The sequence below is a fragment of the Eptesicus fuscus genome, chromosome 18 (genome assembly GCF_027574615.1).
Source record: "Eptesicus fuscus isolate TK198812 chromosome 18, DD_ASM_mEF_20220401, whole genome shotgun sequence".
Lineage (NCBI taxonomy): Eukaryota > Metazoa > Chordata > Mammalia > Chiroptera > Vespertilionidae > Eptesicus > Eptesicus fuscus.
In genome coordinates this window covers 34,985,877-35,274,234 of record NC_072490.1, presented here as the reverse complement: position 1 = coordinate 35,274,234, position 288,358 = coordinate 34,985,877, and the positions used below count along the sequence as shown (strand labels likewise).

At 39.3% G+C, this 288,358-nt stretch overlaps 3 protein-coding genes, 1 non-coding gene and 1 pseudogene across 5 annotated transcripts; 3 read left to right on the top strand and 2 right to left on the bottom strand.

Moving 5' to 3' along the window:
* The first annotated feature begins 18,777 nt into the window (after positions 1-18,777).
* On the top strand, positions 18,778-65,480 carry SYN2 (synapsin II). The gene is made up of 10 exons (XM_054729569.1): positions 18,778-18,815; positions 21,214-21,370; positions 26,201-26,290; positions 37,493-37,555; positions 37,938-38,080; positions 42,319-42,393; positions 42,873-42,975; positions 45,019-45,168; positions 61,526-61,641; positions 64,571-65,480. The coding sequence occupies exons 1-10, from the start codon at positions 18,781-18,783 to the stop codon at positions 64,704-64,706; spliced, it is 1,068 nt and encodes a 355-aa protein (XP_054585544.1). The 5' UTR covers positions 18,778-18,780; the 3' UTR covers positions 64,707-65,480.
* Positions 26,773-35,740, bottom strand: TIMP4 (TIMP metallopeptidase inhibitor 4). The gene is made up of 5 exons (XM_008152127.3): positions 35,487-35,740; positions 34,256-34,353; positions 33,712-33,826; positions 30,856-30,980; positions 26,773-28,827 (listed from the first exon to the last, which is right to left on the bottom strand). Exons 1-5 carry the CDS (start codon positions 35,623-35,625, stop codon positions 28,630-28,632), a joined length of 675 nt encoding a protein of 224 aa, XP_008150349.1. The 5' UTR covers positions 35,626-35,740; the 3' UTR covers positions 26,773-28,629.
* Positions 65,481-93,491: 28,011 nt separating the features above from the next.
* On the bottom strand, positions 93,492-96,325 carry LOC103299532 (60S ribosomal protein L18-like; annotated as a pseudogene).
* Positions 96,326-153,548: 57,223 nt separating this feature from the next.
* On the top strand, positions 153,549-288,144 carry PPARG (peroxisome proliferator activated receptor gamma). 2 transcript variants are annotated; one of them, XM_054729725.1, is made up of 8 exons: positions 153,549-153,654; positions 180,149-180,222; positions 243,664-243,891; positions 245,302-245,471; positions 250,001-250,139; positions 262,906-263,105; positions 271,780-272,230; positions 287,693-288,144. In XM_054729725.1, exons 3-8 carry the CDS (start codon positions 243,672-243,674, stop codon positions 287,938-287,940), a joined length of 1,428 nt encoding a protein of 475 aa, XP_054585700.1. In that variant the 5' UTR covers positions 153,549-153,654; positions 180,149-180,222; positions 243,664-243,671; the 3' UTR covers positions 287,941-288,144. The 2 variants fall into 2 exon arrangements, with proteins under 2 accessions (XP_054585700.1, XP_054585699.1); XM_054729724.1 differs by lacking the exon at positions 153,549-153,654 and adding an exon at positions 154,572-154,635.
* Positions 285,672-285,804, top strand: LOC114228639 (small nucleolar RNA SNORA71). Its single transcript, XR_003614769.1, has one exon. It is a non-coding gene; the product is annotated as a small nucleolar RNA SNORA71 (small nucleolar RNA).
* Positions 288,145-288,358: the final 214 nt, after the last annotated feature.

Genomic DNA, 288,358 nt, shown 5'->3' with positions numbered 1-288,358 from the left:
TATGAGACTAAAATTTATAAATAATTCAATAACTAGTATGTTGACTTGTACCTAAAATAGATCATTAAGACAGAGGATGGTCTTATGGCACATTGGAGTAAATGACCATATTTCTGTCTATTTATAAGTGCCTGATCAGCATTCAAACAATGAATCCATTTTGTTGAAATGCTCTCCATTTCAAAGAACTCATACAGGCACATATTTAATCCAGGGGTTTTTATATAAAAAGGGGAAAGTAAAGGACCTAAAATATGTGGATGGGTGCTGTGCTAGATACTTTACATACTCACCTATTTATTTAACAAATATTGGGCATTTAACATGTACCAGGCATTATAATGGGCATTGGATTGATACAACAGTTATCATGACAGCAAGGTCACTGCTGTCACGGAACTTACATTTTGGTTGGGGAAATGGATAATAAATAAACAAATAGTCAAGGAAACTTTAAAATGAATATAATGTCTATGAAGATAACAGATAAAATGACTGGGAGGGGAGGGGACTGCCTTAGTTCAGGTAGTCAGGAAAAACATCACTGAAGAAGTAATGTGTGAGCTGAGACTTGAATAGTACAGAGATCTGGGGGAAAGATGTATCAGTAGTAAGTGCAAAAGCCCAAAAGAGATGGTAAGTTTAGCATGTTTGAGGAATACATTAAAGGCATGGTCATTTAAATCTAACAAACTTTAGAAATAGATATTATCATTGAATAATGATACAGAGGAGTAAAGAGCCCAAGTTCAAGCAGTGAGTTGAGGACCTGAGATGTAAATCCAGTTAGGCTGGCTTTAAAATCCATGCTCTTTTCACTGTGCCATGCCTCTCAGCAATTGATTAAAATGCAGTTTCTGAGTTGGCTTGAATAACTTGTTTCTCAGTAACATGGTGGGGAAGGTACTCTTTCTTTTGATTCAGGGAGTGTATACCCCAGCTGAAGGTGTAAATGGCTATTTGTTCTTTGCATTTAGTGACCATACAGTATTGTGTATTCTTATGTGATACTGTTTTATGTATTGTGACTCCTTGTTCCCTCAAGGTAGGTGGGCTTCAGGTAGATGGGTGTCCTCTGTCAGGGATCAAGCAACAGATTTTTGTTAAGAATGTTGTTATGAACTTGGCCGGCATGGCTCAGTGGTTGACCGTCAACCTATGAACCTGGTCAGGGCACTTGCTCAAATTGGGGGCTCGATCCCCAGTGTGAGGCTGCCAGGAAGCTGTTTAATGATTCTCTCTCATTATTGATGTTTCTATCCTCTCCCTTCCTCTCTGAAACCAGTAAATATACATATTTTTAAAAAATAATGTTGTTATGGGCTGGATGTGTACCTCCCTCCCCCAATTCATATCTTGAAGCTCTAACTCCCAATGTGGTGGTATTTGGAAGTGAGTCCTTTTAGAGGTAATTAGGTTCAGATGAGGTCATGAGGGTGGGGCCCCCCGGATGGGATTGGAATCCTTATAAGAAGAGGAAGAGAGACCAGTGCTTTTCTCTCTCTTTACCATGTGAGAACACAGCAAGAAGGTGGCTGTCTGCAAGCTAGGAAGAGGGTCTTACCAGGAATCAAATAGGCTAGCACCTTGATCTGGACTGCCCAACCCCTAGAACTGTGAGAAATAAATTAAGCACCCAGTCTATTATATTTTGTCATAGCAGCTTGAGTAGGTAGATGTCTATCTTTGTCTGTTTCTGTATCTCTGTATATAGATAATAAATAGATAATATATATCTATGTAGTAAATAGATCTAAATTCATGTATAAGTAGACCTATGCATTTCAAACCCTGGCTGTTCAAGGGTCAACTGTATTTTCAATCAGTGGTTCAAACCTCATATGCAAAAGGGCCAACTAATAATTATACGTGGATTTTTAAAAATATATTTTTATTTATTTCAGAAAGGAAGGGAGAGGGAGAGATAGAAACATCAATGATGAGAGAGAATCATTCATCAGCTGCCTCCTGCATGCTCCACACTGGGGATCAAGTCCGTAACCTGGGCATGTGCCCTGACTGGGAATCGAACTGTGACCCGGTTCAACCACTGAGCCACTCCGGCTGGGCTATACATGGATTTTTGACTGTGCAGTGGTTGGCACTCCTAACCTGCAGGTTGTTCAAGGATCAATTCTATCATCTATCTATCTACTAGTATCTGTCTATCATCTGTCATCTATCTATCTCTAGATAGCTATAGAGAGAGATGGAAAGAATTGAGATTTATTGTAAGAAACTGGCATTTATGGAGACTGAGAAGTCCCTAGGTCTGTCAGCAAGCTGGAGACTCATGAGAGCTGATGGTGTAAGTTTCAGTCTAAGTTCAAAGGCAGGAGAAGAGTGATGCCCCAGCTCAAAGACAGTTAGGCAGAGAGAGTAAATTCTCCCTAACTACACCTTTTTGTTCTTTTCAGGTTTTCAATGGGTTAGGTAAAGCTCAGTCATACTGGGGAGGACAATCTGTTTTACTCAGTGTGATTCAAACGTTAATCTCATCTAGAAACACTTTCACAGACACACCCAGAATAATGTTTAGCCAATTATCTGACACCTGTGGTCCTGTTAACACATAAAATTAACTCTCCCGGCTATGCTTTGTATAAGGCAGGGGTGAGTGACTGGGGACTAGGAAGAAAGCATAAGACAGTGTGCACCCTCAGGGAGCTTCTGATACAGTAGGGAGGAAGAAGCACATATTCTTGGTGGGCAAAAATAGGTTTACTGTTGTTAATACTCAAAACACAGTATTTATTCTCCTTTTTTGTTGTTGTTGTTAATCCTCACCTGAGGATATTTTCCCATTGATTTTTAGAGAGAGTGGAAGGGAAGGGGAGACAGAGACAGAGAAAAATCAATGTGAGAGAGACACATTGATTGGTTGCCTCTCACACTCGCCCTGCCGGGCCTGCAACCCACATACTTGCATTTGATTTGAATCGAACCCAAGACCTTTCAGTCTGGGCTGATGCGCTACCCACTGAGCGAACTGGCTAGGGCCAGATTTTATTCTTGTGTTATTATTTATCAAGAACAACTGTAAACCTACTTTTGCCCACCCCTGTAAATGAGAAATCAGTGGATGATACTAAGCTGGGTCTATTTACAGCAACAACTAAGAGTTTCACAGTAAGCTTTCAAAGGAAGGAGAAACCCTGCAGGAGAAGAGCACAGGAAAGATTTTATAAGGGAGCAGAACTTGTTTTGGACCTTAATGAGGAGAGAGGTGATTTCTTTTATTTTTTTTTAAAATATTACTTTTCAAGTGACCTTTAATAAGCTTTAGGATATATGCTAAGATAATGCATACAATTTATATCAAAAAAGAAAATGGAAGACTCTCCATCCAGTTTTCTTCAGGCTAGAATAACCTTGACAATAATTTGGATAAGAGCAATGAGAAAATGATTTTTGTCCCATTCCACTTACAAATCTAGATACAATCATTTTTCATAACATATTAACTAATGGAATCCAATTTGGTATTAAAAAGAACATTATATGAGCCCGGCCAGTGTGGCTCAGTGGTTGAGCATCAACCTATGAACCAGGAAGTCAAGTTTTAATTCCCGGTCAGGTCACATGCCTGTGTTATGGGCTTCCTCCCATGCAAGAGGCAGCCGATCAATGATTCTCTCTCATCATTGATGTTTCTATTTCTCTCCTTTTCCCATTCTCTCTGAAATAAATAAAAACTATATTTAAAAATAAAAGAACATTATATGATAAAGTAAGATTTATTGCTGGATTCAAAGGCTGGAAGAAAAGTAGAAAATCAATGATTGCTTCACAGTTGAAGTCTCCCAAACATTTATTGTAGAGAAAATACAAGCTTCACAAAAGCTATTATTTCCCAACATGTTCTATGTAGCCAGCATCATTACTCTGACACCAAACCAAAGACACCACAGGAAAAGAAAACCACAAACCCAAATTCCCAATGAACATGGATGCAACAATTTTAACAGCATTTTAACAAATTGGATTCTATGATATCCAAAACAGATCATGCATCATGACCCAATTGGGTTCATCCTAGAAACTCAAGTTTCATGTAACATTTGAATATCCGTCAATGTAATTGACCACACCAGCAAATTTAATAAGAAAAGCAACAGGATCTCAATAGATGCATAAAAAGCCTTTGAGATCACTTTTTTTTTTTTTTGGTGCTGAGAATTCTTGGCAAATTTCAAGTATACAATATAGTATTGTTAACTATCATCACGATGCCGCACAAAACTTATTCATCTTGCCTAACTGAAACTTTGGATTCTTTGGCCAACACTCATCATTTCTCCCTCCCTCAACCCCTGGCAACCACTATTCTAGTCTCTGCTTCTGAGTTTGACTATTTTATTATTATTTTTTTTTAGTTTGACTATTTTAGATTTACAAATAAGTGAGATCATGCAATATTTCAATATTTATTTTTTTGTGTCTGGCTTATTTCACTTAGCATAATGTCCTTCAGATTTATCCACATTGTTGCAAATGGCAGGATTCATGTGTGTGTTATTTTTAAGCCTGAATAAAATTTCATATATATGTGTGTGTGAGTGTATATAAAATCACATTTTCTTATCCATTTGTCCATCAACAAACATTTACATTGTTTCCATATGTGGCTACTGTGAGAGAGGGATGATTTCTAAATGGATTAAGAAATCAGAGGCTTTAGTTTGACAAGAGGTAGTTGGGAAACAGTGTCTGAATGGGAGATTGATGTAATAGTACCATTCAGTGTCTGAATGGTAGTAGGCAAGGGTTCCTGCATATGCTTCTTCACAGCACAAGGGTATTGACTGAGGAGACAAGTGGGGATGAAATACAGCCCCATATTCTTTCAAGCCAAGTACCCTGGTTCAGGAGTGTGTCCATCTGGAGGAAGGGGTGCCTTTTTTTAATTTACACAAAGACTCTGCAGGAGTCTTGCATGAGGGAAATAGTGGAAGATCTGTTTGAAATAAATGGTGGGGCCAGATCATAAAGAATATTTCTTTGTATATAGATTGCTTGATGGAAATGTGTAGCTTTGATGGTAGTGGTGATTATGGATATGATGTGACCCTACACTGGAGTTAAACTTGGATATTTTTCAATGCCAGGAACCCTATTTATCTGGCATAAAATAAATCCATATCTTTTGAAAATTACATATGCTCAGTGTTTCTCCAGAGCACTTTAAAACTTTATAACTGACCCACTTTGGCCCAGTATCAAATCAGCCTGATTTAATTTTATAAGCAAGTCATGGAAAGAGAATCTGTCCCATGACGCCAAAGCATTCTGTTCTGTAGCTCCACTATAATTATAGACAAATGCATCTAATCTTCCCATTATGTGTTCTTCTGAGATACAGGATCCTTTTTCCCCATGTATTTGATAATCTTGTTATCCTGTGATAGTTCATCATTTAATTATTCCCCAAATAGAGACTTTCATAAAATCTGCTCAGAAAAAATGATTTGCTTTTCCCAACTGAAGTCACAGCTGGGCTATTTACTCAGAAATTAGTCATTTTCAGGGCCTTGAGATTGCTGTTTTTCTTAGGGGGGGGGGGTCTCATAAATTTTATAAACTCCAGAGGACTAAGTAGGTATCATCAGAGACCTACAAACCTGGGACTCAATTTGATTGTGCATGGTTGCCCTCTCTGATATTAACCTCCAAATGTCTAGCTGTATTCAATTCAATAACCCCATTAACATTTCCTAAACATCTACTATGTGCCAAATAGTACGACAGATATTGGGAATACAAAGATGAAAAGAGAGTACAGTTCCCATCTAATGAAGTATATACAATCTCTAAACCTGATCATCAGAAGCACTGAGATTTAATTTTACCAACTAGCTCTGCCACCTACTAAATGCTACCATTGAACATGTCACTTAATTTATCTGAGCCTCATTTTTCTATAAAACCAGTAACACACTGAGGTGATATTCCTGGAAGGCATGAAAAATTGTAAGATTAATTTGGTTATCTGGAATGAATGAAGTATGTAGTCAATCAGGGTTCTCTTTCCCTCCACACTCTTCTGTCACCTTTGGATCGTTAGCTTTAAAGACTGAAAAGAGACTCATTATTTCAGCCTTTTCATTTTGTTCTGTTTTTTTTTCTTTGGGCTATTTCTACTTTTATCATGTCATTTGTATGTAGATAAGTGGAACTGATACTCCTTATCACAAACACAGTACAAAAGTACTAAGACTTGTACAAGATGAGGTACTTAAGAGTGTAAGAAACCCTTAATATTGGATTTTCAATCAATTTTCAAGATTTTTTCACCTTTTACTTTCTTGATCTTTTTGTGCTTTATAACATCTCACAGGACTGATATCTTAAGAAAAACTATTTTCTGTCATTTTAGGTTCCTCTACTGGATTGTAGTTGAACACTCATGATCTCCTGAAAAGATTATTTCCCCTGAATGTTTTCTTACACTTAGTCACATTAAAACTCCTCTGCCACTTTTCTGCCCACGTTCACATCATCTTTCAGTTTATCCCTAATCAGCTTGGCATTTTAATCCCTGGAAGAGCTGAATGCCATCTGCAACTTGGCAATTTTCCCATGCATTCTTTTCCAGATCGTTTATATGAATGTTAACTGAGACACCATACAGCTCGCTTTCTATCTAAGAAGTGCCTTAGTTGCAGAGCATTTGGTTTAACAACTTAATCACTGAATTAATAATTGAAGGACAAGCCACAGGATTTACCAGAAAAGTGTTCACTTCTATTCTTCCATTCTTATTCCTAAACTAACTATCCATAACAGACATTTCCCCATGTACTGAAAGAAAGTTTTATGGTTCATGAATTAGATTAAGTCCAAATTTGAGATTAGAACCCTTTTACCAATGTAAGGTCCTATCTGACTATTTTAGTTCTCATTTATGTCACTATTCCAGAACATCTGTAGTAGGAATCCTATACCATTTTCTATCACTTCATTAAGTCCTATTTTTTAAAAAAATATATTTTCTATTGATTTCAGAGAGGAAGGGAGAGGGAGAGTGAAATAGAAACATCAATGATGAGAGAGTCACTGATCGGTTGCCTCCTGTACACCCCTCACTGGGGATCAAGCCCACAATCCGGGCATGTGCTCTGACCAGGAATCAAATCGTGACTTCCTAGTTCAGGCGTCCTCAAACTACGGCCCGCGGGCCACATGCGGGTGTTTTTGCCGTTTTGTTTTTTTTACTTCAAAATAAGATATGTGCAGTGTGCATAGGAATTTGTTCATAGTGTTATTTTAAACTATAGTCCGGCCCTCCAACAGTCTGAGGGACAGTGAACTGGCCCCCTGTTTAAAAAGTTTGAGGACCGCTGTCTAGTTCACAGGTCAACACTCAAACACTGAGCCACACTGGCTGGGCTAAATTCTACTTTTTAATATCATTGTCATTTCCCAGCTAGATTCTAAGTTCCTAGGTCTAATCAATCAAATGATCCATTGAATTGTTAGGTGAGTGCTGTCTAATAGCTATTGGTTTGCCATGTACCAATAAAAAAGCAAGTCCTAAAGTCTAGTTATTGCACCAGCTTCTAAATGCACCAGTCTCTTCTGGATTACAACCTAAATGGTCTCTCAGATCTTAGGCACATTTGATCATGCCACCTCTGTGCTTAAAATCTTTTTAAAAAATTCTTTATTGTTTAAAGTATTACATATGTATCCTTTTCCCCCCATTGACCTCTCCCTGGCCATTCCCACAGCCCAGCACATGCCCTCACCCCCCTACTGTCTGTGTCCATAGGTTATGCTTATATGCATGCATACAAGTCCTTGGTTAATCTCTTACCCCTTGTTATCCCCCCACCCCCGCCTTTGCTTGAAATCTTTGATAGTATTTTTGGAGACATTTGGGAAAACTTGAATACAGGCATACCTCAAAGACCACTGCAATAAAATGAATATTGCAATAAAGCAAGTCTCACAAATTTTGTTGTTGTTAATTCTTGACCAAGGGTATTTTTTCCATTGATTTTTAGAGAGAGTGTAAGTGAGGGGGAGAGACAGAGAAGCATAGATGTGAGAGTGACATATTTATTGGTTGCCTCCCCCACATGCTCCGACTGGGGCTGGGGATCTGAGCCTGCAGTGGAGATATGTGCCCTTGACCAGAATTGAACCCCAGACTCTTTGGTCCTTAGGCCAGTGTTCTAACCAGTGAGCAAAACTGGCTAGGGCATGAAGTCACACAAATTTTTCAGTTTTCCTATGCATATGAAAGTTTTGTTTATACTATAGTATATTAAGTGTGTGATAGCATATCTACAAAACAACATACATACCTTAATTTAAAAATACTTTATTGCTAAATAATGCCAACCATCATCTGAGCCTTCATTTTGCTGGTGGAGAATCTTGCCTTGATATTGATGAAAATGCTGTTATCTGCAAAGTGCAATAAAATGAGGTATGCCTGTATAGATTCAATGAAGATGTTAAAATTATTATGAATTATTAAATAATAAATTATTAAAAAGGCATTACCCTAGGATTGGCAAATTCATAGAAAGATAATAGATTAGAGGTTATTAGGGACCGAGGAGAGAGAGGAATGGGCAGTTATTGCTTAATGGCTCAGAGTTTGTTTGGGATGGTTAAAAAGTTTTGGGAATAGTGATGATGGTTGCACAACATCATGAACGTACTTAATGCCACTGAATTGTACACTTAAAAATGGTTAAAATGGCAAATTTTGTTATATATGTATTACCACAATAAAATTTTTTATCATTATCAGAGATAACATTCAAAAGTTTACAGGAGCAATGACATGTTTGTTATTTGGGATTTTCCTTCAAACACTTAAACAATAGTCTCAATAAAAATAGTTGAAGGTGATATATGAAAAAGATTGGCAAAATGTTGATAACTATTGAAAATAGAATTTTTTCATAATAAAAAGTTTAAAAAATTTTTTTTGGAAGCTAGCCATTAAGTCCCAGCTACTCAGCCTGACATTTGAAGCCCTTTGCCAGTCAATCTCTTCTCTTTCTCAGGAGACTGAACTCTCACTGCTTACCCCACAGTGCCCTCCCTGCAGTCAGCTGGTCCACTGCTTTGCTCTGTGCTCAAACAGCCTTTGTGCCTTTGCAGTCACCTTTCCATTCTGCTTCCTCCTTATGTGGCAGATTTCTACTCATTCTTCAAAATTCAGCCTTCCCAGACTTCTCCAGGCAGTGAGAACTCTCTCCTTTGGGGTTCCCACAGTTCCTTGTTTGTACTCCTGCTACAGCTTATATGCCCTATATTAAGATCTTTTATTTATGCTTCTGCTCTCCACTAACCTGTGAGCTTCTTGAAGGTAGAGGAAACGGGGGTGGGTGGAGGAGGGTATAGGGGGGATGGGTAGAGACACACTTGGGTGGTAAACACACAATACTGTATACTTTTGTTAACCAGTGTCATCCCAATAAATTAATAAAATGAGGTGGGGGGAATAAGGTAGAGGAAACTTACTTTTCACTGTATGTCTTTTGGGGCTATATAAAACCTTTGTTGTTTTAGTTGTTTTGTAAATATTTTTAAAGGAAAGGGTTGAAAGGTGAGAATGTGAATACTAGTTATAAATCCTAAGAGTTGAAAGGGACCTTAGCAATTACCCATATTGATATCCTTCTCCTTTTCTAGACAGTGTTTTTTCTACTTGGCAAATGCTAATGCATTTTTCTATTTCCAGCACCTACCACTTTGTGCTCAGTAAATTGTTGCTGAATTTACTGACAAACCACAGACCTTTTTCTACAGCTTGCAAAAAACCAACTATCTAGCTTGGGGTGTTTAGACACACACCTTTTAGAAGAAACAGTTAATTTTCAGGCATCCTTTGTCAGATCAGCAATTAAGCACCTGGAGGGATGTCCCTGGGCCAGTGGAGTCTGACTGTTCAATTGGCTGACTGCAGCGTGTCTGCAGTCCATATCTTGCCAGTGGGTGGCAGCAGATGCTCACAAATTCTCTAGGATCTGCAGCCCTGATTTTACCCTTTGCATGTAGGGTGGGAAATAGGTAGTCTTTACTATTTCTAGTTTATTTTCTGACTTCTTGATACCTAAAGATGCTTGGGAAAGAACAAGACCTGAATTAGAGACAGTGGGAGCCAGAGACTAAGCACCTTGTTAAAGATAAATGTCCAAACAGTGCTATGTATTTACTATGTGCTAGTTTCCAGAGCTCCTAGAGAGCCTTCTCCTCCCTAAGTGACTTTGAGAGACTGTAAATGCATTATTAGTGCTTTTATATTTTAGCTTGAGGTTTTGATCCTTGTGCAAACCTCAGCCATCTAGGGAGGATTTGTACACTAGGCTGTTTTTAGGTCCTTTAGTTCCAGTTGGATGGAGATTGACAACAAATTTTCATGTATGTAAGGATAGAGAAGAAAGAGCATCATGCCCTAAATATAAACATGCAAGAACACAGGAGAAGTTGGCTGGGCCTGCAGAGGGAGACTCAATCCATTGAATCCTTACAGTGGTCTCTTCTGGTTTTCTATATTTGTCCATCCCAAACCACATCACTCCTAACATCTCCAGTCAATAAGCAAGCCCTGATTGTGAACTTACTAAGTACACAGCTCAGTGAAGGAGTTGGAAAATTTTAGATACAATGATTATATTTGTACAGGCTTTACTTAGCTCAGAGAACATAATCTGTCAAAAGGAAATAATATTTAAAATTCAAAATGTTCTGGAAAATCCAGGGCTCACATGGTCCTTGCTTTGAAGCATTATTACATAATCTTAAAAGGTGGTATCAGATGATGATGCTATGAGCCAAATAAGAGCAGACAATAAATGGGATGAAAGTTCAGAAGAGGAAGAAGCCATATTGGCTGTGGTAAGTAAAGCAGCAATAATACCTGGTATATAAATGTCTGTTGCATTTTGCTTATAGTACTTCATATTTGCATAGCATTTCAGAGTTTCCAACATGTTAATGTTAGTTATTCTCATCTGGCTTCATTAAGTTTTCACTACAACCTGTGACTCAGGTATTATTAAATGAGGTTGTGAAGTATATAAAATACTTAGAATAGTGGTTAGCACACATTGAATATTTGCTATTATTAGCTCTGTTTTATGTATGAGGAAACGGAGGCTTAGAGGGGCATTTGCTTACCCCAAATCACATACCTGACAAGTGGTGGAACTAAGCCTGAACTCAGCTTCCCTGGCTCCTGTTTCTAGACCTTTCTCTATTATCCCATGCATATAGGAGGGGATATTTAAGCTGGGATTGCCTAGGTTGGGTCAACTTTGGCGGTGGCTTTAGCAGAGAAGTCTCTGAAATAATGCTCCTCAGCTTCATGAGCCTTCCTTGGCAGGTAGATGGGAATTAATGAGAGTATTCAGTGCCTTGAGTAAGAAGAGTTAAATCTAGAAGCCTCTACTCATTTTAGCAATAAGGGGAGATGGTCCATCAAGGAAGCTGCAAGCCATTAAACTCACATACATCCTCAGCTGCTAGGCTTGTTAAGAAAATGTCACAATAGGGGGAAATTGACAACACAGGCACCCGTAGGTATTTTTAGTCTGTGCTTCAAGGATGTACATCTTGGGTTCTGTTTAGGACTGAGCACAAGGGGGTGAATTTGGATTGATTTGACCTGACTGCTAGTCAGAAAGTCCATACTGAGCACTTTTAATGGGCCCAGCTTAAGGAAGGAACTATGTATGTGTGCATGTTATAGACTAATAACTTTTTCAAACTTTCAAACACTGGGTAGGTGCTATAATCTTTTTCTTGGTTTGGGGGCAGTGTGGAACTATCAGTAAAAACTATAATTGTGTCTATTCATTGCACCAGCAATTTTGCAATAAATTATTTGTCTTTCTAATGTACAACATGGTGAGTATAGTTAATAATACTGTATGTATACTTGAAATTTGCTGAGTAGATTTTAAGTGTTCTCACCACACACACACACACACACACACACACACACAAATGGTAACTATGTTAGGTGATGGATATGTTAACCTGATTGTGGTAATCCCATTTCACAAAGTATATATATCAAATCATTATGGTGTACACTTTAAATATATACAATTTTATTTGTCAATTATACTATAGTAAAGCTAGAAAAAAATTCTTTATCCTATGGACATATTTTAAAATGTAAGGCATTGTAACACTGTTACAGCACAAACAACCCAAAAAAACTGGAGATCTAAATGCTCATCAATAAATATTGTTTAGATTACTGTAGGAGCTTCAAGTGGAATTTCATACAACTGTTAAGAAAGAGGTTTATCAATATGTGATGAAAGCATATCACTAAGATGTATTTTTTGCCTGGCAGGTGTGGCTCAGTGTTGAGTGTTGACCTATGAACCAGGAAGTCATAGTTGGATTCCTGGTCAGGGCATATGCCCAGGTTGCAGGCTCAATCCCCAGTGTAGGACATGCAGGAGGCAGCCAATCAATGATTCTCTCATCATTGATGTTTCTATCTCTTCCTCACCTTTCCTTTCTGAAATCAATAAAACTATATTTTTTAAAAAAGATGTATTTTTAAGTGCAATAAAAATCAAAGTTCAAAAAAGAAGAGTTCACATAGTACTAGAGGACCAGTGCACGAAAATCGTGCACTCAAGGGTTGGGGGGTCCCTCAGCCTGGCCTGTGCCCTCTCGCAGTCCAGGAGCCCTTGGGGGATGTCTGACTGCCATGCCACTGCACTCGCCAGCCATGAGCCTGGCTCAGGGCTTCTGGATGAATGGCGCGTCCCTTGTGGGAGTGCACTGACCACCAGGGGGAAGCTCCTGCATTGAGTGTCTGCCCCCTGGTGGTCAGTGCACATCATAGCGACCGGTAGTTCCATTGTTTAGTCGATTTGCGTATTAGCCTTTTATTATATAAGACTAGAGGCCCAGTGCACGAAATTCGTGCACGGGGAGGGGTGTGTCCCTCAGCCCAGCCTGCACCCTCTCCAATCTGGGACCCCTCGAGGGATGTCCGACTGCCCGTTTAGGCCCGATCCCAACGGGCAGTCGGACATCCCTCTCACAATCCAGGACTGCTGGCTCCCAACTGCTCGCCTGCCTGTCTTCCTGATTGCCCCTAACCGCTTCTGCCTGCCAGCCTGATTACTCCCTAACCACTCCCCTGCCAGCCTGATTGATGCCTAACTGCTCCCCCGCCAGCCTGTTTGCCCCCAACTTCCCTTCTCTGCCGGCCTGGTCACCCCTAACTGCCCTCCCCTGCAGGCTTGATCACCCCCAACTTCCCTCCTCTGCTTGCCTAATCACCCACAACTGCCCTCCCTTGCAGGCCTGGTGCCTCCCAACTGCCCTCCCCTGCTGGCCATCTTATGGCAGCCATCTTGTGTCCACATGGGGGCAGCCATCTTTGACCACATGGGGGCAGCTATATTGTGTGTTGGAGTGATGGTCAATCTGCATATTACTCTTTTATTACATAGGATGATACCATATTGAAACATATATGTATGCAGCTGTATGCACACATTTCCTCCACAATGGAAGGATATGCTTGCACTGATATGGGGAGTACGTGTGATGATAGAGGAATGGGAAAGGGTCAACTTATTTTTTATTTTATCCTTTGATTTATTCTTTGATTGACTTAACTATATATATATAAATTTAAGCCATTTGCTTAAGATCATACAGCCAGGAGAGGGCACAGCTAGGATTCCCACCCAGATTATGATCTAGAGCCCTGTGATCCAGAACCCTTCTGGATTCTAGCAGATTGCCTCCTAACAGTGCTCTTTGTATCAGGAAGTACTTTTGTCTCTTGCTTGTAAGCTGCAAAAATTTTCACAAAAATACCTGGAATCAAAACATCCAAAGGCCATGAGCTGGGAGAATGTGCTCATTCTCCAGAAGAAGGTTTTGTGCCCCAACTGCTTGCCATCTTGGCTCCTTTTTTATAAGATTGTAGCTCGGCCAAGAGAGGTCAGTGACCTGGAGCCAGGAAATACAGACTAAGATTTCTAACAGGACAAATTACCTTAAGGAAAAGGCATTAAGGTAATTGGAGAGGTGGGGGTGGGGAGAAGGCATGAAAACAGTATCATTAGCCAACTTGGTCAATGGGCAGATGCAGGAAGTGGCAGATAAACCCAGCCAGAATCTATAAATATACTTCAATATTAGTATTCAAAACCTACAAAATAAATGAGTGAATTAAAAAGCTTTGGCACCTAGATATAAACTCCTAGTTCTAAACTTAACTCTGATGAATTTTTTGTGTGATTTGGGCATATTATTTAACTGCTCTGGGTTTCAGTTTATCCACTGGTCAAATGGACAGGACAGCACTATCTGTCCTGGCTACTTCACAGAGTTGTAAGAAATAAATAAGGCAAGGAATGTACCTTGAAAATGCAAGGCATCCTACTGTTAATGCAAGGATGAGAAGTTAATGTCTCTGAGACTTACCTCAGAGAAGAAGAGCTATTTTGAGATGGAAAATGGGAGGAAGCATCCAAAAAGCATTGCTGGTAACAAGGTAGCACACCTAACCAAAAAGGAGCCCCATGGGTTATATTTTCTAGTTCCTCCCTTTTATAGTCATGGACAAAGACCTACAGAGTCCAAAAACTGTAGAGTAATGATAGTGCCATGTATAGACTATTATTTACACCAGTAAGTAAGATGAAACAGTAGCCAAAGGGACAGGATATGCTATAGGTCCCTTGCCCAAGGGGCTTGCTGAACTATGAATGTTGAACAGGGTCCTGGAAGCAAACTGAGAAGCTTAGTAAGGAATTAGGACAGAGGTGGGGGGATGGACTTCAGTGATTCAACTCCAGGATGGCTGAATGCCTCTGAGGAGCAATTTGAGGGTGGCCAGGGACTTGGATAGGACAAATGACAACTTCCTAGAACGGACTGTTCCAGAACCAAGAGAGGAAAGGAAATAGCTTGGCCTCGTCCTGGGTAGTTCACAGGAACCAGGATAGGAAGTATTTGTAGTGGAACTACAACATCAAGTCCCTTTTGAGCGGAAGAAGGAAATGGGGGTGGAGGGGGAGAGTGCATGCAACGCAGTACACATGACAAGTCAGTTTTTGTGATGGTGGGAGTGAAGATAGAGAGAATGAATCAACAGGGAGATAGTGCTGTGCAATGACAAGTTACTGGACTCAGACTTGGGTGTGAATGCTTGCTCTGTCATTAACTTGCCCTATGACATTTTCCTCCTGAATCTTGATTTCCTCATCTAGAAAATAAAGACCTTTTCCCCTATCTCAAAAGTTGTTAAGAGGATTAAGTATGTTATTGAAAGCAAGTAATACACAGTTCCTAGAACGTGATGTCCAATATTTTAATATATTCCTTTATTTTAGAGAAGGACTTCTAGAAAATCTTCGGTGAAATATGCTACTTTGAAATTTTAAGCACTGGGAAAGCAAGCCAACCTAGCTAACAGGTACAGTGTGGAAAGGCCCTTTTTACAAATGGAGAACCAGCCAAAGTAGACAGATAAGAAACTCTATGTCAGGGAGGACAGGTTAAGGATAAAGTAGGAATGGATATAAATATAAGCATAACATAATCTGTTTACCAGAGACTGTGGAGCCATTAATGCATTAATGTGAGGTTTCCCCAGACCCATGACAAAATGGAAGGATAATAAATACTATATAACAGCTTGACTCATTTTCTTTCTTTTTAATTTTTAATTTATTAATTTTAGAGATAAAGGGAGGGAGAGAGAGGGGGAACACTGATTTGTTGTTTCACTTATTGATGCATTCATTGGTTAATTCTTGTATGTACCCTGACCAGGGATTGAACCCACAACCTTGGCGTACTAGGACAATGCTCTAACCAACTGAACTAGCTGGCCAGGGCTTGACTCATTTTCTTGATTGCTCAGAAATACAGAATAGGTATTGTGTTAAATTATAGTAGCTTTACTCAGCATCTTTCTCTTTTTTTTTCTTTTTCTGGTAGCCTCACATTCTTTTTGGAAGTATGGATATGAAGAAGCAAAATAAGTCTCTTTAAAAGTAAACTTTCAAAGGTGGAAACCAAATAGAAAATCAGAGTGAAATGTCAGATGGGGGAAGATAAGGAAACTATAGAAGATTGACTTAGTCTTTACCAGGAATAATATTAGGAAAATTCCTACTTTTAGATTTCTTTGGTAGCCAAAAGACCAGAGATATTATAAAACTAGAGGCCCTGTCACAGATTCATGCACCGGTGGGGTCCCTCAGTGTGGTCTGTGGGGATTGGGTGGAAACCAGCTCTCTGACATCCCCCAATGGGTCCAGGGTGCGGGTGAAGCAGATTCAGGGCCAACAGTGCCCCAGCAGCAACCTAACCCACGGCCGATTCCGCGAGGAATCAGGCTCCCTCCTCTACTGGTTGGAGTGTCTGCCCCCTGGTGGTCATTGGGCATCATAACTACCGGGTGAATGGTCGAATGGTCAGATGGTCGCTTAGGCATTTATATATATAGACTAGAGGCCCAGTGCATGAAATTCGTGCATGGGTAGGGTCCCTAGTAGCTGCCAGCTGACGGCCAAAGCCTCACTTTGCACCCATCTTGGCTTGGCGCCACCTGCTCACCTGCTCCACCCTCTCACCATGGTCCCGCTCTCATCGGGGCCCATTGGGGGCTGGCAGCGCCTCCACTGCTGCCCCCTGCCAGCACTGCATTGCTGATGCCTGCCATGTTCCACGCTGCCCCCTAGTGGTCAGCGCACATCTAACTCCTGGTTGGTCGAACTCCCGCCCGTGGAGACAATTTGCATATTAGCCTTTTATTATATAGGATTACAAAACCTGAGAGTGAAAAGTGCTTTGATTTATTTTATAGGTGGATAAGTTGAACATATAAAGGAGGGGAAGTGGTTTGCTTGAGGCTCTCAATCATGGTGATCCAATTGCAAAGTTAGGCTCTAACGCTAACCCATGTCTCTTGACTGTCATTCTGGGGTTCTGTCTGCTGTAGGCTCATCTTTGTCATAATGAATTTCTGACCTCAACTTGTACAAAACTAATTTGTGTTTTTATTTTTATTTTTCCAGGGCCAAATGCTTTCGGGGCAAAAAAGTCCTCGGAGATTATGATATCAAAGTGGAACAGGTAATCAGCCTGAAGCCCAGAGCTGCATCTGCATCATCATCAATCCCTGTTGGCATTCCAGAGTGAACCATCTAGTCCTGCTGAGTGGCAGACAGCATCCCTCTCTGGTTTACAGGCTAGCTCTTGAACCCCACCCTTTGCCCAGGGCTTTTTTTTTTTTATGAGACATAGTCCTGAAGGCTGTGTCTTTGAATTTCTATGACTTTTTATCATGGTTCTGGTGTCCATAGAGAGGCAAATAGTGTAGCTCTTAGGTCCTTCACTTTCTTATCCCTTATTGCATTGCATTCAGTTCTTAAAATAACTTGTTATATAGACAGGGTTGATCAAAATTTTTCCTTTTTTTAAATCCTCACCCAAGGATATGTTTTCATTGATTTTTAGAGAGAGGGTTCTCAGGGTGAGGAAAACCTTAGAGGAATGTCTTTCCAAAACACTGGCCACAGCTTCATGTTATTGGTGGCATGGTATTCCTGGGTAGGCACATGTTTGGCATTCAGGTGTGTGGCCTCCTGTGGTGACTACTCTGGACTTAAGGCTATACTTCAGAGAGAACTTAGAAAAGAACACCTTGTTTTAATGTAGTAAAGTCCTGAAAGGCTCATTTTTTATCTTCCTCTATTCTTTGCTTCATGATAAATAGAAATTAGCTCCATTTGGGTAGAGAGGTGGGGGATATGCAATTTCAGTAATGCACGTATTTTCTATGTAATAATAGAAGTTACTTATTATTCCTTACACAGTGTGCTGTGGTTTACAGAGTACTTTCTTATCCCTTATTGCATTGCATTCAGTTCTTAAAATAACTCGTTATATAGACAGGGTTGATCAAAATTTTTCCTTTTTTTAAATCCTCACCCAAGGATATGTTTTCATTGATTTTTAGAGAGAGGGGGAGGAAGAGAGAGAGAAGAGAAGAGAGGAGAGAGAGAGAAGGGATATATTGATCAGTTGCCTCCCATACACTGGACAAGTGGGGATTGAACCCACAACCTAGGTATGTGCCCTGACCAGGAATTGAACCTGCAACCCTTCAGTGTACAGGATGATGCTCCAACCAACTGAGCCACCCAGCTAGGACAAATTTTTTTCCCCATTTTACACTTGGGAGAAACTTTTCCTCCAGAGAGTATAAGTAATTTGCCTAATGTTGTACACAGCTAGTTGGGAGTAGAGCAGAACTAAAACCCAGTTGCCTAATCTAAAACCTAGTGCTTTTATGTTGAACCTGATAAAGGGCATGTTTGCCTTGGTTCACAGTCCTGCTCTCAGAGAGGCAGCACAAAGGATGCGGGGCTGGGAGTCTGAAGACCTGAGTTTTGCTTCTTCACTGCCAAAAATAAGTTTTTTGTTTTGTTTTTGTCTAGTAAAGTTACTTAACTGCTCTTTATCTCTTCCTCCTGCCTCATAGAGTTGCTATGAGTTAAATGAGATCAGTTTGTGAAAGTGCTTTGAAAATTGTAAATAAAATGTTTGGTGGTGAGGATGTTATTGCTACTGCTATGTGGGGGATTTGGCAAAGTTAGGACTGTAGACTTACTCCTATACTGTTATTTTTATTTATTTTTTGCCATAGTAAAAAACACATACCCTGAAATTGCCTTCCTAATCCCTATTGTTATTTTCCAGGCAGAATTTTCAGAGCTCAACCTGGTGGCCCATGCAGATGGGACCTGTGCTGTGGATATGCAGGTACTCCGGAATGGCACAAAGGTTGTCCGGTAAGGTCCTTTCTCTCCTCGGGGTTACTGTCACTGTCTCCAGAATTACCATCTCTGGCTTGCAGAGGCAGTTTCAAAAGCAAGTGTTGGAGTGGGATAATATTACTATGTATAGTGTGTAGAACTTAATGATGTGTGCTGTGCAGAGGTGGTACAGGAAGACAGAGGAAACCAGCTCCTGCCTCAGGGAGCTCTTAGTCTAATGGTAGAGAAAGCTTACTTAGAGGTAACTGGATTCCTGTTAGAGGGGTTCCAGGACTCCAGCCCCACTTCATCCAGTACAGCCATGTGCTTTTATCTCTGCTTATATTTTCCCTGGAAATCAGTATTCTATTGCTTAAAAATAAAGTTTGAAAACCTCCAATCTAGTTCAGCCTCTTATTTTACATTGATTTGCCATTGACTCAGTGAATTGTTAGCAGAGCCCTGTGTTCTATGTGCATTCTCTTAACTCCCAGTCCTGTGATATTTCTATATTCCTCATCCCTGGGAACTCACAACTCTAATAGGAGAACCTAGAGTCAGAAGGGACATTATGAGTGGAAGAAAAATTTCAATTACAGAGCACTTATATGCCAGGTAGTGCGATGGGCACATAATACAACATTTCTGTGAGGAAGGTGATAAGAATGCCAGATTGGGAAAATGATTTCCACAGTGTTATTCTTACCAAGGGCTCGATGTGGCTTCAGGTTTTCAGATGTGTGAGTCTTGCTCCAGGAAGAGTCTTCACTTCACTCTTCCCTATACCAATCTGCAATACCCTGACACTGAGGCCTCCAGTGTGTCCAATAGGAACTGGGTCAGTGACAGGACAGGCAAAACTCAGGTGTCTGGAACCTAACAACAGGAAATGTGAGTTTGTCCATCCTGAGTTCATTCATCCTGGAGACTAAGGAGGAGGACAGAAAAAGAGATGTCTGTCCATATGGGAGTGAGATTGGGGAGAGATAATGGGTTTCTCAAGCTGCAGGTAGAGTGAGTCATAGGGACGTATGCACACAAGCAGGTAGTTACAGGTGCCGGGAGGGATCTGGCAAGAATAAGGCAGGCCTTTCCAGGTACCAGTATAGGAACTCAAGAGCTGGCCACAAATCTAGAGCTCAATTCCTATAACTGGGTTATAAGATTTGATCTTAGGTATACAGCTGAAGCCAGTTTCCCAGAATTGGGGCATTAGGAGGTCAAAGCAGCTCCAGCACTTGATGCTAAGTCTCCTGAGTGACAGAGGAGGGCTCCTTCCACCTCCACTTTAAAAGATTGATTTTTGCGCTTGGGTGGGGCTGTAGCTGTAGGGGGAGGTTGGATAGGTGCCTGGGCAGAGAACCAAGTAGATTATTGCATATGGTGTGAAATTGCTGAGTCCTAGAGCCTTGAGGGTGGATGCTGCCACAGAATTGAATTTCTGAGAAGATGAGGTTCCTCAGGAGAAAGGGCATGAACATAGGGGCCCTGGTCCTATAGAGCAGCTGTGGTTAAGAGCTTTGCTGGCTAGAGGTGAAATGCAGGGAGCCTTCCCATGCATGAGAACATTCTGTACTCTCAGTGTTTCCTGTAGCTGTTGCTCAACCTCAGTTCTGCAAAAAAATATTTGTACCTCTCCCTAGTGTCCGCTTTGGAAGAATAACATTGGGAAGTCTGGCATCTAGTCTCAGCCAGCCTGGACCCTTGCTCTCCTGGGGACTGATGAGGGCATTGCCTATTTTAAGGAGTAGCTTTATGGACTCAAAACAGGACAGTATCTGCTGGGACCCCCTTGGAACACCAATTCTGGAGCCATAAGGAGCTTCAACTTTTATACTACTCCATAGTGATAGGGAAAATTCTTGTTCACTTAAGGTGTGAGGATCTAAAAGTGTTTCTTCCCTCCTGAGGGCATTTGTACCTTATAAAAAGGCAGTGCTTAACCCAGAGGAATAGGGAATTTTAGAAATATGTTTCTCAGCCCTAGCCAGTTTGGCTCAGTATTTAAAGGGTTGGCCAGCGGACTGAAGGGTCATGGGTTTGATTCCATTCAAGGGCACGTACCTTGGTTGCAGGTGTGGTCACTGGCTCCGGTCGGGCGCATGCAGGAGGCAACCATTCAATGTGTCTCTCTCACATCGATGTTTCTCTCTCTCTCTCTCTCTGTCTCTCCCGCTCCTTTCCACTCTCTAAAAATCAATGGGAAAAGAATATCCTTGGGTGAAGATTAACAACAACAAAAGGAATTTGTTTTTCTTTGAGATGTGCCATAATACCTCATTTTTAGTCCATAAAGAACAATAATAAAATAAGGGACTTGGACCAGGTGGCCCCTAAGACTCCTTCTCTGTCTTGGGCTTTGGAAATGGGAGACAAGGTGATGTATAACCTGAGGTGCTGGTTAATGGCAAACTTGCCTCTACATTTTTACCAGGTCCTTCCGGCCAGATTTTGTGCTCATCCGGCAGCATGCATTTGGCATGGCGGAGAATGAGGACTTCCGCCACCTGATCATTGGCATGCAGTATGCAGGCCTCCCCAGCATCAACTCACTTGAATCCATTTACAACTTCTGTGACAAGCCATGGGTGGTAAGTGAGGCTCCCTTCCCTCTAGGTAAAAAAGTAGGACCCAGGTCCTATATCTCCCAGTCCCCCAGGAGGGACCACTGGTAAACAAGATGCAGTAGGTGCCAGTTGAAAGGATGTGGGAGGAGCTTCAGCTGGAAATTGGGAAGGATAGACTCACAAGAAAACATTATTATCATGGGCTGGGGCACCTTAGCTGCATAGTGGACCTTTGGCCTTACCACAAAGTCACATCAAGATTCTGTGCAGAAGCCCTTACAAGTCTGTAAACTCTGCCCTCAGCCATAGAATACAATGATAAAAATAACCCTTTCTTGCCTTTGAATGGTCTAACCATTGGAAAGGTCTGAGGCCAGTGGGGATCAAGGGGATGGTCCATCTCAGAGGGGTGTTAGTGACAGTCTTACCAAGTGTTTTAACAACCTCAAAATCAGATTTATCTATAAACATATGAATTAGACACTTATATGAGATGTAAGTGCCCTTAGGGATAATCAAATCTCCGCCCTTCATGGTAGATATATGAAAATTAAAAAAGGAAAGTAAGGAGTGTAAAACCACTTACTATATGGTGCCAACTTCTGAGATTTTCCTATTTTAATTTTATTTAATCCTCACAATAACCTTACAAGGAAGATATTATCACTATTATCACTTTTTATAAAGAAATGAGACCCAGAAAAGATTAAGTGACTTACCAAAGTTATAGAACCAGGATTTCTCTAGATTGCACTGCCACTTACATAAATTAAGTTAGCATGTGAGGAAGAAGCTGGTGTTCTCTTCCTTGGCCAGTCTGGAAATCTAGGAGGCAGAGGAAACTTCTGAGCAGAGAGAAAGTGAGGCTAGGAGGGAGAGTGACCTATGATGGCTACTGGGACACTCTGGCCTCCCCTCTGATAGCTGGGGCAACCCAGCTCCTATAACTCTGCTACTCCAGGCTGGCCCTCTCAGAAGGAAATACCTGCCCCTAATCACATCCTTTTCATATTGTTTTTCAAAAATCAAATTTCAGTTTTCACACACTGGCTTGCCGAGAGTCAAGGCACTGGTGACTGATTTTGAAGTTCCTGGACCCCAAGCCTCTCCACCACTCAGGGAACTGGAGGGGGTGTTTTAACCAAATAGATCCATTGCCTCTGCTCTTGATCTTTTTTTTTTTTTCACACCTGAACTCAGTTTTCCTGTTCCCTTGGAAGCCAGCAAGATCTGACAGTATAAGAGAAAGAGCAATGAATGAGGAGTCAGAAGATCTGGGAGCTGTTGTTGTTGAGGAGGGAGGTTGGGTTCCCAACCTCCACTTGTTCAGCCTTTCCCTCTGTGTGGCCTGTGGCATCTGGAATCCTAGTGTTATAGGAACAGGCTAAAAGAGTTGTGTGATTTGAGTGTGTTGCTATTTGCAGAAGAGCACATATGAAGCCTTCACCAAACTTCTTTTCTGGGGTCCTCCCCTTTCTCCTTAGTCATGTGCCCTTCCTTACTGCACATATGCCCTAGTCCTTCCCCCATCCTTTCAATATCTATTAGAATTTGGCTCCCTCATAGTCACACAGGGTGAGTCTGCTATTACCAGCTTTTTTTCTGGGTGATTTCACTATTCAGCCTTCTGACTAAACATCTCTCTATGCTATGGTTTTTGTTTTGTTTTGTTTTTGTCAACTAGCAATAATTGTAGTACCTGCCACCGGTTTGCTAGCCTGGGTTGTTACAGTCTCCTACTATTTGGGGTATTTTATAAAAGCTGGTTCCCTGCTTTATGTTTCAAAACTGTGCCAGAGGCCAGGGAGGGCAGAATCAGAGAGCCTGTGCCTAGGGCTTTGCCCCTCCAGGGATCTGGTATCTGGTGAGGGTTCACATTCTCACCCATTCACAATCCCAGCACATTGCTTTTGGCATTGCATGAGAACAGCAGGGCTTCCTGGCTAGACACCAAGTTCTCCCTTCATTTTCACTAAGCAGCTGCCACACCAGTGGCATTTTATATATTGTCCTCTGCCTATTAATGGGAGTGGACAAATTTGTTGACTGTGAGGGGAGGGGTCCCTCTGAGATGTGGCTTTGGTTCATATTTTCTTAAATTTCTTTATTGTGGGTACCCTTGATGTGAGGCCTCAGTTGGTTGGAAAACGCCCTACCTTCCATCAGTCACTGTGTTTCTGAGCACATCTGCTATCTCATAAATTGGTCAGGGCAGGCACACTTGGATTTTGGAAATAGAAGTGGACTTACCAATGACAGTAGCATTCCAGAGAAAGCAAGAACATCTTCATACCATATTGCTACAGATTTATCTGAAATTCCTGTCACATTTTTAAGGTTTTTTAGAGACAGATACACTAGGGTTGAATTAAGTGTTTTATTTCCAGAAGGGATGAGTGTAAATTATTAAATTCAGACTGATCTTGAAGTCCCATTTCTTCTAAGAAGTCTTTCCTGATTCACTGGATAAGTAGTTACAATGAACATTATATTCCTATTTGTTGCCAATACCACCCCCAGGTCCCAAATCCATTCTTTTGTCTATAGATAGAGGAAATAACCCTTATCGAATATTACATTTGTTTAATTGGTGACTGTGTGCTTGTGACTTAATCTAAGGTTCCAAGAAGACAGGGGTTAGATGCCAAGCCCAGTACCTTGAGCAGACAGGGGCAACTGGAGATAAGGTTGAGAAGGGTAGGGTGAGCTACCAGGGACCCAACTAGTGCCTGGGAACTGGCTACCATTTTAATCTTGGCTGTCCCAGGACTCTGGGAGTGCGCCGTGGGCCTTTCTGGCACCAGTGTGGTGCCTGTGTAACTCTCCCACATGTTGGGAGATAGGGACCCACATGCCTTTGTGCTTTGCCAGGGCGTGGGCTGCAGCAGGACAGAGGTTGTTAAGCAGAGCTGGCTGGGGATGCTGAAGAGCCTTGGGAGCTCAGGCAGAGCAGGAGTCTAGCCAGATTGGGACTTAAAGATCAGATCAGGTGGTGGAGAGAATCAGAGAGGGCAGGAAAGGTATGAAGCGTTGGTCTTGATAGTCAAAGCAAGTTGAAGAACGATAGAATGGTGAGAACAGCAGGGTGCAATGAAGAATGCAGTGGGAAAGAACAGACCTGGCAGCCTCAATTCCAGGCATGATGTGGGAGCTGAGGCTTTCCTTCCCTTCTCTAGGCTCAGTCTCCTCACTTGTAAAATGAGATGTTTGGTCCAGAGCTCTCTAAAGTCTCTTTCAGTAAGAACATCTTAGGGGCTTATGCGTCTATCACTCATGCTTTCAGTCCTGGTGGATGTTTAGCGATCTGGAGTCACCAACCAATCACTAGGGAAGTGATTCAGAAATTTCAACATTTTCCAGCATTTCAAAAACGATAACAAAATTCTCTTTTCCCGCAAAAGGACCACAAGGAGATGATCACTTAAACTGCAGTTTGATGATGGAGTTTAGGAGGAAATATAATAAAAGATGTTATTTGTGGTAAAAAGTTTGAGGAACTGATCAAGTTCATTTCTCTCATTTTTGTATATCAAGAAAATGAGGCCAGGAGAGGAGAAATCATTTGCCAAAGGACACCTAGCAAGTTAGAGGCAGAACAAGAATCAGAAGACTCCAGTTTTCTAATAACCCAGTTCTGAGCTTTTATTACTCCAGCCCCTTTCCCCCCAGGCTCATGTGCCAACATCCCTTATAGAGAACAGGATCTAAGCTTTGGGAAAATGTTCTAGCTTTCCTTTCTCTGATAAATAGAAGGCAGGTTTGATCTGGCAACTTTTCCTTCTAGCAGTTCCAGAAATTGGGGCTTAGACTGTGAAGTAACCCAGTAGCACTAGAGGAAGGATGCTGAATTATCCGTACTGCTAGTGTACTGGCCATAGGTGTGTGGGGTATGTGTGAGAGGATTGAGTAGGGAAGAAACCTGTGTTTCCTGTAGGAAGTGCATGGTTTCTGCAGAGCCTGAAAGGCAGCTACTTGGAGGAATAGAAAGAGTTATGAATTGGGAATAAAGGAACCTGACTATGAATCTGTTTCAATCCTGTGTCCTTGGGGAAGTGATTTGACTGGGCCTCAGTTTCTTCACTTATAACATTGTGTGTGTGTGTGTGTGCGGGGGGGCGGGGAGCAGAGAGTGCTAGATATTTGCCAAAGACCTTTCAGCCCTGACACTGTAAGTATGCATACTTCACCTCTTCCTCATGGAGCTCTTCTGTTTTCTCATAGGTGAAGGGGCTAGCTGAGTTCAGTTCTTAGATGAGTAGTAAGTCCCACAAAGACTGAGTCTGTCTATCCTATATACCAGGACCATCAAAATCTTCCTGAAGAACAGCTTCATTCATTACCCCCCTGCTCAAACTCTGATTACTTCATACTGCCTATAGGGAAAAGATACTGTTTCTTTGCCTGACATTTAAACTTCCAAGACTTGGCCCATGTTACCTATCCAGCTTCATCAATTGCCATTTCTAGAGATGCAGGTGTTTAGAATTAGAGAACCAAATCTCAATCTCAGCTTCACCTCTTTGCAGCTCTGTGACTTTAGGCAAATTTCGTACCCTCTCTGAGTGTTATGTGTAAAATGAAGATTATAAAGTACCCAGTTCCTCACTTTAATATGAGGGTTCAATGAAATATCATTAAAATTGAGTCGGTACTGAATGAATATTAACTCATTCTCTCATTTACACAGTTAAAGAATATGTTCCTTGAGAATAGGAATTGTACACCTCTTTTATATCCTCAGAGCACAAATTCCTCAACAGAGCAAATGCTCAATAAATATTTTTTTGATAGATTTCTGTTTTGTTTGTTCTATTAGTTGTCTAGATAAACTGAAACATTGTTTTTCTTTTACAGTTTGCCCAGCTGGTGGCCATCTACAAGACATTGGGAGGAGAAAAGTTCCCACTAATTGAGCAGACATACTACCCCAACCACAAAGAGATGGTAGGTGATCAGGTGGGGACTTTAGTCTCTATTTCCACTCTGAACTTATTCACATTATAACTGTGGGGCTCTGAAGAGGGTTTAGTTGTGGCTGAACTGCAGACCTGCTTTGTGAGGCCAGAGTGGCTGTATTTTAGCTTATAGTCCCTTGTCTCCAAAATCTGGAGACAGAATAGGGAAGAGCAAAAACAAGGCATTTTATCAAGCTGAGAAAATAACAAACCTATGGATCAGTAATTAAAAGATCCCACTCTTTGGATTCTAGCCCTGGCCCTGCCACATGTCATTGGACTAGTTAAATTTCTTTTCCAACTGGAAAGTCAAATGGACATACTTATTCCTAACCAGGATCTCGAATTTGGTACAAAATTTAAGTAATAGCCTTCTGGGAAGTGTGAAGCATCCCTCAGATGTCAGGTGTTATTCCTGCTATTATTACCAAGGTCTTTCATTCCCTTGGCTTTGTCAAGATTGTGAGAAGACTGGGTTAACATAATGCCTTCTCTGAGGCCATCCTAGTATATCAGAAGGGGCAGAGAGATGGCATGGGTGGTTGGTTTTTCCTCCATGGAGACCTGGAGCTCGCTCCCTTTTCTTCCCCTCTGTCTCCACACCCTCTGCCGCAGGCCTGCATAGTCAGTTGGTGATCATGGTTAACTCACCAATGGAGACTCTCTGCCATAGCATTCCAATTGTACTCTGGGACAGAGATTATGTTTGCTACCCTCTCACTCCCTTCTCAAAAAGGAACTACATTTGTACCATTTCTGTGAATCAAGAGCCTTCTTCTGGCATATTGTACATGGCCTTGTTTCTCATCAAACAACATATAGAAAACGAATAACAACAACCTTGGGCCTTGAATAGAACTACCTCCTTCATCTTTGTCAGAGCTTCCCAGGGAGAGGCTCTGGAACTTTAAGCTCTTATCCTTAATAAATCCTTGAGACCAACATCAGGGCTTAAGGGATCTATCTATGCTTGGAGTTCTCAGGGAGTCCAAGACACAGTGGTAAGGGGACTGAGTTGAAGGAAGGATGGGGACCAAAGCTGAATTTTTCCTGCTGTAATATTTAGCAGGGCTAACCACAAAAAATATTTTGAAAAAATTGCAAAGTATATTGTCTATTTACCATCCTTTCCCCACAAGGGCCCTTGTGTTATTTCTCTCTTGTTCTCTATCCTAAAATTTGCCCTCCAAAGAAGACCTCCTAAGATCTCTCTGAGGTGTCAAAATTTAAAGGAGAATTTCAACTCTAGGCTTTTTTGGCTTAAAAAAAAAGTTTTGAAGTAGGAATTAAGACATTAGTAATCTAGAAGAGAAGGACTTTCTAAAAGAAACATAAAAGAAGACTTATGGACATCAGGTGAAGGTATTAATGATAGTTAACCTGCAGAGATAATACCTAAGTCTATTCTTATCCAAAGAGGTATGCTTGGGGGCTAGACCCTCTGCCAGGAATTGGATAGAGGAGATTACAGCGTGTAGTGGGAGGTTAGGCCATTGTAGGTCTCATATTGAGTGATTCTGTGCCCCTGCAAGTCACTTCCCCAAACAAATGAAAGTGTAAGAGAGGATCAGGATGAGCTGAGATTGGAGTAGAGGATACACAGCCATACTATGTTGCTCTTTTTGTTCTTCCAAATCAGCCTGTTTATGATACTGTCAACCTGTCTTCTGGTATTGTACATCAGATAGGTACACTATCTCATATGTATAGCATTCACCATTTTTTCACTATTGGATCAATTAAGGTAAGAGAAAACACATTTTCCTAGAGAGAAAAGGGAATAGTTCTGATCAGAACTATTTTGATTCTAAGCCAGAATCAACATTTTCAGTAACAGGTATTGGCTAGAACAGTGGTCTGCAAACTCATTAGTCAACAGAGCCAAATATCAACAGTACAACGATTGAAATTTCTTTTGAGAGCCAAATTTTTTAAACTTAAACTTCTTCTAACACCACTTCTTTAAAATAGACTCGCCCAGGCCGTGGTATTTTGTGGAAGAGCCACACTCAAGGGGCCAAAGAGCCGCATGTGGCTCATGAGCCGCAGTTTGCTGACCACGGGGCTAGAATAAAAGAGTTTGGGAGGCAAGAGAGAAGGGTTGAGGGCAGGACACTTTCCCTAGCCTTTGACATGTTCTGGGCTGGGGTTTCAGACACAAGCTGTAACATACCCTAGCCCTGCTCTAACACTAGCCAGACTGTCCACTTGGTACTTCCCATTCGCTGGCAGCAATGAGGCAAGTGGTGATAGCCAGAACTCTGTAGTGAGGGAGAACTGGCTTGGTCTTCAGAGCTCCTGAAGGAATGTGGTGGTCATTGCTCCCTACTAGGGCTGGATGATGTCAACAAACTCCTTCCTGAGGAGCAGGCGTCCCTGGTACCAGCTGCAGGTGCCATCAACATGCTTCATGCAGACATAATGCTGGGCCTGATACCCATAGAGTTTTCGTTCCAACAGCCAATCTGTCCAGAGGCACTCGTTGGGGGCTGAGATGGTACAGGGCACTGTATAGCAGGTGGTGATCTAGAGTCATAACAACACATCAAAGTGAGTAGGGTGTCATTTTTCTACAATTTTTTTTCAGACTCATATACATCCTTATAGCCTAGCTCAGTGGTCGGCAAACCGCGGCTCGCGAGCCACATGCGGCTCTTTGGCCCCTTGAGTGTTCTAATGCCACTTCTTCAAAATAGACTCGCCCAGGCCGAAAACCGACTTCTGCGCATGGGCCATGAAGTTTCAATCGCACTGTATGTGAGCGCCCGCACGTGGTATTTTGTGGAAAAGCCACACTCAAGGGGCCAAAGAGCCACATGTGGCTCGCGCGCCGCTGTTTGCCGACCACTGGCTTAGCTCAAATGCCTTTGCCTTATGAAGTCCTTCCTAGTCTCCAAAATTCCCCAAGTTTTCCTTCCCCTGTGTTTCCTACATACAGTTTTGCCTCTCTAATGGCATTTCTGGAGTCAGACAAACCTGAGGGTCCTTACTCTACCACTGACCTTGAGCAAATTACTTTACTTTCTAGAGCATTAATTTCTTTACTTGAAAATGGAAATCTTAATTATTTATACACTAGAGGCCCGGTGCACGAAATTCGTGCACGGAGGGGGGTTGTCCCTCAGCCCAGCCTGTACCCTCTCCAATCTGGGACCCCTCAAGGGATGTCCGACTAAACGGGCAGTCGGACATCCCTCTCACAATCCAGAACTGCTGGCTCCCAACTGCTTGCCTGCCTGCCTTCCTGATTGCCCCTAACCGCTTCTGCCTGCCAGCCTGATCACCCCCTAACCACTCTGCTACCAGCCTGTTTGCCCCCAACTTCCCTCCTCTGCCGACCTGGTCACCCCTAACTGCCTTCTTCTGCAGGGTTGATCACCTCCAACTGCCCTCCCTTGCAGGCTTGGTCCCTCTCAACTGCCCTCCCTTGCAGGCCAGGTGCCTCCCAACTGTCCTCTCCTGCTGGCCATCTTGTGGTGGCCATCTTGTGTCCACATGGGAGCAGGATCTTTGACCACATGGGGGCAGCTATATTGTGTGTTGCAGTGATGATCAATCTGCATAGTACTCTTTTATTAGATAGGATAGAGGCCTGGTACAGGGGTGGGGGCCAGCTGGTTTGCCCTGAAGGGTGTCCCAGATCAGGGTGGGGTTCCCTTGGGGCATGGAGCGGCCTGAGCAAGGGGCCTGTGGTGGTTTGCAGGCTGGCCATGCCCCCTGGCAACTCAAGGGGAGGCCCTGGTATCTGGAATTTATTTTCCTTCTACAATTGAAACTTTGTAGCCTGGAGCGGAGCCAAGCCTGGGGCTCCCTCCAAGGCCCGCAGCCATTTGTGTTGGGGTTATAATTGAAACTTTGTTGCCTTAAGCGGGTGGGCCCGGCCAGGGTGTGTGGAAAGCTTTGCTTCCCCTGTTGCCGGCGGCAACCCTGGCCTGCTCTCTCAAGCTCCATTCTGCCGCCATTTGTTTGAATTTGTTTACCTTCTATAATTGAAACTTTGTAGCTTGAGTGGAGGCTTAGGCCTGCAACGGCTGGCAGAAAGCTTGGCTTCCTCTATTACCTAGGAAACCTTGCTCTCTGTGGCTGTAGCCATCTTGGTTTGGGTTAATTTGCATACTCGCTCTGATTGGATGGTGGGTGTGGCTTGTGGGTGTGTCGGAGGTATGGTCAATTTGCATATTTGTCTATTATTAGATAGGATTTGTTATAAAGACTACATTAAAATATTTAAAATAAATTGACCATTAGAGGGCCTGGCAAAGAGTAGTTTCTGTTAAAATGGTAGCTATACTATTTCAGTTTGCCTTATATGATGCCACCTTCCTTGCCAAAATGTTAAGTACATTGAGATCAGGGACTATGGATCATCTTGCTTTCCCATCTCAAACTTTATACAGTACCTGATCCATGGCAGATCTCAAGTATACTATAGTAAGTGAATAAACACATGCATGAAGGAAGAAGTACCATCAGTAGGTGCCATTAATGGTGAGGCTGAAAGGCTCAAGAACCTTCCCCCCCCACAAAAGACCTTGGAAATGGACATTCTCTTACTTGGCAGCCACAGTTCATATGGTAGTGGTGATTCAGACTTTCTCTTTGCAAAAAGGATAGATTTTCCCAGGGCTCAATGTAGTTGCACAGATGGATGAAGACTTTTCCATCATTGAGGACCTGACCTACAAAGGAAGATAGAAGAGAACCTAGCATGAGGAATATGTTTGTGAAACTCCAGAAGCCTGGATCCTTGAAGAGCCCAGAATTGAAGCCTCTTTAGTCTGTGTGTGTTTTGGTTTTTTTTTTTTTTTTGGTGGTAGTGGTGACATAAGGCTCAATTAAGGGACCAGAAAAATATCTATAATCTTTATATCAGAGATTATGTTTGTACAAAGGAGAGTTGTGGGAAAAGGCCTTTTCCTTTAGTGTGATGCAGAGAAAACATGGGCCATAAAGTGAGATTCTTGGTGAAACCCCTTTCTTTTCTGTCATTTACTAGATGTGTGACTTCAAGAAAGTCATGTAACTTATCAACTGGAAGATAAGGATAATAAGGTTATTGTCAGGATTAAATGAGAGAATATTTGGTAAAGCTTCCAGCACAGTAGTAGGCCCATAGAAGATGCTCAATAAATAACAGGGCCCTTCCCCTTTCCAACCCTTCCCAATATCTACATAGGCCAGTCTTCTGCTCCATTGATACCTAAATTGGTAAGTCTTTCTCATTCTCCAAGGGAAAGTGCCCCTTCTTTACTTATCAAACTGTTTCCTATCTTCCAAAGACCCTTTTCAGTACCACCTCATCCTCAAAGCCATCCCTGACCATGCTAGCTCACATCTCTTAGAGCTTTAGTCACTCATTTACTTACTGAGCAACTACTAGACCTGGTACCATGAATGCAGAAATAAATATGGTAGGATCTTTGATCTCAAGGAGCTTAAAAACAAGTAGGTCAGACAGATAAGTAGGCAAAAATTACACTGTTATGTTTATATAAAAGATGCAGTATAAGAACAAAGGAAATCACAATTATCTCTGTCTGTGGAAGGGGCAGGGGGCAAGGAAGCTGTCTAAGTGGAGATGATGCTCCTGATGGGCCTTGAAAGGATGGTTAGGAGTTTACCTGCCAGTCAGGTTGGGGGAAAGACTTCTGGACATTGGGACTTCCTGTACAAAGGTGGAGGGGCACAGCCCAGCCGAATACCTTCTATAACTGCAAGTAGTTTAGTTCAGCTCTGGGGAAAATAAGGGGCTGGAAACTGTCAGTGGTAAGTGGCAGGAGACAAAACTGGAGAGGTCAGCAGTGTTATGGTCACAAAGGACTTTCATCTTTAGGCAGAAGAGTTTGTGACTTCTCTTGAAGAGCATGGGCATCACTGATGACTTTTCACTAGACCTGTGTTTTGTCATTTATTTTCATCCTTGCTTAGACTTGACCTCCTTGAGGGCAGAGAGCACGCCTCCTGCTTTGACTGATGCACCACAGTGCCTAGCAGTGGGCTAAGCACACAGAAGGTAGGTGCTTAGGAAGGAAGGAAGTGGCCTCATCTGCTAGTCCTGGGATGTGGAGGGCTCAGTGGCATGCTCTGCCTCTGCCTTTCCCATCCAGAGGCTCCCAGATCAGCACAATTCCACATTCTTAGAGCTGGGGAGCCCCTACCAGTGTGTCTTTCAATGCTTATGAGTTCTCAAGAGTCAAGTTTGGAGTATGAGCTCTTTGAGGACTATGACTTGTGACTGAGTCTCCACTCTCCTGTCCAAGGCCTGGCAGCAAGTAGGTGGTCATTCATTGCTGAGTGGATGGACAGATAGTGGAATTTCTCCTTATCTGCTGTGTTTTTCTTTTTCTTACCTTTCTAAGCATTTTTTATCCTTCAGGGCTAATTTAGATCTCACGTACACAATGAAGCTTCCCTAACTGTTTATAACCACATAAATACCTTCTTCCTGAACTATAAAATACTATAGTATTGCATTCACTCACTTATGGAGTCATAGTTTTATGTGGTTCTTTAACTGTTCTGTCCCAACCAATTCAGCATGGAGTTTACCAGCCAGACAAGTTGGGGGAAAGACTTCTGGACATTGGGACTATCCTGTGCAAAGGTGGAGGGGCACAGTCCAGCCGAATACCTTCTATAACTGCAAGTAGTTATACCTGGGCCCAAGTTCGTGGAGACAGAACCATGTTAGACTCAAGGCTTCTGTTAGGGTTTGTGCTTTACTATACCCCAGAATAGGGCCTGGGGTGTGAGTTAGCCACACAGGCTCACTATGAGTCAGGAGTATGATCCAATGTGGCTGTCTAAAGCTAATTCCATCGAGGCTACAGTAACTATAATGTGTGTGTTGTGGGTAGGGGGATCGCACACACAATTTTCCTTTACTGTGTGAAATTAAGACCTTTCCTTTAGTGTTGTGTCCAGTTCATTGTCCTGTGCTAGGAAAGGGACAGGGATAATATCCCATTGGAGAAGATGGCCAGCAGACCTGAAGTTAGAGTGCTTGCATCTATTGTCCTCAGGCCTCTGAGGGATCGTCATAGAGCAGAGGGCAGAGCTGAATCCACAAAGAGCAGTTTCAGAGGGGCAGACTTAGGCTCAAGATACCAAAAATCTTATGCTAATTAAAACTGTTTGAAAATGGAACCAGCTACCCTAGGCTGGGAGAGCAACTTGTTCCTAAATTAGTGAAGCAGTGGCCAAGGTCACTGTAATGAGGATTCTTGCATTGAAAGGGAGGTAACCAAGGCCCCTCCTGACTCAGAGGTTGCCTCTTAGTAACACAGCTCTGTTTTATGCCCAAGAATGTGTCACCTGCTCAGCTTGCTGCCCAAGGGCAGCCCTGGCTCCTCCTTGACTGCCTTCCTTAGGACAGAGACTATTGGGGCCACTTGCTGCTCTTTAACTTACCAGTCAAGAGATACTGCTTCTGGCTGTTTGCTTCTAGTTTCACACCACAGAGGGAGGAATCAAAAGGTGTATAGATATACTGAATATCCTTGACTTTCTCAAACCCTTTAAACATCTGAAAGACAATTACAAAAAAGTATTAGGTCAGTGAGTGAACTTTATAGTTTAACAGGGAAAATTTCTCCTTTCTCAATCTAAAGAAATTAAGCAAATGTATAGTTCAGGATTTGATGCACACAGATGGCCTAACTGGGTCATTTCTCTCTTTTAAAAATCTTGGTTTATTCCAGTGAGAGGGGAGGTACCTCCAGCAGCCCCATGCACAGGCAGCTATAGGACTAGAAGGACATTGAGGGTCTGTCCTGCATTGTCATTCAGATTCTGTGGGCCCTATTCCCAAAATGTCATCCACTTCCAAGTTAGCATCAACACCCAGGATCACTGAGCCAGGTTGCCTGACCTATAATCACCACCCTTCCCAAAACACAAACCCTAACCCTCCCAAAAGCCCAGAAGGTAAAAGCACTGTCCTGTCCCCATGTACCTTTATCTGTTTGATTTCATACCGGATCATTTTTTGAGTGTCAGCAGGATCTGCACTGGCAGGAATTACCTTCTCACTGGAGATCTTGGCCCGGATCACTGCACAGGAAGCAAAAGAGGGAACCTTCAGCAACCTGTGGGGGTAATTTGGGATCTGGATCACCTGGGGCCCCTGGAGAATTTTGTAGGAGAATTCTGGATTGTGAGGAGGAGGATATGAGAGAGCAGGAACCTGAAAACTCCTGTGCAGTCAGGCCTATTAGGTCCTACAATCTCTACACTTTACTTGCTAGTTTTGAGTCTAGCTCATAAACCAGAGACTAGGGGTGGGTATCAGGATAGAGGAGGGAGAAGGAGCCCATTGAGGGTAGGTCAGTGTGGTCATCTATTGATGTAGCCCAAGGCCTAAAACAGAGCCTGCACAGAGTTTTAGTTTCTTGAGCTCAAATGTTTATTGAATTAATAAATGATCTGACCCTGCACAGAGGTAGTTGGTCTTTTGCCATTTGGTTATTAATAAAAAACTGTTTATGAAGTTCATCCTCTGTGCCTGGCCTAACACTAGGTACCAGATCATAGATGTGATTAAGACAGTTTCCTCCATCTTGCAGAACTCTTGGTCTAGTGGAGAACACATTTGCAAACAACAGCACAGCATAGTAGGAGCACAAAAATGTTAAAAATGCCATAGTAGCACCAAGGAGTCAGGAAGCCTTCAGAGAAAAGGAGATACCTGTGTTAGACTTTGAAGAATGAATAGGAGTTTGCCAGGAATTTAAGGATGGGGGAAAGGGCATTCCAGGCAGAGGGAAGAGAAAGGGTAAAAGACGAATATTGGTGTGAGTGTATGATGGCTCAGTTATAGGCTTGGACACAGGGAGGTTTATAATGAAAGCCCAACCTCCTGGAGCTGGCTTCCCCCTCCCCCATCCAGTAGTTCAGAGTAATCACAGGATAGTTCCAGTGACTTGTTCAATGACAGTAGGCAGGGGCGAGGGGGCCGCTATGGAGGCCCCTTACACAGTCTTAATTTCCTTACAAGTCAGCCAAGCTCTGCCCTTGCAAGGTTGCTATGGTGCCGGCCTTGCCCTACCCATCAACCCCAACCGGAGGCAACTGGTGCGGGATTTGAGCTCCTCCCATTCCCTCCAGACTACAGGTCTACAGCAATGCCCCGAACTAATCACACACAACCACCCCCAGCTGTGTACCTCCCAGGCCTCCGGACTCACCAAGCGCGGAGTGGCAGACATGCTGCTGGGGGTGCCAGGGGGCGCAGCTGCACGCCTCGACCAGCCCCGGCGGCCGCAGCAATGCCAGCAGCCGCAGCAACAGCGCCCAGCTCGACATGGTCTGGAGGCTCCGGGGCATGACACTGCAGAGCCCCAACTAAGCCTGTGGGGTCTGTCGGATCAAACAGACTCTCCAGGGCACTTTCAGAACGCCTCGCGCCCCTCGCCCCTCGCCCTAGGCTTTATGAGGTGGACCTAGGGCCAATCCCGCCCTGTGGGCTCCGCCCGCCTTTGGCTGTAAGCCACCCGCGGCTACAGGACCCACGGCCCTCCTGACTGGCAGCCTCAATAAGATGAAGAGGGAAGCCAGGAGAAGCCCTTAGCTTCCATTTCCGTGCCTGAGCAATTAAGCCTCCCAGAAGTGGAGGGAAGGCACTGGGAGAGGGGATGGTGTCATGGCAAAAAGAAAGCGCAACAAAGACAAATGCAAGAGGCAGAAAGACCAAGGGACTGTGATTCAGGCAGAAAGAACAAGAGTGAGGAGAGGCACAAACAGAAAGCGTGAGACAGGCAGAGTCATCGAGAGGCAGACAGAATTACAACAGGCAAAAGAGACAGTGACAGAGAAGGACGAACCCCTTGCTGAGCTGCACACTGGGAATGAGACAAGCTACTCAGGGCTTCTTTCAGCTGCAGGAAGTGTTTTCAATGCCCTATTTAGGAGCTCCAAAGCAACAGTAAACAGTAATGGAATAAGACAGAGAAAGTTGGTGTGTGTGTGTGTGTGTGTGTGTGTGTGTGTGTGTGTGTGTGTGTGTCTTGGCTCTGTCGGCTGGGGGGTGGGGAGAGATGTCAGAGAAAGCAGCCAGTGCTTTAGAAACCCTTTCCCATACCCAGAGCTTCAGATTGCAGATGGCTGAGGACAGTGCTTTTGGTGAGGGCTCAAAGCACAGAGTATCTCATTACCCAGCATAAACCTGGGACCTCAAGCCTCTTCAGATAGTAGCCTACTGATTCCTACCTCATGTTGCTACTCACTGAAGAGACCATGTCTTATACAAGGTGGGGGCAAAGGTAGTTTTGGAGAATAGTTCTTTTAAGTTTTTATTAGTCCTCTGTTAAAATACAACTACCTCAGAGTAGAATTTACCCTCATAAGAATCTCTTTCAAATTTCAAACATGTTGACTTTTTATGTCAGCTCTCTTCCAAACCCCAGGCTGGGCAGACAGAACAGACTAAGCTGTTTGTTGGTTGAGCTTGGGGTGTTGGTGAGCAATGAAGGGACTGTGAAAGGTGGAGAAAAGACAGGTTCAGTACCGGAAAGCGAGATGTTTGAGGGGGAGGGGAGCATACTAAGAGGGACATGACCAAAGGGACATGAAGATTCCAAAGATATATTCCTTTTGTAATTATGGTTTACTAGGGTACAATTTACATACAGTAAAATTCACCCTTTCAAAGGTGCATTTTTTCCAACCTTGCTGGTTTGGCTCAGTGGATAGAGCATCGTCCTGCGGACTGAAGGGTCACGGGTTCAATTCCGGTCAAGGGCACATGCTGGGGTTGGGGGCTCCATCCCCAGTAGGGGACATGCAGGAAGCCGATCAATGATTCCTTGTCATAATTGATGTTTTTCTCTCTCCCTCCCTCTCCCTTTCTCTCTGAAATCAATAAAAAATATATTTTAAAAAAGATTCAATTTTTCAAATTCTCCAGTCCTGCCCTGTGTTTGTTTAATGCAGAGAAGATTGAAGCAATTAGTTTTAAAGATGTAGAGTACCAAGTAGGAGAACAGAGTTCTTATAGATCTGCCATTAACATGCTGTGACCTTAAGCAAGTCACTGTCACTCTATGGGCCTCGGTTTTTGTATTTGTAAAGCACATAGGTTGGACTAGTTTTTTAAAGGGCCCTTCCAAGGGTGTTCCTAAGAAACATATTTGTAACATTCCACAGAAAAACAGGCACATTCTGACCAATTCATTCTCTTCTCCTCTCTTTTCAGCTGACATTGCCCACATTCCCTGTGGTGGTGAAGATTGGCCATGCTCACTCGGGCATGGGAAAGGTAAGGTTGGGGCCTGCTGTGCTTTGGAATTGAGGCCAAGAAGGGTACTTTTCAGAGAGTCCGGTTATGGACAATTCTCCCTCTGTTATTGATTAATTCTTCCATGATTTGGCTCCTCTGAAGCTATGAGTGTTAACCCAAACAGGCCTTTTCAACAAGCCACGTGTAGGCCACCTGCTTGGTCCGTTGGGCCTTTTGCAATAAGTGAAGCTCCTGAGCCTAGGAAGGGAAGCTGGAGAGAAGGACTCCTAAGATGTGGCACTCAGGCTTGCAACTGGAATGGAAACATCTTGATGGGTTTGGAGGCCCCGGATTCTTGTGACTCTCAGTGTGTATATGTGTATGTCTCCTTTTTCCCCTCTCTGCCTTGCTCCAAAATTAGGTCAAAGTGGAAAACCACTACGACTTCCAGGACATTGCTAGCGTGGTAGCCCTCACCCAGACCTACGCCACAGCAGAGCCTTTCATTGACGCCAAGTATGACATCCGGGTCCAGAAGATAGGCAACAATTACAAGGCTTACATGTGAGTGGGGTGGGTTCCCAGCAGATACTCTTCACTTTCTCCTCAACTCAGAGGAGAATCTGAGCCTCCACTTAGCAGCCAGTATTCAGTTAAACTTCCTCTGGCCCACAAGGCAGAGAACAGAGAGAGGGTGCCATTAAGTGAGGAGTCTTAGCCTGGGTTCCTTTCAAGTCAGGGAGGAGTGGGGGTCCATGAACTAAGATGAGAAATAACATTAATATTTATTTTTATTAGCCTTTAAATGAAATTTAGCATTCTCCCTAGTTATGAACGAAGACAACAGGCTATAGTAGCAGCAGTAGCATGAGTGACTTTGTCACTACAGGTAATCGCAGAGATTCTTGTATTTTTATACAGTTGTGACAGATATCTCTAAATACAATTACTGTTATCACTACTAAAGAATCATGGTAGTTATTAGACCTGCCACTACATTTACCCCTGTAAATATATTTGTTATTTATAAAAAAAACATTTTGACTAATCACAGATTTATTTGTTTAATATTTTGGTAACTATTTTGATAATTACTTTAAATAATTGAATTCCTTTGTTATCCTGTATACTTTATTTTATACATTTACACATCTTATATTTTATAATTGAAAGGAATCCACATGCTTCACCAGGCTGCCAGAGCACAGAAAAAGTTAAGAAACTCCTGATGTAAATATATAGCCTATAAAACACTATAGAGCATTAAAAGCCTAGTTGTTATGAGAATAGATGACTTTTCTACATTTGCCAAATGGAAATTTAAAGGTTTCCACTATTAGAATTTAGAAAAAGAAAAGATTTCAAGTCTACTGGATCTTCCATAATATACTAGTACATAAGAATGCAAATGGATTATAATTCCAGTTTTGGCAATCTTAATCTTCCATTTTTAGAAAAAAATTTAGGTAGTTTTTTTGTTTGTTTTTTTGACAAAGACAGAACATTATAGTATATGAATTTCATTTTTGCTACTCATGACTTCAGCAGACTTCAGGGTTGAGTAGCTTCCCTTTCCTTTATCCATCATTTCCATTTCTCTTCCTTCATTCCCTATTTAGTGTTTCTACTTCCTACCCCTTGAATTAGTAAGGAGCCCTTTCCCTATACTTCTTTCTCATAGCTGTAGTTTAGCCCTTTTCACATGTGTGATTTGAATCACTCTCCTCTGATCTCTCTGAGCAGAAATGTTAGAATCATCTCTGCAGGACCACTGCCTTATGCAACAATAGGTGCGTAGTGGGCACCCAATAAGTATTCAGGGAACAACTCAGAGAGAATTGAGACATTGAATTTTTTTCCCCTTTATTGACTGGATTCCTACTTTTTTAAAAGTTTATAATTTTTACTTGTAGTCTTTCTGCTTCAGAAAGGAAGTTAGGGTTGCTTGAAAATTATGCACAATGTAAGAAGGGATAATTTAAAAGACCATTGTAAAAATACTATCTAAAGCAGAAAAATAGTATATTCAGCCACTAAGAAAGCAGATTTCCTATCCTTTAATGTTAAAATCTCCAAAATAAACACAAATTTTTTTGACAATGAAGCAAGAGTGTCTTTATCCTTAAAAAGGAGACACACCACATTTTTAAGGGTTAGGGTTTCCAAAAGCAATTTAAATGAAGCATAAGAGAATCTCAACTATTGATAAAGGGTAGGCAACCAGAGCAGCTTTAGAAATTATTTACTTCCTTTTTTATTTGCAAGGGACAGACAGTTATTTGGCTCTTCTTCCCAAAACTTTTGGCTATCCCTTTGCTCTCAGAAGAAGGAATTGGCTTGGCAATAGCCAAGATAAAGTTTGAAATTCTTTCCTTCTCCCTCAGTTCTCACCCTAGAGATCCAGGGGCAGACATATTTGGTGTAAAGAAGGTGCTGTTCCTGCCCCACTCTCTAGGCAATAATTTGGGTCCTTCTGTGGAGGTCAGATGTCCTACAAGTCTTGGTGCCCCCTTTGTTCCCACATACCCCAGGTAGCCTGTATGGATCTGTGCCATGCATGCTGTTATTAGAGAAAGGTGTGAAGTGTAAGGGACATTATTATTGCTTATTCAAAGTTTCTGACAACCCTCTTATGTACTATGGCCCTATTCTAGGGACATGGAAATGAATAACTCTCTGCCTCTGCCTTTGAGGAACCCAGCCTTGTCACTGGGACACACTTGTAAAATACCAGTGTTAGGAAGACACTGTTATTTTCATATGATCTGTCTTTGTATTGCTACTCAGATTTTCCAAGCCACTCCACTGTGAGTTGCTTGTTTTTTTTCTGAGCTTGGTAGTGGGGTGTAGAGGTAAATGTAGCACAATGGGGGAATAAAGAGTCCTGGATTTTTATCTTATATCTACGTTGACTAGACATACAATCTTGGACAAGTCATCCAACCTGAGTCTTAATCTCTTTGTAAAGTGGAAGCAAGAATCCCAGCCTATTCACAACAGGGGGCTTGCAATGAGGTTCTGGTGAGGGGCTTGGGAAGGAAGAATCTTGGAAAGCAGTCAGTACTAGGAGTGTGAGGAGTTGTTATTAGCACATCACTCAATTCACTGCATCTCAGGGCTCTGAAAAACTAGCTGTACTAGGTTTCTAAGTATTTGAAATCAGATATCTAGGGAAGATACTCCTGAGTGGAGACTAGCACATCCAATCTCCAACCAGTAGTGAGTGATAAGGACAGCATAAGAAGGCCTCTATCAGTAGTGTGATAAGGACTTTTCTGTCCCCTAGGTGATCCCCATCCTCTTGACTGTATCTGAGTAAAGATTAATAACTAAAAATACATATTTTTGGTATATTACAGTTTATTTAAAATTGTAAAACAACTTTATGTTTACACATGGGTAAGAGAGGCTCAGTCAGGTGAAATGATTCACTCAAGGTCACCCAGCCAGTCAAGAGCAAATCTAAAACCAGAAACCAGATTATTTGCCTCATATTTAGCCCAAGACTAGTTGACTCTAACACATGCTCATAGATGGAGGGTGCAGAGGGCATAGCAGAGAACAGGTCCATTTGATGATGAAACAACTTAAGCCTGAAAAGGTTAACTGACTTATCCAGAGTCATATTGCTAATAATGCAGGCTCTCAAAAACCAATTGTTGAATGAATGAATAAGTGGGCTAGTACAGAAGTCATTGGGAGATAGTCACAGAACTCTGAGGAGGTTTCAGAATCAATAGAATTCAATTTGTATATACTGTAGTCCCCCTGTATCTGTGGATCCCTGAAACCATGAATAGTATCAACCTCTATATTTGCTGTCTTTTCCTATACCTACATAACTATGATAACATTTAATTTATAAATTAGGCACAGTAAGAGATTAACAATAACTATAATAAAATAGAACAATTATAATAATATACTCCAATAAAAATTATGTGATTATGGTATCTCTCTTTTAAAATATCTTATTGTACTGTACTCACCTTTCTTGTGATGATGTGAGATGATAAAATGCCTATGTGATAAGATGAAGTGAGGTGAATGAGACATTATTAAGTAAAATGAGGGTTCCTTGAACAAAAGCACTGTAATACCACGACAGCTGATCTGATAACCAACGTGGCTACTAAGTGACTAATGGGTGGGGAGCACATGCAGCTTGGATACTTGGACAAAGGGATGATTTACAACCTGAGTGAGACAGAGCGATAGATTTTATCATGCTGCTCAGAACAGTGTGCAATTTAAAACTTATAAACTGTTTATTTCTGGAATTTTTTATTCAATATTTTCAGACTTTGGTTGACCACAGGTAATTAAAACCATGGAAAATTAAACCGTGGATCGGGGGGACTACAGTATGAAGTCGGCCCAGATACTTAGTGGATAGGCTGCTGGGTATGTAAGACAATATATACCCTTAAGTGGCTTACAGACTTGTGGACAGAAAACTTAGATCAAATAACTAAGGTTAAAAATAGATATAGGATTGAAAGTGAGGTACAGGCAGAGTGCTATAGGGGCTCTTAAGAGAGCAAGCACTCATTTGTCTGAAAGATCAGGAAGGCTCCATGGAGCCAGAGCAGTGAGCTGGACTCTTATAGAGAGGAGGAGAGCATTGCAGGTGGAGGTTTAGCAGAGGCAGCCAGGCTCTAGGCTTAGCAACAGGCCCCTGGGCTGTTTGTGGTAGAAGCAGATGAGGAAAGCAGTGGTGAGCTAAAAATCTGGAAAGTTTTATGCCCTCCTCTTGCTTGGGTGGCTTACTGCCTATCCTATCTGGCGGGACCTTGTTGTAGGAGGACATCAATCTCAGGAAACTGGAAGACGAACACTGGCTCTGCAATGCTGGAACAGATCGCCATGTCAGACAGGTGAGTGTAAAGCCGAGTCCAGTCCCTAGCCCAGCAAGAGGGGGCCTTCTTTAGATGAAGAGGTATAAGAATTGGGCCTTGTCCGAAGGGCACCTCTAATCAGACAGGGTAGATAGAACACAAAGGCCCAAGCAGCCAGTTAGCAAGATCAGGCAGGACTAGGCTATGTGCTAAATTATGGAGATAAAGATTGGACATACCACAGAAGTTCCAAGAAAGGAATAGTTACTATGGGCTGGAATAGCCAAGGAAAGGCCACCTAGAGTTGATGAGACCTGCTCTGAGCCTGAAAAGACAGGTATCTGGAGAGCAAAGCTGGAGGGCACTGAAGATAAGGCAGTGTGCTTAATGGGAGTAGAGGGAGGGAGGGCTGGAGAAGGGTGGTGCTCAAGGCTGAGGCAGCAATGAGAGTGTGACCAGAAAGCAGGCTGGATGTGAGCTAATGACCCAGCCTCAGGATACCTTCCCATCTCCTCCAGGTACAAGCTGTGGGTAGATACCTGCTCTGAAATGTTTGGTGGCCTGGACATCTGTGCTGTCAAAGCTGTGCATGGCAAAGATGGGAGAGACTACATTTTTGAGGTAAGTATGACTTAAGGAGTACCTTAGTAAGAGATAATCCCCAAGGCTGGAAGCCAAGCTAGTGGTTTGATGACTATGTGGATGGCCTGGACTACATTTAGGTTAGACTCTCCTGGGCCATGGGAAGGTTCCCACATGACACAACCAGTGGATTTGCATAGCAACACACCTTCACCAGTGGGGAGTTATTGCTTTCAACCAGCTTGGTTGACCCACACAATGGGTAAGAGATACCAGATCTGGGTTCCTGGGCTCCTAGCCAAGTATCATTCCTCTGGGAAGAATATAGTGTTTTTTTTTTACCATTCTTGGTCTCAGAAAGAATCATTCAATCTAATCTACTCACTTTACAGGTGAGAAAAACTGAGGTCTCATATCATGAACTTGTGCCCAAGGCCATGGAGTGAATTATTGTCTCAACATGGGCTAGAAATCAGGTCTTCTGGATGCAGGAGATTCTTCTTAGCATCTCTCTGAGCCTTGGAGACACTTGGCTCAGTCTGGTCCTCAAACACAACTTTGCTGACTTCCTTTTTCTGTATTAAAGGGAAAGTCAGTGACAGTATAAATCCTTCACACACATATCTGCCCAGTCTTCTAACAAGCAGGAAAGGCTCCTTGTCCAGAGTTGGTGGTATTTGCAGAGAGTTAGTGTCAGGATCCCAATGTGCGCTTCTCCATGGTCTGCTTAACATGTAACTTTCTAAATCAGTGGTTCTCAACCTTTTTAATGCCGCGACCCTTTAATACAGTTCCTCATGTTGTGGTGACCCCCAACCATAAAATTATTTTCGTTGCTACTTCATAACTGTAATTTTGCTACTGTTAATGAATCATAATGTAAATATCTGTGTTTTCCGATGGTCTTAGGCTCTACAGCAGCGCTTCTCACGACCCACAGGTTGAGAACCGCTAGCAGGGTCTTAGGCGAACCTGAAGACCTGATTTCAAGCCCATGTTGAGACAATAATTCACTCCATGGCCTTGGGCACAAGTTCATGATACGAGACCTCAGTTTTTCTCACCTGCAAAGTGAGTAGATTAGATTGAATGATTCTTTCTGAGACCAAGAATGGTAAAAAAAACACTATATTCTTCCCAGAGGAATGATACTTGGCTAGGAGCCCAGGAACCCAGATCTGGTATCTCTTACCCGATGGTCTTAGGCTCTATAGCAGCGGTTCTCAACCTGTGGGTCGCGACCCACAGGTTGAGAACTGCTAGCAGGGTCACCTAAGACCATCGGAAAACACAGATATTTACATTACGATTCATTAACAGTAGCGAAATTACAGTTATGAAGTAGCAACAAAAATAATTTTATGGTTGGGGGTCACCACAACATGAGGAACTGTATTAAAGGGTCGCGGCATTAAAAAGGTTGAGAACCACTGTTCTAGATAGTGAGACCTCCCCTCTCTGGGTGGGCCTCAGTTTTGTCATCCATCATTTATGAGAGTTGGAATACATTGTCTGTGATCCTGGGCAGGCAGGCTCTTCCTAGAGTGGGAAAACATTGACCTGGATCTTGATTATAGGAAGAATCATGATTGGAACAAAAGGGAAGTCATCCCAGGTCATGGGCAAAGTCAGGAGTCTAGTCATTTAATGGTCAGAGTACCTATGGAGATACAGTTTGTGTGGGTGAAAAGTCAGAGATGAAAACTGCCTGCTTTTAACTGGAGTGTTAAGGGAATGGTCTTCAGTTGTTCCTGGTCCCCTCACTTGCAGACTTCTGAGCCCTTGGTCTATACTCTATCTGGCTCTCTACCTCTCTCCACTCACTACCTTCAGTAACCAACTTTTCAGTCTCATTGAGCACTGGCCTGGGTGAAGGTTGGCGGGTGCCCATGGCAGAGGTTTGAAGGAAGATGGGACAAAGGTCCTCTTTCTGCAAAGGAACATGCTTTCAGCTGAAGAGAACAACACCAGCTTCATTCCCAACCTATTTCTACTGGCTTAAGTCCTACTTATTCTGAAATACTGTACCAGGCCTTTAATGTCTCCAGACCCTTTTCTAACCTGAGCCACATCTTCTACCAGGTCATGGACTGCAGTATGCCGCTAATTGGGGAACACCAGGTAGAGGACAAACAACTCATCACCGAACTAGTCATCAGCAAGATGAACCAGCTGCTGTCTAGGACCCCTGTCCTGTCTCCTCAGAGACCCTTAACTACCCAGCAGCCACAGGTAAGCATCAGGGAAGAGAGACAGGAGAGCCAAGAACCATTCCCAAGCCCACTGCTCTAGACTATGGTGGCTCTAGGATGGAACAGAGGTCAGATACCTACATGCCTGAATAGGATATATGGAATCTTCTCTCCCTTCCTTTCTTTCTCTTCCCTCCCCTCTGCAGGTCTAGGGGGAAGTACACATTGAAGTTGTTGTGGAACTTCAGGCTCTATGGTTCTAGAATGGTCCAAAGGAAGGCAAAGACCCCCTGAGCCCAAGGATCTTTAGTCCCATCTAAGAGATACCTCACTTTTCAAAGATATACCCAAACTCTTCTCTCCACTGAACTTTTGTATAACAAAGTGGTAAGAACCCTTAATCCTAGTCTAGCTCTTCCCTAGCTATGTGACATTGAAGGGAAGTTACTATCCTTTTTAGGGTTCAAGTTTTATCACTTGTAAATGAAAATCTCTCAGAAATTTTTCTTTAAAATTTTATTTCAAACAGGGAAGTAGAACATGGTAGTGACTTAGAGTGTAGACTTTGAAGCAAGAACTACCCAACTTTGTATCCTGGACCCTCCATTTATTAGGTTTGTGACCTTGGACATTTTTATCTCTTGCTCAGTAGAGCTCTGAACAATAGCACCTATCTCCTAGGGTTGTTATGAGAATCAAATGAAGTAGAACACTTAAATATGTCAGAGTATATCAAAGCACTCAATAAAGGTCACCTATTATTACCAGAGTTTAGCCTATCCTTGCCACTGAATTATGAAGTTACCTTGGATAGATTTCTTCCTATTTCTGTGCCTTAGCATCTTTGCCTGTAAAATGAGGGTTGAACAAAAACATTTCCATGATCTCTTCTAGCAATAAAATTTAGATTATATGAAAACAATCTCTGAAGCATAAACGTTCAGTAACAAAGAGAAAATTTATAAAAAATTGTTTCCACCCCTTATAAAGCATTAGCTCTTTTTTGGTATAAGCCCCCTTACTCTATAAACATTAATATTGCAGCTTAAATATTTTAAGGAGTAATCCATCAGTCAAGGCAGAAAACCTAATAAGGAATGAGCTTCCCTAAATATAGGGGCTACTGCAAACATCCCTTGTAGCAAAGCCAGTCTGGCTCAAGGATAAGCTTTTCTCTGCTCAGCCTCACATTTGAAGTGACAACAGAATATTGTGGAAAGCATACCATGCTGGGACTTAGGACACTCAGGAGCTAGTATCACTCTGTCGTACCATTATGTGACCTTGGGTAAGTCACTTCCCATCTCTAGACCTCTCTTTTCTTGCCTATAGAATGGAGCTGAATTACATGATCTCTAGATCCCTTTGAATTCTAAGATCACATGAAACATGGAGTCACCCTAACTGCAAAGTCTGAATGCACAGTCCTCCACAAGACTGCCTTCACTCCTGACACCAACAAAAAGCTCAGAGATTCCCCAAAACCACCCTCAAATTTGACAATTCTTTGGAAGGATTTACAGAACTTATTGAAAGCTATTATACTCACAGGTGTATTACGTGAAAGGATACAAGTAAAAAATAAGTCAAAGCAAGATGCATAGGATAGAGTCTGGGAGGGTTCTAAACACAAAACTTCAGTTGTCTTCAGGATGCCTTAGCCTCCTGGCATCCATATGTGACAATAACACAGGACGGATTTCCAATCAGGGAAGCTCACCTGAGCTTTGGTATTCAGCATTTTTTTGGGGTCTCATTTTATAGACATTGATTGATCAATCACCTGGTAGAACTCAATCTCCAATTCCCCTCTTCCTAAAGGTCATGTTAATACGATGTGGCCCAAGGAGCCCACCATGAGTGACCTCAGAATCATACACTATAAGGTGTGGTCTAAGGGGGCCCCCACCATGAATAACAAATATACTCCTATCACTCAGGAAATTCTAAGAGTTTATAGGTTACTTCTCAGGAATGGGGGACAAAGGCCAAATCTCTCTTTGGGTAAGGACAAAGTCTTTATTGTATACTTAAATTAAATTAAATTAAATTAAATTAAATTAGCAAATAAATTCTCAAATGCTTCCAGCCCTTTGTGAGCTAAGGCCATGCCTCATTCATCTGTGTTACTACTGACTTGCACAGGACTAGCCCAAAGTTTATACTTAAATTAGTTAATAGAGTTAGGGCTATAGTGATGAATGAGATATAGTTTGTGTCCAAGAGTTATTTATATCCTAAATTGAAATCATGACTAAATTTACAGAGGTCATCATCATTTGTTGGATATTGTCTTGTATTCTCTATTAGCTTCCTTCTGAACCTTTTGCCTTCACCCAGGCCACCCAAAAGACAGAAGACAACCAACAGTATGCCATACTTGTCAAAAGCTGAAACTTGGGCTTGAAGTCATGACTGTACTGGTCATATTTCCACCTCCCATTTCTCCCTGATAATAGCACCTTTCCATTGGTCATATTTTAGTCATCATGGCTTCAGTTCCATGAGACTATCAGACCAGATTACCTTTGTATTCCTACTGTCACATCTATCAACTTACCTGAACCTTTACCCACACGAATCTGCTTCTAAGGCCCACTCTCTATTGGTGATCTGGATTCCACTTTTTTGCTTTCAAGTATTCCCTCTCTTCTTCATCTTCAATTTCTCCTTTTCTATAAGATTAATATTTCAACACACAAATATCTCCCACTTAAAAAATAAAAAACAAAGACTTTCCTCAACTCCTGCCCTCTTCCAGCTACTGTCCCATTTTTCTGTTCCTCTTCACAATAAATCATCTTGAGTTGTCTTAGTCACCATCTTCCCTTTATCATATCAGATTTTCTTTTCAACCCATTCCTATCAGTATTCCACTTCTACCATCCCACTTAAATTACTCTTGTTAAAGTTACCTCCTCCCTTCCTCCCTCCCTCCCTCCTTTCTTCCCTCCCTCCATCCCTCCCTCCCTCCCTCTCTCCCTCCCTCCTTTCCTTCCTTCCTTTTCCTTCTTTATCCTTACCTGCACCTCCTGAGTTTTTTATTTCTTTGATTCTAGAAGAGTACCTAAAGGAGGCTGGAGCGATTGGGGTGGGGGAGGTAAGTAGAGGGCACACCTTGCCTTATTGTCAGCCAGCCCCATAGCCTAGAATGGGTAAATCATAGAAAACAAAGTCATAAAAGTAGGCCCAGGCCAGCTCCTGTAACCAGTTTAAAGGAATAGGGGCAGGAGTATGAGAGGCACTGGCTGTGTCTCTGAAAGCAGGGAGGTGAGTGGCAAAGCTGGTGACAACTTAGCCTCAGCCTGGCTGGACTGCCTGCTCTGGGGCTGCCTGTTGACATTAGTGTTTTAGAGAGACAGTTCTCAAGGTGGCAGTGACACCTGGTGGCCAGTGATGGCCAAAGCCTCCGGGTCTGTATGCCCTGCTCTCACATCTACCCTCATATTCACTGGCCCCGTGGGGCCTGTCATCTGGGATCTGAGCTTAGCCTTACATCCTGAGGCCTTGGAGAGGCGTGGGCTGCTTCTGAGACTGGAATCAGAGAAAGAACATCAAGTAGAGAGTTCAGAGCTTTTAGGTCATGCCAATAGAAGTGGCATCCTAGTGCTCGCCTTCATGTAGCTAATCTTTTTTTAATTCCACTGCTCCCACTCTTTTTTTTATTTTTCTATAAAATCTTCTAAGGCCAAAGGGCTGAATAGCTAATGCAGGGAATTTATATACCAATGGGCTTTCTATTTTGCTTTGGATTAGACCTATGAGGAGTGATTCTAAGACTCAGTCTTTGGAAGCATTAATACATGTATGGTGTCTGGGAGGAAGACAAACCTCTTCCCTTACCCTGAACTGCTCATACCACACTTGCAATGTTTTTTCCAGTCTGAAGGTCATAGTATACCAAGGATAAACTCTAACTCTAACTGGGTCATTTTCTAAAGGAGAGAAAACCAGGAGGTTGAAGCATTTGGCAAACGTATTTTTTAAGAGTTAAAGTTGCTGTAGTTGAATAGTAATAATCTCAAGGAGCCCATGATTTAATATTTTCTGCTTTCTGATAGCTGTCATGATATAGACCTGGTGCCAAAAGGCAAACCTACCCACTGGAAGATAGGGGTAAACTCTGTAACAGTGGGAGAGAAATTGGCTGCTCTGGGAAGTAGTGTGTGACTGCCACATCATTGCTGATATTCAGACAGGGGCAGGATGAGCCACTTGTCAGGGACATTGTAAAAGGGTGGGCTAGGGGCTAGGGCTATCGGAGCAGGTAACTTTTAAAATCTCCTTCCAGATCTGAAATGCTGTGATTCAGGCCATGTGCTAGCCACAGACCTGGGAAAGGCAGTGATGAGAGTTCAGAAATGAAGGACTGAGACCTAGTAACCTATGGTCTCTGGTGGGACATTCTGCCAATCCTTTTAAACTGGCTCTCTGGTCTAAAGAGATAGCAAAAACATTTCCAGCCAGGTCTTTCCAGCCACAAAGGCTTGAAAAGATGAGGTCTCTTGTCAAGGAGACCAAGTCAAGGAGACCAAGACTTAGAAAGTTGTTTCATTGTAGTCTGAATAGCCATGCAGTTAGGGAGGGAGCACAATTCAGATCCCAACCATGAGATTAAGAGAGCTTCACTTAGCTTAGAAGAAGTAAATTTAGGACAAATGAAAGGCCTTCCTGCTTCCCACAGCAGAACTGGCTTTAGAGAATTTATTCCCCAGTGAGTATAAACTGAAAATCTGAGGAGATTCGAGGCAGATTCAGATAAAGTCACTAGTGACTAGATCCCTTAACAGACTATTAAGAGAAACTGACTATTTTGGGGCTGTCTTAACTTTTTAGGGACATTTTTAATCACTTGAAGCTGACATTCTGACCTTGAGTGACCTGGCCCTCAGTGCTCCCATAGGTCTTGTGGACTGCCTGCCTGGGACATTTCTTATGTCCTTAGGAAATCACTGATTATGGGAGAGCCCCAATCCAGGAGATGAGCTCTGCCCTCAGAACAGCCATTCCCCTCACAAAAGAAGAAAGAGGAGCTCATCCTTGGGCACCTTTTATATAACCATTCAGAGGAAGGAAGGTGGGCATTGGCAACTGCAGAGGTCATCCCAGAAAGATCCCTGAAAACATGCTGTTCCCCTTGCTCTGACTGAACCTACAACCTTCTGACCACATTCCTTCCTGCTGCCTCATTCCCCCTAGGGTCCTAGACCGGGAGAGCGGGGCCTAGGGGAGCTGATCAGAATAGTTCTGTGGTGTGACCAGCAAGGAGCTTGGCCTGGCCTCTTTCCTGGGGCCAGACCCTGAGACCCTTTCCTAATTTCCTGTCTCAGATATGCTGAGCAAGGCCTTCCTCCTTGGTGGGGGCAGCTGGACCCAGGCCAACAACTCTCAAGAGTTGAGTCACGTAATGTCTTTCCTTCCTCATCTTTCCACCCTGCTGGGACCTCAGATAGTAGCTCCTGTCTCCCAGCTTGTCTGCTGAAAGCCACAGGATAACAAATTAAAGGTGTCTTTGACAAAAAAACACACAAATCTTCATCCTGGGCTTAGTTTCTCTATCAGACCAGTAATTTACTTTCCAATAACTTCAATAGCGAATATTTACTGTTTCTGAAATGACTTTTCTGTATTTTCAGAGACCTTGCTGGCTGGAATAGATGAGTAAGGAATGTGGTCAGTGATATGCAGAGAACATGGTATAGCTTAGCCCAGAATCTCCTACATACTCAACTACTATGCACCAGGTGACAGGAAGCCACCCAACAATATCTTCTCCATTGATGCATGAAATCCTACCACTAGAGATTCTTTCCTTTGGATTGATATTATTATTTAAATAATAGTGATGATGCCAACTTACATAATTACTTTGCTAGCACTTTACAGTTTATAAAGCACAGCCATTATTTTGAGTCACACAACCCTAGGTAAGAAAGTTTGGGCTATTTCTATCTCTGTTTCACATCAGCAAAGAGAATACAAATGATTTTTCCAAGGTCATACAGCTTATAACAAGAGAGCTAGATATTCTGGTCCCTAGCCCTATAATACCATGCACTGTTCCCTTTTGATGCTCCTACTAGAGTACAGGGGATGGTAAGACTGGATAGAGCTGGGCCTTTTGACTCTTGACCCTGTATAACGGAAAACCTTGCTCTCCTCCCAACCTGAAGGAGTCTCTGAGCATCACCAACTCTTATCTTCTCCTTGACTTCTCTCATCACTAAAGCCCAGTGGATTCAGCATAGCAGGATACTAGCTCAATCCGCTTTGATGGAGTGCGGCTGCACATTCTCCTTGCCAAACCCCTCAAAGCCTGTGCCTGCAGGTCATGTCGCTCAGGCCCAGTAGCCATGGGGTCTTTCTGGGCCTAAGCCTCTGTAGCTATGAAGGGCTTGTCCCATTTCTCAGACACCTAAAGAACTGAAAAATTCATGAAAGAATTAATGGAAGCCTAGAGCCAGTAGAGTCTGTAGAAGTCATCTGCTTGCAAAGATATAGCACCTCTGACCAGAGGTTGTCCAGACCCTGCTTAAATATCTCTAGTCCCAGGAGACTCACTACTACCCAAGCTAGTCCTTGATCTTGTTCAGAGCTTGTACATTTGACTAACTTAGTCCTCAGTGCTTTCATAGTTATCTCATTTAATCTTTACAACCAGCCCATTTGGGAAACTGAGACTCAGAGATTAAGTAACATCAAATTCACATCAGGAAAGATGTAATTTCCACAATTCTCACCATCCTATCTGCTCCATGTACCCATTTTATTCCACCCGACTCCCCCTTAAAAGAGATACCCAGAACTGGTTGCAGTGTCTTCTTGTGAAGTTGATCAGCCTAAAGAGCAGTGGACTTGTGATATCCCCTTTTTGAGACACTGTTGAACCACCAGCTGCATCATATTTTTGGAAGCACTATTACAAACTGACACCCTCTGAACTTGTTGTTAGTCTCTAAGCCCAGGGTTATTGGGTTTTTTCTTTATGCTGCTAAAAGGCCATTTATTCCCCCTTCTCTTGTGGGTGCGTCTGGGCACAAGCGTTGGACTTCACATTCTTACCTGTTTAAGTAAACCCAACTTCCTGAGGGAAACTGCAGCTCAGTCTGGCCATGAGTTCCTGCTGTGGGCTGGCTACAGGCCAGACTTTGGCAGTGACGCCAGAGTGGCCAGACTTCTCTGGAATCTGGCATCCCATGAGGCTCTTGGTGACTGGAGACAGATCTCATGGTAGCCAATCCCCACAGGGAATAGGCCCTCAGCTCTAGCAGATGGAAGGCTTGTGGGTGGAGGCAGAGAGTCTCAGCCTGGCATGGGACAGTCCTAGGGGACTCTCCTCCCGCCTCCTATTGCCCCTGGGAAGTCCTCAGTCCATAACCTCGGTGGAGCTGAGGACAGAACTCCCAAGGCGCCAGACAAGGGTGGCCAAAGCACATTCCCAGGCTCCAGCCCAAAAGACTACCTCTGGGAGCTCTTCCCCTTAAGCTTTGGGAAGGGAACTTTTGGGTTCAGTTCATCTTTGAGTATCTTATTTGTATACTTATGTGGCTGAGGAGAGCTGGGGCCAGCCTTCATGGTATGATTACTCGTGTCAGTTCCTTCTGTAAAAGGCTGGAGTTCTCCCATTAGAGTTTTATATGTAGGATTTTAAAGGTTCTCCTGGAATCATAGAATCTCAGGATTGGAAGAAACTGTGGTGTTCATCTAATCTATCTCATAATGAAGGAATATTATCTGCAACAATTTTGTCAGGCAATTTTCTAGCTTCTACCTGAAGATGCCCACTTCCCAAAACAGCCACTTGCACTGTTTTTACTGTAGAAAGTTCTTCCAATAAGTGAAAGTCTGCTCTTCTGGAATTTCTGCCCATTGACCCTGGTTCTGCCCTTGTGCTCGATGGTCCTCCATAGAGGAGAAACGTATGGAGAAGGACATCTTAAAATGTTCTTGTCCAATGTCCACAGTAATTCACTGGCAGTCACAGCAGTGAAGCCTTGGGGGAGGGGCTGGCAAGAGTCAGTCTAGTGGCTCCACAAAGTATATGAATTTTGCTGTTTTTCATCTGAATATCTCTCTCAGGCATTAAGACCATGACACTGATGGCTTGTCAGGGAGCCCAGGGGAGGTTTATAACATTACAAAAGAATAAAGTTCTCTGAAGCTCTGGAATGGGAGCACACTGCAGGGGGTATTCCATCATGGGAGTGAGACCTAGGAAACAATGGAACTTCCAAGGAAAAGGCCTCTTAATATTACCATCCCAGCATCTGTTGTATTTTATGTAGCACCTACTGGGGCCAGGTGCTTATAAATATCTAGATAGATAGATAATCAATCTCACTTTATATCACAAAAACCTTTTGAAGAAAGGCAGGTGCAGAGGAGCAAAATAACTTGCCCAAGGTCACAAAGTTAGTAAGTGGCAGGTTTAGATTAACCCAAGGCCTTCCTAATCGAAAAGCCTAATTCCTCAGTCATTCTGCTACCCAATTTTAAAGTAGACCTAGATGGCTGTGTGTGTGTGTGTGTGTGTGTGTGTGTGTGTGTGTGTGTGTGTGTGTGTGTGTTGGACCTGGGGTTAATACCCAGGCCCATCTGAGCATGTCAGGAACGCAGGTTAAAAAGCAACCCTGGTATCCTGTGCTCCCATTTCCAAACACTATATCCTGGTCCCAGACTTCTCATCCAGTTTGCAGCCAGGTTAAGAGAAGGAAGAGATCTTAATAGGAAAGAACTGTTGAGGCTTATATGTCCTAAACTTGGCTGGTTAAATAGCCTTGATGGAAGCAATTACTGCTGCTTTGAGGCTTGTTTGGAATTTACATTCTGTGCCTGATATATTAGGCACGTGTAGCAGGCCTCGAGTTTAATTCCCTAACCAGAGCATTTTCAGAGCTGCTCACCAGAGTTGATACCAAATAAAATATGGCTTAACATCTAGGGTTTACCAACATTTTTCTCTTAAAAGACTTATATTCTGCTTCATTTTGGATTTTCATTGTAGTTATTGTTGCATGTTCATTTACTTAACAAGGTTTTTACTAAGGACCTCTTATATGCTCAGCCCTGTACTTAATGATGTTGGTAAAATGACGATAGTCTTGAATATTCAAAAATATTCCCAATTCTATTTTTTAAAATATATTTTTATGGATTTTGGAGAGAGAGGAAGGGAACGGGAGAGATGGAAACAATTGGTGAGAGAGAAACATCAACATCAATCTGCTGCCTCCTGCATGCCCCCTCCTGGGGATCAAGCCCACAACCCTGGACATGTGCCCTGACCCAGAATCGAACTGGTGATTTCCTGGTGCATGGGTCAAAGCTCAATCACTGAGCCACACTGGCCAGGCTCCCAATTCTATTTGAACTTTTAAAAAATCCTCACTTGAGGATGTATTTATTGGTTTGAGAGAGAAAAAGGAAGGGAGAGAGTGAGAGAAAGAGAGAGGGACAAACATCAATGTGAGAGAGAAACATCAGTTGGTTGCCTCCTATATGCATCCTGACCGGGGATCAAACCTGCAATCTAGGTATGTGCTCTGACCAGGAATCGAGCCCTCAACCTTTTGGTGTGCAGGATGACATTCCAACCAATTGAGCTATCCGGCCAGGGCTTTTTTTTTTTTAAATCCTAACCTGAGGGTATTTTATTAAAGAGAGGAAAGGATGGGGAGGGGGAGAGAGAAACATCGATTGGTTACCTCCTGTATGTACCCGACCTGGGATTGAACCTGTGAGCTTTCAGTATACAGGGACAGCGCTCCAACCAACTGAGCCACACCAGCTAGGGTGCAGCCAGAGCTCTTTTAACTTTTTAATAAAGAACTCCCATATCAGGCCATATATCCCAACTTTTCTTTGCGGGGGGGGGAGGGGTAAGGACATTGTTAGGAATTCATGAGAAGATGAAGATACACAGTCCTTGCCCTTAAGGATTTGGCAGTTTTCTTAGAAGCATCATCCCAGTCTTCAGGATAACAAGATAGCACTGCAAATGTCCCCTTCAGTAGTATAAGTCTCCTAAATGCTATTATAGGATTTCAGAGAGGAGATGACAATCAAAAAGAGGCAGTCAGAAGGGGGGATTTCATGGATAGGGTAGAACTTGACTTAGACCTCCATACACTATGGAGTGGCCTAGACTAGAGAATAAACAGTGAGGGGTCAGGCCTGATGGGATCCAGTGTATTTAGGACATGAGGGAGAGAGAAGGCTAGCAGGGTCAATTCCAACTATGCTGATGAAAGTTCCTGATGTAAGCCTGAAGAGTGTGGATGTTATTCTGTAAGCAATGAAAAGAAAAGGTGAGCATCAGACTGTCAGGGCTCACAGTCCAGTTGCATTAGCCACCACTGTATGACCCTGGACAAATTACCTGACTTAGATGTGCCTCAGTTTCCTTATCTAAAATTAGGGGTGTTGATAATAGCATCCATATTATAGAGCTGTAGTGAAGTTTAAGGTAAATGCCGTATAAAAGTGTCCATTTTACTTAGCATATATATAGTGTTAATTATAAATTATTTAGAGCATTAGAGTTAGGGAAGGAGTTTAGAAGGATAAGTAGCCATGGAGAAGATAGATTGGAGAGGGAAGAGATTAAAGAATGAGGAGACTTATTTTGGTAGTCTAAGCAAGACATGATATAGGCCTGATCAGGGTTGGCCAAGAGAAGATGGTGAATTTTGGATGCGATGAGGGAAACATGATGGGTCTTAATGGCTGACTGGAGGCAGTGGTTCTCTAGCTAGCTTATTGGCTGTGCGTATTTCAGTGCCTGGGCTCAGACCAAGTCTTGCAGATCTCATGAGAGTGCTTGGAAGAAAGGGAAAGAAGTGTTGATGTTCTTGCTGTGATCTTTGAGAAACTGGGGATTATAGGTATAAGGGATGCCCTCTGGCGTGTTGGCACTAAGGACATTTCAAAGGCTCCCTACCTCCTTCTATCTGAAATTCTTAGTACAACAGTTTTAGGCATCACTATTATTAAAAGACCATGATACTAGAAATGGTAACACCTCTGCTCTCCTGGCAGTAGAGCTGAAAATGGGCTTCAATAGGCAGAAGAGAAGATAGATGGCCAGAATTGGAGCCCCATGGGAAATGGGGAACAGGAGCAGAAACAGTTTTAATGTGGGAGTAGGGCTGGGGGGGCATGTCACAAGGGGAGAGGAGCACTAAAAGAGGAAGTGGGAGAGTGCTGAGACATACTCAGCCCATTTCACAGCCTTGCCTCAGAAGCTCCCTCTCTGACATCACCATCGGCACACTTGGCAGCCCTCCGGCTTTAGAGAGCATTTCCCCTATGCTGAATTCAAGCTCCAAATGCTCACCGCCTTTCATACAAATGTTAGACAAACTGAAGTCACATGCATCTTTGATCCTGTTAGGGCATAATCAGAATCACAGCTGGGAGGAGAGGAAGCATGGGAGTGGAGCCATGTTGTTGGGTAAAATGTAATGATGCTGTTTGAGAGGAAAACAGCTTGGCCTTGAGCACTTTTACAAACATGAACATCATACTCCTTCCCTCTGGGTAAGAAAGGTTCTGGAAAGCAAACAACTGTCCCCTCCTTCAAGTCCCTCCCTGTGGGAGTTGTAGCTAGCCCAAAGAGTGGCTCTGACCCCTGAGTCCGCTCCAGAGCTGATCCCACCCTGGAGTTAACTCCATATGAGAAGAGAGCCAAGTGAGGCTGGTCACCTGGTCCAGGGTCCTCCCTGCTCCTGCCCACCCCACCACCACCACCATCACTACTTCTGTTAGTCCTTGGAGTCACTGAAAGCACAGATTGCTCTTTGGAGTTTGGTGTTGATCCTTCCCTTTTCTTCAGGAAGCCAGGCCTGTGAGTATGAGCGGAACCTGGACATCAGGCAGATCACATAGAAGAAACCAAATGCTGATGGAAGACTCAAAGCTTCTTATAAGTCTTAAAAGGGATGAAATGAAAAAGGGGTGGATACACTGTGTATCAGAGTAGTTCTAAGCCCCAGACTGCCTACACCTGTGTGCCAGCAACAGCCTAGAGGCTGAAAATTATTTCTGAAACAGCAGAAGCCTTGGGACCAGATCCCATAGACCCCACTGCAGCCATACTACAAAGCCACAGGGCTTCTCTTTGGAATCTGCTTAGAGTTTTCTTTTTATCTCTTTTACATTTTTGTCTTCCAGACTGGAACACTTAAGGATCCGGACTCGAGCAAGACCCCACCTCAGCGGCCAGCCCCCCAAGGTTGTTTACAGTATATTCTCGACTGTAATGGCATTGCAGTAGGGCCAAAGCAAGTCCAAGCTTCTTAAAGTGATTGGTAGTTAATTTTTCAAAGCAGAAATTTTAAGCCAAAAACAAATAAGGAAAGAAAGGAAAGTGGGGAGGGAAGCAACTCACCCTCCCATTGGTGCCGTTTCTGCGTTCTTTCGATGCTGACTGGACTGTGTTTTTCCTATGCAGTGTCAGCTCCTCTGTCTGGTTGTTTACCTGTTCCTGTTCGTGCTTGTAATGCTCACTTACGTTTCTCTGTATAACTTGTGATTCCAGGGCTGTTTGTCAACAGTGTACAAAAGAATCGTGCCTCTCCCAAGTCCAGTGTGACTCTACCTTCTGGGTGGTTTGATATATTTTTTAAAGTATTACATAATGTGGGGTGAAATAGGACTAGGGGATGGACAGGAGAGAAACAAAGACCACAAAAATAAAACCCAACTCCACTCCTCCTTCCCTCCTCCTATAACCCCCCCTCCTCCCCGGTCCAGGCTCAGATTAAACCACCCCCACCCCACCCCCTGCTTACCTCCATGAATGTGCTTGGGATCTTCAATGAACTGTGCTTTTTGCTTTCTTTCTGCATGACTAGATAGAAGTTTAAGAGATTTCCAAGGTCTAATTTCCATAGCTTCATCCGTTGAATCTGAAGCCATCCACCTTTTTCTCCATTTGCTAAAATTTGGTGCAGTTTGAGTATATGTGAATATGCTGGCTGTGCCTGTAGAGTTCTTGTGTTTTCAGTGATGACATGAAACATAAAGAAGAAGCTATTCTAGGAATGTGGTTTGTATTCTACATCCCAGTGTACCCTTTGTTTTTGTTATTAAATCATTAGCTTTGAGATTAGAAAAAAAAAAAAAATGGGGCCGCCGATGTGCAATATCCAGGTGAACTTGTGAGTATTTTCTGTGTTGATTTCAGTCCTCCCAAGTTGTTTCTTCTTTGTTGCTGTTTCTGAATTGGCCATGTGTGTGCTTTTGTAGAACTGAGGCTGTTTTGTATTCCCAAAGCTTGACCTATGTACAGAGATGATTCTTTAGCAATTTTAGACATAGAATGCAGGGAGCTACTAAAAGTCTGGGAAGGATTCGGGCCATTCTGCTCTTGGCCTCTCCTGAGGCATCATAACACGAGACCAAATTTAAAATGTCCCATTTCACTTGAGTCGGTACACTGCCTACACAACTCTGAGGTGGACTCCTGCTTTAGTTTTCTGCTGTTATGAGAGCGCTCTGGAGTATAAAGTATAAAGAGCTTTATCTTTCTAGGGAAAAACTGTCTCACTCAGATGTTACCTTGTGTGTGTTTGGGGCAAAGGCTGCACAACTGTGGCTCTTGAAGAACCCTCACCAGTTCTCTTTCCTCCAATACTCAGCTCCTGGGCAGTGATGAGGCAGTTAATTAATGCAGGCCTCGGGTTCAATGCCTCATCTTGCCATCTCCTGGCCACGCTGGGAATGGGCACCGAGTGGCCTCCTCTAGCATCATGGTTCATGGAAGTTCATGCCAACAGTTGGCCTTTCAGAAGAAGTGCTTCTGGCTCTACTTTTACATTCCCTTTCACTTCTATACTGATATGTCACTGTTCTGGATTACCAGGGCTGAGGAATAACTAGTGTTGGTAGTATGTAACATGATTTATGTGTCAAGGGGCACTGCTCTGGTTTCTCCTTAGGTTGCTGGCAAATTCAGAGGCTACAGGGAAATACACTGAGTGTGAATGTGCTTGTCTCTGATCCCTTCTTTAGATGATGATGGCAATCGATCGGTTGTAAATATATACATATATGCATTTACACTCTTTCAGGTGAGTTGCCTAAGAATCAGGCCCTTCAATACCTCCCAATCTGATCAAATGATAGAAAGGAATAAAGCAACATTTTCCCAAATGGAGGAATTTCTTTCTTTCTTTATTATTTTTGTCCAAGTGGTGAGCTGATAGTGGTGTTGCTTCTCTGCATGTTCTCAGTGTGAACATCCAGGTGCTTTTCATGTGACATTTGTGAACCACAAACACAAAGTTGCTATTTGAATTCAGTCAGGTTCCAGGGTGGTATCAGCCAAGGTCTCTCAGGTGGGAGAGAAAACTGCCAAACACAAGTAGACAGCTTAACCTGACTGTCATGTGACCTCAGGCAGCATGCTAAGGGACAACTCTATGGCCTGGGGGACATACGCATCACAGTATAGGATTGCCATTCAGGTGTTTTGTACCCATTTCTTTTCTGATGTTGTCCCCTTTTTTTTGTACTGACCCAGCGTGAGAACCTCAGCTAATGCTGGAAGTGTGATTGAAGTACCTCTCTTTTGTGACTCTCTTGTACAGCTTAATGTGCAATAAAGGAAAAGTTATATCTGTCTTCAGTGTTAAGTTGTAAAGTTTCTGGCTATTCAAGCATCTCTGTACAAGGTGGGAAAGCTTTCAGATTTCTGGTACAAGATGCTGAGCTATCAACGTGAAATATATTATAAGAAGACGTTAATACAAATAATACCAAACTTTTAAAAGGCAAAAACTGGTTAATATAAAATAATCTGCTAACCTGTCATCTTTGCTAGTTATCTAATTTGAACCTGGGAATTCTTAAACATGAAAATTTCCATTTATTCATTCATTTATATATTTATGTGTAACTACCCTGATTATTAATTGTTAATTGATGATAAAGTGGATAATTGATAATTGGTGATAAATGGGCCAACAGTCATGGGTGCACAATGGTATAGACATAGAATTTTGCCTCTCCAGAGGGTACAGGTGTTCTGGTGTTTTTAGAAAACTAAGTTACAACACAACTTTTAGCTGCCGTTGAGTTTCTATAAACCACTCCTTCCAGTAGGCCCATGGATGTGGACACTGGGATTTCGACTGAGAAATTGGATCTCTAGGCCAATTATGTGTCATTTCTACTAGTCTATATGTGCTGATGGGGACATGTTTTGACTCCTGACTATAGTAACCACCCTCAGCAAAATCAGAGCCATTGGTACCACACTTACTGTCTATCAATCTCCAGAGGAAGGGTGACTTTTTTCTTTCCAGACCACAGATGGTTTTCTGTCTCATGCTGGGAGAAGGGTATCCTGGTCCTCTTTGAGGGGGTGGAGGTGGGGGAGTCTTCTTTAACAGGTGGTGCCCACAACATCTCCAGGGGAAAATGGGGCTTGGATTTCTGTAGAATTTTACCGTATTCACCCGAAAAGGACTGGAGCCCCTGAGGATGGTACTAAAAAGCAAAAGAGTTACTGGAAACAGAAGATTTATCTTAGTCATGGCCATGAGCTAATGCTAAAATGAAGCCCTGGCGGGGTGGGGGGTGGGAATCAGACACATGTAGACTCAGAGCTGGACGAAGGCTAGTTCCATAAAACAATGTAAGTCAGTGATTGTCAATGATCATAAAGCACAGAATACTTTTTGAAGAACTTTCTCATCTATTACCATCTTTGAAACACTACCATCTTAAAAGAAAACTACAAGTAGCCCTTATTTTTTAACAGTTTTATGGTTAGAAACACAGAGGCCCAGAAAAGTTTCCTGACTTGCTCAAGGAGTCACTGATAGACTATGTCTTGAGTTTTCTGATTCCCAGACCACAGCTCTTTCCACTGCCCTGTACTGTGTCTGCTATGTGGAACTTGAGAACTCCTAGTGAACCATGAGGAACCTCTGGGGAAGAGAGGTGGGGTCCCTCTGATCGGCGGGGTCTTCTGTAGAGAGCTCACCTTTGATTGAAGCCGCTCATCCCATGGTTTCTTCCCTGTCCCCCCGATTTCTACTGTGACTGAGGTGCTGTGTCTCTGAGGAAAAGCAAGTAGTTGCAATGTATGAGGGTAACCAGGAACTCGCTCTGGAGTCCTTCAGAGCCTCGGGTGGCTTCTTGATATGGAGCTTATCCTTTCAGTAATTAACTAACCACACCCTTTGAAACATAGATTTTAACAAGAAAACCCTTTGATATGGTTAAATTATGAAGTTTTTCTTGTACTGAACCTAGGGGGCCCTGGGCAACCCCAAGGAATGCAACCCCCAGGCAAGGTGCTGCCTCCACGTCGACTCCCCCGTGGACCATCAGTGCCACCTTCCTCCTCTTCCTCCTCCTCCTCTTCTTCCTCCTTCTCGGCTCCTCAGCTGCCGGGCGGCCCCACCACCCACGGATATGCACCCTCCAGCAGCAGCTCCCTGGCAGAGGCCCAGCCACCCCCGGCTGCTCCACCACAGAAGCCCCAGCCTCACCCACAGCTCAAGTAAGAGACAACTCAGCAGCTGCTTCCCCTCCCCTCTTCCTGCCCTTCCTTGCAGGCCTTGGGCTCCAGAGGTGCTAGAAAGCACCTTCAGTCAGGCCTCTTCCTCCTCCACAGATATTTTTGTGGGGTTTTTTTTTTGGGGTTTTGGTTTTGGGTTTTATTTTTTGGTTTTTGGTTGTGTGTGGGTGTTTTTTTTGTTGTTGTTGTTGTTGGGGGCCTATTTAGGGTTGATTGTGGAGGATAGGAAAGAGGGAAGTGAAAGTCTAAAGTCTAGCTAGAAGCTCAAATCCTCCCCTTTCTTACTGGGGAGTGACAATAAGGCAGAGATACTACCCCTTCTATTCTTGTACTACCTTAGGGTGTTTTGGGTGTTTTTTTTTGTTTTTTTTTTTTTTATCCTGTCTCCTACTCTTTTTCCCATTTCCTCTCTCTCTCTCTCTCTCTCTCTCTCTCTCTCTCTCTCTCTCTCTCTCATTTTTAAAAAAATCCTTATTGCTGCCTCTGACTCACAATTTACGGTATGTAATTAGCAAGGCTGCTCAGAAGGAAAAGAGAGAAGTAGTTAAATCCATTTCAACTTTTTACTCTCAGCTTTCTCAGAGAGAGGTCAGTTTCTGGTGTGGTCATCTGAGAAGGACTCAGCTAGAGACCCTGAGCAACTGCATCCTCTGGGGTTCTCTCACTCCCATGAAAAACTTTAGAAGCCCCCATTAAACTGCCCTGCTTCAGAGGAAGAACTGAGAACCCCTAGGAAATAGTACAGCTGTACTTGAGAAGAATAGCACCTGCATGCGGGTGGTGGTCAGTTCTACCTTCTCCACCAGAACCAGAGGTACCTCTCTTCAATTTCCCCAAACAGTACTCTGCATCACTGTCAGCACAGACAGCTGCAGCCTTGGGGGATGGTATAGACCCATCTGTGCTTCTCAGAGTAAAATAATGAGAATCTTTAGGGAGGGAGAATAGGGGGCCATAGAATTTTGGAGTTCAAATGAGGCACTTTTAGAGATTGTCTAGCCATCGCATAAATGAGAAAACACAGCTCAGAGAGATTCGATTAATTTTCATTTTTAAAGCCACTCTGCTCATTAGTGGCATAGCCAGGATTAGGACTCAGGGGCTCCAGATGACCACGTTCTCTGGGTTTTCCAATCCTACATGACAGGAGGAGTATCACCCACTCCAGCTCCCCCTGCTCTGGCCAGTGACACATTTCTTATCTCACATGTCCCATAACCTCCCTTCAACCCAGTTTTTTTTTTTTTCTTTTTTCTGTATGCTGACTTTTTAATCTCTCCTACCTTCTCAGTAGCCAATTTTGGCCCCAGTTTGAGGGCAGATTTTTGGGTTGTCACTGCTTAAGTTGTTGAATAACGCCAGCCTCTGATGAGGAAGGCTTATACCCAGTCCCTCAACCTGTGCGTGCAAAGGAGCCCCCCTTCCCAGAGGCCAGCATGTGTGGCTCATCTCTAGCCTAATGAAAGGCAGGGCATCTGTTCACAGTCACTGCAGGAAGCGAGAAACTGCTCATACTTCTGTAGAATGAAGTTTCTGGGGATGCACCCTGAATTTAGGGGAGGGCTGGGAGTTTTAAAGCACCAGGAAAAAAGTTCTGGAGACAGAAACAGGCAGGAAAGGGACACAGTAGAAATAAAAAAACCAGAGAAGATGGGCCACTGGAGACACTAGACCTGTATCCTCTTCGAAGTTCTGGGCTTAGCCTTCCCTTGACCTTCTTGAGTTTTTTTTTTCTCTCTGAATTGCTAATCTCTCAAGGGATAAATCAGTCCCTAAAATGTGTGTGATTTTTTTCCCCCAGTAGAAAACTGCCTAACAACCTTGTGTTGGCCTGATGAGTAGAGTTGTCCCTCAGTGTCCATGGGGGATTGGTTCCAGGACCCCCTGCAGATACCAAAATTTGAGGATGCTCAAGTTCCTTATGTAAAATTGTGTAGTATTTGCATATAACCTATATTTGCATATAACCTACAGCCGGGTATGCTTTCACATCTTCATTCACATGGCTTCAGCGTAGTGTTCGGCTTATGGCATATTCAAGTTTGCTTTTAAGAATTATCTGGGATTTATTTTTTCAAATATATTTGATCCCTAGTTGGTTAAATCTGTGAATGTGGAGGGCTGTCTGTGTCTCTTGCCCCTGGACACCCGGAGCCCCACAGACCTTATACTAGGGGTCCTCTGAGGAAGGCTGCAAAGAGTGATTACATCCACTTTAATGCTCAAGGTAAATTGAGCACTAGAGTTAGTGCCAAGCCAAAAGGTTCTTTTGGAATCAAAGAAAAAAAGCAGAATATAAAAAGCTATAAAAAGGCCTAGAGATTATTTTACCAAACAACTACAGACCACAAATAAAAACCAAATACCAGAGAGGCAATGGCTTGCCTAGGGTCAAGAGTAAGTGAGTGGCAGAATCAAGACTGACTCAGTTCTTCTGATGCTGACTCCACACTACTTGACAATTCATGGAAAAGAGAGTGCAAGAGTCCATGGGCCCCTAGTTGTTACATTTCATCAGAAGGGAAGGGTGTGAGTCCTAGATTAGTACTTACCAAGTTGAGGCCTCAGAAATTTAGTCTGCTGGCTCTTTAGCATTAAATAAAAGAAACATCCTTTGAGTCACCCCTTCTTCCTCTTTCCATTCTCTCTCTTTTTTCCCTTCTTCCTTTTTCTCCTCCTTCCTCTCTCCCTCACTGCCCCCATCCTTTCCTGTTTTAGCAGCAGTGAAGGTGAAGAAAATAGTACAGGAGCCTCCCAGGATCGTGGCAGCACAGTCCCTACTGGCTTTCTATCACTGTGGTCTCCCTTGGGTGGGAGTGGGGGTTCCAGTTGTGTATCCTCATGTGATCGTCCTTTCCTAACTTGCTGGGAACACCACCCTCTCACGTTCTCTCTGGTTTTTATCTTCAAGCAAGTCGCAGTCCCTGACAAATGCCTTCAGCTTCTCTGAGTCCTCCTTCTTCCGGTCTTCAGCCAATGAGGATGAAGCCAAAGCAGAGACCATCAGGAGCTTGAGGAAGTCCTTTGCCAGCCTCTTTTCAGATTAGCTCTTCAGACACGTGGGCACCTGGCCTAACCGGGAAAGGCATCTGAGACATTTGCCAACAACAGTCAGCCACGTTTGGTAGTGATGTCCCATGACCTTGACTTGTGTGGCCCCTTCCTCTGCTCCATTGTGCTAAGTGATGTGCAGCTCAGAAAAGATCATGTGAAGGTCTCAGGGCAGGTGCCTAATCAGCAAGGGGCACCTGACATCAGAGAGAATAGAGCTGCTTTTCTGTAGTTATGAGAGCATTCTCTGAGGTCATCGTTTGGTGTGAGTTTAGTGGCCTTATTGTGACAGCGCCATCATGTCTTATTCTTCCTTGTGAAACCAGGACTCCCTTCATTGAGGACTCCTGGTAGCTTAACCTAACTCAGATGCAGTGCTAAGCATGCCCCCTCTCCTTTAGTCAATGCTGCCTATGTGGGGAGTATATACTTAACCCAAAATATTCTTGGTGTTAGGAACTTACCCACACCTGGATCCCTTGTCAGACACACCTGATTAGCTGTTGAAAACACACCTGCCCAGCACATGAGATTCCTTGACTGCTGTCATAGTGAAGCACCTTTAGTCTACTGATACTGGAGAGAACAAGGATCTGCAGTTTTCCCCTTTCCCTCTCTGGAGTGCAGTTCTTTTGTGTGTGCTGCAGTGATCTTGAGCTCCGAAGCTGCTCTGTGGAGAATGCATGACACTGTAACAGCAGTATAACAACTTTTGTGTTCATCTCAAAATAAATGTTAAGACATTTGGTGTAATAAAAACAGCAGCATTAACCAGCATTTGATTCAGCCATGAGGTCTCCCCTAAGCTACCCTTTTGACTGAGTGTATGTGAGGCATGTGTGCGTTTTTGGGAGTGCAGGGAAGGAAAAAGTCTAGGACGGTGAAGCTGTTTGTGTTATTATGTGTGAATGTGCTTCTGTGTGAATGTGATTGTGAGTGTATGACTATTTCCAAGTGAATGAGAGTATGGCTGTCCTTTAGATGACACTTATGCTGGGCTTCCTGACACCTCTCCAGTGATTACATTTCCTCCAGGACATCTGTACTTCCTTCAGTAACTCAGGATTTCTACCAATTTTACTGAATATCAAGACTTTCTAATAAGCATAGCATCCTTTCCCCCATAGCAGTCAAGTTAGACCTACTTGTTTGGTGTATCAAGCTTCTCAGCTGAAGCCCACATGGTGGTACCAATGAGGCTGGACTGACCTGCCCTGGTGAAGGGGATCCCACAAGCCCCAGGCATCCTGAAGAGGCCTGTGATGAAGGGTGTGCTCTGGGGGTTTTCACTACAGCTTCTTCATGTCTCTGGTACTCAAGAGTATGTTCTCCCAAACCACAAATTCTGTGAGGATAAGTACCACATCTGCACTGATAAAAAGAAATCAGTATATTGACATTTTATCAAAATAACTTCCTACACGTGATACCCATTCTACTAACTCAACAAAACACTCATCCAAATGCCACTATCTTGCTAACTCTCCTTAGAGTAGATGCTGAGAGGTCAGAGAATGAATTTCTCTGGTGCCAGGGTCTCCTTTCTAACTTAACCATGCTTTCAGAGTTCAAGGATCTAGATCTCTACCTTCTTCTTACACTTAAAAAGCAGGAAGTAGAACCTCCCATTAAATGACATCTCCGGGAATGGCAGCTTTCCTCCAACACAACACATATAACTAGGGAACAAAATACAAACCAAACAAAAGGGTGGTGGTGGTGTGTTGGGAGTGGGGGGGTGGGGCGGGTTAGGGAATACCTATGCTCAAGAGAATTGATCTTTATGGTTTCTTCTATTTCCAACCAAGAGTCTAGCACTTGTAGTCACTTCTATCCCCCCGGTTCCAAATATTTCTTAATAGAATTCATTTAGTTAAAAAGCATTTACTGAGTATGTAATGTAAGTATAAACATTGTGATGAATTCAAGGAAATATTTACTAACATTTCCATAGTGCTACTAAGTCCCAGGCAGAATTCTAAGCACTTAACATTTATCAAATCATTTATTCCTTATAACAAACCTGTATTATAGGTACTATTATTATTTTACAAATGAGAAAATGGAAGCACATCAATTTAATAACTTGCTTAAGTTCACCCAACTGGTTTGTGGTGGAGCTGGAATTTGAACCCAAGCAGTGGAGCTCATGGCCTTGACTACTTTGCTGTATTTCTATTACTTAATCTAGCAGATGGAACAAGATGTAATTGTGTTAAATTGTATATAACATGGCAACAAAATAAGAGATGTACACAAAACTTTTTCACACTTCCTTCACCTATCCCTTGACCTCAGGGAAAGAAAGGATGGGAGAAGATTGGAGTGCTTGTTACCAGTGTTGACCCCTTATCCTAGAATCATGAGTAACATACACAGTGTATCTTATTGTGATCGAATATAATTCTGGTTCTTGAAAAATTACTCATTCTTCCACATTTAATGTCAGACCAAAAACCACAAGTGGCTTATTTAGAAAATGAGTCAACCCTGGAACTGCTGGGGTGACAAAAAGGGGAGGGATTTACCATAGATCATGCGGCACCCTAGTCCAAAGGACATGTGGATTCTATCCAACTCTTAGTTATGGGGTGGGGCTAGAGGTGGGGGAGTTCCATTCAGAAACAGCCCTCTTGATACATAATAAAGATGGCTTCAGAGACTGGGAAATTTGCCACTCACAACAAGCAATAAATATTTGATGAATACCATGATAAAAAACATCTAAAGCAGGGATCTCCAAGGGTTGATGACTGTCCATTATAGATCTTGAAACCTTAGTCTATAGGTCAATTGTGACCACTGTGCAATCATCTCTACAACTGATGGGGATTCCTTACCCACATCTTCATCCCAGATTAATAGAGATAGAATACTTCATCCCTGCCCTTATGAAAATCTCCATCTCCCTGGATCAAGATCAATTAGTAGCGCTAGCTGATTTGGCTCAGTGGATAGAGTGTTGGCCCACAGACTGAAGGGTCATAGGTTCAATTCCGGTCAAGAGCACGTACCCGGATTGCAGGCTTGATCCCCAGGCCCAGTTGAGTTGCTATCTTTCTCTGTCTCTCCCTGTCCCGTCCACTCTCTCTAAAAATCAATGGAAAAATACCTTGGGTGAGGATTAACAACAACAAAAGATTAATTAATTCTGCTCATCATTTATTTGTTCACAGCTCTTTATTGTGTTCTTACTAAGCTCAATAAATTCTGTGGGAAGAATATGAAAATGAGTTAAGCAAGGATTCTGCCCTCACAAAATTTTACAGCCCAGTACAGGGGTAGCATATAAACACATATTAAGAAGAAAGTGGTAAGCACCATAAGACAAATGCAGTCAAAACGTTAGTTTGGAAAAAAAAATTATGGTTGATAAGTATTGGTGAGGATATGGGAAACGGAACTCTGACACATTGCAAATGGGAACATATGTTGGTACTACCACTTCAGGGAACAATTTGGCAATATCCAATGCACAAACCTTATGACTCAGCAATTTCATTTCTAGACATTCACTCTAGAGAATCTCTTGCACATGTACTCAAGGAGGCAACTAAAAGAATTAGTCTCAGCATCACTGGTGAAAAATGGAAACAACCACTGTCTCTCAAGGAGGGAATTAAAACATAAATTGGTTTATTCATAAATTGGAACGTTCTATAGGAATTAAACAAAAATATTTGAAGAATTTAGAAAAGATATGGAAGGAGAATGAAAAAGATGAGCCAAGTAAGTGTAAAATGGCCAACAAGCAGGTACATGTTGTTGGTGTCAAGCTTTTGTGGTCAGAGAAGACGGCACCCTAGAAGTGAGCTGTGAGCAACCCACAGGATAGGGAGGCATGCCAGCTAGGGAGAATGGGATGAGTGCACAAAGTTCAGTCATTGAATTTTTCAGTTCAAAGTTTCATCTACTTTTATCCTGTCATTTTACAGATGTGAAAACCAAGGCCCATGCAACTTAAGGAGCTTGTCATGTCATGAAGAAAGTTAGTAGTAGAAGCAAATGAGTCTCAGTCCTAGATGGGCCATTCGGGGCACTGTCCCTTGTGAGGTAAATGTATGGGTTTCATTTCCAGGGGCCCTCCAGGGAGGGAGAGGCTTACAAGAGCATTTCACAGAGGCAGGGGAAGAAATGGGAAGAGACAGTATTGGGCAGTGGAAGGAGCCTAGGCTCTGAAATCAAATTTGAGTTTAAATCCTGGCTTTGCTAATTATTAGCTAATTGACTTTAATTATAAGTCATTTAGCTTTTCTGGGTCTTGATTTTCTCATCTATAAATGAGAACAATACTACCTTTCTGAGGAGGTTTTCTAAAGATTTTAATGAGTTAATTTATCTCAAGTCTTGTGCTAACAGTGGTTGGCATGTGAGAGGATCATAAAAAATCCTCTCTGTCTCATAAAAAGAACACCAGTGTAATCCCCAAAGCCCTTTTGGCCAGGACTCTTCCAGGAGCAGCTAAAGAATGGCCAAGCTTGCCTTTCTTTATCTCCTGTAAGGAGAGAGGCTCTAGGGCTATTTCAGCCCAACTGAGTAATGCCTTTTCCTAGGGCTATGGTTCTTTTGAGTTGTTTAAATTGAGTTGAGGGTCAACACCTGGGGAGACAAATGCTGCTGTCTAAGCATCCTACTAATAATGAGGAGTGGATGTGGGTGGGTGTGCGTGCGCGCGCGTGCATAACCCAAAACCACTGCAGCCATAGAAATGACAGCACAAACCCATATGACTCTAATGGATTAATTTTTAATTGTTCATACCATATGATCATTCCTACAGTGGTGTGTGGTTTCCTTCAAACAATTCATTTGGGAGGCTAAAAATTTATTCCAATAAGCCTGCTGCTTATGCTTAGAAAATAATTGCCTTCAGATCTGTAGTCCTCAAATTTGAATTCTGTAACTCTGGGAAGTTCTTTACCTGGGAATCTAGAGATCCCTATACAAACTGTTCTGTGTATTGTATATTTTGGCAGGTCCTCAACACACACAAAAAAATTAAGAATCATTGCTTTAGGGAGTGAATTTTGATTAAAAAAAAACACCACTACTTAAAATTCTTTGGGAGTTAACTAATGATTAAGCTAAATAATATGTAAGGTTCTAAACACAATGTGGCTATAAATTAATAAGATAATTTTATGTGGCTTGTAGACTGGTTCTAAAGGAAATTAATCCCAGAAAAGGGGTCTCATATGTTTTTAATAGTTTCTCTTGAAATAAATGTCAAGTCCCATCAAGATTATTGATTTTGAAGGAGAGAAAATGTATTTCAGCAGGCAAATTCTGTTTGTTAAAAGTAACCTTATTACTGTCTAATTCTCAAGTAACAGACTTATTTAGAATAATGTTTTCTTCCTCAGGTAATCATAACCATTATTCCTTACATTTGTATAGTATTTCACAGTTTATACAGCATCTTGCATTTTAAAGACACTATGTGGTTTATAAAGCCCTGAATCATCTATCATTTTGTTAGAATCTCACAATATAGCCCCATGAAGCTATTCTTCGTTATAGGTAACTTCCAAGTATCTGAGTTGGGACTCACACTTGAATGATACTCTTTCTCCTATAAATCTCTTTGGACTTCAGAGTTTGTTGATGAGAAAACAATGCAATTGTTCATTCTCTCTGATGTTCTGATATTCCCTCCTCTTATTCAATACACTATCACTCTGAGAATTTGCTTTCTCTCTTGGATATTGATATAGTCACACACACACACACACACACACACACACACACACACACACACACCTGCCCACTGGCCTTTATTGTCAGTAGTTTTTTCTTCTGTTTCATACTTCCCCAGCCTATCACCTTCAGGGAAATAACCTGAGGGGGTGGGGGGAAGGGAACACCAGAGAGCTCTTTAGGAACCCCATACTCCTGTAAACAAATGCTCCTCAGGGAACACTGCCCCATTTTCATCCACCTCCATATCCATATATATCTTTTGTGATAAGAATTTCCATCCTTCAGCTAACTCTTCCATAGCAGAAAGCCATAGCCATCCCAGTAGTTGTGATTAAATTCAGTGACTGCCTGACAAACCCTGGTTGTTCTAGATCCAGTTCTTGAAGGAAGGGAGATTAGCTTTCTCAGATTACTAGGGGGATGACACAGTTTTGGACTTCTTGGATCCACTCTGGAGCTCATGGGTAATCATTTTTGGCAGATAATTGTAAAGAATAGGCCCAAAGAAACCCCCTAGACAGCTCAACCACTCAACATTCTAAGACCCTCAAACCACCTTGAGAACTGAGTGGCTTGGGAGTGGATTGGAATGACATTTGGGCTGCTCATTTGCCTTTGGAGTTTCACTGAGCTAACACAATATAACTCTTGGGATCTAAAGATACTTTTTATTTGAATATTTAACACCCAAGTAGTAAATTTCTCAACTTATTTTGATATAATATTTATAGCAAGAGGTTATTTCAAGTAGATTATTTCTTCTTAAAGACTATTTCTTTGTTTTGTCCCCATAGCTATTATTCTGGATTAGGAATTTTATTTATGCCTCTTATTTGCCAGCCTTCTAATTGGGCTTCCTGGCTTCAATCTCTTGCCTATTTCTTTCTTTGTTTTGTTGTTGTTGTTAATCCTCATTTGAGGATATTTTTTCCATTGATTTTTAGAAAAAGTGGAAGGGAGGGAGGGGGGTGAAGAGAGAAACATCAATGTGAGAGATACATCGATTGGTCGCCTCCCACACACACCCTGACCAGGGCCAGGAATTGAACCTGCAACCCATTTACTAGTACATGCCCTTGATTGAAAATCGAACCCACTATCCTTTGGTGCTCGGGCCAACACTGTAACCACTTAGCAACACTGACCCAGGCTCTTGCCTATTTCTTTTAAAACCTCTGATTATCAAAATCTTTCAGTGGATCTCCAAGCATAAATAGTAGGGCCCAAACTCCGTATCTTGGCACTTAAGGTCCCCCTAGAGTCTAGCCTCAATTTATCAGGGAGGGAATATGTTTAGTGGTTAGGTATTTGGGCTTTGGGATCAGGCAAATCTGGTTTCAGTACTAGTTCTACCACTTGTTAGCTGTGTGACCTTGGGCAAATGACTAAACTTCTCTAAACCTCAGTTTCCTTACTAGTAACAACTGTAATAGTAATACCTCATATGGCTGTTGTTAGGATTAAATGAGATAATGCATGGAAAGTACTGTATTCAGGTACCCCACGCATATAAGGAAGATCCTAATATTTATTATCATCATTGGTTTTCAACCCTATCTCCTCCTATTTGGCTGCAGCTAAGCTGATATAAAATCCACTGTGCTTTCACATTCTTGCTCTACACATATACTCACTTTATCATTTTCAGCTACCCTCAGCCCCTTAAAAATTCCTTTTCTTATTCTCATTACCCATCCAGATCATATAAATCCTTCAAGGCCCAGTTGAAATATCACCACCTACCCATGAAGCAATTTCTGCCCACATTAGTAGTCCCCCCTGATTGTTCTCTCTTCTCTAAATTCTTACAATCACGTATTACCTCTACTACTTGCATAGATTTTTTTGCAGATTCACATGATTTCATTAAACTGTATGCGCTTTTGTCTCTTTATTCTTTTCATAATCTTGAACTCTTTTATGATTTTTATATTGAATTATTTTCTTCAGCTTTTTTTCTACTGAAGTCTTTGTTTTAGGCTATGCTGAACCCCACATTTCTCCCAATATTTTATTATGAAAATTTTAAAATGCACATAAAGTTGAAGTAACTGTACAGTGAGCACTTTTATACTCACTACCTACATTCTACAAATAATGTTGTATTATTCTTGCTTTATCCCATATCTATCCATCCCTTTGTGCATTCAACAATCCATCTAGTTTTTAATGCATATCATAGAAAGTTGCAGACATCAGTACACTTGATAAATGATAATACAAATTAGTTCCACCTGGTAAGAACTTTGAAGATAATATAGTTTATTCCATGATTTTATAGAGGAAAAAACTAAAGCCCTAAGATATTAAACAATTAGTCTAACTTCAGTCAATCAATCAACATATATGTTGTGAGCACCTACTATGTGTCTGGTATTCTGCTAGGTCCTGGAATATAATTAATAAAACAGATAAAGGCCCTGTCATCTTGAAGTTTACAAGGGGGAAGACAGGTATTAAACAGATCATCACAAATAGTTAAATAGTAAAGTACATGGGGATCCAATTAAGTGGTGGATTGGTAAAGGGATTCTGAGAGGAATCATTGCATACTGTATTGATCTCTAGACCCTTATTGTTGCTGATTTCCAATGGCTTTCATATACATATAATAATACTCTCTTTTTTTCTACATGAATAAGTGACTATATTGTAAAATTATTATTGTTGTAAAAATAAGAAATTCCTCCAGAAGAAACCAAATACTGCAAGGCAGAGTTAGAGGTGAAGCCTCTGTGGAAGAAAAGATTCTCAACAACATGGAGATGTTAGCCTTAGCCCTGTAGTTAAAGCTATAAAGCAGAAACATTGGCCTTCCGAGAGCTAGGGCAGAGATTGCTCAGGTCAGACTACAGGAAGCATATGAACTAAAGCAAAAGGGACCCTAAACTCGAAAGAAGCTCATTATAGGGTGGGATCAAAGAATTACAGATCAAAGGTTTCATTAAGAGTGGCCTCCTGAGCTGGACTTTGTTCCTAATTTTAGAGTTGTAAATTCCTAGTAGGCTGAGTATGTGTGAGTGAAACATGATTTTTCCTTAGGAAATTTCGAAGTTTCTTTCCTATTGAATGATTTAAGGATTTTGCAGTTTCTCCTACAAGTTTGTTCTGTTGGAAGCTGTCTTACTGTACTAAGGTAAATAAATGGGTTCATGGCTGGTCTCAAGACAAGGGAGTAGCATGGAGATTTATCAAGGCTTTATGTCTGATTTACTAGTAGACTTCTGATGCCAGAATTTTGCCATAAGCTAAGTTCATGGATTGACTGAGCACATTCCCAACACAATCCTTTTCCCTAAGATTGCCATTTCAAAAAGGGCCATGCTTTTTTGTCTCTTTCTCCCTTGTTTCTTTTCTTTCTTTTTTTTTTTTTTAACTTATTTTACATTTGGTAAATAGACCATTTCTAGATAACCCTAAAAACTTGTTGAATGTCATAAGGGAGGACTGTGAATACCTTGTACTCTTAATTATTCAGTTTCCTCCTTTTTTTTTCAAATGGATGATGCATCATCACCCATTGCCAAGTGATTTGCCTCCCTATCCCACTAACATCAAGCCTGGTTATGGGACTTTGGCCAATGGCATGAAAACCAACAGAATTTACTCCACAAAGCCAACTCATTTGGCTCTCCCATAGCCACAAAAATGATCAGCCTGGGTCTAAGCGTAGAAAGACAAGTGGAATAGAACCACAGCTGGTTTGCAGGTGCCAGCATCTAATGTGAGTGATAAATGCATGCTTGTGTTATAAGCAATTGGTGCTTTGGAGTTGTCTGTCTCTATAGCAAACCTGAGCGATATATACTGACAAAAAACTATTGAGACTAGACCATCTCTGGAATTTTGCCTAGGGTGGGTGAGATTTCTCAGAAAGCTAGTTTTGAACTAGCTATTGCAATATTGCAGGAAGATGGTTTGGAAATTAAAAGAAACTAATTCAAGTGAATAAGGGTAGTATGGAAAGAGGTGTGAAGTCTGTATTGGGAAGAGGAAATGGTGTTTTCTTGGAAATCTTTTTTTTTAAATAGTATTTTTATTGATTTCAGAGAGGAAGGGGGAGGGAGAGAGAGATAGAAACATCAATGATGAGAGAGAATCATTGATCAGCTGCCTCCTGCACACCCCCTACCAGGAATTGAGCCTGCAAGTTGGGCATGTGCCCTTGCCTGGAATCGAACCCAGGACCCTTCAGTCTGTAGGCCGACGCTCTATCCACTGAGCCAAACTGGCTAGTGCTTAACTTGAAGATCTTTACATTAGTTTGTTACGTTCTTCTAGAGCTCCCTAGACTACCCCTTGTAAATGCTGGAGTTTAGTTTCTCTCAGAAAAGCCATGGACTATGATATGACTGGCATTATTAAAAAGTGAGATTGCTTTCAATATTGGATAAAAAAATATTTGATAAAAAGTGTTTCTACTTAAAAATAAACATTTCTTTCAAGGAACTGCCTAGTGATATAGAAATCAGCAAATACTCTTGATTTTTGTCTGAAAATATGATTAAATAAAACTTTATAAAGGGCAACCACTGAAGAACTTCTTCCTATGCAGTAGTAGTAGAACCCAGCAATGCTTTCTATAAGACCTACTGAACCATGTGGGCGCCAACTAAAATGTAATAGGAATCAAAAGGAGAGCATTCTAAAAAGTCCTGGATTTCTAGCGTCTTATTAACTGGGTCACCACTTTGGATCCTTTTGATACTATTTTTAGAAGCAAATACTACCTTTGTTCAAGTCCCCTAACTTTGTATCTTTGTAAAGTTCCAGCTGCTTCCAGCCAGACCTGCTTTTCCCATTCATCTTATTTTACATTCATTCTGAAAACGTAGGCCAGATTAAGCCCAAAGTGTCACTTGCACCAAAGCACACCTCTAACTCACACCCAGAATAGCTCCCCACTGCCTTGAGCATAAAGGCCATACTATAACTGATCACCAAGGCTCTCTGCAAATAAAACCCAATATATGGTCTTAGCTTCCTACTACACTAATCCTCTACTCCAAACTAATGATCTACTCATAATTCTCCAAATATAACTTGTGCTTTCCTGCCTACTCACCTCTGCTCATGAAGTTAAAGATATGCTCTCTCTCTTCTGTTTGTTCAAATACTTCTCACCCTTCAAGCCCTCACTCATGTTTCACCCACGAAGTGATGTCTGACAACGCAATTACAAGGGATTTGGGTCCTATTAATTATATGGATGATACAGACTTTTTGGAACCCAATATTGCTTGATTTAATGAAGTCAAAGGACAATAATTTATGGTTGTAACTTCTTAATGGCTAACTAGCTTGAGCAGAAGGCAAAAAGCTAAATACCACATTGAAGCCGAATCTACTGAGCCAGATTCTGCTGTTGGCAATTTAGTTAGAATTTAGGGACAAATACAAACACCAAAATCACCTTTTCAAAGTAATAGCTACTGCTCAAGCATTCCCTTCAGAACCTGGAGACCCATTAAAGATTGTGGGTTTTTAGGATACATGGAGAGTAAATCTTGAAAGGCAGGGAGATCTGTGCATTCTCTTGGAAATCTGTGAATCATAAATATTATTTTTAGTCTTATAGTTTTCAAACTTTACTTTTTGTAATAGAACACCCATTTTTTTCAAAAATATTTTACATGAGCCTGGCTGGTGTGGCTCAGCAGTTGAGTGTCAACCCAGGAAGCAAGTGGTCGCTAGTTCGATTTTGTCATAGCACATACCCGAGTTGCAGGCTCAATCCCCAGAAGGGGGTGTTCAGGAGGCAACCAATTGATGATGTTCCTCTCCCATAAATGTTTCTATCTCTCTATCCTCTTCCTTCTTCTCTCTCCAAAAGTCAATAAAACATATTTAAACATACATATTTTTTTTACATGAAACCTTAATGTATAAAACAGATTAAAGTACTTTTTTTTTTTTTCTGATTAAAGGAGAACAGCAGGCCAGGCACACCACTTTGTTGACCTTTATCCCAAGGTGATCTCTGCATCCCTTCCTTGAAACACCAAGTCTAAAAAAAACACCTATTTATCGCTGGTATAGTCCAACTCTGCTATCCTATTTACAACACCTCTGATGATTATTCATTCAGCCTGTGTTTAAATATAAGGTTTTAGTCTTTCTGCTTAGCTGAAATTGAGCTAAAGGTATATTATAACCCTTACCAAAATGAAGAAGTTAAAGCTCCCCAAATTGAAAGCCACCTGGGATGCACAGGTCAGGGCGCTTCCACAGATAGTAACATGTGCCATGTGTGCCAAAGTACTCAGAGAAGGACAAGAAGAGTGGCTCAGTGTCAACCTCTGGATCAGAGCTCACTGCTTCCAGACCAGTGAAGAGAGGCAGGAGGAGTTCTACAGAGTGTACCTTAGAAAATGGGATTGGGTTCTTTGGCAGTATCTTTATTCCTTACAATTGCTTCAAGCCGCAGAGCTGCTAGCTGTTTGAAAGATCATTTTAATGAAAATATTTACTCTTAAGTGACAGGGTATACCTAATGAAAGGTTACAAAGGCTAAGGTTAGAGAATATTTAAAATGTGTTTCAATTGCCATTTTGTCAGTAATGCCCCTCCCAGGTCTCTCTCTTCTATAATGAAATCCAAGACTTCAATAGATGGATCTTCCAGGATCACAAAATGCGTTTATTTTTCTTACATGGAAAAGGAAGCTTATTAAAAACAAATAAGCATTTAGGGCATTGTGGAAGAAGGGATTCCTCATGCCAGGTTTCACATCCAAATGAACTGAAGAAAAGTGCTGTACAAGATAATCAAGTGTGTGACAGATAATCATGGATAAATATGAGTGGGAAGCTTAACTTCCTACTGGTGGTTATCCAGAGCTTGTTGGTGTAACCACAGGCAGGGCTAAGACAGTTTCCACTCCCATCCCTGAGTTAGGTGTTATTGCCTTCCAACAAACCCTCAAAGGGCCCAGTGTTGTGAGATAGAAGGGTAGAGAGGAAGGCCAAGGCACAACTCTATATAAAAGGAAGTGATTCGTTTAAATATATACTGTATTTAATACAATATTCAAGTGAGTATAGGAGTCTACGCTCCACTGTGAGTAAGGGTGTGGCTGCTGGAAGCTAACTTGGAGGGGGAAAAAATTTGGATTTTGGTACAAGTACTTTAGCCCATGGGTAAAATACCAGCAAAGTGCCAGCTGCAAGTATGTACATCAGAGAGCACAAAGAAAACACCATTTCTAAAAAAAACATCTGCCAAAACCTCCAGACTTTGAATTCAGGCAATCAAACAGAGCTGTGAAACAAACCTATCAACCTAAAACTTACCAGTCCACCAATTTGGCTTCTTCTGAATTATGTTGACAGTGGTAGCACTCTTCCAAACACAGGAGGTTTGTTATTTAATGGGTAGTAACGAGGTACTGGCATAAGTGGTTTCATGTTGTCAGTGTATGCATAATTCCCCTTGTTGGAGAAAAACTACGTGATTTCTGCCCCTGCAGAACAAGCCTTTAGTGGGATGAGTAACACGGGGTGGTGGTCCTGAAAGCAAGGGTCTCTGGTTGGTAAGGCCCAGAATTGTATTCAATTTCCTACACTTTATTTTAAACTCACCTCCTTTAAGAAATTTTCTAACTTGGCTGCAGTCAGTCAAAGTGTGATATCAGAACAAGGACATTTGCATTCTCTTTGAAAACCATAAAGTCTTTCTGAGGAGAGAAACATCCATGTAAAAAAGGAATTTTAAAATCAAATGTACAAAAAAAATTAATTTACATATACATTTAGAATAATTAAATCTTAGAATTCCAATCAAAGGAATTTCAGAGGGCATCTAGCCCAAACTCACCTGTCACAAACCTGGCATGGGACTGTGCCTGGGACTTGCAAAGTACAAATAGGTAAACAGTAAAACTTCATGTTTTCAAGTTCCCTTATGTCAAATTTTATCATATTTAATAAGAAGCACCTAGGATAAAAAGAAAAAAAAGCCCAAGCCCATGTTATTTATGATCTTTAAAATATATAATCAAGGATGAAAGAGGAAATGCAAAATGACATGGCAGAATTTCTAGAAAATTCTTACACTGAAAATAGATGTCAGAATCTCAGAGATATAGCTAAGTGAAACGCAAAGAAAATTAATAGTATCAAATACCTATGTTAATAAATATTAAAATAAATTAAATATGATAAAAATGTAAGAAAATGAAATAAATAGAAAAAAGCAGAAGAAATAAATTGATAAGGATAAAAGCAGAAATGCCCGGCTGATGTGGCTCAATGGTAGAGCATCGACCTATGAACCAGGGGAGGTCATGGTTCAGTTCCAGGTCAAGGCACATGCCGGGTTGCGGGCTCGATCCCCAGTACAGGGTGTGCAGAAGGCAGCCAATAATGATTCTCTGTCATCATTGATGTTTTTATCTTTCTCTCCCTCTCCCTTTGTCTCTGAAATCAATAAAAATAGGTTTTTTAAAAAGCAGAAATTAATGAGATTTTTAAAACTTATACTAATATCAAAAGATGGTTCATTGAAAACATTCACAAAAATAAACAATCCAACAGCCAATCTAGTATTTTTAAAGGGGAGAGAAAGCCTAAAGACACAAAATAAGAAATGGCCAGGAGAAAGTGAGTAAAAGAAAGGTAATTTTAAAAAAACCACAACTCTATGCAAATACATGAAATAATTAATTTTTAAATAAGAATAAACCCATTACATGTTCATATAAATAATAACTTTATTTATATGAAAAATAATTATATATTCCTTTTAAAATTTGCTAGGAAGAGTGGTTTGTTTGCATTTTGCAAGTCTCTTTAATATCTGGCTTCACAGAAGACAATTGGATTCTTACCTGCTTCTGCATTCAATTTGTTGTCACACACACTTTAGCCTCTGGATAACTCCACTGTATATTTGTGAGAGAATGAAAATGAAAGAAGTTGAAACTTGATGTTCTAGGAAAATATAATTTACCAAAAAGTATAATTTTACCAACAAAAAAACTACAGGCCAATCTTATTTATGAATATTGATGCAAAAATCTTAAATAGGATATTTGGAAATAGAACTCAACAGCATATTAAACAAACATCCTGAGCAAGTAGAACTCATTCCAGAATGCAAGAATGCTTCAATATTAGGAATTATAAGTCATCATAAGTCAAATACGAAAGTCATATAAATAGAGCTAAACATTTTATAAAATTAAAAACCTATTCCTGATAGAAATAATAAAACAGGAAACAATGGATACTTTCTTAAAATGATAAATACAAAAATTGTCATTATTTTCTTAACATAAACATATGTACATAAATTTTACATATGATATAAATATGGAGATAGAGATAGAGATATCTTAGCCTTCAGACCACCATTTTATTTACTGGGAAACACTGAAGGCATTTCCACTAAAGTCGGGTGTAAGACAAGCATGAACACAATCACTATTATTATTTAACCTGATACTGGAGGTATTGATCAATACTGTTAGAAAAGAGAAAGCAACTAGAAGCATAAGAATTTATAAATTATTAAAGATTAAATTATTTCTTTTGGTGACAATGCAAGAAAATTGCTGGAAAAACTATAACAAATTAAGAATTAGGAAATTAAATATTTCCCCCCACTTATTTAGCATACTAGATTTCTGTTTACTCTTTGTTTTATTAAGATTAGTCTATTTTTCTATTTGTAGACCACTATCATACAGTTTTAATTACTATAACTTTATAATGTTTTGATTGTGTGAGAAAAATTCTAGTCTTTTCTTCCTTTTCAAAGTTCTCTTGATTATTTTGTCTTCCACAGTTTCTCTTCCACCTGAAACATAGGATGAAATTGTCAAGTTATATTAAAAAGACTTTTGATATTGTAATTGGGAAAGCATTGAATTTGCATATTTATCTGTTGAGGGAATTGATATCTCTACAATAGAAGACTTCCCATTGTGTAGCATACACTGTTCCTCTAAGTGAGACTGTCCCTGGAAATTGCATCTCCTCCACACTCCTTATTCTCCTCTTGCTTTATTTTTCTCCATAGCACTTGTCTCATCCTAACATTCTTTATATTTTATTATTTATTTTGTTTATTGTCTGTCTCTTTACTAGAATGGCAGCTTCATGAAAACAAGTACCTTTGTCTCTTTTCTTCACCCCCAAATAGCCCCAAAGCCTAGGACAGGGCATGACACATAACAGGTGCTTAACAAATATTTGCTGATGAATTTATAAATGTAAATTATTTTATCCATTAAATAACATTTTCTAGTTTTCTTCATATAGGAATTGCCAATTTCTTGAACATTTGGTCCTGTTATGTTTGTTGTTGTTGCTATTATGAAGATAATTTTTTATCCATTTATAATTCTGATTAGAAATTAGAAAATTCTAATAGTTTCTTAGTTGATTGTCTTGGACTCTCTAAATAGACAACCATATAATTTGGAAATATTATTGTTTCCTTTCTAATATTAATACCTGAAATCTTTCCATGTTCTGTATTTTTATTGGCTGGGAACTCCAGTATATGTTGAAACTTATGAGTTAGAAGTATCTATGTTTTGTTTCTGACTTTTAGGAAATGCTCGTCATACTAAATATGATTAAATATGATAGTCTTTATCAGGCTAAGGAACTTTACTCATAGGAAATAGAAAGCTCAAAAGTTTTAAATTGTACTCAAATTATTAATATTTCTGCTTAGGATTTGTACTTTTTGTATCTTGTTTAAATAATCCTTTCTTACGGCAAGTCATAAAGATGCTTTCCTGTACCTACTTCTATACATCTTCCACTACCATGTAGATTTTTAATGTACCTGAAATTAACACTTGTGGTATTTGTGAAGTAGGGATACAATTTCATTTTTTCTCCTTATGGATAACCAATGATCTCAAAATCTCTTCTTGAAGAGTTTATTTTTTTCTCATTCACTTGCAGTGATTTCTGTCATACATCAATTCCAGGGTCTGTTTCTAGCTTCTCAGATTTCTTCCATTATTTATTCATTTATCCTGCACAAATACTGTACTATCCTATCTAATAAAGAGGGAATATGCTAATTGACCCTCATGCCATGGCAAAGATGGCAGCACCCATAGCCAATAAGGAGAGAATATGCTAATTGACTGCCCTGCCCTCAAAGATGGTGGTGCCCACAGCCAATAGGAGGGAATATGCTAATTGACTGCCACACCCTCAAAGATGGTGGCGCCCACAGGGACAGCAGGCTCCGCGTACCTGCCTCTGGAGTCCCCCAGTCCCCTCAGCCCCCCAGCCACCCAGGGCCAGCCTGAGGTGCAGGCAAGCCTCAGATGTTGGCTGCCCAGCTGCCCAGGGCCGGCTGAGGCTCAGGTAACCAGGGCTGGCCGAAGCTTGCACTGCCAGCAGTGGCAGCAGCAGAGGTGTGATGGGGCATCACCTTCCCCTGATCACCGGGTCACCTCCTGCCCTTGAGGGCTCCCAGACTGTGAGAGGGGGCAGGCCTGGCTGAGGGACACCCCCTCTAGTGCATGAATTTTCATGCACCGGGCCTCTAGTCTTCTTATAATTGTATAATAAATCTTAATATCTGATAGAAAAACTCCATCACCATCTTCTCCTTTAAAATTACCTCTGTGATTTTTAGCCTTCTACCCTTCCATTAAGAACTTTAGGATCATTTGGTCAGGTTGACAAATTGACCCTTTTGAGATTTTTATTATAATTGCATTAAATATATAGATTAATTTGAGGGGATTTCAGAGAGGAAGGGAGAGGGAGAGAGAGATAGAGATAGAAATATCAATGATGAGAGAATCATAGATCAGCTACCTCCTATACACCCCCTAATGGAGATGGAGCCTGCAACCCAGGCATGTACCCTGACCAGGGAATTGAATCATGACCTCCTGGTTCATAGGTTGATGCTCAACCACTGAGCCACACTGGCCGGGCAATTCTCAGCTTTTTAGTCCATAAATATGGTATATCTCTATTTATTTAGGATTTCTTTCATATTCTTTAATAATGTTTTTAAATTACCTCCGCACAATTATCAGGCATAAGTTTTCTTAGATTTATTCCTGGAGAGTTTATTATTCTTGTTTAATGATAGAGATTCTTTAGTTTATTTTCTAATTGATTTATGCTACATAGGAATGCTGTTGTTTTTAATATGTGTTTCTTGGTTTCAAAGAGGCAGGAAGAGGGAGAGAGAGACAGAAACATCAATGATGAGAGAGAATCATTGCCTCTTTCACGCCCCCTACTGGGGATCAAGCCCACAACCCAGGTAGGTGCCCTGAGCTCCTGGTTCATAGGTCAACTAAGCCACATTGGCCAGGCTACTGTTGTTTTTAATGTTGATTATCTTCAGGAACTTTACTGAATTCTCTCACTAGCTATCTGGTTTAGAAATTTGGGATTTTCTATGTAGACATTTATAATTGCTTACCAAGAAAGACTATTCTCTATCTTTTACAATTCTTTAGTCTCTCTTTTCCTTTCCTTATCTCTTGGTCAGAAGTACTTAATTTTAAGTCCTAATATCAGTCTTTTTCTTCATGGTGATTGCTTTCTGTTCCTGCTTAAGAAATTGTTACTTATTCCCCCTATGTTAACTTCTAATAGCTCAATTGTTTTTCCTTTCATATGTAGATCTACAAGTCATCTGGATTTATTAGTGTGTATAGTGGGAGATAGGAATCAGGATTTTTTTTCATAAACATATCAATTTGATTCTGCACCATTAAATGAAAAGACTACTTATTACCAACTAAATTACAGTGATAACTTTGTCAGAAATCTTTAGAGGTCTGTTTCTGAATTCTTATGTTTTTCTTGATCTATTTTTGTTGATTTTTTTTCTATATTTATAGAGCGATTGATCTGTAATTTTACTTGTGATGTCCTTGCCAAGTTTTGGTGTTACAATCTGAATTACTATAGTTATATAATAAACCTTATTATCAAGTAGCTTTGCCCTCCAAAATTTGTCTTCATCAGAACTATATTTACTACTCTTTAGCTTGTCAATTTCCACAAAAAGGCTTCTGAAATTTTTATTAAGATTATATCAATTTGGGGAGAATTGGTATGTTTATAATATTGAGCCTACCAATCTATGAATATGGTATATCCCTGTACTTATTTAATTCTTCTTTAATTCCTCTAAGTAATGTTTTGTAGTTTTCTGTGAAGAGTCTTCTACATCTTTTGATAGTTTTTCTTTTCTAGATATTTTATTTTTTGCCATCATAAATACACTAGAGGCCTGATGCATGAAATTCATGCAAGGGGCTCAGCCCCTGCCGCCACGGCAGCACTTCTGTCTTGGTCCCCACAGCTGTGGCTTTGTCCAGAGGGTATCTGGAAGGACATCTGGTCTAATTTAGCATATTATAGATATATATTACATGTATGTATATGCATATGTATTTATAGGTATACTAGAGGCCCAGTGCACGAAATTCGTGCACGGAGGGGGGGGAGGAGGGGTTGTCCCTCAGGCCAGCCTGCACCCTCTCCAATCTGGGACCCCTTGAGGGATGTCCGACTGCCCGTTTAGGCCTGATCCTGGTGGTATCAGGCCTAAACGGGCAGTCGGATATCCCTCTTACAATCCAGGACTGCTGGCTCCCAACTGCTCGCCTGCCTGCCTTCCTGATTGCCCCTAACCGCTTCTGCCTGCCAGCCTGATCACCCCCTAACCACTCCCCTGCCAGCCTGATTGATGCCTAACTGCTTCCCTAACTGCCCTCCCCTTTAGGCCTGGTCACCCCTAACTGCCCTCCCCTGCAGGCCTGCCACCCCCCCCGAACTCTCCCCTGCAGGCCTGAGTCCCCCCCCAACTGCCCTTCCCTGCAGGCCCGGTCACCCCCAACTTCCCTCCTCAGCTGGCCTGGTCATCCCTAACTGCCCTCCCCTGTGGGCTTGATTGCCCCCAACTGCCCTCCCTTGCAGGCCTAGTCCCTCCCAACTACCCTCCCCTGCTGGCCATCTTGTGCCAGGCATCTTGTGTCCACATGGGGGCAGGATCTTTGACCACATGGGGGCAGCCATATTGTGTGTTGGAGTGATGGTCAATCTGCATATCACTCTTTTATTAGATAGGATAGAGGCCTGGTGCATGGGTGGGGGCCAGCTGGTTTGCCCTGAAGGGTATCCCGGATCAGGGTGAGGGTTCCCTTGGGGTGTGGGGCGGCCTGGGTGAAGGGCCTGTGGTGGTTTGCAGGCCGGCCACGCCCCCTGGCGACCCAAGCAGAGGCCCTGGTATCTGGGATTTATGTATCTTCTACAATTGAAACTTTGTAGCCTGGAGCAGAGCCAAGCCTCCTGCTCGCTCTGTGGCGGGCATCCATTTCTGTTTGGATTTGTTTACCGTCTATAATTGAAACTTTGTAGCCTTGAGTGGAGGCAGAAAGCTTGGCTTCCTCTGTTACCAGGGAAACCCAAGCCTTGTTCCTGCTCTCTGTGGTTGTAGCCATCTTGGTTGGGTTTATTTGCATATTTGCTCCTGATTGGCTGATGGGCGTGGCTGGTGGGCATGGCTGGTGGGCATAGCTTGTGGGTGTAGCGGAGTTAAGGTCAATTTGCATATTACTTTTTTATTAGGTAGGATATAAATATAAAATTTTAAATTTGTGTTGCCTAATATTTTATTTCTGGTGTATGGAAATACAACTAATATTTTTTATATCAATCTGACATCTAGCAATCTTACTAAATTTACTTATTATTTGTGATTGTTTGTCTATAGATTCTTTTGGATTCTATATATGCAATTATGTCATCTGTGGACAATGATAGTTTTCTTTCTTTTTTCCAAACCTATATATTTTTTCTTTCTGGCCTTATTATACTGGCTAAAGCTTTGAGTAGAATGTTGACTGAAGTGGGAAGTGCTGATAATAGATATTCTTGTCTTGTTTCTGATTTCAGAAGAAAAACTTCAATATTTCTCCATTAAACATATTTGCTATATCTTTTCCTGTGTTTGATTGCTTGGTTAACTTTTAACATATCCTTATAAGATTAAGGAAGTTCCCTTATAATGCTAGTTTATAAATTTTATTTAATTTTATTTTTTCCATCACCATTTACCCCCTCTATGCCCTCTTCCACCTCCACCCATTCCTTGCCCCTGCAATCACCACACTGTTATCCATGTCCATGAGTTCTCTCCTTTTTTTCTCTTTTGCTAAATCCCCCACCTCTCAGTACCGTTCCCCCCACCCACCTCCGACCTCACTAGAGCTGTCTGCTGGCTATCTGTGAGTCTGTAAGAGTTTTTTTAAAAATCAAGAGTGGATGTTAAGTTTTTTCTCTATTGACTACAATGAGCATATAGGGTTTCTTCTTTATTCTGTTCATGTGTGAATTACATTGTTTGACTTTTAAATTTTAAATCACCGGTGCATTCCTGAAATAAATCAAAGTTGGTCTTATGTATTATCCTTTCTATATATCAATGTGTTTGATTTGCTAATTTTTTTCTGTATTTATGAGAGCTTGATCTCTAATTTTATTTGTGATGTCCTTGCCAAATTTTGCATAATCATATTGCCCTCATAAAATGAGTTGGAAAATAATCTCTCTTTTTCTTTTCTCTGAGAAAGATTTTCATTAGAGTAATATTGTTTCTTCTATAAATATTTGAAAATTCATTGATAAAAACATCTGAGCCCAGAATTTTCTTCATGAGAAAGTTCTAAATTATAATTCTTTTTCTTTAGTAGATATAGGACAATTCACATTTTCTATGTGTTCTTGTGTTTGGTAGGATGTGTTTTTCTATGAACTTATCCATTTCATTTAAATTTTTAAATTTATTGGCATAACATTTTTCATGGTATCTTATCTTTTTCATATCTTTAGTACCATGTAGTTAGGTCTCTTTTTTTCATTTCAAATGTTGATAATTCTACTTTGTCTAGTACTGTTAATAGCTACAGCAGCTAATTTTGGTTACTGTTAGTTTTTCCTTAGCATTTAGTAAAAAGTCTGTTGCATTAAATCAATGTTAACTGAATGTTACTATAATCTACTTTTTAAAAACTTAAAAATAGCTCAGCTGGCATGCTCATTGGTTGAGCATTGACCTATGAACCAGGAGGTCACAGTTTGATTCCCGGGCATGTGCTCAGGTTGTGGGCTTAATACCAAGTGTGGGGCATGCAAGAGGCAGCCAGCCGATGCTTCTCTCTCATCATTGATGCTTCTATATCTCTCTCCCCCTCCTTTCCTCTCTCTAAAATAAAAAATATATATATTAAAAATAAATAAATAAATAAAAATAAAACTTAAAAATAACCATTGCTGAAGTATAATTTACACACAATGAATCTACATATTTCTAAAAGGTACACAGTTTGATGAGTTTTGACAAATATATATATACCTATGTAACCACCCTCCCCATCAGGATATAGAACATTTCTATTACCCCAAAAAGTTCCCTTGTGCCCTTTGCAATCAATTCTTGTACTTCTTCACCACTGACCCACCCATGACTGGGCAACCACCGATCTGATTTCTGTCACTAAAGATTAGTTTAACCTGTTTTTGAATTTCATTTAAATGGAATCAGACATTGGGTACCCTTTTTGTGTCTGGCTTCTTTTTCTCAGCACAATATTTTTGAGAATCATCCAGTAGTTCATTCCTTTCTATTGCTGAATGGTAGTCCATTATATACCATAATTGGTTTAATTCATCTGGTATTGGATATCTGAGTTTTGTACAGCTTTTAGCTCTTATAAGTAAGAGTACCATGAACATCCATTGACAAGTCTTTGTGTGGATATGTTTTTATTTTTCTTGAAGAGTATCTAAGAGTGAAATTTATGTGTCAGATAGTAAGAATACATTAACTTTCTAGAAGACTGCCAAATAGTTTTCCAAAATGGTTGAATTGTATTACACTCCCACCAGCAATGTATAGCACTCCTGGGTGTTCTATCATTGTCAAAACTTGATAGTATGTCTTTTGAATTTTAGCCGTTCTAGGGGGTTGTATAGTGGTATCTTATTTTGATTTTAAGTTGGATTTTTCTAGTGACCAATGATGTTAATCATCTTTTAATGTGCTTATTGATCATTTGTATATCCTCTTTTATGAAATATCTATTCAAACCTTTTGTCCATTTAAAAATAATTTATTTCTTTGCCTTCTTAATATGTAAGAGTTAATTATATTTTATGGATACAAGTCTCTTGTCAGACATATGTATAATGAACATATTCTTTCAATTTTGGATTGTCTTTTCATTTTCTTTTTTTTTTTTTTTTTTTTTTTTTTTTTTTTTAAATTTCTTTATTGATTAAGGTGTCACATATTTGTCCTCATCCCCCCATTCCCATCCCACCCCTCTACCCACGCATGCCCCAATCCCCTGTTGAACTTAACCGTTGGATAGGCTCATATACATGCATACAGGTCCTTTGGTTGAACTCTCCCCCTCCCCCCCACCCTCCCCCTACCCTCCCTTATCCTCCCTCTGAGGCCCGATAGTCCGATCAATGCCTCCTTGCTTCTGGTTCTGTTCTTGTTCCTCAGACTATGTTGTTCATCATTTCCCCTAGATGAGCGAGATCATATGTCACTAGATATATACTAATAAGCACTGAATGTGAGACGAGCAATAATAGTTATGCTGACAGGCAAATGAATCAGTCTGTGGCGAGCTTCCCCCTGGACCACCAGTTCTTTTGAGACCCAATTTCAATGTCCAGTAGTTCCTTATGTGTACATGTCAGCACTGACCCCCCAGCTCTGGATGGTGGACAAATGGCGGTAACGGAGGTCCGACTCCCTCTGGTTTGGTCTCGGCCGAACCCAGGGGCACGGCGTCACCCGGACTAAGGGGCACGTGGCCTCACCCATACCCAAGGGGCGCGTGGTCTCACCGGGGCCTGGGACCCAGCCTCACCCGGATGGATCCAGGGGCACACGGCCTCACCCGGACCCAGGATCTGGCTTCACCCGTACCCAGGGACGCTTGGCCTCTCCCAGACCCAGGGGCACGTGGCCTCGCCCGGGCCTAGGTGCACGAGGCCTCACCCGGATCCAGGGACACATGGTCTCACCCGGACCCAGGGACGCTTAGCCTCTCCCAGACCCAGGGGCCCGTGGCCTCACCCGGGCCTAGGTGCACGAGGCCTCATCCGGATCCAGGGACACATGGTCACACCCGGACCCAGGGACGCTTGGCCTCTCCCAGACCCAGGGCCACTTGGGCTCACCTGGGCCTAGGTGCACGAGGCCTCACCCGGATCCAGGGACGCATGGTCTCACCCGGACCCAGGGACGCTTGGCCTCTCCCAGACCCAGGGCCACTTGGGCTCACCCGGGCCTAGGTGTACGAGGCCTCACCCGGATCCAGGGACACAAGGTCTCACCCGGACCCAGGGACGCTTGGCCTCTCCCAGACCCAGGGCCACTTGGGCTCACCCGGGCCTAGGTGCACGAGGCCTCACCCGGACCCAGTGACGCTTGACCTCTCCCAGACCCAGGGCCACTTGGGCTCACCCGGGCCTAGGTGCACGAGGCCTCACCCGGATCCAGGGACGCATGGTCTCACCCGGACCCAGGGACGCTTGGCCTCTCCCAGACCCAGGGCCACTTGGGCTCACCCGGGCCTAGGTGCACGAGGCCTCACCCGGATCCAGGGACGCATGGTCTCACCCGGACCCAGGGACGCTTGGCCTCTCCCAGACCCAGGGCCACTTGGGCTCACCCGGGCCTAGGTGCACGAGGCCTCACCCGGATCCAGGGACGCATGGTCTCACCCGGACCCAGGGACGCTTGGCCTCTCCCAGACCCAGGGCCACTTGGGCTCACCCGGGCCTAGGTGCACGAGGCCTCACCCGGATCCAGGGACGCATGGTCTCACCCGGACCCAGGGACGCTTGGCCTCTCCCAGACCCAGGGCCACTTGGGCTCACCCGGGCCTAGGTGCACGAGGCCTCACCCGGATCCAGGGACGCATGGTCTCACCCGGACCCAGGGACGCTTGGCCTCTCCCAGACCCAGGGCCACTTGGGCTCACCCGGGCCTAGGTGCACGAGGCCTCACCCGGGTCCAGGGACGCATGGTCTCACCCGGACCCAGGGACGCTTGACCTCTCCCAGACCCAGGGCCACTTGGGCTCACCCGGGCCTAGGTGCACGAGGCCTCACCCGGGTCCAGGGACGCATGGTCTCACCCGGACCCAGGGACGCTTGGCCTCTCCCAGACCCAGGGCCACTTGGGCTCACCCGGGCCTAGGTGCACGAGGCCTCACCCGGATCCAGGGACGCATGGTCTCACCCGGACCCAGGGACGCTTGGCCTCTCCCAGACCCAGGGCCACTTGGGCTCACCCGGGCCTAGGTGCACGAGGCCTCACCCGGATCCAGGGACGCATGGTCTCACCCGGACCCAGGGACGCTTGGCCTCTCCCAGACCCAGGGCCACTTGGGCTCACCCGGGCCTAGGTGCACGAGGCCTCACCCGGATCCAGGGACGCATGGTCTCACCCGGACCCAGGGACGCTTGCCCTCTCCCAGACCCAGGGCCACTTGGGCTCACCCGGGCCTAGGTGCACGAGGCCTCACCCGGATCCAGGGACGCATGGTCTCACCCGGACCCAGGGACGCTTGGCCTCTCCCAGACCCAGGGCCACTTGGGCTCACCCGGGCCTAGGTGCACGAGGCCTCACCCGGACCCAGTGACGCTTGACCTCTCCCAGACCCAGGGCCACTTGGGCTCACCCGGGCCTAGGTGCACGAGGCCTCACCCGGATCCAGGGACGCATGGTCTCACCCGGACCCAGGTACGCTTGGCCTCTCCCAGACCCAGGGCCACTTGGGCTCACCCGGGCCTAGGTGCACGAGGCCTCATCCGGATCCAGGGACACATGGTCTCACCTGGACCCAGGGATGTGTGGCCTCTCCCAGACCCAGGGGCACGTGACCTCTCCCAGACCCAAGGGCACGTGTCCTCACCCGGGCCTAGGTGCGCGAGGCCTCAACTGGATCTATGGACACCTGGCCTCACTCGGACCCAGGGGAGCGCGGCCTCCCCCAGACCCAGGGGCGCTTGGCACCTCCGCAAGAGTCCCGCCTCTCCCCGCAGGCATCTGGGTCTCCCACGGGTCCCCAGAAGCTGGATTTCAGGGTGATGGAGAGCTAATCTCCCCTAGGTTTGGAACAAAAGCCCCTTTCCCCCGCCACCAACCAGACCCACGCCCCTCCACACCTCATCCCCTCCGATTTCGCTGGTTTCCTCTTCCCTCTTAGCTATAAATCTACCATTCAGCCATCTCTCCTGTAGTTCTGGATGGTAGAGGCTCTGTCCTCCATTCGTGCCCCTGAAATTGCTGTGCGCGGTGGAGTTCGCAGTTCCTTTGTTTAACTTAGCTGCCTTCTTGGTTCTCCTCTGTCAAAATGGCTTAAAGGGCTTGAATGTAAGATGAGAACTCCTAAGAATCCTCCAAATCGGTGTTGGCGGCCTCCGGGGCCTCGAGGATCTCACAGCGCAGTTCGGCCAGGTCGGTGGCGCGGATGCACCCCTCCTGCAGAAAGATGGTCTCTTCCTTTACAGAGAGCTGCTGCGCCGAGTCCGCGGCCGCCGCCACAGCAGCTGCTGCGGCGCCCACGAGCCCATGGCCCCGGCTGCGGTGCTGACTGAGAGGAGCAGCCGCCCGGTCTGGGGAGATGCGAGCAGCAGTCGCCACCCTCACTAGTCCATGTTCCAGTTGTATTTCCGAAACTGCCATGCGAGGCAACACATCAGCCTTCACCTCCGCCGTCATCTTTTTCGAATTCCCCAATTTGTTCTTCTTAATCCCTTGAATTCAGTCAACTCTACTGAGGTCTAGTGGCGCTGGAAGGTGCACGGAGAGGGCGCCCGGGCCTCCGTCCGGTGTGTGGGGCGCGCGGCCCGCGGAACCAGGCGCGCGGGGGCCTCGCGGCGGGGATGTGCTCTGGTCGGCCGCCGGGCTCCGGGCGTCACTGCCGCGGCGGCGTCCCCAGCGCCCCGGGCCGGGCGGCCTGCGGGGGCGGCGCAGTTGCGAAACTGAGTGAGTATCTACAGTTAAGTCTTGATTGTTGTTGGTGTCACTAGGAGGAATTGTCCTCCAGGCCACTTGGCCGTGAGGACCCTCTTTGTCTATATAGGAAGAGTTGCTGTGCAGGAGACATGAGGCTCCTGTGTCTGTGTCCCTCTGTATTCCTTGCAAACACCTCTGAGAGAAACGCGCCCTGGAGTTTCGCCCGCTGCCTGGAACTGGGTTTCAATGTAGTTGGAATTGGGTCTCAGCGCAGTCTGGCGCCTTTGTCTCCTTCCCAGCAGGGCCATTCAGTGGCGCAGGCAACAGTCCGTCCTCTGCGCGCCCTCCTGTGCGCGCCTCTGGAGCCGCCGCTCCTCTGTGCCTCTGCCCCACAGGCCAAATTCATTCCCCCAGCATGCGCCTGGCTTCCCAGGGTTTCGCCCGGAACTGGGGTTCAGTGCAGTCGGAACTGGGGTTCAGCACGGTCCTGAGCTTATGTCTCCTTCCCGCTAGGGCAGTTCAGTGGCGCAGGCAACAGTCCGTCCTTTGCGCCCCTTCCTGCGCGCGCCTCTGGAGCTCTGCCTTCCGCCGCTCCTCTGTGCCTGCGCCCCACAGCCCAGATTCATTCCCCCAGCCTGCGCCTGGCTTCCCAGGGTTTCGCCCGGAACGGGGTTCAGTGCAATCGGAGCCGGCGCTCAGCGCAATCCGGAGCCTTTATCTCCTTCCTGCCAGTGAACGCCGGCCAGGCCGTCAGCCGCCCCTTCCTCTCCGGCTCCATCCTCCCCGCAGGCGCGCGTGCTCGTGTCTCCGCCCGTTTCTCCATACCTCAGGCTTTTGCGGCTCCCCCGACTGTCCCCGTGGCCTTCTCCTTCCCCCCAGCTGTGGGCATTTCAGTCCGCCAGCTTTCCTGTGGTTCTGGACGATGACCGTTCTGACCTCTAGTTGTATTTTTGAAATTGTTGTGCCCGGCTGCGGGTTAGGTGTTTAACCTATGGCGCCATCTTGGTTTCCACCTGTCTTTTCATTTTCTTAGTGATATTCTTCTAAGGGCAGAAGATTATAATTTTGATGAGATCAAATTTATCTTCATTTTTTCTCTACAGTTGGTTCTTTTTTGCACCTTACATAAGAAATCTTTGCTTATCCTAAGGCTGTGAAGATTTGTCTCCTAAGATTTCTTTTCTAGACTTTAAAATTTTTTACTTTACATATAGATCCATGTTCAAATTTGAGCTAGCTTTGCAAGATGAAGGTTGAGGTTATTGAGGTTCATTTTTTTTCCTACAGATACCCAGTTATTCTAGCAGCATTTGTTGAAAAGACTATCCCCATTGAATTACCTTGAACTTTTTGTTGAAAATCAATATTCTCTCTCTCTCTTTCTCCTTTTGTTTCAATGACATATAAGTCAATCCATATGCCAATACCACAGTCTTGATAATAGCTTTATACTAAGTCTTAAAGTCAGATAATATGATTACAAATTTGTTTTGGCTACTAAAGATATTTTATGTTTCCATATAATTTTCAGATTCAGTTGGTCAACTTATTTTCTTTAGAAAGCCTGTTGGGACTTTAATTTGTATTATGTTGAATCTATAGTTGAGAAGAATTGAGTATTTTAATTCATGAACATGGTTTCTCTTTTCATTTATCTTAGCTATGTTTGTAGTTTCCAGTGTATAGGTCTTTCATATATCTTGTCAAATACTTCCCTAAGTAATGTATGTTTGGGGATATTATCATAAATGTACTTTAAATTTTTAGTTTCCAATTGTTCCTCTCTAGTATGTTGAAATACAAATGAATTTTTTTCAGCATCCAAAATCTTTTTTTAATCCTCACCCTCTAGAATATGTGTGTGTTTTTAAAATTGATTTGAGAGAGAGAGAGAGAGAGAGAGAGAGAGAGAGAGAGAGAGAGAGAAAGAGACATTGATGTAAGAGGGAAACATCAATCATAGGTATGTTCCCTGACCTGTACTCCTGTACTCGAACCATAACCTTTTGGTGCACAGGATGACACTCCAACAAACTAAACCACCCAGCCAGGGCTCCAAAATCTTTTTAATAACAAGATAGGATTTGGGGTTAGTTTTTGTAGCCTGGGCTGACCCACCGGCCTCGCCCTCGAGGAAACTTCTGGCCCTTGGTAAGTAGGTATGGTTTGGTGTGGCTGTGAGAGGTTCCTGGAGCCTTGCCAAAATGTTTGTACACTTTCCCATCCTTTTAAGAACCAGAAAGCCGGTGCCACAGTCCATAGGGGAATCCAGGGCCAGCTGGTCGAAGGTGAGGATTTTGCCCCCAGCTTTGAGGATGCAGCTCCAGGCACGGCTGCTCACAGGAAGTGCATACATCTTCAGTTTGGCACCTCCTAGACAAACATGTCATTGTTACAGTCCTTAGAACCACAGAGGTTTTGCCATCCTGGCCAGGAAGTTTTAACTTCTGGATCATCCGGGAAAGGGACAGAGGTGGCCAGTTGGTACAACTCATGAACAACCTCTTCAGCACCACTTGGTTAAAGGTAGGGTTGGTTTGTCTGGCCAGAAACCTATACAGCTTGACCACTAGCCTTAGATAGTAGATATCCTGGCTCTTGGGCTCTTTGCACCATTATGCTAAGTGAAATAAGCCAGTCACAGAAAGGCAAATACTTTATGATTCCACTTATTGGAAGTATCTAAAATAGTCAAATTCATAGAGTCAGAGTGTAATGGTGGTTGCCAGGGGTTCAGGGATTGTGGGGGGAGGAGGAAAGCTACTAATTAATGGGCATAAAATGTCAGCTAAACAAGATGAATACATTCTAGAGATCTGCTTGCTATACAACATTGTACCTATAGTCAACAAAACTGTATTGTACACTTTAAAATTTGCCAAGAGGGTAGATCTCATCTTAAGAGCTTTCACTACAATAAAAAGAAAAAAAGAGATTAGAGGATTCCTAATTGTTTTCATGATATAAAGTTCTTATAGGAATGTTAAGAAGACTTCAAGGTAAAAGAAAAAAATTGAAGTCCAGTTCTTTAATGACTTTCAGGTTTTCAGCACATGCCTAGTTCTTTCACTTTATGAATGGAAAAGGTGGCATGTATCCAGTGGCTTAATCTAAGGTGTCAACAATCTCTGAAGCTATTGAAATAAGAGGAGTGCCCACAATTACTAAAGATCTTCCGGTGATAAAAAGAAATTGCATAAACGTCTGGCTACATGCATCAGAATGATTCAGCGTTTCACCCAAAAAAAATAAAATAAAATTGATTTCTATTGACTTTCCAGTTAGGTAAATTTTCAGGAATACTTTCTCCTCATACTTAGCTGAGCCAGTTGAAAGGGAACAACTGCTCACTCCTATAGGTGTCATAGCTTCTGAAAGCTGGTCAGAGATCTGCTTTTACTATGTCTTCTTTATCTCCACTTTTCTCTCAGTAGATAAGAGACTGAATAGATGATTTAGCCAGAGCAGAATTCTACCAATTGGTAGAAAGTTTTACTAAGCTAGGTTAGCAAGAATGAGATGATTGCTGAAAGCAATGAGCATGCTCCAAACTGCTTGCAATTGAATTGTTTAATTCACCTGAAAGAATCTGTACCTAAGCCTCTTGCTTATCGAGTGTACTCCCTAGGGGACCTGATTAAGGAAGGAAATAGGATATAGAGCCACTGCCATTGATCTGCGGTATGGTGTGAACATCTCCCTAGTAAAGCCTTGGTTGAAGCCATGCCTATTAACCTTTAATTTCTATGTCCATGCATAGAGTAAAAACTTGGCTATCCAGATCCTTCAGAGAATGGGGTGGATCCTGGATAGCTATGAATAAGCAATATTTCTGAAATGTGTTTCTCCTTATAAACTAAATGTATAGGATATTGCTTTCTTTTTTTCTTAAATATATATATTTTTTTAATTTCAGAGAGGAAGGGAGAGGGAGGGAGAGAGAAAAACAGTAAGGATGAGAGAGAATCGTTGATTGGCTGCCTCCTGCACGCTCCCCACTGGGGATGGAGCTCACAACCCGGGCATATGTCATGACCTCTTGGTTCATAGGTCGACACTCAACTACTGAGCCATGCCAGCTGGGCTAGAATATTGTTTTCTTGAAGATATAATCATTATAAGTATCAATCACAGTGATAGGTTGTAATGCAATGATGCCCTTACACACAGTGAAATGTCAGGACACATTTTCTCTATGACACTAAATGTTTCTGGACTCTTTTGCTCTTTAAGATTTTTTTCTCCCTCATGTCATTTTCTTTGACTCTTCCCTCACAGATACACTGTTAGTGGCCAAAACTTCCCATATTGAGAAATTTAAAAAATATTTCGCTTGTTATTTCTCACTGAATATGGACATAGACAATATATTGCCAGGTTTCTTGTGCAGAGATTCCTATGAATCAAGTTCATTAGCTTTAGTGAATAGACTTGGAGACATCTACTTCATCTGCTCAAAGGCATTTTTACTCAGTTTATTTTTCGGAAGATATTTCCAAATAGGTGAGGTTGCTTGGGAGCTAAGCTCTTGTTCATTGAAATTTTGTTACTATTTTATATAGTTTTTTTACACAGTGAAGAGTTAATTCCCATACTATCAAGCAAAATAGTGAATGCGGTGGTGCAGGACCCTAAATGCACCCCTACCCCTCATCAGGACTGATGTATTCCTTCCCCCAGCAGCTGACAGTATTGGCTGTTTAAAGCCACAGGTGAGTCTCTCTCTGTGCATTGCCCTTAGGCAAAGGGAGCTGCTTTACCCAAGGTTATGCTCCCTCTCCGGGTGCAGCTCACATCCAGTGACGTTTGTGTGAACGTACAAAGACCCAGGCTTCTTTTCTTGACTCGAAATAACTTTGAAAGGCCATCCCAGTTCCAGGACTTCCTGTGGGATTGTCTCAAGTCTTTGTTGTAACTGCATCATTGCTCAACTTCTGCCCGGTCCTGCTTCCCTCACTCCTTTCAGGTGTTGCTCCTGAGAGAATTCTCATTGAACCTCCTGCAGGCAAATCTCCATCTCAGAGTCTGTTTCTTAGGGAACCCACCCTAAGAGAGGCAGTCATGAGTTCCTCCACCAACTGCAGCCTGCCTCGCATTATCCTTCAGTTTCATGACATGTTACGTGTTAGAATAGTACCTCTATCTTGCCCTTCTGCAACAACTCATTGATTTCCATATTTTCTATAGAATTCCTTCTTTGAGAGGAGATATTGAAGTTATAAAAATTAGGCTTCCAAAGATAGATTATAGGCTAAAATTCATTCAGATAATCACCTTTATTGAAGAGTTTTTGTCTTTGCTAACAGCATATGAAGTATCAAGGATTTTTTGTTATATTATTTCTTCAGTGTTAGAAATGTTCATTTTGGTAATCCTCTATGTTTTATTGATTCTTTTAAACTAAAGTTTATGGTCCAAAGGAAATATTTATGAACACTAGGGGCCTTTTTCAAATGCCCAAGATCTCATATTCTTGCTGCTGAAATTTAGACAAGTATTCTATCCCTCATCCTTTTCTTTGATTTAAGGTCTTCATCCTATTATTTTGATAGATTGCTCTGATAATCTCCCTACCCTATTCATTTTTTTAAATTGAAGTATAGTTGACAATTCTAGCCATTAATTCTAACTGGGAGTTTCTAGTCTTAAACTATTTAAATATCCTGTTTAACCAAGTTGAATTTAGGGGATTAGAAAAACCATTGAAAAAAAAATCACAAGCATGCTAATGTAAGACAAACTTTAATTTACTTAAACAAAACAAAAAAATGTTTCAGTAATCAAAAGCAGGATACCATAAACTAATGTCACCTAGTTCACAGACTAGTAGACATAGAAGAAACCTTAGGGATTTTCTAATCTGAGGACCTTGTTCTACAGATGACACTCAGGGAGAAGTGAATTCTTCAGAGTGTGGCAACAAAAGTTGGAATATGACTATTGATTCAGAAATCTTACTACCCTACCACATAACCACTGAATTCCTTTTACTTTCTCTCCAAATCACTCCATGAACCCAGAGCATTTTCTTGACTCAATATTTTGGAGACCACAGTTATTTTAACTTCGTTGCTCTTTTAACCTCGAGTGGGTTTCTGGTATCCCTGCTTCTTAATTCAGTTATGCAATCCATCAGCATAATTTAACCAACCCAAGTTAGCTTGGGTGAGAAAATATTTAAGCACTTTCATTGATATCAGGTTGTGGTGTTTTGTTTTTAAGAATAACCCTATAAGACGTTTTATAAGCTCCACTTGAACCCAATGTACTAAAATAATTATCAGATAATATGCATGTTCCCTTTGTAAAGTATCTCACATAATATGCTTCTTTATGTGAATTTTAGCCTCATTTGTGGTAGGATAAAACTTTTCTGATCAAAAAATACATGCAAATTGGTTCATTTCCATATACTTAGGATTCATCTAAAGTAAATGGTTAGCTAAATGAGTAACAAACAATTATCTAATTATACAAATATTGTATAATGGAAAGTCATCAGGTTGAGCTTTCAACCTGAATAAGAGTCTTAAAATTACTCAAGAAAGATAAGGGTGGTGCCAAGTGGAGGGAGCAGGGACTCTGATTCTGTTTCACAAATATTTTCCTTTCATATCTCTGGTCTTTGTCAATCTATTTAGAGAAACTAAGACAGACAGGCAATTGAAGTTTCTTGCAGTAAATTATTTTACTTAGAAATCCTGTATAGCAGGTATTGCCTGATTTAGCTAGAAATGATAAACTAGCAATGTAGTTATTCAAGTTAGAAGGACCTGAAAGAGCATAAAGCTACCTGCTATATGTTGTCATGGTATCTCCTTAAGAAAGTGATAAAGAACTTCAGTTGGAATGGGGAGTAGTTTGCAATGTTTCCTTTGGCCTTCAGCATGACACAAAGAACTAGAATTCTCCAATGCCTTCCATTTCGGTTAAACTACCCAAAGAAGAAGCCAAATCCTTACCTATAACTCCATTCTCCAGCTATATCTCCAAATAGATCACAGATCTACAAGTATTTCAGTCATAGAAATGTTTTCCAGTTCCCTGACTTCTTAGGAAGTTTTCTTATATGCCTGGTATGAGTGAATCTGGTCTTGCATCTTATTTTTGCCCTAAATAAATGGACTACAACAGAATGAACCACATCCCTACTTTGGGGTTGGTAGATACTGACACCTATGGCACTATGGGCATTTCAGCATCATGATGCTTCCCTGGAGTCAGGCATCTCATTTAGATACTCTTGACCCTCCTTCTGTGCCACCACCATCACCACCAGCAACACCACTCTCCTGGCATTCTTTACTGGGGCACTGAGATTCAGGCTGAGACCTGCTTCCTTACAAAGGACTTGTTTCCTTCCTATCTGGCATATCCCAGGTAGAAATCACGTTTCATAATGTTTTTCTCCTTTTGTTCTCAGATGTTCTAAGTTGGCACCCTGCAGTGCATGGCAACATCAGAACACCTGGGGCAGAGCTGGCTTCCAGACCAACAAACTTGCCAACAAACTTGCTTAGGATTTCTCTGCAGTGGGAATTTGGCCTGTTTGGAAATACCAGCGATAATTTCGGGGTGGGGGGGGGAAGCGGAGGGAGGGGGAGTGTCAACACTTCCTATTAGAACAAAACAGAAAACCACATGGATCATTTTTAAAAAGCCAAGCTTTTGACTGGATGTGAGAGGAAATGGTTTAGAAAAGGCCAGAGGTCACTGGCCCCTTCTTGTTCAGTATACTTTGGTTTTGTTTTCTCAGTCATGATTGGAAAAGGCTCTATCACTAACCTTCTATCAAGATGCTCATTGTATAACCTGGGGTCCATTATTAACTCTTGAGGGAAGTGAAAAGTCTACCTAATGTATGCAGAACAGGAAGTTGTTCCCTCACTCTATCTTTTTAATTATAAAGTATGTTGATTCATCAAAGTCCAAACTTTTGCTGGCACCATCTTGGCCTCTCATGCCCTACCTTGACCTCTCCCGGTCATCTCCATAAAAGCTACAGGTGAGTCAGCCGAAATAGGAAAGTAAAGAGGTGTGTTTCTGGCTCCTCTGCTCAAGATTCTGAGCAATGAATAACTGCAAACAAAGCCTTTCAACCTGAAACTCTCAAGGGCAGGGTGTGGGAAGGTGTGTGGCATGGTGCATGTTCAGCAGGTTGGACATATGTACTTTTCTTCCATTTAATAATTAGAAAGGAATTAACTTTCCCCTCTGAACTGTGGTCCAGCTTCTGATGATGTTTGTGGAAAATGCCACTGAGACACCAATCTCCAAAACCCTTGTGTTTTCTGGCCAGGGATACAGCATTCCCTCTTTCCCTGCAGTGATTTTTTTTTTCCTAGTTGCTCATGTCCTAGAATATTTATTAATTAAACTTGGGTTTTCTAGTTGATTTTATAGAAAGATTATTTTCCACATGTTGAAATTAAACTTCTGTACACATGTTGGTTAACAGTTCATTGACAGCCAAGGACACAGGCAGAAAAGACCTTTGCCTCCATGCTATGTAGTCTGACTGCAGAGCCCTACCTTTCGTGCAGATCTTCAAGTTCTGCATAACTAAAGGAAGTTATCTGCCAGCCAACAGAGAAGACAACATCACTCCCGTCACATCTCTGTGGAATGTTGCTAGGTAAGAAATAAAAATTGTTCATCTAAAGCCCAGGGAGTCTAGTAGTCTGCCCCTCATGAAGGACCAGCAAATATTTTGTAGGAATCCTGGATCACTTACCTTACTGTGGGGCTTAAAAAGTTTTAAAAGACATTATGAAATGTGAATTCTATCTATTTGGCAGTGAGGAATGGTGTGGTATTAGATTAAAATATACAAACACACATACTCACTCACCCACTTCCATTTCTGTAAAGACAAGTTTTAACCTGAATCTTTGAACCCCTGGTTAAGTCCCAGGAGACAAAGGAAGAGAGACTGTGTAGAGTGGGGTTTCAGCACGTGGACTTCAGTCAGACTGCCCACATTCAGATCCTAGCTCTTTTACTTAGCAAGTATGAGACTTTGGGCAAGTTGCTTAATCTCTTTGTGCTTCTATTACTTCATCTGTAAATTGGGAACAATAGTAGGCCCCACCTCATAAGGTTATTATGAGTATTAAATTAATATTTGTAACGTGCTTAGAAGAGTGCTTGGCACATAGTGAGCTCTGTATAGGTAAATAAATAAAATGAAGGCGTGTGTCACAACTGTATTAGTGACCTCAGGCTGCCATAACAAAATATACCACAGATGGGGCGGCTTAAAAACAGAAATTTAGTGTTTCACAGTTCTGAAAGCTGGAAGTCTGAGATCAAGATAACCACCCAGTTAGTTTCTAATGAAGGCTGTGAGGGAAGAATCTGTGCCAAACCTCTCACCTTGGCTTGTAAATGGCCATTTTCTCCCTCATGTACATGTCTGTGTCCAAATTTTCCCTTTTTATAAGGACACCAGTAATCACCTCTGTAAAGATGCTGTTAGCAAATAAGTTCACAGTCTGAAGTACTGGGGGTAAGGACTTCAGTATAAGAATTGAGGGGCATATAGTTCAGCCCATAAAACAACAATTTTAACAGGAGTTCCTCTAGCTCCAGAGGGACTGCAGGAGTTGAAGTAGCCACATGTAATAGCAGCTACCAGACCACGTGGGAGGGAGCTCTTTTATCTGCATGTTTCTCCATTAAGCCTATTATATACATCTACCAGACTCTTATTTAAAACTCTACCTATGGCCTCTGCCTCACCCCGGGACTTAATGAGTTCAACAAGTCCATACTATTTCTTCAGAGCAGCATATTTCTTAAGTGTCAAGTTTGGCTTATTTAATTGGTCCAGAGCCTATTTTTGAGATCTCCCTAGTTCCAGTGTCCCTTCATTAAAATTTATCAATATTTATTAGACTTTGATGGAGTTTTCATAATCCTTTATTTTTCAGAAGAGGGGTTTTAATCCTTTATGACTGCTTATATATACTCAACATATTTTTTGAATAATTAAAAATTATTGTTTCTAATTTTTCTCCATGCTTGCCTTCATGGGCAAAATATAGAACTCTCTGTACCATGTTAGACATGAACTTTAGCTTGTGAGTGACTGGATATGTTATTGTCCACTAGGCCAAAAAAAAAAAAAAAATCCAATGTCTTGAATGGGAAGGAAGACCAGAGACATCATGCTGCCATTCTGCCAGCTAAGGATTTATGTTCAGTGCTGACTGGGGCTTCTTATGAGCACCATCCACCTCCTCCCTTCCCCCTAAAGCAACTGCTGTATAGGTTTTTGTTTTTATTTCTAGGTCATTTCATTGGAAACCTGGCAATAGCAACAAATATTAGATGAAGGGCTTTGTGTTTACAGATGAAATATGTGTTGCAGTATACTGTAGTGTTGCAAAATTAGAAAAGATTTAATCAAATAAGGTGATACACATACATAAAAATGTTAGTATTCTGAAGAAAAATGTTTTCATAGAAATTATTTAATTTATTTGTTATATTCATATGAAATCAGTATTCACTGACACATAGCTCTAATGACATATATATGAAAAACCATATACTAGATGAACTCGTTGATTATTTAAGCATAAAATAGATTGTGTTAAACCTTTCAAAAACAAAAAGGCCAAAGACATATTGTGGGATTAAACACTTATAGAAATAGTAGTGAAATCCTAGTATAACTTAGGATAAATTGAAAGAAATTTTTAAAAATCAATAATCCCCAAAACCTGGGATGCAGTTGATTAAGTTTTGAGTTTCTTAAGAGAAGTACCATTGTCTTATATTGCTCTTTTTAAAACATAATTCTAGAAATACATAAGTGCTCAATGAATACATATTTGTGCATTAAAAACATTTGATTGAGATTGTGGTTTAAAAGACAATCTTAGAGTTTATCTATAGAAAACTTATGAAATTCATTATGTGTCAATAAAACTCATTGAAAATCTGAAGAGATTCATAAAAGGAGTTCAAAAGTAGAGGGCTTTTTCTCTTTAAAGGATCATTTACGCAAAAGGGGGGAAATTCAAAATACTCTCATACAAGTGAGGAATATTCTACTTGATTTGAGATAATAGTTTTACCCTCCTGCAGTATAAAAAGAGAGAATAAGAAACCAGAGACCTTAGAAGGATATTCATCTGGGCCAAATCCCTCATTTTACAGATGTACAGAGTTTCAGTGATATTAACTAAATTGTCCAAGATCATACAGTTAACTGGATACCAAGCTGTTAAATTAATTTCCATATGCTATGCTTCCTCCTTTTCTCCTGATGATTTAAATAGTAAATAAATAATTTAAAATATACCTTAGTTTGCCGATGTGTACAATTAAGGAAAATGGAAAGGTACCGGTAGAAATGGAAAACATGTACATTAGCCAAGAGGTGGAAGCACCCCAAGTGTCCATCAATGAATAAATGGATAAACCAAGTGTGGTCTATATGTACAATGGAATATTATTCAGTCTGAAAGAGGAATAAGATTCTGCACATGCTACAACATGGACATCAAGTGAAATAGCCAGTCACAAAAGGACAAGTAGAGTAAGATTCCACTTATACTAGGTCCCTACAACAGTCAAATTCATAGGGACAGAAAGTAGAATGGTGGCTGCTGAGGGCTGAGGAGAGGAGAAATGGGGGGTTGTTATTTATTGGATGAAGTTTTAGTTTTGCAAGATGAAAACATTCTGGAGATTGATTGCATATCAATTGTGGATATAATTAATACTATTGAACTGTATACTTAGAAATAGTTAAAAGGGTAAATTGTATGTTACGTGTTTTTAAACTACAATTAAAAGAAACAAAAAGGAATGAAGAAACAAACACAAAATGATGAGAGAAAAAGATAAAGAGGGCACAATGCCAAAAAGAGCAAGAGGAAAGAGCAAAGATGAGTACTGTTTTTCCCCGCCACAGAGATCCTCACCACCCACACACCCCACCCTCAATCCAGTCTTCTGTTCTGATTCTTAGTTGCACTTACTGTATTTATCCATCTGCTTACCAAACTCATTCTGCTGTGTATACCAGGAGTCCCTGCTCTGCTATCAAATTCCTGATTCCAATTTACACACACACACACACACACACACACACACTGGTAGGTCAAAACCTTCCTCCAATTCTAGAGTCCTCTCCTTCCTAGGGTTGATCTGTCACCAAAGCCAAAATCCTTGTCATCCCTTCTCCCTAGGTGGCCAAGGGCCAGCTAATCCAAACCATGAAGATAGCACTTATTTAGGAGTCTTCTTAGCTTTCCTTCTTTCCCTTGCTTTGGCTGCCCAATGCCCTCATATAGCTCGTGGGCAGACAAGAGGTATTCACTACTCAACTCTGAGATTCCTGGGTCAGTGCCCTTGTTTTAAACAACTTTCTCTACATGGTTCATGCACCATCTCCTTCCCACTTCCCACTAGTGTCACCATCACTCCTACACACTCACTATCCAGATTTTCTCTTAGGCAACTATCATGCTAAAAATAGAATTGGACTACAAAAACCATACTGTAGAAGTATGGAAAGATAACACTTCATTAATATGTGTTAATCTCCCAGAGAACACAGTATTTGCATTGTAGTAGGTGGTCATTCAAATGGCCATCTCTTTAATAGTGAAATTTTAGCTCTAAGAGACAGGCCTTTGGGTCTGTGATTTCAAGGTGCAAGACCTTTGAGGAACATGTCCAAGGGACACTGAGCTCTGCCTCTTCTTCCTTTTTTCCTGCTTTCTCACTCCTGAAACAGCTGCCCGCTTCTCTTAATAGTGTCACCTTAGAGGGAAACATTTGCAATGTTATGATGCTTACTTAGCTCCATAGTCAGAAAGTTAAAATGACAAAGTCCCCATTTTTGAGTTATCCATATTTACTGACATGCCTGGCTCAAAATTGCTGCTTATTCAGGTGATTGATTCTGAAAAATTCTCATTAACAGACTTCAAAAGAAGGGCCAAATGAAAGGTAATTTTAAATTCCTGTTAAAGATTCAGCTTCTTCCTCATGGAAACTTTTCCCCAAAAAACTGTTGCTTTTGCATAGGATGCAAATTCTTGTTTGAGCTCCATTGTTAAAAATTTCCTCTCTGTTTTGTTGGAGAAACTAGTGAGCAGTGATATATGGTGGTAGAAAAGGAAGAGAGAGTACTGAATAAGGATTAGCTCCTTATTTTCCTGGGTGGTACTGGGCTGATGTGATTTTTAAAACTATTTGTTTCTAATACAACTGGGTACGCATGGATTGTAAAGGTGAACTTCTCCACTGAAAAGCATTTCAATGCATAGCACATATATCCTTCTAAATTACCAAAAGAAGTTGAAGCACTGGGGTCAAGTGTACCTGGCCTATTGACAAGGAGATTGGCTAGTCATTCTAAATGCAATAATATAAAGATGTGCAGCTCCCCCATACCTTTAAAATATATATATTATTGATCTCAGAGAGGAAGGGAGAGGGAGATAGAAACATCAATTATGAGGGAGAATCATTGATTGACTGCCTCCTGCATGCCCCCAACTGGGGATTGAGCCCACAAGCCTGGTGATACCTCATTGTCGTTTTAATTTGCATCTCTCTGATAATCAGTGACTTTGAGCATTTTTTCATATGTCCCTTGGCCATCTGTATGTCCACTTTGGAGAAGTGTCTATTCAGGTCCTTTGCCCATTTTTTAATTGGATTGTTTGTCTTCCTTTTGTTAAGTTGTATGAGTTCCTTATATATTTTGGATATTAACCCTTTAGCAGATATATAATTGCCAAATATGTTCTCCCATACAGTGGGCTCCCTTTTCATTTTGTTGATCGTTTCTTTTGCTGTGCAAAAGCTTTTTATTTTGATGTAGTACCGTTTGTTTATTTTCTCCTTAGTTTCCATTGCCCTAGGACAGTGGTCGGCAAACTCATTAGTCAACAGAGCCAAATATCAACAGTACAACGATTGAAATTTCTTTTGAGAGCCAAATTTTTTAAACTTAAACTATATAGGTAGGTACATTGTTATTAACTTAATTATAGTATGTGGTATTTTGTGGAAGAGCCACACTTAAGGGGCCAAAGAGCCTCATGTGGCTTGCGAGCCATGGTTTGCTGACCACTGCCCTAGGAGATGTATCCATAAACATATTGCTATGAGAGATGTCTGAGATTTTGCTGCCTATGGTTTCTTCTAGGATTTTTATGGTTTCACAACTTACATTGAAGTCTTTTATCCATTTTGAGTTTATTCTTGTGTATGGTGTAAGTTGGTGGTCTAGTTTTTTGTTGTTTTTTTTTTTTTGGCATGTATCTGTCCAATTTTCTCAACACCATTTATTGAAGAGACTCTCTTGACTCCATTGTATATTCTTGCCACCTTTGTCAAATATTAATTGACCCCCCCTATGCCTTTTTAATGACAGCTCATCTTTTATTCTCTAGGAAGGCACCCAAATATCTGCGTGTCAATCTTTGTTCTAATAAATAGACTTTCTGTTCTCACTCACCTTGAGTTGTGAGAATAAAAGATCAGATAATGTTCACTGTTTTAATTGTACTTGCTTAAGCGATTCCTCCTTTCATTTTTCCTTTTATTGCTCTTTCCTTGAAGTGCCATGCCAAATAAAGCAAGAATCTCTCCTACAGCATATTTAAAGCCACCCCCATATTCCTAGCACCAACACAAAGCACGAGAAAGTTCAAAATGAGCATTTGTTTTCTAAGGAAGAACAGTACAAATAAATCATCTTTCTAACACAGACTGCAATCAATTAAGCAAAAAAGATGTAACCACCAAGCTCACATGGCGCTTGATAGTTAAAAAAGGCAAATCCAATTCTATAAGAAGAGGAGTTGAGCTAACATGCTGGGTAATCCAATAAAGTTTCCAGTAATTCTGCTTTTTCCTACTCTCGGTCATTTTATTTTTGTTCTTTGCTTATCATTTGGAATGATGACTCATGTTTGCTATGGGCAGTTTTACCTTTGGCTATTCAACTTTCATTTTAGACTCAAGGTACATTGCACCTTTTCCAAGAGTATGGAATTCCTTTTCTAGGAAACATGTTATGGCAAATCCTAGAGACCATAAACATAAGTAAGTCTTATTTATGAACAAGTTACCTCCTTTTATTTCCTAAAATATTTTTTCTTTTAAATACACTTTAATAAGAAAAAATACCACAGTCTTTATTTAGCCTGTATTTCACCTTTTTTTAAAAATCTACTTGAATTCCATTTTTTGAATGAACTAAGTAAAGCCTGGGTATTAGGGGCCAGGAATGAAAGATGCCTTTCCTAGAATCCCTCTAACTTAATTAATGTGCCCAAAATTATAGAAAATTAAAGACATACTCAGGATTACAACCTATGTACGTATCTTAAATCCAAATTTAATATTCTTTTCATTGTACTACTTTGCCACACATTTGGCTAGGGATGGACCCAGAAATGATTTAATTAATTTTCTTCTGCAAACAACAATATTTTATTCTTGGTCTTTGAAAGGAAGATAAAACAGAAATAACAGCGGTTTTTATAAAGATTTTTAAATGCCAGGCATTAAAATGTCTACATCTGCACTAAATTTTATAATTGTTGTCATCATCACATTGAAAAATACTTATTAAGCCATTGACTCTGTATGGTGCTGTGGTAAGCAGTGTATAAAGAGAACTACATGGAGACAATTCCCATTTCACTGGGTGGAAAAGAGAAGCTAAAACAGAGTCACAACATGAAGAATATAGATTTGTCCCAGTGGGTGAAGAATTATGAAGATGAAGAATTATAGAGATTATGAATTATGAAGATAAAAGTGTGTGTGTGTTTTTTCTTTTGTTTTCACAGTTAAAAACTGTTTAAAAGCAAAATAATCAAGGCCCTGGCTGGGTAGCCCAGTTGGATAGGTCATTGTTGCAACACACAATATTTCGGGTTTGATCCCTGGTTAGGGCACTTATAAGAATCAACCAGTGGATGCATAAATAACTGGAACACAAATCAATGTCTCTGTCTCTCTCTGTCTCCCTCTCTCTCTTTAAAACTAATTTTTAAAAATGTTAAAGTAAAAAGCAAAATAATCATACAACTGTAAAAGTAGAAGAAACCTTAAGGATCATCCAGACCAAACTCCCCCAAGCACAAGCCCTTACCCCTGCACTGTCTGTGTCCATTGGTTTTGCTCATATGCATGCATACAAGTCCTTTGATTGATCTCTTATCCCCTCACCCCCCGTCTTCCCTTATAGGTTGTACAGTCTGTTCGATGCTTCTATGTCTCTGGTTCTATTTTTTTCATCAGTTTATGTTGTTCATTATATTCCACAAATGAGTGAGATCATGTGATATTTATTTTTCTCTGACTGGCTTATTTCGCTTAGCATAATGCTCTCTAGTTGCTGTTGCAAATGGTAAGAATTCTTTCTTTTTTACAGCAGCATAGAATTCCATTGTGTAGATGTACCACAGTTTTCTAATCCAGTCGTCTGCTGATGGGCACTTGGACTGTTTCCAAATCTTAGCTATTGTAAATTGTGTTGCTATGAACATAGGGGTGCATATATCCTTTCTCATTGGTGTTTCTGTTTTCTTGGAATACATTCCTAGAAGTGGGATTACTGGGTCAAATTGAAGTTCAATTTTTAATTTTTTGAGGAAATGCCATACTGTTCTCCACAGTGGCTGCACCAGTCTGCATTCCCACCAGCAGTGCAAAAGGGTTCTTTTTCTCTGCATCCTCTCTAGCCCTTGTCATTTGTTGATTTGTTGATGATAGCCATTCTGACAAGGTGTGAGATGGTACCTCATTGTTGTTTTGATTTGCATCTCTCAGATGATTAATGACTTTGAGCATGTTTTCATTTGTCTCTTGGCCTTCTTTATGTCCTCTTTCAAAAAGTGTTTATTTAGGTCCTTTGCCCATTTTTTGATTGGATTGTTTATCTTCCTTTTGTTAAGTTGTATGAGTTCCCTGTAAATTTTGGAGATTAAACCCTTATTGGAGATAACATTGGCAAATATGTTCTATGCAGTGGGCTTTCTTGTTGTTTTGTTGATGGTTTCTTTTGCTGTGCAGAAGCTTTTTATTTTGATACAGTCCCCTTTGTTTATTTTCTCCTTAGTTTCCATTGCCCTAGGAGTTGTATCGTTAAAGATATTGCTACGACATATGTCTGCTATTTGCTGCCTATGGAGTCTTCTAAGATTTTTATAGTTTCCTGTCTTACGTTTAAGTCCTTTATCCATTTTGAGTTTATTTTTGTATGTGGTGTAAGTTGGTGGTCTGGTTTATTTTTTTTGCAAGTATCTGTCCAATTTTCCCAACACCATTTATTGAAGAGACTCTCTTGACTCCGTTGTATGCTCTTGCTTACTTTGTCAAATATTAATTGAGCATAATGGCTTGGGTCGATCTCTGGTTCTCTGTTCTGTTCCATTGATCTATATGTCTGTTCTTGTGCCAGTACCAGGCAGTTTTGAGAACAGTGGCTTTGTAATATAGTTTGATATCTGGTATTGTGATCCCTCCAACATCGTTCTTCTTTCTCAATATTGCTGCAGCTAATCAGGGTCTATTTTTACTCCAGATGGATTTTTGGAGAATTTATTCTAGGTCTTTGAAATATGCTGTTGGTATTTTAATGGGGATTGCATTGAATCTATAGATTGCTTTGGGTAGTATGGACATTTTAATGATGTTGATTCTACAAATCCATGAACACTGTATATTCTTCCATTTGTTTATATCTTCCTCTATCTCTTTTTTCAGCATCCTGAAATTTTCTGAGAACAGGTCCTTTACCTTGTTGGTTAAATTTATTCCTAGGTATCTTAATTTGTTTGTTGCAATGGTAAATGGGATTTTTTTTTTTTTTTTTTTTTTTTTAGTTTCTCTTTCTGTGAGTTCATTATTGGTGTATAAAAAAGCCATAGATTTCTGGGTGTTAATTTTGTATCCTGCTACATTGCTGAATTCATTTAAGTCTAGTAGGTGTTTTTTTTTTATGGAGTCTTTAGGGTTTTCGATGTACAATATCATGTCACCTGCGAATAATGACAATTTTACTTATTCTTTTCCAATTTGGATGCCTTTTATTTCTTCTTCTTGTCTGATTGCTATTCAGACCAAACTTTTTATTTTATAGGTCAGAAAACTGCATATGAGAGAGGCAAAGCAACTTGCCCAAAGTTACAGAAAATTAAAAACATACTCAGGATTACAAAGTAGATATGCTGAATCCAAATTTAATGTTTTATTCATTGCACTATTAACGTTTCAAAATTATTATAGACTAGAGGCCTGGTGCATGAAATTTGTGCACGGGGGGTGTGTGTCCCTCAGCCCAGCCTGCATCCTCTCCAATCTGGGACCCCTTGTGGGATGTCTGACTGCCTGTTTAGGCCTGATCTCTCTCACAATCCAGGACTGCTGGCTCCCAACTGCTCACCTGCCTGCCTTCCTGATTGCTCCTAACTGCTTCTGCCTGCCATCCTGATCACCCCTAATCATTCCCCTGCCAGCCTGATTGATGTCTAACTTCTCCCCTGCCAACCTGATTGCCCCTAACTGCCCTCCCCTGCAGGCCTGGTCCGCCCCAACTGCTCTCCCCTGTAGGCCTGGGTCCCACCCAACTGCCCTTCCCTGCATGCCTGGTCGCCCCCAACTTCCCTCCTCTGCCGGCCTGGTCACCCCTAACTGTCCTCCCCTGCAGGCCTGATTGCCCCCAACTGCCCTCCCTTGCCATCCTGATCCCTCCCAACTGCCCTCCCCTGCTGGCCATCTTGTGGCAGCCATCTTGTGTGTTGGAATGATGGTCAATTTGCATATTACTCTTTTATTAGATAGGATAAAGGCCTGGTGAACGGGTGGGGGCCGGCTGGTTTGCCCTGAAGGGTGTCCCAGATCAGGGTGGGGGTTCCCTTGGGGTGTGGGGTGGCCTGGACAAGGGGCCTGTGGTGGTTTGCAGGCCAGCCATGCCCCCTGGCAACCTAGGCAGAGGCCCTGGTATCTGGAATTTATTTATCTTCTATAATTGAAACTTTGTAGCCTTGAGTGGAGGCCAGGGCAGGCCAGGGTGGGTGGGAAGCTTGGCTTCCTCCATCGCCAGGGAAACCCAAGCCTCCTGCCCTCTCCAGCTCTGTGGCTGCCACCATTTTTGTTGGGATTTATTTATCTTCTATAATTGAAACTTTGTAGCCTTGAGTGGAGGCCAGGGCATTCAGAGAGCTTGGCTTCCTCCATCGCTGGGGAAACCCAAGCCTCCTGCTTGCTCTGTGGCTGCAGCCATTTTTGTTGAGATTTATTTATCTTCTATAATTGAAACTTCATAGCCTTGAGGGGAATCCAGGGCTGGCCAGGGTGTGTGGGAAGCTTGGCTTCCTCCATTGCTGGGGAAACCCAAGCCTCCTGTTCGGTCCGTGGCCACAGCCATCTTGGTTGGTTTAATTTGCATACTTGCTTCTGATTGGCTGGTGGGCGTGGCTTGTGGGTGTAGCTGAGGTATGGTCAATTTACATATTACTCTTTTATTAGGATGCTATCTCAAAGATTCAAAAAATTTAAGGTTAGAATTATAGGATTAGTTTAAGAGAAGAACAAGGAAAAGATTAGGGGCCAAACAAGAGCATGTCTGGAGGAATGAAAAGTTTAAGAGGCAAGTGGAAATAGGGGGGCAAGTTAACAGTCCCTCTTACAAATGAGTAGTGTGACATGTGGAATGTAGCAGAGAACATAGCACTGAGTGACAGGATACCTGGGGTCTGCCTCTCCTTAGCTCCAGGACTATGGGTCAGTTATGATCTCTTCCTTCATGATTGAACTGAATTCCCTCAGAGGTGTCCTTTCCTGCTTTCACATGTTACAGTTCTAATATTTGATGAGCACCAAAACAGGTAGTTTTGGAAAGATAATCCTATATTGCTATGGATCACATCTGAAAAGATAGTAGTCCTGTACCAAGAAGAAGAATGATTTCTTTTAATAAAAACTTCAGAAACTCAACTGAGATGAAAACAAACAAAAATACTTCATGATTTTCTGAGTTTCTTTATCATATAGGAGGATTTGGTTTTGGTCTTTAATTACTTATATGTTAGACCCATGCATGGGAGACCAATTTTTTGTTGTGGTCCATATCTATGAATGTCAAATATATTAATTACTTTGAGTTATTTCTAAGGAAAACATTCCTTTTTTTAATTATTTGTTTAAAATAATTGTAAACCTAAGCTTCAAATTGGGGGTGTTAGGTAAGGTTAGAATAATGTTCCTCTGGTGGAATGAATAGCCCTCTCTCTTGACTTTCTCCAGGGAAATGATGTGGTTAGAGAGGATATTCATTCTTTTTTTTTTTTTAATTGGGATGACATCTACACTAATAAAAGAGAAAGATGCAAATTGACCATACCTTCATGATGCCCACCAGCCAATCAGGAGTTATTATGCAAATTAACCCAACAAAGATGGTGGGTTGATTTGCATACGCAGGTGCTGAGCAGCTGGGGGTGGGATGCTTGCACCATTGCCATGTCGCAGGTGTTCCCCACCGCCCCAGCTGCTCTGGGCCTCTGGGCAGCATGGGAAGGCAGAAAGGCAGCTCCGGCCAGAGCGAAGGCAGTGCCGGCAGCCAGGGGAAAGAAGGCCTATTCTTGCATGAATCTTCATGCATTGGGCCTCTAGTTGGTTAATAAAATTATATAGGTCCCTTTACCCTCTTCTACCTCCTTTCCTTCTAGTAATCACTTTACTGTTGTCTCTGTCTATGAGTTATTGTTTTTGTTTATTTTCGCTTAATCCCATCACCTTTTTCACCCAGCTCCCTAGCCCCAGCCCCTCTGATAGTTGTCAGTCTCTTTATCTATGAGTCTGTTTCTACTTTGTTTGTTAGTTTTATTTGTTCATTAGATTCCACATATAAGTGAAATCATATGGTATTTGTCTTTCTCTGACTGGCTTATTTCACTTAGCATAATAGTCTCCAGGACCATCAATGCTATCGTAAAAGGTACAGTTTCCTTCTTTTTTATGGCCAAGTAGTATTCCAATTCATAAATGTACCATGGCATTTTTATCCACTCTTCTACTGATGGGCACTTGAACAATTCATTCTTGCACTGTCCTCAGAAGAAAAAAGACAACAAGGTCACACTTGGCTGCTTTCTGATATGTGTTAAAATACAGTTACCAGGTAGTCCAGTTGAGGCCAAGCTGATGCTAAAATAAATTTAACAAACTCCTGATCCAGGTTAGGAGCAGGGTGCAAATCAGTTTTTGTTGTTGTTTTTTTCTTGATGTGCTAAACAAAAGTGCCAAACATGTGCATATGATTCTTAAAGTGCAGAGTTGTAATCATAACTCATTTCAGCAAAAAGCCAAGCTTGTTTAAGGCAGATTTAAACAAGCCATGTACTTTACACAGCCCATTTCCTGAGATAAGAGCCATGAGCATCTAGCCATCTCATCCCATGTATTTAGAGACAACCTACAGAGTTCTGTCAAAGTTCTGTCTGTTTGAGGTTATGTCATTTGTATGTTTTGTCTAGATGGCACTAAACATCTGGATATTTAGAAACATCCAGATGATGAACTTACATTTTTTTATTTTGGTGGGATGTTTGGCACTATAATCAAGAAACATTTCCAATCAATATCATTGATATCATCAGCCTTTGAACATGCATATGTTTCATTTTATTTTAGATTGACATGAGTAAAAATTTTCATAACCATAACATTTTAACTCAGTTTTGCATATTGACTTCCTCTTGCAAGAATTATAGCTTGACATGCCATAAACTATAAAGCAATGAAAATACCTCTAAAGTCTTTAGAACCTTCTCACTCATTGTCTGCTGATCTGTCTTTTTTTTCTTACATTGAAAATTTGATCTTTGCCTTATTGGAACTATGAAGAAATCGAAAACTGAATAGACCTTTTTATAATACACAGTCATTGTTTGTACTTGCAAAATTGGATTAAGAAATCACTGGTATTCTTACACATGTTTTTTGCCAAAGAAAATTCAGCATATTTCTGCTTAGCCTTGAAATTTCTACCAACCAGACTGAGTGATTGTGTACCACCCACACTCTTCTTGGCGTCCTCAGTTCCCCCGGGAAATCTCAGCTTGAAACCTATGTAACATATATAAATTCCTCTTATGCCTTCCGCTGTTACACCTGTCCTGCAGGTGAAATAATTTCCTAGCTGTACCACATTATAAGGCTTAGCACTTAAACTAGTAAAAAATCAAGTAAACATCTTTTCTGTTTCCCCTTTCCATGCTATTCTGTACCTGAAATGATATATTTTTATTGATTTCAGAGAGGAAGGGAGAGGGAGAGATAGAAACATCAATGTTGAGAAAGAATCATTGATTGGCTGCCTCCTGCACGCCCCCTACTGGGAATAGAGCCTGCATCCTGGGCATGTGCCCTGACCCGGACTGAACCATGACTTCCTGGTTCATAGGTAGATGCTCAACCACTGAACCACAATGGCCCGGCTGTACCCAAAATCATAGACAACAACCTTCTATATGATGAGCACACATTTCTTTGTGCTTCCTTTACTATTTTTAGGTATCAAATTCCACTTGGGTATAATTAAGTACTTTCTTGAGTATGAGCATATTAGAAAGCATGTAATGAACACAGTTTCCTTCTTTAGTTTTGCAAATACCTGTATTATTCAAAACCCTTTTTCTCTCCCTTTCATCACACACACACACACACACACACACACACACACACACACACACACACACCACTCACAGCTTTAAAAAATTAACATAAGAAACTAAATTTTATAATTAATATCATAATCAAACTGTTCTAATTAGCAGCTCCCACTTGCTTTACCTAGATTCTGGTACTATCAAAAAAGGAAATGCAAAATGAATACATTGTTTATCATTAGAGTAAGCAGAAATTTGTAATCTTAAAATATTTTTCTTTATGAAATTCATGCATGTATATAAATCAAGTAGTAGTACAAAGTTTATTATAAACAAAGCTTCCTGAAACTGCAGTTCACTTCCCCACATCACTATCTCTGAGTTCTGCTTCTCAGTCACTTCTCAGCCTCTTTCACCTCTTTCTTCTGCTATTTCTCCATTTTGTATGATATTTCCCTCCATATTTCTTATTGATTTGCTTTTGTGGCTTTTCCTTTATTAGTCAGTTGGGCATTATTTAACTTGCAACTCTGGAAGCTGTGAATGTAGCACTCTTACCTCACATACCCCTCCTTTCATTTTTTCCCTTCCCTACTTTCATTCTCTCAATATGGTTTTATCACAACTTTTGGACAAATGAATATTCTGTGTTTACATAATTATTATCATATAAGTATTATTCATGAGTGAGCCAAGTAGTATATTTCTTTTCTAGTACAAGTTTATTTTTCCCTAGAGTTAATAATTCCTTTTTTTTTTTTTTTACTACCACTAATTGTTTCCAAACTCTCCAAAAGCATTATAAAACCCCTTTCAATACAGGCAAACACATCAGGTCATCTATTGTTATCATTTGGGGGAGTTGGGGAGACAGCTTTCTGGCATCCCTCCATCCTCCCTCTCCAAGTAGGATTAGTTGTTCTTTTTGCCTCCTGCAGTGTCCAACCTTGCCTTTATCATTTCCTGAGAATTGCCCTCCTTTTCTCTAGTGTTAGTTCCCCAGTTTCCTTTATTTTTGTCTTCTTTGTAATAAGTTTACTCCACCCCTTTGTTAGAGCATATTGTTTAGTAGCTTCCTGAAATGAGGTGAGTAGGAGGCAATTTTAACAACTTTTTTATTTATAAATAACTTAAAGATTACATGAGTGTAATCACGTAATTTTCCTATTAACATTTTGCTCCACTTGCTGTGTACATGCACACACACAAGAATATAGGTATGCATGTACACTAAAAAAATTTTCTGAACCATTTTAAACTTAGTCCTGTACATAATGGCCCTTTAGCCTAAATACTTCACTATATATTTCATAAGAATAAGGATATTATCTTATATATTTATAGTTCCATTATCAACTTTGATAAATTTAACATTGATACAATACTTTAATCTACCATCCATATTCCAATGGATAAATTTTGTCAGTTGATTAAAAATGTTTTTTATATTATTTTTTCCCTGCAGTACAGGATCCAGTCTAGGACCAGACATTGCATTTAGTTGTCATGCCTCTTTAGACTCCTTTAATCTGAAACATTTCACAACCTATCCTTGACTTTTATGAACCTTAAAAAAAGAGAGAGAATAAAGGCTCACTTTCTTTTATTTTAAATAAAATGCTCCTATTTTTGGTTTCCTTATGTTGCTTTATGGTTAGATTCAAGTTATACACTCCTGATCACAATACAACATAAGTGCTATTCAATTCTTCTCCATTGGATAGGTGTTTTTTTAAAATATATTTTTATTGATTTCAGAGAGGAAGGGAGAGGGAGAGAGAGATAAAGACATCAATGATAAGAGGGTGTCATTGATCGGCTGCCTCCTATATGCCCCACACTGGGGATCAAGTCTGCCACCCAGGCATATGCCTTGACCAGGAATCAAACTGTGACCTTCTGGTTGATAGGTAGATGCTCAACCACTGAGTCAAGCTGGTTGGGCTGGATAGGTGTCTTTTTTATTGCAATAAGCTGTCTGTGGAAAGATACTTTAAGACCATGCTAATATCCTCTTCACCACCGAAATTTCCCCCTAGATTTTGCATTCATTGATGATTCTTGCCTGAACCAATTTTTACTTTGATGATTGCAAATGATGATTGAACTATTGCACTCTTTTTACATTTATCAGTAAGCACTCAACATTCTACTGAAAGCAAAGCCCTCCCTTCTCTTTTCATTCATCACCCATCCATTCATCCTTCTGTCTACTATCTATCTATCTATCTATCTATCTATCTATCTACCTACCTACCTACCTACCTACCTATTATCTGTCTATCTACCTAATGTATGTACTTATCATCTCTCTATCATTATTACGTACTACTCATAGATTTTTTCCAGTGGTTTATAATCCCTATTCTCTCTTTCTAGAATTCCTTTTTTTTTTTTTTTAACTTGGCATGATCTTCTAATTTTCTTATCTCTCCTCTCCTGTTTTTCACCTCTTGGTCTTTTAATTATACTTCTGGAACAGTTTCTCAACTTTATCTCCTAATCCTCACATTGGCAGTTTATAATTGTAGCTATCATATTTTTAATTTTCCTGAGTTCTTTCTTGTTTCTTATTGTCCTTACTTAATGAATATGGTGTATACTCTTGTCTCACAGTATTATTGAACCTGTTTTCTACTCCCTATATTATTACTTTCTCTTTTCTCTGAGCTCTCTCCCCAAAGGAAACAGAGGTAAAGATATGGATTTAACCCACCTTTGTTAACTAAAAATGTAAACAAAAATTTGAATGGGGATGAGAGAATCAAAGTCCAAGATTAGAATTAGTACTCTGTCCACCTACACATAATCCATTCCTGTTCAAGTGGAATGGCTGCTGGGTGTGTGTTTTGTGCACATGTTTAGTGATCAAGGGGAAAGAGGATCCTGAAGTATTAGTGTAGGAGGTGAAGTGTGATGTCACTGCTCAGGGAAGGGTATCAAGACAAACTATTTATGCCATATTTTTATTTTTATTTTATTTTATTAATTTTTTTAAAATTTTCTTTATTGATTAAGGTATCACATATTTGTCCTCATCCCCCCATTCCCATCCCATACCCCTCCTCACGCATGCCCCCACTCCCCTGTTGTCCTTAACCACTGGTTAGGCTCATATTCATGCACACAAGTCCTTTGGTTGATCTCTCCCCTTTACCCCCATCCTCCCTTACCCTCCCTCTGAGGCCCGACAGTCTGATCTATGCCTCCTTTTTTTCTGGGTCTGTTCTTGTTCATCCGTCTATGTTGTTCATTATTTCTCCTAGATGAGTGAGATCGTGTGCTATTAGAAATACACTTATAAGAACCGAAAATGAGAAAAGCAATAATGGTTATGCTGACAGGCAAATGAATCAGTCTGTAGTGAGTTTCTTTCTGGGCCAACAGTTCTTTTGAGACCCAATTTCAATGTCAAACAGTTCCTTATGTGTACATGTCAGCAATGACATTTCAGTTCTGGATGGTGGACAAATGGTGGTTATGCAGGTCCGACTCTCTCTGGTTTGGTCCTGGGCATCCTGCAGTGACACACAGCTGCTAACTGCTAGTATGGCAAGGCGACGTCGGCGTCTTCCATCTCTGGACTGCTTCTCTTCTGTCTTCATGGCTGGAGTAGTCCTGTTGATTCCTCTCTGTTGCTGGAATCCACATGGTCTCGGAGTTGTTTTCTGAAAATATACAATCATATTCTCAACCAAAAGTTAATAAAGGAATATTTTCTATAAATTTTACTTGGAATCCTATTTTATTTTTTGCCCAAATGATTTTCCTCTGGCTTGTTTTGACACCTTGTGTGTTTTTCATGGGTGTCTTGCTTTTAGCCTTACAATTAATTTTCTAAAGTATTAATTTTCTAGATGTAATTTACTTACAGGATATTTTTCCTTACATGATATTCTTCTACTATCCCCCCCCTTTCTTGATTTAAATATTAGGAGGCTTTTGAAAATTTTATAATGTAGTCTTGATGGCTTTTAAATTTTAATTTTTTGCACTATAATATTACTGTTTTAGGTTCATTACATGGTATGCAATTTTATCATGAGATGAACTACCAATAAAAATTTTAGTTAACACTTTAGGAACACCTTTTTGTCCAGTACAATTAATTTTTCTAGCATATTCGCTTGTTTCAACTAGCCAATTTAAATTTGCCTGAAAACGTGACTACTATTTTACTGTCAAATTTATTACTCTAACAACAATCTTATTTTACCCTGTAAATATTAGTGGAAAGGATTATTTTCCTTCTTGAGTAGGCCCTGAGCATTCCTGGTGGTAGGCTGGATTTAGATATCATAAACCCACTTCCCCACACCATGGGTACAAGACAACTCAAACAATTCTTGTTGGAGTGAGAGGGCAGCTGCTGTCGGCCAAGTCTCTGTCGGTCACCTGGGTCCTGATCTGAGCTGGGCATGGGAAGCACGAAGCAGCCATGGGGGCAGGAGACCTCCCTCAGAAGGAGCTAGGGTTTAGGCCCCTGCAATGTTGGGGGGGGGGGTGTGGGTCTGTGCCCCACCTCTGTTGATCCCCAAATTCTCTCCTGATGGCCCCACTGCGACTGTGCCTGTCTTAGGTTGTTCCTTCCTTGAGGAATCTTACCTGTCTCTGGCTAACCAGCCATCCTCCGGGGCCAAGCAGGGTGACGTGAGATTCAGTTTTGTCTCCTTGGTAGCCTATGCCCCCGTGGCCTCCATGCCCGGCACCTGCCTTGGGATCCCCTTGCCTGCTGGCGGGGCCCCAGCACTGATCACATATCTTGGGGAACCCGGGTTTCTTCTCCAGGGAGGGCTCAGTTCACCCCACTGGGCAAGAGACAGATCCATGGCACCAGTCATCACGAGACTTCAACCTCGACATGAACAGAGAGCTCATGCAACATTAATGCCATATTTTTAAATAATATGTAAATTTGTATCTCATCTGCACCAACCCACATAACTTTGCAAGATAAATCTAGAAAAATGGAACATTAAGAAGGCCCAGTAATGAAAATCGTTATATGCATATAATATAAATGATCTACATTTCACCATTTAAAAGACAAAAACAGCATAGGATACAGGGATGGATTTAATAGGAAATTCAACCAGAAAACAGAGCTTAATTTTCATGTGTTCAACAACTAATATTCAACACCTATTTATGTGCCAGGTACCATATTCGGGGATATTTCCTAGATTTTCTTTCTAGGTTTTCATTATTAGCCTCAGCAGAAGAAAAATGTGTTTTGACAGATACATTCAAACCCAAGTTACAATGGTGAGACAGGGAAACTGTGGTCAACTCTATGCAGCAATAAAACAAGGGAAACTGTGGTTGACTCTATACAATAATAAAACTGGAGAGTGATTGTAAAATATAGTCTGCCTAGGGTGCTGTTTGGTTTATCTCAGAGAAGTTTGCCTAATAAATTAATACATAAGTATCAAAAAAACAACATTTTATGATTCCATAATTAACTGAAAATTACACAATTTTGCTGAACCAATGGTTTATTTATAAAGATTCACTAGATAAAGGGGAAGAAAACTCATTTATTGTTCAGGATTTTCAATTTGACACTTCATTAAAACTTGACAGAGTTTTAGTTAAATTTTGTGGTAAAGGAAGAAAGGGATATTTTTCTAGTTTTACACAAAATTACTTCACAGAGTTTGTTGTTGGTGAGGGGTAGAGAGAAGAAGGATTAGAGAGATAGAGAGGTAGAAGAAGAGGTAGAGAGAAGAAGGAACCCTCCACAATATATTGTTGAATGAAAAAAAGAGGTCATGATATGTATCATAATATCCAGTATGTACTTAAAATTAACATTTAGTCATCTACACTAATAAAAGAGAAATATGCAAATTGACCATGCCTCCACGACGCCCACCAGCCAATCAGGAGTAAGTATGCAAATTAACCCAATGAAGATGGAGGGTTAATTTGCATACACAGGTGCAGAGCAAAGACTGAAGGCTCCAGCCCAAGTGAAGACTAAAGACTGAAGACGACTGAAGACTGAAGAGGTTTGGCTTTTCTGCTGTGGCTGGAGCAGAGAAGCCTAGCCTTGGCCTAGCCTCAAGGCTTGGTTTCTCCACTGTGGCTGGAGCAAAGGCCTGGGTCCCGGGTGCCGGAAAAAAACCAGTGCCGGCAGACAGGGGAAGGAAGGCCTATTGCACGAATCTTCATGCAATGGGCCTCTAGTATATTTATAAAGGCCTAGAAATATTTGTACAAATTGTTTAAAAAGGTTATATCAAATTTTCAGGCTGTGTTAGACCAACTGATGACCATCTTTAGTTCCTATATGTCAAGTATGGGCAATGATGTGGAACAAAATAAATGCTAATACATTGCTAATGAGAGTGGAAATGGTACACCACTTTGAAGAGAAATCTGGAATGTAATATCAGAAAAATGCAAAATAAAACAGTGATGAGGTACCATTTTGTGCACATCAGATCAAAAACAATTTTAAATTCTTATTAAGTATAGGCAAGCAAGTGTGAAAGTACATACACTCTGTATGCTTGATGCAGTGTAAATCCAGAGGACCACATTGAAGAGCATTTTGAAAATCTCTAGTAAAGTTGAAAATTGGCATACTCTGTGACTCAGACATTGCATGTTTTCATGTTATTTCAACTCTTGATGGTTGAACTATATCATCAAGTAGACTTTTCAGAAATGATTTATCTCCAGAATCCATTGCCTTTCTGAGGCTATCTATTGCCAGTATGTTGCCTGCTCATATCTGTAGCCTGAATGACACTTGGTATAGAATTTTTCAGTCAAACACCTTATCACTCAAAACATTTAGATCTTGCTTCACTGATTTCAGATAAAAGTTCCTGTGAATAAGTCAGAAAACAGCCTGATTTCTTTTCCCTGTGTAGGTGGTTTGACCACTTTTCCAGGAGGACTGATCCACCCCCACTTCCCCCACCCTGCCCCTCTTCCTCCCCACCCTACACCTTCACCACCCTATTATCTGTGTCCATGGGTTATGTATATATGCATACAAGTTCTTTTATCTCTTCCCACCCCCACCCCCCTTCCTCACCTTCTCAGTCCCCCACACACATACTCAACTTCCCTCTGAGATTGGACAGTTTATTCCAAGCTTCTATGTCTCTGGATATATTTTGTTCATCAGTTTATTTTGTTCATTAGATTCCACATATGAGTGTGATCTGGATAATATGTGAAGCCTCCACTTAGACCATGAGTATAAAAGCTCATGTTAATGGGCTGTGGTTTTGTTCTATCCCATATCTGCCTGAGATAGAGCAGGAAGGGGCTGTGATCTTACATTTTAACTGCCAGCTAAAGGTCTTTCTAAGTTCATATTGTATATTCTCTCTGTTGTGAATGTGGTTGGGTTAAGTATAGATTATTTACATTGAAGTTTTCTATGACAAATTGTGCCTTCAAATTCTTATTTGAATGTTTTCACCTGATCTTCTTTAAAAACAAATCATTGCTGTTTCTATATTCTTCTTGTTTAAAAATATTTATTGTTGAAAGTATTACATAAGTCCCCTTTTCCCCTATTGACCTCTTCCAGTCCATCCCAACCCCACCCTAGGCCTTCACCATCCTATTGTCTGTGTCCATGGGTTGTGCATATATGCATACAAGTTCACTGGTTGATCTCTTCCCACCCACCCTCCCCTGCCTTCCCTCTGAGATTCGGCAGTCTGTTCCATGATTCTGTGTCCCTGGATCTATCTTTGTTCATCAGTTTATTTTGTTCATTAGATTCCACAAATGAGTGAGATCATGTGATACTTATCTTTCTCTGACTGGCTTATTTCGCTTAGCATGGTCCATCCATACTGTTGCAAATGGTAAGAATTCTTTCTTTTTTTACATCTGTGTAGTACTCCATTGTGTAAATGTACCACAGTTTTTTAATCCACTCATCTGCTGATGGGCACTTAGGCTGTTTCCAAATCTTAGCTATTGTAAATTGCACTGCTATGAACATAGGGGTGCATACATTCTTTCTGATTGGTGTTTTGGGTTTCTTAGAATATATTCCTAGAAGTGGAATCACTGGGTCAAATAGGAGTTCCATTTTTAATTTTTTGAGGAAACTCCATACTGTTTTCCATAATGGCTATATACTTATTCTTATAAGCCCAGGAGATGAAAGATAAGATCTTTTTTAAAAAAAAAAATACATATGATTGTTTTTAACTTTTGAAGAAAAAGTACTATAATAACATATTAGAGCAAACAATTCTATTTAGGTTAGTGAATAACATTATCTTAAAGGTTATCTGTTCATTTCTAATTTGCCCTTTCATAAGTGTGAAGAAAAATGAAAAAATTTAATAACTTCCAAGACATTCTTAAATTAGTTTTTTATATAGTGATTTTTGTTAGTTGTGTTTTTTTTAACAAGTATAATAGATTCTATGTAGATATACCTAACTTATGCCCTTATATAAGAGGTCACTTGAGCACTTATATGAGTAGTCTCACATTCAAATTTCAATAGGAAAATGGCATTAACAAGCCATTTGAGGAAATAAGTACAAATGGTCATTAAAAACAATTTCACATCATTAGTTTATCAAATACACTTAAATTAAAAGATGCCTTTGTTTATCAAATTCACAAAGATGAAAAAATAATTTTATTCTAAACATTGAACAGAGTATAATGAGATACTTTGATATATTTTTTTAAAACTTGAATACACCTTGATGGAATGTAATTTGAAAAGAAAAAGTTGAGGCTATCCCAAGTAGGAAACTATCCCAAGGAAATAATCAGAGAAGAATATAAGTACTTATGTACAAGAACATTTATTGTACTGTTACCTATAAGAAGAAAAAAAATTGAAAACAACCTAGTGTAAGTACTAGGAGAATGCCTAAATAAATTGTACTACTTAAGATGAAATACTATGCATTCATTAAAATTGTGTTTTGGAAGAATTTTAGCAGCATGGGAAAAGTACAAGATGTAATGTTAAGTGAAAGAAGTAGACCATTCTACTTATCCTATATAATAAAAGCCCAGCAACTGAATGGTAGAACAACCAGAACAACCAGTCGACCAGTCGCTATGACGTGCACTGACCACCAGAGGGAAGACGCTCAATGCAGGAGCTGCCCCCTGGAGGTCAGTGCACTCCCACAGTGGAAGCGCTGCTCCGCTGACCAGGATGAGCTGCGCTCCCACAGCAGGCTGATCCCCATAGGCCACGCCCCCCACCAGTGCACGAATCCCATACACCGGGCCTCTAGTGTTAAATAATGATATACACATAAAATAAATCTGGAGAGAAAAATGTCAAAATATTATCAGTGATACTATCTGAGTAATGGGGTGATAGGTGATAGTTATCTTTTTCTTTAAATTTCATTATATTTTCCAAATGTTTGTTAATGAGCATGCATTATTTTATTAAAATAATAAAAATAAAAAATCCACTGTAGATTTTTAAATATGTATTGTATTTACTATGCCATACATAATATCTATATATCACAACATGTCCCCAGATGATTAGGGACATATTATACTAGTACATCCCAACATTAACATGATATATAAGGTATTTCATAATATGTCCTCCACTTACTTTTCTCATTTTATTGTTACTCTTCGAAGATTTTTACACTTCATTTTAGCCATGCTGAACTACTTACAATCTTCCTGAGCATGCATGTTTATCTATAAGTGCAGTGTTTTTCCTTCCTGGAATGTCTTGGGCTTGATTTCAGGAGCAGAGATTTTCATGCCTTTTGAGGAAAGACTTGTAAGAACAAGATAGGGCCTAAGTTCTAAGGCATCTGGGGTCTGAGGCAAAACCCCAAGACAGGAACTCAAGCTGAGGGGAATGGGGTGGAACTCCAGCTATCAGAATCAAGATCCCAATGAACACATTAAATTAGTACCTAGAGCCACTTGATGCTGAGTCCTCTAATGCTGGGCCACAACACTTTAATTCCCATTCTCTAAATAGAGATGGCCATATTTTCATCTAAAAACAAAATCAAATCCTAAAGCTAAATTTAAAAAATGACATAATTATTATATCATTCTTTATCTTCATGAAAAGGAATGATGGAGAATGTATTATATTGTTAATTCTTACTGAATAATCATCTACGTCAACCTCTGGCAAACTTCATCTAAATATGAGCTGCTGAGTTTTTTTTTTACATTGTGGAGAATGTAAAAATGGCATTTATATGGCACACAAAGGTAAACCCAAGAGGACACTTGTGCACAAAGATGATCAGCCTTGGGTGTCTGTGGACCCCAGGCCCTGCCCAGCTTCCCTTAGGGGTGAAATGATCACTATCTCTGCACACCTAAGACACATCCCCCTCACACCAGCTCTGATCTACATCATTCCAGGCAGAGATACATCTGGTCTGTTTGGAAATGTCCTCAGGAAAAGAGATTCTACCCCTCTTCCTGAGTTAAATTTTTCCTCCGGCTCTTTCTCAGATTTTGCCACTTGAATGATAGCCAGAGATACCTTCTTTCAACCTGTGAGTACTAGTCTGCACCACCGCTAACACTTTTAAGGACTTTATTTTATGTGTACGGCCATGATTTCATTCTTTAGAGCAATTTTTTTCTGTCACACTTTCTTTTGTGTAACATCCTTATCTAAAGCATACCTTACATACAGTGACTAGAATATGACTTGCGGTTTCACGGATTGCTTAATAAGAATCTTTTCTCTCAGAAGTCAGCAAAATTCTGTAAGTAGATAGAGAAGTAAATCAGTTAAAATCAGCCAATAGTTATTTTACTCCATTTGTGAGTGGGATGCTAACAAGGAACAAAAAGAAAGAGAAGACATGAGTTTGTGTGGACCACTATTTTTTGGTGTTTTATTATTCATTAAAAACAGAGACTTAGTTCCACCTTTCTTATTCTCTGTTAAAGGACTAGGCCTAAAAGTGTCCTGCTTAATTTTGGTGACCATTTTTCAAAGAAATAATGGATATGGTCCAAGGTATTTAAAAGAATACTTATTTTTAAGGGAATAACTTAAATGATATCTATTAGAAACTACATGGGTTTAATTTCTTTCCACCAAGAATAGGAAAATGATGAAATATCTTTTAATTTTTTAAAACTTGCTGATTATCTCAACTAGTTCCTACTATAAGTGGTTGATGGGAAGGAGTGGGAGTTTAAACTTTAGATTCATTGTTTTTCTGTTCCTCCCCCTTCAGTGTAGAAGTGTCTGTGCTTAAAGCTGTATAATCATATACCTTTTTCTTCTACCAAATGCTTCCTTAAAATGATACGTACATCCCTTGTCCTAGAAAGTAGAAGCTTTTGCTCCCTCCTTGTTGTCTGTTTTCCTAATTAATAATACTTAGTCCTAGTAGTGATAGTGGCAGCCTTTGATTGTTTCAAAAAGATTTAGAGTAAGGCATACACACAACTTATTCTATGCACCTTGAAGAACTTCTAGACTTAGGATAGGCAGAGCTTTCTCATAATAACTTCTTTTGTTTTGTTTTGCTTTGTTTTGTGTTTTGTTTTGTTAATTGTTACCCAAGGATATTTTTTCCACTGATTTTTTTTAGAGAGAGTGGGAGGAAAGGGGGAGAGGGAGAGAGAGAGAGAGAAACATCTATGTGGTTGCCTCCTGCACTTGCCCCCACCAGGGTGGAATCCTGCAATAGAGGTACTTGCCCTTGACCAGGAATCGAACCCTCAACCTTCTAGTGCATGGGCTGGCCCTCTAACCACCTAGCAATATCAACCAGGGCACTTTCTTATAACTTCTTAAAAATAATATATTTTTATTTATTTCAGAGAATTGAAGGGAGAGTGAGAGAGGGATAGAAACATAAATGATGAGTGAGAATCATTGATCGGCTGCCTCCTGCATGCCCTACACTGAGGATTGAGCTGCAACCCCAGGCATATGTACTGTCTTGGAATTGAACCATGACCTCTTATTTCATAGGTCAATGCTCAACCACTGAGCCATGCCAACTGTGTTCATAAATTTTTAATAGAAGCTAGTAATATGTGGAATGTGTATACATTTTTTTCAGTGCATATAATTATTTGCTATAGGTTTACAGAACGGGATGTGTAGGCAGGCTTTTATGAAGCCTTTCTTTCATTTTAGTCAACATGCTTGCAATTTGGGTAGCTGCAACAGATTTGAGGTGGTGCCCTGTGTTATGGCTTTATAGGGCAATGAGCTAGGCTTTCCTAGCCTGTGTGGATAACTGAAAGCAGGGACAGCCCACAGTCTAGTCAGACATGTATTTCTTATTTTAAAAATAGCTCATCTGTACTCAGCAACTCTACTCCTAGGTATTTAACCAGGAGAAATGAAAACATATGTTTTCACATTAAAACTTGTGTATAAATGTTCATACCAGCATTCTTCATAATAGCCAAAAAAGGAAAGCAGTTCAAATGTCCATCACCTGAAGGATAGGTAAACAAAATGTAGTATATCCATATAAGAGAATATTATTCAGCAATAAAGAGCAATGACGTACTGGTATGTACTACAACATGGACATGCCTCAAAAACATTATTGTTAAGTAAAAGAATCAGTTAGGAAATACCATGGTTCCTTTTAAATGAAATGTTCAGAATAGGCAAATCTATGGAGATAGAAAGTAGATTCGTTGCCATGGCTGGAGGAGGGTGAGGGAACAACTATTAATGGGTATGGAATTTCTTTTTAAGAAGATAAAAATGTTTTAAAATTTATAGTGGTTGTGTTGCACAACTCTGTGAATATACTGAGAACCACTCTATTGTACACTTTAAATAGATGAATTGTATGGTATATAAATTATACCTCTATAAAGCTGTTAATAAAATAATAGCTTAGTTGTAGCACTCCACCTCATAAGTGTGGGCTGGGAATAGTGAGTTTCTTCCAAAGAGTACAGAATAGAAAGAGGGGAGGAAAAAAGTAATTTCCCAGTGGTGAGACCTGACAAACACTACCTCAGGCAAGTGATTAAGGTTGACAAGAGATGATGAGAATTGCACTTCTGTGATCTTCCTTTCCAAAACCCTAACCCTAATCTAAATATGAGAAAAATATAAGACAAATCCCAATTGAGGGACACTCTAAAACAGTACCTGACTGGTATTCTTCAAAACTATCAATGTCATCAAAAATGAAGGAAGTTTGAGAAACTTACAGTCAGGAAAAACCAAAGGAGATATGACAACTCAATGTGCTGTGGTGTCCTAGACGAGCTCCTGGGACAGAAAAAGGGTATTAGATTAAAAAAACAACCAAGGAAATATGAATAAAATATATACTTTAATAATAACATATCAATATTGGTCCATTAATTGTGACAAAGTTACAGTAATGTAAACTGTTAATAACAGAAGAAACTGGGTGTTACCTAACTTCCCTTTACTTCAGTTTCCTCATCTCTAAAGTGGGAATAAATAGTATCTATTTCATTGGTTTGGGGATTTAAATGATTTAAGCTAATTCAGGTATAATGCTTGGAAAGTACCTGACAAATGGTAAGTGCTGAATAAATCTTAGCTATTATCCTACCTAATAATATCCTCCTACCTAATAATAGAGTAATATGCAAATTGACCGTACCTTCACTACACCCACAAGCCACGCCCACCAGGAAACCGTTGAAGGGTTGCTGGGGTGCGGCCAAGCCCAAGGCCGGGAAAGCCTCGGGCGGAGGCTTTCCCGGCCTTGGGCACCAGCGGGGAGCCTGCACGGATCGCAGGCAACCACTGGGGGTCGGCTCCTGCGATCCGTAGCAGGGAGGCTGGGGTACAGCCGAGCCCAAGGCCGCCGCCCAGGGCCAAGCCCCAACCCTGAAAGAAGGCAGAAGGCGGTGGCCACAGCCAAGACCTGGGTCCCCGGTGCCGGCAGAAAACTGGTGCAGGCAGCCAGGTGAATGAAGGTCTATTGCACGAATCTTCGTGCAAACGGGCTGCTAGTACTACTATAGTTACACTTTCTTTCAGATGTTTTATTTTAAAACTAGAGGCCCAGTGCATGGATTCGTGCACCTCGGGGCACCTCAGCCTGGCCTGCACCCTCTCGCAATCCGGGACTCCTCAGGAGATGTCAGACTGCTGGTTTCAGCCTGATCCCCACAGGCCAGGCTTAGGGACCCCACTGGTGCAAGAATCCGTGCATCGGGTCTCTGGTATGCATATAAGATCTTTGGTTAATCTCTTCTCGCCCTCCCCCCTCTGAGATTCATCAGTCTGTTCCATGTTTTCATGCCTGTTTGTTGAGCATCTGCCCCCTGGTGGTCAGTGCGCATCATAGCTACCAGTCGAATGGTCAAACAAACAGTCACTTAGGCTTTTATATATAGAGATGAGTGAGATTAATAAAAAAATCTACCTAGTACAACTATTAGGCTGACTGCTTTATAACAAGTTCCAAAATGCTGCCCTTTACACTATTTGTTAAGTGCCTGTTATAGAGGGAGGTGATAGGGAATTGAATATTTAGGTACATTTTTCTCTATAGCCATCTAGTATGTTTTCAATGGACTTGGAAAGGAGTGAAATAACATATATAACTAAGGGGGAAAACATAAAGTCAATATATTATTTTAAATTCAGAATTAGTAAGGGGCAGCCGAAACCGGTTTGGCTCAGTGGATAGAGCGTCAGCCTGCGGACTCAAGGGTCCCAGGTTCGATTCCGGTCAAGGGCATGTACCTTGGTTGAGGGCACATCCCCATTAGGGGGTGTGCAAGAGGCAGCTGATCGATGTTTCTCTCTCATCGATGTTTCTAACTCTCTATTCCTCTCTCTTCCTCTCTGTAAAAAAATCAATAAAATATATTTTTAAAAAAAAAGAATTAGTAAGGGGCAAATAAATGAGAAATTTGCTGTTCCCCTATAAAACCCCATGCCAGAACTAGTAAATAGCAAAATTACCTAATTCTAATTATGGTTTTTTCACTGTCACTTTTATCTGACAGCCATCCTTGGGAGCAGTAAAATCTCAGCAGGACACTACACTAGGAAGTTTAAATACAGAAGCAGCAAGGAATCCAATTAGTTCCCAAATAAAAAACCACCCAGCTTACAAATATTATATACATATAAAAGGTCAATCATACTTTTGCCCAAAATACATAATGCCCAACTAAATTAGAATTTCAGATAAACAACAAACATATTTTTAGCATACATATATCTCAAATATTGCATGGAACATACTTATACTAAAAATTTATTGCTTATCTGAAATTTAAATTTGACTGCTCAGTATTTTTATTTGCTAAATCTGGCGACTGTAGGGTAACCATGGATAATTATATTTTTCAATGTTTTTTATATTTTTCTCTCTAAGATTATCATAAGAAAATAGAAAAAATTAATAGCAGCCTTTAAAAATATCATACATTTTCTAAGTAGTAATTCTGTAAGCCATAGTGAGAATGCTTTCTTTCTAGCAAAGGTCACTGACTCATAGCAAAAACAAAACAAAACTAGAATTACAACAATTGATCTTTAAAGAAGTAGAAATATATCAGAGCACCAAGGTGGATTTTTTTTTTCTAAATTCAAGCAAAAATGTTTTAAATAATAATTTAGAGGTTTTGATGAGAGAAAATCTGAATAAATAAGAAACAGAGAGGGAGAACAGACAGAGACAGAGGGAGGCATGCAGACAGACATAAAAAGAGAAAAAGACCAATGTGAAAAACAGAGGAGGGAGTCAGAGGGAGAGGGAGAAGGAAATAAGAACTCAGTATCTTAGGCTCTGAGGTGCATGTCAGAGGTGACACAGAGCTAGACAGAGACACCATCTTCCTGTGATAGCCTGGCAGTACAGCTGGGGTTTGGGATGCCATAGTCAGAACAGCCCAATCAATGTCTTCCTAAGGACCAGATGCAATTAAACTGAGGAATGCACGTGATGGTATTCTACCTATCCTGCTGCAAAGGAATCCTTTGCTTTTTTGCTTAAGATGAGAGTATTAGAAATGAAGAAAGGAAGGAAGAGTAAGAGTGAGAAAGGGAAGGAGGAGGAAGAAAGGGGAGAAAGAAGAAGTCTTCCTGGGAGGGAAGAAGAAAGGGAGGAAAGGAGGAAGAAAGGTTCCCAGCTTTCTTTTTAGTTATTTTTAAAAATATACCTCAACAAAAGAGAGACTTCATTTTTCAAAACATGGACAATCTTGAATTTGGCTTGGGAATTAAACTCTCTCTCTCTCTCTCTCTCTCTCTCTCTCTCTCTCTCTCTCTCTCTCCAAGAAGATTTAGTTGTATATTAAATTGTTACCAAACCCAAAAATTCACATTTTCAGAAAGGATTTTTGTGGTACTATATTTCAGATCATTCAAAAATTGCAAAACGATACAAAATCATTTTACTACCAAAGATGGGGAAATTAATTCCTACTGCATGTATTTTTTAAAGGCATGTAGATATGGAAATTTTAGAGAAAAATATATTTATGTATCATTGAAATAAAATATAAATGTGGTCCTGGTTACAATGTCAAAACTCTTTCTTATATGTGCCCCAGTTATCTGGAAAGAAAATGCCTAATATCAAGAAGCAAGGATAGTGAGAGTAGTATTTGAGGTTGTTTAATTTAGAAAGAAGGCTGGATAATAGCCAATAAATTTCTTGGCTTTAAATAAGACCCTGGTGACATGTTTCATTTTGATTTCTGAGATTAATTAATTATGGGAAAATCTTAGAATTTATTTAAAGGGTCACATGGGAAAAGTCATATACCAGTAGAGGGGTTTAGTCTAAAATTGAGGCGTTCCAAGATAGGATGACTGGCATGTGGAAAATTACTAAGAAACAAATAATGGCTAATGTTCTTGTTTTCCAAATTAGAAAGGAGAAATTATTTTTGATGCCACTGTAGAGATCATTAGAACCTTTATAAACTTTTTTTGGAAAGAACTTGGTGTACAGTGAATCTGAGAAACTTTTCTGAATTGTTCCGAGTTGTATTTCTAGTAACTAGTACAAAATAATAGATTTACCAACCCTTCAAATGAAAGGCAGCAAATTGAAGAGCAGCTTCAAATGGTGATAAATGGAGAAACTGGAAGATTAATAAAAAGGTTCAATAAAGAAAAAATACAAATCATTTTACTAGCCTGGAACTGGTTTTGGCAATTTAGCATTTGCTAAGATTACTGCAAAAGGACTGGAAACATGAGTGCAGCTGAAACATGAGACTTTAAAGAAACCTACAACACTTCTGTTGAAAATTAAAATGCAAAGGTGAAGATTTATTTTTGGCCTCTCTTTTATCTATGCCTAAGAATAGTTTCACATGCTTCTTTTGCTTTTCAATTTTTGTTGTAAACAATAGAACATTTGAGAGATTTTTCCACCATGAAATATACCCAAAAAATAAATGCAAATTTTTTTTTTAAAAAAAAGGAATACGATATGAGCAAAATATCTAGTCTAGAGAGCTAAATTTTGTCTTCTCCTCATCCTCTCTCCTTGTTTGTCTGAGGTTTTCTGCAAAGATAATAAAAATAATGGCAAAGTCACATGTTTGATCACACACTCATTCTTCTTTCTCAACTTCCCTCTTTATTTTATGCCTCTCCTCTGCTGGAATTCTTTTACAACTTTTGATTATTTTTTAAGAAGTTGTACTAATAATTACTTTCAAAAAGCCATGCTAATAGTTTGTTCCATATATCAATTATTACTTTTGCCAGAAAATCTAGAGCCATGATTTAATTCTTTTTTTATACCAAATGTCCCTTGCCTAATCTCCAGATTTTCCAGCTTTCCACATACATTGCTTCACATTTTCCTATGAAAAATATCACTTTTTTAAAGAATTTCCATTATGTAAATGTTATTCTTTTCACAGAAAATAGTGCTAAAGCTAAATTCATCCCTACAAAGTACATCAGTTTAGGTAAACAAATTCTCAAATACACAATGTTCTCTGTTTGGTACAAGTAATAGTTGTGAGGAAAATAATCAAGTAATTTCAAAACTTACAAATAGCTACAGTTTAACTCGAAATCATCAAGTTTTCAGTTAAAGCACTAAGTTATATTCTACAATATCTACTCTTCCACTTAAAACTGATCAGTATAATAAAACTCTGAAAAATACCTTATTACTAATAATTACTATCCCAGGAATTCTGCCATATTCGTGCAAAGAGTAAAACTTTCACTTTTGTGCGTAGTAGTAAGTAAAAGGGTGGACTTCAGTTTTTTCGCCTAATTTTGGAAGGTTATTTATTCAGTAACTATATTTTTTTGGCCCTGCATTGGGATACAGGTGCAGTTCCTTTCTAGATTTCACATTGTCTGGAATGTTCCATGTTTTGATCCAAAATATACTTCATGTTCCACAAATGAGAGGAAGAGCTTGGAGGCCTGTAATGTTTTACAAAAGTAATTTTTAAAATTCTTTGAAAAAAATTAAGTGTTTATATATTTTACTCACCTTTTCATGATCAATGGGATGCCCTTCCCCATGTTTTACTATTTTGCTAACTATAAAAGTAATACATGAATTTCTGAAAACCTCGGAATATATCAAGAAAAGAAACATCACCAGGATTCTCTACCCCAGAGATAAGACCTTTTAACAATTTGGAATATTGTCTCCAATTTGTTAGTCAATTTTAAATTTTATGAAAGTTTTGAATCTGGCTTTTTAAATAATATATTGCAAATCCTCCATTTTCAACTTCCTGAGATGGGAAAACAATTTTGCTACTATTTCTCCTCAAAAACAGTCCAGGATTTGAATGTGTGAAATTGAGGGGACAGTTCAGAAATAAAAATATCTGTTATGACAACAGAGAGGAGTGCAGACAAGGGAGTCAGCCTAAAGATAATTTATGCAAATTTTGATGCCCTATATACACAGCACAAACGGTTAAATTGCTTTGAATTTTTTGCAGATTTTGGGAGTTACTTAAATTTTACCTTCTATATCCTTTCCAGTATTTTTTTGTTTGAAAGGTTATTTGTGCGCTTGCAAGAATTCAGAAAAGTATTAGGGTGTAAGAAATGTCCATTTGTTCCAATATTCTAGGTTTAAATAATCCAATAATTCTTACAAATTTTCCAGTACTTTTCTGGTTTGAATAAAATCACGGCAAATAAATTATTTCCCTCAAAAAAGTCACAAGTAATAGTAATCAGGGCCTGAGATATTATAAACATATTGCCTTTTTATCATATGATGTATTTAAGGTTTCAATACTTAATCATTTCTGAAGACAAACATTTACTTCCTTGCAAAATTAAACAAACAAATATGATGTCTTATCTAAGATTTAAATTGGATGATGTATTACAGGATCTCAGTTTTGTTAATTTTTTCTAAGATAGTACTTATTTTGGGTAGGTGTTGAGCAAATAATGCTTATGACTTTCATTGGCATGCAAAATAGTATGTTTTTTGTTGTTGTTTTATTTTGTTTTTGACAATCAATTCCCTGTGCTGATGGTCTGGGTGACTTAAACTTAGAAATCTTTTTTCAAAACTTTTAATTAAATTTATCAAAATGACAGCACATGTTAGCTTTTGCTGTTTTTGTCCACTAAACATTAGCTAATTCTTTAAACTGGGAATTTTTTTGCAAGGATCTAGAAACAAACAAGGGAGATCTGTTGCAAATATAATGGAATACATTGTAATTATATTTTTGTAAGTAACTTGTAGATATGTAGTACAATTTTCTAGTAAATATTACTTGATTTCTCAGGCAATTTGTTTCAGACATTACATTCTCTCCCACAATACAAAAAAGTAATGTCACAAAGGTGAATTCTAAGATACTTATTGACAATAAAGGGCCGTAAGCACACAGTGGGCAAAAGTCCTAGCAAACTTGAAAAATATTTAACTGAACAATAATGGAGCAATGCCAAATGCTCAAAGTCACCAAAGATAATTTTAATTGTTGTAGATATAATGGTGTTCAATGACAGCTGTTTTGGAACAAAAAGGTTATTTCCTGCAAATTTCAGTAAGTTTTCTCCTAAAATAAACTCTCATTGATTGTTAAAATTACCAATTGTCCTTAATGGCAAATGGACACCAAAGTTGGCTAATTACTTTGAATATGGAGTCACTCCTACATGTTGATTTGTAAACACTATCTGGAGGAAAAATTAAAAGACATAATGTAGCCCAGTGTTATTTCTCCCTATGGAGATATTACAGGACTCTTATGTAAGAGAAGTAGTTGAAAAAAATATCTACAGCAAAAAGCACTTACAAACTGAATGTTGCAACTTTCCCAGTAAGCACAGCTTCCTCTCTCCTTTCCCCTCTCTTTTTTTGGAAATGACAAGAATAAGCTTTTTTAAAAACTAGATTTTGCTAAATTATAAATAAAAATATAATTATTTAACAAAAGAGAGTTAACTGATTAGTCAATAAAAATTTATTTTGTGTTCTAGCCTAATATTACTTAAATTAATTTGGATTTGGTACTTATTTATATATTACAAGTCTATTTTTAAGTTTATTTGACCCAAGGTTATCATTTTATGCATTACACATAATAGTCCAATGCTATTTTTGTTTTAATAAATTTTAATAATGTGTATTGACAGCTACTTGAATAAAAGTAATGTGGGGAAATATAAAGATAAAGAGGGTACAGTTCCTATTCTTAAATCTAGAGACACAGTCATTCAGTTCACTTATTAATGCATTTTATTGCTTCGTGTTTTTTTCTAGGACAACTAATATATATACATTATTTTTTAAGTTGGAACATTCACAAAAAAATAAAGAATAAGAATTACCTTGAGTACATTCCACCATCGTGAGATAATCACTATTAAAACATACACTTATTTTTTTCTGTACCTCTGTACATACAAATATATTTAAACAAGATATAGATAGTATTTCATGTTTTTTAAAATATTTAGTTATCAGTTTAACAATGATGAGAAAAGAACTGAAAATTTTAAAAAGAACTCTCATTAAGAATTCCCATTATCTTTAGATATTTAAGATTTTTTTATTTCCTTTAGTTCTGTTTCTTCCTTGTGGGGTCCTAACATTCAATATTATATGCTTGCTAGGTTGTATTCCAGTATTTTGTTCTTAAGTATTCCTTTTAAGAACACTTGGTTTTAAGCAAAACATTTATTAAGGCCTTTCATAGATCAAAATAATACATAAAATCTATGTTATTAAAAGATCAAAAGGTAAGAGAAAATTTCTATGAGGCTTAGTCTTCACCAACATGTAATTAAGCATGGAAGTAATTTAATACAATCATGAGTATTTTTCCAACCAATAGTTTCAAAACCTAGTCGTTTTGTTTCACTCTTTTTTGCAGAATATAGTTAAAATGTTATTCTGTAGTAATACTATACTGACTCTTAAAAGGATAGATCTATATGTTCTGACATGAAAAGAATTTATTAAGTGAAAAATTCACAAAACCATGTATTTCGAATAATTTATGCTAAACAACTATAAAAATCTGTATGCTGAAGTACATATGTACTTCTATGTGTATGAAAATACACAGAAAAGAGACTAACAAGAAACACCTCAATCTGGGAAGGGAAGTGGAAACATGGGGATCGTAAGGGGAACTTCTACAATTTATTCTAGATATTTCTGTATTCCTTTCAACAAAGTAAAGTCATGCATTACTGGTGCAATTATTTTTATTATTTTTATTTTATTTTTTTTTTGGTATGGAATCATTTTTAAATGAAAGAAATTAAGGTGGCCTAACATCATATTATCATTTATATCAGCCCTTTTTACTGCTCTAAATTCTAGTCATTTCTGTAACCATCTAACTTCTTCTAAGAAAATTGAAAGCTCCTAGAGAAGGTATATGGACTGTACCTTGCATTTCCCCCACAGCACTGGCACTACTGCCTTGGCATAGTATGTTCTAAATATGACTGTCTGGAATATATAAAATTATGATGTAGACTACGATTTAGAAGCCACTGTTCTACCATAGTAGCAAAACTATTACCTTATGGAGAGAAATCTACAAAGAGCTCTGGTTATGGATTTCATTGTAAGTCCTTTAATACAAAAGACATTGGATAATTTGCCCTTTATAGTATAACGACTAGAAGCTCAGTTTAATAAATTTTAACCATGCTTGGCATACATTTCTTTGAAAATAAGATCTGGGATAACTGAAAGTAACCATTTCTAGTACCACTGCAGGATCAGTTAAGAGCTGGCAAGGATGCAGAGAAAAAGGAACCCTCTTGCATTGCTGGTGGGAATGCAGACTGGTGCAGCCACTGTGGAAAACAGTATGGAGTTTCTTCAAAAAATTACAAATGGAACTCCCATTTGACCCAGTGATCCCACTTTTAGGAATATATCCCAAGAAACTAGAAACACCAATCAGAAAGGATATATGCACCCCTATGTTCATAGCAGCACAATTTACTAATACAATAGCTAAGATTTGGAAACAGCCTAAGTACCCATCAGCAGATGAGTGTATTAAAAAACTGTGGTACATCTACACAATGGAATACTATGCTGTTGTAAAAAGGAAGGAACTCCTATCATTTGCAATAGCATGGATGGACCTGGAGAGCGTTATGCTAAGCGAAATAAGCCAGTCAGAGGAAGATAAATATCACATGATCTCATTCACTTGTGGAATGTAATGAACAACATAAACTGATGAACAAAAACAGATCCAGAGGTAGAGCAGCATTGATCAGATGCTCAAACCTCAGAGGGAAGGAAGGGGAAGGTGGGAATAAGGGGGAGAGATCAACCAAAGGACTTGTATGCATGCATATAAGTCTAACCAATGGACACAGACACCAGGGTGGTGAGAGCAAGAGCGGGGGGCGGGGGGAGGCAATGGGGGAATAAGGACACATATGTAGTACCTTAATCAATAAAGAAAAAAAAGAGCTCTGCAATGGAAACCATGTTTTTGGTGTGAAAGAAAGAACTCTGGGCACTCACTGGAATACAGCAACTTATGGAAGGAAAGAAGGTATTCAATTTTATAATGTGAACATAGGAAGGAAAAGTGTTAAGGGAACCTATCCCTGACTATTAATATTCACCTTGAACCTACGTATGGCCTAGTTTGATATGGCAAGTATAGTTGTGAATTGTACTGAAATAAGAAAGTCAGTCTACTTAATCATTAATTATATTAGTGGATTCCTAATTGAGAAAAAATGGATGGACATTTTTTGCAGGTGATTTCTTTCATAAAACATACTTATACTGTACCAGATAGCTTCATTTATTCAAACTGACAGCTTCTTTCCAGATCTATTCTGATCCAGCCACAGAAATAGAAATATGGGTAGGAATGCATCGACCCCTTCTTTCTTTCTTTTTTTTTTTCCTCTCAGAGTGGCCACTAAAGTACCAAGATTGAGTGAAGCAAGAGAAATAACTTCCTTTAGGAGAGTGTAGACATGAATGTAAATGGAAAAAAAAAAAAAGAAAAGAAAAAAGAGACTAACTTCAAAAAACAAACAAACCACAGAATGTACACTTTCCTGAAAATGAAAGCATGTGACAATTTTTTTCCTTTTTAGTGAATTTATTGGGGTGACACTGGTTAACAAAATCATACAGGTTTCAGTTACACAATTCTACAGCACATCATCTGTACACTGTATTGTGAGTTCACCACCCCAAGTCATGGACATTGACAATAGTATGGTGATTGACAAGGGTGCAGTGTGGGGGAGGGTATAGGAGGGAAAATGGTGATAGACAACCCCTGCATTCTTGAGACTCCCCTTTCTTTTCATTGTTTCTTTCTCCTTAGCTTAAAATCATGTGCAAAACCCTCATCTTAAAAAAAATAAATAAAAGTAAAAAAGCCCACTTTGGATAGACTCAGTGTATAACTTATCCTCTTTCCTTCACTGACAAACATGTCTAAGGGCCATTGGCATTCATTATCTCCACTTTCTCATCACAATTGGTAACCAGAAATGGCTAAGAGACTGGACTCAGGAGTTAGGTAGAGCTGAATTATTTTGGAACTGTTGCAAACTAATTGTATGACTCGTCAAGGTCTTTCTGTGTCTCAGTGTAGTCACCTGTAAAATGAGGGTGACAATATTAATAATATTTCTTCCTGACCTCAGAGGGCTGTAGTGAAGATTAAATAACACAATGCTTGGCTCAATAAATGTAGGTGCTCAATAAATGGTTTTGACTGGCATGTCTTCTACCTCCATCTCTATTTTCACCAAAGTTTACTAGTACCAGGCCAATCTTAGTTAACTTCTCCATGTCATCTGAGAGAATTGTCTGCTCTCTTCCTTTGACCTTCGTTATACCAGACCATTGTCATTTTTCTACTTCTCTAGCTGTTCCTTCTCAGATTTCACCTATCTCTTAAAATCTCATCTTCCTCATAGATTTCTCCTTAGTTGCCTCACTCTCTTGCTCTCCCTGGCAGTCTCATTTGCATCAATGGGTTCAGTAGCTAGGTAAACAATGACAATTCCAAGTTGTATTTCCATCAGAGACCCCTTTCCAAGACTCCTATGTACAGGAGTAGATGTCCATGGACATCTTCACTTGGTTCAGCTTAATTCCACTGCTATCTCAGGCATACTATCAATAGCCTAGAATTTAGCTCAATGACTTTACAAACAATTTAGAAAATATTAAATCTGTTCCCAGATAAGGAAGAGTTAACTATATGCTAGAGTTCAAGGGAGCCTTGCCAAGTCAATAAATCACTTGGTGTTTGCTGAATACCAACTGTTTTCCTCAAATACTGAATATGTTTACTATTTCCATTTCTCACATTTCTTACTGAGAATAACCGGAATTAAATTTTTTTTCATGATAAAGAAGAGATTCTTTTGGTAAGGATAGCATTTTAAATGATGGTCCTTAAATACTTGAAAAGGCAATTCTCTGACTTAATTGGGACTTAGACTCTAATTCACATGATAGAGAACAACATTAAAAATCTGGACTTATATTTTGAGTTCTAACAAAATTTTTCCATTTACTACTTATGACCTTCTCATTATAGCAATGATTTTCAAATTATAATGTGCATAAGAAGTACACCTGAGTCAGGGAAGGAGAAAAGGAATCAAAATTGGGAATGATAATGTGAATTTGGCGTTATTATTAAAATACCACAAATACTTCACATTAAAACATGCAATTGTTAGTTTGCCAGAATTCTAAGATTTATCTGAGAAATAGTCACTAATTATATGACATTTTTTACATCAGGTAGTTTTCCTTCTTTCCAAACAGGTATAATTAAAGACATTAAATGCTATGGTTATTTGCCAGTGTCTAATGTTTAGATACCACAGATAAATCTAAATTGCTCTTAATTCATTGGTTCATTTACAAATATTTGTTGAGTACCTACTATGTGCCAAGCATACATGCACTTTGAATGTAAAATATCAGGATTTGGGGGTTCTTTCTGTTTGAAATAGAGTGTTATTTTGAATATAATAGTAATTCAGTAAATGTGTGTTGACTCACTGATTAAATTTAGTGTAGAAAATACTATTATTTGAGCTCTTTTGAAATCTATACAAGAATGCTGTCAGAAAAGCTGCATTGTTAGAACAAATAAGTATCAGGAAATCCCTTTGGTAGTGGTAATACTTTAGTGATATGAAATATAAAAATTGAATTGGAGGATCATAATGTAAAGTTGAACAGTACACTGAATACTTTTTAACAAAAAAGGCAAATTTAAAGGAACTGTGTAACACATTTAAATTAGAAATGTACTTTTTAAGATTAGTCAAATAATATTCAATTCAACTTTTAAAAGAGGGCCAAAGGATCTGGAAAATAATCTATTACAGTAAATCCATTATATTATTATAGTAAAATGAAGTGCTTTATTTTTAATCCAAGATGTAGACTAAATACATATATTTACAACCTTCCTTTTGCTAAAAGCCCATTGAAATGATTAAGGCCACTACTAATCTATAAGGCATTTTTGTGTGAATTAGGAAAAGGTACCCCTTCATTCAGGTAGAATGAGTGTCTGATTAGGACTCAAGACCATCTTTGTCCACTTGACTGTCCCTTTGGGGCAGAGTTACAACCTGCACAACAATCTGCTGCAGCCCTGGAATAACAGAATGACAAATCAAGGTAAGTGTGTAGAGAAGGGAAAAGCAAAAACATGATAGTTCTTATTCAGTAAGGGGAGGATATAAATAATTCTTTTTTTCCTCAACATCATTTAAAAATTTTGAGTTAAAATTCACATGCCATAAAATTCACTCTTTAAATGTACAATTAAGTGGATTTTAGTATTTAACAAAGTTGTATAATCATCACCATGGTCTAATTCCAGAACTTTTCATCACCCCCAAAAGAACCTTCCCTATTTTTTTCTCTCCCACTCTCTGGCAACACTAATCTATTTCTGTCACTATGGATTTACCTATTCTATTACATTTTATATAAATAGAATTATACAACATGAGGCCTTTTGTGACTGACTTCTTTCATTTGGCATAATGTCTAGCATATATCAGCATTCCATTCCTTTTTAGTGCTGACTAATATTCTGTTGTATAGATATACCGTATTCTGTTTATCCATTCATCCATTGATGAACATTTGGATGGTTTCCACTTGTTGGCTATTATTAATAATGCTGCTATGAACACTGGAATACAAGTGGCTTGACATTTTATAAGAGCTTATGAGGATTACAAGACTGTTTGAATGTAAATGACTGTAGACTGCCATGCTCTTGGTTTTTGTATTACCTACCTTCCTTCAGTTTCTCTCTTCCTTAAAAAAAAATTTTTTTTTAAATTTACTTTTCACCCAGTCCTCCCTCCCCTCTGGCAACCATCAATTTGTCCTCTAAATTTAGGTCTGTTTCTGTTTTGTTTTGTTTCTTTAGATTCCACAAATAAGTGAAATTATATGATATTTCTCTTTCTCTCTCTTCCTTATTTTACTAGTAGAGGCCCGTTGCACGATATTCATGCAAGAATAGGCCTTCCTTCCCCTGGCTTCACTCCCAGCTGCCCGGGAGCCGGCAAGTCCCCGCTCCCCGGCCGCCCAGGGGGCTGGCAAGTCCTTGCTTCTATCCGGAGTACCACTCCTGTAGCTCCCTCCGCTGACCCCCTCCCCCTCATAGCAGGCATCCCACCCCTCCCTGCCGCTCTGCGCCTGCGTATGCAAATTAACCCGCCATCTTTGTTGGGTTGATTTCATACTCACTCTGATTGGCTGTGGGCATAGTGGAGGTACGGTCAATTTACATGTTTGTCTATTATTAGGTAAGATATACCCTTTTGGTCCAACCATGTTGTTGCAAATTGAAAGATTTTATTCTTTTTTATTGCAGAGTAATATTCCACTGTGTATGTGTATATACATATTATGTCTTTTTTATCCATTCATCTGTTGATAGGCATGCCTAGGTTGCTTCCATATCTTGGCAATTGTAAATAATGCTACAATGAACATAGGGGTACATATATATTTTTGAATTAGTGTTTTTGTTTTCTTTGGTTAAATACTTAGAAGTGGAATTGCTGGGTCATATGGCAGTTCTATTTTTAATTTTTTGTGGTATCACCATACCGTTTTCCATTGGCTGCACCAATGTACAATTCCTCTAATGGTACTCATGGGTTTCCTTTTCTCCACGCCTTCACCAACACTTGTTATTTGTTGACTTTTTTATGTTTGTCATCAGGTGTGAGATCTTATCTCATTGTGGTTTTGGTTTGCCTTTCTCTAAGGATTAGTGATGTTGAGCAATTTTTCATATACCTGTCGGCCATTTGGATGTCTTCTTTGGGAAAATGGCAATTCAGATCCTTTGTCTATTTGTTAAATAGGTTGTTTGTTTGTTTTTTGTTATTGAATTGTATGAGTTTATTATTATTTGTTTGTTTATTTTATTCCAGAAAAAGAGATAGAGGAAAATTGATGTGAGAGAGAAACATCGATTGGTTGCCTCCTGCATGCGCCCTGGGTATGTGCCCTGGATATGTGCCCATAACCCGTAACCTGGGTGTGTGCCCTGACATGAATTGAACCTTCCACCTTTTGGTGTATGGGATGATGCTCCAACCAACTGAGCCACATGGACCAGTGCTGTATGAGTTTTTTATCTATTTTGGATATTACCCCATTATCGGATATGCAATTTGCAAATATATTCTCTCATTCAGAAGGTTGTCTTTTCATTTTGTTGATGGTTTCCTTCACTGTGCAGAAACTTTTTAGTTTGATGTAGTTCCTTTAATTTAAAAAAAAAAAATTTTTTTTGGGGGGGGGAGGGCTTTTTGTTGCCTTTACCGAAGGAGATATGTCAAGAAGATATTGCTAAGACCAATGTCAAAGAAATTACTGCCTATGTTTTCTTCCAGGAGTTATATAGTTTCAAGTCTTACATTTAAGACTTTATTATATTTTGAGTTTATTTTTGTATATAGTGTCAAATGACCCATTTTCTTTCTTTTGTGTGTGTGTGTATATCTGTCCAGTTTTCCCAGCCCCACTTATTAAAGAGATGGTCATTTCCCCACTTTATATTTTTGTCTTTTTTGTCGTATACTGATCATATAAATGAGGGTTTCTCACTGGGCTCTCACTTCTGTTCCATTGATCTATGTGTCTATTTTCTGTGCCAGTAATATATTGTTTTATTTATTATAGCTTCGTAGTATAGTTTAAAATCAGGGAGCATGATACCTCCCATTTTCTCTTTTTTCCTCAAGATTACTTTGGCTATTCAGGGTCTTTTGTGGTTCCATATAAATTTTAGGATTATTTGTTCTAGTTCCGAGAAGAATGCCCTTGGTATTTTGATTGGGATCATATTGAATCTATATAATGTCTTAGGTAGTATGGGCATATTAATAATCCTTGCAATTCATAAGTAAGGTATATCCTTCCATTTATTTGCGTCCTCTTTAATTTATTTCTTCAATATCTTATACTTTTCAGCGTACAGATCTTTCACCTCCTTGGTTAAATTTATTCCTAGGTATTTTATTCTTTTTTGGACATAACTATAAATGGGATTGTTTTCTTAATTTTTCCTTATGATCATTTGTTATTAGTGTACTAGAGGCCCGGTGCACAAAATTCGTGCATGGGGGGGTGTCCCTCAGCCCAGCCTGCACCCTCTCCAATCTGGGACCCCTCAAGGGATGTCTGACTGCCCGTTTAGGCCCGATCCCAGTGGCGGACATCCCTCTCACAATACAGGACTGCTGGTTCCGAACTGCTCACCTGCCTGCCTTCCTAATTGCCCCTATCTGCTTCTGCCTGCCAGCCTGATCACCCCCTAACCACTCCCCTGCCAGCCTGATTAATGTCTAACTGCTCCCCTGCCAGCCTGTTTGCCCCCAACTTCCCTCTTCTGCCAGCCTGGTCACCCCTAACTGCCCTCCCCTGCAGGCTTGATCGTCCCCAACTGCCCTCCCTTGCAGGCCTGGTCCCTCCCAGCTTCCCTCCCCTGCTGGCCATCTTGTGGTGGCCATCTTGTGTCCACATGGGGGTAGGATCTTTGACCACATGGGGGCAGCCATCTTGTGTGTTGGAGTGATGGTCAATCTGCATATTACTCTTTTATTAGATAGGATAGAGGCCTGGTGCATGGGTGGGGGGCAGCTGGTTTGCCCTGAAGGGTGTCCCGGATCAGGGTGGGGGTTCCCTTGGGGCGTGGGGCAGCCTGGGCGAGTGGCCTGTGGTGGTTTGCAGGCTGGCCACGCCCCTCCCCCGGCGACCCAAGCGGAGGCCCTGGTATCTGGGATTTATTTATCTTAAACAATTGAAACTTTGTAGCCTGGAGCAGAGCCAAGCCTTCTGCTCGCTCCGTAGCTGCAGCCATTTTTGTTGGGATTTATTTATCTTCTATAATTGAAACTTTGTAGCCTTAAGCAGAGGCCAAAGCAGGCCAGGGCTGCAGAGTTTTGGCTTCCTCTATCGCCAGGGGCAACCCTAGCCTCTCCAGCTCTTTCCAACCTCTGCTCTCTCTCAACCCTGCTCTCTCTCAACCCTGCTCTCTCTCAAGCAGCTCTCTCTCAACCCTGCTCTTTCCAGCTCTCTCTCAATCCTGCTCTCTCCAGCTCCTGCTCTCTCCAGCCAGGCCAGGGTGTGCAGAAAGCTTGGCTTCCTCCATCACTGGGGAAACCCAAGCCTCCCTCCTGCTCTCTCCGTGGCCGCAGCCATCTTGGTTGGGTTAATTTGCATACTCGCTCCTGATTGGCTGGTGGGCGTGGCTTGTGGGTGTAGCGAAGTGATGGTTAATTTGCATATTACTCTTTTATTAGATAGGATACAAATGCAACAGATCTCTGTATATTAGTTTTATATCTTGCAACTTTACTGAACTCATTTATTAGTTCTAACATTTTTAAAATTAAATTTATTGGGGTCACATTGGTTAATAAAAGTATATAGGTTTTAAGTGTATAATTCTATGATATATCATCAGTATATTGCATTGTATGCTCACGACCCAGAGTCAAATCTTTTTTAGTTACCATATATTTGACCACTTTTACCCTTTATTATGCCTCCCTTCCCTCTGGTGACCACTATACTGTTGTTTGTGTCTATGAGTTTTTGTTTATTTTCTTGTTTATTTATTTGTTGTTCTGCATACTAGTTAAAGATATTTAGAAATTAACCTACTGAAATTTTACTGAGAGAATAAATGAATAGTTATGAGATATTAAAATCATAAAAATACTTTGAGAAGGAAAAAATATTCATGTCATGGTAATAGGAAGAGATGCTGCCAAGCTGTGATGTCAATAAACAAAGTATTATTCTTTAGTAAAGCATACACATCTCACCACCTCCCTCCCACTTCTTCCACTTCTTTCCACTATAGTACAAAAGTTTCTACACATATAAATGCAATTCATAATCAATCTACCAATTACTTAAACATTTAAGATACAGTAGAAATGCAAAACAGAAAGAAAAAGTCACTCTGTTCCAAAGTGTCACCTCCAGAAAGGGACATCCATTTTCTTTAGATGTATGAAAAATGCTCCTTTAGGTGTAGTGACAAGGCTAGCAAACTGAAGACTAGAAAAACATCTGTATGGTGACCACAGCAGCAAGAAATCTGTTAGTTCATATCCTTCAGACTTTTAAGAGATAGATACCTAGATGCCTAAAAACACCTTCTTTAAAAGGGGATATGGGTTATTGAAAAATCATTGTAGGAACAGAACATCTGAAATCACTCTACTAGGAAGCTCAGCTCTTAAGCTATAGACTCAAAATGCTCAGTCCTCAGACTCTGCTCAAAACAAAAATTGTTTATCAATAGTAGTTGTTCCATGTATCAAGAGCAAAGTTGGCACCTGAGTCCCAATGTTCAAAACAAAATTACATTAATAAGAACAGAAAGGCCTGTGATTAACTAAGTAAGGCTCAATTTAGTAGCTGGGCCGGGGTTTGCATAAATAAATAATAATCAAATTTGTAGACATAAATGTTGAAAATGCAACTTCTAAAGATGATTAAAATTTGACATTCCTATTGTTTCAATAATAAAAACTCATTGACAGCCTGTCACTTGCCATAAGCTAGGGCTACAAAAATGAATTTTAAAAATCCCTGTCTTAGAAGGTAGTACATGGGAAATTTTTGTTCCTTCCTCTTATTTTCCTGTGAACATAAGCTGCTCTCAAATAATAAAGTCTTTTAAAAATCGCTGTATTCATGGAGTTTACATTCTAGTGCAGGTAGACAAATAATAAATAAAAGTTTAAAAAGTAATTTCAGGTAGCGATTCATGTACAAAGAAAAATAAAACTCTTAAGAGAATAAAGAACAATAGTGATGGAAGACACTATTGATGACAGGTGACACTTGAATTATTTACTTAATAGTAGGCGTGGTCTTGCAAGTTAAACATCTAGCAATCAATCATTGATTGCCTATTTATTTGGTTTTAGGCATTGTAGTACAGTATGTCCTGGGCATGAAAAGATTAATAAACCATGGCTTCTGCTGTCAAAGCACTTAATCTTAGTAAGGGAAGAGAGACACTTCACCAACAACCTATACCAAACTGCAACAAGTGTTAGACCAGAAAAATGCACTACTTGAAGAGGAGCAATCAGAGCACAGAGGAACATGATTACTCCCAGGGAGGTCTTCCAGAAGGGAAGACTAGGGTGTTGCAATGCTCCCCAACCTTTAGCACATGATATTCGCTTGTACAACCCAAATAGAGGGTAAAGGATGATAAAAGAAGAAAACTTCTGGTGGCAGAAGGTGTCCATTCCCTAGGGTTCTGCCAACCCAGGTTCCCCAGCTTTCCCAAAACTTAGGGGACTTGTATCTCCTGAAATCTGTTCTTGGCACAGGTCCACAAGGGTTGTTGTGTGGTGGTGGATCTTTTTGGAGAGGGATTGTTGTTGTTAACAACTGAAACTACCATAACTACCTTTCCCCAGGTCCAACTTCCTTGCCCATTTCTCAGCCTGAAGATATATTTATGCCCTTAGGTCCTCTGGAACTCTGTAGCTGGAGACAATGGTTTTCCCAGCAATGAACACATTTTACAGCTCACCCATGAAAGACTTAGAGTTTAAAAAAATTTCAGGAGAGAAACTTTGGATAAATCCAAAATTTCCCAGAGCAAATCAAACCAACTTTTAAATAAAGGACTTAAGAACAACATTTTAAAACAGTTTGAAAGTTTTATGATAAAACTAGAGGCCCAGTGCACGAAATTCATGTATGGGTAGGGTCCCTAGGCCTGGCTGGCAATCAGGACCGATCTGTGGGGTGACCGGCGGAGCAATCGGGGGGGCCCCCCACTGGCACCTGACTTGGCTAACCTGAGGCCTGCAGGCTGGGGGCAGCTCCTGTGTTGAGCATATGCCCCCTGGTGGTCAGTGTGTGTCATAGCGACTGGTCATTCTGCTGTTCAGTCAGTTTTCATATTAGGCTTTTATTATATACTAGAGGCCTGGTGCACGAAATTTGTGCACTTGGGGGCGGGGGGGAGAGTCTCTCAGCCCGGCCTGAACCCTCTCACAGTTTGGGAGCCCTCGGGGGATGTCCAACTGATATCCTTAGCGCTGCCGCAGAGGTGGAAGAGGCTCCTGCCACCACCGCTGTGCTCACCAGCCATGAGCCTGGCTTCTGGCTGAGCGGCACTCCTCCTGTGGGAGTGCACTGACCACTGGAGGCAGCGCCTGCATTGAGTGTCTGCCCCCTGGTGGTCAGTGCATGTCATAGCGACCAGTCATTCCACCGTTTGGTTGATTTGCATATTAGCCTTTTATTATATAGGATGATATGCTTTGGGGATTTTGAGGGAGGTTGGTGAGGGTATAGAAGAAACAAGGTTGACCATAAACTGAAACTGGTTATGGACATGGCAGAGGTGGGGGAATGAAGGTAGGTTGGGCTGGGCGGGGGGTGGGGTTATAGAGTGTCATACTATGTCATACTATTCTGTCTACTTCTATGTTTTCCATCACAGAAATATTTGTGTTTTAGTTTTATATGGCAAAGTCTAGGACCTATAAATTCATAGAGAAATCTGGGGCCCATCACTACCGTATTTTAAAATCTACCTATTAGAATAGTGAAATTTTTTACATGCAAGAAAGTAGAGTACCCATGTAGACCCCATGGTGACTAAATATGATGCATATATGAAAAGAAAACCTTCACTTAACATCCAAATTGGGCTTTACTATGTTGAGTGACTATCAGAAAAAAAAATTCTCAATGCTTTCACCTATTTAATAAACATTTATTGAGTTCCTACTAAGAGCCTGACTTGGCATTTTCTCGTGTTATCTCATCGATGAGATTATGAAGATACTAGAGGCCCGATGCGTGAAATTCGTGCAAGGGGCTCAGCCTTTGCAGCCCGGGCTTCGTCCGGAAGGTCGTTCAGCTGTCTGGTCTAATTAGCATATTATGCTTTTATTATTATAGATATTTCCATTTCAGAGATGAGGAAACTACGCCTCATAGAGGGTGAGTTTCCTGCTCAAGGTCACAATGAGTGAAGATAAAGATCAGGACTCTTTCCATTCTACCAGTACTTAATTAAAACAAACTTCTTAAAAAGAAAAGACAAATGGAAAGTAGGACAATTTTCCTGTTCTGAAAACTCTGCCACCCCAAGGTGAACAGGAAAGCTCTTCTTCCCAACATCTGCTACTCTACTTCCTACCTCTTAATACTTAGAGGTCAATCTGATATACAAAGATGGGTCAATTTTTAGGGGGAAAAGTGGAGAAATATTGATAAAGCAAGGCAAAATGTTCTCTTTTTTATTCCCTGAAAATCAGAAGTATTTTTTAACCTTTAAAAGATGTTTTCAAACCAGTAAAACCTTAAAACTTGAGTAGTCTAACTCAAAACTACTGAAACTACCAAATGGAATTTTTTGGAATTAAATGTCATCATTAATTTCATAGGTGTTCATAAATTATGAAAAAACAATAAAATATTCTCAAAAATAGGGAGTAATTTCATTCAATATTAAAGTGTATTATTGAAGAAATGGCCTTAAAATTATGTCTTCTTTAATTGTTTTCCAAAATTGAGTTACAAGCCTGGCTTTGGTACTTAATACCTTGTAACAAATAGGCAAGTCATTTGGTGAGGGGCAAGAAAGACCTCTCTTTCTTGGGAAAGGAGGATAGAAAGGGACCTTAATAATATTTAAAGTCGCACGTAAAATTTCATAGTTAGATTTAAAAATTGTGTGGGAACGTAATACTGTAGAGTCATTTAAAAAGTAGATTTATTTGTAGATGTCAATGTGTGTGTTGAACCTGTCCAGCATGTTGAACTGGTTATACTTTTTTAAATTTTAAATTAAGATCTTATAAATCATCTGAGAATCTATGGTGTTTATAGACTGATAAATGGTATCTCAGGTAAAGAGGAGGAGCAAATGTCAGAACTATGCTTATACACAGCTGCTGCAAATAAGTGACTCAAGTGGATGACTAGAAACACAGAACATTACTTTTCTAAACTCATCTGCAAAATGGTTACAGGTCCCTATTAATGTCAACACTGTTTTTGCTGAAACCTTGGAAAATAAACTTTTTGTTACGATTTAAAATTTTTCCCTTAAAAAGTAGTTCACCACCCTAGCTGGTTTGGTTCAGTGGATAGAGCATTGGCCTGCAGACTGAAGGATGCTGTGTTCTATTCCAGTCAAGGGCACATGCCCAGGTTGCAGGCTCGATCCCCAGTAGGGGGGCATGCAGGAGGCAGTCACTCAAGAATTCTCTCTCATCATTGATGTTTCTCCCTCTCCCTCTCCCTTCCTCTCTGAAATCAATAAAAAAATATACATTTTCTTAAAAAAAGTAGTTTACCTGACTGGCCAACATTGCTCAGTGGTTGAGCATCAAACCTATGAACTGAGAAGTCACGGTTAGATTCCCAGTCAGGGCACATACCCAGGTTGCGGGCTTGATACCCAGGTTGCGGGCTCGATCCCCAGTGGGAGGTGTGCAGGGGCAGCCAATCAGTGATTTTTCTCTCATGATTGATGTTTCTCTCTTTCTCTCTCCCTCTCCCTTCCTCTGAAATCAACTATATATGTATATATTTTAAAAAGTAGTTTACCAGAATTTAAAAATACCTGGCATCTGTCTGTGAGACTCTGTTTACATATAGTTGGAGTAAAATGGGAATCAATTCAGTTATGACCAACTCCTGCTAGTAGACCTGTACTTTCTTCCCAACATAATAAACATAGTATGCAATTATGAACCTGGGACCAAAGTTCCCCTAGTTAGAAGAAAAGCCAGTATGTCGACAAATCTCAAATGAGATAAACAACTGAGCATTAATTGCAAAAAAAAAAAAAAAGGCCGCAGGATCAGACATTTGGAAGGAGCCCTTGTGGTTGAGGAAAATGAATACAGGCACAACCTTTTGTCTCCAGAAACTACACATGGATCCAACTGCATATGTGTACTGTTGCAGGGTGGAGACCATGTGCTGTTTATCATTTTATCCCTAGCACTTAGCAGAGGGCCTGGCATAAAATAAGCACTCAATAAATGTTTGTGGAATGAAAGAATTTTGCAACTATAGATTATACAGTGTTTTTCCAACTTTTAAAAATGTGGCGCACAGTAAGAAACATTTTATACCAATTCCCGGTACACACAAGTGCACATGCATAAATAATGCAAAAATTATGAAACAATACCTTCTTTAATTTGAGAGGTGCTTTCTGATAGTTTCTGTTCTGATATGTTTTATTTGACATTAAAAAATACTGGTTATGATCCACTAAATTGATTTTAATAAGCTACCAATGGATCAAGACCAGTAGTTTGAAAGACAGATTTATATTATTTCTGTTTATATTACTTAACTTCTTACATTTATAAGCTTCATTAACCACATATCACTTTTGAAAAAAAATCACACAATGTTTATATTTAAAGGGAATTTAGAAAGTATTCAAGTCAACTCTAAAATGTTGCACCAGTTATGAATTCACTACGGTGTTATTCCCTGTAGTCAATGTAGTTGAATTGGAACTTCCCCAACAAAAGTAGATTGGCTCTACTTCATACCATATAAAAATTAAACTCAAAATGGATCACAACCTGAAGGTAAGAGCTAAACCTATAAAAGTCTTAGGAGAAAACTTTGGAGTAACTTTTCATGGCTTTGGATTAGGCATTGATATAACACCAAAAGAAAAAAAATAAATTGGATTTAACCAAAATTAAAAAACCTTTTGCTTCAAATGACCCCGTGGAGAAAGTAAAAAGACAATTTACAGGATGGATGGAAATATTTACAAATTATATGCCTGATAAGGGACTTGTACATAAACAAATAAGACAAATAATCCAATTTAAAAATGCACAAAGGATTTGAATAGACTTTTCTTCAGAGGATATACAAATGGCCAATAAACAGATGAAAAGATGCTTGTGTAATTAGTCATTAGGAAAATGCAAATCAAAACCACAATGAGATACCACTTCACACCCACTAGGTTAGCTGAAATACAAAAGATGGACAGCAAAGATGTAGAAAAATTAGAATCCTCATAAACTGCTGATAGGAATGTAAATTGGTGCAGCTGCTTTGGAAAACAATCTGGCAATTCTTTAAAAATTAAATATAGAGTTACCATTATGACCCAGAAATTCTGCTCTGAGGTATATACCCAAGAGAAATGAAAAATATATCATATATATATATATATATATATATATATCCAGACAAACCTTGTTCATGAATGTTCACAGCAGCATTATTCCTAATAGCCAAAAATGGAAACAACCCAAATATTCATCAACTGATAGATAAATAAACAAAATGTGATATACTCATATAATGGAATATTATCTATACTAATAAAAGGGTAATATGCTAATTAGACTGGACATCTTCCGGACGTCCTTCCAGACAAAGCCCCAGTGGTGGGGCCAAGACAGAGGCGGTTAGGGGCAATCAGGCCAGCAGGGGAGAGCAGTTAGGGGGATCAGGCTGGCAGGTAGGTAAGCAGTTAGGAGCCAGTGGTCCCGGATTGTGAGAGGGATGTCCCAGATTGGAGAGGGTGCAGGCCAGGTTGAGGAACACTGCCCCCGCCCGTGCATGAATTTCGTGCACCAGGCCACTAGTTTAGCCATAAAAGTGAATGAAATACTGGTTCATACTATAACATTGGTGAGCCTCAAAAACATTATGTTAACTAAAAGAAGCCAGTCACAAAAGACCACATGTGATACCATTTATATGAAATGTCCAAAATAAATATGTCTATAGAGACAGAAACTGATTAGTGGTTGCCAAATTTGGTGGCCCCGAATGGGAGTGACTGCTAATGGAGGGAAGCTTTCTTTGGGGGTGATGAAAATGTTCTAAAATTACGTGATGGTGATGCTGGCACAATTCTGTCAATAAATTATAAATAATTAAATTGTACATTTAAAATGTATAGTATTTAAATTTTAGATTTTGTAAATTACATTTCAATAAAGCTGTTTTTAAAAAATAAAGCAGATTGGAACTCTGGAATGATCAAGAAGTAGGATGCAGTCCAACCTATGAGGGAATGCCAGGGGGAAGGGGGAGGGGGAGGGGGTAAAAGATCAACCAAAGAACTTGTATGTAGGCATATGAGCAAAATCAACGGACACGGGGGGGGGGGGGGGGAAGGGGGTGGAGGGGGGAGTGAGGGCACGTGCTGAGGGGGGGGGAGTGGCTGGGGAGAGGCCAATGGGGGGAAAAAGGAGACTTTAAACAATAAAGAATTTAAATTTAAAATTAAGAACAAGAAGTAGGATGCATACAGCACTTCAATGCCTGAGTGTAGAATGTTAAGCCAACGTGACTCCCTAACTGGCAGGCAAAGATACAGGGCTTTTCAGTGGTCGGTGAAATGGTCTCTGAAGTCCCTAAAGGGCTATGGCTCTTAACCTCATATTTTAGGGGACAAGTGGAAAGACATGAATTTATTAGTTTAAGCTCTGAATCTTTGCTGAAGTGATGATACTCATCCTCACAAAAATTTACATCAAATTACAAATGAGGAACTTCTGCCCTAGAGGGAAAAGATCTAGGCATCCCCCCCACATTAAGATGTTAAAAGAACGAAGAGTATCTTGGGCAAGTAATGGATAAGCTTCTTGAGGTCAGGGACGTTGCTCACCTCGACCTCCCCGAGGAGGGCCAGGCCTAGCACAGGATGTTCCGTACATGGGACTGGGAGAAGGCAGAGGAAGGCAGGCCTCCGGTCCGGAGGACCAGAGGCTTTCCGGTGGGGCATCTGCCTGCCACCCGCGCTGGACGGGTCCTGATGGAGAGAGCGAGCGGCAGGAAAAGGAGCTGCCCACAACCCACCCTGTGCTTTCAGGAGGCAGCGGGACCCCAAAACTGTTTCTCAAACTTGGAAGCTTGAGATCCCCACCGGCCACGTCCGCCCCCCACCCACCCCCCAGTGCCGGGGTCCCTCCGTGTCAGAACCAGTCAGAGAATTAAAGACAGTCTGTTCGTGGGTTTGAGACGTGCTTTCAATGATTAAAACCAAAACCCCGCCGCTTTAAGCGACTGACTGCCTGTGTGAATCACAAATGCCAAAGGGGGGACCTTGGAAGGGAGTCGCCCGTCGGATGTCAGACTAAAGCAGCCACAGGCGCTCCCAAGTGTGGTTTAGGGTCTTTCTGTAAAGAATGCCATTGCAGAGAACGGCGGGGACGGAGGACCCCGGGGAACCCCGCAGACCCCCGCGAGGAGGGCGAGACGCCGGCCCGAGGGGCAGGGCGCGCTCCGGAACCCCACACCTGGGCTCTCCCCGACGTGCCCCCCGCGTCTCCCGACTCCGCTCTGTGAAGTGGGGCCCTTCGGGGCCGCCTCCCAGCGGCGGTGGTGAGGCACAGACCCGGCTGGGCGCCGAGTAGGCGCTCAGAAAAGGCAGCGGGCGGCGAGCGGCCCTACTGTGCGCCGGGCGGGCGCCGCGGCCGCTCCCTCCCGGCCCCGTCCGCCCGCGCGCCCGCCGCCCGCGCCGCCACCCCCTTAGGTCCCGCTCGGCCGCGGGCGGGCGGGGCGACCGCACTCGGAGCCGGAGCCCGAGCCCGCGCGGAGCCGCCGCCCGGGGCGCTCGGTCAGCCTCCGGGACACCGGAGCGGGGCGCCACGCCGCCGCCGCCACAGGTCAGAGTCCGGTGCCCCCGCGGCTCTCCGGCCGCCGGGCCGCGGGGCGAGGGGGCGCGGAGGGAGGCGGCGCGCCGAGGAGCCGGGGCTCGGGGAGCCGGGACGGAAGGGCTGTGGGCTGAGGCGACCCCGCCGAAGGCGCGGGCCGAGAGCGGGGAGACGGGCCGAGGGTCGCTGGGAGGGGGTCCCGGGTGAAGGGGGTCGCGGCCCGCGGGGACCGGGCTGAGGGTCGCGCCCTGAGAAGTCCCGAGAAGCGCGAGCGGCCCCGGCGGAGAAGGGGCACGGGCTGCGCGCGAGGCGGCGTGCGCGGCCGGCGGTCCCGCCCCGGGAGGCGCGAGCCGAGCGTCCCCGCCGCCTCGGAGCCGGGAGGCGCGCCGGCGTCCGGGAGCCGCTGGCGGAGAACTTTGGGGCCGAAACGCGGGGTCCCGCGCGCGGCGGTGCAGCGGCCGCGGAGTGCCGCCGGGTCTGCAGCGCGCAGACGCCGAGGCGCTGCGTGGAGGCGCAGTGGCAGTGCAGCGAGGGGCGTCCTCGGGGGTCCCCCACCCCGGCGCCCCGTAAGCACCCCGCTGGCCCTGAGCCGAGTCGGGGGTCTGGAGGTGTGGGCTGGGGTCCCCAGCGCCGTCGGGGATGGAGAGTCAGCGGCCCCCCCCTCCCGCACCACCCCGGGCTTGGGCAGGGAGCGCGGGGGTGTCGTGGGCTCCCACTGGTGCCCGCAGCACTTGGGAGCCTGGCCGAGGGCGGCAGCGGCGAGTGGGGTGCTGCGCGGAAGCCGAGGCCCCGCCGTGCAGGGGTGCCAGGTGGGTGTGTAGCCGCGGCTGTGTGTGCCTGGGCCTTTGGGGAGGAGCCTAGGTGAGGAGGCAGACACTGGGAGTAACCTCGCTGCGGCTTTTATATAAGGTCAGCTAGGTAAAGAGGGGCCTTCGCCGCCGCTGGAGAACCGGCCGGCTGCAGTCCGAATCCTCGTGGACGCCCGGGGCTTAGGTGAGTCGGCTCCCTGGGATTGCGTTTTGTGGAAGTGTGTGGCTGGTGTGTCCGAAACTCGCAAGATGAGCATGGTGGTGATCCTGTGGCTGTGCTGTGCTCTTATTGTGACCGTGAAAATCTAATTCACTTGAGTCTGAGGGTACTAGTGTCAATTACTTCAGGAGAGTCAAGTTAAAAAAGTAAAATAAAATAAAAAGTAGTCTGTCTTGAAGAAGCTGAAGTTTTTCTTCTTTTCAAGTTTGGGGACAAACTGTAAGACTGATTTGTGTGCATTATCATCTGAAAACAAAACCAGGCAAGATGATGCACTTGAGTGGTGTGAAACCCATTGCTGGGTGGGAGAACCTTGATTCTGAAGCACATTATTTTTATGTCAAGTGCTCTTATCATCCACGAAACAGATTGTAACCGGAGTTATTGAGAGAGCAAGGATTAGCGTACCTTTACCAAAAAAAAAGACCTGGGCAGATCTCCGACAGATCTCAGATGCTCCGTGGTACTCTTCCTGTCTGTAGCTAAGTGATCCACCGCTGACTGAAAGCAGAACCAACCTGGTGGTGCTAAATGATCTAGAAAACCCTTCTGGGTAGAGGCTGCCATAGACATTCACTGTGGCTTTTCTCTTAAGAAAATACCTTCCTCTCCTATTAAACTTTTATAGAAAACACTCCTTAGATGCTACCAGTTAGCATTGGGAGTGATATTTCAAAAGATCCTGCTCAAGTTTTAAAACAATTTTTGTGTTGTCTATTTTAAATCAGATTCACTCTAAAGTTAATACATTTCATAGTGTTATTTAATATACACAAATTTTAAACTGACGTTGTATTAGCCCAAAAGTGAAGTTATTACAAAACCATCCATTTTTGTCATACTGTGTACTTCACATAATTTTCTCCTTTATTTAAATGAGATGATACTTGATATTTCACTTGCTAATAATTAAATCTTAAATTAAAAGATCTTAGAATCAACTAGTGACTACTCGATCTTTTGCAACTCACTGGGGGGAAAAAACTCGTGATATAATTTTTAAAATCAAAACTTTTTCATATTTGTTTCTAGCTTTTACAAGAACTGCTATAAAAAGCGTGGCATCAGTGAAGTATAAAGGTCTGCAGAACTCCAGGCTAAGTTTTTGGGGGCACTCTGTTTTTCATTCTTTTAAATTTAAAGGAATATAACTTCTTTTTTAAAATCTTTTTAAAAATTGATTTGAGAGAGAGAAACATCAATTTTTTGTTCCTCTTATTTATGCAGTCATTGGTTGCTTCTTGTATGTGCCCCGGCCGGGGATCAAACCCGCAACCTTGCTGTATCAGGGTGATGCTGTAACCAGCAGAGCTATCCAGCCAGGGCTATAATTTCTTTTTAAAATTAATACTGTACTGTGATTGGTATTTTTAATAATTAAATACACTATATTTTCTTTGAAGAGACTAGTTTTCTAAATGTTCGTTTCTTTGTATATTTCAGAATTACATTTAAAAATAATAAATGATAATTTTTAAAAATCACAATATAGTTTCAAAATCGCTGTGACATTTAAATTACATTATCCCTGTGTATTAAAATTGATACAGGAGAAAAAGTGTGACTTTAGGAATATGCATTAGAAATGCATTATTGATCACGGCTAATTGCTTTTAATTAGTAAGTAATAGGACTATAAACAAATACTTATATTCTGTTAATTCTCTGAAAATAGGGATGTTTGCCACTAACTTTATCAAGATAATTATGTGTGTGAAAGCGGTGTGAAAGGCATTGCTGTGAAAGCATATACAGGTATTAATACATTTCACTTCGTTTTCAAATTGTGAAATGGTTGTTAATAACAGGAGACTATAATGAAGTAGGGAAAATACGTTAAAATAATACTTTACAAATGTTTTATATATCGTGGCCCATACTTTTGCTTCTTTTATAAGATCTACATACGCCCAATGGATAGGACAGAAAATGTTAGTAATTCTAATTTGTGGGTGTTGTTCTGCTGAATTCATTGTCATTTGAATTTGGAAATATATGTCATAAGGTGTGGCAAATGTACTGGAACAAGTTTTTGGTCTCATAAGATTCCACTAAATAAATTTCATCATAGAGGATTTTTTTGAATCACAAATCAAGAAAACTTGATTAAGTCGCCAGTCTTTTAAGTGTAAAAATATGCCCCCTGCTTTAAAAATTGTTAATCTGAATTTCTAACTTGCTTTTCTTAGTTTTTTCCTAGTAGATCTCCACATTAGGGTAGTTGACCTCTTGAGCTGTCCCGTTCCTCCCTCTTAAAGCCGAAAAGCAACAAAAAGGGCAGCGATTTAAAATGCTTACAAAGTTCCTTCAAAACTGATCTAATTAGACTCTAAAAAATAAAATAAGATCTGTTAATAACCATGTCGAAAATATAGATAGACCCAGAATATCACATTTCAGTTAGTTTTATGGCATTCTAGATATAAAACGTTAAGTTGAAGATTATTTGTAATCTTCATGAGGTTTTCTTATTAACTATTTGTATTTTATTCCAATACAGAAGTATATTTGGTGGAGTTATATGAATATGTTTTATAAAACATATGATTTTATAAAAATGTCAGGTTTTAGTTTTTATTTACCTAAAATACTTAAGTAGGTTTTTGAAAGGAAATCGGCACCACTACAATAGGCCGTATTTTGGGGAAAACTTTTGCAGATATTAAGACAAAAGCTATCACCAATAATATTTGCTGAAGAAAAAAAGGAAAAAGAAAAACTATCACCAATAATAGTATATGCTTCAATTATTTTAAAAATGGGTTTATATAATCTTAATATTTTTTCTTCAATAATCAATGCAAACCAATATTTTAATAGTGGACATTTAATTCAGAATATGTAAGTTTATATTTTTAACCGTTTCAGTTATTATAGCGGGGCAAGTCACTATACTTTCTAACTCTCCATTTTTTCATCTGTGAAACGGGAAAAGCATTGCAGTTATTTTACCGTGGTTTTTTTGTATGATTTTAAGACTTTGTAAGCAAGCCTTTGTAACGTTAAGTGACCTTGGCCCTGAATATAATTGAGCTGATATTTTAAAGCGAACCTTTATGATTATCTATGTTATAGCTAAATAACTCTTTTACAAAATGTTAATAGTTCACTCTGGAACTAATTTTGAGATTATTGTTAAGAATGAACTGAAGATAATGCTTGCCGTGAGGTGATCAATTTACAAAATGTTTGTGGAAATATTTCGTTATTATTCAATTTTAAATTGTCATCATTCCCTGATTACTTCGGATAAAAATCAGCCTAATAATTATTTTTGTTTTGTTGGTATTATCTTTATGAGTCTTACAGTGGACGCAGTGTGGATCCTCTTGTGTCAATTGTGTATGTCTAATGCGTCTAGAAGGCGCCTTTTGTGCTTTTTTAAAAAATAAAGTTCTATTCCTTGTTTATATTAATGGTGCACCCTGTGAGAAGTTATTGTATGTTACCCAGGAGCAAGTCTTTTGTAGAATGAGGGCTATGATCCTTAGAATCAAAAGACAATGTAGGGTCGCTGCTTAAAAAACGAAATGATGTGCTTATGGTGAAAACTGGGTCTTCTTTCAACAAGCTACAACCAAAAAATTAGGCTTTTAGTGGCTTAAAAAGTGATAAATTCTCCTTATGAATTGTTAATTAATACATTTTATTGTGAAGTGTCCCCTGTGCAAGAAAGTAAGAGACTTGGTTTCAGGCCTGCACCCCACTGTGTTCCTAGAATCTAGGGCTACAAAGCCCAAGTATGGACATAGCTAAAAGGAAGGGGAAGCAAAGGGTACAGAAAGGCTTAGGCCAGTGCCTGTAGGTGCGTGTTCCCTTTTTCTGTGGCTTTAACCTTTGGGGGTGCAAACTGGGGAGTGGCATTCACTTCTACTCTATTAATAGTATGGCTTGTGCTTTCTCAGAGTCATAGCTTTACCTTCTATTCCAGTGACTGGGTCACTTTCAATTTGAAAACCTTTTTGGGGGACAATGAGTTTCTTTTCCCTGCTGCGATTTCTCAGGTATAAAGGAAAGAAATGAAGCCATCAATTCATGTAACATCATCAGTTAAAATAGAGATGTCAAACCTTGCCGTCAGGATTTAAACTAGATCACATAATGGTTTAGTTCAGTTGGGTTCAATATCTGTTTAGGGAACATTCCCCCCCCCCCCTGCATTGATTTTAGAAACTAAATTCATTGCAAGTTTTAACTGATTTTAAGAGAATTACACAATGTGGTTAAGACTAAGTAAGACATATTTCCTGACCTCTTGAGAAGAGTTCAGATTAGTATAAACCTGGGGTAAGAAGTCCTTCACAGTTTACCATAGATAAGTAGACAGTAGATCTGAGGGAGGTAGAAAAATAGGGAAATACCCCGAGTAGGAGTGTAAGAGATTTCTGTATGCCCAACTCCCACAATCAGCAGGTTGCGTAGTTACTGTGCAGAGAACTAAACTATAAGGTTGGTTTCTAAGAATTTACCCTGCTCCTTGATGACCTCAATAGAATTTTAGAATAGCTTTAAGTTCTAAAGTTGCCATTTAGCACTGTTATTCTCCCTGGCTCTATAAGTTGCCTCTGGGAAAGGGAATAGAAAGAGGGTATTCTCATCCTGTGTGTTTAAGGAATAAATTTTCCTTTATAGTGAAGGCAGTGGGGAAACATACCTGTCAAACTGCCAGAATGCAATGATGAAACACTACAAAGAACCCCTTAACCTTGACCCCCACCTCACTGGCTGTCATTCCATCTCTAAAACTGTCTTTGTCATTTGAAAGTTTGGAGTCCACTTTCAAAATGCTAGTATTTCTAGCAAGGTTAATTCTTTAAATCACCATCAGCAAAAATCTGAGAAGTTAGTTCCTCGTTTCCTTGCCTGAAAACGAGGCCTTTAAGGGATAGAAAACACTCTTGTTTGAAAGAGAAGGGAAAATAAAATGAAAGCAATTTATGTCCCAGTTTCTCCATAAATCAGCCTTCATGAGATAAAATATGAAAATAGCTATTTGAAATAGTGATAGGAAAGAATATATTCTCCCCCCAAAATGCCTTTATTTTTCTCTTTAAAATCAACACAAGCTGAGCCCAGCCGGTGTGGCTCAGTGGTTGAGTATTGACCTATGAACCAGGAGGTCACAGTTCGATTCCCGGTCAGGGTTGCAGGCTCCACTGGGGATCATGCAGGTGGCAGCCAATCAGTGATTCTCTCTTTCCCTCTCCCTTCTTCTCTGAAATCATTTTAAAAAACAACACACAAGTTGTAATTCGTTCTTGAATCATTTTTGCCTTCAAAAAAATCAAGTTGTTTTTCCCAAACATCAACTTACCTATAAAATGTTATCATAATTAAGGTTAATGTTTGTTAATGTAATCAATTATCTGAATATTATCTCTCACTGTGTCTTCTATTTTCTCTGTGATGTTAGACAAATTATCTAGTCTTTACATGAGTTAATTCCTCCAGACTTTTAAAGTAGCTTTCTGATAAATTGAAATGAGGGGACTCTTTCAATCTCATCAGAAAAAACTACACTGAAGATGTATAAATAACACTTAATGCTTTGGAAAATCTACAGATCATAAAATGTCATATATGCTCTATTTTTTTATTTTTTGCCAAAAATAGTTATGGCAAGCCAACACATCTCAGTTAGAAATAGAAGCTTAGTAGCAACCTCAAAAGCAAGTTAATTAATTCTGTGAATCAGCTGATAGGTAGTGTTTAACAGTTAGGTATTGGACACCACATGCCTATGACTAAGCATATTGCTTATTTGTCACTCACTTTTCCACAGTATTGTTGAAGTCTGAATCTAAAGCACCAAATCTCAAAGTCTTACCTTACTAAATGTTGTTCTTTTCTGTCAGTTGATAATCACTTATACAAATAAGTTTTTGCAAATAGAAAAGTACTTATATAAGTTCTTTCTCTTGTTTTATACAGTGGTTAGAGTTTATGAAAGAGAAAACATATGAATGGTGTGTATATAAATGAATAAGATAATTTAACAAATTATTTGCATATGTCAATAAAATCCAGAAGAGTGAAGAAAATACCCAGGCATTTGCCAATGTAGGATTACTACATATTTTCCTAAAGCATTTGGAACTCATTAGAAACATCCTGGCTTTATTTAAGGCAATATAACATATTTTTAAACTGTTTTCAGCAAGGTCCAAATTGTTGATTTTTAGGACTAAAGTAGTACAATGTCTACAAAAAATATAGATTATCAGTTTCTTGAAACAGGTACTGACTGGGTTTTATTCTTCTTTCTATCTCCAGCCTATAGTACATATAGGCACTCGATGAATATTTTAATAACAATACAGAAATAATCCAAGGCAGTGTTTCTCATAAAGTGTGGTCCTTGGATCAGCACCATCAGAAAACTTGGTAGAAATGCAAATTCTCAGGCCCCACCCCAGACCAACTGAATCAGAAACTATGGGGATGTGGCCCTAACTGGTTTGGCTCAGTGGATAGAGCATCGGCCTGTGGACTGGGGGGTCCCAGGTTCTATTCCGGTCAAGGGCATGTACCTTAGTTGCAGGCACATCCCCAGTGGGGGGTGTGCAGGAGGCAGCTGATCGATGTTTCTCTCTCATTGATGTTTCTAACTCTCTATCCTCTCCCTTCCTCTCTGTAAAAAAATCAATAAAAATATATTTTCTAAAAAAGAAACTATGGGGATGTGTTTTAACAAGCTCTCCAGGAAATTCTGATGTATACTGTTTTGGAACCCCTCACTCGAGATGATTTCTGCATCTAATCGGATAGCCCAGAGTGCGTTGGTTAGTGCACTTAGTTTGAATTATTTTTAGTAGGCCTTACCCTTGCCTATAGTTAAGATCTTTGCCATATTCTGCCAAGTGGTAGAATCTCTTGGGATCATCCTGTAAAATTACCTTTATTCGTTTGACATTTTATTACTTAAATAAGCTCATTGTTATTGTCGATATGCTTGTGTCAAGAAAAGCTAGGTGACTCACTTCTTAGTCCAAGTGTCACTCATCTTAGAATGGTTCTTCTCACCTTAGAATGGTTGCTAGGATCCTGAGTCTCCAAGTTCAAAGAGTACAACTTCAAAGGTTGGATTTCATAAGACCATCAGGGATGCTCCTCCCCTGGAGGATTCACATTAAACAGACTTAAAAGATATGGATTTGTAAACCTTAATTCCCGATTAGTAACAGTAGAAAACATGGCCTTCCTAGTGATTGTCGATAGTGGTGGGTTGTTGTTCTATTATTTTAAAATTCTGTTTTTCTGGAATGAAGAAACTTGTCGTCTCCTATGTCTCTGAAGTCACTGTGAGTTAGTCCAGGCTGTTTAGAAAGCAATTGGGCAATATGTCACATTCTCTGGTGCTTCAACCCCACTCCTGGGACTTCTTCAAAAGAGAGGAGGACATAAAGGAAAAGCCATACACAAAAACATTCATAAAAGCATAGTTACAGGAACCAATATTTGGAAATAACTTAAATATTCAACAGCAGGGGAATGGTTAGGTAAATTATGGTGTAATCACTAGGTGAAATGTTATACAACTATCAATGACAATTTAGAAAACTAGAAAATCTGAAAAATACTAAGTTAAAATAAAAGTAGCATAAAAATGTATGTTCCCTATTGATTGCAACCTCAATAAACATATGTATATGAACACATCTGGAAGGGAATATACAAATATTATGACAGTTATGTTAAAAGAGTGGGGTTATGGAAGGCTTTTTTTGTTGTTTCTATATATTTCTCTTTTCCAAAGTTTAGCCAATAATGTAAAATTACTCCTATAATTAAAAACATACACTTATAGCTTTTTGTGTGTGTCTATGACCCTGATCAGTAAAAATCAAGGCAAAGAATAACTTAAACATTAAAAATCCTCTAGATATTTTATTCCTTTAAAGCCATTGAAGATAATGTAAGACACTGCATGATTCTGTTCTGTTATACCCAATTTTACTTCATAATTAATTTATGCCACATATTTACTCTTTGCTATACCAGCCTCTATCTGGGAGATAAAAATATCCCATCTCTGTTACAGGCTCTTAGTTTTGTTCAGCCATGCATAAGGTTTGATTTTGTTGATTTCTTTGGGCCTTTGTTCTCTTTAATATAATTAGACAGTGACAAACAGGTTTTTTAAAACAGTTTCCAATTATTTTTTAAAGTCACCCTCATTTAATTTTTTTAAGAAAAGTATGTATATATACTATGCTTTTCCCAAAATTACTATTTTAAGAAAAAAGATGCTCTATTAGCTGTTAGGAATTTGAAATGTTCTTTTTAAAAAAATATTTTTATTGATTTCAGAGAGGAAAGGAGAGGGAGAGAGAGATAGAAACATAAATGATGAGAGAGAATCATCGATTGGCTGTCTCCTGCTCACCCCACACTGGGGATCGAGCCCACAACCTGGGCATGTGCCCTGACCGGGAATCAAACCGTGACCTCCGGGTTCATAGATTGATGCTCAACCATTGAGCCATGCCAGCCGGGCAAATCTTCGTATTTTAAAATTTATTTTTTAAAAAATTTTCAATTACAATTGATATTCAATATTATTTTATATTATTTTTAGTTTTTTAAATAAAATTAAATAACCTCATGATAGAGTTATTTTGTTTTCCAACTCTTGACAGAATGCTGAACTTATGATCATAAAGAGCTGATACAGAAACATTGTGAGGGTAAACTTCGACTAGAAATTGTCATTATAAAGCCTTTATATAATTTGTGACAACAATTTAAAAAAATAAAAAGATTTAAAATAGCAAGTGAATAGAGTTTTCCCCAAATCTAGTCAGATTTGGGGAAACCTCTGTAAAAGGCTGAGCATTGTAAAAGATCTTATATAATAAAACCCTAATATGCAAATCGACCTAATGGAGCAATAACTGGCAGAACAACCAGTCACTATGACGTGCACTGACCACCAGGGGGCAGACGCTCAATGCAGGAGCTGCCCCCTGGTGGTCAGTGTGCTCCCACAGGGGGAGCGCCGCTAAGCCAGAAGCCGGGCCATGGCTGGCAAGCACAGTGGCAGTGGCGGGAGCCTCTCCCACCTCCGCTGCAGGTGGGCAGTAAGGAGCGAGGGGTCCCGGACTGCGAGAGCCTCAGACTGCAAGAGGAATGTCTGACTGCCAGCTTAGGCCCGATCCCCCAGACTGCGAGAGTGCGTAGGCTGGGCTGAGGGACCCCCCCCACCCCCGTGCACGAATTTCATGCACTGGGCCTCTAGTATATCTATATATCTACATCTATATCTATATCTATCTCTCTGTCTATATAATATATCTACACAAATGCACACATGTGTATAACACATGCAGAAATAGCCTCTGAATTCATTGATTTTTCCTTTTCTTTCCTGTTGCATTGTTTTAGAAATCCCAAAGGGAAAATAAAGTGGTTTGCCTTTGACTCAGGTTACATTTTTTTTAGTCACTTTATTTGGGATTTTTTTTAACAACTTGTATCAGCCTGATGACTTTAGAGTAAGCTATCTAAATGAAAACAAAGTTCTAAAAGCTTTTAAGAAATTTTATATCAGGGATACTAATTCTCTCTTTTTTCTGCCTTCCCCATTTCTTCTTTTTTTTTTAAAAAAAAATCTCTTTTTATTGATTTCCAAAAAGATGGAAGAGGGAGAGAGATAGAAACATCAATGATGAGGTAGAATCATTGATTGGCTGCCTCCTGCATGCCCCCCACTGTGGATTGAGCCCGCAACCCAGGGCATGTGCCCTGACCAGGAACTCTGACTTCCTGGTTCATAGGTTGACGCTCAAACACTGAGCCATACCAGCCAGGATGTTCCCTCCACCCCCTACTTCTGATGATTTAATTCTTAATACAGCTCAAGGCAAACCCAAACTAACAAATTCAGTTTATAGCTCTTAGAATTTGTTTGTGGGTAACACAAACTTGATATGAGCAAGTCTAAGAAGATCCTTTTTAATGAAGATTTATTTATTCATGAAATATTTATTGAGCTCCTATTTTGTGCCAAAAGTTGTTTTAGAGAAGGAGGATAAAGCAATGAAGAAGACAGACAAATTATATCTCTCCAGGAGTTTACGATTATTATTATCTAGATTTAACAACAGCGTTAGTGGGAAAGATGATAACTAAGAAGAGGCCACAGTCAGGCCCAGGCCTTGTGTCTAGACAGCATTGCTAGGCTAACATGGAGTTAAGTGCCTAACTTTGAATTATGTCTGCCATAGGGGAAAACTTCTGTCCTTATTTTTCCTAGATCTCTTATTATTATTATTTAAATATATTTATATTGATTTTAGAGAGAAAGGGAGAGAGAGAGAGAGAGAGATAGAAACATCAGTGATGACAGAGAATCAATGATTGGCTGCCTCCTGCTTGCCCCTCACTGGAAATAGAGCCCACAACTGGGGCATATGCCCTTGACCCGAATCGAACCCGGGACCCTTCAGTCTGCAGGCTGACCTCTATCCACTGAGCCAAGCCAGCTAGGTCAATCTCTTCTTATTATTTTAGGGTATATGTATATGTTATGTATTGTATATTATATATAACTAGAGGCCCGGTGCATGAATTCGTGTATGGGTGGGGTCCAGCCGGCCCGCCCCGATGGGGGGTGATCGGGTCGGGCCGGCAGAGGGGAGAAAAAGCGGGAGGTTGGCCAGCCAGTCCTACTGCCAATCAGGGTTGCGGGGGGCGTTTGGGGTGGGCCTGGTGGGGGGGGGAGGGGCCATGGGCAGTTGGCTGGCCAGCCCCGTCCCCTATTTTGCCAGGGCTGGCTGGGGGGAGGGGCTGCTCCCCGATCAGGCCAGTTGGCCGGCCACAGTGTGCGTCATAGCAACCAGTCATTCCAGAGTTCCAGTCACTTGGCTTTTATATATATATAGATGTATTTATTACATTACTTTATTTCTCTCTATATAGTAAAGTTATTAGCAAAGGAGGTAGGATGAATGCATCCTTTGTTGATAAGGTATCATTGTTCTTGAAAATCCAAATGACAAAGTAATTATTCATTTTGCAAAATGATTATCCTACCTAATAATAGACAAATATGCAAATTGACTGCACCTTCGCTACGCCCAAGCCACACCCACAAGCCAAGCCACGCCCACCAACCAATCAGGACGAGTATGCAAATTACCCCAACAAAGATGGCGGCTAATTTGCATATCAAGACAGCGTAGAAAGAAGCCAAGAGCTGCAGAAGGGAGCAAAGCTGTGGAGAAGCAAGCAAGCCGGGGGGAGGAGAAGGGAGGAGCGGAGGCGGGGCTGGGGGAGAAGGAAGATGAGCAGGTGGGGCCGGGGGAGAAGGGAGGAGAGCGGGCGGGCTGGCGGAGAAGGCGGGGCGAGGGAGAAGGGAGGAGCGGAGGCGGGCCCAGGGGAGAAGGGAGGAAAGCGGGCGGGCTGGCGGAGAAGGCGGGGCGGGGGAGAAGGGAGGAGCGGAGGCAGGGCCCGGGGGAGAAGGAAGGAAAGCGGGCGGGCTGGCGGAGAAGGCGGGGCGGGGGAGAAGGGAGGAGCGGAGGTGGGCCCAGGGTCGAAGGAAGGAGAGCGGGTGGGCTGGCGGAAAAGGGAGAAAAGCAGGGGGGCTGGCGGAGAAGGCGGGGCGGGGGACAAGGGAGGAGAGCAGGCGGGGCGGGGTAGAGTGCAGCCGGAAACCCTATTGCAGGATTTTTCCTGCAACGGGAACGCTAGTTTATTTAATAATGCTCTACAGTAGATGCATTTAAGTGGTGAACTATCCAAGTCAATTTAGTTCATAACTTTATTTATAAAATACTAGGGGCGCAGTGCACAAATTCGTGCACCTTGAAAGGAACTGTGGGCCGCGAGGCTGTGGTGGGCACAGGGACAGGTCTTGGCCCATCCACTGCGCCCCCGCCTGGCCCTCCCACCACAGCCCCTCATCCCCTGTCTGCTGGCAGCCTCACTCCCACGCGCTGACGGCACTGGCCCTGCTCGTACCTGCTGACAGCGTGGAGCAATTGGAGCTGGCACCAGCAGCAGGTGAGAGCAGGGCTGGCACCATCAGTGGGTGTGAGCGGTGGCTCTGGCGCTGCCTGCGGGTGCAAGTGAGGCTGGCGCCAGCAGTGGATTCAAGAGATGGCTGCCAGCCCCGATTGCCCCTTAGGAGCAGGAGGAGGTGGAGAAGCCCTGAGGGGCGATCGGGGCCGGCAGCCGCCACTCACGCCCACTGACAGTGTTGAGTGATCGGGGCTGGTAGCATGTGCGAGCAGCAGCTCTGGTGCCAGTAGTGGGTGCAAGCAGGGCTGGCGCCGGCAGCAGGTGCGAGCACCTGGTGGGACCGCGGCAGGAGGGAGCAAGAACTAGAGGCTCTCCTGATGACAGCAACCAGTGCCCCGCCTTGGTCTGGCACCCCCGCTCACCTGCTCCACCATCCCGCTGTAGCCGATGCCCGCCATGTTCCATGCGCACACATCATAGTGACCGGTTGTTTGGTTGTTCTGCTGTTCGGTCTATTTGCATATTAGGGTTTTATATAGAGAGAGTAGAGGCCTGGTGCATGAAAATTCATGCACTGGAGGGAGGGTCCCTCAGCCCAGCTTGCCCCCTCTCACAGTCCGGGAGCCCTCAGGGGCGGGAGGTGACCTGGCGATCAGGGGAAGGCGACGCCCCCATCATACCTCTGCTGCCACTGCTGGCAGCGCAAGCCTTGGTTGGCCCCGGTTACCTGAGCCTCGGGCGGCCCTGGGCGTCGGGGCAGCCGCCATCTGAGGCTTGCCTGCGCCTCAGCAGGCCCTGGGTGGCTGGGGGGCTGAGGGGCCTGGAGGACTCCGGAGGCAGGCGCATGGGGCTGAGGGGACTGGGCACCACCATCTTGTGGCTGTGGGTGCCACCATCTTTGTGAGGGTGTGACAGTCAATTAGCATATTCCCTCTTTATTAGATAGGATTATTTGCACATAAAAATTAAAAACAAAAGTTTACTGGAACTATCCCATTAAAATATTTTTTAAAAGCCCCCCCTTCCCCTGGGAAATAAAGTTATCTACTTTCCTTTAAGAGCCTGTTAAGAACTTATCCATATTTAGAATATAATATTTGAATAAAAGGAGACCAAGATCCTATTTCAAATGACCCTCCTTTGGTCAAATTAATTTTATAGCAATTTCCAACTTTTATAGTTACAATCAAATTATCTAACTACCATTTCCATTCTGATTTTAAATTTACAGAAAATATCTTATTGACCACTTAGAATAAATTCTGAACATGAAACTTTTGGGGGACAAGATAAGTAAAATAAATTTTGAAGGAACTTATATGAAGTAAAATGGAATTGATTTTCATATATAGAGTGACATGGAATATTACAATGCAGCTCAGTGCATATATAACCAAAACTTTCAAATTTTGTAAATTTTATCACAGTGTATTCAATACCACAAACTCCATATACACTTATTGAATGACCACTCACTTCTCAGCACCAAATACCCTCATATGGGAAACAATATCTGCCCACCCGGAAACATGGCCTCACAGATAGTGAGACAAGTGCTTTTCAGAAGTGAGACTACACAGCACTGGGTAGGTGAACTAGCCCCTAGCACTAGGGGGGCAAAGAACCACAGCTCTGTAAAAGGTGAGAAGATAACTTAAGTGATTGAACTCAGCATGTTGGCCTGGTTGTGTCTTTAGGCCATTCACAGGATTCATGCTGTGTATTCCACTATGCCTGCTGGAATACTCTTTGATCCTAACAAAGCACAATATGTACACAAAATTATTTGGTTTTTACTATTACACATTCAGTTTTTAAATGTCAGGTTGATTTCCTTTGTCATACAACATGTGTGTGAAATATTTACCCTGGCCACCAGCTTTTAAATTCAGAAAATACAAACTAATTTCAATCTTAACTGAAGTAAAACAGAAGACATATCAACTCTGAAATGTAACCTAATGTGGATATTACACATTTTCTTTGCTGTCATATCTTACAATTTTTATGTACAAGTTCTGTATACCAATCAACATTGTTTATTCTTAACAGATAGAAATGAATGTTGTATATGTACTACATACTTTCCCGAATTCACAGTCTATAACACAGGGGATGGATGCATTATAAGTACTTTGTAAATATTTTTAACTTGATTTACAATTTCGAGGACTTTTGCTTTTTTCAGTATCACTTGTAAGAGATACTCAGTGCTACTACCTTCCACATTTTTAGGGAATTTCCTAAATTACTCTTTAAAATGTTAATTTCTATTTTATATAACATATTTATGATACATAATGATATGAAATTAATGCCAAAAGACATTTACATTTTGCTATTCTAAAGAGGCAAACTGGTATATGAAAGGGAAAAAAATGTTAATTATAGACTTCAGCATTCTGTGTTAAAACGTTTAGGTGTTCTGGTCAGAAGAACAGGTTTTAAATGGCCTAAGGGCCAGAGCACTGTTTTACATTCTTGTTTGGAGGCTTCCAATGGGAACTGTAACAAATTCTATTTAATATTACTGCTGGAGAAAAGTTCACAGTAATGTACAATATGAAATGTTACTTAGACTTAGTACTCATGCATCAAATAAAACTAGTTCCCTTTCAAACGTTTTGTTAAGTGTTAGATAAAACACTATCAAGTTTTGGCCTATTAATTTGTAATAATATATAAAAAATTTAATTTCATATATGAATCACAAGTATTAGCATCATAATTATTTAACAGTTAATCTCCTTTTACAAGATAGAGATGGGTTTATGAGCACCTTCAAGTCAAAATACCAAGAAATTGATTTACATATAAAAGCGAAGCAAATAAACCTTTTTTTTAATGTGACCTTGTGACATCTCTGAACACTCACATTTAGTAGACCTTCGTCTGTGGATGTAGAACCAAGGTAGGAGTCTATTAACAAAAGATCAATGCAGGGAATTTGCACCCTCCCAGGCGTCCTCAAACTACGGCCCTCGGGCCACAGTTGGGTGTTTTTGCCGTTTTGTTTTTTTTACTTCAATATAAGATATGTGCAGTGTGCATAGGAATTTGTTCATAGTTTTCTTTTAAACTATAGTCCGGCCCTCCAACGGTCTGAGGGACAGTGAACTGGCCCCCTGTTTAAAAAGATTGAGGACCCCTGCTCTACACCCTTGGGCACCTGCCATTATCCTCCTGCAGCCACACCTGTTCATATCCTGCTAGGACACTGACTTTCAACTGGTGTGCTGGTGTGCTGCAAGTGGCACACTGGTATAAAGCAGGAATTTTTAAAACTTGCAATACCTGACTTTTTAGTTAGGGGCCCTGACCTCTTTTTCCAGATTATCAAACAGAAAATGACAACAGTGAACGCAGCAATAGCTTTGTCTGGTCTGAATGCCCTGTCTTGAACCATAAATATATAGGTCATATAACCGAGTTGCATCTTACTGGTCACATTGCAGAATAAGGTTGCATCTGACTGGTTAATTCTTGGTACCAGAAATCCTTATATACAAGTATAGGCACCTGATTTTTTAAAAAAGTCACTTTGGAGTATAAAGGATAGGTAATTACTATTATTATTTTTTAAATTGATGAAAATTAAACCTACTTTTCTCAGGTCTGCAAATATAGAATGTATTTTTTGGTGCGCCACAGAATTTTAATAGTTATGTGTGCCATGAGATGGAAAAGGTTGAAAATTGCCCTAGTCGACACAATACCAAGAGAAAGAAGCCAAGTGGTAGGGAGGATAGAACATGATAGAAGGAAGTATAAAAAACTGAAACAACTTTGACGCTCTCATTGATGATCCAGACTTTAATTCCCTTAACTTATTATTTATTTATATATGACCGTGAATTGCACACATGTTTAAGTAGGTTCTAGGCACAAAGGGAGATACCAAAGCTCCCAGAACTAGGAGTTTATAACCTACACGAATCAAAAAGAGGTAAATTTCATTGTTGTAACCAATAATTCAAAGCAGTATATGATTAAAGACTAAAATTCGTAAGGCAGAAAACAAATGCTATAAGAATTCAGAGAATGGCAAGTTCAGTGTGGCATGAAGAATAGAATGTACACGGGAAAAACCTTGTAGAGAAGGGAAGAGTTGAATTTGACTTCAAAAGTTCAGGGATTGACAGAGTAACCTTATGAGGAAAACAAACAAAACAGCAAACAGCTAAAAAATATACAGAAAAATAAACAAAGAAGGGAATCAAAGTACAATTCCATTCATATGAAATATCCAGAATAGATAAATCTAAAGAGATAGAAAGGGCCTGGGGTAAAGGGAGGCGGAATGACTGCTTAATGGGTACAGGATTTCCTTTTGAGGTGATTAAATGTTTTGGAACTAGATAGAGGTGTTGGTTGCACAGCTTTAAGAATATACTAAATGCCACCCACTTGTATGTTTTTAAATAGTGAATTTTACCTCAAAAAATAAAATTCAGGGCTTGAGATAGCTGAAGAGAGGACAAGAATATCCAGTGTAAGAAAACAAATCCCGGAATAAGCATGGATTTGGAGGAGGAATTTTGCAGAGATCAGCCCATTTGACGTGGAGAATACAGATATGTGAGTTAGTGAGAAATATATTTGGAGATACAGATTTTTCATTAACATGACAAAGGGTCTGGAATACAGGCAAAGTAGTGTGGATATTATCTTATAAGGAGTGGTAAGATTCCAGGTCCTGAGAAGAGGAGTGAGATTATTTAGTCAGAAGATTAATCTGGCAGTAGTGTGCAGAGAAAGCAGTTAGGAGGCTATCGCAAAATCTGGACATAAATATGAGGAAGGCCTATAGGAATGAAGAAGGAGGAAAATGTGAGACATGAAAAGAGCAGTGAGTGATACTCCAACTATGGTCTAGGGACCGATGCTGCTCACAAACTCGTAGTTGCTGACTTGACACAAGGCAACTACAGATTTGTGGATAAGCATTTAAAAACCTTTCTATTAGCCCTGGCTGGTTTGGCTCAGTGGATAGAGCGTCAGCCTGTGGACTGAAGGGTCCTGGGTTTGATGCCGGTCAAGGGCACATGCCTGGGTTGTGGGCTCGATCCCCATTTGGGGGTATGCAGGAGGCAGTCAATCAGTGGTTCTCTCTCATCATTGATGTTTCTCTCTCTCTCTCCTCTCCCTTCCTCTCTGAAATCAATAAAAATAAATAAAAAAAATTAAATAAAATAATCTGTGGTCCCTTCTCGTCCTTCTAAAATAAATAAATAAATAAATAAATAAATACCTTTATACAGTAGGTCCTCGGGTTACTTTGGAGATCCGTTCCTATGGCACTACGTAACGCCATTTGTGCTGTAAGTCGGAGCCCACCTACATAAGAACCTACATCACTCACATGGAGCACATACACAGCAATAATGAAGTGAAACAGTAAAAAAAATTTAAAGAAATATAACAATTCCTGACCTTTACTTGTGGTAAATAAATAATACAAAACATAAAGCACATATATACATATGTCGAAATGACGGAACTTTTTTTTTTTTTTTTTATAAATGGGAGATGGTGACGTAACCACCAAACGACATACATGGACATCCCTCTCACAATCCGGGACTGCTGTCTCTTAACCGCTCGCCTGCCTGCCTGCCTGATTGCCCCTAACCACTTCTGCCTGCCAGCCTGATCACCCCCTAACTGCTCCCATGCCGGCCTGATCGCCCCAACTGCCCTCCCCTGCCAGCCTGATCACCCACAGCTGTCCGCCCCTGCTGGCCTGATCACCCACAACTGCCCTCTCCTGCCCCAACCCACCTCCTCCGCTGGGACCCACCTCCTCCACGCAAGGTGGCCAAGACACTGGGACCAGCCTCCTCTGCACAGCGCAGAGCTGGGGGACCCCCAGTCCTCACTGTGCGGAGCAGCCACTGGGCCCCACCTCCACTGTGCACGTGACCATCTTGTGGCGACGACACCTAGGCTGTTCTTATATAGGATTGCTAGATATTAAAAAGAGACATACTTCAGCTCAGTATAAGGAAAGAATTCTAATAACTACAGTTGTCCATATTCAAGTCTCTTTTCTTTGTTTACTTTTTCTGTCTCTGTTTCTCTCTCTGCAATGACTCTTTTCATTTTTGTTTCCTGATTCCCAGCATCTCTTTCTTCATTAGGTCTCTAACTATAATATGGAGGTGAAATATATTTCTATATGCTAATCAAATGACGAAGTAAGGTTATTTTTCTTTGTTGAGATATAATTGACATAAAATTGTAAGATATTTAAAGTATATCATGATGATTTTATATATATATATATATATATATATATATATATATATAATTCCCTTCATCTAGTTAACACATCCGATCACTTAACATATTTTTTTTGTTTGTGTGTGAGAACATTTAAGTTCAACTCTCTTAGTAAGTTATACAATATAGTGTTATCAATTATAATCACCACTAGAACTCTGGTACATGAAATTCATGCATAGGTAGGGTCCCTAGGCATGGCCAGCGATCAGGGCTGGCTGGGGTCTTTCTTCCCTGGCTGCCGGCCCTGGGGCCTTCCTTCATTCCCCACCACCCCCTGGTGGTCAGCGCACATCATAGTGAGCGATCGAACTCCTGATCTCCAGTCAAACCCCCCGAGAGGACAATTTACACATTAGCCTTTTATATATATATACTAGAGGCCCAGTGCACGAAATTCGTGCATGGAGGGGGGGTGTCCCTCAGCCTGACCTCCACCCTCTCCAATCTGGGAGCCCTCAGGGGATGTCCTACTAATGGCTTAGGCCCACTCCCCGTGGTTCTCTGCTCTCTGCAGGGCCTGCCTGCTCCACACTGCGGCGACTACCAAGCAGGCTGTGCTGGGTGCTGCCTGCTGGCCGCACTTGCCTGCTTCCCGGTCGCCACAGTGATGGCCAAGTAGGCCGTGCTGGGTGCTGCCTGCGGGCCGTGCTTGCCTGCTTCTGGGTCGCTGTGGCGACGGCCAAGCAGGCCGTGCTGTGTGCTGCCTGCGTGCTGCGCTTGCCTGCTCCCAGGCGACGGCCAAGCAGGCTGTGCTGGGACCTGCCTGCGGGCTGCACTTGCCTGCTCCCTGGTCGCCAGGGTGACGGCCAAGCAGGCCATGCTGGGAGCTGCCTCCTCCCTGCTGAGGTTAATTTGCATACTCAACCCTGATTGGCTGGTGGGCATCATGAAGTGATGGTCAATTTGCATATTTCTCTTGTATTAGTGTAGATAGATACTTTACATTAGGGAGGTTTTTATTCTAAATTTAATGTGAACACAATGTTTATGCTGCTCTTTCTGAGACTAAATAAAATTAGTTTTAACTTATAAATAATGTTGATTGATTTTTTATTTTTATTTTATTTTTTACAAATTATTGAATCCCTAATCTTCAAGTTAGGAGAAGGGGATCAGTAGACCTTAATTAATGAATCCTGGTAAAGCATAACATCTTATTGAATTAACTCCTAATTCTCTTTAGCAACCTTAATTTCTATTTTTTTCTCTAAACAGCAATATATTATATGATCCTTTAGCATCTAATTGCATCTTTATATATGCAGTTACACAAAAGCTGGAATATTTGTCCATTATATTAATTTTTTATCCCCAGCACCTAGAACACTGCTAACAAATATCAGATGCTCAACAAATAATTGTTGCTTTTTATTTCAAATCTGCAAGCCCATTCTACTTGCTAATCCTAAATAGCTACCATGATTTTTTAGAGTAACATTAGTCATTAGGATAACTTAATTTATGATGGATTTATAAATGTAACCATACAATTTCATATTTAGAGAATGTTTTCTTTTAATTCAGTCTACCCTTTAGTCTTAGCCAAAACATTTTACTATCCTTCTAAAGGACTCTTTTTTAATTATCTCAAACATCAAAAAAGTAATCTAGCTATTAATAGTAATAGTTAATATTTATTGAGCACTTATCCTGTATCAGGATCTATTTTAAGCACATTACATACATTATCTCATTTTATTCTTCCACCAATCATATAAGGTATACACTATTATCTCTGTTTTGCAGATGAAGAAACAAGCACAGAGATAAAAAAAAAAAAAAAAGTTGCCAAGCACCCTATCTCGCACTCTTTAACAAGAACCTAATTGTCCAATATTTAACCTGACAGAGAATGAGATCTCTACACCCCACCACCACCATTCCACACTTTACAATTAGATCTACACAAGAATTACCATATTCAGGTGCAACCATGAATTATATCTAAACTTTTAGTTGTTCTGATTTACTGCAAATCTGTTTATGTGTCTTATAAGTGATGAGCAACTTGATAATATTAGATCACCAAATGTTCAATTTATATTGAGTAACTCTACCACCACTTAAAACCAACCACTGTTAGGAGATTTTTTATTTCTATTTTTCTTTCTCTCTTAGATTACTCTTAAACTGAAATGAAATAATTTTATTTTGTCATCCCAGGATATAGAGGTCATTTAATAGCAAATTTTGTATTACCATTATAAAAAAATCTAGGGAAGGCTGTAATTGAGTATGGCCGCTAATGGAATCTATCAGTAATTTTGGGGAGGGGAGGAAAGTAGTAGATCCATGTATTTCATTTGATGGGATAAAAATTAGTTGTTTGGGAATATTCATATACTTTCAATTTTCCCAGTCTACCTAAGAGAATTTTCATTTGACAATACAACACCCCCTTCCCCTTCCTTCCCTTCCCTTTAGAAAAGTTGGTCTTACAAGGTCAGCTTCTAGATTTTTGTGACAAAGTATTGGTGAATGAGTGGAAAGGGACTGAACATGAAAAGCTGGAAGAGATTTAAGTTGATATACATAATAAAGTGCTGGGGAGGAAGGAGAGATTATTAAATTACTGGGCTGAGAAGGGGGAAAGTGTTTAGTTGGGAAGGCTTTAATGAAGGAGATACTTTGGAGAGTATGGTGTGTGAAAAAAAAATTGAAGAAAAGGGGGAAAATATTTGGAGAAAGAAGATGAAGGGTTAGTTGTGGTTATAAATTGAATCTCCTTTATTGTACTTTAAAAGACAAGTAGAGAACGCAATTTCTTTTAATCTTGCAGGGAAGAAGGAGTGCTTCAATTATGTGTTGAATTGTGTTTCTTTACTTCTTCAGAGGGAGAAGTCAGTTTGGGTGATGTTGAGTTTGAGGTTCCTGAAGAACCTCAGGTAGGGGTGTTCAAAAGAAACATGGAAAAACAGATTTAGAACTCTTGAGAGAAGAGTTGTAGTTAGAGAAGAAGATTTGGAAGCTACTATCAAGTGTTTATGGGTGACAATGAGACCAAGAAGGAACTTGCAGAACACATAAAATAGAAGGTCTCAGAAAGAAGAGGTACCAAGAAAAGAGACAAAAATAGCAGTCCTATGATAGGGTAAGAATTCAGAGAAACTGGTCTCTGGGAAAGGGAGGAGATAGTTTCAATAGTAGAGGATGGTCGAAATGTCAAATGCTGCAGAGGCAGAGACAGTGGTGTGCTGGAGCCAGCTCAGACTGGCTTGTAGAAGTCAATTGTGAAATTTTTAGGATTTTTGTGAGCTGATTGTTATCCACAGCCATTATTAAAAATTAAATGGTATACACTTTCAATTTAACAAGTGGTCTTAAAAACAGAAGTATTGAACACACCAATTGCATCACTTCCTAACTATTTTACACTTTTGAGGTGTTCACATGTTGTTACACATGTTGATTGTATCTGTATTGTGTAGATACTGAGTACTGTTGTGTGCTACTTCAGCTCTTTCCCATTCTTTTCTCAGTGACATTATATTGGTGACCTGAAATCAATCCTCTTGGGAGCGTTTATACCACAGATATTGGCAAACACTATAAATCAGAGTGTTTTTCCCTACAAGGAGAGTCATTGTTGAACCTTTACCAGTGCACCACTGGATAAATAGAATGAAAATCAAGAAAAGTTAAATGGCTTTAGCAAGAAGGAGCTAACTTGTTACTTTTGCTTGGCTTTCAGTAAAAAGATAGGTGATAAATCATAGTAAAGTGGGTTGAGGAATGAAATAATGGAAAGTGAAGAAACAAATGTTCAAATAAGTTTGAGAAGGAGTGAGTTAAACAGTTAAGCAGATTGTTATTGTTGATACTGTGTGTGTTTTTAATTTAGGGCTTACAGACTATAGACAATATTAATGTACTTCATTAATCTCCAAAGATGAACAACATATGCAAATATATTTTATATTGGAAGCTTTTTTTGTTGGAAAAATCTCAAGGAACTACTTATCTATAGAACACATTTGGGGAAATGCTGCTATAGTATTTCACAATTAAGTTTGAAACAAATATTCTTGTTATTAAAGTTTATTGGTTTTTTAAAGAAATAGTGTCAAGAATGGATATTGAATTTTGAGGGTTATTTTGCATTTTTTAAATAATCATGTTTTCTTTTCAAAATTTGACTACTGCTCTGACCATTACTTTAATAGGTTTTCTAATATTAAATTGCCTTTGCCTTTCTGAAATAAATGTAAATTGATTATGGCGATTCTTTTAGTATACTGTTGAGTTTGTTGATTATCATTTTATTTATAACTAGATGCCTGGTGCACAAAATTTGTGCATGGGACGGGGGGGCCTCAGCCCAGCCTGCACCCTCTCACAATCTGGGACCGCTGGCTCCTAACCACTTACCTACCTGCCTACCTGATCACCCCTAACCCCTCTGCCTGCCTGCCTGATCACCCCTAACCACTCTGCCTGCCTGCCTGATTGTCCCTAACCACTCTGCCTGCTTGCCTGATTGCCCCTAATCACTCTGCCTGCCTGCCTGATTGGCCCTAACTGCTTGCCTGCCTGCCTGATTGCCCCTAACCACTCTGCCTGCCTGCCTGATTGGCCCTAACTGCTCACCTGCCTGCCTGATTCCCCAACCGCCTCTGCCTTGGCCCCTGCTGCGGCAGCTTCGTCCTGAAGGTTGTTCGAATGTCTGATCTAATTAGCATATTACGCTTTTATTAGTATAGAATATTAACTAATTACATGGTATTAGTATTTTTCTCTTTGTTCTTGTTTTTAATATCAATATTATACTACTTTTGAAAAATTAATTTGGTCACTGTATTTTTTTCTACTCAAACAGTTTATATAGCAAGAAAATTATCTCTTCCTTAAACTTTTGGAAAAAAATCTATAAAATTATCTAGGCCCAGAGCTTTTTGGGGAAGTAATTCTTTGATAAGTTTTCAGTTGTTTCCATTGTTAATTTTTTTTCAATTTCTTACATCAACTTTTACCATTTATACCATTTTGGATAAACTAGACTGAGTAAATTGCCCTTTTGCTATATTAGTATCTGCTTAAACTCTGGTAAAAATCTTATTCTGATATTAAAAAGTTGGATGAGTAGATATGAAGAGCCCCTACCTTATGTGGGTTCTGTTGAAATGTGAGGGGCTTGTCTGCTATCTTCACAGCCTCATTCTCTGTCTTATAGGGGTGAGTAGAATAATTTATAATTTAATGAATATAACCCAATCTGAATTGGCCAGATGGAGGACATGGAAAAACTGTAGTCCTTGATATTTATTGCCTCCAGAATAGATCTTGTTTCTGCCCTATATTAAAATTAATACTATATTTCATAGTATAATTTTATAGTATTTTAGTATATTTATTTATAAAATAAATAATGTAATATATATTAATATACTTTATATTAATAATTATATAACTTTTTAATTACAATTAACACATATACTTATATTTTATTAATATGAATATTATAAATAATAAAGTTTATATTTATAAAATAAAATATACTTGAAGTAAAATGTATATAAATATAAAATGTATATAAATGTATATAAATATAAATGTGATAAAATATAATATATATAAAATAAAACTTATGTCTGGAAACTATACCTTCTATGGTACAATGCAATACTGAATGGATACAGAAAGGAAATTATAGATCTTAGTTGTTGGAGAGAGTTTTGGGAAAGAATTTGCCTGCCTCTGAAAGTCACAGGAGCTGGCCAGTTTTCTGTTTGATTCAACTCTTAGGGCTACAAGCTAGAAATAGATAGAAGTTCCCAAAAATCTTTACTTTCTTCCTTTTTTAGTTTCATTACTTCTTAATGAATTCATATGTATTTCAAAGGAAAATTGAGACGAGTATGAAGGAAAGCTATTGTAATGATCTTAACCTGTAGTTAGCATTCTTTAATTTTTCAGATAAAGATTTTGTTCAGATTATTTTTATTAATATTTTTCTTATTGTTTTCACATATTTAAGCCCTTTAGTTGACTTACATATAAAAAAAAAAGTCAAAGTGGTAATCCATTATATTTTTTGTTTCTCATGTCTTATACATGTTATATATCATGAAGAGTTTTGGTGTGGATACTGCTTTTGTTTTGACAACAAATTAGAGAGTACTTATATAAATTGCCATGATACAGGTAAGCAGTCAGAAAACAAAACATGTAGGTCTAAAACACTGGCAAATTAGCTCTTTATAAAAGAACATGTCCCATTCTGAAAACTAATTGTCACCTTATTATTGATGTTGATTCTACATTAAGAGGTTTTCCATTTCCAAACAAAAGTACTAAACAATGTTAGAGAAACAAACAATCAACATATACTGGCTATAGTTTCTATCCTTTCATATTAGAAATACAAAAAGCGGAAAGATTTTATATTCATGACCCACTACTTTTATGTCTTATATGAATAACGCATAGTTTTTGCAAATTCCAATTGGAAAGGTGCAGAATTTTAAAAGAAAAAATTATAATTTTTTGTAGGTTAGACTGTGCAGAAAATTGAATCTGGATATTGGGTCTATCAAGGCCCTGATGATAAGGCTTTTGGCAGTAGATGCTGTTTTGTCATTAGGGAATGTACAACTATTCTAGGATCCCTGCGCCCTTCATAAGAGCAAGGATATGTGTCCTAAGACCTTCAGCACTTTTACTCAGATAATGTGCTCTCTGGGTCTTCCTTTTAAAAATCAGCTTCACGTGGAATGTCCTGCATCTACTATGCCTAAGTGGTTGTGACACATCACTGTACTATACCTTAGGCTGAACAACCATGTGCCATCTAGAATGAGATTATATTTTAATAAATATCTTCGCTGTGTATAACTTTTATCAAACATCTATCATTTGAGGTCATTAATCCTTTTAAGATAAGGTTTTCTTAAGTCCATACAATAAGGTAAATGTCATTATTAATATGATGTAAAAGTTGGATAAGATACATGACCTTAGCTCATGATTAATGACAGAACTCAGAAAGTAGGTGAAATGAATCTAATATATGTCTCTACGGAAAGATTCTATAGCCCTGCATGATTTACGAGTCAATAGCTGTTGGTTACTTGTAGAGGATACAAAACCAAGCTCAGGGAAAGCAAACATTCAGAATGAAATCCAACAGAAAAAATAAAATGTATTTGTAGTTGTATACTTTGGCAACCTGATTGTCTAAAAAATTTGAATATTGTGTGTATATTAAAATTCTTCTTACTTTTTAATTGTTTAGGTTTGAAAAGAGCCAATTCTAAACCACAGATATACAAGAAGGCCATTTTCTCAAACAAGAGTCATCCTTTAACAGTAAGTAAACTCAGAATTTATTATACTAAATGATCTAAAGAATACCTTTTTTTAAAAAATAACATGAAAAGTCTTCACAGTATTTTGTTGTAAAATTTCTTAGAGGGCTTTTATTTTGACTATCAGAATACTTTCTACTTTATAATTTACAAGTCGGTTGAGGGAGAGCACAGAAATTTATTTGTCTAAGACAAAACAAAGATAAGAAAATGACAGAGAAGTTGAGAAATAACTCATATCCTTAGAAATAAGTCTCAAGTACAAGTATATTATTTTAGGTTCCTGTGATACTTATAATTAAATAAAGATAAAAATTAAAATATTTTGCCTGGTTCCCTATAGGCCATGCAACCATGATTTTTGGTCACAAAGAAGAAAGTACCCCATATCCAATACTCCAGTTCCAGCTCCCAAAGGTCAAAGCTGGAATAATTTGAACAATAAAATAAATAACTATTGAATTAGATTATAGCTCTCCCATGTAAAATATATATATATATTCATGATTCCATACTGATATAAATAAATGCTGAATAAATACAGAAATGGAAAGAGAACTTTTCCTTACAGAGGAATTTAAATTAGTAAACATAAAAGAAATATGGGAAATAGAAAATTGCCACTAAAGAACCACAGTAATAATTGCTCCAGGCAAGATGAGTACTAAAATTGGTTAAAGTGTAAGGTGAAACCGAGTATGTGCATAACCTCAAAGTATCTCCCCCCAAATATTTATTAACTACAAAGGGAAAAATAGTGTCTTTACAGTGGGGAGTCCTGGCAGACACCACCTTAACCAAGTGATTAAGGTTAATATTGCATTAATAAGATACATTGAGCTCTGAAAAGGGCACATCATGCCTTTGTTATTCTTCTAAAAAAATCCATAACCTCGTCCTAGCTGGTTTGACTCAGTGGATAGAGCATCAGCCTGCGGACTGAAGGGTCCCAGGTTCGATTCTGGTCAAGGGCACATGCCCAGGTTGCAGGCTTGATCCCCAGTAGAGGGTGTGCAGGAGGCAGACAATCAATGATTCTCTTTCATCATTGATGTTTCTATCTCTCTCTCTCCCTCTCCCTTCCTCTCTGATATCAATAAAAACATATTTTTAAAAAATCCATAACTTCAACTGAATCATGAGAAAATCCTTAGACAAACCTAAATGGAGAGACATTCTATAAAATACCTGACTAGCATTTCTTTTTCTTTTTTCAGAAAAATTTAAAGAATATATTTTTATTGATTTCAGAGAGGAAGGGAGAGGGAAAGAGAGATAGAAACATAAATGATGAGAGAGAATCATCAATTGACTAACTCCTGCAGGACCCACACTGGGGATTGAGCCTGCAACCCAGGCATGTGCCCTGACTGGGAATCTGAACCATGACCTCCTGGTTCATAGGTTGATGCTCAACCACTGAGCCACACCAGCCGGGCCTGACCAGCATTCTTTAACAGTGTGAGGAGCATAAAGACAAGTATAGGCGGAAGAACTGTACATTACATACGTGCAGTATCTTATATATCACTTATACCTCAATAAAGCTGTTTTTTTTTAAAAAAAAGACTGAGGAACTACCACAGATTTGAAGGAGAATTAGGAGACATGAAACAAATGTAATGTGGGATCCTAGATTGGGTCCTGGAACTGAGAAAGGACATTAATGGAAAAAAACTGGTGACATCTAAGCAAAGTTACTTATAGTATTGTGCCAGTGTTAATATATTAGTTTTGATCACTGTACTATGGTCGTAATATGTAATGTAACAGTAGAGGAAGCTAGATGAAGGGTACATGGGAACTCTACTATCTTTGCAACTTTTCTGTAAGCCTCAAATTATTTCCAAATAAAAAATTCTTTAAAAATAATATTGGAGTCACTAAATAATAATTCTTAAATTAGATTTTCACTGATTTATAGAGTGAGTTTCTGTTTGTTTACAAATCTTAGAACAGGGAGAAGCAGGGGCATTGTTTTCATAAAGAGTATCCTTTGAGCTGTGTTTCTTAATCCTGTCCATAAACTGCCATCCTTACCCCCACAAGTTTGATCTCCACTTAATACCTCAGCCAGTTACTTCTGGTCTCCTGGAAAACCTATGAGTGGGGAAATTCCACAAGACTCTGCCTCCTTGGGAACCACATCTTAGCAAAGTTTTTAGTTGGTGATAAGCAGGGTCTGATTAGAATGTTCAAACCAAAACTGTGAAAGTATTTAGATCTCATTAATAATCTCTTGATCCACCGGTCTTCACTACCCAAGACAGCATTTGAACAAGAACTTAGAATTAGTAGTCTTATATTTAAATAGTGAAGATGAGAGAATATCATATTAACTTTTAGGTAAAATGTCTGGGAATTCAGTGAATACAAGTAGTACTGAGAGAACTTTGATTCTTAAAGGAAATCAATAGCAACATTAAGTTTGCTTAGAAAATCAGTTTAAGTTTAGAAAAACCTAAAGCCACTTTAAATCCAAAGACCAAGCTCTTGAAAGATGAAGTAAGTGGCAAGTATGTACTTTGGCATCTGAAAATGAGTATTTGGTTTGAATTTTAAGTGTTTGGGCATGAAAAATGAAATGCTAAGTATTAGGAATTCTTCCCCAGATTTTTTGCCAGTCTCTTGTGTGTTGAACCAATTTAGTAAATCACACTATTTCATAGGTTTTAGGTGAAACAAGAACAACAGAAGTTGTAGCTAGAGTAGTCAAATTCATAGAGACAGAAAGTAGAATGGTGGCTATCAGGGGTGTGTTGGGGAGGGGGTTGGGGAGTTAACGTTGGATGAGTCTAGTTTGGGAAGATGAAAAAGTTCTGGAGCTGGATGGTGGTGATGGTTACAAAACATTGGGAATGTACTTAATGCCACAGAACTGTACATTTAAAAATGATTAAGATGGTAAATTTTTGTTATGTGTATTTTACCACATTTTTTTTGAGTAAAAAAGAAACAACAGAAGTCTTCAGCAGTTACATTTCGCTTCTTTGCTAGGGTGCCCAGTTATGAGGAGAATCTCTGCCTCTGGACATTGATCCTTAGGAATAGATATGTTTTTAATCTAGAGATGGTTCCCCGGACATCATTTTTCAACTGGCAGTTTAAATGGCTCCTATATCATAAATTGTGCAAATAAAAAGAAACCTGGTACACAGGAAACAGTAGAGCTGGGGTGGTTGGGAGAGTTATTTGTGGAGTTAATTTATAACTAAGACAAATGAATCTATAAAAAGAAGAAAAACCCCATAAGAATATGTTAACTGATGGTAAGGGAGAAAAAAGAGTTTAGATAAAAGATATCTGAACTTGTTTGGTCCCAGTGATTTTATGGCTGAAGAATTCAATTATAGGTGTACTGGGTGGAGCAAATCACTATTCTGTAAATTACTAATAGGACACAACGATCTTTATCATTTTCTGTATGTGCTTACATGCAAAGTTCAGTCTTGCTCTCTGTAAATGGACTCTCAGCCTACCTATACTGCTATGTATGAATTCAGGGCTTCAGGATTAGAACATAGATAACGTTTACTTTTAAAACCTTGGAAGCAGGTAGGTGATACATTTAGAAATAAGATTAGAAACTAGAACAAAATGACTTTGCTTTTGAATTTTGGCCATTGGATTTGTCTCATTTTACATTAAATTTCTTTAAGACATTTTTATTACCGAAAACTTGTGAAAATATTTTTTTAAATAAAAAAAACCACACTTAATCACATATAAACTACTACTTCTTAAAATCAAAAGAGCAATCTCTTGTATAGGCAAGTATGTACTTTGGCATCTGAAAATGAGTATTTGGTCTGAATTTTAAGTGTTTAGGTATGAAAAATGAAATGCTAAGTGGCTTTAAGTGATTTAAACTACTTCTGCTTAGCTTCTTACAGTTCTTGTTAGCATGTTTACATTTTTTGCTAACTGACAATTATAGTACATGTAGCATTTTTGCTTCTTTCACTGTTAGATCATTTAAATCTTTGTGTCCACTTGGCTTTCAAATTTGTCATAATAGCAGCATAATAGTTCATCTTAGTGATATCACATAATTTACTAAGCCAGTTTTAGGTAGTTTTTAGTTTTTTATTACTATACGATTACTATTTATTCTAATACCATTACATATAGTGAATATCTTCATGCACATATTTCACTTTTTAAAAAATTATTTTCTTTAGCTAAATTGCTGAAAGAGAAGTTTCTATGTCAAAGAGTTTAAGCAACTATACTACTCTTGCATTATTTGTTTTTATGACATTTCAAATTACTCTGAGGATATATTAGTAGCAAAATGAATAAAAACTTATTTCCAAAGCATACATGATTCCTATTTATTTAAATATATCATTTTTAAGCCAAGGATTTGTATGTGTTACAGTGAGATGAAAGTAGAGAGGAGTTTCACCAATTACTTAGATATCAGAAAAATATGGGATTTTTGATGGTTTAGGTGTTGGGTGAAAAAAACCTACTTAATTGCAAGGAAGTTGTAGATTATTTCCTAAGGTTGTGTCAAATTTAAATAAAATGTAAAGACTGTGCTGCGGGTGTCTCATGGCCTTTAAGTCCACACCTTGCTGGTTGTTAGAAAGGAATGACTGCTTTAAAAATACAGCTTAAACAAAATAGGATGTCCAGAGCATTGTATACAATCCAGTTTTTTAATATTAAATGCTTTAATTTGTGATTTGAATATTTGAGGGGATATTGATTTTAGAATAAAGATATAACAGAAAATTTGAAGATACAATATTATGTGGTTAAATGTACTACAATAAGTAGGAAAAGATTATGGGTAATTGTCACTTTTTAAATTCTAAACTTTCATTTGGGGATTAAGTTACAGTTAATGGCATGAAATAGAAATAACAGCTTTAGTACAGTGTATTGTATTTTTAAATATTAAATAAGAAATGTAATAACAATAAAGATAATTTTAAAGAAAGAAATTATCTATAATCTTAACATCCTTATCCGAACTATTTTAATTTCTACAAGTTACCTTCCAGTTCTGAATACATATATATACACACATATTTTTATAAGTCTATGTAGTGTTTGAGAAAGTGAATACATTGCTATCCCGGACCCTCAATGTCTATAAAATTAAGGGATTCGACAAACAACCTCTAATCTCTTAGTGACTTCTAATCTTTTAAATCACTTTCAAATCTCTTTCGATTCAAAAACAATGTTTTAAAACATAGCTGTGTCTAAACTACATAATATTTTCTGGAAAAATGTATAAGTCCATCACAATGGGCACTATCTTTACTTAAAAATATCGTTCACAATTATAAAATGTAGAGGATTAATTCCTAAAAACTAAGCCTAAAAGAAAAATTTCTGTGATATAGAAACTATGAATTAGCAATTTGTTAAACTGTAGAATGCATGGTAGGGGGAGAAGTTTGATTATTTAAGATTTTTGAGTAATAATTAAAATAAAGCAGTGTTCTCAAAGTAGTAATAAAGTATGTCTGATAAGAGGATACAAAAAATGTTGGTGATTACTTAATTTTCATTTATATCCCACACTTTCATTCTCATAAGAGAAAAATAATTTAAATCCTTTTATAATTTCTTAATGTTAATGTTTTCATTAGCTAGCACTATGTAAAATTATTGATGTTGGCACCTAGTTAGACTAGTTAGAAAAAGTGTGCATATCTTCATTATCTCCCCTTCCACAATTTTGTTTGCATTTTTTTTTATATTTTATTGATTTTTTTTACAGAGAGGAAGGGAGAGGGTTAGAGAGTTAGAAACATTGATGAGAGGGAAACATTGATCAGCTGCCTCCTGCACACCCCCTACTGGGGATGTACCCGCAACCAAGGTACATGCCCTTGACGGGAATCGAACCTGGGACCCTTCAGTCCACAGGCCAACGCTCTATCCACTGAGCCAAACCAGTTAGGGCTTGTTTGCATTTTTAAAAAATTGCTAATAATGAGCTCTATAGTCCTAGCTATAGCATGCCTAATTCTTTGAATATCACCAATAACTTATATGTTACAAATATAATGTGCATAAATTCTACCACTATATCATATAGTACGAGATTAATAATTGAAAGCCACTATTATTCCATGCAACATAAGTGAAGCAACTATGATCTCTTTCATGTTATTTTAGTGTTTTTCTCTTTACCTTCCTGAATTCCTTGTCTTTCAGTCCAGATCCTGTGATCTGAAATCATTTAAATTATTAAAAGTTTTATATTTTTAACCTTTTATACTTCCAGTAGACAGGATATAGGAAATTTAGTGACGTAAATTCTTTAATAATCTTTAAAAGTCATAAGACTTGTTAGCTGTGACTAGAAACAATTAGGAATAAATTTCAGGGAAATACCATAATGGCATAACTTTTGTTTTCTTTTATTAGTAAGCCACATGGCTTTCCTCTCAAACCCAAGGAATACGTACTGTGGTCTTAAGATTTTAGTTTCATCAGCATCATAGAAATATATGTTTCCCTAAGTTTACTCACTATAATTTGTGATTACTATTTTTCTTATCTGCGAAGGAAGTACAACAGCTCCCACTGGGGAAATACCATGTTAAGTCAATCCTAAAATAAGAAATCTAAGGGAAAGGTCACATCCTAATAACTTGTGCAAATCTAAATTCCCATGGAGCTTTAAAATTATTTTGTAGGAGTATTAACAACGTGTTGTTGAACCTCTTCCAGATAGTGTCATAAAATTGAGAGCACTTTTGTGTACAGAAGTAACCACTGAAATATAAATACAGTTGACAAGATCTAATTTTTTTAGCAATCTATTTTGAAAAAAAACAGAGAAATATGCCATGACTAATAAACCACAAAATATTTTTTTGTTACTTTCACTGGAAATATCAGGAGTATTACTCAAGAAGTATTATAATAATTATCAATTTCCTTATCTGTTAAGATATTTATTGTGAGAATCAAAGATGAAATATACAAAGGGTGTAGAAAAATTTTACAGAATTATATATCTTTAAGGGATTACTACAATAATTGCCTTTAATTTTTATCTTTTCTAAATGAAGACATCAAAATATACGGAGGACAAGTAATTTATTCTCTCCCACTCAAGCTAAAAGTCACCAGTATACCCTTACAGTATTCTACTCACTGATCAAACCAAGCCATTCTTTTCTTTTTAAAATATATTTTTATTGCCCTGGCCGAGTTGCCTCAGTGGATAGAGCATCGGCCTACAGACTGAAGAGTCCCCGGTTTGATTCCGGTCAGGGGCATGTGCCGGGATTGGGGGCTTGATCCCCAGAGGGGGACGTACAGGAGACAGCCAATCAGTGATTCTCATCATTGATGTTTCTATCTCTCTCTCCCTCTCACTTAATTTCTGCAATTAATATATATATATATATATATATATATATAAATAATATATATATAATAACACACATATATATATAAAAATAATATATATATAACACACATATATATATATATTAATTGCAGAAATTAAGTGAGAGGGAGAGAGAGATAGAAACATCAATGATGAATATATATACACACACACACATATACATATATATGTGTATATATATGTATACACATATATATGTGATATATGTGTGTGTATATATATGTGTGTGTGTGTGTGTGTATATATATATATATATATATATATATATATATATATATATATATATTGATTTCAGAGAGGGAAGGAGAGGGAAAGAGAGATAGAACCATCACTGATGAGAGAGAATAACTGATCAGCTGCCTCCTGCATGTCCCCTACTGGGGATCGAGCCCTTAATCCGGGCATGTTCCCTGACTGGGAATCAAAAGTTAATGCTCAGTCTCTGAGACACAGGCCAGGTCCAAGTCATTCTTTAAGAGGGTGGGATTTGAGTGGAAGCTGTTCCATCATGCTGAGTATAATATTTTGCCCAAAGGATTGCTTGTTTTCTAGGACATAATAATCTTTTTTTGAACATGTGTTGTTGGAATACAGTCTTGAATATTTATTTATTTATTTATTATCTACAAGAGGCCCAGTGCATGAATTCATGCATGGGTGGGGCCTGGCCGGCCTGGCCCTGATCGGGGCAGATTAGGGCCGGGTCTGTCGGGAGGAGGAGACGATGGGAGGTTGGCTGGCCAGCCTGCCCCAATTGGGGCCCAATCAGGGCCGGGCCAGCTGGGGGGGAGGGGCCATGGGCGATTGGCCGGTGGGCCCTGCTCCCGATTGGGGGTGGGGCTGGTTGGGGGCGGGGCTGGTTGGGGGCGGGGCTGGCCGTGGGGGGGGCTGTGGGTGGTATGCCGGCTGGCCCCACCCCCAAATGGAGTGAGGGGGCCTATTGGGGGCCAGCAGCTGGGGGGAGGGGCTGAGGGAGGTTGGCCAGCCAGCCCCACCCCCAATTGGGCCATTTGCTGGCCTCAGTGGGCATCATAGCGACCAGTCGTTCAGATCGTTACAGCGTTCCTATCTCTGGCTTTTTATATATAGAGATTTATTTATTTATTGCTTTAGAAAATGTACATCTTTATTCCTTAGACTCTACTTTGTTATTACCAATTAAAGCAGAGCTGAATTGTTTTTTGCCTTATTGACCTACTGCTATTAATTTTCTTAATAGTGATTATGTGTTTTGAGTACTTCAAGGATTATATAAGAACATGCCTGGGTAGCTTCCTATTGAGACCCAATCTGTAGCAAGCCATTTGTTGAAGTTAATTAGATATTTATGCATTTAGTTATTTCAGTTTCACAATAATGTATTTATACGCAATAAGAAATATAATTTGCTTAAATTCTTACCTATGTGATAAGTTCAAAGAATTTCTGCAACTATACAATATCTTATTCAGGAAAAACATTAAATTCCTTCATTGTATATGTTAGTTCATTTTTTAAATTTATTTTATGCACCAACATGAAAAGGGAACAGATCACATATTCACCAGAGAAAGTGCTAAGTGGAAGGAATCACACTTTTAAAAATGTAATGCCTGTGTGTCTGACAAAGTAGACTAACTTCCTTTAAGTTCCAATCCTTTTTAAAGAGACTGACTTGGGATGAATGATGGCTAGAATGTGGTCGAGTGACTTGAATTTCATCCTTAGTGATACATGAAAGTTAAAAAAAAAATGTCGCCCACTTGTGTTCTCAATTTATGGAGTAACTGTTTTTACCCACCAGACTTTGGAATAAAAGTAATAGCAACAGCAAGAGTCTAAGACAAGTAATTTATTTGTACATTTCTGATCTCTGGTGCCAAAAGTGGTGGGGGAAAAGATCTTTTTATATATGAACCTACTGATTGCTGCTACTATAAATTTGTTTTTTTAACCAGTTTATTTCCTTTTTTTTTTTTTTTAGTTCAGATTTTCTGTATTCCTCACTTGAGTTATTAGAGATTGTCCTCTGACTCAGCAGTCTACCATTTTCAGTTTGTCCTCCCAGTTGGCAGAGTTATCTTTCTAAAACACACTGTGTTTACATTTTACCCCTCTTTCAGGGAGCATTAGAGACTTTGTGGTCAGCCTCCAACTATTTACTATCACAAATATTATGGTTAAGCCAAACCACACTGCTCAGTGTTCCTCTCACAGCATTGGGTTCATGACTGGAACGTGCCAATCATCATATATTGTTGTTGATTTTTGTAGTTTATGGAGTGAGCTTCTTAAGAATAGAGACTGTTTTCTGGGTATCCCTAGTACTTAATACAATTTCTAGCAAATATTATGAAAGTAATAAAACTATAAATGCTATTGAAATTAAATGATTCAGATATACTTTTATTTCTACTAATTAAGCATAGTATTATTAGCAGTCTTGCCTTAATATTATTTTAAATTTACCAACTAAAGATGCAAAGCCTGGTACAAAATGGAATTATATTAAGAGTTTCCATGATATAATATGTATTTAAAATTTTGTAAATTTAACCTTTGCATGGGCTTTTTATCAAATGTAGAAAATGAATCCATAAAAGCACATAGGTACCTTATCAGCTACTTCTTACTTCCATAATTTTAGGATGACAAATATTCAGTTTACAGACTGATTATGGGTTTTCAACTTCCTATATCATTTGAAGCAGGGCTTGTAAGTCAAGAAAAGGGCTATAATAGTTATTTATGCTGAGATTTCTTTTGCTCCTATTTGTATATGTTATTTATTAAATAAATACATATTGAGCTACTTTTATATATCCAGCAGTGTTCTAGACAAAATAGAATTATGAGATATTCTTGATCACAGTCTTGTCTCAAAGACAAAGACAATACACACACCACATGAAATAATTAAATAATAGAGCAGGGCAATGTGTCACTGAGGAAAAATATGTAGTAAAAGTTCATAGAAGACACACATGAAGAGCTGGAATAGTCAGCAGTTGTTTGATGAATGGTTGTACCTGAGCTGAACCCTGAAAGTAAAGATATGAATACATGAGAAAGAAGAAGATGGAAGTTTTAAACATGAGGAACATCATGGGGAAAGAATTTCAAGATATCGATGGGCACATTATATTCTACAATCAGTGGCACAATAACATAAGGAGAGGACAAGGGCTAACTTTGTATACAAAGTCCATGTGGAATGTGGACTTTGTCTAGGAGGCATTGGAGAACTTGAAGAATTGGGGGTAGTGAAGTGGTATGATAAAAGCAGCTCTGTTTGGAGTGGGCAAGTGAAAGAGATATTTTGGTAACTTATTTGGTGACTGAATAAAACAAAGAGGGTGAAAGAAAACGAAGAATAAAAATGAACTTTTGGTCGATGTAGAGTGATAGAGGATTTTAAAATAAATATAAAAAAAGAAATATGCAAGAGAGACTCTTTTTGGAGAAGAAAGATGAATTTTATTTCAGACTTGTTGAATTTGAAATGAAGGTGGAATATCTCAGTAGAAATATCCCAGAGAGATGTGAAGATATGGGACCACACCTTGATTCAGAGGTCAGAACTAGACATGTTGATTTGGGCCCGGTTAGCATAGAGTAAAGAATGTGTTGAAAGCTGAAATCTTAAGAAACAACACAAAGGTAAAGTTTAAAAGAGGAAGATACATCTATTTTTAATATTTTGAGGAACCTCCATATTTTATTCCATAGTGGCTAAACCAATTTACATTTCCACCAACAGTACACAAGGGTTCCCTTTTCCCCACATCCTTGTTATCTATTTCTTCTTTTTTTTAAATTTATCTTTATTGTTGAAAGTATTATAGATGTTCCCTCCCTTTTTCCCCCTATTGACCACTCTTCTCCCCACCCCCATCCCCTCACTAGGCCTTCACTTGTTATCTCTAATCTTCTTAATGATAGGCGTCCTAACACGTGTTAGGTGATATCTCATTGTGGTTTTTATTTGCATTTCCCTAATGATTAGTGATGAGCTACTTTACTTGTACCTGTTGGCCATTGGACGTCTTCTTTGGGAAAATGTCTATTTAGTTCCTCTGTCTGTTTTTTAAATGGATTTTTTTTTGGGGGGGAGGGATTGTTGTTGTTATTGAGTTGTATGAGTTCTTTATATAATTTGGATATTAACCCCTTATCCAATAGATACTTTGCAAAAATTTTATCCCATTCTGTAGGTTGCCTTTACATTTTATTAATTGTTTCTTTTAGTGGTTGGAATACTTAAGTTCTAATATCTTAGCAAGTTTGATAATTATAATACAACTAGAGGCCCGATGCATGAAATTCGTGCAAGAGTAAGCCTTCCTTCCCCCTGCTTCTGGCTGCCGGCACCAGCTTCCCTCTGGCACCTGGGACCCGGGCTTTCCTCGCAGCCCCGGCTTCATCCAGAAGGTTGTCCAGAAGGACGTCCAGTCTAATTAGCACATTACACTTTTATTATTATAGATATTATTGTGCATTAGATCTCTAGAACTTATTTATTACCTGTTGAAAGTTTGTATGTACCCTTAAACAGCATTTGTCCTGTCCCCTTATCCCTGGTAATGACAGTTTACTCTGTTTTTACAAATTTGACTTTTTAATTTTACTTTTTTACTAAAGGCCCAGTGCACAAAATTCATGCATGGGTAGGGTCCCTAGCGGCTGCCGGCTGCCGGCTGCCGGCCGGGGGCTCCCCTTCCTCAGCTGCCAGCTGCCGGCCGGGGCCTTCCTCCATTCCGCACCGCCCTCTGGTGGTCAGCATACGTCATAGTCGGTCGGTCAAACTCTCAAGGGGACACTTTGCATATTAGGCTTTTATATATATATATATATAAATATATATATTTTATATATATATATATATATATATATATATATATGTGTGTGTGTGTGTGTGTGTGTGTATTTATTTATTTATTTATTTATTTTACAAGTTTGGCTTTTTTAGATTTCACATATAAGTGAGATAATAAAGTATTTGACATTCTCTTTTGACTTATCTCATTTAGCATGATGTGTTCAAGGTTCATCATGTTGTTCCAAATGGCAGGGTGTCCTTCCTTCTCATGGCTAAATAATATTCCATTGTGTGTTTATATACGTATACCACATCTTCTTTATTTGTCTGTCTGTGGGCAACTAGGTTGTTTCCGAGTCTTAGCTATTGAGAATAGTGATGCAGTAAACATGGGAGTGCATATCCTGTTTTCATTTCCTTTGAAGATATACCCAGAGTGGAATTTCTGAATCATATGATGGAAATGATAATTATGCAATATGATTGAGGGACTAAATATGCTATAGTGGCAATTATATTATCCTATATAATAAAAGCCTAATATGCTAAGTGTCCGGTCGGCAGGTCGGCCGTTCAACCAATCAAAGCGTAATATACTAATGATATGCTAAGGCCACTCAACTGCTCACTATGACATACACCTGACCACCAGGGGGCAGACAGTCAACCGGTCGACCAGTCACTATGACGTGCCCTGACCACCAGGGGGCAGATGCTCCAACCGGTAGGTTAGCTTGCTGCTGGGGTCTGGCTGATTGGGACTGAGCGAGATGGGCCAGACATGCCCTGGAGCCTTCCTGCTGTCCCTCCCCAGCTGGCCAACCTCCTGCGTCCCTCCCTGGCCCCAATCGTGCACCAGAGGGGTCCCTTGGCCTGGCCTGTGCCCTCTTGCAATCAGGGACACCTCGGGGGATGATGGAGAGCTGGTTTCAGCCTGATCCTGCAGGCCAGGCTGAGGGACCCCACTGGCACACAAATTCGTGCACCAGGCCTCTAGTAGTATATAAGTATATCAAATTAACATGTTGTACACCTTAAATTTATATGATGTTATATGTCAAGTATATTTCAATTTAAAAAAAGGAAGATGAGAGAGTAGAAAAAGTAGTATCATTGATGCCAGATGAGAAGAGTTTTAAGAAGAGGAAAAGGAGTCCTAGTTGGTTTGACTCAGTGGTAGTTTTCCATCTTTTGTGAATGAAGGAGGGAATGACTTTAGACCACTGAGGATTTGGGCAGTGAATAGGACAATTCTACTGGAGCAGTTGAATCAAGTAGAGTAAGGAAGAGTGCAAGTCAGTGGTGAAGGAGGAAATATTGTAGGGGTGAGGTCTCAGATTAGTCATTAAAAAAGAGACAGACCCTCTAAGGAAAGACTGCTTCCACTAAGTTTGGAAGAAAGGGTAATGAAGTTAATGTGATGATTGTCCCAGTGGAGAACAAGGAAAGGTAAATGAGAAAGGAGTCAGTCAAGCATAGGTTTATAAAAGCATTAATTATAATGATACTTCCAAAGTTGGAAGAAAGCACATAAAAATATAGATGTGGCAGGTAAGTGTCCTTAATCAAGTCACTTTCTCTCTTCCAGCCTCTGTTTTCCCATACATTAGACAAATTAGGTTAGATTAGATGAACTGATCTTTAAGGACCCTTCCAATACTTAATTTTCTAAGCATTCATAGATTATGGCAATAATATAGTTTTATATATCAAAGGAACTTGTATGATAACTAAAATTAGAGATACAAAGGAAATTTTTAGAATTTAAGTCTACAAGTCAGAGTTTCTGGATATACCCTTTTTTCCCCTTATTAAAAAGTATTAAAATGTCTGAATGTATTACTAATTGTAAACCATCTTGAAAGCAAGGAACTATATTCTATTCTCTGATGTATCCTTAGCATCCAGCATGATGCTTGATACATAATACTACTCAATAAATATTGATTGAATGAAAGTTGAATCACAAAATAAAATGTCACCAATAAAGAGGCTTTGAATAGTACTCTTCCCATTCTTTTTCTCCTCTTTAATCTCTCGTCTCAGTCTTTTCCATGACAATTCAGGGACATGTTAATTGTGTGGTTAGTCACTTTTCATGTAGTGCCTTGTTTTTATATAACTTTAATTGTTTTTTTTAATTTGGTTGCAATGTTGATTTTCTTTATAAAAAGGGAACTAAACTTGGGAAATTAATGGACATTTAATTGGAAATCCTAGGAATTTTCAAAAATATATTTTGTAGTAACTTAAAATTTATAGTATTCTAGTTTCCCATCTATTTTTAATTTGAATATTTCCAAGCATATTTCCTTTATGAAAAGGAATTGTGTTTTATATTACGGAGGGAAAATGATTTAGAAAAAAAACCACAGAAATCTGTTTATGAACAAATTTAGTGATGCTGGTGTAAGAAAAAATAAAGCCACAAAGTCCTTCCAAATTTAGTAACACTTCCCATCTTAAACACATGATTTCAGTTGTTTCTGGGCTAGCTAAAGGTTACAAAATGTCACCATAATACCATTTACTTCCTTATAGGTTCTTGCTACCTCCCCCACACCCCTAAATATGGTAGAAGGAGTTGTAAAAAACCCTGTAGGATGACAATATAGTTTATTACACTTTTAGTTAGAAGTATTCTGCCAAAATGAGCTGAGAATTAGAGGAAGTAGATTTAAATTTACAACAGTCTAGTAATACAGAATATATTTTTTCCAGACCACTCAAACAACAAACCAATTTATAACTTTAATGCTTCATACAATGGAAAAATTACAGCTGTAACAAAATCACCAAAGACATCTCTGGTTAGTGTTCTTAAATGGGAAAATTAACTGCAGGAATATATTTACAAATACATGTTTTTGTATACTCTATACTACTTCCCGAATATTATCAATTTTCCCTCTTGCTATTCGGGAGTCACTGATTCTTCTCATCTTTCTGATGAGGAATTAGAGCCGGAGTTGACATTTCACTGTTAGCCTACTTTATCTTCAGTGGTCTGGCCATTGGAAGATGTCTTTGTTCCTCTTTCATTACTAAGCTTCAACTTGTAGATTGTCTTCTCTTTCCCTGAGGTAGAGAGAGTATTTTACATGGGATACATGGAAATGCAAATTTTAATAAGTGGCTGTTTGATTGTTAGGTAGAAAGTAAAATATTGGGCAGGACAACCAAGTATTCAAAAGCTGAATGTTCAGTGGAAACAGCAGTTATTCTGGGTTTTGAGTCCAGCTAGTAGCATGTCTTAGGGAATCAGCCATCCTGTGAACATATGAACTTGAAGGTGAATGATTTTATATTTGTCCCTTAAAAGTTCATTCAATTTTAAGTATTTGCCTATTTTTTCAAAATATGCACTTCACAGAATTATTTTTTTTAAAGTGACAAATTTACTATGATATACATACATATAAGTTATGTCAAAATAGGTTATTTTATAATTTAAAATGAGAGGTAGGGTGAAAAAAATCAAGTGGTAAAAAAAGGAAGCTGATTGTTTAGTCCAATTTGCTTCTTCCTCTTCGGGCTGCTGTTGATTTTATTTTAGCTATTCTGTTAGCCTGACCATAGGCGGTGTCACAATTCTTTTACAACCTTCTGCACTTAGAAAGTTAGAACCACCTATAAATCAGTAGTCTGAGTGGAATCTTGGCAGATGAGGTCTCAGTCAGGAAACAAGCATTTTGTTTATATTTAGATAATTTGAGAGCCTGGCCTCTGGGCATTTGGTACTGAGTCCAGAAAAGAGAAGCCCGAAGAACAGAATATTTATTATGAATAGATGTCACCTTTCTCCTGTCAGGGGCTTAATTCCAAGCAGCCAGAGAAAAACTAAAAACATTGTCTCTTTCAACTTAACTTGGCAAGGTTTGTTTTAAAGACAGTCAGGAGCCCAAATCAAAAGTGAATGAAGACCACAGCAGAGAATGTAAGATGACAGCTGGCATGAATACTTTTTTGGCCCTGCTGAGAAAGGGCTGAGACCCAAAGTCTGAAGAGGTAGAAAGAGTGATAAATGTTCCCCAGTACAGTTGAGTTACATTTCGGAAAGTCCTTTGAAACATAGTCATTTCACAAAAGAGGTGTTAAAATCCCAAGGTTTTTCAGCCACAACTGCCATTTGCTTCTATTAGAATCACTCATCAAGTTGAAAAACAAAGCAAATCTTACCTAATAATAGACAAACATGTAAATTGACCATACCTCCGCTACGTCCACAGCCAATCAGGAGTGAGTATGCAAATTAACCCAACAAAGATGGCTGGTTAATTTGCATATGCAGGTGCAGAGCAGCCGGGTGGGGTGGGGCACCTGCTATGAGGGGGAGGGGGAATGGAGAGAGCTACAGGAGCGGTGCTCCAGCTGGGAGCGAGGACTTGCAGGCTCCTTGGCGGCCTGGGCGCAAAGCCAGGGGAAGGAAGGCCTATTCTTGCACGAATCTTCATGCAACAAGCCTCTAGTATATTAAATAAAAGAATTCTTGCCTGGCTGGCATGGCTCAGTAGTTGAGTGTAGATCTATGAACCAGGAGGTCACGATTCGATTCCTGGTCAGGCCACATGCGTGGGTTGCAGGCTTGATCCCCAGTGTAGGGTGTACAAGAGGCAGCCAATCAATGATTCTCTCTCATCATTGGTGTTTCTGTCTTTCTCTCCCTCTCCCTTCCTCTCTGAAATCAACAACAACAACAAAATTTTAATAATAGTAATAATTCTTTAGTATCTAAATGTCATTGGCAAAGCTTTGTTTTCCCTTGCAAAGCCTGTGTACTATAAGGTAAAAATTGAAATAAATAGTGTTAAGTTCTGCTCTTAGAACCTAATTTGTAGAACAATCGTACTCTGTCCTTGAGTCTGATAGTCATTTAATTACTTATTATCCCGTCCACTTGAAGGAGATAAAAAGAATAATAAGAAATCAGAATATTTATATTTGTAGTTCATCTGTTTTCATTGATCCTTCAGGCCTTTAACATTCATCACTAAGGATGATTAATATTTAACTTGAGCCATAAAATTAAAGTTTGTACTGCTTGATAGGCCTGAACCAGCTACAGGGAACTCTATAATTCCAAAATAAACAGATAGACTAGATGATTAGTAATACACTTATTACTTCTAATTCTTGAGATCCTTTATTGTAGAACAAGTTTGCCTATTAAAATAATGTGTTGTGTATTTTATACCTTTATTAGATCATTAACAGGTTAGCAATTCAGATGCCCAACCAGTAAATAACAAGCTATATCTTCTTTATTTTTTTTATTGTGATAAAATATTTGTAACATAAAATTTGCCATTTTAATTATTTTTAAGCATACAATTCAGTGACATAATGACATTTACAATGTTGTTCAACCATCAGCCCTGTCTATATCCAAAATTTTTTCATCACCCCAAACAAGAATTCTGTGCCCATTAAACATCTCCTGATCACCCACCCTTCAGCCTGTGGTTGTCTCTTTTCTACTTTCTATCTCTATGAATTTGCCTATTCCAGTTATTTCATGTAAGTGAGATCATACTATAGCCATCCTAGCAGTTGTGAAGAAGTGTCCTATTGTGGTTTTGATTTGATTTCTCTAATAACTAATGATGTGCAACATCTTTTCATGTGCATACATCTATATGTCATTGGAGAAATGTCTATTCAACTTCTTGGCCCATTTTTTAATTGGGCTATTTTCTTTTTGCCTTTTTATTGTTCTTCTTTCACTTTTTTAACTCATGTTTTTACATACTTCTTCATATATCAAAAGAATCACTTTATTTGAGCCTAAGGAAATGCTTTCTATCAGCCTTTCATTGCCAGAATCAGTAACAGAGAAGCTGTCTCTGTTCAGACGAAATAATTTTTCTGGATGCTTTGATGCTGTGGAATTTCTTGTATTCTCTCCCAAATCTCAGTTTAATGAGCCCATGTGTAGAGTATGATTCATTAGAAGTACTCTAGAAAATAAATATCCATTTTCTTAGAACGATGAAATTTTAGACCTAGAAGAGACCATCTCTTTCTCAAACTGGGATCCACAAATTCTTGGGGATTCACAAATATATTCTTAGGTTCTGAGAGTTTTATAATTTAAAAATAATGTGTTTTCTATCAATAATAATCTAAAAGCTCATTATAAAACCCAAATTTCACAATTCAAGGACATTTTAATGGTTTCTTATATTGGTTATAGGACCTCTGGGGAGTCTGAGGACATAACCTTGGCAGGTCTATAAGGGATCCCATTTCTTGAAAAGGGATCCATACATTAGTTGGCCAAATCCAGCTCCTCTCCTTTTACAAATGAGGCCTAGAGAATGTAAATAACTTCCGGCATTGGCAAAGCTTTGTTTTCCCTTGCAAATAACTTCTGGAATAACACAGCAAGTCAATAAAACCAACACTAAAACTCAAGTCTTCTAGGCTTTATTCAATGCTCTTTGTGCTGTGTGGGCATACTTGCAGGGATCATGTCTTCATTGAGTTTATAATGTAGTGGGGAAAGCAGAAAATAAATAAGTAATAACTAAAATGAGTGCTGTGAGGGAGGAAAGGGGTAATATAAATTGTATAGAGTGATAAACAGGATGATTTAATGTAGTCTGAGGGTTTGGGGAAGTGATTTTTTTTTCCTTACAATCAAAGAGAGAATAGGAGTTAAAGAGAGCTGTGAGAAGAACAGTGTTGCAGACAGGAAATAAAGTGTGGAGGCTCTGAGGTGGGAAAAAGCACAGTTTATTTACTGATTTAAATGGAGAAATGGAGTTGGAGGAGGCTTCAGAGATTAACAGGCTCCAGATTACACCAGTTGGGATTGAAGACAATCAGGAGTCAATACACTGGTGATGCTGAGATTCTAGTTTATCAAATTTAAAGCCAGTATTTTTTCCATTTACACATCTATTCATCACTGGAAGTTAGGAGACCTAAATTCTAGTTCCTGAAATGTCCTGTAACTAAATGACCTTGGATATGTCACTTACTAGACTATTATAAAGCACAATAATTTGTACTCACCATCCCCCAGACATACTTAATGCTCCTTCCTCTTGCCTTGAATGCTCCATACTTCCTCTCCATGTATTCATTCATTCAATCATTCATCAGTTCATCAGTCAACCAGACAATGGTCTTTATTCATACAATAATAATAATTGTTGAGGTTCTGTGACAGAGATATGAAAGTGACATAAATACACGGTCACTGTCTTATAGTCTCTACACCTTGCTCACTATATAAACCTTAGCTGAAATCCCATTTCCTCCATGGAGCCATTTCCATAAATCATCCCATTATGACATGCTCTTCAGAGTCCCTGTGAAACTTAGTCATTTTTCATTTATTTGGCACTTAACCAGGTGTTACCTTGTGACATCCCTTTTATCGGTTGGCTGGAATTCTTATTCAAATCATGAATCATTACTTTTCACCTCTTTGCAGTTTGTTTTCCAACAAGATATAAATTCCTTAAGGGCAGGCTTACCCTTCTCTGAATTTCCCACAGTGTCTGTAAACAGCAAAGTTTTTTGACGAAGTTCTTTCAGCATGTGTTTGATTTGTGTTACGTTTTTAAGTTCAGATTTTACTTCCTGTTTAAATTATTTTGGCCATGTCACATAGTTCCCCTGAGCCTCAGTTTCCTTTTATTTTTTTGCCTTTTTTTTTTCTTCAATAAAATAGAAATAATTACCACCTCTCAAGGTTAAAGAAATAATATATGTAAAATACTTTTTATACTTTTTACATTTTTTAATTAAATTTATTGGGGTGACTGGTTAATATGAGTAGGTAAGTTTTGCCTACCTGGCTGCTCAGTGGTTAGAAAGTTGGCCCAAGGACTAAAGGGTCACTGGTTCTATTCTGGCCAAGGGCACGTGACTCAGTTGCAAGCTCAATCCCAGGCCTCGGTTGGGATGCATGTGGGAGGCAATCAATCAATGTGTCTCTCCCACATCGATGCTTATCTCTGTCTCAGGTGAGGATTAACAACAACAACAAAGAGAGTATATAAGTTTCAAGTGTACAATTCTATAATACATCGTCTGTATATTGCATTGTGTGTTCACCACCCAAAGTCAAATCATTTTAAGATACTATATGATGTTACTGCTTATTTTATACTTTGTGATGAAATTCGCCCTATCTTGAATTCTTCCTGGAGATTCTTCATGTCCCAACATTTACTTCAACTGTTCACTTTATCTACCTTTATCTCTGTTACCCTACCATATAGCTCTTTACAGTTTAAGATCTTTATTTGCTCTAAATTTATATCTATTTTTTCACCTTCATTCTGAGTATTCCCAAAACTTAATTTTATTTATGACTAGCCTAATCCAGATCCATCAGATTAATGGATCCATCATACTACAAAATTGGGAGTAGTAGAAATTACTGTTTATTTTCTTTCAAGGTAACTTAATCCATTCACTTGTAGTTTCAGATTGATATAAAGTGTTGGTTGTTAGGAATTTGATATTGAGAATTGTTTAGTCTGTATTAAAGCTCTCCAAAGAATATGTTAGGACTGGTATCATCAAAGCTCTTGTTGCTACAAATACAATAATTTCAATAATCCTCAAATATATTAATTTCATTAATTAAGTCATGTGATTAAGACTTTCCAAGTGTTAAGAATTTACTGAATTGAATTATTCTGGTGTTTACTACTTTGGATGCTTTGGTTAACTGCAACCATCAAACCAATCTTTATTTTACTGCCTTCATTGAAATAAGCTTTTTAAAAAGTCTTTTAATATGACCATTGCTTTCTCTAGCTTTTCTGGAGTGTGGTTTCTTTGTGGCTAATGTCTCTCGCCTCTTGGAACCTTTAAATAAATGTATTGACTATTGTTATTGTTTTTTATGTTGAAAGATATTAAAATGAGATTTGTAATCCAAATGGGCATTACTTACTTCACATCTGGTTGTTTGAAAAGTAGCCAAATGCAATAATTCTTAATGCAAGAGAGCCTTGGGCAAAACCTTTGCAATTCCCACCCGCCTTTGCAAAACAACTGCCCTGTGTGAACCTTTAACATTAAAAAAAGAAGCACAGAAATTTTGCTTCACCACATTTAATTACAGATTTCCAATACAGTGCTAATATGATTCCCACATTCATGAGCTAACGAACACACCCATTAGAAGTAGAAGGTAACGGGAAAAAAACTATGGCAGCATTGACTTCGTTTCTAGTTGCCAGAAACCAAGATGTCATGAAACATCTCTCCTCACTTAAATCTCCTCACTTTGCTTAATTTTAAAGTGATTATATGTCCAGGTTGCCTGTTACAGTCTCAGTGTTTGTCTGTTGTCTGAGTGTAATTTTTAATATTGCCCTCTTCCACTCTTAAAAGTGTCCCAGTTTGTGTATGTGTGGTCATCTCATTTAATCCCTTAGAGACACTAATCAGAAGGGGTAAGGAGTGGGAATTATGAGAACATATTAAAAAGGGGAAATGATACTTAGGATGAGATAAGGCTGAAACCAAAAGACTACTACTGATCAGAATTCTCAGTAAATTAAGATAAAAGCTGAGTTGGAAATGGATTTGTGAATACATTCTGAACATCATAAGATCTACCAGATTAATGCTGGTTGCTCTTGGGGAGTGGGGAGAGGCAGAGGACAATAACCAGGTCAGGAGTTTGTGGTCTCTTTTATGCAATTCTAACGTTAAGCTTCCTTTCTGAGGTTTTCCATGCTGTGAGTCTTTCACCTCTTGATACTCTTTGAGGACAAGTGATGCTGATATCTAGTAAAAACACTTCAGAAAAAAAAAAAAAAAAGATGGAAGATAAAAGTTCTTGATAACTCTCCTCTTCTTTGAAAAGCTTAGCTAAACTTCTCTGCAATTTACCTTAATATTCTACTCAGAAATTTTTAATCTTTCAACTGTGGAAAGCTTGCTTGATCTTCTCTTTTTAAAGAATCCTGAAGATTTGATAGCTCCTATTTTTAATACTGTTTTTACATATTGTCTTTATTTTATTTAAGGTAACTTTTTTGATTCCAAGAGTACATTTTTAAATTTGATTTCAGAGAGAGGAAGGGAGAAAGAGAGAGAGAAATATCATCAGTCACCTCCCACACACAGGGATCGAACCCACAACCTGGGTATGTGCCCTGCTCAGGAATCGAACCTGCCACCCTTCAGTGCATGGAATGACAATCTAACCAACTGAGCCACACCAGCTAGAGCTCTAAGAGTAAATTTAAAGTAACTTATTAGATTATAAGGATAATAGTTATTGAAAAAGATGCAGAAAAATAGAAATCCTATCTAATAAAAGAGTAATATGCAAATTGACCATCACTCCAACACACAAGATGGCTGCCCCCATGTGGGCACAAGATGGCCAGCAGGGGAGGGCAGTTGGGAGGGACCAGGCCTGCAAGGGAGGGCAATTGAGGGCAATCAAGCCTGCAGGGGAGGGCAGTTAGGGGTGACCAGGCTGGCAAAGGAGGGAAGTTGGGGGCAACTGGACCTTCAGGGAAGGGCAGTTGGGGGAGACCCAGGCCTGCAGGGGAGGGAAGTTGGGGGGGACCATGCCTGCAGAGGAGGGCAGTAGGGGGGGACCAGGCCTGCAGGGGAGGGCAGTTAGGGGCAATCAGGTTGGCAGGGGATCAGTTAGGCATCAATCAGGCTGGCAGGGGAGTGGTTAGGGGGTGATCAGGCTGGCAGGCAGAAGTGGTTATGGGCAATCAGGAAGGCAGGCAGGCGAGCAGTTGGGAGCCAGCAGTCCTGGATTGTGAGAGGGATGTCCCAGATTGGAGAGGGTGCAGGCTGGACTGAGGGACACACATCCCCATGCACGAATTTTGTGCACCGGGCCTCTAGTAAAGAAATAATAGCTCATAATTCCATCACCCAAAAATAACTAATGTCAGCACTATAGCATAGTTTATTTAAACTTTCTTACATATATTTTTTCCAATGTTTATTTAATGAAACTCTTACATTATAATTTTAAGGATAGTGCTGTTATTCTAGTAGCAATAGGAAAATAATATTTTATATTTGTACAGAGTTTTAAACTGTGTAAAGGTCTTTTATATAGTAACATTTAATCCTAATAATATCTCTGTAAGGTAGAACAGATATTGCTCCCCATTTTACATATGGGAAAATAGAAGCCCAGAAATGCAGTAACTTTCCCAAAGACATCGGTAAGTAGTAGAGCCTTGATTACAACCCTGTGCTGCTTCACAGTCCAAGACTCTCTATGTACAACTCAAGGAAATAATAATATTAGAACTTTCAAGTACCAAAAAATGGAATCAGGTATAAAGCACTAACTAATTATGTGAAACTAATTCTTCAACCTGGGAAAAGAAAGTAAGGAAGAGAAATGATGTATTTGAATAATGGTCTTTAAGTTTTTATAGGGGTGTGTGCAAAGGGTGATAACCACCTTTCTTAGAATCTCTTCTGAAAGTAAAACAAGGGTGGCTGAGCATCTTGTGGACATTGAAATTTGGGGTAGGATACTTTCCTTAAGGCTTTGAAAAGACGGTATACCATCTGTGTGGAGTTGACAATCAATCAAGTCTTTAATACCTAATGCTGCACTAAGAAAAATAAATGAAGTGAAAGACTTGCCCTCTTATGTTTTCAAAGGACTTAACAATATACCTGGAGAAATTAAACAAATATATAAGAAACTATTTAGGTGTAAATTATGTGGTATTGAGTCTATGTACAATGAGTTAATTGGGGATAAAAATGAACTAATTGCCATTCAAAGACCATTTACTTTGCACTAATAAAGAAAAACACATCATTGAGTGTTACAGCATAAATAAGATCCAGAAGCCAGAAACAGGTCTTGGTGGATGACAGAAAATAGGTATATACACATTCATTCACACATTTATGCATCCACTCAACATTTATTGAGCACCTACTATATACCACAAATACATAGGAGTGAGTAGATATATCCTTTAGAATAGAACTTAAGTTACATGTTAGGAAATAGTGAACAATAAGTTAGGTGAGTGGGTGGGTATGTGGGCAGATTATAGCAATACCATTATTAACCAATGCAGAAGTTAGACAAGATTCTGATTAGGGACAAGAGTTTGTAATAGATGAGTCCTTAACACTTAAAATTTATTGAATGGAAGAGCTAAAAGAAAATGTTAGACATCATCTAATCTACTCTCCATTCCTTATCTTTACTTTAAAAATGGGGATTTAATATACGGAACCAAAAAATACCTCAACTAGCCTTAGCAATCTTGAGAAAGAAGAACCAAGTTGGCTGGATCACAATACCGGATATCAAACTATACTAAAAAGTCATTGTAATCAAAACAGATTGGTACCAGCACAAGAACAAGCATATAGACCAATGGAACAGAACAGAGACCCCAGAAATCAATCCATACCAATATGGTTAATTAATATTTGACAAAGGAGGCAAGAGCATACAATGGAGTAAAGATACTCTCTTTAATAAATGGTATTGGGAAAATTGGACAAGCACATGCAAAAAAAATGAAAGTAGACCACCAGCTTATACCATACATAAGAATAAACTCAAAATGGTTAAAAGACTTAAAATGTAAGTTGAGAAACCATAAAAATCCTAGAAGAAAACATGGGCAGTAAAATCAGACATCATTCACATCAATATTTTCACCTATACATCTCCTAAGGCCAGAGAAACAGGAAAAAATAAATGGGAGCTTCTGCACAGTAAAAGAAACCACCAATAAAATGGGAGAACATACTTGCCAATGATACATCTGATAAGGGGTTGATTTCCAAAATATACAAAGATCTCATACTAACTCAACACCAGTAAGACAAACAATCCAATTTAAAAAATGGGCCAAGTAACTGAATAGACACTTTTTCAAAGAGGATATATAGATGGCCAATAGACATATGAAAAAATGTCCAATATCACTAATCATAGGAGAGATACAAATTAAAATTACAATGAGGTATCACCTCACACCTGTCAGAGTGGCTGCTATCAACAAATCAACAAACAAGTGCTGGCGAGGATGTAGAGAAAAGGGAACCCTAGTACTCAGCTGGTGGGAATACAGCCACTGTGGAAAATAGTATGGCGTTTCCTCAAAAAATAAAAATGGAACTAACTGCCTTTTGACCCAGAAATCCCACTTCTGGGAATATATCCTAAGAATCCCAAAACACCAATCAGAAAGAATATATGCACCCCTATGTACATAGCAGCATTATTTACAATAGCTAAGATCTGGAAACAGCCAAAGTGCCCATCAGTGGACAAAAAAAAGCTGTGGTATATTTACACAATAGAATACTATTCAGCTGTGAAAAAAAGGAGCTCTTATCCAGCATAGATGGACCTGGAGATTATTATGCTCAGTGAAATAGCCAATTAGAGAAAGACAAATATTGTGTAATCTCATTTATATGTGGAATCTAATAAACAAAATAAACTGATGAACAAAATAGGTCCAAAGGCATGTATGCATGGAACAGAATGACAGATCTCAGAGGGGAGATGTGGAGGGGATGGGAAGAGGTTAACCAAGGAACATATATTCATACTAGAGGCCTGATGAACGAAGATCCATGCAAGAATGGGCCTTCCCCTGGCTGCTGGCAGCACCTTTGCTCTGGCTGGAGCTGCCTTTCTGCTCCGGCCTGGAGCCGTCTTTCCACCTTCCCACGCTGCCCAGAGACCTGGAGCGGGAAGCATCCCGCCCCGCCCCCAGCCACTCAGTGCCTGTGTATGCAAATTAACCTGCCATCTTTGTTGGGTTAATTTGCATACTCACTCCTGATTGGCTGGTGGGTGTTGCAAAGTTACTGTCAATTAGCATGTTACTCTTTTATTAGGTAGATATGCACAATCCATGGACACAGATAAAAGTGTGGGGAAGGCCTGGGGTGAGGTGGGGGCTGGGTGCAGAGGGGCAAAGAGGGGGGGGGGAACTGGGACATCTGTAATAATGTCAACAATAAATTTAAAAAATTTTTAATTTAAATTTTTAAAAAGGAATTTAAGACCAATGTGACTATCTTCAGTTCATAAACAGAGTTAGTGGCAGAACTGAAGGTTGAACCCTAATCTTCCACTTCTTTCCAGTTATACCATTCTGTCTCTTAAATCTTGAATTTAGCTGAAACATCTCTTCCTTCTTCCTCATGTCAACTATGTGAATACCAGATCTTAGATCCTAAATTAAAGGTGTTCATTGTAATCATTATTCAGTCATTGGTAGAATTTAGGAAATGAATCTGTTTCATGTCTCAATCTCAAGTGATGTCTTAATTATAAAATGACCAAAGGCTCAGTGAGATTAACCATCTACAACTTGAAATAAGTGTTTTGTAGTCATGGCAGTGAAGAGCCAGTGTTTTAGACCCAGCTCTATCACTAACTGTTTATATAATTTTACACAAGTCATGTCACCTCTTTTTTCTTTATTTATAAAATGAAAGGGTTAGAACGTCTTTAAAGTCTGGTTCAGTTCTTTTATATAGCTATATCTTAGTTCTACTTGAGTAAAGCACAGACTTCTTTTAATGAAAAAAATTTCTTATGATTCTCAGTGTTCACATAACTTTTATTATAATATAACAACTATACATAAAACTAGCTTTTTATGCTTATAGCGCTTTTATACAACAAAACAAATTAAATAACAAGTTATAAAACCTTTTACATTCAAATTAACAATTCCCAAAATAGAAATAACTGCTGTAGCACAAGCTTTTTGAGGTTCTAAACCTTGTGCTACTCAAAGCCATGTATAGATTAAATTCTCCCTCGACTTTTCTCTTGTTAAACTCTTCTATGAAATAGTCCTTCCAACAACATTACTGGATCTCATTTGGCTTTCACCTAACTTAAATGAATTATTTACATATTAAAAATCGACCTCTGTTTTTCTGTCATTAATCCTAGACAACTAAAGTGGTGATACTGGGCTCCAATGAAATCACGAATTCAAACTGTGGCACTGAACCTGCCTGGTAGTATTCTGTTACAAAATCGTCTAGCTATCCAGATAGTCTAAAATATAAAACTTTGCAATTATTATATCATTACAATGAAAGAAAAATTGAAAAGATATAATTTAAAACTTTTTATTGACAATTTGAAACAATTTAAATGTCCATCTACTGAATGGATAGACAAAATATGGTATAGTTATATACCTAGATTGTTCAGCACTGAACAGGAACTTAATGATACATGCTACAGTGTGAATGAACCTCAAAAACAGAATAAATGAAAAGAAAAACAGATACAAGAGACCATATATTGCATGATTCCATTTATACAAAATGTCCAGTAAAAGTAAACGTGGTTTCCTGGGATTGGGGTGGGAACTGGGATTGATTGTAAATCAGCATGAAAGATATTGAGTGATGAAAATGTCCTAAAACTGATTTATTTATGTTGATGGTTGCAAAACTTGGTAAATTTACTAAAATTCATTGAATTGTATACTTTAAATGAACTTTATGATATATAAAATATACCTCAACCCAGCCGGTGTGGCTCAGTGGTTGAGCATCAACCTTTGAACCAGGAGATCATGGTTCGGGGCACATGTCCGAGTTATAGGCTTAATCCCCAGTGGGGGGTGTGCAGGAGACAGCTGATCAATGATTCTCATTATTGATGTTTCTCTCTCTCCCTCTCCCTTCCTCTCTGAAATCAATAAAAATATAATAATAATTTCAAAGTCTATTAAAATATACCTCAATAAAGTTGTAAAAAGCTTTTTATAAAGCTCTTTTTTCTAGGACTTCTTAAGAATATATATCTATAGATACCCCTCCACATAATAAGGAGACCCAGTTGAAAAAATACTGTTTTCGTGGAACTAGAGAGAGCATCAAGTAATTAGGATTCATGGATTCTAGTTTTAACTTTGCTATTAACTCTACATTATCTTGGGCAAGGGCTCGAGCAAGTCACTTAACTTCTTTGTGCCTTGATTTCCTCATCTGTAGATGAAGAGGAGGTTAGATTAAATGTTCTCTAAGACTTCCTGCAGATGTGATAATCTCATCTTCACATTGCTATGAATACTAGACCCTCTCTCAATGCCCCATGTATCCCCCACTGCAAATGCTCTTTTCAAAACCCCTCTAATCAATTTGGGATATTGCTTCTCTTATTAACTCTTGGCCATTAAAACTTTCTGACCTTAATGCATAAGTCTTTTAGGTACACAGTTTCCAAAATGTTTATCTGAAAGTTCCACACTAGATTGAATGCCATATCATTCATTAATTTCCCAGAGGCTATGTTCTCATCCTCTGTAACTCTCTTATGGAAGCTCTCCCATAGATAACAATACACTTCCCCTTCAGGCAGTACATGAAAGAAACAATGGAGGATACAATGGAATCCTATAAAATTACACTGAATGAGAATCTGGCCCATTGTTTTCTCCTGCTGCCTAAGGAAGAAGTTGTATTCTTTGGATCCCCATAAAGATTTTGGCTTGTCCACCTCCTCAGATTCCCAAGTAACAATTAGGCAATCTGGCCTTATTCCCACTTCTCATTTCAATGTGTAGGATACTTGTCAACTTGCCCAGAATGACTTTAGGCATTTTGAGTTGTTCATCTGACTGTGTGCAATAGATAAATAAAAACATAAGTAGAAGGAGGACTTACTTAAGACCCAATTTTATTTTTATTGGGGGGAGCACATATTTTAGAATTGAAAAAGACATTTCTTGTCTAGCTTCATATTTTAGTGTCCCCGCTTCCCTTTGGTTCAATAAGTTGTTTAAAATGAAATGTTTATTAAAATGGAGCTTATGTTTGTAAATATAAAAATATAACATCTTACTTCCTAGAAAAGTACCCCTGGACTGTAAAGAAACTAGGTAGCTGGAATGTGGTTTAATTAGCCCATAAGCCTGTCAGGAATCTTAGACTCTTTTCCTAAAGCTGTGCTGACACACAACATAACTTTGGAAGAACCAGTTAAGTTTGTATTCTGCTTATCCCCTATAATTTAGGAATAACCACTTCTAAAACCGAAAAGCCCTGTTAATAGAAATTGTTAAGTAAGCATTAGTTATATTATTAGCTTTTGAATGTGCAATAAAAAGAAAAAGGGCCCGGCCAGTATGCCATGGTGGTTGAACATCAACCTATGAACCAGACGGGTGCAGTTAGATTCCCAATCAGGACACATGCCCGGGCTGTGGACTCAATCCCCAGTGGGGGAAGTGCAGGAGGCAGATGATCAATGGTTCTCCCTCATCATTGATGTTTCTGTCTCTCTGTCTCTCCTTCTCCCTTCCTCTCTGAAATAAATTAAAAAATATATATTTTTTTAAAGTAGCAGACATTTCCTGTCCTACTTACTTTAAAAAAAAAAAAAGAAAGAAAGAAAAAGAAAAGGGATTAGACACCTGAAGAACCACAGAATAAGTATCCTGGTTGTAACTGTCATAGGATCAAGGATAACAGAGAAAAGTGAAATTGAAATAAAAAAACTATCTAAAAGTAATTGAAAAAAAAGCAAAACTTAGGTATGTAAGTATTTTATGATATGACCATTCAATAAACAAAAGAAACAGATATGCCTAACCAAGAAAGTTTGGTATTGAAGATATCAACCTTTTTAATAATATAGAACAAATTAAACATTTATTCTTCATTCTCAGTAGGAACTATATTTCAAGATATTCATATAGCTTTAATTCCCAAAGGAAATCCCTACATCATAGAAAGCTAATAAATGTTGAAAGAGTGGTAGGATTAGAAAACTTTATTTCATAAACTCAAAGTGTTGATTCAGGAAAAGATTATTAAGTGTGTTAAAATCTTTAGGTGAATGATTGGTGAAATTAAACATCCTTATAATGCAAAAGCAACAGCACACAGGGTACTTAATAGTTGCAAGGAGAAAAATATAACTGCACTGGAGAGATCACACTATCATCATTCTAAATTAATAATCATTCTTAGCATCACTAATGGTCACTCACATACTATGTCTCTGGTGTGATGGAATAGGAAATATAGAATATCATCTATGTTACATTCAAGTAAAAAATGTTTAACAAAATAAAAATAGACTCGTAGAGAACAGACTGACAGCTGTCAAAGGAGAGGGTGGTTGCCAGGCTAGGTGAGAAAGGTAAAAAGATTAAGAAGAAAAAAACACACAAACAATAGCTCATAGACACAGACAACAACAGTATGGTGATTACAGAGGGAGGCAAGGATGGAGGTGATGAACACATAACATACAGATGATATACTATAGAATTATACACTTGAAACCTATATAATTTTATTAACCAATGCCACCCCAATAAATTCAATAAAAAAATAAAAATAAAACAAGTAGTTCCTGGGAAAAAATGTTTAACTTTAATCCATCAATCCTTAGATAAAATATCCAGTTTAAAGGAAACAGGGAGAGAGGAACAAGCCAAATGATACCATAAGAAACAAAGCAGGCAAATCCAGAAGGTGAAACATTCTACATGATAACTGGCCTAATCTCTTTAATTAGTCACTGGCCTTAAAATTAAGGGAAGCCGGGGGGTGTGGGAGGATGGCTTTGCTAGATTTAAGAAAATTTAAGGGACATGTAACCAAATGCATTTCATCACCCTTGATTAGATTCAGGTTTGGAACAAAACAGCTACAAAGAATATTTTGGGTCAACTGAGGAAATTTGAATATGGACTGGGTATTGTTTGAAATGAAAATGTACAAAATTGGAAATGTGGAAATTATTGATTTTTTTAAAAGGTTACCACCAGTATGGAGCATTATTTCATTTTTATTAAACAATCAAAATACTGTATATATATATATATATATCTATATATATATATATATATATATATATATATATATATATACTTATGATCATACATATGCCCAGAAAAAGATCCAGTTAGATAAAAACTGAGTTCAATGTTAATAATCTCTGAGTATAGAAATATAATGATTTTATTTTTACCAGTGTATATATTTTAAAATTTTTAACAATGAACATAGATTGGTTCGGTAGTAACAAAAGGTTATTTTAAAAATATATAGAAAAGTAGTAGTGTATTCTGTCCATTAAAGAATATGAAAATGTTTCCTTTGAGGGTAAGAGCTACAAACACTAGAAAACACTTGAGTGTTTTCAAAAAACACTTGGTAATTGTTTTGGCTATAAAGCTTTGTCTATTTCTGAATATAGTATAGAGTCAAGTAGACTTGTGTTTGAATTCAAACTCTGTCACAAGTGCTTTTATTTTGGGAATGTCACTGTTTTCATCTAAAAGAGTAGTGAGAATTAAAGATGATTTAAGTAAATCAGTGCCTGGAACAGAGTAGGATCTCAAAATTATCCTATCTAATAAAAGAGTGATATGCAAATTGACCATCACTCCAACACACAAGATGGCTGCCCCCATGTGGTCAAAGATGGCTGCCCCCATGTGGACACAAGATGGCCGCCACAAGATGGCCAGCAGGGGAGGGCAGTTGTGAGGGGACCAGGCCTGCAGGGTAGGGCAATTGGGAGGAACCAGGCCTGCAAGGGAGGGCAGTTGTGGGCGATCAGGCCAGCAGGGGAGGGCAGTTGGGGGGCGATCAAGCCTGTGGGGGAGGGCAGGTAGGGATGACCAGGCCGGCAGAGGAGGGAAGTTGGGGGCAACTGGGCCTGCAGGGAAGGGCAGTTGGGGGGACCCAGGCCTGCAGGGGAGAGAAGTTAGGGGCAACCAGGCCTGTAGGGAAGGGCAGTAGGGGGGGACCCAGGCCTGCAGGGAAGAGTAGTTTGGGGGGACCAGGCCTGCAGGGGAGGGCAGTTAGGGGTGACCATGCCTATAGGGGAGGGCAGTTAGGGGTGACCAGGCCTTCAGGGGAGGTCAGTTAGGGGTGACCAGGCCGGCAGGGGAGGGCAGATAGGGGTGACCAGGCCGGCAGGGGAGCAGTTAGGCATCAATCAGGCTGGCAGGGGAATGGTTAGGGGGTGATCAGGCTGGCAGGCAGAAGCAGTTAGGGGCAATCAGGAAGGCAGGCAGGTGAGCAGTTGGGAGCCAGCAGTCCTGGATTGTGAGAGGGATGTCCTACCGGGATCAGGCCTAAACGGGCAGTAGGACATCCCTTGAGGGGTCCCAGATTGGAGAGGGTGTAGGCTGGGCTGAGGGACACACCCCCTGGTGCACGAATTTCGTGCACCGGGCCTCTAGTAATATTATGCATTCTTATCAACAAAAATTTAAATCTTATACTGACAACTTAATAAAATAAAAAGAACAGTCATCAACTAACACCTCTATTGCAAGTAAATGTTTTATGAACATACCGTAAATGTTTCATGAAGAAATGGTATACAAGTAGCATATGAAATCTTCAAAACAGGTATGAATTTTAAAAGTTCATAGCTTTTGCCCTGGCTGGTTTGGCTCAGTGGTTGGAGCGTGGGCCTGCAGAATGAAGGGTCCAGGGTTTGATTCCCAGTCAAGGGCATATATTTAGTTTGCAGGTTCGATCCCCGGCCCTGGTTGGGGCGCATGTGGGAGTCAACCAATCGATGTGTCTCTCACATTGATGTTTCTCTCTCTCTCTCCCCCTCCTCCCTCCCTTCCATTCTCTCTAAAAATCAATGGGAAAAAAATATCCTTGAGGGAAGATTTTTTTTTTTAAAGTTAATGGTTGTTAGCAGAAGTAGACCTATCTTATTTATGATAGCAATTAGAGATTTTATAGGAAATGAAGTATAACTTTATGGCCAAAAACCATTGCCAGACTCCACATTGAAGCCCTATTTAATTGTTGCTTTTTTTTTTTTTTTTTTTTTGCTTTGCTTTGGATGACTTCTGTGTCACTGTGAATTTCAAATGAGAAAAACACTGAACAGCTCTAAGTACTTTTTAAAATTAAGTGTATTATTACATCAATGTAAATTTTCACATAGCAATGTTATTCTTTTCATAAAAGTAAGGAACCATTTTAATGAAAAAGACAACTATTTGTACCAGAAGAATTCCAGAATACTAGGATGACTCATAAAGAATCTATGAATGAGGCAAAAGGACAGTTGTCAGCAAAATGAATTCCTGAATTGGTTGACCAGATATTATCACATTTTAAATACTAAGTTGTTATTGAGCACTCTCTTTGTAGCAAGCGCTGTCTCTAAACTCTGTGATGAACTCTGGCATTCTCATGGATGATTCATCCACATTAAGTGAATCATATAGTACAAATGCTTTCATGCTGAGACTTCTAACATGAGGCATTAAGAATAATTGATCGGAACAATGTATTTGAACATTTTATTGCATCGTTTTAATGAGGTAGAGCACAGTTTGGAGCTTTGGACTGGGAATGAAGAAACCTGATTTCTAGCTCAAAGTCTGCTACTAATTATCTAGGTAATACCTTAAGCAAATCATTTAATTTCTCTGGAACCCATTTTCTTTATGTGAAAACATCTTGTATTAATTGTGTTCATCTATCTGGTATTAAGTTTTGTGTGTCTGTGATCCCAGTCATAAAATTAGTAAATTGTTTATTTTACATAAACTAAAACTACATGTAACTCTGTGTCTCTAAGCTTGCTTTAGGATCATTGTGGATTCCTAGTGTGGTTCACCAGTGACGGGACATGTTACCTAGGGAATCTTCATATAACTGATCTTGAAAAATTAATTAATAAAATCTGAACAACGAAGAAGATACCTGTTTTAGAGGTTTAGAATTTCCCACAACATAAATATGGGTCAGTTGATGATATAGCCCATTGTATTTTATTATTCTAGAAACCAAATTACTGGAGAGTTTAAGATATTGCATGCAAAGACAAGTTTACATAGTTTAGGTGGGATGTCTTTGGTTCAAAAGTATGATCATTTGAAAAGTGTTTTTTTGATCCCTAGAAAGTGGTTAGACAGGTTATGCTCTTTTTCAGGTTATTAAAATTGGCAAGTTAACTTTTAAAGGGATGGGGGGAAGGAAGTTTTCAGTTGATTTTTCTCTGAGACTTTTTTTTTATTAAAAAATTTTAATGTTCACATTATTGCAGGTGTCCCCTTTTTGCCTACCTCCACTACCCCCACCTCCCTCTTCCTTGGCCTTCACCAAACTATTGTCCTGTCCATGCCATATACATATATGTTCTTTAGTTAACCCCTTCACCTTTATTGTCCAGTCATCCCCGCTCCCTCCCCTTGGGCATGGACCAATCTGTTCCATGTATCCATGCTTCCAGTTTCATTTTGTTTGTGAATTTATTTTGTTCATTAGAATCCACATATTAGTGAGATCATATGGTATTTGTCTTTCTATGACTGGCTTATTTCAGTTAGTATAGTACTCTCTAGGTCCATCCATGCTGTCACAAAGGGTAAGAGCTCCTTTTATATAGCTGCATAGTATTCCATTGTGTAAATGTACCATAGCTTTTTTATCCACTCATCTACTGATGAGCACTTGGGCTGTTTCCTTATCTTAGCTATTGGGAATAAAACTGCTATGAACATAGGGATAGGGGTGCATATATTCTTTCTGATTGGTGTTTCAGGATTCTTAGGATATATTCCTAGAAGTGGAATTGGTGGGTCAAAAGGCAGTTAGTTCCATTTTTAATTTCTTGAGAAAACTCCATACTGTTTTCCACAGTGGCTATACCAGTCTACATTCCCACAGTGCACAAGTGTTCCCTTTTCTCCACATCCTCCCCAGCACTTGTTGTTTGTTGATTTATTGATAGTAGCCACTCTGACAGGTGTGAGGTGATACCTCATTGTAATTTTTATTTACATCTCTCAGATGATTAGTGATATTGAACATTTTTTCACATGTCTATTGGCCATCTGTATATCCTCTTTGGAGAATTGTCTATTCAGGTCCTTTGCCCATTTTTTCATCGGATTGTTTTTCTGGTGTTGAGTTGTATAAGTTCTTTATATATTTTGGAAATGAACCTCTTATCAGATGTATCATTGGATAATATGTTCTCCCATATATTGGGTTCTCTTTTCATTTTGTTGATAGTTTCTTTGCTGTGCAGAAGCTTTTTAGCTTGATGTAGTCCCAAATATTTATATTTTCCTGAGTTTCCCTTGCTCTAGGAGACATACTGGCAAAATATTGCTGTGAGAGATGTCTGAGATTTTACTGCCTATGTTTTCTTCAAGGTATTTATGATTTTGTGACTTACATTTAAGTCTTTTATCCATTTTGAGTTCATTCTTGTGTCTGGTGTAAGTTGGTAGTCTTTTTCATTTTGTGTGTGTTTGTGCCTGTCCAGTTTTCCTAGCACCATTTATTGAAGAGAGAATCTTTACTCCATTGTATGCTCTTGCCTCCTATGCCAAATATTAATTTACCATAGAGGTGTAGGTTGATTTCTGGGCTCTCAGTAGTGTTCCATGGATCTATATGCCTGCTCTTATGTCAGTACCAAGCTATTTTGATTACAAAGGCTTTGTAGTATAGTTTGATATCTGTTATTGTGATACCTTCAATTTTGTTCAAACTTAATGAAGGATATAAAAGACCTGTACCAGAGAACTATGACATTTTAGGAAAAAAATTAAGGAAGATACAAACAAGTGGAAGCATTTACCATGTGCATGGATTGGAGGAATTAACATCATTAAAATGTCCATACTACCTAAAGCAATCTATAGATTCAACACAACTCCTATTAAAATAGCAATGGCATATTTCACAACCCAAAGATTTGACACAAGTCTGTGACTGAACCCAGATAGGAACCTAAAATCTAGACTTTCTGGCTCCAATGTCAATGAGCTTTTCAGCATATAGAAGATCTTTTAAAATATCAAATATACATCTACTGGAGCTATTGGCTACAAGTTAACATAATTTCATTGAATTATTTTTCTTTAAATCAAAATGATATATTAGTTTAAATTATTAATCTTGTATAGACAATATGTTACTTTTTGGAAATCTGAACCCAATGACAGTTTTTTTGTTAAAGAAGGTTGGATTTTGCCTTTTAAAAGAAAATGACATGTAACCCGGCCTGGCTTAGTGGTTGAGCGTCGACCTGTGAACCAGGAGGTCATGTTCAATTCCTGGTCAGGCAGGAGGCAGACAATCAATGATTCTCTCTCATCATTGATGTTTTTCTCTCTCTCCTTCTTCCTTCCTCTCTGAAATCAATAAAAATATATTTTAAAAAAGAAGGAGAAAATGACATGTATTTAAAGACAACTTTCCTTTGTCTCTTCCTATGGGAATACCCAGCTTGCTGTGATGGTCATGATGGATTTACACGATACAGGATTAATTGTTCTTCTAAAAGGCGAGTGTCCCATTGGAATATCATTTCTTCCATGACGTGTCTCCTGTGACTATGAGGAAACTCTGAATTGATGCAACTACCACTAAAAGATGAGGTTCTGAGCCAACTTTAATTGCACTAGGAAAAAGCAGCAGTTCTATGTAGGGGGAGAAGTGAACTTTAGGTAGTCATTCTAGTTGTTAGAAATTAACTGGCTTCCTTTAGAGTACCATCAGGAAATTTAAGTTTTATTGGAACAAGAAGAAAGTTGATGCTGTGCTCAGTTCATTAGGTCTCTAAACTCCTTCTTGAATGATACATGTGAGACATATGGGGCAAGCAGCTGTTCTTTCATCATTCTCATCAGCAACAAAAACAATAAACGTGTTTTATGCCAACCAGAAACTCTGTGCTGGGCTCCAGGGATATAAAGAGATATTAGATATTGTTCTCTCAAGGAGTTCCTCACCTTTTAGGAACTAGTTTAAGTGTTCTTAGCACTTTGACATGAAATGCAACTTTTAAAATGAGGTTATAGCAAAAGAAAAGAATACTATAAACACTATTCTATAATGATACTAATAGCTTATTTTACATAAAATAAAAAGAAAGTAGTTTTTAAAATTTGAATTCAATCTAGAAAATGAAATCTAAGTTTAATCTATAGCCAAAGAAAAGCAAGGTTTCAAGAGTAATGCAACACAAAAAAAAAATTTAATAATTATTTCCTGTGGAACTTGATGCAAATCATTCTAAACACTGAATAATGCTTTTAAAACTTTATACAGATATGATTCTATGATTTTATTAACTATAGATGTTTAGACCTCTTTTTGTTATTAATCACTCTTAGCTGTTATTAGTTTAACATTTGTTTTCAGCAGTCATAAACTGTGATAGAGTTAAGTAAGCTTTTTCCTCCTCTTATAATCATCCCTAATGAGCCCCATTGTTTTTTCTCTTGCTGAGACTGTAATGTACCCACAACCACATCCATACCACTTTGGTCTCCAAAGTCCAAGGAGAAATGACCGTCTCAACCTCTACATTACACAAAGCCCTACATCCCTCAATAGAAGTTAGTTTTAGTGGGTAGTACCTGAGGAAGTTGGTCTTATGCCACTCTTCACTCTGTAAAATTACCAAAGACTATCCTTTAAGAGTTTTCCATAGCCCTCGCCCGTTTGGCTCAGTGGATAGAGCGTTGGCCCACAGACTGAAGGGTCCCAGATTCGATTCTAGTCAAGGGAATGTACCTGGGTTGCAGACTTGATCCCAGGTTCTGGTCAGGCACGTAAGGAAACAACCAATCGAGGGGTCTCTCTCACATCAATGTTTCTCTCTGTCTGTCTCTCCCCCTCCCTTCCACTCTTTCTGAAAATCAATGGAAACATATCCTCGGGTGAGGATTTAAAAAAAAAAAAAGTTTTCCGTGGAGTGAAAAGCAATAGACTTCTATATAGAGGTATCTTTCAGATGCAAAGTGCTGATAACCAATTGATACACAAAGCTTCTATGTCTAAAGCTCCAAGACCTTACATTACAGTGCAAATCACCAGCATGCTCTTTATGGATCGTATTATAACATCCTTCAGATATTGATATAATAAAGACACTGGGGAACGTTAAGGCTATGAAGATAGAGATAGTCACAAGCATGTCAAAACTCTCATAAGTTTTCTGGTGATCATATATTGTCCATTGATATTAATAACTTTAATTAAGCAAATGTATTATTTCTGATATCAATTCTAATTGACCTTCAAAGTTAAGTAAGTTAAAAGATCATTCTTTTAGGTACATTTGGATAATTTTCATTAATATAATTAAATGTTAATTCATTGAGGATAGGAACCTTGGCTCATTAATGTATTTATCTCCTGTGCCTAGAATAATACCTGGAACTCAGCAGGTATTTGGTGAATACTTGAGGAATGAATAAATGGATAGCTGTAAAATAAAATACGTCTTCAATATATAAGGACAAAACAAATGTATACAGTAATTAGTTTAAATTTATTAGGCTCAATTAATCTTGTCCATTTTAATGATCATGTGAGCAAGTTATTTCTTAAGTAATCTAGCGGTATAATATACTCGGATAAAATATTATCGCTAACATAAAATATGATTAAACAATCCACATGGTATGAGTATTTTTAGTAACTTGGGGTGCTTCTTATATTGCTTGATTTGTATATGCTGTCAAAAGTTCAGACATTTCTTGCGCCTGCTATGTGCCAGGCTCTATGTTTATCAAAATTGTAATTTTTGTTTAGTCACTGTTTTTGAATTACACAAAATAAGAACACATTTTTTTTCATCAGGCCAGCATCTAGCTCAATGACTGCCAATATATTGTGATATATTGTCAATAAATATTTGTTGAACAAATAAAAGTATGGACGGGTTTTTGCTTTCAAGTAATGTAGTCTAGGAGGAGAAGGAATGACAATGTGACAAGTGCAGTCTGAGAAGGAAAAAAAGAGGGAATAGAAGTAACAGTAGGTGAAGAGTCCAGAAATTGGTCCCTTTGATGGTAGTTAAAAAGAATGAATCTGTGTATTGCTCAAATTGTAGAGAGTGCTACAGAATTTGAAGACCAGGTAATACTATTAGCCTCAGAAACAAAACTAGGGTCTTCAGATAGAATTATATGGCATGAATGAGCTACATTCTAACTGAGCAAATGTAGGAATAAGAGGAAGAAGGGCAGTGAGAGACTCCTCAAACACCCCACCCTCACTCCCAGTATCAGTGGGTATCAAAAACTGAATAACGCAGTTATTCATTGATATTCCTTCTAAGAGTTAACGTATTTTTCCCTTTAATCACCAAATACTCTATTCCCATGCTGCCTGTTTTATTAAAAGAGGTGATTTAGACACTTCTAAGAGTAAAAGTTGGTGAAGGCCAGTAGTAGACTGGCCTGAAAATTAGAGGACTAAAAATCTAGATTCTTTCTAGTTTAAACCCTGCCACTACCTCACTGTTTAACCTGGAGAATTTACTTGTCATTTGGGGGCCTCATTTTCTCATCTTATTAATAAAATGTTTGACTCTAAAAGAGTTTCTCTCACTCTAAAATGATATCAATCTGCCAGTTGTATCATTCTTATAATCTGGCATAATCTTAACATTTTAATAAACATGCCACATTTTAAAAATTGGAGAGACTGGAATCTGAGGTCAGGAATGAGGTGGTGATCTGGAATTGGGTGAGACACTGCCACTTAATGGGAATAAGACTCAAACACATCTTGGGACATTGAATAGGAATATCTGTAAGCAGAATGGGGCTTAAATTGTTCTGTTTTATTAACAAGAAGAAAAGTGCTCTTGACTTTAATCTTTTATTTTGATCTCCCATAAAGTCAATCAAGAATCCTTAATTTAATTACACCTTTAAATATTATGTCATTGTGTCTATAATGTAAGTAAATTTCCCAACATTGAGAGGGAAGGAGAAACTCCTTTATTGAGACTTCAAATTGAAAATAGTTCTATACAACTTCTTTTATACAACTAGAATTACCTCAGTCATTTGAATCTTTAACTTGATTTCCCTTATAAAGGTTTTGGGGGCTTAAAATAATGATGTAATTGCACAGCTGTCCATTTTATTCTATGCTGTTGAGATCCACTAAGTGTTTTCCCATCAAGCCGTTTCTCTGTGATTGATAAGAAAACTTTTGCTAGTCCCCTTGCAGGACAACTAGTTAATCAATATAGATTAATCAGATACATATTTATTCCACTTGGGGAAATTGGGATAAGTGTAATTCAGAGAATTATTGCCATCTGATATATTGCCCTATGTGGGACAGCTTTTTAAATCCGCAAGTCACTGCAATTCTATTAGGCCACTTATGTGACAAGAGGAGACCAGCTCCCACATTGAATTTTGGCACAGCTAGTGTCTCTTCTTGCCAAAAAGGGCAAAGGCCTTGAGCAAGAGGCCAGCCTTTTCCTGATTACAAAACTGACCGCATTCCTTGCCAACCTATCAGTGTTAAGTCTATTTTTTTCCTGGTAATGCGCTATTCTTCTCAGAGAGAGCTCCACTTTTTTCATTATGACATGGTATTTGTGATTTAAACATCAACTGATGCAACATTGCTGCACTGCTGTTGATGGATAAACTTAATAATCAAGTTTTTCAAAAGAAAACCTGGTATTAAAAAATCTAAACCTATTAGTCCCTACTCTCATTCTCTCAACTGTTTAATTTTATAGAATTTGGATAGCAGTCAGTATCATTTGGGGCTTTGTAAAGTAGTAGAATAAATACCTTAGCACCGTGGTCGGCAAACAGCGGCTCGCGAGCCACATGCGGCTCTTTGGCCCCTTGAGTGTGGCTCTTCCACAAAATACCACGGCCTGGGCGAGTCTATTTTGAAGAAGTGGCGTTAGAAGAAGTTTAAGTTTAAAAAATTTGGCTCTCAAAAGAAATTTCAATCATAGTACTGTTGATATTAGGCTCTGTTGACTAATGAGTTTGCCGACCACTGCCTTAGCATATAACATTTCAGTAGAATGCTGATAGCAAATTTTAAAATATGAATACATGTTTGGATTAAAATTTTTTTCCAGATAAGATGATTAGAGGTTCCACCAGGGTTGGGTATCGAGAGAAAACCTTTGTCCAAGTAAGTTTATCTAGACAGAGATTTTAAGTTTTCCATTTAAGAAGCAATGGAGCCCTGGCCAGTTGGGCTCACTGGATAGAGCATCGGCCTGCGAACTGAAGGGTCCCGAGTTGATCCCGGTCAAGGGCACATGCCCGGGTTGCGGGCTCCATCCCCAGTAGGGGGCTTGCAGGAGGCAGCCGATCAATGATTGTCTCTCATCGTTGATGTTTCTATCTCTCTTCCTCTCTGAAATCAGTAAAAAATATATTTTATAAAAAGAAGCAGTTGAATATTGAACAGTCTCTTTGCTCTGATCGTTCTAAATACTGTACAGCTCGTGCCCCTCATAAGACTCTAAACATGTGGGTCACTGGCGAGACAGTGTGGCAATGTTTTCCTTGTAATGCACCAAGTCTTGCCAAAGCAGTGAACAAAATTATGACACAACATTTTGCCACAGCTGGCTCTTTAACAGAAGAGTGCCAGCCAGTTCAGGCCTATTTCTTCGTGTGTTTATTCCCACCTCTCCCGAATATTTGGAAACTGATGTCCTGACTCACTGGTGTGTTCACAAGTTCTACTACCACAGGTCTTTTTCTTTTAACGGGATTGGTCTTTTGCAAGAAATAGACAAAATATCAGTGTGAATTACACCAATTCCTATTCCATGCTGCTATGGGTGAAACTCTGGGAGATTCTCTTATTGACCCAGAAAGTGATTCCTTCGCTGATACACTGTCTGCAAGCACTTCACAAGGTAAAGTCCACTCCAGCTATGGCTATGGGGCACTTCGGGCATTTATAGAAGGTTAAAATTGCTCTTGTAGTTTGTTTTCTAGATTATACTTGTTGTAATACTGTTATGTGTATAGTGCAGTATTTTAATGCCTAGTTTGCTGCTATAGTGTTTACTTATAAGCATATTCAGAACTTTAAAAAGAAAACTAAACTAATTCATATTTCATCTCTGTGCATGGCTCCCATTTCTTGATTTTTAAGCATTAAAGGTAGATTTATATAAAAAGAGTTATTCATTTTATTTCCTGGATTTATATGCTTGCCAAAAATATTTAAGGTCTTTTTAGAATACCCGAAGAGTCACTATTTTTCCCTTTTACTCTTATATGTTAGATATTTCTCACAGCAGTTTTTATTCCTCTTATAGCATTTTCATTTCCTTTAAAACCCTCTCAGCATGTTTTTGTTCCACTTTGAAATCTATATATTTATGTGTACATTTTAATCTCTCCCAAAGAATTGTAAGCTTCCAGAGTGTGGACCAAGTTAAATACTTCTTTATATTTCTTAGGTTACCTAGCATAGATCCTTATGCATTGTAGAATAGATTGTGGGGACCTTGGAGAATATCTATTCTAAGCATCTCATTTTACACATAAAGAAAATGAGGTCTCTAAATGCCTATTCCATGCTAAATAAATGACTAATTTTTACGTTTACATACTCACACACACACACACACATATATATGATTCAAATATATATCCCAATTTTCAACATTTCTTTCTTGGATTTTGCAAAATGTAAGTTTTTCCCTTTTTTAACCCTTTTTTCCATTTCAGTGTGTGTGTTTTTTCGATTATAGTTGACATTTAATATTATATTAGTTTCAGGTATACAGCAGAGTTCTTCCTTTCTATAGCTCCTTCTACTAGAGTTTCTTACCACAGCTTCTTCTGTTTTGTATTTATTTCTATTTGTGTGTGTTTTTTCTCCTAGATGCTAAAAATAGATTGACTTAACTAGTGTGATTCATGTTTCACAATATAAGTACTAAAATATTAAAATTAAGTCATGTAATTCTTAAAATTATTGCTTTACAATTTAACGTTTTAATTTTTCTGGAAGCCTGAAGTTTAAACATATCAATTGCAATTTTTTAAAAAATCATGCTTTCTAAAAAATAGTTTAAAATATTTCCTGAAATACTATTTAATTTTATTGTGATGATTTGACCCAATGTATATTTCTCTCATCTGAGCCTCTTAAAAAGAAGTTTGGTTTCATTATATGATATAAAAGTCTGTTACTATATTTTTCTGCAAGCCATAAAATTGTTGGTATCTTTCCCCAGTTATTGATTTAGTTGGTATCAGGGCAGAATGGCCTAGCTATACTGTGAAACAGTTCTTGTGTCAAAATTTGATAGTTTTGTCTGTTTGAAATTAATATGTCCACAGTGCAGTGCAACAAATATTTTAGCTTAACTGGGGGACAAGTACTATTTGTGGTGAGGGTAGTTGTGTGATTCAAGTTAGTTTTCATTCTTTACAAATCTCTATTTTTGTGCCTTGAATTTGCCCTGGATTTAATTTTTTTTTTTTTTTTTTTTTTTTTTAGTCTCAAATCTCCTCCCAGAGAATAACCCAATACTTTCCTTCCTAACTAACATGGTACAGAATAGAATTACTATAATTAAGAAATTATTTATTGTACCAATAATTTAACTCTTGTTTTATATGGTCTCTGATTACTTCTTATTCATAATGTTTTTCTGTTAAAAATATGAGATCCTAAAGGTCAAAGACCTGTGGTTAACTTCTATTGTATTTTGTAGATGACCATGAAATACTTACTCTACCTTTGCCAAAACAGACAAACTTTAAAATAAATTGGGAATATGATCATTATTAACTATTTGAGTCCAGCAGAGATGAAACACTGTAGAGATTAGGTATTTGGTCTAGATACAGTAATTAATGTTGATGTTCCTTCTTCCTCATCATAGACAAGATGGAATTGGGGGTTGTTACAAGTAGCTGGGTCCTCCTATTGAAGGAAAATGTGGCTTGTTGAGTGTAAATGATCCAGATGTCCAGCTGTATTGGTCATGTTCATGATATTAAAAACTCTATGTAGCCATTATGCCCAAAGAGGACTTTTCCACTTTTTCTGGGCTCCATGATCATTGTGACCCACTTTATCTTATCCCCCTTTCTGTTTTCATCATGAGCTTCTCAGGCAACCCCAAGTAACCCCATGCTGGCTCTGAAATCACTTCCACTAGTAAAAATTGGCAAGATTGAAGGGAAGCTTCCACAGACTCAAGCTGAATATGCCTTCTGCTTTCAGTGCCAGACTGAGTCCTATGTGAATTCTCTAATTTTAAGTTGTTGCACCAGAGCATTAAAAGATGATGACACACTTGTCCTTTGGAGCTGATTGAGCAATGGAAATATGCCTTAGAGACATGACAAATGCTGCAATAGATGATTCTTGAAACGAGAGTCTCTCCTGAGATAGGAGTAAATGATTGATTACCCATCATTTTTTACTGAGGGAAACTTAAACTGTGTCCATGTGACTCCAGGCAACTGGATACTTGGAACCATTTTGGTAATTGACCAAAGTATTCACCTTTCCAGAAGTTCGAAGGGACCAGAAGTTTTGAAGGGACCAATGTAGTATAGAGGATGTAACCACCCCAACCTTGTCTTGGCCACATACTTTCTGTGTAAGTTTGAGCCAATCACGTATTCTCTCTGCCCTCCATTTCTGCACTTATTAACAGAAAATACAGGGTTATTTTGAGGATTAAATGACACAGTATTTGTGAAAGTACATCTGAAGCCATATAGAGTTTATTGTTTTGGCCTTGTAGTATTAATCACTTGTGGATAGACTAGAAGACTTATAATCTTCCTAAATGCCTAAATTTGAAGTATTTTAAGGAATATGGGGGGGGGGGGGACTACAGAATCCTTTATGCACCAAAATAAGTGGCAGTTTTGAGTGAAATGAGGTTTCTGCATATCTTCCCATGAATGTGTTCATAAGGAAATGATCAAAATTAAAGAAAGCCTCTTGAGAGGAGAAAATGGCGGCAGAGTAGGCAGATGTGTTCCCAGCCTGGTCCTGGAGCAGAAAGAGAACAGCTGAGGGTCGCACTGGGAGTGTTTGTTAGCGAGCTGAGAGACAGCTGAACGCCAGGAGAAGGTGGGGGACTGCTGGACGGGGTTCCCCTGACAGGGCAGCCCCCACGGCGGCTGGGTCCCCTCCCGGAGCTACGGACAGCGAAATCTCGCCATCTTGAAAGGGAAGGTGGACTTTGTCCGAGGCCTGAAAATCAACCACCCAACAACTGTTTGCCCCAGAGCACCGATCCCAGGAGGCGCAAATGCTTGGACTCAAAGGCGCTCTTCACTCCACCACGGAAAGGAGAGAGAGAACTACATAACCAAAATTAAAGAAAGCATCTTTATGTCTGATTTTTTTTAATGGAGGAATTACCTCCCACGTTCATTAACATTTGTCTATGAAAAGATTGGATTTCCAAAAGTTGAAATTATTTTGGAGCCTAAGTGAGAGTGATGATTACATGTTTTCTTCTCAGAAACATTGAAAAACTGTCTCCGATTATAATGTTCTCTATATGATGAAAAGTTAGGTTATTGACACCACCCTGAATTTCATAATCTAACATGTAATAATAATTCAGGGCCTTTTTCTAGAATTTTACTATTGTCCATATTAATTTTTTTTTAGTATGGCTCTAGTTTTATCATTTATTTCTGATTTAACTGTTCAAATCTCTTTTCTGGTCACCAGGACTTAGAGATTTGTAGACTCTGAGAATCTCCTGTTTTGAAACATGGTCATTTCTCTTGTTATTTCCTCCAAATTATGAATTATAGGAAACACTCTAAACAAATGTCGTTTATATTAGATGCTTACAAGAAGACATAGCATTAAAAAAAAAAATTTATTTTCCCCTACCAGTCCTCAGGAATACAACTTGTTTGAAAACTACTTGACAGCAGTTATCCATTTAAACTATTAATTGAGGTGCATGAGTTGTTAAATGAAAACAATTTTTATACATTTGAAAGAGGTTTTCATAGATTACTATATTTGTCAGCATTCTCACTTATAACTTGAATAAGATCACCTCGAGGAAATTCTAAAATCATCATATATCTTTGTAAGGTACATATTCTTTGCATCAGAGAAAATGTGAGCTAAGGAAATTTCTTCATTGTATTAGATCAACAAAAGTGACACGAGGTTTCTGTTATTTAAGGTTCCTTTAGATACCCTTAAATTGGGCATTAGGAAGTTGTCCAGCAAATGCTTCTTATTCATCTGCTAGTGTTGAATATTTGTGAAAATATGTGATAGAGAATGAATCAGACTCACTTGAATGGAGCTAAGTTTCTTTAAACCTCTGCCAGATTACCCTTTTTTTGTAGACACAGTTTGCACCTCTGACTAAGTTAGAGACACGGGACTTGCACATGTATCTGATAGTAACTGCCATCCAACTCTACAGCCTCGGATTAAGATCACAGGGCTGTTTGAGTACACAGTTTTTAGGCTCATGTAATTTTTGTTTGAATAAGGGATTGGCAACACAAGATTGAGATTCCCACAGTGGGGAATGGCTTGCATTATAAAGTAAACTTAAAACTGTCAACTGCTAATTACCTACATGTGAATTATCCCTCACTACTTCATGTCAAGATTTCTGTATGGCTTTTTAGCTGACCTTCTAAATAAGAAACTCTCAGCCAGCCAATCCAATTTGCAAAATAAGTGGTCCTAAAAAACAGCCTTCTAAGAAGTATTGGGCACCTACTATAGTGGACACTGTGAAGTCTTAACACCTTTGCCTGGCTTTCAAAGCACTTTGTAATCTGGTTCTACTTTATCATCTTATTTCCCTACAAATCCTAGTGATTGGCCTGGGATTTAATAGAACTAATTTCATTGTCCCAAGAATAAACCATATTCACTGTGGCCACCAAGCCTATCATATTCTGGAAAGCCCTTCCTAATTCTTCTACCTTTCCAAATCCTCCCTGTCCTTCAAGGTCAAATTCAAGTAATGTCTATGCTGTGAAGCATTCTCTGAATACACTACCATTGATGCTGTCCCTCTCCTACAAACTGAAAATATGTTCAAAATATGTCTCCTATCCTCCCTGCACTGCCACCACGCTGATCCAAGCCTGGATCGCTGTCCCAGTCTCTCAACAGGTTTTTCTGCCTCTGCCCTTGTCTCCCAATAGCCTTGTCTCAACCCACCATCCAGAGGGATTATTTTAAAAAGTAAGTCAGATCTGTCATTCTGCTCAAAACCCTGCAGTGGTTCCCCACGTCACCTCTAACAAAAGCCCCCATGTGCCCCACAGTCACTTCTCCGTCCCCTCTTGTATCTCTCTGCCCTTTACTCACTCTGTTCCCACCACACTGGCCTCCTTGCTGTTCTTCCAACATTCCGCACATGCTCCTTGCCTTAGTGCTTTTGCTTCTTCTGGCCTCTTAGCTGACTCCTGCAACTCCTTTTCATCTTTGCTCAGATCTTGCCTTGGAGAGAGGACTACCTTAACCCCCTATTGAATTTTCTATTCTCCCCCCTGCCCTGCCCCTCCCCCTGCTCTACACTTTATTTCTAAAATACCCTATTATTTATTTAGTTGTTGTTTGTTTGTTTGTTTATTGCATTTATTGTTTATTGCTGCTTTATCCCACTAGCAAATCAACCCCATGAGGATAGAGATCGTTGCCTGCTTTGCTCCCCCACTGGTATATACCAAATGCCTAGAACATGCTCTATGAATAGCAGGGCTCATTAATAGTTGCTAAAGTGAAATAATAAAATTCTCTAACCTTTTTGGTCTGTATCACATTAGTTAGCCCTTAATCGGAGACTACCTGATATTATTTTCTGTTTTATATATTCCCTAGGGCCTACGTAGTTAACTGAGGATAAGACCCAGGTTTTATTCTCTTCATTATTTCACAAGTATCTAATACAGTGATTTCTAAACTTTTTCATCTCATGGCACACATAAACTAATTACTATGCAGTACAGCTAAAAATATGCTATATTTTTTGCCAGTCTGATGAAAAATATAGGTATAATTTTGATCCATTCGCACTGGATGGCTATTGTTGTGTTGGCTGATGTCATATTTTTATTTGACAGTCTAAAGGAAAAGAGGTCAGTGCTCCTGACTCAGTAGTCAGGGTATTGCTTGTTTTAAAAATTCTTGCTGCACACCCGTTGGAAATGGCTGATCTAACGTAATAGGTATCTAATAAGTTTTTGTTGACTTACTAATACAAAGCTGATCTCCTGCTTTAACTTGGCAGCTCCTGAGGTCAAGCACTGGAATGTATTTAGTAAGTACAAACAAAAGTTTAGTGTACACTAAATACTAGTCTAAAACCAATGCTAATATAAACAAACAAACAATACTATATATGCTAAACACAGGTTCAAACATATCTTGAATTACCTATTGCTTACAGTTATTTGCACCATGCCCTTTCATTGGTTTGAATATCATTAGTTGAGTGTCTTTCAGTGTTAATTTGAATGTCATAAGTTTGTGAATTATCCAAATGCCTGGCTTCTTCTGCAAGTCTGCCTACCTTTTTTTATTATTATTCTTTATTGTTTAAAGTATTACATGAGTCTCATTCCCCCCCCCCATTGACCTCTCCCCTGCTACCCCCACCCCCAAGCACAAACCCTCACCCCTCTACTGTCTGTGTCCATTGGTTTTGCTCATATGCATGCATACAAGTCCTTTGGTTGATCTTTTACCCCCTCACCCCCACATTCCCTCATAGGTTGGACAGTCTGTTTGATACTTCTATGTCTCTGGCTCTGTTTTTGTTCATCAGTTTATGTTGTTCATTATATTCCACAAATGAGTGAGATCATGTGATATTTATCTTTCTCTGACTGGCTTATTTCGTTTAGCATAATGCTCTCTATTCCATCTATGCTGTTGCAAATGGTAAGAATTCCTTCTTTTTTACAGCAGCGTAGAATTCCATTGTGTAGATGTACCACAGTTTTTTAATCCACTCATCTGCTGATGGGCACTTAGGCTGTTTTCAAATCTTAGCTATTGTAAATTGTGCTGCTATGAATATAGGGGTGCATAAGTCTGCCTACTTTTTGAAACTTCTGGTATTCATTTGAATTTCCAAGAGACTAATTTTCTAACAGTGCTAAGGAGAATAACTTATTTAATTGCTAACTAATATTCAACATGTAAAGCACTTAGAGCTATACCTGATATGTAATAGGTGCCCAACGAATGTTAATTTTGTCCTCACACCCTTAAAATGTAAGTTATCACTTTGGGATAATACAGATTTTTATTATTCATGCTATCTAAAGTTTTCTATTATCAGACATATTGATTACCCTCTTACAATCTTTTTCTTAGCATTTTTCAAAACATTTATAAATTATCTGATATATATTATTAATCATAGTTCCAGAAGAATGAAAGATTTAATTTCTTACTTTGGCAAAGAGCCAATGGCAAAACTTAGTAATAGAACAAGAGTTCTAGTATTCTTCAGATGTTCCAGGCATTTGAACACAATGGCTTCCCTTGATTCTTTTAGTTAAGTCACTTCTTTTGGAAAACGTGCTCTTATGTTTTTGCTTTGCATTAGCAATTAAATATTTTTAGTGTAAGATCTTTGGATATTATTTTGCTATTGTCTTATACTTTACATAAAACTCTGCCTTTATTTTAGTGTTTTTTTTGTTGTTGTGTTTTGGGGTTTTTTTGTTTTGTAGACCTGTTATATTAGATGTCTGGGTAAGTTTGCTTAGTTGACTAAAATATGATGCTAATAAGAACAAAAGTGTTCATTGGACATAAGTGTGGTCAGAGTTACATAGAAATTTTTGCCATTGATACAGGCCACATTTCTAGTCATTCACAAGATACAAATAATTGACCCAGGATAAATCAATTCAATTTGCAAGTTTATGTCCTATGTAAAAATCTATTCATCTTTGACATTATATTCACTTAGTTGTTATCACGTAAGTTGTTATCAGATAATATAAGGGGTATGCTGGATGATAGAGACAAGTATCTTTTCCTTATAATATCTTTATTAATAATAATCCAACTCCTAATCATTCCACTGGGCCCTCATAATTCAAAAGCCATATCTACCATGAAATTATTCTCAATTATTTCAGAACACGTTAGTCTCCTTCTCCTCCCCATTTCTAGAGCACTTATTGTTTCTATCACTACTTTGATCTCTATTCTTTCTTCTGTTTATTAAATATCTTTCACCTTGGTAACTTCTAAAGATCAAGAAGTATAATTGTAATGTATTTCTTGTGAGGCCTGAAAAATACCTTGAACATAGTATTAGACAATTGGGTATCTTGATTTGAAATGGTTTTGATTTTATATTATTGAATGAGCATAAACTGAGATTAAGATATTGAGAAATAAAAATGCCAAAGAAAGTGAAACAGGGAAAGCTTATAAGGAGAGAAACACTATAATAAAATATAATGATAATTCTTCTAAGAAGCAAGGTTTATAAAATAGATTGTTTATCCATTTATTGACAAGATCATCTTTTCCCCAGTACATTTTTTATATTTTTTTATAATCATAAACCAGATGCCTCTGCAACTGTTGGATTGATTCTGGACTTGCTCTTCTGTTGCATTGGTCTATTTTTTTCTACCTGTGCACAAATTAATATGTTGTCTTAATTACTGTAGCTTTATAATTGGGTTTAATATCTGGTAGTAGAGTCCTCCAGCATTGTTTTTCTCTTTAAAGTTGCCTTGACTATTTTTGATCCTTTGAATTTCCATAGAAATTTAGACTCAGCATGTCAATTTTCACACAAAAATGGTAGGATTTTGAATAAATTTTTTCTGAACCTATAGATAAATGTAGAGAGAATTGACAACATTACAATAATGTGTCTTCCAATCTGTGAACATGGTATATTTAGATATTCTTTCATTTTTTTCAATAATACTTTTGAGGTTTCACTGTAGAGATCTGACACATATTTTGCTAGATGTTTTTCCCTGGGTATTTGAGATTTAAACTTATTGTAAAAATCATTTTAAAATGTCATTTTTATTTGTTGTTGGCTTATACAGTTGATTTTTAAATATTGACCTTATATACAGTAACTTTGCTAAATTCTCTTAACTGCAATGTTTTTTATACAATCATATTATGTGTGAATAATATTAGTTTTCTTTTTTCTTTTCTAACCCTCATGCCTCTTTTCCCCTGGTGTATTAGATAGGATTTCCAATATATTGTTATTCCTGATCTCAAAAGGAAAGCTTTAAATATTTTACCATCACACATGATTGCTACTTTAGGTATTTTGTTTGTTTGTTTTTTATAGATATTCTCTATCAGATTAATGAAGTTCCCTTTCCTTCCCAGTTAAGAAGGTTTTTTTTTTAATCATGAATGAGAGTCAAGTTATATCAAATGCTTTAATATAGAATATTTTTGATAATGCTATAATAGCTCAGGAGGAAGTTCTAAAATATGAAAAATGTTTACTCTGGACATTTTAATATCACATTGTAAAATGTTTTAAGATAATACTTAGTATTACTTGTTAAAAAACGAAAAATCGTCCAATAACCACTAGCCATCTGGTTACATCTGTTTTGACACTTTTGTTCTTAGTGTTTGTTTAGCTTATGACCATTGTCTTCTCATTAACAGTGCTTGGCACAGTAAATTGAAAGCAAAAGAAGAAACAGAAGCATAGTGTATCACATAATTTTGCCAAACTAAACAACTCTAAGTATGATAGTGCCTTTTGCTTCTATGATAATTTCAAGCTACTAGAGGTGCTTCAGTAGTAAAGCATTATTTAAAACCTCCCACCCATCCTGGGTGCAGTGGGTCCTTTACAATGTTTGAGAGGTGGACACACCAAAGAGAAACAGTACTTTGGCAGATCTTTAGTGGTTTCCTCTTTTTTGACTAGTTACAAACTTCTGGAGCATTCTTTTCATTTTTTCCCTTTCCATTCAGTCTCCCTTCTCTCATTTTTATTCCGCTATCACTGCAAAGCCAAAACCAAAATGTGAAGAGGGAGCTAGCCAGGAGGAAACATTCCAGTTCCTTTTTTCTGACCTAAGTACTATTCTTCATGAGCTAGCAGGCAAAGTGGGGATTTTCTGCTAAACCAGAGCAACTAACTATTGAACAGATTTGGCCTGCATCTTAATTAGATTACTAATAGTAAATCTCTCTTTAGAAACGTGTAAAGATAGTTTCAGCAGAAGAAGCAAGCTTGACTATAGGGAGAAAGAGGACATGCATTTCCAGCTAAGGAAGAAGAAATGGAGGACGGCATGATCCTGCAATCTTGTCTCCTGATATCTCAGGACTGGATTAGGCAAGCTATCTAAACAGCATGTGGCCACACAAGAGAAACAGAGAATGATCTCTAAAATTGATGACATATCCCCTTTGTTGATCTCAGTTGAAAATTTGCTATGAGACCCTCTGGCTTATTATAAAGGAACTAGAGGCCCAGTGCATGAAATTCGTGCATGGGGGTGGGGGGTCTCCTCAGCCCAGCCTGCATCCTCTCCAATCCGGGACCCCTCAGAGGATGTCCGACTGCAGTCGTACCTATCTCTCACAATCCGGGACCACTGGCTCCTAACTGCTCACCTGCCTGCCTGCCTGATCACCCTTAACTGCCCCCCCACCAGCCTGATCACCCCTAACCGCCTCTGCCTGTTGGCCTGGTCGCCCCTAACTGCCCCCCCACACCGGCCTGGTCGCTCCTTACTGCCCCCCCTACCAGCCTGGTCGCCCCCAACTGCCCCCTCTGCTGGCCTGGTTGCCCCACACAGCCTACTGTTCAGTCATTTGGTCGTCCCTCACTAAACCCCCCCCCCCCCCCACTGGCCTGGTTGCCCCTTATTGCCCCGCCTGCCGGCCTGGTCACTCCCAACTGCCCTCCCCCGCCTGCTGGCCTGGTCACCCCACGCAGCCTGCTGTTCAGTCATTTGGTCATCCCTCACTAACCTCCCTGCTGGCCTGGTCACCCCATGCAGCCTGCTATTCGGTCGTTACTGTGATGGTGTCCTGGACAATTTGCATATTCCTCTATTATTAGTATAGATTGCTATTCACGTCCCCTGGCCCAGCGCTGGACAGGGAGGTAGCCTTACGTCCCCAGCCAGGCACCAGGCTGAGAGGAAGCCTCACATCTTGGGCTGGCCCAAGTCCCTGCCCACCAACACTGCAAGTCCCCACCCACCCGCACCTGCCTCGTATGCAGCCTCCTGCTGTTTGGTCATTACGGTGTCCTGGTGTGATGACCATTTGCATATTAGCCTTTTATTATTATGATGTGCATATACAGATATGTATTGGAATGCTTCAACCTCTGCCAAGGCTATCAATGGGAGTATCAATGGGAAATTAAACCACAGAAGCATTGGATTCAGTTTTTAATATAAACTATGAATGAACATCTATTTTCTTATACTAAAGAAACAAATGACATACCTAATAATCAATTTCTTAATTATTTTCTTAATTTATGGTGTCCAAAAACGGAGGTTCTCCATACAGAGAAAGAACAATAGAATTCAAACCCCAGATCCGGTACATATTACCTGCATGACATTGGGCAAATGCTTAGCCCTTTTCTGTCTAATTTTTTTAATCTGTTGGGTGGTAATAATAATTGCATATAACCCATAGGACTGTCTATATATGTAAATTATACTGTTTATATACATATACATTTATAAATTATATATATACATTTATAAGTGACATATGTAATGGTTTTAAGGTATAGTGCCTCTCATATAATAAGTGCTTAAAAACTGTTAGCTGTTATTATTAAACTAGAGGCCCAGTGCATGAAATTCATGCACTGGAGGGGTGTCCCTCAGCCCAGACTGCACCCTCTCCAATCTGGGACCCCTCAGGGGATGTCCAACTGCCGGTGGCAGTCAGACATCCCTCTCACAATCCAGGACTGCTGGCTCCTAACCACTCACATTTCTGCCTGCCTGATTGCCCCAACTGCTTCTACCTGCCAGCCTGATCACCCCCTCACTGCTCCCCTGCCGGCCGGATTGACACTTAACTACTCCCCTGCTGGCCCGATCACCCACAACTGCCCTCCCCTGCCAGCCCAATTGCCCACAACTGCCCTCCCCTGCCAGCCCGATCACCCTCAATTGCCTTTCCCTGATGGCCATCTTTGTGGCGGCCATCTTGTGACGACGTCAGGGCTGCCATCTTGTGACAACATGGGGGTGGCCATCTTGTGATGATGCAAGGGCGTGACACCACCTAGGCTTTTATTAGTATAGATTGTACTTCTGCTAATGGGATCCAGAGTCTTTTCCTCCTTTACTTATGAAAATCTGTGATACCAGTGAAGGAAAACAATGAATTGATAGAATTTATTTTTTAAATGCTTCAGTCAAAAGGGCAATCATCTATTGGTCAAGTATAAAAAATACGTTCTGTTTCTTTTATTTTACTTGAAATTACATTAAATTTTCTTATACTTTTCCATGTTTATCAGTCTTTTAAGAGGACTGATAAACATGCAAGGGTTATATGTACTCCCTCTGTTGAAATCATGGGAAAATATTACAATTAAAAGATATTTAACTTAATTTTTACTTTTATCAAAATAATGTTCGTATATACTTTTTAAAGTCAGATAGTGTATAAAGATTTTAATGAAGAACAGCAATCCTTACTCCCACACCCAGTTCCTACTCCTCAGAAGAATGATTTTTAACTCTTTTAAACATTTCTCCCAGTATTTACCTCTATACCTTTAAAATATGTGCTTATACTGTTATTTTTTAAATTGTATTCATTGCTCACTGACTTCCTACTGTAGAAGAAAGAATTTAGCCCTTTACCACCACATGCCCTTTCCTCAACACACACTTCCCCTTACCCCATCTTCCTAATGTAGTTATTTGTAATTTTAAGTGAAATCACTTGTCTAAGTTTACATTGTAATAACTTTGAAAGTGCTGCTTTTCTATATACCTATCCACTAGTTCATTCTCAAACTCTCTGACAGAGTAATAAAAACTCTCAAAGTGGCCAAATATATCAGGCATTCTAATTTTTCAGGTAATCTCGCACAGCCTTCTTCATCTTCCTGCTCCGTTACCTCAAGGTTGCTGGTATCTCTTATCCTGGTACTTCCTTTTATCTCTCTCCAGTGTTTAGATCCTTTGTTTCCTGGGTCCATATTTTCCTTTTTTTCTAGTGTAAAAATCTGGGAAAGAGTACATGGACAGTAACATTTTTTTTGAGGCCTTACATTTATGAAAATGTCTTATTCTACTTTTTTTAAATGTATTTTTATTGATTTCACAGAGGAAGGGAGAAGGAGAGAGAAATAGAAGCATCAATGATGAGAGAGAATCATTAATCAGTCGCCTCCTGCACACTCCCCCTCCCGCACTGGGCATTTAGTCAGCAACCCAGTCCCTGACCCAGAATCGCACCGTGACCTCCTGGTTCAAGGGTTGATGTACAACCACTGAGCCACACTGGCTGGGTGTCCTATTCCACTCTTATACTTAGTGATGGTTTGGCTGAGTATAAAATGCTCAGTTGTAAATAATTTTTGTCTTTGAGTTTTGACAACATTACCTTATTGATTTTAGCTTCCAGTGTTGCTGTTGAGCAGTCAGTATCATTCTCATTTCTGATCCTTTCTATGGATCTGTGTGTGTCTGGAGGCATTTAGGATAGACTCTATAAAAAGAGCACTAGTCTTTACAGTGATTTCTTTCTGTGTGGTTTAAGTAAGAAATCCTTCCTCTCTGGGTTTTTGTTGTTGTTTTAACCAACATAAATCCTTGCCCTCTAAAGTAAAAAAAAAAATCTGAGGCACAACTTAACGCTTTTCAGGTACATATAGTAAAGGGAAAATATGCAAAGGATGATAACTGTACTTTTAGGAAACGAAAAAAGTTACAAACTGCAACATAGGTTAGACGATTATTTCACAAACTGTATTCCATCAAATGGTAAACTTCTCAAATATTGCATACCGTGCCCTCCCCTCTCTTGTATTTTCGCATGAATTATTAGTCTAAGAAGTCCCACAGTAAACCTATTTAACCTTTCTTGACTAGCATTTCCTAAATTTATTTGCCCACCAGAATTTTTTTCTTTTTCATTATTTTAAAAGGAACATCATTAACATATGTATAACACAGTTGGGGAAATGCCAGATAAGAGTTAGACTTTCCTGGCTACAAAAGAGCAATTAAGCAATGGAATAAGTAACCAAGAGAAGCTGTGTACTCTCCTCTTCCAGAGGCCTTTAAAACAGGACATCTGTTTTAGGCGTAGTCCTGTTGGAACAATAGGACTATACTGGTGTTTCTTCCTCTTCCTGTCCCCTAGTGGTAGCATTGGAGGCTTTTAGTCCACCTTTTACATGATTCTAGTACTTTGGTTATTAATAAGTGCAAAAATGACCACTATTACCAACAAGTATATTTATTGAGGACTTATTCAGTGTCTGGCCCTATGCTAGATGCAGGAGACAGAAAACCTGGATTCTTAGTCAGCCTCTAGCCAACTGTGGGCAAATCACGTTGCCTCCTTTTCTTCATCTGTCAAATGAGGAATTTAGGTTATCTCAAAAAGGCCATTTCTGCTCTAATATTTCAGGATGATTTTTGTCTCTGGATATCAGCTCTTAAAATGGGAGAAGAATTTAAAAATTCTGAGATCAATTTACACTGCAAAATGATTTTCATGAATCAATAAGAAGGGGCTGGATAAATAAGTTGGAACTATATTTACGAGTTCCAAGGTATCAAACTGAAACAAATAAGAAGATATTTTTAAAAATCATTTATGGGCTCTGAAGGGCACTGCCAACAAGACTACTAAGTTTTAGAGAATATATGAAAGGCTTTTTTCCGGCACCAATTATTGTTGCACAGCTTAACACATCTGCCTAATGAAGCTTTTATTTGAGAATTATTCTTCAAAGTACATCCCAGTCTCCTGTACCTGGGACATCAAATGTATTCAGTTTAGAAAGTTAAGTGTGCAGCCTTGGAGTTTTAAACCATCTGGGTAGGTAACCCAGCTCTACTACGCAGTAACTGTGTTCTTAGGCAAATTACTTACTTCCAAATCTGTGCCTTAATATCCTCTTCTTTAAGGAGAATTATAAGTGTACCTACCTCATAGGATGTTGTGAAGATTCAGTGGGATGATCCAAATGCTGTGTTTGGCACAATACTTAGCAAAGATTTGGGGTTCTATTAATAATTAGCTAATATAATTATTAAGGACATGCAGCATTTCCCCAGATATTCTAATAGAAGTTTTTCTTTCCATAAGGGACAGCATAAAACACCAAAGGGAAATTATATAGTTCTGGTGCTTAATTTTATAATCCAGCATCTTTTCTGACCTGCTGCTTCCATACTCCCAAATAATGCTGCCTTTCAGGTTAGAGAAGTTACTTTATTTTTGCATATTGGTTGTATTTTTGTTTGAAGTGCTTTGTACTTTAGAATATTGTGCAAAGTCTACTCACTGACTATAGTATAGTTTCAAGCCAAGTTTGAAGGTCTAAGATAAAGGTCACATATTCATGTCCTTCCTCACAATGTCTGCATAGAGACTTTGGCCTTCTTGAAACACACTGAAGGTTGTGAAATTGATAGATATACCCTGATGCAACACACTCCTGTCACCCAGCTGGAAAGTTAAGACACTGTTACTTATCCCTGAGAAGGGCTGTTGTTCATCCTAATATTTCGTTCATTTGTTCTTTCATGGGTAACTGCATGAGTAACGAAAAACACCTACTCAACTTACAGCTTGGCAGAAACAGTAGCTTATGTTTTCTAGAGGCAAAATTAGAAGCAGGCTCCCTGGACCCATCTCTAAGTCAAAATAAAATAAAATGTCTAGGGACCCACTGTGCCTCCCAGTAAACATGGTCCATGAAATAATATTGTTTAGGTCAAGATGTCCTAGAATAAGAGGACCGGGAGAAGGAAGGGGGAGGGAAAATATGTATTTGAGTAATATGTTTTCATAGAAATGAACCAGCAAGCTGTTTTTCTTTCTTACTTTGTCTTTTCTACATAGAAAAAGCAAACAGACTTTGTAGGACCCTAATCTTCCTCCTGCAATTATCACAAAAAAAAAAGAGAAAAACTGAGTATACATTGTGGAGGGGAAGGATTTTAGCTTAAATTGTATTTTATTTATAATATTAAAGATTACCATCTTTTCTGGGGAGCTTAAGTCTTAGCAAAACTAAACCACTGAGAAAGTACCTCTATTCTATTTTCACAGCAAAAAATGAATACTTATCTACTTTTCTCTATAAAATGTGCTCATTCAGTTGGCAAGCACTTAGTAAACAACTGTGCATATGACTAAAGGGAAAACAGAATAGTAAGACACTGTCCTTTTGCTCCAGAACATAAATTGAATGGTGAAGATATTTATCCAAATAATTATATCAGAGTTAAGAGACAAGTACAAAATGCTGTGGGAATACAGAAAATGGAGAGTATTTTTTTAAGTTGGAGCATTTATGGAAGGTTTCGTGGTGAAAGTAGCATTTGGACTATTATGGGATTTCCCACTGTTGTTGGAAAGACAGATGGGATTGTGAAGTGTAGCAATGAGGATGGGAAGAAGGTAGAGCAGCCTCAGCATGAACAAAGATGAACAGACTAGAAAATGCAGAGCATGTTGAACGTGGTCAGAATAGAATATGCCTAACCAACCACAGGCTGTACCAAGAATGGGAGTGAGGTGTGGGATCACTAGGGGAAAAGATCACTAGTGAAAAATTTAAGTCAAGGCCGTGTCAGGGAGTCTTGAATGCCAAGCCAGGACATTTTAATTTATTGTGTAGGTCACAGCTTCTCCTGTTTTCCCACTGATATGCCCTTAGTAGAAGAGGACAGCAAAAACATAGCATTCTTGGGGGTGGGAATGAATAGGTGGACAATGAAACTATTCTGTATGATACTGTAATGGTGGGTACAGGACATGCTTTGGTCAAAACCCATAGAATGTGCAACACAAAAAGTAAACCCTAATATAAACTATGGACCTTAGTTAATAGTAATGTATCAATATTGGTTCATCAATTTGTAACAAGTGTGTCACACTAATGCAAGAGTTAATAATAGGGGAAATCCAAGTTAATAATAGGGGAAATTGTGAGTTTCAGGGGTGAAGGGAAGGGAGAAAGGGGAAAGGGTATATGGGAACTCTGTACTTTCTGTTCAATTTTTATGTAAACCTAAAATCACTCAAAAAATAAAGTCTTTTTTGTTTGTAAATCCTCACCCGAGGACATTTTCATTGATTTTGAGAGAGAGAGAGGAAAGGAGGGGGAGAGAGAGAGAGAAAGAGAGAGAGAGACCGAAACCTCTGGCATGTGCCCCAACTGAGGCTAAGGATCAAACCAGCAACCTAGTTATGTGCCCTGACTGGGAATCGGACACACAACTGTTCCATGTATGGGGACAACGCTCCTACTAACTGAGCCACACCAGACAGGAAAAGTCTGTTTATTTTTTTTTTTTATTGAGGTATTATATGTGTACATATCTTACTATTACCCCCCCACCCCAAAGTCTGTTTATTTTTTAAAGCCCTGGCTGGTGTGGCTCAGTGGATAGAGCATCAGCCTGCGAACTGAAAGGTCCTGGGTTCGATTCCAGTCAAGGGCATATGTCCGGGTTGTGGGCTTGATCCCCAGTGGGGGGAGGGGTGGCATGCAGGAGGCAGCCAATCAATGATTCTTTCTCATCATTGATGTTGCTCTCTCTCTTCCTCTCCTTCCTCTCTGAAATCAATAAAGGTATGTATTTTTTAAATCGCGTGTTCATGAAATATACAAGTACAATTTTTTAGGAGTTTCATATTATATCTTTAAAATAGCATGAATTTTTATTCTATTCATGTATGCATAAATGGGTATTTTAAGATTAAAATTTTCCCCAAACTTTTCATTAAGATCCATGACCCATAAGGATATAATTCCTGTATTGAGAAGCTTGGCTTTGGATGACAGGGAGTCACTGAAGCCACATCAAAAGCGAAAAAGCCCTGGCTCGGTAGCTCAGCTGGTTGGAGCATTGTCCTGTGCACCAAAAATGGTTGCAGGTTCAATTTCCTGCCTGGGCACATCCCTAGGTTGTGGCGCGTATGGGAGGCAGTGGATTGATGTTTCTCTTTCACATCAATATCGCTCTCTCTCTCCCTCTCAAATCAATAAACATATCCTCAGGGGAGGATTTAAAAAAAAAGTGAAACTAAACCAGTAAAATGATGAGCAACCAATTTTTCTTGCAACACATATTTTTTCATCCTTATTTTCATTTCCCAGTGTTCGTACAGAGGCATATACAGTAGCTTTAACTCACTCAGTGAACCTTTATTTTAATGAGAAGTAGTTGATAAACCAACTTTTATGGATAGTGCAGTTGAAACAAGAGAGGTATATTTTGACATGAAAGTAATTTATACTAAGAAAAATGTGAAATAAGCCTGCTGAGAAGATGGGCAAAGTCAATGGAATGACTTGGGTTAGGTAGGTTTAGATGTATTTTATTTATTTCAGAGAGAGGAAGAGTGAAAGAGAGATAGGAACATCAATGATGAGAAAAAATCATTGATTGGCTGCCTCCTGCTTGTCCCACATTGGGGATCAAGCCCGAAAGCCAGGCATGTGCCCTGACCAGGAATTGAACCCTGATCTCCTGAGTCATAGGTAAATGCTAAACCACCGAGCAACACCCGCTGGGTTTTTTTGTTTTTGTTTTTGTTTTTTTAAATTTAGAGAGAGAGAAACATTGAAGTGAGAGAGAACATGGTTCAGTTGCCTCCCGTATGCAACCTGACCGGGGATCAAACCTGCAACCTGGGTATGTGCCCTGACCAGGAATCGAACCAGCAACCTTTCTATCCATGGGACAACACTCAACTAACTGAGCCACACTGGGCAGGACTAGATATATTTTGAGACAAAGAATTCAGTTTGATGGGTGCCCCTGTCATTGAGAGCATAAACTTTTTACTAGATGTCATTGAGACCCACTATGACCTTCCTGCTGTCACCAGTGCACATTCCTCTTTTTGTTGTGTGGTGTTTACACTGTAACACAGATAACTTCAGGTTGTTTGGGTGCTTATTTATGTAGATATTCAGACATGTGAACCCAAACTGTGCCTACTGAGTCCTCGTGGAACCACTGAAGCACATTCATAGGACTAGGCTCCTCGTTTGTGTTTTCAAGGCACTTTGTTTTTCTTATGAAGACCACAACTGGAATCTTTAACCTCATGCAAAAATCAGCCTTTGAGAGTGAATTCCTTAGCTCTCCGCTTGCTGGGAAAATACAAGACACCCATTCCCAGATACCCTTAGGAGAACAGCCCTTCCTGCATAAACTATTTTCATCAGTGAGAGAATATATACAGAACAGGGTTTCTAGATCAGTCTCGAGTTTGAATTCTCTACTTACTAGCTGTTGGACACTGGACAAGTCACTGTACTCCTGTAGTCCTAGCCCACCTATCTCTAAAGTGGAGATAATATCTTGGGTTACATGAAGTAAAAGGTAGAATGCGTCTTTTATGTGCGAGGTACTCAAATATTAGTTTGCTTTCCCCTTTTCCTACCTTTTATGCTAAAATTCCATCGATTCATTTGGTATTTAATAAATAAATGTTTAAGGAGCACCTACCATGTGCCAAGCAAGCTCTTTGCTAGGAGATAGGGATATAATTGCAAATAAGACAGGTAAGCATATGATTTCAGGTGCCCTAGAATTTTGGGGCAATTCATTTCTTTGCCTCTAACAGCAATTTCAAATTCCCACACCTCTCTACTGGTATTTTTGACCAAGGAGTTAACATTTAAAATACTTGTGACTGCCCTTGCCTCAGTGGATAGAGTGTCAGCCCAAGGACTGAAGGGTCCCAGGTTGAATTCCAGTCAAGGGCATGTACTTCGTTTGTAGGCAGATCCTTCAGGCACAATTCTCGTGATCTCTGGCCCCAAGGCATCATGTAGGAGGCAACCAATCGATGAATCTTTCTCACACATCAATGTTTCTCTCTGTGTGTCTCTCCCCTCCCTTCCACTCTCTCTAAAAAAAATTAATGAAAAAATATCCTCACCTTAGGTGAGGATTAACAAAAAAATAAACAAATAAATAAATAAACAAACAAACAAATAAATAAAATACTTGTGACTGCTTTTTGGCACCACTTCAATAGTGAACTGGTTTCAGGTAAACCAAGTCAGACAGGTTCCCATTGCATAAAGGTTTAAAGTTTACCCACTTCAATCTCACAAGTCCACATTAAATACTTAGAACCAAAATCTGAGGGTTTTATTTCACTTACTGTGACCACAAAACATATTTAGAAAAATGCATGTGGCATCTTAAGCAGGCAATTCATGAAACAAGTTATTCTGTGGTTCTGTGACTCTCCAACATCCATATCAGTATTTTTATCTTTGTGTGTGTGTGTGTGTGTGTGTTTTTGTGTGTGTGTGTGTGTGTGTGTGTGTGTGTGTGTGTGTGTTTTATGTTTCCTTGTTTTCATTTTTGTTTTGTCTTGGGGGTGGTTTAAAATGAATTCTGGGCCAGATTCTCATTTTAACATTCCCTCATTGATATTCAAATACGTTTCACATATCTCTAACCTCTCTGTTCTCAATATGGGGAATGCTTTCTCCTCTTTAAGGAAAACTGTATACACAGAAAACATAAATATTTGAGTGTTTTCATAGCACAGAAGGGATCTTCTCTTTTTTTTTAAGATTCATTTTGGTATTACTTTAAGAATAAAATTACGTTATAATACAGTTAAAGAATAAATCCTTTATGTATATATATTTTTATTTATTTCAGAGAGGAAGGGAGAGGGAGAGAGAAAGAGAAACATCAATGATGAGAGAGAATTGATGCCTCCTACACGCCCCACACTGGGAGTTGAGCCTGCAATCCAGACATGTGCCCTGACTGGGAATCGAACCGCGACCTCCTGGTTCATAGGTCAACACTCAACCACTGAGCCATGCAGGCTGGGCAAGAATAAATTCTTATCTAAATTTAATATACCAACTTTCTGTCGCATAAAAACATTATAAACATTAATAGAAAAGCAAAATTTTCATCCTAAAGAGAAAACTATTTAGGATCTCTAATTTCAAGAAAGTAAAATTGTCCCAGAACTCTATGCTCTTTAAAAATTAACAGACTTGATTGATGACCTTCTATAGAAGATAATGAGGGCAGGGCTGACTGCAGGACATTTTCATGGAGTACACTATACCTGTTGATACTGTTACAGGGTTCTCTACTGTGATATCCAGCTAAGCGATGACTTTCTTTAGTAAAACAAATTGGGCAGCACTAAGAAGGTGGGTTATGTTCTCTTCTCCAGATGAAATCACATTACCAAACGTTCTTTCAGTTCCCTCTCTACATATCTTTAGAGGATTGCTCTGTTCTCCAGGACCAACTTCATAGCTATGCTTTTTTCCATTTCAGAAATTACCATGGTTGACACGGAGATGCCATTTTGGCCCACCAACTTTGGAATCAGCTCCGTGGATCTTTCCGTAATGGATGACCACTCCCACGCCTTTGACATCAAGCCCTTCACCACTGTTGATTTCTCCAGTATTTCCACTCCACACTATGAAGACATTCCATTCGCAAGAGCTGACCCAATGGTTGCTGATTATAAGTATGACCTGAAGCTCCAAGATTACCAAAGTATGATGTTTATTTTCACTTTTCAGATTACTAAGACTAGCATTGGACTCAATAACACTGGAGTAAGTGCTCCAGAGACTAATACTCTATAGAGAAGACATTTACCTTTAATTTATTCATCCACATATCCATGAAATATTAGGTATTTATTATATACCAGAAAGGAAGTCAGTGTGTTAATCCCCCAGAACATTCTTTCCTTTTGTCCCTTCTTCTTTCTCTCTTCTTTTTTCTTTTCTTGGTTCTTCTTAAAAGCATTATCCAGTATGATTATATTGCCAGGTATATATCAGGCTAAGAGTCCATCACCCAAGCTTTGAATTCTTTTGAATACGTATAGGTTAGTAAGTAACAGCTTGCTACCTTATTATCACCAAATTACTAAATTATAATCCAATTTTTTCTAATTCTGCCATTTGAGAAGCTTACACTGAAACCTAAACTGGTAAGGGAATTAAACCTTTGGTTCTGTGACCTTCCAACACCCATAATACTAAAGCTCTAACAGACAACATATAGTATTTGAGACAATTAAGGTTATTTTATAAATAACACAAATTTAAATTTTGACAAGTTGGTCTATTGATAAATCTTCATACCATTAACTCAACTCACATCGAAACATCAGACTCAAGAAAAACTAAAACTGCACTTTTCAAGATGAAACAAATTTCTATGATGCTATTTCCTTGATTTTTATCTCTTTGTTTACTGATATGCTGGTTTTCCAAAGCCACCACTATGTAATTGGTAACCATTACTTGACAGTAAGAACTTCCTGTATTTCTAGTGTGTTTTTTTAAGATAAATAATATACTTGGTTATATTAATATGTGTGGTTTTCAGTTAGAGCCTAATACGGAAATTTAATGGCCCTAATCTTAACCAATGGAAAAGTCGTGCTTAATTTCCACAGGTTGTTTCACTCTCTATCAAAGATCATTTTACAAACCACCTTTTCTGACTCAACACTGATGGTAACCTGGTCTCTTATTTTTTATGTTCCTTCTGTGTGTCTTTTGCAAGAGTGGTTTAAAAATATTTCTAAAATGCAACATTTAAATTAAAATAGACAATTTAATATTGTGAAAATGCCAAGTACAGCGTATTACGTAGTAAAATAACCTTGATTGTCTCAAATACTATACTAGTATATGGGGTGTTAGAGGGTCATCGAACCACAGGCTTAATTCCCTTCCCAACTTTATTTATACAGGTGAAGCTCAAAGATGCTGTGACTTGCCCATGCTTACCAAGCCTACTTCTCCTATGTCTTTTCATGTTCCATAGTGGTTCTACACTTAAATAATAAAAATACGGCATTAAGGTATACTGTAGTGACTTGCCCTATTGCCTTTTTAGTATTGTTTTTCATGTAATAATGATCTGCTCACATTTTTCTATACACAGATGCAATCAAAGTGGAGCCTGCATCCCCACCTTATTATTCTGAAAAGGCTCAACTATACAATAAGCCTCATGAAGAGCCTTCCAACTCCCTCATGGCAATTGAATGCCGTGTCTGTGGAGATAAAGCTTCCGGGTTTCACTATGGAGTTCATGCTTGTGAAGGATGCAAGGTAAAAAGTAATTTTCTTCTTTCTTCAAAGAATTTGTTGAAAATGCACCTATTATTTCATTTCCTTTTGCAAACACATGACAAGGAATTGAGATAAAATTGTCAAACTTTTTTTAAAACCCACTACTCAAATAATATAGTATTTGAAAACCTAAGAAAATTAATAAAAGCAGAGTTACTTTGCCTCACTTTTCTTCCTCCAGATTGGTTCTAGAAGGCACTGATCTAATTTAATCCTCATATCTTGCAGATTTTTTTTTTTAAGTGACTTGATCAAGGGATCAAGGCAAGATACTGATGAACTGGCCCAAAACCCAGATTTCTGATTTTTCCAGTGTTGTTTTTTCACTGTACCATGTAATATTTTATATATGTAAGGCTTGACAGATCTAATAGATAAATAGATAGGTAGACAGATAATCTTTATTTGAGTCTTAGAACAGTCCTATAAGGTTGGGCTTATATATGGCCACTAACAGATGTAGAAATTATGAATTAGTGAAACTTTCCCATGGTCATCCATTAGTAAATGGCAGAGTTAGGACTCCTAAACCAGTGCTCTGTGTTTTCCTACTCAGCATCAGTTGAGTCATGTATAAATATGGGCTGATAAAGAAATATAACTATTTTGGGAAGGAGATACTATTTCTCTTCACCTTTTTTCTTAGTGAAAAGGGGAATTTTGGAAAGTTCAAACATTTAGTAATATTATGCGCAAGCATTAAAAAAATGTTAACCAACTCATATTTTCACATGTAGTCTTTTAAAATAATTAATTTTAATATACTAAGTGAATAAAATAGTAATAGAATAGTTTTTATTTTTTAAATATATTTTTTATTGATTTCATTGAGGAAGGGAGAGGGAGAGAGAGTTAGAAACGTCAATGATGAGAATCATTGATCAGCTGCCTCCTGCATGCCCCCTACTGGGAATCGAGCCCCCAACCCGGGCATGTTCTCTGACTGGGAATCAAACCATGACCTCCTGGTTCATAGGTCAATGGTCAACCACTGAGCTACCCCAGCTGGGCTAGAATCGTTTTGTTTTTTTTCTTGTTTTTGTTTTTTTCTTTTTCTTTTTTTTCTTGTTTTTTTTTTTCCTGTTAGAATAGTTTTTATTATATACTCCAGGGTTCAGAATAAATTGTTCATATTTACCTTATAAAGTAAATATTTAGCTTTTATAAATTTTTTATAAATATAAAATTTTAAATATTTCATATTTTGTATATTTTCTAAACATTATATTATAAAATACTTATCTTATAAAATAAATACTGCTTATCTTATATGAGTCAGATTTAATCCAGGGTTGGGCTTTTTTATTCAGCCCTAGCCAGTTTTGTTCAGTGGTTAGAGTGTCAGCCCATAGACTGAAGGGGCTCTGGTTCAACTCTCATCAAGGGCACCTACCTCAGTTGCAGGCTTGATCCTCGGCCCCAGTTGGGGTGCATGTGGGAGATAACTAATCCATGTATCTCTCTCACATCAATGTTTCTATCTGTCTCTCCCCCTCCCTTTCACCCTCTCTAAAAATCAGTGGAAAAAATATCCTCAGGTGAGGATTAACAACAAATCTACATGGGTGTGGGGGTGGGGGGGGACAATGGTAAGATATGTACACATATAATACCTAAATTAAAAAAAGTGAAAAAAATAAAAATAAAACCTATCTGCACATTAAAAAAAAAAAAGAGTAAGATGTAAATTGGCCATACCTTCATGACGCCCACCAGCCAATCAGGAGTGAGTATGCAAATTAACCCAACAAATATGGCGGGTTAATTTGCATACACAGGTGCCGAGCGGCCGGGGGTGGGGTGGGACACTTGCGTCGTTGCCATGGTGACGATGCAGGCATTCCGAACTGCCCCAGCCACTCTGGGCCTCTGGGCAGCGTGTGAAGGCGGAAAGGCAGCTCCCGGCCAGAGCAAAAAGGCGTCTCCTGCCGGAGCAAAGACAGTGCCAGCAGCCAGGGGAAGGAAAGCCCATTCTTTCATGAATCTTCGTGCATCGGGCCTCTAGTATGTATATGTGTGTGTGTGTGTGTGTGTGTGTGTGTATATATATATCCTTTAGAATAATAAATACACAAAACTATTTTCTGAAATCGTGACTAATACATCTCCAGCTCACCAGTTCACAGACTTCACAATAATCATGAGAGTAAATTGTTGAAATTGCACATCTGAAATAATAAATAAGAGTATTGTTGAAGAGTTTCTTTATCAGTAATATGAAGAAATTTTGTAGAAGCCTGCTTCATCCAGTGGCATAAGATACCATCCTTGTCCCCATAGAGCTCTCAGTTTTAGTTGGGCAGTGGAGGAGGAGCAGGAAATAAACATAAATATAATAAGTAAATTGTATAGTATGCTAGAAAGTCATAAGTCTATGGGGGAGGGCGGAGAAAAACTAGAGCAAAGTAAAGGAGATCAATGGTTCCAGAGGAAAATGGGGCAGGGACAAGCCACAGTATTAAATAGGTGGATCTCTCCCCCTTACCTCCACCCTCCCCTACCTTCCCTCTGAGGTTTGACAGTCTGATCGATGCTTCTCTGTCTCTGGATCTGTTTTTGTTTATCAGTTTATGTTGTTCATTATATTCCATAAATGATTGAGAGCATGTGATATTTATCTTTCTCTGACTGGCTTATTCAACCAAAGGACTTGTATGCATGCATATAAGCCTAACCAATGGACACAGACACCAGGGGGGTGAGGTCATGAGTGGGGGGTGGGGGGACAATGGAGGGCTAAGGACACATATGTAATACTTTAATCAATAAATAAAAAAAAACTAAAAATAAAAATACTTAGGTATCAAGCAAATAAATAAATAAGGTGGATAAGCCTCATTGAGAAGTTGAGGTGTTAGCAAAACTTGAAGGCAATGAGGGAAATAGGCAAATGTATATTTAGAGAAAGAGCTTTCCACATGAGAGAAAGAAGTAGAAAGTGACTTCAGGATTTTGGCTTGAAAAAGTAAGAGGAAGGAGTTGTATCAACTGAAATAGAAAAGCTGTGATGAAGTAAGTCTGTAGGGGTAAGATCAGGACTTTAGTGTTGGATATGCTGGGTTTGAGATGGCTATTAGATTTCCAAGTGAAGATGCCAAGTAAGCAGTAGAACATACTTGTCTAGAGTTCAAGATAGAAATGTGGAGAAAATAAAAATGCACATCAATGACAGAATCATACTCATTCAGTGCTTTTTGTATCAAACAGGACCAGATAAATTTGGAAGAATTAAAAACTGAGTTTCATGAAAATGAGCACAATAGAAATGAATAGGAATACTCTGAACAAAAAAAAGTGGAGTTAGAAAACATTTCTGATTAGATTTTTTTTCAAGTTTTTCCAAAAAATATAAATACTGCAGCATGCAGTTAGTCTCAAATTGACATATTTGCTTTTTTAAGATAGCAGTCAATTTTCTGAGGATTTATATATTACTAGTAGCCCTGCACATGAATCCATGCACCAGTAGCTCTCTGCGGGGTCTGGCCGCTCTGCACCTGCTGCCCAGAGGCTCTCTGCGGCCCAGAGGCCCATCCACGGCTGGGTGCAGAATGCTTGCCTCATCGCCGGGGCAATAACGCAAGCATTCCGTGCCCCGGCCTGGCCAGAGGCCCATCCACGGCTGGGCAAGGAACGCTTGCCTTGTCGCTGGGGCAACGAGGAAAGTCTTCCCCCCTCACCCCGGCCGCTCCGTGCCCGCTGCCCAGAGGCCCTCCATGACTGGGGTGGATCGCTTGCCCCATCGCCGCAGCGACGAAGCAAGCATTCCACCAGGCCGCTCATGCTGCCCACTCTCAGTGGCTGCCCCCCCGGGACTGGGGGACTGCGGCGGAGCTGAGAGAACTGGGCACCGCCATCTTGTGGCTATGGGCGCCACCATCTTTGTGATAGAGTGACAGTTAATTTGCATATTACCCTTTTATTAGATAGGATTTCTTATGTTATTTTCCATTATCTCTTTTTGTTTTCAGGCTACAATGATTATGGAACACACACATTTTCAACTGCATAAATAAATGAAACCAATTCTGCAGGAAATTATGCAACATAGAGAATTCCAAAAAATTATTCACATGTGGATTTTTATTGGCCCTGATAATGTATTAGGATGAAATGATTGTAACTTTGCCAAACTGCTTAGCACAATTATAAGGGCTTGGCATGCTGTTGGAATGGTTTGCAGAGAGACTGAACTGATTACATGGTGTTTTATTTGCATTACATTAAATCCAGAGCACTTTGTAGAGCATGCTGAAGTCCAAATGTAGAGCCAAAATACATTGAATGACATTAGTTGGATGTGGTCATCTTCTAAGAGCTAAAACAAGACACTGAAATCCTCTGGTTCTTTATTTTACAGGAAAGAAAATTCAGTTGCCTAAAGTCACCAGGGCCAGAACTGTGTGAAATACCCAGGCCAGTGTTCCTTTAGCCATATGTTGTTGCTTCAATGTATCACAAATACTTAGAATTTGCTTCTTTTTTTTTTTTCCATTATCTTTTTGCAGGGTTTCTTCCGGAGAACAATCAGATTGAAGCTTATTTATGATAGGTGTGATCTTAACTGTCGGATCCACAAAAAAAGTAGAAATAAATGTCAGTATTGTCGCTTTCAGAAATGCCTTGCTGTGGGGATGTCTCATAATGGTAAGTGAACTTAGCACCACATACTTTATTATTCTCTTACTAGAAGCCCAGCACATGAAATTGTGCGGCCCTGCCCACCCACGAGGCCTCACTGTGCTTGCAGCCCCGCCCACCCACGCCGGTCTTTGTTGTTACAGCGTTAGGGCCAACAGTCATTTTATATGTACAGATGGCTGCCAGATCAGTAGATATGAAGGCCGTTGATGAAATTGTGCACAGTTTTTCCACAGAATGCCAGATTTCAGAATATTGCATACTGGGTGTGAGTTTTTAAGTTGTTAGTACGGAATCCTCTCTGGTTGGGCATCTGCCATGATGAGAGAAAAGACTTGAAAATCTGGGGCAGTGATGGAAATTACTAGTATTTTAAAACAAATGTAAGGATAACTGATTTTTTATGTTGTTTTAATAGTATTAAAAACAATTGTACTTTACTTTTGTGTATCAGTAGTTTCTAATTTTAATGTAAGAAAATTTTGAATATGGAACTTTAGGTAGCTTCTCAGAATTTAGATGTGTGTTTTTTTTTCCTCTTCACTATGCAAAGACGAGTGTAGGTATAGCAGTAGCTTTGACTTTGAGCAGCATACAAACTTGTGGATAAAGAAATATTTTAAAGTTCCACAAAACTTCAGTGTCCATAGAAACCTAAGAGAATAACACTTTCTACTTTTTAAACTCATATAAAAAACCAAGCTTATGATTTAGAGTGTCTACCCAGGGGGAAGAATGTAGAAGACCTGAAAAGACTTTGTTTTCATGAACTTTAGAACTAACTCAGTAAAATCATGGAAGATAGGCCTGTTTGAAGAAATAGTTCTTGATTTCTATTTAGCTTTGACTGGTTAACTAGCTCACAAAACAAATTTTGACATAATAATGTTACTATATTTCTCAAGTATTAGTTTTTTAAAAACTCATTATGAGCTCAAGAAATGTAAAAATGTCAAAAGTGATCAAAATTAAATCCAAAGTCTCATTTCGTTGGATATCCTATTTTTTCTTTCTTTTGCCTTTATCTGATATCAAAACTGATCTGGTAAAAGGATAATCTTTAAGTCAGTCTTCATCTGTAAGAACTCCAAAGCATCTGTGAAAATTAAATTTTTGCTCCATCATGCTGATGTTTGGTTTTCACAGTGGAAATCATCAAGATATATTGGACTCATTAATTGGTTGATACTTTACCCTTTAAAAATAGTTTACAAAATTATATTTTTATCATTAATATTGGTTATTTGCTCTAAAGGCAAGACTGTGTTATACCTGGCCAGTATCGCTCAGTGGCTGAGCGTTGACCCATGAACCAGGAAGTCGCGGTTTGATTCCTAGTAAGGGCACATGCCTGGGTTGTGGGCTCGATCCCCAGTGGGGGCATGCAGGAGGCAGCCGATCAATGATTCTCTCCCATCACTGATGTTTCTATCTCCCTCTCCTTTCCTCTTTAAAATCAATAAAAACATTTTTTTTAAAGAATGTATTCTGAATAGATCTATTAGCTATAGTAGACAGGAAGAAAATTTGGTCTAACTTTCCTCAACAGTTAATCACATCTGCTGTAGAGCAATATACAACTGCAGTCATTGATTGCCAAATAATTTGCTGTTTTAATTCCATCAATTTCCTTTTATATTTCAGACTTTATAAAACATAAGGGCATGTTTTCAAGTCATGGGTTGGATTTTAGGTGATGCAATCAAGTTGCAATAAACTTAATTTATCTTTATGGAAAAAAATCTCTGATTTGAGATCATTATCTATAAAACTGCCTAGGAAAACATGCCAGTTCTGCTTTTAATTGTATTTCTTTTTTGACCTTTAAAAAATTGTCATTTTACACATTGATATAAAATATACTCCCTATAACTTGTACATAGTCATGTAAAATATATCTCCCATTTCTTATTGTTTATAGGGCCAATAATATTTAAAGCCCAACCTATGTGTTATTGAGGGTATAATTTTTCTCTTCCCAGAAAAGTCGAAGAAAACTATCATGAACTGAATAAGGTTATCTTTGGACATCATGTGACTATTAAAAAGGAATTAAATATCATGGCATCAAAGGCTTATGCAGTTCAGCACTTACAGGATTGTAAACATGACTTAGAAAACCCCTTCCCAGAGGTTTTTATGGTAATGTGTTTGCTGCACAGAGAAGAAAACAACCATTTGATCTAACTGTTGAGTTAGGTTGAGAACCGCTAGCAGGGTCGCCTGAGACCATCAGAAAACACAGATATTTACATTACGATTCATAACAGTAGCAAAATTAGTTATGAAGTAGCAACGAAAATAATTTTATGGTTGGGGGTCACCACAACATGAGGAACTGTATTAAAGGGTCGCGGCATTAGAAAGGTTGAGAACCACTGATCTAACACAAGAAGGGAAACTCAACAACTAGATTTTTATTAGTTTTGCCTGTTTTCCTGATGAAGGAAACATTTTCAAATACAAAGTTTTCTAGGAAATCTTAGTAACTATTTAAATTCATTGCTTTGGCCAATATGAGGCCAATAGTAATGAGGTTTCCATTCATATAAAATTCCTTTTTGTTATTGTTTTATGTGAATGAACCTCAGTGTAATAATCCACCAACTTATCAAAAGAGGCTCCTTTTGTTATACCAAAATCAGCACCTTGCTGTTTTCAGAATGTAAAAGAAGAGATGAACATTCCTCAAAGTAAATTTGCTCCATTCTGTGTTACTTTTATTTTTGCTCTTTGGTCTCTGTTTAGTCTGTTCTATGCATTTAGCTTCCACGTTAGCTACCCACTCCCAGCTTTGAAGGAGGCTTCTGAAGTAACCTTCAAGGACCTAAGAACCCTGGGGAGTGTTGTTCGAAAATCACTGAAATCTAAGTTCCTTCCACTTTGAAAATTCTGTGATACTATGTAAGTCAAGCAACCTGCCTCACTGAATTTTTCACCTTTCAATTGAGCTATTCTGTATCTTATCAACAATGTCACAGTCTTCCTAAATATTTAGGCAACTGGTACCTGTCAATTGCCTGAGTTTAAAAGTTTTCATCTATATGCTTTGGTACCATAAAAATATAATTCATATGCCTGAATCAGGTCTTCTGTATGTTCCAACCAATTGCTCAGTAACTTAGGGCAATACATTTGATGATTGCATAATGATGTAGCCCCAGAGTACAAATTCAAAGCAGTCAGACTAAAGAACGTAGGAATGGCATGGTTGGATAATAGTATATGGTTTCACCTGAAGATAGAACCTGTATTTTGATTGTAGAAGGGTATGATTTCAGTATTCTTCTAACTGGAAATCTAGTTGTTTCTCAAATACCCATTTTCAGCACTGGATGGAAAAAGCACCCAGTTGTTAGGTAGGCTGAGGTGCTTTGGGAACAAATTTTTTTTTCCCTGTAATTACCAAAATAAACACATGATGCCATGATTTTGGTCATTTAATAATCCATGAATTTTAGACCATGGGCTGATTGCTCCAAAGTTTTCCTGAATTGTCTCAAGCATAATCAGTTCAATACCCTGTCCAGACACACCTTTAGAGGAAGGCTCCAAATGCAAGTAAAGCAGAAATAAAGAGGCAACTTCCTGGGCTGTCCAGAATTAACTTACTAAGGGGTTATTGTATCAGCTACTATTTCTTTTATATTTTGAGTTAGTGAAGCTGGTATCTACAGAATCTTGATAAAAATACTCTCATAGATGAATGTACCTTCAATCAATGGGCACTCACACATTTTTATAAGTTTTCAAAGTATAATGTTTGTTTCAAGTTCTGCTGTCAAAATCTTTGACATTAATCATATTTTAAAATGTTCCCTCTTTATTTTTAATGAGATAATTTAGTCATTAAGAATTTTGACTAGTCAATATTTCATATTCAGAGCTGCTTTTCATGTATGAAGTAAATAATAAAATGATAAGTGTTGGCTCTGCATTTAAAAAATAATCTGATGTAGAAAAGAACTGACTTATGTTACTTGAGTCATTCATCTAGGTTTTACCCTATACCATTGAGACTTGACTAAAAATTATGCTTTTTGTATATATAAAAATTAGTGAAACCTTAGCTTTGCTGATTAGGATGTCCTATTATGTAAATAAAGGGGTTTTTCTTTTATTTAAAAACAAAAAGCTGACAACTTAAAAATAATTTCTCAGTGGCTTCATAAAAATTCAGAAAAGTGGTTTTGCAGATATTTGTGGCACTCAGCATTTTTAAGATAGTTCCCTCATTCCTTGTAAACAGAAGCTCTAGAGTATATTGCAAAAAAAAAAAAAAAAAGAAAATCTCAACGGCAAATGAATTTAAACTTCAACATGTTACTCTTTCTTTTCTTTAGTCTTCTTGGTGGTGTAAATTACCCAAATGTTAACTTTTAGGGAAATAAAACAGAGTAAAAATTCCTAATGCACAGGGTAGCTATGTTACTCAAACCTGCATGGCCTTCATAATTACCCACTAAATAGCCTCCACCACCGTATCCTACTGCTGCTCTTTTTCACTTACATTTCAGGCAAACTGTGTTCTTTGTTGTTCCTGGAAAATGCTTGTGGGCCTCTGTGTATTATGTCCTTTGGTTCCTTGTCAAAATTCTATCTGGCATTCAAGGCCCAGTTCAATTGGCTTCTCTTCCATAAGACTTTTAGTTTCCCATTCTTCCTCTTCTCTTATTTTATAACTTTCTCTGACACCATATTGTGCCTTATGAAAGCAACGGGAGTGATCATATCTATGTCACCAAAAACCAAACTACTATAGACAGCAGTAAAAAGGATAAATGAAAGGGGGGGCAAATCAGAGAAGTTCATCAGAACACCAATGCAAAATTATGAACTAAGACATTGGGATGGGTAAGAAGAAATGGAATTGAGAGAAATATCAGAGCCATGACCAATGAATACAAGTGTCTGCAGGGAGAGAAGCTATTGAGATTATTCGAGTTATCTAGTTTGGTGACAGAATGAACTAACCAAGAAAGAAAAACAGGAAGAGGAGACAGTTTGGAGAGAGAAAATGAAAAGTTCAGTTTTAGGTTGTAGTTGAAGTGCTTATGGGATATCCAACATCCACATAAAAAGGAATCTAGAAGGAAGTGAAAAATAAGGATCCAAATCTCAGAAAAGAGAAGGCAGGAGCCCAGCCAGCGTGGCTCAGTGGTTGAGTGTGGACCCATGAACCAAGGGGTCACAGTTCGATTCCCAGTCAGGATACATGCCCAGGTTGTGTGCTTGATCACCAGTGTGGGGTGTGCAGGAGGCAGCCGATCAATACTTCTTCCTTATCATTGATGTTTCTATCTCTTTCTCTCTTCCTCTCCCTTCTCTGAAATCAATAAAAAAATATTTTTTTTAAAAAAAGAGAGAGAAGGCAGGAGTCATTGGCACATTTAGAGAGAAGATCAAACTATGAAGAACAGAATATAAATGAAGGGAGGAGGTCTGGAAAATAGCAGGCAGAAAGAGGAGAACCAGAAAACCAGAAACCAGCATGAGAAATTTTTAAAATATCAATGGTATTAAAAGCTGGGAGGCTGCTGGAGAGAGCAAGTAGAAGGAGAACTTAGAAGAGGCCCCTAGATCTGACTGTGAAAAAAGAATTAGGGACTTTTAAGAGCAACGTTTTGGTCAATTTAAATGAAGCAAAAGCTAGATTGCAGTGGGTCGGGAAGTAAATAAATAGCAAGTGACAAATGCAGATGGAGAGGAAAGACCACTCTTTCAACAACTTCAGTGGTGGAGGAAAAATAGCATAAAGGGGAGATGCACTAGGATCAGAACCTTAAACATCTGCTTCAGTGGAAAGGAAGGAGCTATTAAAAAGGGGTACATGAGGGAAAGAATAATCTGTGTATATTTAGAATCATCTTGCCACCCCCCTCCCCCAATCCAGTTTGCCAAGTACAGTGTCTTGCATCAAACAAGTATTCAATGAATTAATTCAATGATGTCAAGTAAGACTTAGGGAATCAGAGATTGAATCAGAAGGTAAAGCAGTAGTGTTTTGTTCATCTCTACTTTGGAAAGAAACCTAAGCAAATGTTTAAATGTTCTCTACAAATAGTTTGAAAAATGTTACCCCCACATAAAAACAATACTGGTGTTCAGGCTGCTCCTTGTTTTACTTTAGAGTAGCTAGAAAATTATAGTTATTAGATTGCCAAATTCTGCAAAACCTCAAAATGCACAAGGTGTTTGTTTTTGGTTGTGTGTGTGTTTTTTCCTCAAGAAAAAGAGGTGGAAAAACATAACTTACTTGGCAATAGCTATATGAAAAGCAATAATGTTGTGTAAGTCTTACTTACATGATAAGGCTTTTGCAAAATAAACATGTTAAAAGTGGGGAAACTGACCATGAGACATAACCTTACTAATAATTGTAAAAAACCTGATATCATTGCAAATTCACCCCTTAGATATTGAAAGACAAAAATATTTTTAATAAAACTTATTTCATTCTTCAATCTTTTTTTATTTACTTTGAAAATCTGTTTTAATTTATCTTTGTAATTAAGTGGCATTTGTCATTGTTGCTCCTACAATTAGGTAGGTGTTTTTAAAACGTCATTAATTGTCATTAAGAAACATCCATTGTCTCTAAGATTCAAAGAGCAGGATATCTAAATATTCCATGTGCTTGGAGTTTGTGTGTTCAGTTAATCAGTGCTAAATACACAATGCTGAATCTGTCATATGCTAGTAGTGAGCTCCATTCAGTTCAGTAAAAATGTATTACATAAAGGTATGCTAATTTACTTTCACCAGAAGTTAACGAGTCTCTACCAAACCTATTCTTCCTACAGTGTGTATAGTAGTTCCGATATTGAAAAAATTTTTTAAAGTAAGATAATGAATTCTCTGTAGGTGATTAATTATCCAAAAAATGACACTGAATGCCAGTATCCTGGAAATTGCTCTTTGTGATATATGCTAGGTCTATAGAACAGACAGAATGTGCCCTTTTTTTTCAGGGCCTCAAAGACTAAACAAATACAGCTTTAAAAAGAAGAGACCATAGCATGTTCCCCAGTCCTATGTCATTGATGTTTGTAGAATTTTAGAGCTAAATTTAGAGCAAAAGGAAGAATTTTTAGAGATCTTCTTTTCCAAGACCCTCATTCTATAGATAAAGCAATTGAAGACCAAAGGAGTTAAGTCACTTAGATAGATTTTCACTTCCTCAAGCTAGGAAGTAGACATCCTGACTACCTCAAGGCCATGCTAATTCCATTGCCTTCCAGAGAGGCCAAAAATTCTCACTCTGTGACTCATGGAGCATTTTCCTTAATTTTTTTAAAATTATTTTTATTGATTCTTAGAGAGGGAGGGAGAGAGAGAGAGAAACATCTATGTGAGAGCATAACACTCTCCAGGTTCTTCATGCTATTGCAAAGGTAAGACTTCTTATTTTGCAGCCAAGTAGTAATCTATTGTGTAAATGTATCACAGGTGTGTTTTTTTTATCTACCCATCTACTAATGGGTACTTGGGCTGCTTCCAAATCTTGGCTATTGTAAATAACATTGCAATGAACATCAAGGTGCAAAAATTCACATTTAATTTAGATTGTAGCAAAGGCTTTCTCTTTAATATCTCCTAACTCTAAAATGATTTTTTAAAGTTATTTTAGTCTATTTTGTTAGATTATGGAAAAGCAGGACTAGCAAATGTAATAAGTGACTATCTTTGGCTGTTTGTTTATTTTAAATTAACTTTTTGGATTACCTATTGGGAAAATAGTGCTTTCCTAGGTGTATAAACTTTTATTTATATATACATGTAGAGAGAGTTTATTACCTGTGAAAATGTAACCAGAGCTTAGACATTCAATACTTATTCATTGAATGAAAAGACAGTATTGTGTGCTCTGTTAAATAACTAAAGTTAAAGAATAAAAGATTGTTGGTGATTCTATATAACCTCTATTTTGTTACATAACTGATTTTTCTCCAAGTTTTACACCAAAATTTCTTCTGCTTTTAATATGCCATAATTCTTACTGGGTGCTTTCTTTCATGATCACTTTCCCAAACTTCCCAACAGTGCACATACTATCTCATTTTATGTTTCCAAACTTGATATTTTGGAGTATAATTCATCAAGCTTTTATTGAAGTTCAAGTCATCAAGCTTTTATTATATACCTACTATGTGTATTTCGTTGCACCCAGAAGCAAAGATAAGAAAACCTACTACTTATGTAGTTTATGTTCTAGTAGAATATACATAAACCAATATAGTAGTACTAGAGGCCCATTGCACGAAGGTTCGTACAATAGGCCTTCCTTCCCCTGGCTGCTGGCACCGGTTTTCCTCTGGCACCCTGGACCTAAGCCTTTGCTCCGGCTGCAACAAGGCTTGGCTTCTCCACTCCAACCGCAGTGGAGAAGCCAAGCCTCTTCAGTCTTCAGCCTTCAGTCTTCACTCTGCACCTGCATATGCAAATTAACCCACCATCTTTGTTGGGTTAATTTGCATGCTCACTCCTGATTGGCTGGTGGGCATCATAGAGGTACAGTCAATTTGCATATTTCTCTTTATTAGTGTAGATAGTAGTAGTTTGATACATATGCAAACAACAGGAGCCCATCATTTAGAAAGCTTTTTCTCAACTGTTCCAAATTCCAAGATATTTTTATTTTTGTTTTTGTTTTTTTTAATCCTCACTCAAGGATATTTTTCCATTGGTTTTTAGAGAGAGTGGAAGAGAGAGGGAAAGACAGAAATATAGATGTGAGAGAAACACATCAATTTGGTTGCCTCCTGCATGCCCCTGACCAGGGCCCAGGCCTGGGAGGAGCCTGCAACTGAGGTACGTGCCTTTGACCAGAATCGAACCCAGGACCCTTCAGTCCACAGGCCGACACTCTATCCACTGAGCCAAACCAGCTAGGGCCCAAATCCCAAGTTTTTGATACACTTCTCATTGAGTGTAGGGATAGCATATTAAAATTTCCTATGGAAGATACATAATTTTAGAAGTTAACAAGTGATTGATTCTAATATGCTCTGCCTCCCACTATTAACCAAGAGCTACTGATGAACAAGGAATAAATAGTACAAGGAAGCAAATTATTGGACTGATTCCACAGAGAAGGATGTTGAAGGAATCTCATATTTTTGTGGGGGTTTTATTCCATCTTATTTCAAAATATACTAGAGGCTAGTACACAGATTTGTGCACCAGTGGGGTCCCTCGGCCTGGCCTGCAGAGATTGGGCCGAAACCAGCTCTCCAACATCCCCTGAGGGGTCCCGGATTGCGAGAGGGCACAGGCCAGGCCGAAAGACCCCAACAGTGCACGATCCAGGCCGGGGAGGGACTGCGGGAGGGCTCCAGGGCTTATCTGGCCCATCTTGCCCAGTCCTGATCAGCTGGATCCCAGCAGCAAGCTAACCTACCCATCGGAGCATCTGCCCCCTGGTGGTCAGTGCACATCATAGCGACTGGTCAAATGATCGAATGGTCAGAGGGACACTTAGCTTTTAGATAGATAGATAGATAGATAGATAGATAGATAGATAGATAGATAGATGATAGATAGATAAGGACTTAACAAGTGCCAGACATTATATTAAGTGCTGAGGATAAAATAATGAGCAACATTCCTGCCTTTGTGGAGATTATATAGCAGGGGAGAAAAGAAAACATTACAGATAATTATTTTGATCAATGCTATTCAAGAGAATACAATAAATGATGAGGTTATATCCTGAGAGACCTAAAGATCAGGCCAGAGGGTTGTGGAGACTGAGATAAGAATGAGCAACCGTTCATTGCCCATCCCTGTGGAACTAAAAAGAAAGAGAACAGGGGAAAGGGAGTAGAGAGACAAGATTTTTCACCAGAAAATATGGCAATTTGAAGGGGTCGTGTGCAGAGAGTATACTATCAAGTGGATACAGGCTAATTTAATTTAAAGGGCTCCAAACTGAGAAGTAAGATTCTCTTCCCTTCTAACTCAGAGATCCCTAAGGAGGCCCCTACAACACAATAGTTGTATTAGTTGGTTATAAAACTTAGTTAGGGTCAACTGAAATGAACTTATGAATTTGAGGCTCAAGGGTACAAAGCAGTCTCTTCTCTAGCAAATCCAAAATAAAATTCACTAAGTACCCAGATGGAAATGTGTTCATGTGCTTCTATGTCTACGGTAGAAATGCTCCCTTTAGCATAATAACATAGAGCAAGGTACCACCACTTATTCATTCCTGTATTCACAGCTATTGACTGAGCACCAATAAGTGCTAGAGATATAAGTTAGCATGACAGTCTCTGCCCTCAAGGAGCTTGTAGTCTAGGGAAGGAGACTGTCTAAAAACACATCTCTATGATAGCCATATGATAAGTGTAATAGTAGAGCTATGCACAGAGTAATATTGGATATGATATCCAAATGTCCTTATGACAGGAAAATGCAGGGAGTGCAGTCCTTAGTACGAGAAAATACAGAGTCCCAAGTGTGGCCCCAAACTAGCATTAGTCAAAATAATGTTTTTCATATGATCCAGCAATTCCACTTCTAGGTATTTATCTAGGAAAAAAAAAAGAATTCAAAAAGGTATCTGCACTCCCATGTTCATTGCAGCAGCATCCTAATACATAAAAAGCCTGGGGGCATCATGACTGAAACAACCAGACAGACAACCGAACAGCAGGCTGCGTGGGGTGACCAGGCCAGCAGGTGGGTTAGTGAGGGACGACCAAATGACTGAACAGCAGGCTGTGTGGGGCGACCAGGCCAGCACGGGCAGCACTTGGGAGCAACCAGGCCGGCGGGGCGGGGGTGGGGGGGGCAGTTAGGGGCGACCAGGCCGGCAGAGGGGGGCAGTTGGGAGTGACCAGGTCAGTGGGGAGGGGAGCAGTAAGGGGCAACCAGGCCTGGCGGGGGGGGGGGGGCGATCAGGCAGGCAAGCAGGTGAGCAGTTAGGAGCCAGCCGTCCCGGATTGTGAGAGGGATGTCCAACTGCTGGTTTAGGTCTGATCCCTGGATTGGACCTAAACTGACAGTCAGACATCCCCTGAGGGGTCCCGGATTGGAGGAGGTGCAGGCTGGGCTGAGGGGACCCCCTCCCCCTGCACGAATTTCGTGTACCGGGCCTCTAGTTATTTATAATAGCCAATACTATGGAAACAACCCAAGTGTCCATATATGGATGAAGGGATAAAGAAAATATGATATGTGTACAAAATGGAACATTATTCAGCCATATAAAAGAAGGAAATCTTGCTATTTGTGACAATATGGATGGACCTTGAGGGCATTATGCTAAGTGAAATAAGTCAGACAGAGGAAGACAAATACCATATGATCTCACTTATATGTGGAACAAAAAAAACACACACAACAACACCCTAACTCATAGCTACAAAGAAGAGATAGGTAGTTACCAGAGGCAGGGAGTGGCAAGGCAGCGAAATGGGTGAAGGGTACCAAAAAGTACAAACTTCCAGTTGTAAAATAAATAAGATCTGGGGATGGAATATACAGCATGGTGACTGTAGTTAGTAATACTGTATTGTATATTAGAAAGTTGCTAAGACAGTAAATTTTAAAGGGTTCTCATCACAAGAAAAAGTGTGGAACTATGCATGGTGATTGATATTAACTAGGTTATTGTGGTGATCATTTCACAGTATATACAAACACTGAATCTTTATGCTGTACAACTGAAACTACTATATTGTTATATGTCAATTATAATCTCAATTTTAAAAAAGAATTTTAAAGCTTTAAATAAAACAGCATGTGTAAGCACCTGAAACGAGGTGTGATAACTGGTTTAAAAATTAATTTATTAATAATAATATTTTACAGATAGTATTGGTAAGGAGGAAGAAAAATATATTTGAGTTGAAAGAGATATTTTTCCCCCAACCTAAGACTTATAAACCTCTTTTAACTGTTCCTCTTTGCCTTTCTTTCTTCGGTTTTCTTCTTTTTTCACTCTTCTCACCCCATAAGAAGCCAAATGTTAAGGAAATTGTCTTTTTGACAAGCATCATTAAATGGTAATTCTGGAGAGTTAGGGGGATAATTATGGCTTCTCCCCACTAAATATAAAAGTACTCTCTTGCCTAATAACAAGAACGAAAGCACCATCCATTTTTATTTATAACAGGGACAAAACAGATAGTACAGACTCCCTGTGAACAAAACCTGTGTCTGTACAACTTTGAATTCTGTACAATTCCTTCCTTTCATTTGTGAGACATCTTGATCTTGTAGCACCTTACTTATGTGCAGAAAAAGACATTGCCCCTGGCCTTCAGGGTATTGTTCCAGAGTGGGAACAATATGTAAAACAAATAATTAAAGTACCGTGCGGAATTGCTATCATTGAAGTATGTATTAAGAGCTGTTGGAGTACAGGGGAAGGAATAATAAGCTCTGCTTGAAGAAATCAGAGAAAGCCTCACAAGAAAGTGACGTTTGAACTGGGTCTTAAAGGGATGAGTAGGAGCTGGCTCTCAATTATTTGTCAGCAAGTATACTTTCCTTTCTTTGCTGAACCCTTAGATTCTTTCACCTTCCCAGCAAGGTCGTGCATTACTTTTTCAAATTAAAGAAATGAACAATTTAATTTTTACTGATAGCCTGTGCTTTGCTGTGAAATAAAATCATGAGCAAAGTTGTAGATAGAAACCAAGACTTGAGATTGCTGGAGGGGAGAAGGGGCTTTTACTCTGTGGGCACTACGGCTGTGGGAGAACAGTGCATGAAGAGCAGCAGTATTTCAGTGATTCATTCTGTCATTTCTCTTCCTCTATAGCCATCAGGTTTGGGCGGATGCCACAAGCCGAGAAGGAGAAGCTGTTGGCAGAGATCTCCAGTGATATCGACCAGCTGAACCCAGAGTCTGCTGATCTCCGGGCCCTGGCAAAACACTTGTATGACTCATACATAAAGTCCTTCCCGCTGACCAAAGCAAAGGCGAGGGCCATCTTGACAGGAAAGACAACAGATAAATCAGTTAGTTCTCTTCTACCCTCTTGATTTGGGGTGGCTGGGTTTATTGTTGTTGTTGTTGTTTCCTTTGAGGAAATGATTAACCATGTTACACACACACATGCAGAGTACTGTTCATCTGTTGGCTGTTGCATATTGTAGGCTGAGTCTGAAGCACAGGAAAGGAAATGTCTTCAGATAGGATAAGTAAACATTATTTTGAAAAGGGAAAAAGTCCTTCAAATTCTCCTACTAAATTCTTTGAGAAAGTATAAAAATATGCAAGTCAGCTTAACTTTAATGTATGAACTCAAGCCCCATTCACCCCACCACCCTCTTTCAGGATCCAACTACGTTCATTCACACAGGCTTGCTTTCTGGACCTAGCATTTGAAAAGATTCTTTATTGATCTTTAGAGAGAGATGAAGGCAGAGAGAGAGAGAGAGAGAGAGAAACATCAATGTGAGAATGATACATCAATCCACTGCCTCCTGCCGGGGATCTAGCCTGCAACATGGTCATGTACCTGGATCAGAAATTGAACCAGCAACCTTCCTGAGCATGGGAAGACGCCCAACCAACTGAGCTCTACCCACCAGGGCTCAAAAAAATCTTACACATTCATATGTTCAAGACACATGACGATCTTATGGCTCCTATTATTACCCTCTCTTAAAAATAGGGAAATGGATGGTTAAACATTTTGCCCAGAGTTCACACCGCATGTGGAAGAACCAAGGCTAATGCAGGCCTTCTGACTATTACTTCAGTACATTCTGAGCATGACATTCCCTCATGGAAGCGAGTCTTTCCGAATGGCTAGCAATGAGCGGTTGACACTAGGAAAGTTTTACCTGGGGAAAACATTCTGAGTTATGACTTGTTTTTACCAATTTTTAGAACAGCAAGGATTTTCCACTCTGTTCTGCTCTCCTAGTATATTCACAGTCAGGAAATTTTCCTTGTGCTGTGTTGTTCTTCTGAATTATGGTGATTAGGATTGTCTTCTGCAGACTTTACAGACTATACGTCATAGTAAAGCTAAGTTTATGTATTCATTAAACGAAAAGATTGGGGCCCAACAAGTCAAAAGCAGATGAAGACCTCTGCAAAGCTGATTTGTCTGTGGGAAATAAATTGTTCATTTAAAGGGAGAGAAATAAAAGGAAAGCTAGATTGATGTGACTAAAGAGGGTTAACAATTTAAGGCAGATTACAACCGTTTGATGAGAGCATAGGATAGGGACATGGAGGCCGGGAGCCCCAGAACCGGGGAAGGAGTGATAACAGGGAAAGAGCCCTGAAACAGTTTACTCCACCGTGTCACCTCAAGCCATTTAGTTTCCAGGAACTGCTTTCTCACCTTTTCTTTATCTCTGTCCAGATTTGCCATCCCTGCTAGAAAGCCTGGAAGTACCTGGAAGCTAGGAGGAAGGCAGTGTAAGAAAATGTCCCCCCGTAGTCAAGAATTTAGTTACCCTACCAGTGGCCAACATACTCTTCCCTGTGTTACTGAGGGGCACAGAGCCCAATCTACTGTAAATCACTTTAAAACCTCATGCCAATTGACTCTTTGGCTCCAAATCTTTGAGTTTGAAAAATAAGATAACTGCCAGCTTTTTATGAGATAAGTAGGTATTAAGCTATTTTAAGGGAGAGGGCTGCAAAATGCTCGATTATAGGCTTTTCAAGTTCAGAGGTCAAATGTTTGTCATTTTTCCCCCTATAGTAACTGTGACCGTGCTTTGCCCATAATATTTACTCAGGATGTATTTGCTTAATTGAATTAAAAACTGTCGCCTATGCCCTTTGAAATTCTGGACTTTCAACAGAGGGCCTCTAACTAGCCTAATATTTGCTCACCAAACTGGACATCATTAATGATCTGGATAGAGACAGAATTGCCTCTTAGGGTCTGGAGAGAGACTGGGCCAAATTAAAATAATCCATCCCCTGATTACACAAAACTGAAATAGAATTGTTTGGCTCTCTTTTCTCCTTATCTTGCAAAATCAAATTAAACACGGGTGGAAAGAAATAGTTCAGAGAGGAATATGGGAGAGGGGAAAAAATCCAAAATGTGATTTCCAGTGTGACTAGAGATTTGTTTTTTATCTTACATGGTCATGTTATTCATTTGATAGCATCTTTCTCAGGGGTGTTATGTTATCTCTTAGCCAAGACTTATGAAAGTTAAGATTTGAATTGATTGGAAACGTTTTGCAGAAGTATGGACTCTTGAGAGAGTGGAGGTTGTGAAAAAGTGTCTATGGCGGGTGCAGTTTGGGTCTCATTATACACCCTTGCTTGAACTGATGTCACTAGTGTTGGTTAGGCCAAGTCTGGGATGGGCTGCTCAGTATAGTGGATGACTAGTTACCACGAACCTTTGGAAAAGGAAATGGCTTTATTGAAGAGGCCATTCTTTAAATTTATCTTACTGCTCAATTTAACCTTTGCTTATTCTGCCATTTATGGCATGCCTGCTAATCTTTCTTCTCAGGCCCAGCAACAGCATTTGCCTGCAGGCTTCTCCCTTGCCAACTTAACTTCCTTCTGCTATATCTTATTCCCTGCTGCTATTTTCACCTTTCAAAACAGATAAATGGACAGATAAATTCAATGTTCCTGTTCCCCTCTTATCTTTTTAACTTTGACACCATATCTTTGGGATATTATGTACCTTTCATTTCATGCCCAAAAAAATAATGCCTGGGAATTTTCGGCTCAGGATTAGAAAGAGATGGAGTATGGAATCACTAAACATGAATCACAGGAGAATTTTAGGAGCAATGAGCCTTTGAGCCCCCTTCAAATAGGAATGGCACTGACTCTCTCACAGGCTCTTTTCCCTTCAGTGGCTTGTTCCAGCCCAGGCCCTTATTTAAGAGAGCCTACTGAACCCTGTAACTATGAATATGCTAGAACTGGGGTGCTTTATTTCCTGAAGGCAATTTGAGAACTGAATGGACTTTGGAAGTTCCCAGTGTTTGACCATTACCCTGATGTGATGATCACACTGGGTGCATCATTGTCACATGATCTTATGTTTGTTGATGAAAATAAACACAGAGTGGTTTTCAAGAACTATTTTCAATGCCATGGTTTGTCATAAAACAATAAATATAAAAAGCTTTGGTGTGCCTGCCAACTTTTCACTCCATATCTGAGGATGGTGAGGCCCTGGCTGCACTCTATCTGCAAGTAAGGATAAAACTTGTTATTTGTACTATATTGGACTTTGCATCCCAAATCATCACATTGCTCATGATAAGGTACATGTGGAGTCACTGTTTTTTGTAATTACAAGAGCAAAACAGTGCCATTGTGAAAAGGGTTTCTCTAAATAGTATATGTAATATGAAACGACTAATGAATAAAACCAATATAGAAATGTAAACTTTTGTGAAAATAGTCTGTACCCTTTAAATTTTCTCATTCTAAAATTTACAGTGTCCATCACATCTAATAACTCAAACTATTGGAAAGATGTCTATACTTTTAAACCCTACACTTACAGCTGAACAAAGGGAGGTCTCTGTCCCCTTTATCTGTGGAAAAGCTTGAGTGAGCCAGAACTTGCTCTCCTGAGGAGGAAGATAACAGACAAATCCTCAGAGAAGAGAGACCATGGAACCCAGTATAAATAAAGAGCAGGATAGTCATGCTGTTTCCTTTCAATGGCTACTAAAGAACTGTGCTCCTGGGATCATCAATTCATATATTAATACTAATAAAATAAATTCCTTTGTTGCCAGGACTGTCAGAAACAGTTAAAAATATGACACAGCTGAACCAATGGTATCCTTTCAGACAATAAATAAAAAAGATAATATTCTATGTAGTTAAGAAGAAAGTACTTGGATTTTTTTTCCTTTTGCATGGCTAGATTCAGTTAGCCAATACCCTTGTTTGCCAGCTGAGGAACATTTTGGCTGGCAATCAATGGTTTTTAAAGAGCTGTGATTATCTGCTAGTTCATTAGAATGTAAATAATTCTTCCTGTTATGTTTTCATTTGTCTTCAATCTCTAAAGCATGCAGGAAAATGGAATTACATTTTGAAACTTTCAAACTTCAATCACATACAGCACTTAAGTAGCACCTCTAGGATATAACAGTTCAAAAGGCACTGCCTCCAAGATCCTAGCATGTAAGAGCTTCAGTTTCAAAGTCACAGTCCTGCCCTGGCCAGTGTGCTCAATCAATAAAAACATTTAAAATATAAAAATATAAGTGACAGTTCTCAGGATAGTCATTTTATTTCAAAAAGAAAAAGTAGGAAGTTATGTAGAAAGCTATAGAAAGAGAAAAGAACTGAACATGAATCGGGAGATCTAGTTCTCGTTCAGGTTTGCTGTAAATAGCCATTTGACTGTGGAACACCTCTTGGCTTTAGTTTATTCATACCTAATCAGAGCATGATAATGTAGGTTATTTCCGAATACCCCGTTAGTTCGATAAATCCCATGGTTCTCAACAAGAGGAAAATAGGAACAACATGGGCAGAAACCAGGAAGAAGTTGAGAAAACCCAACCAAAGCATTTTGGGTTACCATTCACCCACTGTAGTTAATCAAGAAAAACCATATGTGTCTAAAGGAATGAAAGTCAGAAGTATAAAGAGGAAAAAGGAAATAAAATGAAGAAGATGGACCCTAAGAATTCAATTTTCTTTCTTGAGCCTTTGCTCTAATTTGTCAAAAAACTAAGACTATCAGGAGAACCCCACCAGAGGAGGCACACATTTTTTCCAGGCCATTTTTAACTCTTACCTGGTTACCAAAGTGATCGTTTGTGAGATGGTAGGGTTGTCTACTACACTAGTTTCAATCTCCCAAAAGGGAGAAATCCCTGGAATACTCTCTGCTTTGTTAGTTGACGTTTTTGTTTACCTCCTTTAGCTTGCTATTTTATTATTCAAGGAGCTGAAAACTTAGAGCATTTATGTATAATCACTTTCATAATTCATATATTAAAAGGCAAATGTTATTGGACTACTGAGGAATACTATTGTTCTATTCCTCAATCATTAGCCAACTTTCTCCAGGACCTTTGTGTTTCACATGGTGGGCATGCAATAGATGTATAATTAAATTTAATGATCTATATAAAACAGTACCCTTAATCCCATCCTGGCTTTGATATGTGCAGCCATTTTTGAAAATCAACACATACAAAAATAAAGTACATTTTATGTATCACTTCAAAGAAAGCTTTTCTGTAATTTCTCCTTGCAGAAACCACTTTTCTCTGGAAAAGCATTGTGTTCAAGTACAATTTTCTTCATTTCATTCTCACCTTTTTCTGGTCTGTCCAGTATAGAAGGAGTACAAGCATCATAGTGGCCAGAGGTAGATTCACCAGGAAGCTAATGAAGCTTGCACAGAGCCCCTTTGAATGCACTGGGAAGACCAATTTTATGCTTATAATTTGTATTATTGAACCAGGAATTGTTATAAATGTACTGTATACATTTTAGGCCTCACAAAACCTGATCTATCCCTGATAGTATCCTAGATGTAATTAAGTGTTCTTTCCTGTTAAGGAGAGATGCTTATGTAGCCACTTGATAGAATGTCTGATAAGTACATTGTTAGCCCTAAACTAGAAGTATAAAATCATTAAGACCAAATTCAAAGATGATATGGTTCCTCTTATAATGGCAGGTTCCTCAGATGATGCTGTACAAGCTAATAGAACATATAAAGCTTCCCTTTACAAAATATACAAAAGAATGTAATATTTTACCAGAGGTGTAATATTAAATTAATGATTCAAGATAAATTCCACAGACGGCATTTCACCTGCAGTTTTAAGGGGTTAGCTTTCAGGATAAGGAGGTCCCATTGTGAAATGTGCAAGTTAATTGTTTGCAACCTAAGAATTGGTGATTTGGTGGCAAAGAAAGGCAGATCGTGTCTAATGATCACTTACAGTTTGACAGATCGATTATGAAGGCTGAAAGAATCTAAGCTGCAGACTTTAAAAATACAATGAAAACAGCATAATCAGATATGACTGGGGGAAAACAAAAAAAATCCACCTGGTATTCATTTGCATGTCAATACCTAGAATTTTCTGCCAGTTCATCACTTTTTTCAAAATGCTGAAGGGATTTAAAAAAAAAAAAAAAGGAATGGTTTGGCATAATGGTGGGGGCTGCTGATTCCTTTCTCTGTCCTTGAGTGTTTACTGCCAGGAAATCCTGACCAACATCGATTGCCAAGGGGTTAAAGTCACATTGTTGTTAAATTGGGAGAGAAAATTAGCAGGATTTTGTGCCCTATGCTCAATTATCACAGAGTTTCAAAAACAGGAACCTGGGGCTTTATATGAGGGGACAGGGGAAGTGAAGGGGAAGAGTCACAGGGTGATTTATCAGGGCATAGTTCCAGATAAATTGCTTACATGGAGGTAGAAGAATTTTAGGCACATATTCTGTGCCAAGAAACCAAACTGTTGAGCAGAAGCTCATCCAAAAGTGGAAATGGGTAGTTCTGGGTACAGTCCTTCCATGTGTAAAGAGATGATAATTTTATAGTCATGTAATTTGTACTCATGCATGTGCGGGTAGACTTTTCAGGTATCCATACCATGAGATTCTCATGGCGAAAGAAAGCTAATATTTCATCAACATAAACTTTAATAAGTTGCAAAACTCCTGGAGGACAGAAACCACATTTTCTTAGGTTCTATAAAAGCAAGATTTTCTCATGATTAGAATCTGACGTTCTGGGGAAACTCCGCACATTTTAACTGATGTAACTTACTCTCCTCTCCCACTAATAATATCAGTCCTGAAGTGGGAGGTGGGAGCACAAAATACCCCAAAACATAGTAAGCACTGTTGGCTCCTGATTTACTTGAAGAATTAGTTAGAGCCACCAGGCAAACTTACTCTTGGGTCCTCACATCTGTCCTCCTTTTTGGTTGCTAAACAATACAAGTGCATTTTTTTGTTTAAAAAAATAAAAAAGAATTTCTGGAATAACTCCAGTGAATGGTGCTGAAATAATAGGCAAGTTTGGAAATTTACTCAGCATCTAAGAGCCCTTAGTGTTAGTGTTATTTTCTTCAGTGTAGAACAGACTTAATAGTTTGGTGAAAATCATAGACTGGTGGAGATTAATAGTTAGAATCTCCAGACCAGTGGGTCTTGAAGCTGGCTTCAGCTGCCACTCACTGCACCCACTTCCTCTTGCCAGTCAGGAGAGAATTCTCAGCATATCTACTGAAAAGAAGCTTTATTTTTAGCACGTCAGTGTATATGCATGTGTGTATGCACAATTCACACGTATCCACTCACTGCGTGTGCACACGTGCGCGCACACACACACTGCTTCTGAGAAATGCAACTAGAATATCATCAAGAGAAGAGATGGCAACCTCTAATTTAATGCACTCCCCTCAACTGAGAAATTTGAGGCCTAACAAAGATAAATTACTTTCCTAAAGTCACATAGTTAACCACAGAACAAAAGTTAGATCCCGAGTACCCTCAACTCTTATTCCAGTGCTTCCTTGTATACACTAATTTGAAGAGGATTTGGGGTTTAAGTCCTTATATAGTTCAGTATCTGTACATAAAGTGCTGCCCCTTCTCAACCAGAGTAGCCTTGAGAGTTTCCATAATGACCACAAACCTTTGGTTAGTTCTATACAAGAAAATGAAAGAGAGAGATCATTTCATGACTAACCCAACCTGCTTTTTAAAACAGCCTATCGCAAACCTGTTTTATTGATTATTTGATACAGATATTTCAAAAAATATGTTCAGAACTCTTTTTATTTTGCCACTTTTTGCAACACTTACCCACAGGCCTTATACATCTGCTCTTACTGAAACAGATTGCTTCCAGAGCATTAAGAAAAGAAATAGACATTTTCTTGGCTCAATATTTCTAGTCTGCTTTCAGATTGATTGTTGTTGTTGTTGTTAAGGATATTTTACATGCATACTGAGATCTCAGTAGATTTAATCTAAAACTGCGAGATTACTTTATGTTCAAGTGGGTCTGTTCAACCCTGGGTTGCTGAAATGATTTTTTTAAAATATTTTTATTGATTTCAGAAAGGAAGGGAGAGGGCGAGAAAGACAGAAACATCAATGATGAGAGAGAATCATTGTTTGGCTGCCTCCTGCTCCGTCCGCCCCCATCCCCCCCACCTCACCCCCCCCCTCTCCCCGCCACACACACACACACACACACACACACACTGGGGATCGAGCCTGCAACCCGGACATATGCCCTGACTGGGAATCGAACTGACCTCCTGGCTTATAGGTCGACACTCAACCACTGAGCCACACGGACTGGGCTGCTGAAAGGATTTTTTATTGAAAGAAGGATAAAATACATATTCCATTGAAAGCCAAGATAAACAATGGATTTTATCATTTTTAAAATCAACAACAATCACTCCTCAAACAAAAGAAATGAGAACTATTAGCTAGTCATGTAAAGGTTTGTAGGATAAGTTGAAGGAACAGAAGAACAAAATAGATTAAATATCTTTGATCCTAGAAGACCGTTAGGAGGAATAATCAGGAGATAACAGTACTTTGTCATTATTAATGTTGTTGACTTTAAAGATTTCAGTTATTAAAGCAAATATGTATAAAGAAACTGGGATGCTGTTCACTGTGAATGAGAAGTCTCCAACTAAACCACTTTTTCTCTTTTTTTATTTGCAGCCATTTGTTATCTATGACATGAATTCCTTAATGATGGGAGAAGATAAAATTAAGTTCAAACACATCACCCCCTTGCAGGAGCAGAGCAAAGAGGTGGCCATCCGCATATTTCAGGGCTGTCAGTTCCGCTCAGTGGAAGCTGTGCAAGAGATCACAGAATATGCCAAAAGTATTCCTGGTTTTGTAAACCTTGACTTGAATGACCAAGTAACTCTCCTAAAATACGGCGTCCATGAGATCATTTACACAATGCTGGCTTCCTTGATGAATAAAGATGGGGTTCTCATATCGGAGGGCCAAGGATTCATGACAAGGGAGTTTCTAAAGAGCTTGCGAAAGCCCTTTGGTGACTTTATGGAGCCCAAGTTTGAGTTTGCTGTGAAGTTCAATGCACTGGAATTAGATGACAGTGATTTGGCAATATTTATAGCCGTCATTATTCTCAGTGGAGGTAAGATTCATCTTTGATCTTCCATAAAAGTGGGTGGGATGGTGATGGAATGGCTGAAATATTTTTTTTTTTTTACTTTTACTTTCCTAGTGCTAGTGAATGTTCCTTTTCTCTCTGTACTCACTGCACTTTTCATACAGAAAATGCCAATGGCATAATGCCATGAAAGTGTCACCACGCATGTAAAATACCAAGAAAGGATATCATAGATTTGCTGTTTGAAGGCTGAGGCTAACCCAGGCTCTTTTCTTTTAATCCTCATATAATATTTTCCTAATCAAATGCAAGCATGGAAGACAAATGCCCTCTTCTCCTTTTGCTTTCTCCTTATTTTCTTTTTTTCCTTGTCTTTTTCCTCTCCTTTCCAGAAGGCCAATCTAATATTTATTTCATTTAAGTAATGACATGTGTAACTGTGCTGGAGATGGTGCTCACTTGGCATAGAGAAAGCACCATTAAGTGTTTTGGGTCAAATTATGCTCCTGCCCCACCATCAGTAAGATATTTCTTTGAATTGCTTTTCCAATATCAGCATATATACTATCTACCGACCTCTACCTACTCTCTCATGTAGATTCCTTTGATTGCTTCCCTTAAAATACCTTTGTGAGGTGGTTGGCTGTGGTTAAGAATGCAGTCTGAACCAAAGAACACAGAGCAGAGAAATGAATTGAGTTATTTAGCAATTCATTGTATTTTTGGCCTTGCAAGTACATGATCTAACTAACCAACTCCAAAAGCCAAGTTTTATACTAAATGTTACTTTTATTGGCCTCTCACATGTTTCCAACTTGAATAGAAGAAAGTTTTACTGTCATCTTGCTCTATAAAAGTTGTTTTTAATGACGAGTTTTCATTACTGAAATGGAGTTCAGGTGAGCTTTTTATGTGTCCTTACAGAATATCCTCTGTGAAAACTGGCGTGGCATGGTGGAAGGGTTCTATAGATATAGATATAGACATAGATAGATATAGATATAGATATAGATATAGATATAGATATAGATATAGATTACGTATAGATAAGCTGTGTATAACTGTACAGGATATTATAAAGAGCATGATCCAGTCTACTGTCCTTTGTTGTCCAATTACTTGAGAGTAGAATGCTTCTGAAATCAGGTGTGTAGTGTATTAGTAATAATAATAATAGCAAATGCTTAAGTACTTACTGTGTTCTGAGCACTGCATTCACATTCATTTCGTTCTCACAACCCAATGAAGTAAGTTCCATTTTACAAACAAGGAAACTAAAAGGTTCAATCTTTTATCCAGGGTTACCCAACTAGTAAAAGATGGAGCCAGGATTATAAACACAGGCAGTCTGGCTCCAGAGTCTGTACTGATACTGCCCTGTATATGACTAGGGTATATATAGATAACAATATGGCATAGGTTAGTTCTGGAGCCTTAAGTCCAGTGTCAAGTTGTAACTCCTTTAAAAATGACTTTTTTGGTGTTACGTTTAATGTAACAAAAATATGCTATACAACATGTTTTAGTATCTTGACTACTTCTTAAACAAATTAACCCTTGATCCTCCTGGGACTATGATTAGTTCAGCAAACAAAAATGATATTCCAGATTACTTGAGGTTCACTAAGAGAAAAAGATTAAATTTTGAAAAAACAGATTAGAAAACAAGTTAATATTGTTTAACTAGCTAGTACTTGAAGGCACATTTTATTTTTAATGAAAAAGAGAAATGAAATGATTAGCATTTGATATATTTCTAAGGTTTTTCCTAAGCACACTATATAAACCATGTTCGTATTTCTTTCTCTGCTTAATCATTTCCCCATTACATATTCTTTGTCAATATTTTTATTAACTTTTAAAAATAAAAGAAATACTTGGTCATTATATAATCCAAAGAGTACAGAAAGGTGGAAGTGAAAAGTAAAAGTCTCTTTTCTCAGAATAAATCTAGATTAGCAAAGTCCTATTTCTCCTACTAACAAGTTTCTGTGCAAGTGCACTTTTAATAGCTATAAAATATTTCATTTTATAAAAGACTATTGCATACTAAATTATCTCTATATATGCTTAGGTTTCTTATAATTTATTATAAAAATCTATAGAAAAGAACATAGAAAATTTTTTAAAATATGTTCCAAATTTTGCTGTAGCGAACATTCTTGTGTGTAAATTTCTGTTCAATTTTCAGATTATTTTCTGATTCCAAATGGCCAAAATGGAATTGCTGGGTAGATGGCTATGAACATTTTTAAGTCGTTGTTGCATCATTGCCAGGTTGTTTTCCGTAAAGTTGGTACCTGTTTATATTCCCACCATAGATGCTAAGGGAGGCATTTAGAAAAAACCATTCAAAGATACTTAGTTCCTAACCAGGAAATATCTAGATAAGAAATAATCATGATAATTATGGACTTTTTTGAACCTGAGTGATATTGTTATATGGGTACATGAGAAAACAGTGTGGTTTCATCTAGAAAAATGTCATTACTTCCCATATTTCACAAGCTAGAGTATTTTAAAAATCAGTGACTTGTTAGGCCCTTAAATATTTCATTAATTAGCAAAAAAAAAAAAAAAAAAACAGCTCTGTGAATAGCTTGGTTCAATGTAATAGCTATTTCAGGCAGCCTGAGGCCAGGAATCAAACCTGCAACCCAGGTGCTCTAACCACTGAGCAAAACTGGACAGGGCTCTCAATTAGTTTTAATTTTCTTTCTATCGGATTTTCCAGAAAAGGAAAATATTCATGTAAGCAAGAGGTTTTGATTCAGTCAACATATTTCTGATCCTACCTGATCTTAACGAGCAATTATTTTCTCCTCTGCAGTTCATTCTGATGTCTATAAATAGCTTTAGTGATTTCAGGAAAAAAGTGCTTTTGACAGGCATCCATTGACCTCATTCTGAGCTAGGTTTAGAATCACAGAAGAGCTTCATTCTAGTGAAGGCACTATGACCCTAGACTGAAGGAAGAATGGGGAGATGGGCATGATGTAAGAGTGGGGTGGTAAGGACTTGGGGGAATTAAAGGGGGGGCCCAGAGGACCTAAAGGGGATTTTTTGGATGAAAGTACCTTATTTGACCCAACAAGTATTTGCTGAGGAAACTAGAGTTGCTATAGTAAGATCACTGTCACTCAACTTCAACCCTAGAAACTGCTGATACCATTAGATGTGGTACTTAGATTGGCCTGGTGCTTAGCATCTCTACTATTTACTCAGCTTTCAAACCAAGATTGTGAGGAAGGTGACCCAGTTCTCAAGTTTTTCTCCTTTCTCTCTTTCTCCTCTGAGCCTTAGGCAAGAATGAGACTAAAAACATCAGCACTCTAGAAACAAAGGAAAGCACTGTGTACATTTTAAGAGTATTTCATATGCATTCTCATTTCATAGACAGAAAAGTGAGGGTCATAGACTTATGCAATTTGCCTAAGATCTAACAACTAGTGAGCAGTGGAACTAGGAGTGAAACCCAGGTGTTCTAACTATCACCTCCAAATGCCCTGTCTGCCCCAAGCCCTGCCCCCTGCTACCTGGCTAGTGGATTGTGGTCAGCTCCCTCACGTTTGTGGTGGGGTCACAACCTGTGCTCCCTTCATGACGCTCGCTAAGGTGTAGATGTAACCATAATCCATACCTTATTCCTCGGTATTTGTGATGAGTAATAGTTTCCCCGTTCCCTCTAGTCTCTCTGATAGACTGGATAGGTGGCGTCAAGAGTAATAAAACTGCCTCCAGCAAGGGCATGTTTGCAACTGGCGCCACAGCATCATGCCAGCCACACATGCAAACTCCCAAAACCTACCCAGCAACCACAGCCAAGTGGAAAGCTCAGTAAAGCTGACAAGCCCCAGGATACTCCATTGGACACTTTGCCCCTTTGAGCGTTTGCTGTTTGGGGAAGAAAAAGCATAGAAGGGTTCCAGCTGGAACTCTACAACAGGAAAAAGCTCTTTTTGCTAATTCAAAACAGTTTGGAATCTATTACCGTTCTTCCCAAACTTCCAAGATATGGGGGAGGAAATTCACTGGATTTTACAACATATTTTTCTAGGCAGATTGCCATCGCCATCCTAATGACAGAGAAGCTATAAATATTGATACAATGGCCACAGATGGCAAGTCATCCAGCCTCCTCTTTTACTCTCTTGAGACTGGCTTGGCTATCCAAACCACCTATATAGCAGCTTCTTCCTTTTCCAGCAGTCCCAGCCATGTTCTTTCTCTGTGAAGCAATTTTTGGACAGCTGTGCTCTTGGAGTGATCATGTGCATTTCTGCTGCTGAGTGGGCAGGGAGAATAGGGCATAAGAAGGGAGAATTGTTCTCATAGTTACACATTTGCAGATCAAAGAAAAATAATATCCTCTGAAATAGTAGATAACTGCTTGTCCCATAGGTCAATAACCTGAGATCTCTGTTTCTCACCCTTGATCATGACTATAGAGTATATATATGCTTAGGTATAGATTTAGATATAGATATAGACTTTTAAATTTGTTGGAATTAGACTAGAATCAAAGCACAGCACCTGACCCAGAATAAGTATTTAATAAATGCTTGTTTAGTGAATAATAATCAAATATTAACAATAATAATAACTACCATTTATCTATTATTTTGCTGTGTGCCAGACTATATGCTAAGCACTTTACATACATACATTCATAATCATTGTTTAACCTTTCCTGCAGCTCTACAAAGTCTATTATCCCCATTTAACAAATGGAGAAAGTAGAAATTTAGAGAGATTAAGCAACTTGCCCAAGTCACAGAGCTACTAATAGGTGAGGCCAAGGTTCAGACCCGGGTCTCCCTTAACTTAAAACTGATGCCTTTAACTACTACTGCCTTTTGTGTAGTGAGATGGGGGAGCATCCCAGTTAATTACCTTGGTCCTGGAGTTCTTTGGCAGTTATCCAGAACTACCTATTTCCATATTGCCTGCAAATATTTTAATCAAGAATTCCCAAGTTAGAGTCCAGATATTACTTACTAATAGTCAAAGCCCTTCTTGAAACACCATTTTAACTTTTCTAACAAAATTACACCCTGGGTTTGAAAATTGCTCTGGGAAGGAATGGGGCCCAGTGATAACCCTGAAGACTGGTGCTGTATTCTTTCACTTGTTCAGGTAGCATGGCCCCTGGAAATAATAGCACTGTTTGCAGAGCTCCCCACAAAAATTGATAAGCTATAATTAACTGAGTAAACACATTCATACCTAATCAGATGCCACCTTACACCAGGTTCTAATAGAGATAAGTGGTTGCAGAAAAATTGACGAGAGAAATTTAAAATTGTTAAAATACCATCCACTCATTTAATTTCTTCCTGCCCATTGGAAACAAACAATCAAAATGACACTCATTCAGTTGTATCGGCAGAATACCTCATTCCAGCTCACAGAACACTAACGTTCCACAGGCACAGAGTTTGAGGAGCTCTCTTCCCCATCCCTGGTTGTCTTTCAAATCTTAAGGATACTTCCGGCTGATGTGTCATCTTTCCATTTTACTACAGAACTATTTATACTAGTTAGAATGTACGTATAGCCCTCCTCTGGAACAGAGTGTACATGCTTGAGTGGGCCTACACTTTTCTTGAGGAAATCCTAGCGTAGGGAGCCTGATTCTGCATGGTCTTCTTTGTCTGTTTCTATCATCCTTACTAGTTAACTGGGCAGAGACAAAGCCCAAAATAGGAGAAGAAAGTTGGCCTGCTATTGTTCATGGTATTAGGTATTAAAAATACGACGAACAATAGTAGGCCAACTTTCTTCTCACCTATACCAGTTAAATATTCAACTACCTTATCTATACAGTTTTGGGGGTTTTTTGGGGGGTGGGGGGACAAGAGTCAGGCTAGTGCCTAATTGGTGAAAGTTATTTTTCTGATTTCTTGTGATATCAACAATAAACAAGGACATCTGATTTCTCATGTTACTAAGCCTTAAGCAGGACAGTCAAAGAGTGTTACTACATGATTCAAATCCCCCACCAAAGGCCTATGATTATGTCAGAGAGTAATAGCATTCATTTATTAATTGAAAATGGTTTGGGGCATCTACACTCTGTCTGCATAGTTTATGCCAATCTTCTCCTCTACCCTTCTACTCCTCCCACCAGGGAGCAAACACTTTCAGGGAGCTTCCACAACCAGGGGGCAAACATTTTCAGGTGGCCAGTATGGCTTTGAATAATGACTCAGTTTGAGTTATCTAGAAAGGTCCCAGTAGTTCACTCTTTTCATAACCTCATAGACTTGGTTTAGACAAGAGTGAAGGGTATTTGTAAGTTCTCTACTGGCACTCAAATTCTAAAACCCAGAGAGCTGAGGGTGGAGAGTAGGGAAAAGATGGAACATATTAGAATCATCTGCGAAACTTAAAAATACACACACACACACACACATACACACACACACACACACACACACACACACACACGGGCTTTTGTTATTTGTAGAATATAGAAAAATCTTTATCTGTGACTGCTTCAGAAATAAAATGTCCTCCTCACCCCGGGCCTGGTAGGCTGGGATCATTTTAGTGAGTGAGCAATTTTGACCCCAGAGACAGACATGGGATTGAAAGCCAAACTGCTGAGTCATTCCTGTCACCACACCGGCAGCCTTGGAAAAGGTTCAGTCAGTCAGTCAGTGGGCCGCTTTTTGGAGTACTTTATCATTTTGGGTTCTCACAATGTGTGTTTAAACTCTGGGTGACCCCAGGCAGCCTTCCAGACTGGCACAATTCACCAAGACATTCAGACAGATCATCGGCAAGTGAGGAAGAATGAAACTGAGGACTGATTAGAGTCACGCATAACAGGAGAGCCAATACAGGTAGCAAAGGAGCCATGCACTGCTAGGGAAAGCACCTTCCAAGGGTCTTGCCAGCTTCACAAATGAGTAAACCGGAAGAGAGGCAGGGTGGTGCATTGGAAAGCTTTGGAATCACATGGACAGCCCTGAGTTCAAAACCCCCATTCCACTACTAACTAGATGTGTGATTTCAGGCAATTATTTACCTCCCTAAACCTTAATTTCCTTATCCATGCCCAAAGTAAATGAAACATTATGTGAGTCTTTGGCACAGTGCCTGGGACATGTTAAGCACACAATAAATGTTAAATTTCCCTTTTCCCTTGTATGATATAACTAGAAGTAGCTCCACTCAATTTTGCCAGTTAAATTGCTTATTTTCACCAATAGTCATTCCTAAAATCCTTATTACAATATAATACCCCTAGGGAGATATCAACTAATCCCTTTATCAGCTATCTCTTTAAGGGGATTAGTTGTGGATTGGAGAACAAAACCCCGAGGGAAAGAGATACTGGAGGAAGGGGGAGGGGCCTGAAAAGTTGAGAGGCAAACTCTAACCCCCGGGGCCCTGAAGGAGATAAGGGAATATGAGTGAGGTGGGTTTCCACACTCCTAGTATTCTGATTACATTTGGAGGGACATTATGTGTTGAGAGGTCATATTTAGAAATTATCGATCACACCTATGTTTTGAGGGTCTTCTCAAGGACCATGGAAAAGAAGATATGGGGCATGCAGAGAACTAATACGTGGCCCCGTTTTTATTTTTGGTTTGCTGTTGGCTACCTTTGGTTTGCTGTTGGCATTTCTAAAGGTTGAGGAAGCAAGGAAGAATAGTTGTACTGGGAGCATAAGTGTGTCAGACTCAAGGAGAAAGAAGGAATCACTCTCCATTATCTTTCTGCTCCAGCCTTTCCTCTGCCTCGCACCCACCTCTCATTTTTGGTCCTGATCAGAGCCAATGTTCGACATAAAAGGAGCAGAAATATATCTACCTTCCTCTGCTTGGGGGAAGAAAGCACTGCTCTTTTGGTCCTGACTCAGAGAAAGGGAGCAAACCAGGTGGCTAAGCTTGAATTGATTGACCTCCAATGACTAGAAGAACTAGAGATCCCTAACCCGAGGGCGAAGGAGATAGAAAAGATAGGGATGTCCCAAGGGCAGGATTGAAATCTCAAATCCCATTTTCATTCTGAAAGACTTAGAAATAAAACACAGCCCAAGCTTAATTCACTAGAGGTACCCTGGAGCAAAGAAACGAGCTTTGAGCATAGCATAAAGGAAAATGTTACCCACCTGGTTGCTAGGTATCTTTGTGTTCTGTGTTGTAGTTTGAAAGGCTTTTTGGAGGTGGTAGTTGAGCATTTGAGACGAGGGGAATTGGTGTGGAATTGCTTCTTAGCGTGCAGGTAAAAGAAAATATTGTCTGGGCTTGGTTTCATGGTGGATGTTACCCCCATCCTCCATCCTAAACCAAATCATATGTGTCCTTGTTGTGAAGAGCGATTATCATTTGAACATAGACAGAGAAAGCATTTATTAAATTATTCTTTAAACAGGGAAATGTTAGAATGTTAACCCACTTCAGAGTGAAGGACTCTACCAGCAGCATGTGCGTTGTAGGCAGAAAATATGCTCGTTACAGATGATCTTTACCTATTTGGTAAAGCATTTACAAGATCTCTATGTTGTTCCCTTTCCCTCATAGTAGCAGTCAACTACCTTTCTCCTAAAATCTCCATTGCTCAGGCTTCTGATTAATTTAGGCCAGCCCTGCCAGGAATCCTAATTCTAGATCCCCAGCAAGCTGCAGTCCAAGGAATGGAAAAGGAAAAACATCTGGGGGTGTTGAAGAGAATAGCTAAGGAAAATGGTGCAATTAATAAACAAATAAAGAGGACCCAGGAAAATCAGAGAAATGAGAGAAGCAAGGTAAGAAGGGAAAAGAGGCAAGTTATAGTATACTATTACAAATAGACATAGCTAACTGACTATGTGTCAGACACTGCTTCCTCTAAGCACTTGCCTTCTATTAACTCATTTAATCATCTCAACAACTCTTAGTTATATGGGGTTATTGTTATATCCCCATTTTTAAATGAGGAAACTGAGGTACAGTGAGGTTAAGGAACTTGCCCAAGATTACCTAGCCAGTAAGTTGTAAGGTTGGGATTCCAACTGCTTCTCACTAAACCAGTAGTGCTTGCTCTTGGCTGCACATTAGTATCCCCTGGGGGCTTTTAGAAATATTGAAGGTCATACCCTAGGCCAAGTAAGTCAGAATCTCTAAAGATGGGACCCACATATTAATTAGTTGATGTGTTTTTAATCTCCCCAGATGATTTCAATGTGTAGCCAAAGTTGAGAATCACTATACTCTATCAATCTCCAGCTCAAATTTAAATATGAAAAGAACACATGTAAAACTTTCTTACATTATTTGCCCAAACCCCCAAACATGTGTCTGCATCAAGAATTATTTTCTTGCACTCCTGAATTTATGTTCTCACCAATAAACCTCAAAAAATTTTTATTTCCCCAAAGTATATATGCCACCCCACCTCTGCTTACACTACTGGATGATCCCTATGGAAATTACCTTTTTTAAACAAACACAGGATAGTAATATCTTATAAAGTTCCTTTACCTAACTCATTCTCACCATGACCTTAGTAAAAAAAAAAAAAATCCATTCCATTGTTGTCTTAAAAATTAAACCAAAGAAAATTAAGTGGAGGAAAGACAGAACTCAAATCAAGTCTCTGTCTCCAAATCCAGTGCTCTTTTTAACGGATCTGTGACTTAGGAAGCAATGGAATAGAGGAAACTAAAGAGGAAGTGTACAAGAAAGTGAGATACCAGCTACCAAGCTCCCTAAGTAGCCCTCCCTCCCCTTCAGTTTCCACCCAATCCTGTCTGTGGATCAGTTTACAGCTGCCCAGCTATCAGACCTCTTTTCTCTAAATGCTCCGGATACAGTCCTTTCCAGATTGCTAGTGTCTATCAGAAAGCCAGTAGGGAGAGATTGGGAGTGCCATGACAACAGCTCCTAGAACAGAGACAAAACCTTTCACTTCGGTTTTTTCACATCTCCTTCGGGAGACTCCACTGTGGCCATCTGGTTCCCTAACTCAGACACCTCCTGAGAAAATCTGTGCTAGGGAAATGCCTGGTCCAGGTGGGCAGATCCCAGGAGGGTCAAGAGAATTTGAATCTGATTCAGATAAGCTCTCCACTTAACAGAACCAGATCTAGATAAGATAGGAGCTTTGTAGATTTGCCCATAATCAACAGTGTGTTCTCTAATCAATTCCAGCACCGTGTGAATGGAGACCGGAAAGGTTTCTTTCCCAATTCTTTGCAGCCTGGAGAGTACGGAACTAGTAATTGACTCCAGCTTCCTTGAGTGTTATGTCCTGGAGTGAGTCAATACACACATTCCCAAAAGGGTCTTCTAGGCAGCCTAGCCCGGTAAAAGGGGTCCCTTGACCCTGATCGTGTTCTAGAACTCAATTCTAACCCTCAGCAAGGTGCAGGGAGAGAATCTCAGGCCTTCTAAGAACGATCTTAGCAGACTCTGGGCCGGTGGGAAGTGGAGAGGAAAGGGAAGGACCCAGGACTGCTCCAGGTGTTTAGATTTCTATGGCACATTTGTGATACCTCCCTTAGCTTAGTAAGGGTTTGAGTGTGAGTAGAAGGAACGTAGAGAGAGAAAGATAGGAGAGGGGACCAGGGACAGCCTAGTAGCTGATTAGAGTCAGGGGTGGGGAGCAACCCCAACAAATCCCTTTTGCCCTTGACCCTAGGGATTGATTAAGACCAAAGGAAGCTTTTTTTTTTTTTTTTTTTTGCTTTTTAAATAAGCCAAGTATTCTAAGTTTAATGTATAAGCTTGTTAATACCCTTTTCTAATTAGATTTTGAGAGTACTTCCCCAGTTTAATTATGTGAACTATATAAAGGGAATTACAAATAAGAATAAAGCTTAGAACTTTTGAATTAGGCTTTTAGAGATCATCTATTTAGTCTAATCCTTTTCATTTACAGAGAAGAAGCCCAGTGAGCTTAGTTTGCCCAAGTTCACAGAGCTGGTTAGTGAAAGATCTAGAAGTAGAATATACTACTTTTTGCACTCAACTGCACTCCATTTTGCCTTGACTGAGGCTCAGTAGGACAGTGAGACAGATCTGTAAATGATCTAACTTGTCACTGGAGAAAATATAAATCAGTGGCCACAAAATTTCAGCCCTCCAGCCAAATTTCATCTATCACATCATAAAAAATAACTTGCCAAAGAGGGGTTTGAAAATTCAAACCAGATCCTTCTTCACTCCTAGAGGGGCCTGTTCCATTATATTGCACTAAAGCCAAGTTTTTCCAGCAAACGTGATCAGCTGCATTTTAGGGTTTGGGTGTTTGAACTGTCATGATAAACGAAACCTACTAGATTAATATAATCTCTTCAGCAGAAGTTGCTGCTCAAGAGGAAGGAGAAAATGTTTTTAAGAAGCCAGTACCCCTGTGTGCAGTCCCAGCCCGTGGAGGAGCCACATTTAACACCTGTCTTGACACAAAATACTGCCACTTCCCATGCACATACATTTACGCTGCCACGGGCCTTTGAAATCTGGAACATTTGTTCAGGGGGAGGATCAGCAGTCATTAAACCAAAGGCACCAATCCAGAATCTGGTTCTCCTTGAAGTGTCAGAGAGGTGTTTATTATTGCACAGCAGCTGTGAGAAAGGCACCACGCCTCCAGGGGCATGATTCTCTAGGCCAGGACTAAATTATTTTGTTTAATTCTCTGAATTAAATTTTCGGATGCTTCCAAAATTAAATGCTGAAATGTAAAGAAAAACACATACTTAGTCCAGTCAATGGCACATGTTAGAGAAGTCGGGGGGGCCAAAGAATCAAACCAAAGGTAACTTTCCTTCTGTAATTAAAAAAAAGAAGAAAATTTCAGAGAATGTTTACAGTTCCAAAAATCCTACCCTGAAACCATTCTAACATTGCTCTCCTGTGCCTCACCTCAGTGGATAAAGGTTACTGCCGTTTATTCAATACAGGAAAACACTGTTTCCTGGTGGTTTCTTCATTGTGTAGCGATCCTGCCTTTAGGCTTATTCACCAAACAGAAGAATTGTACTTTTCAATTCAGAACTCAGCCCGAAAACCTAATTCATTAACTCAACCAGCTGAATGTTTCCTATGTTTCCACTTGATCAGAGATGATCAGGACATAGTCTCTGCCTTCTGATATCTCATGGTCTAGTAGGGAAGATAAACAAGAAAATCAATACTTATAATACAAGGTCATAAAAGTTGAATACTGCATAGCATTTGGAATTCAAATGTCAGCTCTGCCATTTACTAGCATGTGGCAGATCTTGGGCAAGATTTAACTCCTTTCTCTAAAGCTTTGTTTTCCCCTCCATAAAACATTGACCTTATGGGGTTATTATGAAGATTAAATGATATATTGTGTATAAAGCCCTTAGCACAATCTTTGGGAAATGATAACCACTCAACAAATGTAATCTACTAATATAATAAACATTGAAGTGTATATAGGGTGCTACAAGGTCCAGAGAAAAGGGATCGGAAGAACAGGGGAGAGGAAGGGATATTGCTAAGGAAGGCTACCAGGACATAATGACACAGGCTGTATTTTGAAGAATAGGTTGAAGTCGATGAGATGGGTGAAGAGAAGGGAAGACTGTTGTTGCAGACAGGAGGAGCAGAATCTGCCTGAGCAGAGAGTCATGATAGAACATAGGAAGTTTGAGGGACTTGGTATGAAAATAGCTTAATATGGTTGGAGCAAAGGGATAATTTCAGAAACTGAGGCTAGAGGATGAAAGATATTAAAAGGTAAGTAAAAATTCTTATACAGTGCTTTAATTTACAGTGAAGGGGAAAAGAGTTAAATTAGAAAAAGAGGGTGAATAGCCTTCAAGAACTAATATTTGGAATCAGTGCAAGGTATCAAGTAAGTGTCCTGAATGTTGTACATAAACTCTGCACCCTCTGGTAAACTTTAATGGGGAAACCTTATATTCTAACCATAATGCAACAAACATAGAAAATAAAATCTAGAAATTAAAAAACAAACACTCAAACTTTCCACTTGAAAATTTAAAATCATGCTTTTATTTATTTATTTATTTATTTATTTATTTATTTATTTTCAATCCTCACCCGAGGATATTTTTTCATTGATTTTTAGAGAGAGTGTAAGAAAGAGAGAAAGACAGAGAGAAATATCAGTGTGAGAGAAACACATTGATTGGTTGCCTCCTACACGAGTCCCGACCAGGGGCCGGGGATGGAGCCTGCAACCGAGGGACATGCCCTTGACTGGAATTGAACCCCCAACCCTTCAGTCCACAGGCCAACATTCTATCCATTGACTAGGGCTAAATCATGCTTTTATATAACTCTTAGGTTAAAAATGAAATGGGAATAGTAAAACAGACTATTTGGAAAAGAACTATGAAAAGACTACTGAACAAAGCCTATGGAGTGAGAGCAAAGTAAAACTCAGAGGAAATTTTGGAGCTTTAAATGCATCTGCCAAAAAACAAGAAATACTAAAACTAAGTGAATTAGTCATTTAATTCAAGAAACTAGACTGCTACATTCAGAAGTGAGCATGTGCTGCCTGTGCCCTGGTCATTGATAGCAAAGGGAGAAAATCGCTGAAAGGCATTTTCCCCATGTTTGAAGGGCCCAGCTCTCCCTTCCAAACCCCGAAGCTTTCACACACTAGCTGAGAGACAGAGAGAGAGAGAGAGAGAGAGAGAGAGAGAGAGAGAGAATGAGAATAAAGCTAAAGAAAGTTAAAAGCATGAACTAGTTAAGTTGAAAACAAAATACCATTTCAAAAAGCAGAGTTGATTAATAAAACCAAAAGCTGGGTTTTTTCAAAAGGAAAAAAGGATAAGCTTTTGGCTAACCAGATTTTTAAACAAGAGAATACACAAATAAAAAGCATTCCGTTAATAAAAATAATAAGAGATTTTAGATTTTAAGAGAATATCATGTACAACTTTATTCTACTCTAAATTACTAAAATGTCACTTATAAGTGGGACAAAGCCTAAGAAGACTAAAAATCTATAGAAGAAAAATTGAAGGTAGTCAAAGATTTACCACCAGGCTCAGACAGTTCTGCCAATGAATTCTAAGAAACCATCAAGGAACAGATCATTACTGCATAGAAACAGGAAAAAAAAAACAAAAACTTATCTACTCAGTCTATAAGACCAGTTAACATTTATTACCAAAAATAGGCAAAGGATGGCACACACAAAAAAAAAGACTCTGGACTAATCTCACTTACAAATTTTTAAACCCTAAATATATTATTAGTAAATGAATATAAAGATATAAGGAAATCTATTGATATAATTCATGATACTTAATTAAGATAAAACCATATGGTAATTTCTTTAGAATGAAAAATTTAAAAACATTTGATGAATGCAACAACATTCCCAATTACAACAAATATAAAACTTTAAAACTCTTGGAAAGCCAGGACTAAAACATATCCAATATAATCTCTATAGTAAATATCATACTTGTGGTAAACCATTAGAAACATTTTCTTCAAGGTTAAGAATGAAACAAGAATGCTTCCTACCACTACTAATATTTAAAAGCATATTAGAGGTATTAGCCAATGCACTATGGCAAGAAAAAGAAATAAGAAATGTAAACACTGGAAAAGAAGAAAGAAATAAAACCGTCATTATTTACAGAGGTAATAGTCTAACCAAAGTAGGAAAAAAAATAAAATCCAGGATAAAAACTATTTGAATTGACAAGAGTTCAGGAAATTGAAGTATATTCTATATACTAAAATTAATACTTTTTCTATATATCAGCAGGAGTATATTAGAAAATAAAACAAAAAGAAGTATAGACTATTATAAAGTAAGGAGTAAAAGTAAAGAAGCATTTAAGGATACATCTAAGAAGATCTGCATGAAGAAAAACATAAAAAATGTAAAAGTAATTTAAGCTCATCATTTAAAGATTCAAAGAAGGAAAAATTTTTTTAAAATTTCAAAGAAGGGAAGTATAAAGAAGAACGTGAAACTTACCTGCAACCACCTAGAAGAAACCTATGTTAAAATTTCGGGGTGGGAGTGGGGGCTGTCTATCTTTACAAACTGTAAAAACTATGTCTTGTCTCTGAAAATATATATGGGATATTAAGCAAAAGAAAAGTCAAAGCGTATTTTAGAAGCATATTTAAAGCTGTGGTGAGAAAGTAAATACAGGTTATAAAACATAGACTCATCAAGAAGAAGCAGAAGTCATAAATGAGATTTCTGAGTGAGTAGAAGCATACTGGCAGAAGAGTCCTCAGTCTGAGGAGGAGATTGCCTTTTTACCATGTTATGTCAACTGATTACACAGATTAAGTCCTGGCCAGGAAAAGAATGCCCCTGGAAAGGGCTCTGATTCATTCCATCCTCCTGTATGCAGTTCTTGCTTGCTATTACTTACTCTCTCTTCCAACCTTATTTTAAAACCAAAGCAAATCAAACCAAGAAAAAGATGGGTGAGTAGTTTGGCTGAATATGCTTCAGATGTGGGGGCCAGAGAATTTTGTAACTGAACCTCCTGTTCTTCTGCTCCCCCAGACCGCCCGGGTTTGCTGAATGTGAAGCCCATTGAGGACATACAAGACAACTTGCTGCAAGCCTTGGAGCTCCAGCTCAAGATGAACCACCCCGAGTCCTCTCAGCTCTTTGCCAAGCTGCTCCAGAAAATGACAGACCTCAGACAAATTGTAACAGAACATGTGCAGCTATTGCAAGTAATAAAGAAAACAGAGACAGACATGAGTCTTCACCCACTCCTACAGGAAATATACAAGGACTTGTATTAGCAGAGAAGTCCTAATTCACTGACAACGTTTTCCTTCTTCCAATTGCACTATTGAGAGAAGATCTGACACCTAAAAAATTTACTGTGAAAAAGCATTTTAAAAAGAAAGGGTTTAGAATAATAGATCTATTTTATGCATATTGTTTATAAAGATACATTTACAATTTACTTTTAATATTAAAAATGACCACATTATGAAATTGGTGGGTGTATTTGAAGACTAAGTCTGATGTGTTCTCCAATCCAGGCTTCTTCCTTTTATTTTCTTCTCAATTTTCTCACTCTTTCCTCCCTCCCTTTCTCTATGTCTATATCCCTCCTCCTATGCCTGCCTGCCTTCTTTCCTTTATTTTTCTTCCTTCTTTCTTACACATTTTTTGAAATGTGAATAGAACTTCTGATCAGCTTTCACTCTTGGT

Bases quoted from the DNA above. Each gene is read 5' to 3' on its own strand.
- SYN2 (XM_054729569.1), top strand. From the start codon at position 18,781: ATGCAGGTACTCCGGAATGGCACAAAGGTTGTCCG. The intron at 26,291-37,492 runs GTAGGTGATCAG...CTCTCTTTTCAG, and splicing joins ACCCCAACCACAAAGAGATG to CTGACATTGCCCACATTCCC. The intron at 38,081-42,318 runs GTGAGTGGGGTG...ACCTTGTTGTAG, and splicing joins AACAATTACAAGGCTTACAT to GAGGACATCAATCTCAGGAA.
- TIMP4 (XM_008152127.3), bottom strand. From the start codon at position 35,625: ATGCCCCGGAGCCTCCAGACCATGTCGAGCTGGGCGCTGTTGCTGCGG. The intron at 33,827-34,255 runs GTACATGGGGAC...ATTGTCTTTCAG, and splicing joins ATGAAATCAAACAGATAAAG to ATGTTTAAAGGGTTTGAGAA. The intron at 30,981-33,711 runs GTAAGTTAAAGA...CTTCCTTTGTAG, and splicing joins GAAGCAGTATCTCTTGACTG to GTCAGGTCCTCAATGATGGA.
- PPARG (XM_054729725.1), top strand. From the start codon at position 243,672: ATGGTTGACACGGAGATGCCATTTTGGCCCACCAACTTTGGAATCAGC. The intron at 243,892-245,301 runs GTATGATGTTTA...TTCTATACACAG, and splicing joins GAAGCTCCAAGATTACCAAA to ATGCAATCAAAGTGGAGCCT. The intron at 272,231-287,692 runs GTAAGATTCATC...CTGCTCCCCCAG, and splicing joins CGTCATTATTCTCAGTGGAG to ACCGCCCGGGTTTGCTGAAT.